Source organism: Vanellus vanellus (assembly GCF_965231255.1).
Source record: "Vanellus vanellus genome assembly, chromosome: 8".
Lineage (NCBI taxonomy): Eukaryota > Metazoa > Chordata > Aves > Charadriiformes > Charadriidae > Vanellus > Vanellus vanellus.
The window spans coordinates 6,814,445-7,065,119 of NC_138913.1; the positions used below are offsets into that span (position 1 = coordinate 6,814,445).

The window sequence follows — 250,675 nt, forward strand, 5'->3', positions numbered from 1 at the left end:
CAGTAAGACCAACCTTCTCACGGCTCACCTCTGTGGCGTACAACTTCTTACTTTCTGCGGATTTCATAAATGTATTTCAATGTATTTGAATATCGTCTCCCGACTCTTGCACCTCTGAAGTTGGGCATGCAGCTGTGGAAATTAATTTCTCCAAGTGTAACAAGGGCAAATGAAACCGCAGTTACGTGCGGCCTGAAGCTTGAAACTTGGTTTGCTTTCTGCTGTCTGTCTGTTTAAGTTTTTTGCTTGACTAGAGTCGTGTCATTTAAAGGATGCGGAAAGCTAACTTTAGTTTCAAGGATTTAATTGACTTCATTGGAGCTGTGCGTGGTTGTATCAATAGGGAAACACAAAGAAGCATGACTGTCTCCTTTTTGATTAAATAATAAGTTTCCATTAAAAAATTACTGCAGTTTGGCTGCGGAGAAATTTATCTTCCTTTACCTTGCTTAGCTTCTGGCTCTTATTATTGTCTTGCATCTATGCCTCTTGACTCTCCCAAAACAACTTTTCGTTGCTTTCTTTGAGCCCCCTTAATTATTCTTTGTCTTTAAAATACTACTTTCTGCGGAGCTGCGTGAGCTGCCCAGCGCACGACCTTGTCTCCAGCACGCAGCGGCGTTGCCCCCATGGCTCCGCAGGCATTCGTCTCCAGCACCTGAGCTGCCTTCCCTCAACCTTCATTTTTAATGGCAACCTGCAGGTTAATGCTAATTGTTGTATCCTAAATGGAGTCTGTGTAGGCTGGGATGGTCGCAGTTATGTCCCCCAAGACTTTAGGAAACAAGAAACCCTGGGTATCCATCTGCAGGCCTGGTGTGAGAACAGGCTGTTTTCTTGCTTCATTTCCTCCTCTTTTTGTCTCTGTTTTCCTACCTTTCAGCCTAAGCTCACAGTAACACCAAGCTGCCGTAATGTTTTCTCCCGTTCTGGAGCTAAAAGCAGTAGGGTAGGATATTTTGGATGCTATTCTGTAATTAAACCCCCCAAAGAACCAAAAGCAACGGGTTGCATTTAGATTCACCCTTTTGGCGTTATTCCCAAAGGAGCCCGATGAGTGCTCTGTGAACTGGAAGGAGTGTGCTGCTTGTTCTAGGTTTTAGGAGAATTCTCATCAATCTAATTATTTTTCACATAATGAAAAACTTCTGAAGTGTAAGGTGTGTTAATAACCTTCCAGTACTGCTATTACCTCTTCATGTTCTGCTAACGCCGAAAGCTGTAGTATCAAAGTCAATAGGTGAAATATTAGGAAACTATAATTAACAAAGACTTGGAACTTATTAATGAGTAACTGCTCTACCTAGGAGTTATAGGATTGGGGCTGTTGCCTTTTGGCTGCGCCCAGGGCAGGCAGAGAGGAGAGCGGGTCTCTGGGGCTGTGCCACGTGGCTGCCTTTCCGCCAACACTGCTGGGTTCGGTGTAGTTTTTTTAAAGTCGTGTTGGTTTCCCATTTCATAATGCAAATTGATGGTACTTCACTGTGTTGCTTATTATCAAAGAACAATACCAATTTATTTTTTGTTGAGAATAACTTTTAGCCTTCCGTTGCCTGAATGAATTGGCAGGGAGTGGGAATTAACTTAGTTAGACGGGTGAGGATTCAGGATTAAATTGTGTACAGATGACCCGAGTGCTGGCAACCCCGCTGGGCCGTCTGCTGCTGTACTGACAGAACTTCATTTCTCCTCCAGTCTGTGTTACAAACTATGTCCCAGGTAACAAAACCCAAAGGTTTTCCTTTTTAAACCATTTCATAGATAACTTGAGCTTTACAGCATATTCAGCATGATGGAGATGCAGCGTTTTCTGTCTAGATTGTAGACGCCCTATGTCTTCCCACCTTACGGAGGACAAAACCCCCTAGTACTCTGTTGTGTTCAAAGTTTCGGTAGTTTTGGTTCCTTGATGCTTTATTATCAGTGGAGATAAAAATTGGATACCTGGAGCAGGAGAGGCTTCTTTCCTGTAAGGTGTTGGATACCAGAATTACTCTGTTAGAATGGAACAATACGGAACAACGATTTGATGATTCTGTGTGTGTGGTTTCCTTTTTGTTTGTGGGTTTGAGTTGGGTTTTTTTTGGTTGTCTTTTTTTTTTTTTAATAAATTCCTGTCTATCTCAAATTAAGGGAAAGCTTATACTATGTTCTTTTTTCTTAAAGCCGTTCAGAAGAGTAAAAAGACTCTTGCAAATTTTACTTTATGTTCTGTGAAAGTGAGGGATGGTGAAACAAAACTTCAAATGAACTGTTTCTCCCGATGCTGAAAGGTTCTAGAGTGATGGGGTTCAGATGGTGGGTTTTGGGGTGGTTTTTTTTTTTTTTTTTGTTAACTATGCAGTTCAGGCACTTAGATCCTGTGAACACAATGGTAATAATGGGTTCAACTTTCCCTCTACATGAGAAACTTCTCCGGCAGCCCTGCAGAGGTGCTCCCTTGCAGCGGCCGCTCCGTGTGAATGCCCGTTCCTGAATCCCAGGGCTGAATGGGAGATCTCCCCGAACCCGTTTCCCACAATAACACAATGAGCCACTTTGTCAGCGCAGCGTCAGCCCGGAGTCAGGTTAGCGGCGAATGGCGACAACCGAAAAAAGTTTGCCTTGCACAAAGGTGTGCTGAGACCTTGTTGTAAATGGACTTTGGTATGCGTGCTTTTCAAGCGCTGCAGATTGATATGATAGATATCCTTTTTTTTTTTTTTTTTTGGTTTCTTCGTAGTTTAATTAGTGGTAAAAGAAAAAACAACCCTCCCCATTGATTTCAGTAGATTCTCTGCTGCACAGGAACTCTAGAAGAGATAACGAGGTCTTTGTAATATTATTGCAGAGATTTTTATTTGCAAGAGCAGTTGAAGGGGAGGGTATTTATCGCCAAATGCTGTGCTTATCAACCTCCGACCGTGACTAATACTTTGGCGAGTAAAGGGGGGAAGAAAGCAAACAGACGAAGCGTACGCATTATTTGACTTGCACCTTTGTGCAAGAATTTGTCTTCGTGTAGAGGTTTTGCCTGTGTCCCTGGGCTCGTGCACGGAGTTACAGCCCTGATCCGGGGGAGTTCGGTACTTCAGTACGCCGCCAATAAAGGGCATAAAGACATACCTTAGTGCAAACGTGTGCAGGATCGCGGCCCGGATTGTAGACAGGTGTAGGTCTGCGTTGAAAAGGTTTGTTCCTCCTCCTCAAGCAAATAGTTGGAATAATTTGGTATTTGCTTGAAACAGTGTTTAAGCTTAGTGAGTATCTTGTATGGTGCTGTGAACTTAATTTGCAAATTGCTTTTGTCAGAGGCCATCTAGAGTGCAGGGAACCTGAAAAGCATTATTGGCAGGTTGGGGGATGGCGGATGGAAATTTTGGAACGCAGGAGTTCAAATTTGTCAGCAATTTCACTTGTATTTTAAGTGGGAAAGGTGCAGCGTTGTCTCTTGCACAAAATGGCCCTTTGCCATTAGGGGACCAGTTTGTGCGGTGGGATGGAGAGCTCTCGGGGCACGGTCGTCCTCCCTTCCTCGTCCCGGCACACGGAGGGACCGTCCGCAGCTGGAAGAGCTCTGTCTTCTCCTGCTGACCAGTGGAGGATGTCAGTGAAACAGAAAGGTCCCGCTTCATGCCCGTCCTGCTCGATGTGGCTTGTGGTCTTCTAGAAAAGCAGAGAGATGCTGAGGGCAGCTGGTGGTGTATCGTACAGCTGCCGACTCATCAGCACCCAGAACTCTTACTCAAATGTTTCTGCAAGGGTGGACGAGCAGGAATAAATTAGTTCAAAATGTTGATCACTGCTTGTATTTTTGGAATTGCATAAATTAGTTTTCCTTTAAAAAAAATAATGTTTAGAGTCGTTGCTATTTAAAGCAAATTGTGCCAGAGCAAATTTTACATTTAGACACAAATGTACAAAATTTTTACAAATGTAAAAAATTAAAATTAACAATGTAAAGGAAGAACAATACAAAAAATTGTGGGGGAAAAAATTGGCCACTGTTGTGCAAGAAAAGTTAACCTCAGCCTGTTGCTGCTTTGAAGAAGTGTTGTGAAATACCGTGAGAATTGTGTGCCCAAAAACTCTTCTATTTTTGCAACCGCGTCTCTTGCGAGTCCCCTTTATCTGTTGTGATCGATACGGAGGAAGGCGAGGAAAGAAAGGTGTGAAGCCTTGGAAGAAGGAAAGGAATATAAATAGCCCAAAATTACTAACTTAATTTTTAGATTGAGGAAAAAGCCCAGAAAAACCCAAATGGTGAGAGCGAGTTGTGTACAAGTTTTCTCTCTGTGTAGCTGGCTCTGCGTCGGCGGCGCAGGCTGTAGCGGTGGTGCCTCGGCTTGTTTTAGAATCGATTTTGAGCAGCAGATGAATTTACCGCTGTAATGCTATTTGCAGAAGTGAGATTAGCCCGTCTGCCCGTGGCTTTCTGCTCAGCCGCAGCTAATATAAGCCTAATAACATTTTTGGAGATCTAGTTCGCTTCTAGTGTATTGATTCGCTTCTGTCTAGCACCATTACGTTTTCAGCCGAATATGACTGCCTTCGGGGCAGGTGCGCACCGGTGGGAGGAGGCTGGGCTGGCTTTTCCTACGCAAGTTTTCACAAGATTCCCCTCCGGAAAACCAAGGAGAGGGGGGGAACCCAAGAGGGTGGTTGGGAGTTTTCTTTCGGTAAAAGACTCCTTTGTGCGTCAGCTTGCTTTATTCTGGGGTTTCATGGGAGCTGTTACATGCTGATTAGTTGTACTTGCCTTGTGAAATGACGCTCCTGCGTGGTGCCGTTTGACCTGCTCTCCCCGTCCCTGATGCTCGCTTTTGGTATGCGTTTGAAGTTATTTGGTTATTCCATTTCATCCCAAGGTTGGGCTAGGGCCTCTTTGTTTTTGTTTTATGTAGTTTGCTGTTCCAAAATGATAAACATTTCCTGTGAGGGGTGTCCAGCTGGTTGCATTGCAAAATTGTTGTTCTTTAAACTAATGGAGTTTCAAATCTTGAAAACGTGAGGTCAAATTATAAATCTAAATAAATGCAAACTACCCTTTGGATGGCTGCTTTAATAATCTCACACCAGTGCGGGGAAAAACCCCGTTAACTTTCCTTGATCCCCTATAGAATTGAATACTGCTGATAGTTCCGTCTTCAGGGAGGGAATGCACCACGGACGTTGAAATGTGTTGTTCTATAAACCAAAAATAAACTACAGGGGAATAAACCCACTGAATAATTACAGCGGTTTTACAGTTTTGAGAGGATGTTTATGCTTTCCAGCTTGCTGGAGATAGGATCCAGCTACTGGTGGCCTTGCTGTCTGTGAAATGGCACGGACGACGAGCGGCAGGCATTTTACTGCCTCTTCATAACATGCCAGCGAGCCTTGTAGCTATGCTTTCCCTCTAATCTGTTTTCTTTGTCATAACAGATTTTTAAAATTGCACGTATTTCATCAAAATTGTTACGAAGAAGCCTGTCCGTTGGGTGCTTTCAAATTAATCTACTGTGTTTGCAATTAAACAGAGAAAGAATGCTTTCAGGTGGCAATCGCTCTTCAGACGGATGTGATTTAACTAAACTAATGAACGCACATCAGACAAGACAAATTCCAGACTGTTTGTGCCTTGACCAGCCATCTGTGCGCATACCTCCAGGTACTGCTCATGTCTCAAGAGGCTTTTCTACATGAACAATTACTACCGCTCCTCTTTGAATTCAAGTGGCAAGCCATGGCAGGAGTCTCTTGAAAGCAGCTATATTTACCGCTCCGCTTTTCAGTGAAAATATAATTGCGTTATGTATGTTTTAATTAACCTTAATTTCAATATGTACTGCACAAAATACAATAGGAAAGCGGGGCTCTGGGTAGGCTCTGTCATCTCTTGCGTGCAAACATCGGCATCAACAGCAACATGCAGAAGAAGCGCTTCTCATTCGGAGCCTTCCGAGTGGGTCATGGTCTCCTTTTAAATTCTTACTCTCTGAGTGTGTGTGCGTACAGTAAGCTTATGGGTGTGCCTATACATATTCTGTCTGTACGTACATGCAGCTTTTTCCCTAGTTATATTTTGTGGTGGGTATGCGTCAAAGTATCTCTGGAGAAAGCCCCCATTTCTTCAACTGTGTAATGATCAGGGGTGGCGTGATTTGACGTACCAGACTTTGAGAGGCTTCTTCAATTCCAATTAAGAACTCCTGGAAAACAGCAAATGGTTCCAAGAGTATTTCGTGTTATGGAATAATCATCTGTGCTGCAGGTAATGGCTGCAGCGAACACTAAAGGATTTTCTTATTCTCACTGCATTTCACTGTATTTCTTTCCTTAAGTGAGATTTCTCCTAGAAATATTTGAGTCTTCCCTCTTTTGGGGGCCTCTAAAGCTGTGTTTGATTTCTCGCTGCTAAGTGGGACTCCCTCTGACATTAGCCTGTGATTCCATGCATATTTTTTTAACCATGGCAAAACCATTTTAAGCAACTCCTACTTCCTCTTGTCCTGGTTATACCAACACAAGTATTTGAGGGTCGATGTAGCACAGTGGATGGGGGAACCCATCTACATTCAAACTAACAGTGCAGGTGACGGTGGAGGGCTTGGGCTGGTGGTGCTGTTGGGATGTGGTTTGGAGGATGCTGATCAGATATCACCCGTACTTTCCTTCTGTGGTCAGAGAACTGCCAATGTCTGTACGTCCTCCTTGCAGAACCTGGTTTGCCCCAGGACAAGGCAGGGCAAACGGCTGGTCGGGGGGTGGGGGGGGTGGGGGGGGGTGGGGAGAAACAGTCGCCTTTTAAGTGACTGCTGGCCATTAGATCAGTTATATCATCAAAAACCTTTGGCTTTTGACGTCGTGCCTCAACTAGCTTCTCCCAGCTCTGTAAACTACCAAGGAATTTCCTGATGCGTTGGATTACTTCTTCGATCAGCGCGTCAACTGCTGAGCGAGAGGAGATCACCCATTGCATGCAGAACAGTAGAAGAGAGGCTTATAGAATACATACATACACGTCTATAAAAATACTGGTAGAAAGGAGCTCATATTAGACTATATAACCTGATGTTTAAAAAAAACAACCCACAATTAAAATATACAGTTCTGACACAAGCCTCTCCTCTCCCCAGCCTCAATGGGGTGTCTTTTATGATTTTGAAGAATTAGTGGAGAAAATTTCCATTTCAAGAAAACCGTGTTTTTGTTGGGTAATAGATTCTGTCATCTTTGAAGCTGCTCTCGGTGTCTGAGATGTCTTTACAAGGAATGCTCTGGGTTAATTTTCTTCAGGGGGCGCTGGGACACGTGTACCATACATGCCAATAAGATGTAGTTTCTGGGGTTTGTTACAAAGGCAGAATAGGTTGTGGTTGCTGATGATGACAATTAGACATTTATCCTCAATTTAGGACGGGAAGGTTGAGCACCAGTGCGCCTCCGGCTTTCTTTGATGGTTGCCATTGCCGGGTAGCGTTTGAGCTTCATCTCGCGGAGGGCAGTTTGAGAAAGGGACGGTCTCGTCCAGTGATGTGGCTGGTGGCCAGGAGGGGCTGTGGTCACAGCTGGGCCCCATGGACGAATTGCTCGTCATGCCTCGGGATGAATTTCATGGAAAATCTGAGGAGTTTGTTTGCTTGTTTATTAATTGCTGCATGCACTGTTTGGGCCTCTGTGTGTGTGTGTGAATGCATGTCTGTGTATGAACTTCATCATGCTGAAACTGTAAGGGGTTTTTTTGGTTTTGGCGTGTCTTGTTTTTTTTTTTTTTCTTAGGCTGAAAAGAGAATTCTGCCTTTTAAAATTTTATACTGTGTTTCAAATGTTTTCTATAGTAACGCTAGGATTGAAAGTGGTGTAGCTTCTTACTCTTTATGCTGTAGGTTCTTTTCTAATCAGATGGAATAACCTTAAGTAAGGACTGCACGAGTGCAAATGTGCGTTTAGTACTCTATTTTTGTTGTATATTAAATAAACCAGGGTAGGGGGGTCTACTAGCCATCGGAAAGCTGTCTGTCATCTTTGTAGTACAACTTTTGTAATTCCAGATGATTCTGATAAAAAGGCAGAACACTCTGTTCAGTAGCTTTTAACGGTCTGCTGCAGGGAAATAAAAATTGAGCCTTTGCAGAGAGCGGTCACAGGACTGAATATTCCAAACTCCTCTTGCTTTTGCCAGGTTCTCTGAATTTGTCTGCCATAGCTGGAAGAGGTTCTTCGGCTTCGTAGAGGACAGAAGGTGGAGGAAATCACAAAAAGAAAAATGTTCTTGGCTTGTAGCCCCATAAATAGCATGGGTAAAACCTTCTAGGAAAAGCAGGACTCGGGTGTCTTGATGTGGTTCGGGCTGCTTTTGGAATTTCAGGAGAACTCTGACGTAACCTGTTGGGTCATATTAATTCACCGTACATGGGCATTGTGTTTTAGATAGTTGCACTTTGTTCTTCTGGGTGTTTTAATTTTCTCTCTAGTGAGATGTGCAACTAATTTATGTATTACTAATTCACATATTGAATTAATTTAAGGAAACAGAGTCATCTCGGTGATCAGCAGAAAACTGCAGTACCCAATTGAAAATCGGGTTTGTAACAGTAACTCCAAAACATCAAAAGGTTTGGATGCTTGGTTTGGGGAGGGAAACATCCAACTTGGATGGTTTTTTTCTTCTTCCTTGCTCTACAGCAAGATGGGAAGCTGTGATATCCCATATTCCTGGAGATAGCTAGACAGGGAGATGCAGCCTCTCGCTCCATGTTGGCGTTGCCGTGGTCCATCCCAGCCAAACCTAGGGAATGTAGACGCACAGGAAATCTCTTTTTTTAAATTTAAATATAGTCCGCTTTCTAGACAAAACCCCAAACTTGAGTTAGTACCTGAAAAAAAAGCTGTGGGTTAGTACTTGGCAGTTCATATTTTAGCTGAGGAAGAGTTCTCATATCCTGAAATGTGACCTGGCTCTTTGAGTCCTTGTCTGGTGTTTTCTGCCATTGATGTTCCCGAATTTACAGGAAGAAGAAAGTGCTTATGTGCAGACCTCACCTTCTTTGAATTAGTCAAATATGCTTATATGAGCATCCCCTGAGGTAGGAGCAACGCTGGGTTTTCGGAGGGGTGTGAATGCATGGTGAATAAATCTGTTTTAAGGAGGGTGGATGAGCAAATAAGCTAAAAAAGTGCATTAAACCAGTTTCTAAAGGTTTTGGCTTTGGTGTGAAGCCTGCCAGTCTCACAGTAGATGTTTTAATCCCATCTCGTCTAACTGTGCGTGGAGTACATCTATGTGAAATACCACTTAAAAAAGATGCCAGTGGCCAGCTGTGCTTTGTAGCCAGTACTGTTACTGGTGTTACCTCTGGTGGGGTCGTACCAGACCTGACAAATAAAGGAAGCCCTTTTTATTTCCTTTTCTTCCCCCCCCCTTATAAAGTGAGGCAAGTGTAGACATGGCTGTAGTGACAAACCATTAATAAAGCAAAAGGAATGCAGCTGTAAAACTTTAAATAATGACATGTAGCAAATAAATTTCAACATATTGGTGGTTGTGCCTGGAATGGAAATATTATTAGGAAAATATGTAGCTTCAAGCTACAGTCTGGCTTTTTTTCCTTAAGAAAATAGCATCGGCGTGACGCTTAAACTCTGTTAAAGCTGGGGCTTTCAGATTCAGACGAGATGAACGTGTCATTTATTTGGGGGAGGGGTGTATTGTTTTACATAGGTTTAAAATAGTTCCTATGAACATTGTATTATTTTAAAATAATCCTATTTATATATTAATATATAATGCAAACCTCACACAAACCACACATAAAAACTGTAGAAACATAACTACGTTTATAACCAATGTAGTTTGAGGTACAACTGACCACTGACTAAATCAATCTGTTTCCATTAAAAGTGCTGACTCCGATGTTCTCACTGGTGTTCACTATTAGGCTTCTTCAGTCCTTTTGTTAATCCCAAACATTTAAGTGGTTCAAAAACTCGCACTTCTCTTCTTCTTCATAATTTTAAACAAACAAACAAAACCCCACAAAACCCAAACCACACTGCCCCACTCCTTCCCCTCCATCCCCAAAACCCAACAGCTCTGAATATTGGTTGTGGACTTGGATCTTTCTCAAAATTAAAACCTGAGACTGTGAAGTAATGAGAGGCACAAGGTTGAGGAAGAAGCTCCAAATATTGCAAAACTTCAGGGGAAATGCATTGAGCAAAGCTTCTGGTCTGTCCCTTTCTGTATCCCATGTAATGGTTGGGTCTGAGAGCTTTGCATGACTAAGCCGGGGAGGCTTTGGTCACCGATAGACCTGTGCTGGACCAGAGAGCTTCATCCTGTGGGCTACAGGAGAGTTGAGCAAGTGTCCTTACTCCGTACTCCGTGTGTGTGTGGCGCTCCAGGACAGGTTATTTGGCGTAGTGGTGGGACTAAACCACTGCCAGACTCTGGCACAAAGCGGTTGATGCTGGCAGGAGATGGGACTTGAAACCTGGCTGTGGATGTACCATCCTCTTGACAACTGTGTCTTGAGCTTTCTGAGAACTTCTGTCCTGTAATTGAGTCTCAAATAAAAGGAGGGATTTCATTTAAAGGTGTGTGAAAATAGATTGCCTCTCTTTATACCTCTGTGAAGTGATGATTAGAAAAGTGGTGTTTTCACGCAGATAAGAACATCGGAAAGAGCTGTGAGAGATGTGCTAATTTTGGTACTGAGTTAAATTAAAACGCTGTTCTTGAGATGTATGGCTGGAGGTAACAGGGCTAAGTTTGCACGTCTCCTGAAAAAACAAATGCACTTTTAGTCTTCCGGTACTACTTAGACATGAAGGGGGCTCTTTGCGATAAGAATGAAAGGATAGATGTGATTCAGTCCGTGTGGGCACCGCCATCACTTTTAAATCACACAAGTGGTCCTCTTCAGGAGCCGGAGTACCAGTGGCTGCTCAGGCTGGTGTTTCTGATCATCAGGTCGCTCTGCAGGTGGTGGGGTTGTGACGAGCTCTGGAAGAGGTCGACGAAAATGAAGACAGCGTATTTCAACTAAACTGTCGGTTTAGTTGGTTTTAGTTAAACAAGAAAAAAAATAATCTAAAATTAAAGTCTAGCAGCACCTGGGGACAGAGCAGGTACGAGGGCGTGAGGTTTGCAGCATCCGTGGAACCGCGTGCTCCGACCATGGTGAGGTTGGCTCAGCCCTCTGTCCGCTCCGGAGCAGATGAATTTAACTCACGTTTTATAGCTCTGTAATCAAGTGCTCCGTGTAAATACTACATCCCACAATGCTTTCCTCATGAGCAGGGATTTCCCTGTTGCTCTTTGCCAAAGATTCCCTTCCTTATACTCTGGTGGTCTCGTGGCAGCTGATTACCTGGCTCTTACCAGCCACCTAAGTCACAGCATTTTTATATTTGGTTTGTGTTTTTTTTTTTTTTTTTAATTGAATTTGTGATGTATGTGAAATGATTTGGGAGGACTTTGGGATTCCCTGGCATGAGGGGTTCTAAGGAGGCTGCCTGATCAGCGCTGGACCTGTAAGGTTGCTTTGCTTAGGAGTTAATTGCGCAGAAGTCTCGATAAGCAATGTGATTAGGTCGTCCATCTTATTCACTAAAAAACTGGACTATCGCCCCATAAAACAGTATGATGGGACCCTTAATGCTGAATTCAGACTTGTTTTTACAAAGCAGTCTCCCTGTGGTTTTAGCGATGCTTACGTATCACCTGAGTTCGCTGTGAAGGGGGAGGGTGTGCTGGAAGCGATGTGCGGTTCTCCACAAATCCTTAAGTGAGATCATCTTCTGTTGTCCTCTGTACAGCTCCCGCAGAAAACTTTCTCCTTTGGATCGTGATTGAGTGGAAGTCGGGCGCCTGCTCTCTGTGATACAGGTGGCAGTTCGCACCGTTTACAAGGCGCTGAAAAGAAAATAAAAGTGTTTGGCTTTAAACTGTGGATATCAAGTGAAACTGATATGACATGTTGACCACACGGGTGATGTAGTTCCAAGAGCTGTGGTAGCGAGCAGGAGGCTGAATTTTAGGAGCAGAGCAAATCTCGCTTGAAGTGTCACAGAACTTGCCTCTTATGATGAGGACCGGGAATTATAATCGTGCAAAAGAGTGGAAATCTAGCGAGCTGGTTTTTGGAAGTCTTGCATGGAAACTTGACTTTCCGTGCTCTTGATCTAACAGTTAAAACCTCCGTTCGGTGCTTCAGGTTCCCATATGCATCCTGTGGTGTCCTGCTTAGGTTGCTGCCATCACAGCAAAATCCACACGGATGCCGGCGACCTTCTAAAATACAAGTGGGTTTTCCAGGGTCTTTAACTGTTGCTTCTCTTGCAGGAAGCCCGTTGAGGAAAATTCTCCATGAATGTACGTCACAATGATGATGACCGACCAAATCCCGCTGGAGCTGCCACCGTTGCTGAACGGGGAGGTAGCCATGATGCCTCACATCGTGAATGGCGATGGATCACAGCAGGTCAGTGAGCTTTGCAGCCAATGGCAGGTTTAAAGAAACTAACTCTTGGCCACCAAGGGATTTTGAAGATGGGTAAGATGGTTTTCCCCAACACTACGGAGGGCAGAGTATTTCCTGGAAGGCAGAAATCTGCCCTTACACTGGAAAGACATTAAAAGCAATGCTTTAAGTGGCCCATTAAATTTAATGTGTTCATTTGCATGTGTGTTCATTGAAGTTAAAGTAATGGGATTGAAATAATGGCTATAAACGCTACATATTCGGGGGCTTTGCAGAAAGTTAGTCTCATGATTTTCTTGTGCTAGCTCTTGTGCAGGCATCTTGCTAGTATCTGTGATAAGATTTTAAAAACTTCAAACAAAAATGCTGAGATTGTAAAAAAGGGGATGAAGGAAAGAAATAGAGAATTGAAGACGAGAGTCCTGTGACGTCTGCTCTTCTTTGCTTACCAAAGTGTGCTGATCCCGGCAGTCCTGTGTGTTACCCTGTGTTTCGTTATAAACCTTAGAGGAGCAGAAGTGAGTTTTGAGTGGGCTTTCGAAGGAAGGCGAGTTTATAGTTGTTTTCATATTTTTTGGGAGATGCTCTCTAATAAGCTTGATCAGAAGCAAGTAGAATCAATACAAGACCACAGTGACGCCTTCATGTCAGGATACAGCCTGGAGGTTCAAGCTGATAGTTGGTAGATTCCCCAACCTGTCATCTTGGGTTAATGTTTCTTGTCGTAGAACATCTACTGTAGCAATTTTTCTGTGTTACTCAATTTGGTTCCCTCCTGATTTGAGAAATTCCTGCGAAGTATTTTAACCAAGGTAGAAATAAGCTGTCCTTCATGAATCAATATAAAATGTCATTCTGTTACTTCTCATTCCCTTGATCATTTGTTCCTCCCTCCAAGCTGTGTTTTGAGCTACACCAACCTCGAGAGGAAGAATAATTTCCGCTTTTCTTGTAAGCTTTTTAGTCTGTCTGCTTGTCTGGGTTCTCAGTACGATACAGGTTTTCAATGCTGTGATTATTATTTATTTTTTTAAAGTAATTTCTGCACAGTATGCTTTAACTTAAAAGCTTTCTTTTCTATTTTTTCAATGGCTCTATATTCAAGTCCAATATTAATATGCTTAAGTGAAGGAACTATCTTATTGATAATGGATAAGATAATTGTTCCTTAAATATGCCTTTTCCTCCTTGCTGAAAACCATTTATCAGGTTAGACTGTTCAGTGGATCCTTCTGTATTACAGAAAGAATAAATGAAGCCTTTTGAGCCCTCCTTTGAGATGGGGCTCAGTCCAATCTTTGAATTTCCCCATCAGTGATGATTCAGCAAGCCTTGCTTGGTGGATGCCTCAGTTGCCTTTAAACTAGCTTTTCATCTAATCTTTTTGAATAAAAAGACTTGCTGACGTACTGGAAGTGCGTTACTTCTTGTTTTTGCTGTGCCGTGCAAATATGACTCAGCAGAACAGTTCCGGGCCAGGTTCCTTTTCTAAATAAATGTTTGTTGGATGACGCTTGTAGACCTCATAACCTTATCTCTCTAAATACTTGTAGATGGAATACCAGTTTTCCGTGACCTATTGTGGCCTGTAGTCTGGATGTGCCCTCGTGCATTGCAAAGCTTAGCTGCCTTTATGTCTTAGCATTTGCATCCTCTGCCTGAAGCTTTAGTTGCTGTATTCACTTTTTAAAAGTACAGTTCTAAAATGCAGTAAGTTGGTATCATGGAATGTTCAGAGTTGGAAGGGACCTCTAGAGATCATCTAGCCCAACTCCCCTGCCAAAGCAGGACTGCCCAGAGCACATTACTCAGGACTGCATCCAGGCGGGTCTTGAAAACCTCCAGAGAAGGGGACTCCACAACCTCCCTGGGCAGCCTGTGCCAGTGCTCTGTCACTTGAACCGCAAAGAAGTTTTTTAACATCCTATGTTCTAACCCATTACCCCTCGTCCTGTCACTGGGAACCATTGAAAAGAGCCTGGCTCCATCCTCCTTCAGCCCACCCTTTAGATACTTGTACGCCATAACAAGGTCTCCCCTCAGCCTTCTCTTCTCCAGGCTAAAGAGTCCCAGCGCTCTCAGCCTTTCCTCATAAGGCAGATGCTCCAAGCCCTTCATCATCTTAGTTGCCCTTCGCTGGACTCGCTCCAGCAGTTCCCTGTCCCTCTTGAACTGGGGAGCCCAAGACTGGACACAGTATTCCAGTTGAGGCCTCACCAGTGCAGAGTAGAGGGGGAGAATGACCTCCCTCGACCTACTGGCCACACTCTTCCCTATGCAGCCCAGGATTCCATTGGCCTTTTTGGCGACAAGGGCACATTGCTGGGCCATGGATAATTTACTGTCTACCAGGACCCCCAGATCCTTCTCCTCCGAGCTACTTCCCAGCAGGTCCGCCCCTAACCTATACTGGTGCCTAGCATTCTTCCTCCCCAGGTGCAGGACCTTGCACTTGCTTTTGTTGAACCTCATCAGGTTCTTCTCTGCCCAGCTCTCCAGCCTGTCCAGGGCACGCTGGATGGCAGCACGGCCCTCTGGGGTGTCAGCCACCCCACCCAGTTTGGTATCATCAGCGAACTTGCTGAGGATACACTCTGTCCCCTCATCCAGGTCATTAATGAATATATTAAACAAAATTGGACCGAGTATTGACCCCTGGGGGACACCACTGGTTACAGGCCTCCAACTAGACTCTGTGCTTTGTTTGATCTTTTCATATAGTAGTAGGAAATAGACTATGTTAATTACTCTTAACGTGATTTTTTTTATGTAATGTAGAAGCAAATGTTACATGTTTGTTGAAAGAGTTTTATCTGAGTTACTTGTAAGGTAGGAACAGCCTTCAGGTTTGAGTCACATAAGAGCGACTTCCTTAATAAAGATGGTTTATATTACTCGATAAATAGGTGTGAGATTTATAAGGACATGTGCTTTTCCAGGGTGTAATTACAGTCTCTCTTACTGCCAACTTCTAATAAAGCGTCGCAGCTCAGCGGGTGAGAGACGAGGCACGTGGAGTCTTCCCGACTGCCGCGTGCCTGGATGCGGATCTCGTGCTTTGGAGCTGCTCATGAGATGCTCTGGGGGCACCTGCTGCGGCTCACCCTCGCTGTGTTCCTGCCAGCGTGGCAGAGCTGTGCTATGAGCTGTACCTGAGCCTCAGAGACAAGGTTTATCTTGAAAGACCAGTTCTTATACACGTAGAAAAGAGCAGAGCGGAGCTGGTAAAACATCTTAGCTTGTACCGGCAGCCAGATGGAGAGCGATGCAGAAGGCAGTTCTACCAGTAAACAGTCCTGTACTGTCAGACAACTGCATGGGAACATTTAATTGTTTTATCTTCCTGGGGATAAGTGCTGCAGAGCTGTACAGGGCAGAGCTGGGAATGTCTCTGCCGGCTTGACAGTAATCCCTCTTCTCTAGACTACCCAAAATGGCATTTCTAGCGCTGTTGGTTTTTTGTGTGTTGTTGTTTTTTTTTTTTTTTTTTTTTTTTAAGTTTCCCACACTTAATTTCCACTACTGCTGATTGCATTCAATGCTTTCATGTGCCTTTCAGAGCTGCTGCTTACTCTGTTTCTGCTTCTAATCCACTTGTAGCTCCTGTGGGGATTCAGGGAGTGATAATTAACCTTTTGGTCCAAGAATTTCAGTGGTTTCCTGTAGGTACTCCACAGCAAGCTCTAAAAAGCTTGGAGTATAAAGTGGAGGGGCAGCTGGCTGTGCCGTAGCGTGTCTGTACAGAATGTTGGGCAATTTAGTTGGGGGAATTTTCTTTTGGCGTGGTTCGCTCGCTGTACCCGCGATGGTATAGCGAGGTTTGTGCTTGCCCGCCTTTTTCCCTATTTGGCTGGTGCCCAGGCACTGTGCATAGTGCCGTGCGTGTGAGTTCTTGTCTTTTTAGGGTCACACGCTTTGAATAAAGGAGAGGAGAGTATGTCTGAAGGAGGAACGAGGGCTGGTACCTTCCTGGAGCACGCGAAGTCCGTGCACCTCGCAAGAGCTTGGAAGCGTGGAGCTGGCTGGGGTTTGTACGGCACTGGAACAGCAGCGGAGCTGAGCCAATGAACTTGGTGCCAAAACTTTGAGTTACTTCGTGCTTTCTAGATAATTTTTTATAGATACTTGCAGAAATGCACGGGGGGGTGGGGGGGATACTTGCACATGGGAGGCTTGTTTCAAGAAGAACGAGGTTTTGGTGGTGTGTTTGTTTGTTTGTTTGTTTTCCCCAAAGATGCAATATATTCCAAGATTTATGCACTGTAGAAATTGTAAATACAGTAGACTTTAATAATTTACAGTATCTGTGAGGAACCTGTGGCTGGATCCCAGATGGTGCCTGTGCTGCCGTGCCCCCCGGCTGTATGAAGCCTGGTGTATCCAAACAGGGAAGGGAAAATTCACCACGTTGGAAAACACTTAGGGCAGGGTTTTAATACGCGAAAGCAGTGCCGGTGTCTGTTTGCCCTTAGCAAGGAAAAGGTTCTCATAAAGTGGAAATGCTTTGAAGCGAGCGCTGGATTGTATTGCATCACCTGGATGCAAGTGAATGTCCCCTTCCTTGCGGCTGCCCCGGCGCCCACAGGTGACCTCCAGCAAAGCAGTTCGGAGATGACGACCTGCTTTAAACATGAATTTCCTCCTGTCTGCTTAAAAAGCACTTGTGTAAGTAAACCGATGCTATATGAAATGGATAACAACAGCGCATGCCCTTGGTCTTTATCAGGCAGCATTTTCTGTCTTTGTATGAGACCACATACCTATAATTATATATAGTTTTATATGCCTGAGCCTGAGCTTTAAGCCCGTGTTAGATATTGCTGGCAGGTTCGTTAGATTCTTCCCCTGCTCCCAATATATACGAGAGTTGGATGATGGGAATGAGTGGGACACTCGTGATGCTCATTTGGCTTGTCATGAAAACTTAGTCCGGACACGAGCAATTATTGCCAAATGGTGTGTGTGTGTGAGATTACAAATATTTATAGTAACTATGCAACTTAGTAACATTAATCAGTCTTAACAAACATGGTTGTTTAAATAAGATATAATAACATTCTTAAATGCAAAATAAATGAAAAAAAAATGCGTTTTGGAGGTAGCAAGCTCTCTCTGAGGATGCAGCAGGTAAGGCTGGCCTTCAGCACAGACTAAAGCAAACATCCAAGTACCTTTTAAGGGGGAAAAAAAAAAAAGCCTTTGAGATTGTGCTGCTGACATCCTACTCCCAACCGTCACAAGCTCCAGCTTTTCGGATGCGAGGAGGCCAGCGGGCTAAAATGGGGCTGGAGCGTCCTCGGACCGTGTCCTCGCGACGCTGCAGGGCAGCAGTGTGGGCTCAAAGTGACTTTTCAAGCTCTCTTTCGCCTTGCTGCCATCTCCTAAATGTGCATACTCGGGATGATGAATATTGGAAGATACATAAGGCAATTAAAGATCATCTGTGTTTGTTTTCATTAAAATAAAGACGTTATCTTTAGACTTTTTTTATTGCTTTCCTCAGATTTTTAATTAAAAGCTTCAGAAACAAAGCTTTCTCGTGCAGATCCCTTGTGTAGAAAGGAAGCAGGGAAGCTGCGCTCCGGGCTGCAGAATATGCTTCTGCAGTTTAGGAGGACATGGGAAAAATAAATCTTCAAATTAGTTTGACATACTTGGTGTGTATAAACAAAAGAAGTCGCAGTGTGCCTCTATTATTTGTCCCAGGCAATTGGGACAAATCGGGGGCGGTGGCTGGAAAATGCCCAATATCTAATACTCGATGTGGGCTGGCTTTAATGGTTTGACCTGGACTCTGCAGCTCGTTAGTCAGTGCTTTGTGATTGCAGGCTCTCAGGGGGTTATGTGCGGCATGGGGTGAGCCCAGAGGGGCTTGGGGGTGGGGTACCCACCACCCACCCCAGCTTGGGGTGCAGAGGAGAGGCTGGGGAGCAAGCTGAGGGGCTTGCCCCAGGAGCATCCTGACCGCTGCTCCTGGGTCTGAGGCCACCTTGGTACGTGTGCCCATGTGCTGACCATCCTCCCTTTGCTCCGGTGTTGACCCACATCAGTCACACGTCGGCTATTCCCGTTTGCTCTTGATAGAGCTGCCTTTCCCCAGCAACAGCCCGTAAGTGTCTTCTGCTCCAAAGGTGGCTAATTTGAGCATCAGTGCAGAAGAACGTCTTTTAAGATCTTAAGAACTTATTTTTTATTTTTTATATGTTTTAGGAAATGGCAGCTACAGTACTTTATTCCAGTGCGGTTCTTGCCTATAGTGTAACTTTTAAGTCCATCATGTGCACTGACGGTTACCGGGTTTAGCATGTGCTTTTCTGTACCACCATAGCGGGAGGTGGTTCTGAGAGACCCTGCATAGCTGGAGATGGCCTTTTCAGCTGCATGCAAAGGCTTGGCGGCTCAGGGCCTTGGGTTCTCTTCTTGCTCTTTGACTCTTAATTTTTCTGAAATTTTGCTGAAGTGAATGAATTTCACAAATGTTGGAGTTTCTTCTTCTGTAGCCCATTAAATACCACTACTCTGAAAGTGCAGATCTGGTGGGGCTGCCATCATTAGGTGCAGAAGACTGGCTAGGTTTTATAGAAGTCAAGCTCATTGACCTCCTTTGAAAATCTTTGTGCCTGTGTATATATTTAAATGTCAAAATATCAATAAAACCAGATTGGTTATGGCTTTCAGCCTTGTAAAGTGTTCGAGATGAGATGCTACAAATCTTACACATTTCACAAATATGATTTTATGAACACTGAAGCTGAAAAATTTAGTCAAGAGTGTGGGAAACCGGGATGAATTTTACTGGATTTTAGGTGAAAACCATTGTGGAACTCGCTGCAAATCACTGACTGACAGAATAAAGCACTTTTTCCCCAGCAGCAATATAATTTTGAAAAGGCCCGTGGCTTAGTTGCACAGCTAATAGTTGGAAAGTGTTATCCTTTCAATGTAATTGATAGTTAACCTCAAAACAAGATCCCGGGTGAAAATATTTTGTGGTCTCTTGTCTTCATTGGGCTGTACTTAAAATTTGGGTAAACTAGTATGGTCCCTGCTCCAGACAGGCCAAGTAGAGTTGATGATTGTTATCCTGCAGCACGCAATGGGGAACTTTGCTTTCTGACCGACTGAATCCTATGTCTTCTGACAGCAACTAGCGCTGAGTTTTTTTTTTGTTTTTTTTTTTTTTTTTTTTTTTTTTAAGTAAATATGACATCTTTAAGCTGTTGTACTCTGGGAACTGTTAATAAGGAATTGTTTCCATATAGATAACGTTTTAATAGAAGGTGCTACATAGAAGTACCAGGCTCTCCCAACGGGCTCGCAATGGGGGGACGAAGCCATGGTGGCCGCTGCCCTTTGGGAAACTAATTTGTTGGTGGAACAATTTGTTTGTATTAAAAACCTGCATAATTAGGCAAGGATAATACGGCTTTATTTTGACCATCATGAGCAACAGCTGTTATTGGGGCTATAATCTTGAGAAAGGGTTTTTAACGTGGAAGCCCAAGGAAATATTTTCGAAGCGCAACTGCAAATGCGCTAACACGGGTGCTTGGGCTGGCGACGGACCTTTTGCAGCGACTCCTTGAAAAGGAATTTGTAAATCATACCCTTCTGATAACTCTGGGGTAGACGTATGCCTTGTGTAGCAAGAGGAATCCCTCTGTCTCAATCAGTCTTATATCTGCCACGAAACTCAACACCCCACTTTAGGGAGAAGATAGTTTTTCATATAGGAGGCATCAATCTAGTTAGGATATGTATTTTGAGGAGTTGGACCAAGTTCTTCCAAAAGTATGACGGTGTGCTAGAGCATCTGGTTTACGTTAATAAATAACCAGCTTTAGAGCTGTTGGTTTAGCCGTGTAATGCAAATGAGCTGATGAAATATTTTTGTGATTCTTTGCCTCTGTGTGTTCAGTTTTCTGGTTTATTTTTTAAGCTGAATGACACTGCTTTGCTCTGCGCTTCTTTTGACCTGATGCCCGTATCCTGTTGTGGCTAATCCACGCCTATTCATAGCAAAAGAGCGCTTAAATACTGTCACTTAAATGTTGATTGTTTGGAGATTAGGGGTGGAATGGCTTTGTGCCTCTTGTCTTTCCTGAACCATTTATTGTGCTCTCTATGCTGGATCAGATCCACCCCGATCAGTGCTCCCGGAGAAATTATTGTTACAGACAAAATAATGGCTTTCGTATGTCGCTTTTTCTGATTTCCAGCTTGTGCTTTAACAATGTTGCTGGAATAATGGGTTTCTGTAGGATTACTGTAATTCAAAAGGTCATCTAGGCAATAATTATCTTATGCATTTAGTTTAAGGAATTCAGAAACACAACACTTTTTCACATTCTGTCTTTCCAGATTGAGTAATTAAATTCTGCATGCAGGTGCCCCAGAGTATAAAGACCAGACATAAATTTAGAGAGTTTTCACAGAAAGATGTAAATGTAAATTTTCAATTTATACCGAGATTAATCCGGATTTTGATTGAACTTTTGACAATGCAACGTTAACAGAAGTGTGTTTAAAATATTTGAGTGAAAGTTTCACAAGCAGCAAGAGCATGGGATAAATGATCACCAGTTCTTGGTGAAACTCGTCATTAAAGAAATAAGCTGTAAGTTTTAAAGCCATGATTTTAGACACCTGAAAATTAACGAAGATGAGTACTACATACACGGAACCGGGATGCGTTTTGATGCTTCTCGGTCTTTGTAGCATTCCCATCATCTGCGGAATTGAGCAATGGGAGACTGGGGTGATACTTTGATTATTTAAAAAAAAGTATGATATTTGTTACTAAATAAATCGTTTATTACTAGTTCTGTGTGCAACTATTGAACTGCGTGTGTGTGTCTGTAGATTTTGCTTAACTGAGATCTGTTATGTGTAGGACTGAAGGACAAATTTTTAAAAATGCAATGGGTCAACTTCCCTTATACTGCAAAACCCTTTTATTCCTGTGAGCGTGAAATCCCAGTATGGCTTGGGGCTGCGTGCTGGAGTTTGTTCTGTGCTGTCTGCTCTCATGTGCCAGTGGTCTCAAGATTGATGTCCAAAGCTATCAGCATTTGGCCAAGTTAAATACTCTGTCAGGAGTTTAGTGGTGGAATCCGAAGCCGTAATTCTCAACCTGCACACAATGGAATTACATCTTTATTGCAGCTCTGAAAATTTAGATGAGTAGGTGGGCTTTAAATCTCTACTGGCATTTTGGACCCTGCTGGTACCCAAAGATGTAGTATAGGGCTTCGTTCCCTCCCTGTCCCCCATACCTCTTCCAAAGCACGGGTAACGCAATTGTTGGGTTGGGGAAACTTAATTTTTGAAGATGACAGTGAAACAAATATGTTTTTCTTTCGGCAGGTCTTTTTGGTTCAAGTTAATCCAGGTGAAACCTTTACAATAAGGGCTGAGGATGGAACCCTGCAGTGCATCCAAGGTAAGGGGATACGCTACCGTGTGGACGAGCATTGCTTAAATGATGGAAAACTTGTTCTCTCATCTCTATAAAAACGTGATACGCAGTTCTGGAAATACAGTGAAGCACTTAAGAGTGAGAAGTTGCAGACGTGGCTGCTGTACGTGTTATGGGACTTCAGTATCTTGGAATGAGTCATTAATTTCTTGCAAGTCCAGGAGGTTTGTCTCTGTTCAGTCTTTTATCAGCATTTTTTATTTTTTTTATATATATGCATATTTCCTTATAACAAATAGTAAATACAAATGAGAGATCCCAAGTTAGATTGAAAACTAGTAACAAATTAAGTGGATATCTATTGAAAAACTATTTTGTTTTCATACAGGCATGAGAAGGGATAGAAAATGAGCAGAGAATACAGAGATTGCAGAGTGCTTGGAGAAGTCAGATTGGGATTGAGCAGAATTTTTAAATTGGTGTTTTAGAAGCAGAGCCAGTTAATTATGTAGTATTGAATAAAAGCACGTAAGCAGTCTTTTGACTTCTGTTTTACCTCTTGGTAAAATTGTGCAAATATGATAAATGGTGCTCGTGTTTTTTATAAGAGAGAGCCCACACGAAATCTTTAACAGGTCCGAAGGGAGAAGCAACAGAAGACCTTTCAGATTGTATATTAAGTACTGTGAAGAGGGCTCCTAGCTAGCAGCAAATAGAGCTTGGAAGTGAAGCAGGTATTTCCCCAGGTATAACGCTGCCTACAGTAAATACAGGAAGGTTACATCAAAATTTACAGGGAATAGACTTTGTGTAGCTGTACCGCTGATACTATTTTCAGTACTATTTTTTGAGTTTATGCCATTGCCTTATTTTTTTTGAGTAGGGAAGTTGGTGGTGGTGTGTCCTTCATCCTTTCCAGTTCTTATGCCATTAAGTGGCAGTCTCAGTGAGCTATTCATTCCAAAGCCTGCCCTAAAAAAGTAATAGTAATGGGGGGGGGGAGTCAGTTTAATACTTGTGTAGCTTGTGAACTGCCCCTGTATTTTGACTGTGAATTTCAAATCTACTCAAAAAAGACTGTTTCTTAGACTGCATCAAATACTAAAATCATACTGCTTAAGGATATCTACGCTTTTTATTAAAATTTGGATTAGAAGGGACCTCTGGATGTCGCCTTATCCAACCTCCTGCTGAAAGCAGGGATGGTGTCAGAGGTGGATCGGGTTATCCACCACCTCCCGAGTTGTGAAGGTCGCTGAGGATGGAGGTTGCTCCCTGGGCAAACTGCTCCAGTGCTGCACCGCTCCATGGGGAAGAGTTTGTCCTTTGAGATATTTGAAATTTCCCATCTTGCAGGCTTTTCTGTGCCCCCCTGTTTAAGCAGTGGAGTTAGTGGCGGTTGTTGCTTGAAATTTCATCCCCATGGAAATGAGGAATTAATAGTTGCTTGAGATAGACGTTACAGGAGCTTCCCTGAACACCATCCAGGATTATTCAGTCTTGATGAGCAATAATAGCAGCAATTTAAAACTGCTTGTTAAGATTTATAGCCAACATGCTGTGTGGTAAGAAATTGGTCCATGTGGCAATTAACAGAGAAATAAAGCTGGCTACCTCTTTTATTTGGAGCGAATGCTTTATATTGGCTAGTACGTTAAAAATTTCCATCACGAATACAATTATGATACCATTTATTTATTACTTTTTCATGCTCAAAGTGTTGTTCAGACAGTGTATTTAAATGAATGCAGCTTGAAACCTCCGGGTTCTGTATTCTCAGTCGTTTAACATGTTTGTGCCAATGAGGTTTGTTTGGGACTCATCAGCAGTCTTTCATAAAATTAATTGAGAATTTGTAGCAGAAAATTGTCTCTTTTTTTTTTTTTTTTTTTGTAGAGCTTCAATATTGACCATGAAAGCATCGCTCTTTTCTTTGTATACACTCTTTATGTTCAGTCTGAAAATTGTGATGTTATTTTCATTCTAAAACTTCAATTCCTACTTTATTGTGAAATACTTATATTGCTGAAATAAGTACATGCTTCAAACACGGAAGAGCACCTGACTATATTGTTGCTGCTTTTTTTCCTTTTCTTTTGGTAAAGCTGCGTTCACAGTGCAATTGTGGAACTTAAATAATGTTAATAGCGATCTATCGTGGAAGAAACTGTGGTCAGCCAGTGAATATACTAAGATTAGGATTCGTGATGGTTCTGTTTTTCCTGTGCTCTGAGGTTATTGTAAAAGACGGGATTATTTTGTGTGCAGCATTTCTGGAAATCACCCCACACCCCCTCCTTGCTCCACAAAACTTATGTCTTTTTTTTTTTTTTTCTCTGTGATAGAGCATTCTGTATGTTTAAAGGTTAATATGTTCACTATATGTATGGCAGCACTCAGACAATAATGATGGATTTTCCTTTGCTCCCACACTGCACTGTGATTAGCAAGCTATGGAATAATTTTAGTACTATGTTAAGGCAGCATGAAAGTCTCTTTTTGTATGCATGTGTGTACGCCTTCATTTTTTCCTTGCTGCCACGTATTCAGCGTTAGGATGTAAGTTGTGCTCCTAAATAGGATTCATTCGTATTCACAATATAAAGGACTACTTTATTATAAGCTACGTGATTCTCCAGAGTTCTGGGGGTGAACACTGTTCTTAAAAGTTTGAGATGCTGTGACTTGGTAACACTAAATTCTTCAGGAGGTACAAAAGCGTCTCTTTCCTTTGGCACGGGTGCATTCTGCAGGAGCAGCACGTAGAGTGGTTTTTTTTATCTTTGTTGAAAGCATTTTTTTTATCTTTGTGAAAGCATTTTTTTTATATATGGCTTTTTGAGAAGTTGGAAATCTTCAGTTTGTGCTCCTGGGGCCTGTTTTGGATGTCTTGTGAACCACCGCTTTGTGTCCAGGCCCCTGTTTGACTCTGTGGGTACGGTGTGTTTTGGGGTGGGTGGTGACCACGTGTGTTGCAGGACTGACACGAAAATAGCAGAGCAAAAGCAGACTTAGTGAGTCGTCATAGGTCTGCTCGAGGTTGGAAGAAGGACACTTGTTTGAGGAAAACCTTTGTGGAATGTCATCTGTTTTAAGCACCCTGAAGTGTAATTATCCCACTAATTGAGTAATCATTGTTTAAAACCAGAAAGAATAGATATACGTTTGACATTTTGGAACAGTGACGAAATCCTAAATACAAAAACTTTTTCCAATTCCTCAGGGTTTCACCAGTACGGTAATCAGTGAAAACTTTAAAAATGAAGATACCTCCAACTGAGAAGTGCTCACCCCTGAAAGTCTATAAAACTGGAATAAATGTGTACTTTTAATTGAACATGCACTGCGTTACAGCACGTGCTGTCTTCGTCCCTGCCGTCAGTTTGCACGTATCCAGAGGTGACATGTCTGAGACGTTGATTCATAAGCTCGTGGTGGGGCGCTGGGTTGGGCAGCTCGCAGAGGTGCCGGCGGTTGGGAGAAGTTTAGCTGGTCGGTGGGCGTGAAGAGGTTTCCTTGAGAGGACAGATTGAAAGAGACTGATAAATCGGGTCTTTCGGAGAAATCCAGCCCTTGAGCACAGGTCTGTACGGCTCAGCCCAGACTGGGGGTTATCCAGGGAGGCATCTGAGCCGTTCCAGGTGCTCTCACCAGCACTGGTGTTACCGGCTGACTTCCTAAGGGTTTGCCTCCTCCATCCCACGTAATACAATCATAGACTAGAATCATAGAAACATCTAGGTTGGACGGGACCTTTACGATCATGGAGTCCAACCGTCAACCTAACACTGCCAAAACCACCACTAAACCATGTCCCTGAAAGAAGGGGCTGCTGTGGTATGTGACTTTCGTAGTTTTTATAACAACCACCAAATAAAGGAAGAAAGAGAGGGGATGTTGGGGGTTAATTGAGAAGAATCTTTTTTTTTTTTTTTTTTTTTTTTTTTTGATAGCTGCTGGGAGCTGACTGGGGCAGGGAGCTGCGGCTCTCCTGCTCGCAGAACGTGGAGGCTGGCCACCTGGCCGGCGTTACGCAGTGGAAACGTAAAGCGTATCCCTTATTTGTGTGCCGTGGGGTGAGCAATCTTTGTTCCTGTTAAGCCGTGTGCGTATTAATGACACGGTATTAGTATACTTCCTCCGAGAGCGACCGATGGCGTCGCCGGGGCGCGGGGAGGAGAGCCCCGCTCGCCCTCTGCTGCCGCCCGCCCTGCCCGCCCTTTGGGCTCTCGCTGCAAAACAGGACCTCTGTGGGCGGTTAAAGGCAGACAGATTTAGAACCTTAATTGAGTATTTTTGAGAGACGAAACGTGTATATATGCTGTAGCATCGGTATTTTAAAAGCTGCTCTTTTTATGTAGTTTTGACAGATAATAAATACTTCATAAATATGTCAATACTCTAAATACTTCACTTCCTTTTTGTGTTTTTCCACTTAATTTTTCGCAAAGTCAGGACTTGACTTGCTCTGCAAGGAAAGGACGAGGGCAAGGCATATCCTCACCCGCTTCTTTGCTCAGCTATAACTATAAACTATAACCTATAAACCTCATATTTCCTTATGGAAGTTCATTTCCAGCTAGTGCTTTGGGGTAACCGCACTAAATGAAATATGGACGAGGGGGAGAACATGGATCTGGCCACCTGCAGAATGGAACCAAAACAGCCCTCCTGTATTGGAGAAAAAAAAAATAAAATAAAAATTCTGCTTTCTGAATTTCAGAATAAATAGATTCCGGGTGAATCCAATGTGTTCAGGGAAATCCCCTTTCCCTAGTGCCTGATCGAAGGCTGGTGTTTTTAGCTAATAACCTAAGATCTTTGGTAGGAACTTCTATTGCTGCATGAAAATCGTGTCGTATACTAAATTACTTTAAAATACAGTATTTTGTGCATAGTTGGGAGCAGTGAGGCTGTACCCAAGTATCCGTTCAGTGCTTTTTCATCCTGGAAGGCAATAATGCCAAGCTGTCATGTGCACTGTGGTATGAACAATATGGACAAAGTGATTATTCTGGTGCCACTTGAACTTGCTTGTCACCCACATGTTGAAAAAACGTACGTACAGAGACATTGCTGCAGACGGCGTAACGCTTCTATCCATTGATCGTACAGAATTTCTCAGTTATTGCTACATGCGCTTTCTGTTGCTGTCCATCTAAATGACACCCAAGCTGGGTCTCATTTTCTGCTCCGTATTTTTGTGTATGTGTAGCACGCGAAAAGCCTGTAACAAAGACAGAAGAAAACGCAGGTAGCAGGAAAGCATCTGGCATGGTAAAAATTGAATCTTTTGGGTGTATTCTGTCGAGCCCGTGCTGTTGAAAATACCCTCTTGAAACTTCTCTCCCCTCTTTGCTCAGTACCGCAGCACAAGGTTTGGAATGGCAAAGCGCAAACTTTGGGTGCAAAGAAAACAAACGTGCTAACGAAAAGAAATGATGCTTTAATTCTAGCATTGCGCAGGTGAACAAGACTGCGTTAAATGGGCTTTTCTTTTGTTTTTCGAGGACAAGTTAGACGTGCAATGGCGTGGAGGGGTTGTAGCTACACTTAAGCACGCGTATCTGTGGAGTAGACAAGGACCTAAATTGTCTTTGGGTGGTTGCATTTTGAAATGAAAACAGGATAATAAACATACACAGTTTACTAATGCTGATATTTGTTTCAAGTGCCATTTTAAACTGTTTTGCCATTGATCCTGAACTTGAAGCAGCGCGGGGCCGTTGCTTGTTCTTGTCTTGAAAAGCAAAGAATGGGTGAATGAAATTTCAGTGCTGCTCTTTCTGTGGCTGTGAAAGCCAATAACTCAAGAGAAAGGCCAGAAGTATGCTAGAAATCTAGCAGTGGTTTCTCAAATGGAAGAGTTCCTGGAATTATGATTCCTTTAATTGGGTGGGCGGGTGTGGTTTGGTGTGGTAATGCGGAGGAATGGCTCACGGTGAAGGCTCAATAGCTGTAGGTTTATGTAGGGAGAGTGTGTGTCAGGGAAATAAGGCCGTTCAGTCTAGGCTAAGCAAACCAAAAAAAGTCTTTTTTTTTTTTTTTTTTTTTTTTTTTTTTTCTTCCTCCGTAGCATGAGATTGGAAATGAGGAAGTGAGTCAGTTTCTTGGAGGGAAGGAAAGAGTTGAAAATAGATGGGACGTGGTGGAAGCAAATGAGTGATAACTGCGGTGGGTTACTGGGTAGGGACGGAGGCACCAGGGTGAGAGTAGCGAAGGGCACACACGAGGGATCCAGTTGGGGGATGTTGGATCAAAGATTGGGGGTGAAAAAAAGCCCAAGGAGATGGATGGAACAAAAAAATAGAGGTTCAGGTAGCTGCAAGCTTATGTGTTGTAGCAGCTGCTGAGAGCACCTCCCTCCATGGCCCTGCGGGTGCAGAGGCACTGGTGGGTCGCTCATTGTGCACCTGGTGTCTTTCCATCTGAGGTGATAGAAGATGATCCGAGGGCTGGAGCACATATCCTGTGAGGACAGGCTACGAGTTGGGGTTGTTCAGAAGAGAAGGCTCTGGGGAGACCCTACAGTGGCCTTCCAGTACCTAAAGGGGGGCAGCAAGAAGGCTGGGGAGGGACTTTTTATAAGGGCATGTAGTGATCGGATGAGGGATAATGGCTTCAAACTGGAAGAGGGGAGATTTAAATAGATATTAGGAAGAAATTCTTTACCCTGAGGGTGGTGAGCCCCTGGCGCAGGTTGCCCCGAGAAGCTGTGGCTGCCCCATCCCTGGAGGTGTTCAAGGCCAGGTTGGACGGGGCTTGGAGCAACCTGGGCTGGGGGGAGGTGGCCCTGCCCATGGCAGGGGGGTTGGAATGAGATGGTCTTTAAGGTCCCTTCCAACCCAAACCATTCAATGAAATAGCAGCAGCTCCCGAAATCATGTTGCTTTGGAGAGGTTTCCAGAAGGCTGGAAATGCGCTTTGATCAAAGGGCAGCTGGTAAAATGTGAGGGGGGGATGGTGCATGGGGTGCTTCAGGGCAGCCGGGGTGCAGGGGAGTGGGACGGGGCGAACGTGCTTTGGCTGTGTCAGGGACGGAGGGGTGAAGTGCAAGGTGAGCTCTGCTTGTGTTTCTGTTGGTTTCTCCAAGGTGTTTTGGCTCTTTCCACCAGCGTGCTGGTTACACGGTATGGAGAGTTTTCTGTGGGAAATGGAGTTTCACTTCAGATTATTTTGATCATTAGGGTTCGGAGCAAAACGGTCTGTGTGTGGTGGTGCTTTAAAATACAGCTTTTCTTTTGGTGTTAAATAGCTTTTGTTTAAACTTTGTTTATTAAATTTTGGTTCAATTTCTTTCTCTCTTACAGTAAAGGCCCTTTTCATCCTACTGTGTTATAAAACATAATTCTTGCTACTCATTTATGTCACCTTGCTTGTCTTGTGGTACTAGCTGTTTAGATTTAATATTTGATGGAAAAGTGAGGCCTCCAATAGCCGTTGGCTTCCTTGGGATATCAACACATTTCAATAACATTTTGATTTATTAAAGTTCTTTCTCTTAATGGATAAGCTGTATGAATCCTGTCTTATCAACCTTTGCTGTATTGGCCAAAATATTTGTTTCTTCCATCAACAGAGTCAGTATCATCCTTTAGAGGCATTGTCACCATCTTCTAGCTTTGGTTGCTTCAGCGTGTTGGCAAGCTCAGCTCTCTGGCACTGGCATGTCCCCACATCGGGGTTCGGTCCTGCCCATCCTGTTGGGATGTTATCCGTGGCGCCCTCCGTAGTTTTTCAAAAGCATAGCTTGAAACTACCAGTTCTTAATACCTGACCATATAATCATAACAACAGGTATTGTTAGCTTAGTAGTTGCTGCTTATTTTCTCATTGTTGTCCCATTATTGAACAGAAAATAGCAGAATTTGCAGCGGAGCCTTTTATCCTTTATGCTCTTCGTGGTGACTCCACCTGTATTTCAGACGTGGACCCTTTGGCCTTTTAGTGTTTGGTCACTTTGGAAAAATAAAGTCCTGATTGTGCATCGTTTATTCCTCCCACGATAAATAAATAACTTTCACGCTTCCATACCTTTGTGAGACCTGTGCTGAAATCTTCTATGAGAAGAGAGAGCAAAGGGATGTTAACTCAGAATAGATTTATTTTTTCCTTGTTACTGTCAATAACACCAACCTCTTTCATCTCATAGGGTTGTTTTTTTTTTAGCACACTACGATAAAGTATAGGAAACCGTGTAAGAAGCCAAAAGTAAACAATAAGATGCTTTGTTTATTGTGTGAATAATCTTAGCTTTTCCATTTTGCATCTGATAATGCTAAGAATGGAAACTTTTTTTGCATGTGTGTGGATTAAATCTTGAATAAGATGTACCTGCGCTAGCAGATTTGTTGTATAGAAAATCTAATCCTTTAAAAATCCCTTTTGATTAAAACAGTGAATTGGTAGCTATTATTTAATAAAACTCCCCTGATACAAAGCAAAAGAAAAAAAGAAGAAACCTGATACGTAACTGAATTTTGATTTGGCTTAATCTTTCCAAATCGGAAAGTTTGAATATACTCCGGGAGGGATAAGCCATAGCCTCTCCCGACCCTGCAGCCCCTTCCCGGGGGGAGCCGGGCCGTGCTGCTGCGTGCCTCTGCTCCAGCCCTCCCGGCTGGGACCTGGCAGCCCGCGTCCCGTCCCGTCCCGTCCCGTCCCGCTGACGTGGCTCCCGGCCGGGGAGAGCCAGGGGCTGAATCAGCAGCAGGAGGAGAAATAAATTCAGACTCCGGCTATGCCAGTTTGCAAGTGTATAAAAGCGAAGCGCCCCGCTTCACAGCAGAATAACACGTAAATGAGCGGAGTAGTAGTTCATGAAGTTTGTCCTTTGGTAAAATGAAGTTTTTTTTTATGTAGGTTTTTTTCTTTCCTTTTTTTTTTTTTTTTTTGAATGCCTAAGAATGTGCTGCTGGGAAATGCGTTTGTCTCTAGAATTAGGACAGCAGACTTTAAAGACAAATGTTAGAACATATGGTCTGGGCTATAATTTCAAACTTTTTTTGGTTTTGTAAATATGCAGGACTTCTGTTTGGGGTTTGTGTCTGTCCTTGGTTTACGGTGTATATACACACACACATATATATGTGTATACACACACACACACATATATGTCTGAAAGGAGCAGTAAGTGTGGTACATTCAAACTAAATTGAAGGGCACTCAGAAAGGCAGAGTCTCATCCCAGCATGCTATCAATTTTTAAATGTCTCCCAGTGTCTACGGATCTCTCCCCAAAGCATAAAGAGTCTATGTAGTGTTTCGGTAAAAACAAGCCCAGCTCTGCAGGAATGCTTCAGTTGTCAGTGTGGGTCCTGCTGAAATGCAAATAATTCTTCAAGTGCAGACCCAGTACATTCCAATCAACAGTGTCACAATTTTAAAATCCGAGATCCACATTCTTCACCCGGTCTACTTGGACTATGGACATTGCAAAACATTAGTCAGTGCTTTTAGTCTTTTTAAAGTGTGTTAGCGCAGCTATAGTTCTAAGTTAGTAAAGCAATTATATTCAGCTTTCTTAATCTGAAGCAATTATATTTGTTGGCCAGAAGAGTCAAGAAATTATTCCATCAGCCTTATTAAATTCCATTACTCTTCCTTGCAGGCAAGTGTTTGATTCCCTTTACTTTTTATTCTTTATCCTCTTTGATTTTGGTTCATGTTTGTTCTGAGTATGCAATGAAAACTCTTCATGGTGCACTGCGATTTGCAGTGTTAGATAAAGGTTAGCGTTTACAAAGTAAAGCTAGTGTGAGCTGTTACAACCAGAAATTGCTCTTTGTATAATTTTATTGGAAAAGTCATATCCAGAGTTTCAGTCTCCTGGAGGGGAAAAAAATACGAGGGACTAGGGAGTAGGACAGCAAGAAGGATGACAAACGTACAGGTATCCTGGCTTTGTTATAGTGCGAGATTTGTCTCGGATACTGGATCTGACGAGTCCTTGGGCGTTTGGTGGGACACGCGCTGGGGCGCTCCTCTTAAGAGACTGCAAAGTGAATTCTGGTAACAGAAGTCCTGGCTGTTCCTTCTGCAAAAACCAGAAGAAACTGTTGTGGCAATTGGCATTAACCTTTATTTAAAGAGAATATGTTATCCAAATGAGAGGAACAATTAACCCTCCAGGTCAGTTCTGCCACGGGCTCCTTCTGCGAAGCTTGTGCACCGCGTCGCTGGATGTCCCCGTGAATAGACTGAACACCCTCAGATCACTTCCAGGAAGGACCTCAAGCTGGAGCACTATAAACTTCTTGTGTTCGACCTATCAGTTCAGACTTCCCAGCGGAAAAGACATTATCTCTGTTTGACCGTGGTTTTTCCCAGATTTTGCTGCCCTGCAAGGGCTCGAGGCTTATGTTTGGCAGGTGAGCTCTTCAAACACGAGTGTCTGCGGCTGGGAAACCCTTGTGCTGTACAAAACAGCGCTGCTCCTGCCTCCGATGAGACCTTCTCTGCGTTTTAGTGTATGAAGAACTATTTCCTTGCAGGAAAGAAGTACTGTATTCTCCACCAAGCGGGTTGTGCCGGTTTTCTATCTTTTTTTATTAACTTCATATGCCGCACTGTGACTGCCCGCAATTGGCATAGCGAATATTTTAATGATATTTATAAAAAGGCTGGGGCGGGCGCTTCCTTCTGTGGAGTCAGGCAGTTAACCTGGGAAAACAGACGTTAAGCAGCCGGCTCTAAGCACAGACTTTTTTTTTTTATTTGCCCATTTGAGGGCTGAATTGGGGAGATGGAAAGAAGCTTGGTAGCAATTTCCTGATACTTGTACCTGGAACTTCACTTAGGGAACCGCAGGTCAAAGTCCCTCCCTGAGGGAGGCTGAAGATATAGGTTATGTTCACTTCTGTGGCAGTAAGGCAGATTGGCTATCAGTTAATTATGAAACTAAGGTGGGAGATGTGGATCGGGGATGTGGATGAAGCACATTGTCACTTACAATCATTACTAATCATGACAGGGCTTTTATTATTGTTATGTTACTTATTTCTAATTTTAAAACAAATCTTAACTTGGATAAGTAGTAATAATTAATTGACTTTAAATGTCTTGATGGTAAGGAATTTAAATTGAGTTGTTTGTTGGTTTTGCTGAATTTTAAATTGTATTTATTTCCACCATAAAAGAGAAGTTGGTAGTGGTTGCTGGAAGCTGAATTTGAATCAGCTGTTGATTCTGCTATTGTCAGATTTCTTGGGTTGGGTAACTTTTGCTCTCTGACAGTCTAACCTCTTCTATATTTAGATATAGCGTGTGTGATCATATCCTTAGGAGTAGTCTTTGTTCCTTCTGCACCAGCATTTTCTTGTAGTCACTGCAGTTTGGTGGGTTCTGTGCCTGTGATACCAATCGATCGTTTTCTGTATCATGAATATTTTCCTTAATACAGGTTTGAAGAATAGACGTGAACAGAAACAAATTGCTGGGTCAGCTTTGTGATGAAAGCATCAGTGGCTTCAAAACGAAAAGGAAAGAAAAAAGCCCATTCAAACCACATTTTACCCAGTTTGAAATTGCGTAACTTGGGACAACCTCGAAGGCTGTAGTCTGCCATCCAGTAGTATCAGTAATAGTTATCTAAGAAGTAGATCTAGAATCTGAATTTTTATTCTACAATATTTAACAACAATATAACCAAAACAAATGAACCTATACTGTGATTTACTCATTTAAGCACCAAAAAACTTAATTTTTTCTTTCTTTATGGGTCAGAAAGCGTCAAATACTACTTAAAAATCAAGCTGCTCCTGGAGATGAGTGGGGGTTTTCTTTGGTTTTTTTTCAATGTTCAGCACAAGACCAAATTCTCTGTCATATTTTGTGCAATTTATTTTTTTTATTCATGTACCCTCTGCATGTTATAACGTAAAGCTGCAGCGTTCTGCAAATGCTTTGTTTATAAGCTGCGTTTGATTATTGCTTGCGACTTTATGACTTCTTGATTATATTATTAACAACAGTTTTGGTGGTGTGTTTGGGATTTTTTTTCTTAAAGAGCTTATCCCTCTTGTTTCTGTTGGGGGTGGGATGGGGGAACATTTGAGTGTAGGTGGCTTACTGGAAGCAATGCCTTCTTTTCTGGGTTGCTCTTAATTCTCTGACAATGCCCTCCATAGGAAGTTTTAAAAAATATTTAGTAGCACAGAAGTAATTTGTCGCGGTGTGCCTGTGAAGTGTTGCAGGTTATTCATCAGCAAGATTTATTTTTTCTTCTCCTGGCAAGTGAGGGGCTCATCACCCCACAGGTATGGACGAAGGAAGCTGAGTAACCCCTGCAGAAAGCCTGGTGGAAGGCTTTGTCTTGTTGTTGTGTTATGGGGAGGCTTCGCCTTTGCCAATGCTGGCCGAGCTCAAAGTACCTGTTTTTTTTGTCCATACGCCTTTCAAACGAAGCTGCATAAGGAACCGTGTGGGAACCGTGTGGCCTATAACTATCTGTGTCCTGTTTATCCAAACATCACCTTTTAAGTGATGTACATGTTAAGTGAGGCTGTGCCGTGTTATTTATAAAAATCCAGCCTAAAATTCCTAGAAACTCTCATGCTTTTGATTGTCACGCCTGCCGCTGCTAAGGGTCAGTCCCTTCAAATGCCATCTTGGCCGGGTCGCTGCAGCTGACCTCGGCGTAACTGTATAAAATACTATTTTTATCGCAGCAGACGATATTATCTCATCATAACATTTTTGAACATTTCCAGCTGAATTGTTTGGAACGTTGGAGCTGTGCCTGGAGGGGGGACGGAAACACAATGCCCGTCATTCTCAATTGTGTGAGCCACAGCCTTTGAGTTTGGGGACCAGACTATGGCCAGTCGGGTGGGAGAGAGAAAATAATAACTTCTGTCCTGTCCAGTTCCCAGCACCTGGTGCCTTGAGACTTACGAGCTGAAACACTTTGCTAATTTTGAAAATTTTGTGCATGAATGTGTCTCTGTGTGTTTATATTGATACGTAAATTTATATATAAATGGTTATATATATGATAGATGATAAATGATTTTTATATATGATAGATCATAAATGACTTATATAGATGATTTTTTAAAAAGGAAATATATATGGCCATTCCATCACCTTAAGACTGTTACTCAGCTCTCCAAAGCTGGTCCAAGAATCTTGGTGGAAGTTTTTCTGGTCTTTGGGAACAGCATGGAAATGGCAAGCAAGCGCTCTTGGGTGATTTGCCTGCAGGATTTTCACTGAGGGTTCATTAAGATTACTTAACAAGTCAGAAGTAATTTGCCCCCCTTGAGGGAGAATTCTGATATTTGGAGTGTTTATCAGTCATCTGCAAAATGGAATGAACATAATTGGTGGCTAATTGTTTGCAAGAACTATGTAATACAATTATGAAGAGTTAAGCTGAAACCGATTGTGTTTATGAAGTCTAGCATAAGAAATACTATATTAATCCTGCCTCAATACCAGGAAATGCAATTAGTATAATTAAGACTATCATATTGTAATTTTCTTGGCGACTCGATGCTTTGGCAGCCGCTTTCCTCTTCCAGCGCGGTTGGAGCGGAGCGCGTTCCACTCGGCGGTGCCTTCAGCCGCCGCTGCCAAGGGAATTATGAAATTACTTTGTTTACCCCTGTCGCGGGATGCAGGAGATGCGACCGCTGTTGAGCGGAAAAAGTGCTCAACCTTCTGCGTTTCAGCTACTCTGTGGTCGCGGTGTAATTCTTGCAGACTGTGTTTGTATGTGGTAAGTGCAGCTGGAAGCCCTGTCTGAAAGCTACGGAAAATGGAAGGTTTGGGACTTCTCAGTGGTGTTTCTTAAATACTCAGATTGCTAACTGGAGTTCCACTGAAGGAGCTCCTAAGGTTGCCATTTCCCTACCGATGGCTGCCGGTTTTGCCTCAACAGCACACGCAAACCTCTATACTCCATCCCGTGGTGGTATCTTGGAGGTTCTAACAGCCCCAGTAGAGGAGAGGACGGGCAGGAGACACCATTAGGTGCTGCCACGTGACATGTGGCTGCGATTAGGGCAGATGAATAGAGTAGATGAGTATTGCAATTAGATTCTCATTTAACAGTACATAGCATGTCATGAAAAGCAGATAAAATAAATAGCTTCATCTATTTGTATTTAAGTAAGCGTAAGCCCGTTTAAATTGGTCTTTGGAGTAGTAATCATAGATATCTCCATGCTGGTAGGGAAAAAACTTGAGCAGTTATGGGCCGGCACTCTTAAATTAGCTTTTTGTTGAATGTGTATTGCTGAAGGATTTGGTGTGCGATGTGCCCAGGTCAGAAAAAAATGGGTAGGTAGCATGGTTGTTATTGTTGCAGTCTGTATGTCACTGCTGTGAATGCGTGCAATTAAGGGGTAATCAGCATAATGCCTACTTTGAGCTCTTCTTAATGGTTTAATTGCTTCTCTGAGGTAAATAAACACTTTATGCTTATTTTACAAAATTTTCCCTTGGGAGCTCGTCACATGGAAGTGTATGTGCATGTATTTATTTTTTGAACATTAAGAATAATCGGTTATTTAATTAAGCTTCTCCTAAAGTTCTCTTTGGGGATATTCTGTGTTCTTATGAGCTGCTCAAATAACTATGTGTCAGAATAGACTAGGGAAGAGACAAGACGAATTTGTCAACTGGAAAATGAAGGTGCACGTTAACGATCCAGATTGTTATTCCAGGGTCATCCGGGTGTCTCCCCGTTGTGGATAGAAATAGCAGTATACATTTTGCTGTACTTTGTGAACTGCTTTAACAGTTCTGAGTTACTGCGCTGGCTCCAGGTGTGAGGTTTGACCTCTCTGCAGAAGGATGGCCGAGGACTGTCCCTGGATAACGCGGTGCCGAGGGGACCTGTGGGCTAGAGATGGAGCAGATGCTGCCGGGGGCTGCAGCACCTCCACCGGGCTCTGCCCATCTGCGTCTCTGCAGAGAGACGTCCCGGCCCCCTTCCAGCTGGGGGGCTGTCCTCGAGCACACCCACGGCTTCCACGTATATCGGTATCTTTCAATATATATCCAGGGAAGCGGTGGCTGCCCCATCCCTGGAGGTGTTCAAGGCCAGGTTGGACGGGGCTTGGAGCAACCTGGGCTGGGGGGGGGTGTCCCTGCCCAGGGCGGGGGGGGTGGGACGAGATGAGCTTTAAGGTCCCTTCCAACCCAAACCATTCTATGGTGTACTTGGAAAACAGTAGGAAACGGTACTGTCGGGTTCTTTTGATCCTTTTATAAATTTATTTTCATTCTGGATGTTTATGGTTTTTTAAAGACACTTTCTTTGTGTATTTTTTTTTATGTATCAGGATGCCCATCAGAACTGCCTGGAGCCTGCAGAAAGCAGTAGAAGAAATAGCTGTATAATATTTAAAAGTCTTCATGTCTTTGTAAAAGTTCACCCACCCCAGATATTCAGTGTCGTCTTTTTTTATTACCTGTGTTTCCAGAAACTGTCTGCTCTGCCAGGGGACTAGAGTTCACTTTAGGTTTTACTGGAATTTGGTGCTCACAGGAGGAGTGAGCAGTGTGCAGCCTGGCTAGCAGGTGCCGATGTCCCCTGCTCAGCGGTGGCATCATTTAGGACAGGAATTGAATGTTTTCCTGCTAGTTTGCCAGCCAAGGGTTCGTGGGGAGGGTGCAGTTACTATGTAAGGGGCTTCTCCCCTTCCTGCGCTTTGGGTATTTGATGCCTTTCCTTCAGATGGTTTTAACTGTTGAATTAATAAGCTCGTTAAGGTTTCATTTAAACAAACTGCCTCGTTACGTGCCTGGCAGTGCAGTGCTGACTGCGGGTTCCAGCTGTAGCCCCGCTTCGTGACGCTGCGTGCAGGTACCGCCCTGAACCCCTGAGCTGGGGCGAGTTTGGGGCCGGCTGTAATGACGAACGCCTCCGAGAGCGGCTGTGAAGGTTTGTTTGGGGGTAATTGATGGTGTGTCGCAAACGAGGGGGTTTTGTTTGTGACCGGGAGGGTGTACTGAGAAATTTTATACTCCGCTGGGTCTTACTGCGGTGGGCTGCTTTTGATGAGCTTATGAGCAATGGCAGAACTTCGAAGCAAACTCTTAAGTTGTCTTTGGAAACTTAGTTGTCTCTCAGAACATGGTAAGTTATTCAGTTGAAAGAACTTGTTGCGGTGAGGCATGTGGAAGAGGTAGACATCATAATTATGGCTGTAAATGCTAATGGTGTTAGAGAGGTTCCAATCAAGCAGAAGTATTTGTCCTGCAGAACATATGGAAGCATCCTGAGTGTGTTTCAGTGCGAGCCATGTGTTTTAAAAACAAGCAAAACCTGAAAACCGGAAAAACCCCCCACATCTCTCAAGTCTCGGTCCTGCTGTCATAAGCTGAGTTTTTCGCCTCCTCTCCACTTCACTGGTTCCTCTGCAAGTGGGGCTGAGCTCTGCAGAAGGGCAGGGTGCGTTCAAAGGCTTGGCAGTTTTAGCGATGCCTTGTCTTGGTTTGAGCTGTGGCCTTTTATACGTTCAAATAGCATAAGCTTACATTTTCCTCAGGGCGAATCTCAGACTAAAGTTGTTTTGTTGACAAACACAGCAAACGAAATGAATTAGACTGAATTTCAGGTTTAAGGCCATTCCAGATACCTGAGCAGCAAATTTGGGTGCTCTGGTTTGGATTACATAATATACACACAAGAAATAGAGGTTCACAAAGCTGATATGTGGCATTTACCAACTGCTGCTCATTCACATTGTTATTTCCATTCTATATATAGCCAAAAAAAGTTTATGCACAAAACGGGTTAAGTGAATTAGGCAGTTATTTGAGCCAGCTGCTATGCTAGAAATAGAACTATAGCTATTTTCTAACCCCAAGCTGTGTAGTTGCAATACTCCTTCAATACTACTGCTTCTCCTCTGCTTGCAGCTTCTTAAAGCCCTTGTTTCCTCATTTTAGGAGGTACGCTGTAAGGACCATTTTGAATATCCAATGTGGGAGCATTATTTGTCTTGCTTTATTCTTACTTTAAGATGGATGTGCCAGTGGTTAGTCCTACCTGCCCAGGTTTGGTGAGTTGCGAAATACAGTTTGTGCAAATGCCTGGACAGTTTTAAATGGAACTTTTTAGAATTAAAAATGTAACAAGAGTCATTAAAGCAGTAGTAATTCTGTTCTAAGTACAAATGCAGTTAGAGCCTGAAAAACTGCCTTTCAAACCAGACAGCCCTTAAAAACTGATAGCAATGCAGTGTTGCTGATAAGGAATAAGGAACACGGGGTGTGTTTTTAAGCCCTGCACCCTTCCACATTGCAGTCAGCAGAGCTCTCGGCAGCCTGCAGCAGAGGTTGCTCTCCCCACATGCTTTCCACCCCCCAAGTAAAAAATGACTCTTTTACACGCAGCTGTAGTTGCTGTGTGCGGAGCTGACATGTAGAGTCCCTCTGGAGAAAGGCAATGCTTCTCCCTCCCGAGAAGTTCCCATCAGACATGGCCAGAAGAGCGATGGGCTCAGCAGGACCAGAGCCCATGCCCAGCCCCAGCGAGGCCAAACGCCCTGCAAATTTCAGAGCAGCCGGTGGTGCAAACTTGCCTCCTTCAGAAGGAGTTTCACAGCATGTAGGGAAAGTTCTTGCCCTGAATCATTGCTTTTTTTTTTTTTTTTTTTTTTTTTTTTTAAAGAGTATCTTTGAGTAAATGGGGGATACCAGGTGCTACAAATCTTAGAGAGCTTCAGCTGTGTGTTGGCCGAAGCAACTTGCTTAAAGATAAGAGGCCGTAGAGGATCATGCTTGAAACTTTTAATTTTATTTTCCTATGCTGAATTTCTGGAGATAGAAAGCAGTAAAAATAGTATTTTATTCCCTGTCTTCATTGTATTTGGTTTGGTGGCATCCACCAACGCTGTTTCATTGTACAAAAGAAACTCTAAACCCTTTCTGCCCCTCTCTCATTCTTTCTTTTTCATATTCTACCTGCAGTTTACCAGATCTTTCAGGATCTCTAACTTATGTTCAAACCTTTTCTTTAATGGTATCTTAAAAGCTGGGTGATGGTTCTTCTGTCTTGTTGTGGTTGTGGATGCGGTGCTACTCACACAGCTTTCAGCTCAGTTTAATGGCTGCTCTGGTTTCTCCTCCTCTAAAGCAGTTCTCTTCTGTGTCCTTTTTGTATGAGTGGAAGAGAGCAAGCCTTTACTGATAGAAAGCAGTTGGTTTGGACTTTGGAAAAGTTGCGGTTTGATACAAGCGCCCTCACCTGACCTGATGGATGGCTGCTGCTGAAGACATGACCTCATGATGTCCTCTCCACCCATCGCGTCATCTCCCACTGTTTCCTTTGCCTGACGCTGGCATTTGCCTGACCTGTTTGCCTGGTCAGGAGGGAAAACTCATCCTATTTGGAAACAAAAACAATGTGAATATTTTTTCTGCCGTTTAATCTCAGCTCCCACAGTTCAGGAACAGAAAAGAAGAGGAGGAGGTAGGGAGGATGAACACAGGAGAATGAGACTGCCACTTCAGTGGCACTAGCTCACAAACCTATTTACCTGGTCACTAATTATGCACCCTGGTAGGAAAATAATGTGTTACAAAGGTTTGAATGCAAGAGACCCACTTGTTGAATTATTTTGTTCAGCTTAGTATGCTTTTAAGCGCCTGCTTACACCGCTTGTTGGGTGCGTGTCCTTCGGGCTTTGGCCAGCAGTGGGGCATCAGCACGTGGGCACCCAGAAGAGCAGTCTGGGACCCTCCTGTGTCACAGATCCTTTCTATTATTTCTTCTGCATGTGCTCTTACTGTGGGGCTTCTGAAACCCTGCCCGTAAAGAAACCATCCATTGTACTTGAGGTCGCCTCAGGCTTCTTTCTACTGTGAACCACGTTGAGCGTTTGCTGAACTGCTCAGAAAGAAGTGGGAACTTCAAGTGCCCGAGGGGGACCTGGGCAAAGGAGGTGCCAGGCAGTCAGCTGGCGCTTCGGTCCGGGTGAGAACTCCTGGCAGGCATGTGCCTTTTCTATGTCTTATCTGGGAACTATTTAATTTATGTTCAAGGAAAATTGAACAGAAATGCCATGGACCAGTAAATTATAAGGGGTACACAAAGAGGCCATCCATGGAGTCCCTGCTTCTCCCCGGCTCCGACTCAGGAGCTTTTTCACTAAAGGAAGCTGCATAGAGAGAAAATTTGTCCCTGATTTCAGAGTGATAGAAATTCTCCAGTTCCTAAGCAGTGATCTCTGTCTATTGTTTGTCTCGCTCTTCTGTCCAAGTACCAGGAGAATAACAGCTTCTTTTGGACTTAGGAGAGCTTGGCACATCTTATTTCAAATTCAGAAGAGGAACGTCAGTTTGCCCTGCTCTAGATCTTCCTGACTTGCTTGCAACTTGATCTGCATGTTTTGCATTGTGTTGCTTCGGTGCACCCACTCTGTGGGGAAACGCTTGTGGCTTCTGTACCTGCAGCATTTTCCCACGCTAAAAGTCAGCTTTGCCACTTTGGCAGCTGTAACCGAGAGTCGCCCGATTAGTTTAGGAGAACTTCGTCCTCAACATTTTGGATGGCATGTTTTTAATTTCTGAGCTCTTCACCATGCTGTGGCTGAACTTCAACAAGCAGAAATTCTTCTGATCAACTCAAATAATTAGAATTTTTAGGATTCCCGAGATGCCATAATACAGAGTGCTGTGGGGGATTTTTATATTTTCTTGTTTCGGGATTTTCTTGGTTTCATATTTTCTAATGTGGTTGTCTGCACCCATGTGATGGGTGGAGTTGCAGGCAAACACAACTGACAGCCTACTACTTTTCCTAAAGATATGGTTGTTTCTGGACAGCCTCCAAAGGCGCTTAAAATAGCCAGTTTTCACCAAAGTGGTACTTGGCATCATCTTCCTGAATTGATGCTTTATCAAGATACAAGATAGTTTCTCAATTGTTCTTCAGAATGTGTTTTTGCTGAAGAATGAGATGACAATGGGTCATCCATACAGCTTCCCTGTGCAGTTGCGTTGCTGGTTAGCCCGCTTGAGCTTGGAGCAAATTTGATCTAACTCTGACACATGCTTTTGAGGTTTTTCATTCTGTAAGTTCAAGAATCACGATACTCGAAATCTGCTTCTTGGTTATCAGCATACATCTTTAATGACCGTAATTTAATCTTTAAAACTTTTCCTTTAAAGGAGAGTTACCTGGTTTTGGTGCTTGGTTTGTCAGGGCTGGGTTGTAGCTCTTGCTCAGGTGACCTGTAAGCATCCATATCTGTTATCCTGTTAACGCGGCAGTTGTCAGAAGTGAAATGTGTGTAACCAAATCGCTTGCAGAAGGTGAACTGTTGTGTACGGTACAGCCTCGGTGAGTATTCGTGCCGTGTTCTTTATTGCTACAGGGGACTTTGATAAAACCTGGTGTCTTAGCTGGGTGAAGGAGCTAAAGGCTTATGTCTGTCTTTAGCTTCGCTTTTGTTTCTGGGGTGGAAATAAATATCTGTCTTAACTCACTGTATGTTAAGGCAGGGAATCCAAATATTTAGATGGCTAAAATAAGATTATTTTTTTTTCTTGCACGTTCTTTTTGGTACACTTACCAAGTCTTACCTGTGTTGCTTTAAAAGCTGTGAAAAAGTCTTTGCTTTGCTTCATCTTAGGAAAGACATTGATTTATTGTATGCAGGCTGACTTGAATTATCTCTAATTGGTAGGTCATTGGTCTATTAGATCATTAATGGCTCAGTCTGATGCTAATGTTGGTTCTGGGTGCATGTTCACAAAACCTTTCTTACCTTGAAGCATCCTGTCTGGCAGTCCTATTAAAATAAAAAGCTTTGCCCCCGTGTTTGTGCTCTGTTTTCTTACAGCCCCCTTAATTATTCACCTGCCAGTGCTTCTTTAGCAGAGCGGTGCCGGGGCACCTTCTCCTGCCCGGAGGAGCCGGTTGCGAGAGATGGTGGCTTGTTGGTGGCACTGGGGTGCTACAGCCCCACGGGGCTCACCGCTACACACGCTGCCTGCGCTGAAGCTGTGGTAGGTGTCCTGTGCCCACGCCGCGGCTGAGGGTGATACATGGATGCGATGACCACAAATCTGCCTTTTGCTTGGTCAGTACGAGAGGCAGAGACACAACTAAATTGGTGGTTAAGTGGAAACACACATACTTGAAGTTCATACATTTGAAGTTCCGTTCAAATACATGGAAAAACTTCTTTACGGTGAGGGTGACCGAGCACTGGCACAGGCTGCCCAGGGAGGTTGTGGAGTCCCCTTCCCTGGAGATTTTCAAGACCCGCCTGGATGCAGTCCTGAGTAATGTGCTCTGGGCAGTCCTGCTTTAGCAGGGGAGTTGGGCTAGATGATCTCTAGAGGTCCCTTCCAACTCTGAAACTGTGAAACTGTGATACTGTCTGTGCACGGAGGAATTTTAGCCCAAGAGCTACATTTGCATTTGTAAAGGTGCACATTTGTCCATCAGATGTTTCTATTTGTCCTTGAATGAGAGCGCCTCACAAATACACATGCAAATAGAAGTTTTGCATATCTGTGAATTAATTTTCCTTCTCGGCTGGCTGTTTTCCCTTTCCCCTTATTATGTTTCTGCTACTGCTTGAAAGCTGGGAATCTTCTTGTTGGCCTCTAAGTGTCTTCTTGAAGCTGCTGGGGTTTTTGCAGTATAAAGTATCGCCATCAGCTTCATTTCCCTGGCGCACACGCGTTCCTATCCTGTTGACCCCTGTGCTGTGCCTGCCGGAGGCTGAGGCTCCTGTTACCTGGGGACAAAGCGGGGCCCCTTCGAGGCGATGCCACCAGCGGGACCCCGCTCCCCACCTGGGCTTGCGTACAAAGGGTCTCTGTCCTCAGGTTTTTCTGTGGCTTTACAAAGCCTGAAAGCTGAGCTCTGTGGGGAAAACGGGCACGAATCCCACGTTCGGATTGCAAGTCGGGCGTTTCAAAGGGGAGCAGTGGTGCACCTGCAGCCTGGATTTAGATGCTATCATATAGGTACCATCTCGGTACACTTTGGGGCTTAGTGTTTTGCGTTTGAAACGACTCCCTAAGAGGGAATGTATTTGGTGTAACCTCACTCGCGGATGCAACAAGAGGGTAGGGAGCAAGAACTGTAACCGCGAGCACTGAGGTGTGGCGCTGATGTGCAGTTGGTGTCCGTGAGCACCGATGATGGTTTATTTCGGTGCAGGGATCTGTAAAGGGGAGTGGGAGAAGATGATCCTATTTTCTTTTACCTTGGGCTTAAGTTGAGGCATGCGGTGGCGATAACTTCTCAGCATCGCATGTCTGTGCTGAATCCTAAAACCTCGGTCAGCACTAGCCTTGCTCTCAACTTAGGCTGAATGAACTCTTGGCACATCTTTGTGTTTTGCCAGTGGGCAGTTGCCTTAATGCCAGAACACATTTTGATTTACAGCGAAAAATACATACACGGCAGGGAGAAACGATTTCTTTTGACATTCCTTGAAGCAGAAACAGCTGCGTTCAACTTTTTTTTTTTTTTTTTTTTTTTTTTTTTTTTAAAAAAGCGCAGTGGCATCTCCCTGGATAATCAGAATTACAGCTGAGCACGAACAGCAGGGCATAGTTCTGCGCGGAGTCACTTAGTGAAGTGTTGCAACACAGATTATCCGATGCGGAACAGCTGTATTCATTACTAATAGAGCAATTTGACAAAGCACCAACATGGATTTTTCCCACAATAACAGATGTGTGGAGCGCGCTGCCACCCCCCTCCCCACATTGCCAGCATCTGTGCGTCATGTCATGCTCCTAGGTGCGGCGTTGCCGTATCGCCTGCCAGAATGGACGCATTTATTTTAACCGTACGATGACATAGTTATGTTGTGACTAACCGGGATCCATCGGCTGGAAAAGTTTAACAAATTGGAAGAAAATGTTTCTGCCTTGTTATTACTTATTACTTAATAATAATGTTTTGTGGATGCAAATGTATCTTGGCTTCCCAACGTGGGCCGAGCACAGCTAAACTCCCTTCTCTTCTTACTGTCAGCTGTTAAACAGGCGATAAAGGATTCATAGTTCGCTATACCCCTCCCGGGTTCTCCCTGAGAACAGTGTTGCTTAACTTGCATATGGGAAAATATATATGTTACAGTAAAATAGAAGTTCTGGCCAGTGAGAGTTCATTTCCCTTCTTTCTCCGCCTACATGAGTCCAATTTGTTATTCCATGTTTAAGTTCTTGGTAGAAGCACCTGTGATTACAATAATTTGCTTACAATTAAACTAGTCTATAATAAAGGCCACGTAAATATATTAAATAAACTCAGAAAGACTATTGCCTTGGGGAGGTCGTTGGCCTTTGTGCGAGGACGGGAGGAGGGAGGGCAGCAGGGACTTCAGACGCTTCAGAAATAGAGCTTTGATTTATTTCTGTTATTTGTTAAAAATAACAAGCAGTCCTCCTTGTTGAAACGTACGGTATTCAATAGCAGAATGTGATCGTAGTTACTTTTTTAGAAGACAGAAGGATACTTCTCTCTGCACATCAAAGCACAGAGACAGTAATTTCCTTTCCAGTGTCCCTGCTGTAATGTTTTTCTCAGCTGACTAACACGCTGAGACTTGCTCAGTTTTTCAGATTTTTCATTTTCGGAGAGATTTTGCAGATATTTTGTCTCCACGCCTTAGAGGCAAATAACTTTAAGAGCCTGTTTTTGTATTAGGCTACCAATTATTGTCACTAAACATTTCACTGGAAGTGTATTTGTGGGGGGAAAAATATGAAAAGCACAGAAGGTAAGAAATTCCAAGAATCTGAAGAATCCTGTGGGCTCCAGGAAGCCTAAAATGAAATGACTGTGAGACAGTTTTGTGCCTGTGTTAGTCTGATGAACGACCAAAGGCTTTTAGTGTTTCGTGTAACTTCAGGCGCTTAGTTGAGCTGGCCAAGGTGGACATCCAGCCACCTTGGTTCCCTCCATAACGATGAGGGCGCCCCGAAGGGTGCATTTAGAGAGCTGGAGGCATGGATGAGGGTGTTCTTGGGCACCTCAGCGGCCGAAAGTTTGATGGGATGGATCTGGATTAAAGGTTTTACAAAGACCGGGTTTGCACGAAGCTGGTTGAGAAGCTCAGTCCTTGCTCGGCTCATCTAACAGGACGTCTCGGTGCGAGCTGGGGAGTGCTGCCTGGGTGAGTGTTTTGGGAAGGGTGGGCACGTGTAGCTGCGGCTCCGATGGCCTGCTTCGGAAATAGGCACTTCATCTCCTAGAGTGGTAAGGGTATAGCCACGATACTCCATCAATTACATACAATACAGTTACGGTGTAAAGAATGTTGTTTGGTTTTTTTTTTTTCACAGGCGAATAATTTTGGGGGTCTTTGGTGGCATGTGATCTAAAAAATATCTCTTCTCAGTAGCTTATAAAATCTTGAGAGTACTAAACAGAGAAAAAACAAAGAGCTTTCTAAGATGGACTTTTTGGTGGCCCAGCTCTTGCTGGAACACACGCATTCTGGTTACAAAGGCGACAGTTTGAGGCAGCCGAGGTCTGGAGTCGTGTTGCAGCCTACAAACGATGCATGGGAAAGCGCCGGTGGGATGCGGGGGAACTCCCCGGGCAGCGACTTCAGTGACTCCGATGGGATCAATAGGACAATACCCAGGCAGAGCTCTCAGCAGATCAAATGCGATGCCTGCTTTCATCGCAGCAGCCGGGATAGCTATCGTTAGCCAGACGTGCAGTTGGCACAGGAATGCCGACGGCCTTCTCAGAAGGGAGGGTGAAAGAAACTGTCTTTCAGCATGGTCCTTTTTCCCTCACCTTGAACTTTTTCAGCAGATGTTAATAAAGTTTTAATAATGCAAATATTTGTTAATAATAATAAAAAAAACTTGACTTGATCCTTGGAAGCAAAACTATGTGAAGATATTTTTCTGGTTATTCCTGCTTGCAGGTTTTATAATTTAAACTCTTTTTTTTTTAGCGTTCAGGTTGCCAGGATAACTTGCTGCGTTCTATCAGTAATGCAATAAAAATGCGTCCTTCAAACTTGTTAACTGAACCTGGGCTTCAGAAACACGGCTGGGGAGAGAAAAGTACACTGTTTCGAAACGGGACAATATCAAACAAACCGTTCAGTTTGAAGTTAGGGAAGAAAATAGGGAATGTCCGCAGGTGGTCTTTCATGTTTTGGTTTGGAAACCTCTGTTTTCAAGAAGGAATACGAGTAAGCCAGACCAGCTGTCCTGGTAAATACGTGCTGCAGGCAATACCCTGCATTTGCCGAGGGGCTGGGAGTTCCCCGCTTCTCTTGGAGCTCCTCTCCCTGGCAGCGTTGGTGACACTCTGAACGTATAGAAAGTTTCAATGGGGCATGCAGCTGGAAAGCAGCACCTCTGGGATGCTCTCGCGTTCTTCTGACGTCTAGCTGGTGCAAGTAAATGCGTAGCCACGGTTGTCTCGCTGTTAACTTCTTATCCATGAGTGTCCTTGGGAGCTTGAAGCCTTTATTTTTCTTTGAAAGCATAGCTGTATCTTGCATATGCCTTTTTCAAAATTTGTTAGGGTCTTGTTTACTGCCTATGTTTTGTTTCAGCCTTACTAATAAGATTATGTAGCTTTGATCTTTTAATTTTTTTCAGATTTTGTTCTAAAATCATTATTCTAAAAAAAAAAAAATTTGGTGTTTTTAATATATACAGATAAGAACCAGAAATTTCAGGTTTTGCTTTATTATTCTGCCAAAATTTATGTGCGTTTTCTTTTAAGCATAACATAAGAATTTAAACAGTAACAGTTGCTTGACATGGAGTATAAGCTGGTGATGAAATTGTTTAATGACAAAATAATACTAAAATTAAGGAAATTGGACAGCAGCATTTAACTCCTTTTACATTATTGCTTGTGGTGTTTCATGTTAAGAATGCAGGATTCCTTAAATACTTTTCTGAAATGACTTTCTTCTTACAGAAAGTTCAATGGGGTTGGTTTCTATGACTCCCTTCACGCCTTCTTGAGACTGTATTCCACACCGATTACAAATCGGAGACACAGTTCATGATTCACTATCAGGATACAAAGTGGAAGCTTCAAATGCATGTTTATAGGTTCACGCAAGTATTAAAAATCAAGGGTCATGGTTTGGATTGAAGAAAAATGCATTCTGTCAAGTCCAACTTCAGAATACCACACATTCAGTTAACATTGGTGGATTTATTTATACCTTTGATTTTTCTTTTACTTCGGGAAGCTTGTTATAACCTTAAAAAAAAAGTAAAAAATTTCATAGCTGTGTGCCAACAAATACTTTGGAGACCGACCTAAACCATTAGACCAATAGACTAGAAAATGAACTCGTGGGCAGAGCTCCTCGGTTTATCCTTTGCTAGGTTCAAGGTTTCTTGTGTTTTGTGAACAAAAGCTTAAAAGAAAGAATATAGCAACATTTGTAATGTTTTGCATGCGGTAAGGCGGGGGGGATGAGCGTGCCACAAGGTCAGTTACATATGTTTTGAGACGATATATAAAACCTCTTTTTAATAAACCTTTCGGTGTAACAGACTTGCGAGAGGTCTTGGGGTGAGAGCTCCATTTTCCCTGTAACAGTTGGTAGAGCAGGAGATGGACGGAGTGTTGAGATGCTTCATCATAAGCCCTTTGGCAAGAGACAGGTATCTTTCTATTATATAACTGTATGTATAGACTCTGCATATGTGTGCATATATATTAGCATAGTATATATTATGCTAATGAATATTTCAATGTGCTGGAGCACCTCTCCTATGAGGAGAGGCTGGAAGAGTTGGGGCTGTTCAGTCTGGAGAAGAGAAGGCTCCGGGGAGATCTTATTGCGGCCTTCCAGTCCCTAAAGGGGCCTACAGGAGAGCTGGGGAAGGGCTTTTTACTGGGGCATGTAGCGATAGGACGAGGGGGAATGGCTTTAAACTGGAAGAGGGCGGGTTCAGATTGAACATTAGGAAGAAGTTTTTCAGTGTGAGGGTGGTGAGGCACTGGCACGGGTTGCCCAGAGAGGTTGTTGAGGCCCCATCCCTGGGGGTGTTCAAGGCCAGGCTGGACGTGGCCTTGGGCAACCTGGGCTGGGGGGAGGTGTCCCTGCCTATGGCAGGGGGGTTGGAACGAGATGGTCTTCAAGGTCCTTTCCAACCTAAACCATTCTATGATTTTATGATTCTATGATAGGCCTTAACCATTGTTTCTAAAAAACAGCACTTGTTTGCTTAGACTTGTGCCCTGTGGGTTTGATGCCTGTGGGGATTCACCCTCCCGCTGAAGGGGGCACCGCAAGTTTTTGGTATCCTTTATTTGTGGAAGTAAAAGATTGACAAACGTTACTTGTGTATTAAAGCCTTCTGTCTTCAGTAATGCGTTCAGTTGAATGAGAAGTTGCTAGATTCCTGTGCAAGCTCCTGGAGGAATAATCAGGAGTAATGTTCAGCCTTCTGTAATTAAAAAAAATAATTAGAAATAGTACTAACAGTTTTAATGGCTTCTCCTCCACTTCCTTTATGTATTAATCCTTTTAATTTTTAATCTTCAAATCTGCTTTCAACCTAAGGCTGTTCTTTGAGTTTTGTGACAGCACTGTATAGGAATATATTCTCGTTTTTCAGTCCCTTTGGGTGAGTAGTGAGAATTCAGGATATCTGCTCTTCATCTGTGTGATCACTGGGGAGATTGTTTATAAAATTCTTAGAAACTTATTTATATCTACTTAGGATGGCTCCAGAAATAACGTGTGCATCCCATCTGCATGCTAACGTACCGGTTTGCACACCTGTGCAGCACCGGTGTAGGGGATGTTGCAGCCTGCTTGAAATTGGTCTTGCAGTCGCCCTTTGTGAGCCCGTGAAGCCAAGCAAAACAAAACAAAAAAGTGTCTTAACTGCACCTGAGTCAATGGGTGCGTTATCTTGAATGACATATTGCGAAGGTATCGCAGCAGCCTGGTTCACGTTACCTGAATTGGAGCTGATTGTTAGATAGTGCAAGACAAGTCAGGTTAAAGTACAGTTTTAGCTGCTGCTGTAACAGTGTGTAACCCAGAAACACTCTCCGAAATCACAGACTCTTAGTGCTTTTCCATATTGTCTTTGTAATTCTGCACGTAGCATCGTTTCTGTAGCTTTTCTTTATCTCATCGTGTTTCTGATTTTTGAGGCAGCGCTTTTAATTTTCTCACCCTGCACATAGTATGAAATACACATATATAATGACGATACATGTTGGGGTGTGTGTATGTATGCGCATCATGAAAATACTACGCCATGCTAATTAATACAAAAAGGAGCTTGAACACCTATTGAACTCTGAAGACTTTAGATTTTTCTCTTCCACTAACCACTCCCTCCTGTAAGTAATGATGTGTAAAATACGATGTATTATGCCTTAGGACAGCTTGTGTATGTTTATAGATTATTTTTTTTGTCCCCTTAGTAGACCGGTAAACCTCACTTGCAAACAGTGCGTACCAAATGCAAACTGGGACCGGCATGGCTATTTCCATCACTCTCCAGTTAGATATCACACCCCAACGACTGCTTCGGCTGGGGATGCAACACATGGTAGGCTGTGCTGGTGGTCTGTAGGTCCCCGGAGTCATCCTTGGGCATCTGACCTGTGCGGGAAAAGGCCAAAATTTAAATCTCCACCCTGAGTTGAAGAGAGAATGGATGAAAATCAGTTTCTGGTTCTCCAGAGACTATCAAAATATTGTAGCTGTATGAGAGCCTCACTTGTGCCCAGAGCAGCCCTTGATTTCTCTATTATAATTTACTCTGTGTCTCGCAGACCTTTTAAACGTAATGTAGAGAGTGGAAGTGTTTTATCTAGCGTTGCACCGGTGTGTGATAGTTGAGACTATTCTCCAGGGGAGGGGGCTTGTTTGTGCAAGGTGGGTCTGAGCTGATGGGAGCTCTCGGTCCCTCCTGGCACAGAGCTGACCTCAAGTGGTTTACTTCCCGAGGGTGTGAGCGAATAACTTGCAGAAAAGGGTGCGATACCACCGGACACCTGCTTGGGAGCAGTGCTGTAATGGCTGAGCCAGCTTTATTCAAGAAAGTAAGTGAAACGGGTGCAGCCGGTGACGGGTCAGAGATGATGCTCTGCTGTAGCAAGAAAGTGAATGGCAGAGAAATTGCTGCTCATTTCTGTCCCCAGATGGGTCACTCGCTGGTTGCAGCGGAAAACAAGATAACGTGCAGTCTTTCCCCACAATTAATAGCAAATGTGAGAATTAAATGCACGTTTGAGCTTTTATTAACAGAGGAGAACTTTACACTTAATGCTCTCTGTTATTTTGCTGTGAAATGGCATCTGTTTATTTCAAAGCCGTTCAGGCCATCCTTATTTCATAACGTTTTATCTACAGAATGGCACATACCATTATTCTTGCAGTACGTTTTAGACAGCCCTAACGGGGACTTCAGTTACTGTTGCCCTGATGCCGAAACGATGGTGCTCAAGCATCCGAGGAATTCTAAACATGGAGTGGGGACGGTTCCGAGGAACTGCGTACTCTTGCCATGATGTTCTGTCACAGCAAAAATGCCCTGGATATTTACATAACTGTCATAAATATTTGCATAAAATCTCTACTGAAACCTGAAATTAGCTAGCTTTTAAAATAAATGCAGAAATACTCTTTTTATTTGCAAAAGAGACAAGGTGGTTGGTAAACGTTCTGCAGAGTTACAAAAGGGCATTGAAATGAGACTGCTGAATATTTAATATGTTTAATGTGCAACTGTCACTGTTAATAGCTTTGACACAACTAAAAGCTTTGCTCATTCAAAAGGCAACAATTAATAAACAGGATTAATTTTTAAATACCACGGGAAAAGCCTTTAGTTATTTTTTTTTTTAAATGTGTAGATAATTTTCTCTCCAGTGTGCGTACGTGCAGAAGTAAATGGCTGTATCTTGAAAGTGTTTGTATACTTATTCCCACTCTTACAAAGTAACAGTGCTTTACTATAAATATAATTTAGGGGAATAATTTAGGTTTAAATCATTTTCCTATGTGAAAATACAGTTTATGTGTTCTTTGGTACACCTTGTAGGAAGAGTACTGCTTAGGAGGAGGGGACTGAAAATTCAGCTGGTTTTGTTATTTGTTGTTTTGGGTTGTTTTTTGTGTTTGAAAAAAGCATGACTGGTTCTAACTACTCCCTGTGGGTAGCTCCTTAGGTGATTTATTTTCATTGTTGGTGATTTTTTTGCCTTTTTTTCTTTTTCCCCTGCTAAAAAAGTCTCCTGCGCAGGGGCCGGTGGCAGGATGGAGACAACCTGCGACGCTGCTGTGAACCTGCCCCTGCCGTATCCTCAGCCCTTCTGTTTTGCCCAGTGCAGCCGACTTTATCCCAGAGATCGCTCCGACCTCTTACAGCTTCCGCAGCTCCTGCGATTCCCCTCTCTCCTCGTATCGTGCTCTGCCAGTTTGCTTTGGAGATGTGCCTGCTGCTGCACGTGCGTGGACGACTGCAAATCATTCTCTCCCGTGTCTCGGTAAAACCGGGAAACTAATAGAAGTGGTTTATAAGAACGTGAATATTTTTCACGTGCGTTAAATGTTCTTGCTGAGCGAAGTAACTTATCGTTTGTGCGGCTCTCCCAGCTGGGATAGGGATGCACGTAGTTAGCACGGAGTAGTGCTAACCCAGTATAGACAATTGTTGGGAACTTCATACATTTTAATGATGGCGTCATTAAAAGAAATAGTGTTACCTTTTAAAATAGTGCTCCGATGGAGCTGCTTCTTCGCACACACACACACACCCCCACACCCACACCATCTTGTGCTAGCTGCAGACACAAACCAGGATAGTCTTGAACTTGGAGAGAAAGTGCTGATGAAGGACTGATTTCCAAGTTTGTTTCTGAGCTGCGCTTGTACCCTGACACTTGAGAAGGGGGTTGGTTCGTTGGTGTGGCTGGAAGTCTGAATGCCTCGTTTATTTAGTAACCACTGACCTATTTAACATTCATAATACTCAAATGAAGCGCACGCATGCCTCTTCTTCTGGCTTAACCCCCGTGCTCCTGCCCTACCTTATCCCGCTGGGGCCGTGATGTTTTCTTGGGAGTGGAAGATGCCTCGGTCCAGTCAGCACGCTTTCTAAGTTTGAGGTTGGGTTTTTGAAGCCTGGAATCATCGCCTGGAGCACCTCTTCTTGGAGAGTTATAGTCCTCACAGTGCTATCACAGAAGCCAATGTTGAGAGAATTAAGTTGAGGGTAATTAGTGCGTTATTCTGCTGGGATGAACTCGCGTTGCTTGTGTTGGAAACAATCCCAGGCATTAGAAAAGGTGGGTATAGAAAAATACTTCTTTATACACAGGAGTAATTGACCAAATGGTATTTGGATCCATCTCAAGATGGTTGGTTTACAGATTCTTGGTAAGCTCTTAAACCTTCTGGATCTTCTTAGTCCGGTCTCTACTCCATCTCGTGAAATCTCATTTTTCTTGCAGTACAGATTGTCGGAGTTTTTGGTTCCTGCAGTTGTTGAGGACCTCCATAAACAGCAAAGCCTTTCTGAGGAAGGAGAATTATTTATGTGAAGCCGACAGCGAAAATCCCCTTCTTTCAGGTGTTGCAGAAATGAATTAGCAAACCCCTTAAAGGTTCGCTAGTAAAGCCTAGCAAGGCCCCGCTCCTCCCCGGTCTTGCAGACTAGTGGCTCTGCCTGGAGCCTGAGTGATCGCAGCCATGCTGGGGCAGGAGAGGACGGACACAGCCGAGGGTCCTCGGGAAGGCTTCCAGCCCCCGCCGGAGCCCGTCCCACCGCTCTTGTGCTACTGCTGCCTGCAGACCAGTTCTGGTTAGCATCTGGTGGTTGTTAAGAGCTCTTTCATAGTTTGGCCCCTACTTGTTATTGAAAACGAAGACATCTGGTGTGTTTTCAAATTAGTACGTAGCAAAATGCGGTCTGTAAGATTAGTTTCGATCATTCTATAATACTAATTCCTTCAACATCAATGGAGTTGCGCCTGATTTACTCCAGCACGCTCAGTCCCCAGATGGTAGAGCATGGCTCTCTAAAGCCCTGAAATTATCTGATTATGATGATTTTAATGCTGATCATGAGCAGCAGTGGTACAAAGTATCCAGCTATACTGTTGAGAGCTTAAAAAGATCTTTCTTAATAGGCTTTCTTAATGGCAGTCTTAAAATTTAATAAAGCAAAAACAATTTCACTGTTCAAAGATGAATGCAGGCTGGGTAATTTTTATCCAATGGACTTCATTAAATAATTGTGCGCTGTTTGATCATATCAACAGTGACCTGCCAGGTTTAGGAGCTCTTGTTAATGACATCGAATATTTAAAAGCAACGTTTTCAAGAGAAAAGCCGCTTTACCCTCAGTATTGCCAGCACTGGAGGAAAACTAATAGGTAACAGGATTAAGCTTCCAAAAATGAAATGTCTCAAAAATTCTCACAAGAATTACAATTTACAAGAAATACGACTGACTTTGCTTGGTACTCTAGTGCATTTCCTTTTTTCACGTTTGGGTTTGGTTTTTGTTTTTGGTTTGGTTTTTTTTTTTTTTTGTAATGTAAATAATTCACAGAGTATTAGCAAGTGTTGAAACAAATCGTGGCAGAGGAAATTTCCAGGTGTTTTCTACCTGATATTGTTCGCATTCTTTTCATGCTTGGTGGATTCATAAGAAACGGGCTGCCATGAAGGGAGTAATTGACAGACCATAACTCACTTGACAGACATGAGTAGAAACCTTATATTATGTAAACTTTCTTGATTATTGTGATACATTTCATACAGTTTGGATGCCTTTGTTTTTTTAATTTTCTTATTTTTAAGGAGCCTTTAGAGGTGGAACTTCCAAGGCTTGTGTTCAGCATTAAAACAAAATGATTTCTTACTGCAGAGTTAAATCATAGCATAATTCAGGTTAGATGGGTCTCCAGAGGCCATCCAGTCCAACCAGCTGCATAAAGCCAGTCAAACAGAGCAGGTTGCTCAGGGTGTTCTCCAGCTGAGTCTTGAACACCACCGAGGATGGAGATTCCACAACCTCTTTGAGCAACCTGTTCTAGCATTTCCTCGCAGTATATTTTAATATACTTCCTCACAGTGTATTTTAATACAATGAAAAGAAAAAAAAAAAAATTAGTGCTTCCTTATATCTGATTGCAATTTCCCATGTTCTAATTTGTCTGTTGCCTTCCATTGTTGCTGTGCACCACTGAAAAGAATCTGGTTCCTTCTATTCCATAGCCTCAATATTCTCTGTAGTAATGGATTTTTCCTTCGGTTACAAAAGCTATTTTATACATCTGGAGAAAGGCGCAGTTTGTAATTAAACTCTGGGCTATATTTCCTTGAAGACCTTTCTGAAGGTACACATCACAAATTCCCAGCTTGATGTTTAGAAGGAGGGGGTTGGAGTGTGGGTGGCTTTCCATTCCAGTCACAGCTGATCTACTTCTGTCCATAAATATTCAAAAATTCCATTCAATAATGTTTTTAAGGGCTTTCCACCTAGCAGCATTGTACGCTTTGCGTTCTCAAACTCTTAATTTGGCAAGTCAAATTCCAACATCTATCCAGAGGTGTCCACAAGCACCTTCCCAGGGCATTGCTCGGTCTCTTTGACGAGCAGGTTGCGTTTGGTAAGCAACGGCTTCTCCGTCTTCTGCCCTGCGGAGACTGGTGCTCTTTGCTGTTACAACTGGAAGGTGAATTGGAAGAAAGCTTCCAAAGCTTCACCAAACATCACATGCGTTTCAAGAGAACGTACAGTTCTTTCAGTCAGACTGAGCTGGTTTATGGTTTGCATCTCAACCATGTAGCCCTGGGGGTGGAGTTCAGCCCTGTGTGCCACTTGGCTCCCCAGGGCTTGTTCGCGTCTTCTGCGTTGGAGTATGTTTCTCTGGGTGTATAAAACCTGGCTTGTGGACCCAGCTTTGCTCGGAGGTCTGGGTTACTGGTAGAAAACGGCGTGTCAGGAGCACGGCCTTGCGCTCCAGTCTTCGGAGGGTGATCGAGTTTTGCCCATCAGCGTGTGTAACGTGTGCGTGACTTCACGTATGCAGCTCGAGAGCACTGCAATGGTAAAACCGAGCTTGGAGGAAAGCTTCGGTGCCTGCATCCAAAGGCAGCGCTTGGACTTCCCGATTTAAGCCTGTATTTCTGTCATTTTGTATTTTCAAGCTACAGGCGGTATGTGTAGCTCCATACTTGGGAGATACTGTGAGCGGCTCAGGCTTCTGAAGTCTGAGAGTTACATGTGTTAAGCGTCTCGCCGGATCAGAGTGACTGTATGTATTTGTGGAAGTAGATTGACAGGTTCACTTAGCATGCTAAAAATAATGAGGCTCCCTCAATTTATTCAGCAGGAAACTCGATATTCCTTTTCCAAAGAAGGGCAACGATTTTGTTTAAAAAAGAAACGTGATGGCGTGTTATTACTTGTGGGTATGTTTTTATAAGTCTGAGTTGTGGAGCTTGCAATTGCTTTCTTTAGATCGCTTCCCTTCTAGTGCCTGAGTAAAGGATGTATATGCTGTCTTGGGTTCTGTGTTGGAATTCCCCCAAATAAACTTCGTCTAGTAATTTCAAACAATTTATAGTATCCTTCCTGCTTTCGATGTTGTTTTCCTATTGTTCATTGTCAAACAGCTCCTGCCTTTAAACCCAGAGCCCGTTTCATCTCAGTGGCAGATGGTCACCTATCTGCGCCTGGACCACATGTCATTTGGTGGCGGTATTCCTATGGTGAAGGACATGAATTCCTCCTCTAGCCTCTTGCTTCTTTTGGGGGGTATTACATATTTTGGGCTTCTGGGTAGTATTTGAAAGCTGTTGTTGTGGAGATAGGGAAGAAGACAATTGATCTTAGCGTGTCCTGTTTAGCCAGGCACACGGTTTCTAGTCTCACGGTCTATTTGCAAAGATGAGGAACAAGCAGTGTTGAATCCTATACTAGAAAAGAGGCTTCAGGTCTAATAACTTGACATCTCCGAGGCCAAAAATGATCACTTTGTGCTGCCAGACTTCTCTTCTTTCATGTGCAAAGCTTCTTTCTTAAAGTGCAGTAGTACCTAGGTGCAGAATACGGATAATTTAGGTGTTTGCGTATGTATCTAAATGTCTGCATTTGCCCTAGAGTGAATTCTTAGCGCTCGGTGTGCAGGTGTGTTAATCTGGGTTCAATGCCTGCCATAACTTAACGTTTGAAGAAGAGGTGAGTAAAATGGGATGGGGAAAGATAGCAGGAAGAGAGGAACTAGGTAACCTTGCTTGTGGGGCAGGCTATTCATGTAGAATAATTTGGATTTTTTTTTTTTTTTTTTGCCCACCTTTCCCCTATTTCTATGTCTGACCATAAAGGGCTTTTCCCAGAGTTATTTTCTGTTTGAGTTTAATGTCAGTATGGAGATTAAAGATGTTTGTTTTCCGTTGGCTTAGTAAGTCTAAATCCAGCCTTTGAAGTCAGGTCATTTGAGATTCTTTAGATGAAAAATCAACTCTTTATTTGGTAATCTACCCAACACCCTCAGATTTCAAGCTTAAATAAAATGCTGCCTCTGCTACAAATGATGTCAGTATTGCCTGAGGTTTGTTTAAGCAGAAAGCTGAAGTCAGCTCGAACAAAACTTGGCAAAAGTGGGATGTTTTATTCATGTGGATGGTTTGAATAATGTCCCAAAGTTTCCGTGGTTTAATTTTGTTGCGCTTTATGTTTAAAGGGACCCCCATCCCCCTCATTTAGAGAGAGCCCTTTGGTTGGGCTTCATTCTTAGGCTTACGGTGAGTGGTGTATTCTTGCAGTGTAAATATAGACTTTTTCCATACATACAAGCTCTCATAACACTTATGGAGCTCTGCTGAGGGGTGGAGGGCTGTACCTGAGAGACGCAGTGCTGCCAGCGAGCGACCTTGGAAATTGGGAGGAAATGAAAAAAAAATCCCACGAGATTCAGGGTTCCCACTTAGCCTTTTCCCCCTGCTCCTCCTTACTCTGCACGATGCCTTCTGAAGCTTCGGAGAAGAAATTTACCCCTCTTCTTGACACACTCATTCAATGGAGTTCATTAGAAGGTGCCCCAGACTGTGTGTGCGTGCCTCCGAGTCCTCTCTGCTTCTGCTGGGTCTTTGTTTCCCCAACCTCTCTTCCTCCTCTCCCTTGTGGAGCACAGCCTCCGTCCCCTCGTCAGGTCCCTGTGGTCCCTTCTCCCCGTCTGTGTCCCATCACACTTGCGGAGAGGCTGTATCTCATTCAACCCAGGCGAGGTGGCAGTGGTGGAAACGTTAACCATTTCTGAGCTCGAGGGATTTGTACTTCTGACAGCTCAATTCTCCAAAGACTGTGCGCACTGAATGTTCTCCAGTTGAAGACTGTGAAAGACAATTTTACCTCCTGGTTGATGGAAGCCAACAGTGGGCCGTGATCTGGAGGCAGAAGCAGAGGTCTGATTTAATGCTGCCCGGGCAGAACGGAGGAGGAAAGCTAGAGATTCATAAACTCAGAGATTTCAAAGGATAATTTTGATTAATCTGATGCCACATGATGCTGGCCGGAGGACCAAACATAGTTGTGTCAAGCTCAGTGGACGTTCTTGAACTGGGGTATATCACAGTAGAAAACCTCTCCTGGTTTTAATCTCTGCGCTGCTCCCCTCCTCAAATCCCAACAACAGACAAACCACAAAACCGAAAAACTCGCCTCCCAGCCCGGCTACTAAATGCACTGGGGCCGAGCATCAGGCTCGGGACAGGAGGTGGGAGTAAGGTGAGGCAGGGACTGTGCCCGCTTGGCTTTGTAGCTTTGTAGGTGTTCAAACAGTGCTTTTCTCCTGTAATTTTGTAGTGGGGGTTTTCTTTCTCTTAATGAGTCTGCCACTGTTTGAGTCTATTTGAAGTAGGATTTTTGATTAAGTATGTAGAAGGTGCAGGTCTCTGTTAGGGTTGTGTTAATGAATTCCACGAGTGCAAAATAGCAATAGTTAAGACGGAGCACACGTCGGGCAGAGAAAGCTAATTACTTCCATTGATTGCTTGGAAGGCCTGGTGCCGTATGTCAGAGCCCCTTTGTGTTAGAGAGACTTCTCAGCTCCCCGTGGCAGGAGCTGACGCCGCAACCGCGGATGGGGATGAAGCCCTGGTTCATCCCCGCCGGGATGCAGCGAGGTGGAGAAGGGAGAGCAGCCGTGAGGACGCAGTCCTCGTCCTGGGCAGCTCCTAACCCCCGGCCGACGGGAGGCTTCCAAGCCTCTACAGATCCCTTGGTGCTTGGTTGCAAAGCAGATGTGATGAGGAGAGGCAGAAGCTCTGCGCGCGTTCGCAGGTCGGGGGGAGGCTCCCACCGCGGGCTCGCGGTACCGTGGAGAAGCTGCGGCTCGCTGTTGCTTCGGCACAGGGCGATGTTTTTATTTTTTAATATCCACTGCTGACTTGCAGTTACACTAGTACTTTCCAGTCGGTTTGTTGCTCAGTGATTTTTGCATTTGTTGCTTTGGAAACTTTCAAAAAGCCGTAACGTTAGGAACCAGATAAGTATCCAAAGGCAGATTTGTAATACTGTCCCAAAGTTTAAGCTACTAAAGATACACTTAAATATAATTCCGTGGTATTTCCTCTCTGATTTTCAGCTTTTGAATATTTTTTTGGATCCAAACCTAATGCTGAGTGGAGGGAGACAGCTCTTTTGTTTTCTTTTTCTTTTTTTTTTTTTTTTCCTTTCTTTTTTTGTGTGTGTGTGTGTGTGTGTGTGTGTGTGTGTGTGTGTGTGAAGCCTATTGCATTGTAAGCGGGGCACAAAGAGGTGTTTGTTCTGGAGCCCAAACCTGATGGGTCGCGAGAGCCCTCGACAAGGGCCGGCGGTGCTCCTTGCCGCGGAGTGGCAGGAATGCTGGTGTTTGCGGAGGGGATGGCTGGGCTCACTGTCCAAACAGATCTCTGCCTGCCAACTGGGAACATATTGCAGTCTCTGTGAGGCACTCCATCACGGCTTGAATAGCTCCTCTTGTGCTCGGGCTCGCTGAATGCGCGCGCGAGAGAGAAATGCTCCTTTCAGCCTTCTGCAATGTCAAAAAACCTTTAGTTGACCGTCTGAGCGCATTGCCTTAATGCAGGGGTTCAGAAAGGGAAGGAAGTTAAAAAGGAGGGATGGGATTTTTACCGTTTGTTGCTATATTTTTAGATTTAAACTTTTCTTTTTTTTTTTTTTTTGACAATAAAAGGTTGCTGTATCTACTTCTCCGGGGGGGGGGGGGGGGGAAGTAAATATATATTTTTAAAATACCATTCAGTTTATTTTGGAAAAAAGTTTGGTCCCACTAGCAAGTTAATCGTGACTCTTCTCTAAGCGACTAAAATAGTGCCTGTAAAATAATTCTTTTTGTCTTTTAAGCCTTCAGTTGTAGTTTGTAAACATACTTCTGTATTGGAAAATTACCATAGTAATGCCTGATTCTATAGCAGCATTTGCATGAACTGCTCCATTATTTCTGCAAGTTCATCCGATATTAGAGGATTTTATACAAGCTTAACTCTATGCGTCTGATATTCAGTTGTATAGTACAAATAAATTGATATGATTTTGGTGAATCAGTCTGAAAATGTTAATAAGCAGTATAGTAACTTGAGGCTCTTTGCCGCACAAGTAAAATTTCACCCTCATTCCCTTTCCTCCCCCAAGAACCGTTCTCCCATTCCCTAACTATATTTATATCTAACTTAAATAAACATGGATTATAATTCCTTTAAGTGCACTGCTCATCTATTTTTGTTTTCAAAATGCTTCACAAGCAATTTTGCAATTCCAAAGTTCGGGAGCTTTTTGCATGGAAGGAAAAGCTGATGTGAAGAGCGTGAGTTGCTGGAAATAAAAATGTGATTTAAAACTTAACGAAAACCCTTGAACTTGCTGAGTTCTGCTCAGGACTTTACAGTGTGCACACACTCCCTGAGAAATAACAAGAATGTGTTTGTTCTCAGACTTCAGTGTGCAGGAGGGGGAGGAAGGCTTCACTGCTGTCGCCGTTTCTATAGTGACCGCTCATTCTCACGACAGTACTGACATAAACTGTAGTCAATAATTTATAACGAGAAGACTTAAAAGAAACAATTAACCAAGTCTGAGTGTTTATAAGTATATTATGAATTGTAGGTGGAAGTTAATTCACTCTCTGAGGTTTGCACAGCTTACTGTACTGTAAGATGCTGACAAAATATCCTGATACGGTGCACAGTTCTATAAAATACCTGCAAATGGCCCTGGTTGATGGATTCCGTATAGTATATTGAGATATAAAAATATCTTTAAGTGGATGATGTTAAGAAACTTCTGTTTCTCTTGAAGTGGAAAGAGTTAAAACGCGGTAGCAGTTTTTACCAGATCATCTTTTGTCATATATTTCTTGATAATCAGGGAGCCCAATTTTAAAGCAGGGTAACCTGCAAGGACGTGTTCAGTTATGGCCACATCTGACCCAAATCTCATTTGAACCTGGCCTTTGTAGGAAACCTGAGCGTGCCAGTTATCCCATCGATCTCATACCTCCAGCTGTGGGGGCTCCAGCTGTGGGGGCTCCAGCTGTGGGGGCTCCAGCTGTGGCTCCTGCCTTGCCTGGTGGCAGCGCCAGCTCTAAAGACTGTAACATCCCCCATTGTGCAAAGGTGTGAGTTTCTCCGTTTGGCGGTTCAGAACATAATCTGTTTTTTCCAGGGGACTGGTAGCCAGGGGCAGTGCAGCCCAGACTAACCTCCGGAAGGCCACTGGTTCCTGTCGGCTGGCCACGTGTTTGCTGTAGTAGATGCAAGAGGATCCTGGAAAGTGTCTTTGGTTTGTCTAAGTTTGTCTAAGTCCCGGTAGCCAGTGGGAGAGCTGGCATGGCTAGTAGTGAGTGTGACTTGAAAGCCAGCTTAGTCTTCATCAATCTCATCAGAGTTTTCACGTGAAATATTTTGATTCTGGCCAACTTGTGGGGTGTTTTTTATGGGAAAACCTTTTGTTGGAAAACCTTCAACTTGGTTGGAAGTTGTGGCTCACTGATTTGGCATAGCGGTACTCTTTGTTTTGGATGAATGTTGAACATTTTGCTGTGCATCCAATCACTGTAAACATTACTTTTCTATATGTGTCATTGTAGGGCCTTTTACATCCTTCAGAAGTTCATTTGGGTGTGGCTCGTGTACTGTCACATGGAATAGCTTAAAATCTTTCATGATCACAAATTTATGGGTCAAAATGCCAGTGTTCCTAATTTTTTCAGAATTATTTATTTTATCTCGCGTATGCCAGCATAAGCGTATGTAAGTACTTGTATATCTGTGCGCACACATATAGAAATGAGACAGAGAAGGGAGGTAAATCCTTAAAACATGTGGTGTGGAACAATATTTCTGTTACGCTGACACAGCAAAGTTTTTAGAAAAGATAATTTCCCTAATAAAAACTGTATTGATTTAATGTAACTCAGATGTAGGGCAAAACGCAGAGTGACAAACCACATTTTTCAGAGAATTCTTTAAGTTGTTTTCTTTCACCGTAGCTCTGGATTGTTCTATGACTTACTGGATATTGGGTATTGAGGGAGTGTGTGAGTGGTTGGAGCTGAGCATCACTACAATTTCTTTTCCCGATTCTTTCTCTTGCTGTAGATGTGGCAATATTGGACAGTATCTCTTCTTTGTTGTGGTCTTCTATAAAAGGGGGTAGTATAGCTTACAAGGTCATGTATGACGCCATTCAGATGTTCTTTAATGCTGTTATGTGCGAGATGTAATTTTTGATGATAAGCTTTCTCCTGGCAAATAAATGAGGTGACTGATTCTGTCGTGCTAGGCTGTCCCGCTAGCTCATGTCTGGGCTTCAACATAAAACATTTAACGTCGCATGTTCAGTTTCTCTGGCTAAAAATAATGGTAGGTGGTTTTATTGCCTGTGACTCAAAGGCCAGCTCGCCTTCTGAGGCTGGGGTAGCCTGGACGTAAAATTCAGGTCCAGGAGTGATACAGAGAGTATGCAGGAAAACCTTCGGTGCCTGCCTGGGTTTTCAGCAGAAGAGGAAAGGAGGTGAGGAGTTTGTGGTCAATACTTGAATTCTTTGCTTTTGAAAAAACTGGCTGCATTAGGTCTTCAGGGATGATGCACATAAAGGCAAGAAGCTTATCGGAAAAAAAAAACGTCTGTGGCATGAAGGATTTTTTTCTGAATGCATCGTCTTTCTGGGACAGAAACTCATTTCTAGGTCTGAAATAAAAGCAGCAGTCTTAGAAGTGAGATAAAAGTTGAGTAAAACTGCTCTGAGTTTAACATAAAGAAGTTAACCTGTTAAACAGTCCGAGCAAATAAGTAGCCAGTGCATGGGGAGTGTTGCTCTAGGATGCTGTTCTCCGGTATTGCCAAAACCGTTCCTGAACAGCGTTGCAATCTTAACATTAGAAAGGCGAGTGGTGAACAATGCAGTCTTTACCCAGAAAGGCTGACGAGTTGTAATTTCTGTAGACTTCCAAGGAAAACAACAACGTTAATTATTTTGGGTTTTTTTTTATATATATTCTCCAGTAATGTTAATTTCTCTAGATCATTTGCTTTTTAGCCAGACCCTCTGATGCATGGGAATTTCAGTAATTTCTTGATGGGTAACTGCATGAGCAAATGCAGGGGAGAATGGTTGAGTCACGAGCCTGAGACCCATGAGAATAGATCTGAGGGCAGCGTGATGCAGTGTTACAGAAGCCGGGCTTTCTTCGGGCGGTGGAGATTCTGAGTCACCAAGACAAATTGTTCTCATTATTTTTATTTTTTTTTTAATTGTGTGCCGGGAGGGCTAATGCACAAACTCATACGACCCAGTGAGTTGTCTTCCTCACTCTTAAACAAATACTGTTGGATGTGCAGGAATTCCGACTCCAGGTATTCCTGTCCCTTCGTCACAACAACCGGTGTCCCAGTGCTGCCTGTTTGACCGGATCACTTGAAATGGTTTAGAAATAAAAATATGTGATGTTTGCTGCTTGACCTCATAAATCAGTTTGGTTTGGAGCAGCTTGAAGGGCTGGGGAAGGGGCGGCGATGGGGAAGGGGCGACCATGGTTTGAGAGTCCCAGGGGCTGAGGGGGAGGCTGGGCGGCGGCGGGTGTTGGGGCAGTACATACTGTCTCGATCTTACAGATGCATTATATTTGTTTTAGCTTGTCATCTTTTTATCCTTTCACTACGCTGGAGGAGCTTTCCAGAGATGGCTTGGGTGGAAGTGAGGAGAAAGAAAAGGAAGAAAATGCCTGTGGGTTTCTTCCTTCTTTTGATAGAGAAGCATTTTGATTGTGGGTGCAACACACAAGTCACGCAGTTGTACCTGCACGCAGTTTTGGGGGCGTAGAAATACCGCTCAAACATAAGAGAGATTTTGAACAGAAATGCTGGTTTCTACCCTACAACATGAACATTTGATAGTTGTTTATATATGGAAACACTAGGAAGAGTGATTTTCTTTATTTTTTTAATGCTGAAAAACAATTGAAATGAAACAAGGTGGGTGAGATTTGTGTTTTAATCAGTTTGTTTAATTCAGGGCTACTGTGCTCCAGGTTTCTGTGTGGGCACACGCTGTCCTTGCCCTTGTTAGCACAGGCACCAAAGTTATGACTCGGAATTTTACCTTTTGAAAATTGTATTTATTTTTTTAAATAACGCACTGTATATATTTTCTTAGCTGCCACTTCCCCTCCCTCCCTCCCCTTGCTTTGTAAGGGGAAATGCTGTAATACTGCATTTGGACTCTTCACTTCCTTTACTAACTGAGATGTTAGAGCCCGGCAATGGAGTTGAAGTGCCAAGAAATGTAACTAATTCAGAAGATAGTTTTTTCAACCTAAGGTTGTTGAGAGGAAATCAAGGGCATTCCTTGAATAGTTGCAAAGTGGCTAAATCCCTTCTCCCTGCACCCCGCTCGCTTTCTGCAAATTCCCAACCCTGCGTGCGGGTGGAGTTGTCCTGGCGGTCTCCGTTGTGCCGGGTAAATCCCTCTGGGAACCTCCTCCAGGCCCCACTAATGGGGTTATTCCGGCGCAACTGCTCCCACGAAGGCTCCCGAGCGGAGGCAGCCGCCGCAGCCCCCTCTCCTGCCCCGCAGGGCTTTTCCTCCTCTGCTGGGACCGACATGCTGAAGACCTGGGAGCCACCGGAAGGATAACTTTTTTGCACGTATGTTTGAAGACTTTATTAAAAACCTCTGTGCTGTACCAAACTGTATGTTGATCCCCTAAAAACTCCTCGGAGATAAATACCCGGAGAGTGATGGCCAGTTGAAGTGCTCACTGCCGGCAGGAAAGGCGTTTCTTAATCTCCATCGAACTGCACGATGAATGTTCTGGATAGTAAATTAATTTCACAGTGGCCGTAGCCAACAAGAAACTCCCTTTATTGCATTTGAAAAATCAGAATATTTCAGATGTGCTACGGAGAGACTGTCCTAGAGCCGTTCTCTTTAAATTACAAGTGTTGTTTTAACAATGAGAAGAATTTAGTTAACTATGCAATATTCGTTTCTTAGCAGCAGCTAATTTATACAGAAAGGGAAGAGTCTAATTCTCCCCGCTATGTCATGCTATGTGATTAGGCTTGTTTATCTGGGGACAATGGAAAATAAGAATTTATGGTGTGTTTTTTGAAGGATGTAATGCTGTCGTTGGCAGAGAGGCATGTTTTAAAACAGCTCGACTAACGTGCTCCTTGCAGTGGCTCAGCTTAGAAATATGAGAAATGAAGTGAAAATGAGGGGAGGATGACGGGGCCCTTCAAACATAACCTGGTGAGTCACAGCCTTCCCCATCACCTGTAGTGTTTATAAAGGAGAGCAGGCTGGGGGGAAAATCCCGTTAGTGCCTTCTCTGGGGCAGCCACCGCGTCGTTGAGAGCTACAGAAGGAGTCTGCCGGAGTAGAAGAGGTGAGGAGGAACCAAAGTCAATGCAAGCAGCCTTGCGCGCCTCGCTGGGATTCAGGTGACTCTGCTGGGCTTGGCGGTGGGATTTGAGCGCCGTCCTTTGGGTTTGGGCTGACTGCACGAGGTTCTGAGCACGGCAGCAAAGAGAATAGGGGGGCTGTAAGCGTGAGCTATGAGAAAAGCTTGAGAAATGGGTTTTGTTTGGCCTATGGAAGGGCAGGCTCAGGGGAGACAGGGCAAAGCGAAGAGGGATTGGGGGGCTTTCAAAAAAGGTTGTGGGAAAGAAAATAATGGAACGTTCCTCCATCCTCTATTGTGGGTGGAGAATTAACAAGCAAAAATTTTAGGGCAAAGAAATTGAAGCTGGGCACACTTCCAACACAAATGCAGGTGGGCAACGGAAGACACTAGCTGGGGGACCTTCTGGAGCTTCGGTCACTGGAGATGCTGAAGAAGAAACTGGGCAACGGCAGCTGGGAGAGGCTCAGGCAGAGCTGGTCTCCCTGGGGAGGGGAGAGCTGTGCTCCAGCACCTCCCTGTTTCAGGGAGATATTTTATTTGTATGCCACACTTGCCGACCCGGAAGAACGATGTTTTGTTTGAGGCTTCTCTATTTAAGATGCAGCTTCTTATTTTTAAATTCTTAACGATCTGCTGCGGGATTACCGAGCCACTGCGAAGGAAGGAAGGAGATGTCTCTCCCTGTGGTGTGAGCAAAGCTCAACTGGGAAACCACTGGGCTCGCCCAGGGCATCTCCGAGCACTGCACTGATGGTCACACTTGGAATTCTAGCTTGCGGGTTTTTTCCAAGTTATTCTGGTGTAAACGCGATACTGTAATAAAACTCCCAACAGAGAGGTAGAAAATATTATCTTGAAATGTGCTTTTAATACTTACTGAATATATGTCTACATATCTATATAGACTTTTATATACATGTATAGTAACACAGATATAGTAATAACTATCCAGTAATAGATATAGCTCTCTCTCTATATAAAAAAAGTATAGATATAGATATATAAATAAATGTGCTTCTACCCCAGGGAGATGGCAATTCACCGTCATGGCTCTGATAGTTGTTTCTTGGTGGTAAACAGCAAATACAACTTTTAATGACTATTTCTGCCTCACAAAACATCCCGACACGTACCGGAGTACCAACGGTGTTGATGATTCTCCTTCCCTCCCCACCCCCACGTGATAAAGAGTGCGTTTTTGTGGCAGGTGGATATTAATTGCTCTGTTTTTGATGAGCACATTCAAATAGAAAATTTTAGATGATTCACCGAAGTCCGGGATCCAAACATGTCAGGAACAAAACTCGTCAGCCCCTGTCACGATGAGTGGTGGCACTGTGTCAGCGCCAGGCGGGCGACAGGATTGAAGGTTTGCTTTAGTTTTCCCCGGCTGGATGATTTTCTCGCTGTGGGTGGACAGGTAAAGAATAGCCATCACCTAATTGCTGCCTCGTTTGGGGCAGGCGGAAGAGAAGGTTCTGTGTCACTTTATTGTCGGCTAGGTTTTGGGTCTGTTGCTGATTGTACGGTCCTTTCGGTGTTGCCATGGGAATGCAATAATTACATTATGAATAATTGGAGCATTTTCTTTTGCTGCTGCGGAAAACTGGTGTTGTATAATTGCCGCTACCTTTAATGGAACTTGTTTAACATTTGTATGAACCTGTTGCAGAGATCAAAACTTTGTGCAAGTGAATGCTATTTTAGAAATGTGCCAGAAAGCTAACACGTGCACGTGCACCCCCCAAAAAGCATTGACATCGTTAGATTGTGTTGAAGAGCTGTCTCAAAATTGCAAAGGCAAAATAACGTCCATAGTTGAACTTCCATCCTTATGATGTTCTTGTGGCTTGTTGTTCGTCTTCCTACAAATAAATGCACCACTAGTTGTCTGATATCAATAGAGGTTATCGTATGTAAGTGTAATAACTGGTGCAAACCCCAAACAATCCTCATTTGATGGCGTCTGTTTCCCCATGAGGTTACTGCGGTGCTTCTATAGGTCTGGTGGGAAGCTCAGCTGCAGAGCTGTAGGCGCAGCGGGAGGATGCTAATCCTGTTGCTCTTCAAAGCCTTAGCAGCGTAAAAACTTGATCCGTGAGGTTTTTTGATTCAAAACTGAAGCCTGATGCTGACAGAGATGTCCCATTGTTTGCATGGGTTGGCAATAGTTACTTGATGAGTTTCTTCCATTTCCGATTCAGCTCTAGAGTCTCTTTTTTTCTCTTGGAGCCTCCTGCGAAGGGCAGGCTGTGCTTTTCTGCGCAGCATCTCTTCTGTCTCGCCTCTCTTGGTAGTGCCGGTCTCTCTGTTCATCTACACGCTTTCCGGCATATTTCTATCATAAACCAAAGGGTTATGCGAAGTAAAAAAAAGTTAGTAGATAGAAGGAGGATTATTTTTTTTCAAAATAGAGTATTTTTCTACATGTTGCCCTACTGGTCTTTAACCGTCTGAAGATTTACTCAAGCTTAACTATTGTCTTATGACCTAAACCCTATTCTGGGTTTGTGTCCAGTTACGTTCCCACAAGCTTCCCGTGTGACCCTGCAGCAAGCGTTTCATTTCTTTGTCTCAGTCTTACTTGCGAAGCGAGGAGAATAACAACCCCACTCCGGCCAGATGTTCTGGGGATGGATTCGTGAGTCCTTGCGGGGTAACGTGGTGCTGGCTCATAGAAATGCTGTTGTGCTCCTGCTTCAGATGTCAGGGTGTCATCTTGGGCTAACGTTCATCGCGAAATTAATGTCTCTCCGGTTTCAGGTTATTGTGTAGTGGCTTGTGTGCTAATGGATTAATTTCAGATGTTTTCAACATAGTTGGTTGTTCCCTTTGTTTCCAACGTAGTCCTAATTTATTTAACAGTATTTGCCATTCAAGTCAACTGATTTTAGACAGATGTTTGTCTCTTGTGTTTTAGTCTAGACATCTATGATTTACAATCTGTAGCCCATCTGGTGAATTGCCATGGGAGTATGCTTATTCTCAATGCTTGAAGTATTGCAACATACTCCTTGCAAGTGTTTTTGCAGTAGCGGCTGATGAGCCAACCATCAGAAAAGGTTTATTTTAGCAAAAGAATCCAACTTGTTTCTTCAGATTAGGGCAGAAAAACACTCTGTTTCTATTCAAAACAACAAAACCAAAATGTTCCACTCCAAAATGTTGCCCGTAAATTGAAACTCTAGAGTAATATATGGGCCTATTTAAAAAAAAGAAACGAAGAAAACTCACCTGGGAATGCAGAAGAACAGCAGGACACCCGAAGAATCCATCTCATCCATCTCCATTCTCTGTGGCTGAACAAGTACACTTGTCTAACCTTTTCTAGAGACTTCAGTGAGCTTTACATGGCCAAAAATTCTTGTAACATGTAATCGTAATCATCACTGCTGCAGATGGTGCTCAGTAGTGCTCTACCCTGTCGTAGGGTGGCCCTACGCTGCAGGACCAGGTCCTTGTCTCCAGGTGCTTCCTCTCCCCATCCAGCCCCGTGGCAGGAGGAGAAGCTGTCCATGCACAAGGGGACGATGTCCCAGGCTGTCACAGCCGCCTGTCCACCCCGCCTGGACTCTCCTCTGCTTATTAAACTGGTGAAGCATGATGAACCCAAAATCCAAGGTGCAGGATGGCAGGTGAGGTCTTGTAGGTGAGGAGTGGGACAATTCTTCACGCTCTCACGATAAGTATCTCAAAGCGCAACGCACCTGATGTTTGAGATGTCAAACGTTTGATGTTTGAAAATTCATTAATTCATAGTTCCGTCGGGGATAAAAATCCTCTTCAAATTCAGCTGCAGTAGTACGTCGGTGTCACAGCTCGTCGTACCGTGATAGCTTTGGGCAGAGCACGTTCCGTGCAACTGAGATATTTGAGTTCATTTCCTGTTTTTGTGGGTTACTGCCTTATTTCTAGAATATGCCCCAAACCGGAATCCAACATGTGGGAGACACACGTCGCCAAAGAGCCTGCCGCTGGGTAGGAATCTCTTGGTTCTTACGTGAAAGCGTAGAGTGCTGCTGTTTAACTACAGATTGAATGTACTCGAGCCTCCCGCCGCGTGTAGCAGGTCAAGTAGCAAACACAGGTAAAATAAACCCTTTTCAAGAGTCCCTAGTGTAAACAGCAACGGTGCTGTCACGTAAATAAGCCAGAAAAGGCTCCGGGAGCTGTCTGCTTGATGCATTTGGCAGAGATTTCGGAGTATTTTGATTTGACGTTTGGTTGAGCGAGTTTGTCTGCACATGTTGAAAACATCAGTCAAACCCGGACTCTGGCCGGGATGGTATTGTAGGGGCTGTGGCTGTGAGATCCAAGCGCGGAACAAGTGTACGTGGTTTGCGGTTTCATATTAATAATGATAATGCACTGAAACGCGGAGAGACCAATGTATTCTGTATAACTTTAGTGATTTTTTTAAAATGTTTATGACAAATTAACTTGATAATCTGGGATGGGACTTGAGGGTAAAGGGCCGTTATAATTTGTGACTTCTATCGCAGTCACAATATTTCAGAAGAATTTTGGAAAAAAACATAAAGCGGTCACCGAAGTTGCCAAGGTGTTTAGGAAATGCGTTTCACCTCCATCGAAAGCGTTTCGCTCTCCGCGTTCAAACCCCGTGTTTGGGTGTGCAGGTTGAGATAGCTGTGGTCAATGGCTGAGCTCTGCGTGTGCAGGAGATTTCAGGCTGATACTTTTTTGGATGCTTCATTTGCGTTTATGTCGTCATTTGATACTGGATCCAAGATCATTTGAAATCCCTGGAGCCGTTTCTATTCAACTTGAGGGTTTTGGTAATGTTTTTCTGCTGCTCTTATAAGGCGAAGGAATTACTTCATCCTCCTAAACTGTGATGTGAATAGAAAATAAAGAGTTGAGGTGCCAGAGGTGTGGTAGCTGTCCTTTTATTCATGTCCTTACGTGTAGATGAGGTTGTCTTTAAAAAACTGACAAATACGTATGGATAAGCAGTATAAAACTCTCTATATGTTGCCGCCTTCTGGCAGGAGCTGGTGCCATGGGATGGCCGAGTGCTGGATGCTGTTGTTAACCCTATGCCTTGATAACTGCATTGATAACGTTATTTTTGCGCCTTTCATGACCCCACCTCGGGCGGGTCGAATGCAGCATAGGTGGGATTTTTCTGGCGTGTTGGACCTCTCCAAAGGTATTTTTTAAAGCTGTCATTTTACCCTCTCAAGCACTTAATATTGTGAAAGCCGCTCCTTCTATTCTCTCTAATGTGGAGTTGCTTTAATCTGCTTATCTAAGGATGGATAAAGTATTCGAATCTTGATCGGCAGCAAATTTCAGACCCCGTGTGCCAGTGACTTTAGTAGACACTCGGGAGTTGTCTCTTCCTCTGCCTTTTACAGAGTTAAGTTAGCGTCTGAATTGGCTCTCGTCTAGGAGAGATTGCACCGCAAAATCGTGGTGATGTTTCTATGCGAAAGCTCTTTACGTCCTACTTTGAAGGTTTGTATACAGAGGTCTGACGCACTCGTGTTAGCCCGTGCTAACAAGCAGTCGCAGGCTGTGGCTGACAGGCGAGGGAAAACGCTGGCCACAGCTCTGCTGCAAGGGAGGGAAGATGGATGGAAGACTCCAGGTCTGGGCTTGGTTTTGTTTTCCTTGTCATCACCTTGTTTGGTCCAGAAGCTCCTTTGAGACTAACCAAGCGGAGGGAGAAGACACGTGTGCCTGACAGCGACAGGGAGCCTGTTTGTGCTTATTTCATTGAGGAAATTGTTCCGGAACAGCTGCTCATCCATGTGAAAATGCAAACCCTTGGGTCCCGGCCAAGGTCAGCAAGCCCTGGGTCATTTGCTCTAGCAGAGCAGGCCAGTTCGCCCTTTAATTATCTCTCCTTTTCGTTCGGACACACCTCTTGCTCCATAGATTTACTTCCTGAGAAGCGCCCTGTGTGAAAGATGTGATACCGGTTTTGTTGTGAATCGGAGGAAGGCATAATATTTTTTCACGGATTAGTTATAACCGTAAATGCATTGTATTTTATAAAGCTTAACGTGACGGGATTTCATTTGCTACTTAGCTAGTGCAGTAGCTCCTTATTATTAAAATGTATAGGATTCTTAAATTTCAAAGTAAAATTGCCTCAATCACTACATCTCATATTGTTTCTCTGCTAATGCTGGGATTGCGGTGTGAAACGGTACGTCGGTACGTGTTTGCTAGAAACAGGGCTGGGAAATTCCTGAACGTCAGAGAGTTTTCGGTAACTGCTCTCAGAATGGGGACTCCACAATGAAGCCTGGTGGGGTTTGCTCTTAGTAATAAGATATGCAGAATGGTCAGTAGAAACACAGAGTAAAACATACGCCCATGTGCTGGAGCTGGATTTGAATAATATGCTACAGTGGGAATAATTTAGTAATAAAGAGAGAAAAGCAATGCATTTTATATATAGCAGTAGGGAAGGGAAAACTGTGTAGTAAAATGATCTCTTTGCCCTATCATGCAATGTGGAAAGAAAGAAATAGAAGAGATGTATTGCTATAGCTGGAGGAACTGAAATGCCAAATTTTGGCTCCTATAATTTAAGGAAAAAAAAATAATGCTTAAACTAAAGCGATCTTTAATGCATGCATAAAAGGTCAGTCAGGAACAAGGGAAAAAAAAGCATACTTCAAAACTGGTTTTATGCAAGAATTTTGAAAGTGTCCTGGATTGCAGCCAATGCTATAATTAACCATGAAAAACTTGGGACAGAAGTTTTTCAAGTAGTTTGTGACTTGATTCCTGAAGGAATAAAAATGGGCAGAAGAAGGGACAATCTCTCCGTGCCAGAAGCATCCTCTTGGCAGGGGACGTGCGAGCCCGAGATGGGAGACTTGCTTTGATCTGCAGCTTCGCACAATAAACCATGATACAAGAAGGAGTAGAATAATTGTTGTCGTTTTTGTTAGACTACGTGTGCAGGTGTTCTTTAAAAAGGCAATAGATTTGCAAAACCTTTTTTTTTTCCATCTAAAACGGTTAAAATAATTAGCTTCCACGCCGTCGGAGGAGTGTCAGAGCAGCACAGAAGAGGGAGCGTGTGGCTTGGAAGAGGAGGACAGGCTCTTACTGGGGTGTCAAGCTGTTCATCAGCTCTGCCACAAAATGAGACTGAGCTGCTTCTTTTACTGTCTCTTAATTATTAACATGTGTTAGAAACGTGAAAACTTTGTGCTCTCGCAGCTAGGGACAAGTGTGGTCTGTCACCTACCTGGCTGATGGACTTCGGTGCCTTCAGCCTGGTGCCTCCTCTGCTTTTCCTCTCATTTCGGAGGAGGGGGAATGATTTCCTTGCACCTGCATTTTGGATGGAGCCGGCCCCAGCACTTTGGGGCAGCCCTCCAGAAGCTAACGGAGGTGCTCTGTATTTACGGTGTCGGAGCTCGGGATGGAATTTGGCTTCTCGCATTGTCAGCAGAGGTGGCCAAAGCCCTTCTGGCTCGGTTTCATTATGAACTCAGGAGACAGCCTCGGTTTGTTAACAGGTTCGAAAAGTATTAAAGCAAGCTCATTTCAGTGTACGGCATCCGTGTTAGAATGGACTGACTTTTTCTCATTTAGATTAAATTTTGTATTGAGCCACGAGCTTCGATTAAAACTTGCAAAGTTCTTAATTCCCTAGAGGACACATTACTGATATCCATCCTGCGGATACAAGCAACTGAGGAACATCCTTCGCTAAATGTCTCCTTTTTAACCATTCAAAAATTTTGGACATAACCAAAAATACTAACAAAAAAACCCCCAAAACCAAAAGGTATGGCTTTGTTTTAGTGCTAATTGGGGAATAGTTTCGCTGCGAGAATAGTCTTTAATCATTCCTGGGACTCGCCGTGCTGTGGAGATGGAGTCTGTATTTTATTCGCTACCGCCTGAAGTTGTTTTGATACCGTTGATGAGAGAGATGAAATAATGTATGCTAAAGTCATTTGGCTAGCCGTGAAATCAAAGCGCTGGAAACAAAATCTTAGCTGCAAATCACTAGGCTGTCATTCTTCTAAAGCCTGTTATCCAAATGGCTTTAACAGTTTGTGGGTCGTGCGCAAGGTTAAGAATCACCTTGCACGGTGCACGTTTTGATGATAAAACACAATGTTGTTGTTTTTTTTTGTTTGTTTTTTTTTTTTATTGGAATGGACGTGTTACAGTCAACAGTATCGGTGTGGGAGTTTGAGTTCTTCCTGCAAAGTAGATCGCTGCTCCGTCTGAGCAGTTGGCACGGGGTTTAGAAGGACAGATAGGAGGTATGCCCAGCAAAGTGGTTCTCATTTGTTGTGTAGAGGCTGCCGGGTCTGCATGTAGAAACTCCAAAACTGTTCTTTTTTTGAACTTAGTTCCAAGTCAGAGTACCTATTTTTGAGAAATACTTTCCAGGGCCAATACAAATATAAGTAGATAGCATTTTGGTGAGCGGCTGGAACAAGTTAAACACTAAAGCTTTATTCTATTAAGCAACGTTTACGTGTGACATTTAAATTATTGTCTACTTAAATGGTGAGCTCAGGATTTCTGATTTTACAAAGACTTTTTTTCTCGCAGTTTTTCAGGTTTGAGAAATCACTGACAGGGAACAAGTTGCATAACAATGTTTTATCTATTCATTTTACCTAATCTCAGGCGTGTTCCATCCTGAAGAACTGAACAACGCTTCATAATCCAGTGTGGATTAAATCCCCCAAAAAAGTGTCATCGTGTGTGTACCGGTATGGGCCGTTACGTGTAGATTCACTCTCCAACTTGCTGTGGAGTGAAACTTGGCAGTGCGGATAGGCCAAAGTAGATGCAGAGAGAAATAAAAAAAAAACCCATAATTCCCCAAAAGAAATTTGCAGAGATTTTTGAGAGAGGGAAAACACATTAAGTCAAATCATATTTCTGTAATGTTCTTTCTGAACCAGTTGTCACTTCATATTTTTGATGGGTTTAAATAGAGCCATTTAGATGGCAGCTCCCCACCCCCCAAATTGCTTACTCCTCATGCTGAATTTTGTTTCCATTCGCACTAAAATTGTTGACTATCTGGGGAGACAAATAATGTCAAAAGGGCTATAGAACAAGGTGTTGGGGGGGGGGAACCCATATGAGCTGAATAAGGAGAAGTAATAATGACTTTTTTTTCCTTTTTGGGGGTGTAGTATGGGTAAAGTTCCCCACAGAGTTTGGTATAAGGAAGTTAAGAGCAACAGAACCACACACCTAAAATGACTTCTTTAAATTAAAAGTTTGGCGTTTCCATGTACTTAATACACCTGACGATAAATTACCATATTTCAAATCTAGATGCGTCTAGTAAAATCCATATGTGCTGATTAGACTATAAATAACGATAGAGAAAACGCACGGAGATCAGAGGAGATGTAAATAACTCGGATGGATTCCTGCGTGTAACTTGGATTTTGAGGGGGTGGGAAGTGCTGCTCATTGTATGATGTGGCCTGAGGAGTTACAAAAGTGTAGGTGGATAGGGAATGACTGATGATTTCACGTGGACTGGTTTTGCTGATATCAGACAACAGACTGTGGCTCACTTCGTTGTTGGGGATTTCGTTAGATTTGTCTAAACTTTAGGAGCAGTCATTCCTAAAGGCCGTTACGTCCCATCTGTGCCTGAAGTCCTTCACGTGTTTCAGTGTTTAGTTTCCTTACCTGGAACGTGGTGTGGTTTGGAGATGCTAGGTGGCTTCTCCGTCAGAGGTGGTTATGAAGTTATCTTTTGTGTTGGCAGCCAAAGCTAAAATTCAGCTTGCGACAACAAGGAGCAGAGTGCTCTGAGCTCTGCTCAAGAGTTTGGCCATGGGTATTTTCTTAGCCCGTGGCAAATGGGCTCACTACCCGGCTAGTGTAAACATTTTAATATGTAATAAGGAAGTAATGAAGTTAATTTCTCTTTTTCAAAGGAGTAAACTCGCATTGCGCGCAGCCGTCTGATACTTGGGGGGTTCATTTTATCGAGTGCTCTGTGTGACGTTCCCGATTTTAACGGCCGCCTCAATGAGCGAACCGTTTCCATTTTACCTAGACGCTTTCTGTTAGCTGTGGGGCTCTGTTTGCAAAAGTCGACTGCTTATGGCACTTGCTTTGTTATACTTGTACTCGGTGCCTCAAAATGGAACTTGCATGTTCAGGGCTGGATTTCGGAGTGGAAACCATAAGCTTCTTGCTTGTATAACCACATTCCAAGGTTAGGCTGAATAGCTGAGATAATGAATTTGGTCTTTGTGCATTCTTAAATAGATAGATAGTTTTTCACATATGTGATTTATTTTTTTTTTTTTTTTTTTTGCGCGCTACAATTGGACGCTTTCCTTGGGAGCTGCCTTAATTCCAGGCTGCACAGTTTCTGCTTTGTTCTCTGCTCCCATGCCTCCGACAAGAATAACTTAACCAGATTTCAATATAGGAATTGTGGGCTGCTAAAGGACATATTGTGTTACTGCTTAATGCTGTATAAGTTGATCAGTGGGTAATATAAAGTCTATGTTTTAGCTGTTTTATGATGAAAATATTATTTCAACGGAATATATGGTAAAGTCATTGAACAATGATCTTATTCTCAGAATGATGGCACAAGGCAGTTTCCATATACCAGAAATTAGTGGAGCTGCTCATTTTGTTATTGCAGGCTTCAAAAAGAAAGCTATTTTTAGCCTTTTCGGAGCGATTGTGCAATTTTTTTAACTGAAAAGAAAAATAATATCTTATTTCTCTCTTTCTATTAGGACCAGCAGAGGTTCCCATGATGTCACCCAATGGATCCATTCCCCCTATTCATGTGCCTCCCGGTTATATCTCACAGGTACACTTCTCGAAGATTTAAAATGTATATGAAAGCGGTAACGTTGATCCGTGTAGAGAAGTCTCCTTGGTTGAAGTTTAATTTAGAAATATTAGTGAAAATGGTAATACGCATTTCCATACTCTTTCACTTTAGTGACAGCACACGCACGCGTTTGCACGAGCGAGCGCGCGCGTGCGCCGTCACACACTGGCATGCGTCCCGGTTGCTTTTTTAACAGTAGCAAAACCTGTGCATTCAGGCTGAGCCTGTGTGTGCAACTTCGCTCCCTTTGTGAGAGGGAGGGGAGCCCGCGTTGTTAGGTGATGCCTTAAGTGCTAGTGTGGCAGTCAGAAGGGGTAGGAGACCGCTGGAAGTGAGAAAAGGAGCCGCTGTAGCTATAAAATACGTTGTTGATCCTCAGTATCTTCCCAGCAGAAATCCTGCAGCGTATCAAGAACTGCGGGTTTGGGTTTGTTTTCAAGAATAAATGTAATTTAATTATCTATTTATGGGAAAAAAAAAAATGAAAAGAGGTTTAGGTTTTGGAACTCTCGAACAGCTACTGCTCATCTCTGTAAAGAACCACTTCAGATTACCAAGTTGTTTGTGTTCCTTCCCTCTTCTGCAAAGCTTAGAGTCTTTCTGAAGTAAGGAAGACACAAAGAAAAAGGAAAAAAAGAAAGGTTGATTTGAGGCAGAATAGCTGTGAACAATAAACCCAATAATTTCACCACTTTCATCGACGCTTGGACTGGACCGAAAGCTTCATTAAGAGTATACAAAGTATTTCAAATATCCTTGATGAATAGCATAAGAACTTTTGATACGTATATTTTGGCATCTTGTTAAGCAGAAAATAGATGATGTCCTGGAATTCCTTCCCCTCCCCAGGAAACATGTGAGCTTGTGTAATTCTGAAAAATTGTGGATGGCGTCATACTTAAATCCCACAAAATACTGCAATTGCTCTGTGGTATTTTAACTTCTGAACAGAGTGCAAACACGCCTCAAGTATGGGAGACATTGTTAGCCAGCGCAGGGGAGAGGGCAGGACGGCAGGGTGGTCCAGCGTCCTCCTGCGCGTCGAGCATCCCGAGGTGGGTGGTTGGGATGCGCTTTGAAACAGCAAATGCTGTCTAGTACTCCTCATGCGCTCACCTAATTTAATAAATTGGCCCATATCGTACAGAGGAATTTCTTAAGTAGTTTCTTCACAAAAACAAAACAAAACAAACAAAAAAAAAACCAAAACAAAAACAAACCAATGCAAACAACCCAACCAACTCTCCTCTGAAGAAATTTTTCCAAGGAGCTGGAAATATGTTGGAGAGTTTTAGGGGAAAACTCTGTATTCGGTGCTTTTCGGCAGCTGAATGTGTGTTCTGCTGCGTGACGAGCGAGCCTCTTGCCTTTCAGGCTGCTTCATATGAAAAAGTAGTTGAAGGTGTGTAGTAATCAAATTAATTCTTACTGTAATAAATGTCCCTGCCTTATTTGCTCTTGCTTTTTTCTGTTGCCTCACAGTTAAAAACTATTTTATGGTAAATGATGAGAACACAACTAAAATTTAGAATGGCAAGGGAAAGGCCATAAAGCAAATTAATGCACTCTGAGGTATGAATCATAATATATTCGATTTTTTTTTTTCCATTTGATTTGTCCCCAAAGTGTACATCTGAGGGTCAGGCAGAAAGCAGATACCCCTGCGGAGAAGCAACGGTGCCTATTAGAAAAAGGCATGACAACTTTTTTCCATTTTATTATGCCAGGCCTGTTGGAGCTGTGAGTATTAGACTTAAATATTACATTAGTTACGTAGTGCTCGCAACCCTGCATTAAAATGATGCTTCATTACCTCTTCGGTATTGTGAAAATGATCAGCAAAAAAAACTGGCAGGAGGTTGTGTGCCCTGCAAGATCAGCTCCACTGGAAGCAGCAGAAAAATAGTTATTTCTATTAGTAGTCATGACTAGAAGCCGGGTTTGATGATGTTAAGGAGATGTTCCCAATGATGAAGCTTAGCCAGGGTAGGAAAACATCCAGGGAAATAATAGAAGACAAATACCCACCACCAGTTCAGATCTTTCATACTGTGGTGTTGTTTCCAAAGCTGGGTTTGCATTTCCTTCTCAGCAGACAAACCTCTGTGCACCTCTGGCAGATCTGAAGGATCAGATCAGAGTTCACGTCTCAGCAGTTCTTTTGTTGGCTGAGGGTCAGTTAAATCTAAAAGAGAGAAAAAGTTCTTTGCTGTACTCTTGGGGGACAATACTGCTACTGCGAAAGTGAGTTGCAGAAGGTGGTGTGGTAGAGAAATTTGAATTAAATGCTTGCAAAGTCAACAATTTTGGTTTCAACCGTTGCGCGTCAAAGGAGAAGGGAGCAGCTCCTGTGACTTGTCAGGAGCTGGGCACAAGCTGTTAATGCCCATCCCACTTCTGCGCTGCGGATGGAGCCCTGCCGGGCAGGCTGGGACCATGCTCTCCTCTGGGATGTCCACTGGAGGCTACGTGCCCTTGGGCTCTGTGGCCCAGTGCCTCCTTCTGGCTCCCAGAGCACGGTGGCTCCCTGGTGTTAGCGTAATCTGAAGATTAAAGGTTGTGATTTGGAGGCCAAGATAGTAAATTTGAGGACATCCTCATGGGTTGTTGTTTCTGCTTCTCACCGTGTATGTTTGGGAGGAGGGAAGTAGGATTTGGGGTGTTCTAATGAGGAGAACTAGAACAATGGAAATATCAAGCAGCACGATCATGAACTTGTTTGCTTAGGGCCGTTGGCTGAGGAGTGCTCTCTCTGAAGTAAATCTGGAGCGATTCCACTGGCGTTTGAGGAATTACTCGTGTAGTTGGACACGAAAATTTGGCATGAAACTCCACTTTTGATTTTATTTAGAGTTGTTAAGATGTGGTCTCTGCCACGGATATTTTAAGGCTAAAGGACTAATTTACTGGTTGGAGCATGAAGTATGCATAGAACTGATAAGACTCCTTTTGTCAGGAGGTAATGTTGGGGTCGTGTAGTCTGAACTGTGCAAGTCAAGCCTTGGTCCTGCAGTTTAGTATTCCTGCATGAAGCACGTAGCATTTGACACAACTGGAGCATAACTTCTAGAAAGAGGAAGGTCTTTAAATGATATTTAAAGTGGTAGAAAATCCATAAAGTCTTTAAATGACATTCAAAGTGGTAGAAAATCCATCACATCCTTGGCAATCAGGATTTTGTTCCTGGGTACATCCTGTACCTCGAGAGGTGTTCTCCAAACCCAGGTTTGGCTAGCAGAAGCTGTTAGCCACAGACTCTTTGTTTTTGTATGGCTTACTGCACACAGGGCTTCTCCGTGTGTTCTGTAGACTGCGATCGCTCGAGTCGTCCTTTAACAGGATGACCCTCCCCAGCCCTCTGAACACAAGAAGGTTGTGCAGATCTCACGCTCGCATGGAGCGCGCTATAAAGGGACGATCCTTTTAAGTTCATGAGCATTGGTCCTGAAGATCTGTAGCATCTTAGATTTAAAATACCCCAGCATTCTTGCCAGCGTTATAGATGTTCATCTGTCTATTTTCCAGGTTCAAGGTACAGATTTAATAGCGGTGTTTGTACGTGATGGATGGCAAAGATAGTGATGCAAACTTGCCAGGGCATTGGCATCCTTAATAAATTAAGTGAATAAATAAAATGTTGACATCCAAGTTCCGTGTGGATGAGCTCATTCTGTGCTGTTTTCTGGTACAGATTGATTTATGAATGAAGTTTCAAATTAGTTTATGAAATTCCCGAAGTACTGGTCGTGGTCCACCCAGTGTCCGTGCTCCAGATGTCCTTGCTGAATCTAGCACACTACGTTTAAGTGAAATATGAAAAATTTTTTGAAAGCAAATGGAAATTTAATTCCATATTACCATGGAATTAATTATACCCATTCGGTAAATGTGTGTTACGGAATGACAGTGATTGTATTCCGTTAACTGGAACTCACAAAACACAGGTACAGTTTACCTGTGCAAAAGTAACATGCCTGTCTTTTTCCTAGGGGTGTAATATTAAATTTCAGCGGAGAAAAGTAAGAGAACGTGGAACAGTGATGTGCTTTGAATATGTGAATTAGTTTTCGTTGTTACAGTGATATCTTTAATGTAAAACAAATAGCATTTAAAATGGTATTCCCAAAATGTGGCAACTGATGGGGGAGGCAATTTTGTTGTGTATGAGTAATGTTCATCCAGATTCTCCTGAAAGACCAGCTATCTACCTCACTCAGCAATTAAGCTCCCTAAAATATGGAAAAAGCCACACAGAACTATGCTATAATAATACTGCTATTGAGGCGGCCGGCCAGTTAGACCAGCAAGCACAAAAAATAACAGCAAAAGACAACACACCTAGTAACTGTTTGAAAAACACAAAATAATGAAAGTTTAGCTCGAGGTGCCGAATGACCAGAGATAATTTGTTTTCTGTAAATATAAAGTGCTAAAATTAGTAATAGCAATTACTTTTAATATTCCGGTTGCATCTGGAGACCTCAACAGGGATCAGGGGTTCGGTGCTTCTGGGCACTGAAGAGAGTTTAGCAGACAGTGAGTTTCCTGACGAATTGATGATCTTCAGGACAAACGGTTTTGAGCAGATACAAAGGATTGTGGATTTCTCCTTCAAATAGCAAAGTTTAACCTCTCTGCTACGTTAATGGATCAAAACTAATTTCGTCTTTCTGATGAAATGAGAGTGTCATCTCCCAGAACGGCACTGCTGTAATCTACCCGCTGCGAGTTTTACAAATCCAGAAATATTTGCAATCTTAACCTGTGCTGGTTTTATGACTACCTAATGCATATCGTATATAATACATCGGATTACCAGTTTTATGATCTGTTAAGGACAGAATACCATGCTTAAAGATTGTGTGTGCAGCCTCAGAAATTTACATATAAATCTATAATTCCGAGTTTAGGGAGAAAATGCCCTGTAGGATAGGGAAATAAAGTCTTTTTTTTTTGCAAGGTCCCCTGTGTTGCCGCGTTTACTGGGAACACGTGCGCATGAAGTAACAAGAATGCCATCAGCATTTGTGGCCTGGGACGAAACAAATCAAATATATTGGTATGAGGCTCAGCTTTTTGAGGATAGTCATGTGGAAGGCTGGCTCGTCCCCTCATCTCTGGCTTTTCTCTCACTGCTGCTGGTATTTTATAGTTTCATCTAGCAGGAAAATTTCATCGAAAAGGTCTTTGAAGGATCTGAGCTTTCCTCCGGGCTGCCTAGCAGATGGCTCAGGAAGAGAAATCCTAATAATTTTAAATATGGGTTTACATTGCGTGCTGCTACAGAGTACAAGCTTTCTGTCTAAATCCGTTCTTTACCATATTCATCTTCACTAGGGCACAAAATACACGTTTAGTCTGGTCTAGATGCACAGATAAGAGCTTATACCCACCTGGAAGCCTAGAGTTGTCTTTGGGGCTTGGACTAGTTAAAGCCATGATGAAGGCTTTTCACATCAAGGTGTAGGAACTCGCTATCTCAAATTTTAGAGCATGATTCAAGTCTAAGAGAGTTAAGGCCAACATTTCTGTTACACGCTCCTAAATAAGTAGTCCCGTTTATCAAATACGTGCTAAACGGAACAAGGTTTTCCTCTTCTCCGGGTTTTGGAGTGCGGGTTTCGGACGTGGTGCCGGGATAAGAGATGCTGTGGAGGTCGAGTAGAAGCAGTAGCGGAGATGGGAGGCCTGAAGCTAGCCCGGGACAGACTGCTAGCTGAGGTTTTACACTTAGAGGCTAGGATCAAGTACATTAAGCTAAACAATTCCTGTTCTGGTTATTCAGCATAGCATTTATTTACTTTTTTTTAATGTAAAATGTCAATTACAAGCGAGTGAATTAACTTTCTATAGAAAATTTTCTTCCGTGGGAGGTCAGCCAACCCGCAGAAATTGTCCGTGTCTGTGGCCGCAGCCCGGAGGGAACAGGCGTAAATTCATATAACCTCAGGGTGCGCAGATGGCCTAAGGAGGGAATTGGGTCAGCCAATACTCGTTGGATTTTACCCTGCGGTAACTTGCTGAGCTGATGCCGGGGTTTGCTGGCGCGTTGCCGCCGGGGGCTGGGGCATCGCCTCTGGGAGGGGGCTTGGTCCTCTGCAGCTGAGTCAGCAGAAACAACCGTGTGCCCACGGGGTACCTCAGCATAAACCGCTTTTAACTTGTGTTTTAGGCTAGAGAGTCGCTGGAGCGTGGGGATCCGTAGCAGGGTCTCTTCTGCTGATGCTGCTGTCGGGGTAGATAACTCCAGCTAAGGCTGATGGTGACCAGCTGAGAGTGGCAGCATCTTACGGCAGGTGCCCTTGGTGCACATTCCTCTTATCTCATACAACAACTTCATCACCTAGATTATTCCACCTGTGTGGCATCAGTCACTTTAGGAAAAAAAAAATGGATTTTTTTAACAGCCTGCTTGTTGCCTGGAGCTGAATTACGCTTCCTTCCTGCTTCTCTACCTTATGCACCTTAACGTACAGAATCGAAGAGATAGTGATTGTATTTTTAAGTTCCAGGAATGGCAGAAGTTTTTTGAATAAGCTTCAAGAAAAGCTTGGCTCCTAAGTCTGGACTGAAATTTGGCCGGTTGACTGTTCTCCAGAAATATAGCTCTGGAAAAATTATAAGCTGAAAAACATTTTTCAACCTAAGCACATTTCCACCTTCCTACATCTGTTTTTACATGCTTTGACTATGGCATTTGGGGCCAAGCTATGCGTATTCCAGAGTTGATTTGCACGGACGTATAGACCAGCTCTGCAGCGGAAAAGAAACCCTTCTGCCCTGTGATTTGTCTTGAGCAGATACCTGTTGTGAACAGAGCAATTCTTGTAAAACCATGTGTCGGCGCACCAGTCCCTGCAGAGTCCATGTCTCTGTGCACACACGCAGCTCCTCCGCCAGAGCAGTGCCAGCCAATTTCCCACTGGTACTACCTCCGTACTCCCTCGGAGTGCAGTCAGAATCGGTGGTAGAAATTTTACGGGCGGAATGTAAGGTTGGTCCCAAGGAGTACTCTTATTTTGGTGCTTTGTGTTCCTTTTTCAATTGTTTTACTCCCTTAAGTACAGGTTGTTTATTTTGTCTCCTACCCGCATAGTTATCACCAGCAGCAGTAAGTCTCCCGGTGATTAGTGTGGCTGTCCGAGTCGCCAAGAAAAGCCACGTCACCACTATGGTTACTTCTGCTGATACTAATTTTAGAAACGTGGTTATGAATAAACCTGAGGACCCACCATTTTCTAATGGGAGAACAAACCGTAAACAGCGCTGTTTTAAAAATGTGTGTGGTTCGGATGCTGCGTGCCGTGCTCATTTCCCTGCCTTCCCTTCCAGGTGATAGAAGACAACACCGGCGTTCGGAGGGTGGTGGTTACCCCCCAGTCTCCGGAGTGTTACCCTCCCAGCTATCCTTCGGCCATCTCTCCAACCCATCACTTACCTCCGTACCTGACGCACCATCCCCATTTTATTCACAACTCTCACACAGCTTTTTATCCTCCCGTCACTGGACCCGGGGACATGCCACCACAGTTTTTCCCGCAGCATCATCTTCCCCCTACAATATATGGAGAACAAGGTGAGCTGGAAGGAAGGCGCTGGCGTTTCACACCTGCGTTCAGCAAGTTTTAAGGACGAGTGAAAGCAAAGCTGGACGTTAATTGCGGAACTTAGAGTGGTTTTGCCCGCATGGATGGAGCCTCCTGCGCTAACGCCCGAGCAGGAAAGCTCTGGGGGGGTGTAGCCATCCAGTGTGCGGCAATGCGGGACAATCCCGTGTCGCAACACTAGGTTGCAGAAACAAAATCATTTTTAACTTAACTTGTAAATACAGTGGGGAAAAACTGTCTCATCCCGTGCTCCCAACTAGGGACGTGAGTCATTGCCGATTGCTCTTGCGGCGTCACGGTGCAGCGTTGGACAGCAAACCGGGAGACGAAATGCCTTGGTCCTGGCTTGGGAACGAGGATGGGTACGGAGGGCTGGATCCCAGCACGGCTTGCCGCAGTCGTTTGCAGTGGGAAAAGCCGGGAAAAGCTTCCTGTTGGCCGGGATGTGCTTTCTGCCCCCCGGCCGTTCATGGCCACAGTGGTTTTCCAAGAAATAGCAGGCGATTTCTGTTTGTTATTCTGGTTGGAACTGTGCAGTAAGTCACCGAAAAGCATTGTTCAGTACCAGAGGGTAGCATGGCAGCCCTAATCAGGCCAGGAGTAAATAGTTGCAAGAAAAGGAGTGAAAGGGGCATACTTTTGTCTGAACTACACGCTGTTGTGTCTCTGCCACCCTGGAGATAAGGCTCTGGGTAATCCGAAACAGGGCGTTAACCAAAAAAGTGATCGGCAAAGCTACTTGGGACGTTTAACGTGGAAATCGGTTCAGGATTCGTGGTTTTACGTTGCTGCTGAACTACCTGGAGTTCAGACCCTTTCCAAAGAACGCGTTTAAGCCATATCACCAGAGGTGGGGTTCTGCTGGCGTGGGAGGCAGAAGGAGATGGGGGGGGGGGGGTCTATTGATGCTACCCCTTGAAGTGGCTGTTCGCCAACGGACCTCATTTTCTAATGACCCTTACAGCTGACATTTAACTTCATTATACTGGGGAGGAGGAAGCGGGAAGCTCAGGAAACCAGTAGGATGGGGTAGCCAGGCAGAGGCATGGAGGGGGGATTTTTTCCCTTGAAAAAGGAGCAGGCCGTCTGTCAGATGCTTGGCAAAGTCTTGCGTGACGACACGGTAGTGTGCAAAGCGAATGTAGAGCTGCCAGTTAAGTGGATGGTGAATATTTCCGTAGCCTGGAGATACCAAGAAGCTAATTCAACTTACAAAATAAAATAAAATAAAATAAAATCCTCAGTTGCTTTACTGGAATAACCCATACCCGTAACACTAAAATAGTTGGAGTGGTGGATATTGTACTGATGAGTATTAACCCACCGTTTCCCATTTGCTGTACAATGACTTATAAAAAAAAAAAAAAAAAGGAATTTATTTGTGGTATGCCGTTTTTAGGCAGTTAGTTGCTGCGAGCGTGCAAATATGATCATGTAGCTAGATAAGGAAAGATGAGGGCCAGGATACACTGAAATAGCCAAGAAAGAAAATCTGGCTAGTTGAAACGACTTGGAAAATTATAATACAGTTTACGTGGCAATCTCAACTTACAAAACTTCCAAGAGCCGGATAGGATGCTTGTTTGCTTCAGAAGTATGTGCGATAACTTCTGAATGGATGTAGCAAAAAATATGAGGAATAAATCGAGTGTGTATTATTACTTTGCTAACAACGGCAAAACTGTTGTTTTGGGCATGAATTCCTTCAAGCTTCAGACGCAAAGTGGAGCGCAAAAAGGAGGCTTGAACTATAGAGAAAAGCAGACAATAGTCCGATTCCTGCAAGCTGACCCGCCTTAGGTTAGAGATAGTCATTCCTGGAGCGGGGAAGGGGAGGATTGTATTTGATGAAGTGTATCCAAAGTGTACATATGATATTTACGATATTTCTCAAGCTTTGTTTTTTGGACAGTTTTACTTACCCAAAGCTTCCAGTTCATGCTGTGCTTCTCTCCTTAGGCAGGCACAGTTGACTCGGTTGTAAAGTCTATTTATACTGGGATATTAAATGGCATGTAATCAGTGATGGCAGCTTGAAACCAGAGCGTCCCAGCTTGTTCTGTCCACTCAGGCCCTGGGGAAGAAACTGCTAAATTGCTGCAGACTCATGAAGGCTTTTTCATAAATATCAGTCTCCCTGGATTTTTCCTTGAAATCTGTGTCCCTGAAAAACAAGGACTGAAAAGGAGGGGGGAAAAACTGCTGCCCTAATTTTGCTGTATTTTACTTGTTCATATGGGCTCATCCAAAGAGTTATAAAATCTTAAGCAGCAAATGAGCGCACTTAATGTAGAACCAAAAATTGATCAGTCCTGCAAAAAAGCTTTTTTAAGAAAAAAAACCCTTGTTTTACTGTCAAATCCATCTCCAAGAAAATCTGGCACCGTTTCATTTAGAGCTAGTCAGGAAGTTGATTTTCTGGAAAACAAAATTCAGTGATTTTGTTGTTCTGAGTTAACATGGGTGGATCCTTTCGTTTCAGAAATCATACCACTATACGGGATGTCCAGCTACATTACCAGGGAAGATCAGTACGGCAAACCGCAGCACAAAAAACTCAAAGACAGGCAGATCGATCGCCAAAACCGTCTGAATAGTCCTCCTTCGTCCATCTACAAAAGCCATATAGGCAACTGCACAACTGTATATAACGGTTACGCGAAGAGCCACAACGGGGCGAGCAGCGGCGGCGGCGGCGGTGGCGGCGGAGGGGCTCCAGCCGTAAAGAAACCAGAGCGCAGAGCGAGAAGCAGCCCGAAGTCAAATGAACAAGACCCGCACGGTAAAGACAGCTTTATTTATTTTTAATCCTTTTTTTTTTTTTTTTTTTTATTGCACCTTTCCGGCTTGTGACCGCCTGTATATGGGTCTAGTAACTACGCCAAAAAACACTACCACCCACACGTACAGACAGTGTTAATACAGTGTGAACTGGAATATAAACGTTGAGCTCGCTATGCTGTATTTGTTTTGTAAGAGGAACCGGTTGCCTCCCCATCTTTGATGACTGCTCCCTGGTAGTTGGAGCATCACTCTCTTTCTATCATCTGTTGGAAGCGGAAATGCATTTTATGGGCAAGTTCTTGGGTTTATTTTGGTTTTCATACAGGGATCTTGACGCTGCGCAAAAATCCTTACGGGCAATTGAGGCGTAACCAAAACCTGACTGCTAGGTAGCGCTGCTTTGCATCTCCTGGGTAAAGGTAGTAAACTTACTGGAACGTTTAGAGACAATTGCTGAAAAACCAAGTTTTCTTATGTGAAAGTTCAATGAAAGTAGGATTAGTTGAAACAGAAGAAATTTGAGAAGCAAATGCTTAATCTTAGCCATTGGAATTAGTGGTTAAATAAATCCTGTAACTTTAAAAATAATTTTCCTCAACATTTTTGTAGGCTTGTCATTAAGAAATTGAAGGTCTACGGTAAATCATTAGGTCATTCGTCTCATCAACTCTCATTTATCACAAGCCGTTCTACACAGAGCTGGTTCTACCTAAGTTTTAGCTCAATGACTTGTTATAATCAAGTACACCTTTCCACCGTTCTGTTCTCTGCCTGTCGCTTTGCTGACTGCAGCTGGCTGAACAAACTTGTATGTAGTAAGCAAGCTTAGATCCAGCAGGGTACAGAATATTTATGATGTAGCACACTTTAAAATCTCTCATGTGAATTTATCCATACAACGTAGTTTTTCCATTATCTATATATTGTGTATATTTATTTGGCTGGGTACTCTTACTTTTGTGAGGCGTAACTGAAATTAATACTCACGAAAAGTAACTTAATTGATAGCCCAAAGGGGGGAAAAAATGCTGCTGGCTTGGTAAAGAATGAGGATTTGCAGCTGTGCTTTGGGGTCTTTAGAGTTAGCTGTATTTTGGGATGCTTTAATCCAAGAAAATGGATCACTACGTTAGACTTCCTAATTATTTCTTGTCAATCAGCTTATACGACCTTTAATAGTCTTATTTATGGTTTGGTTATTTTTTTACTCTGTGGTGGAATACGTGAGGTGTGTAGAAGCACCTGCGTGAAAGACCTGGAATAAAGTATAGTCTTAACAGCTAAACTGCACTATAGCTTCAGTAGCTACTGAGTCAGCCTGGATGATCACTTTTAAAATAATCTAGGTTTCATTTAAAAATGCGTAGTTTACGGGTTTCCTGCAACCCTTTTGTTTCTCTAGGTTTTTTTTCATCGTGGAGTAGTCTACTCTGCTCCAGCATAAGAGCATGAGCGCTCTTAAAACGCCAAGAAAATCAGTGAAGTTGGGGCTGGGGCACGGCCAACCCGTCACCCAGAGCGCGCCGTGCGACTGGGAAGCGCAAATGATGGAGTCTTCCCCCGAACAGTGAAAAAGTCCGTAACAGGAGACCGTGCGAATAAACATCAGTTGTTCCACCCTCCTGATAAATGCAGCTCACTGGTCTTTTCAAATTAGGTTCTTCATCTGCGCCCGGAGGCGGCACCCCAGAGTCACTGTCAGACTGCTCTATGGCATGGCCAAAGCACAAATAGGAGTAATTTTTTTCATGTTAAAAGAAAAAAAAACAAAACAAAAAAAACCCCAACCAAACAAAAAAACCCAACAAACCCAAACCCCACTACTGTGGAGTCAAATGTGAGCTTTTTGACATCAAAATCTATTGTTGCAGTCATACACATGTACCAATACACAAACTTCTGCAGAAAGGTTGTCGCAGAGGTTTTGTGATGTCTCCCACCAAACAACACCCTAAAATAAGTTTCTACTTGCTATTTATAAGCTTCTAATCATATCTGGTTCTTTCTATTTACCTTTTCTGTTTCTTCTTGAATTATTTGGGGATTTATTGACTGATACCTGACTAACATGGCCATACAGGTAACTGGGGTGAGGGTTAAAAGCAATGTGGGAACAGGTGATAATTTCAATTTGTGCTGCTGCAATGACAACGTGTTTAGGGCAGCCAAGAAAAAGAATGTGTCAGAAGCAACAAGCAGCAAAGCTGTTTAAACTTGCACATTTTGTGGATGTGGACCGATTCAAGCCTGCTAAGAGTTAAAAATTTGATGGTGCTCTGTGGCTGCTTCCAAAATTGTCGAGTAGCCTGGAAAAAACTATAAATATATATGTATAATACGTAGAGAATGGGAGTCTTTATTTAGAAAACCGCTTAGCCAAAAAACTCTTAAGAGACGAGTAGGAATGTCTGAATTCGGAGTAAAACTTAAAGTGAGGGGGAACGGGACCCGATGGGTTTGTTTGCGCGAATTTCTTAATCGAGATGGTGATGTGTTTTACAGCCTGTCATTTCGTACCTGGTTTGGGGGGGGTGGTGGTGGTGATGGGCAGTGGTGGCTGACCTGTTTATTTTGGGCGTTTGGGCTGTCGGAGCAATGCGGTGAGCCAGCTCCTGGCGAGCTGCTGTCGCCGCCGCGCTGCCTGCCGGGGAGTGGGGCTTTGGGAGCCCCGTACGCCGCTGGAGCCGACACTGGCACAGCCGAAATCCTGGTGGTTTTTCCTTAGGGACTGGGCTTTTCGGGAGCAAAGCGATGGAGGCTGTCCCGGCGCTGGGAGCGTGGGGAGGAGGGCACCGCTGCGTGTGTGCCGGCAGTCCTGGCTGCTCCAAAGGCGACGCTTGGAAAGGCGATTTGAGCGCCTGTTTTAATCGGTGGAGGAATATGATCTGCACAGTGGCGTTTGTTGCGGGGAAGTGGAAGACAGGAGTTTCTATTCTTGGATCTGCTGCGCCTGTGTTTAAGTAAATGCTCGTCCTGCTCTTTGTTTCTCAGTAGTAATTTCTTTGAGGGTTGTGTTCATAGAGTCATAGAATGGTTTGGGTTGGAAGGGACCTTCGAGATCATCCGGTTCCACCCCCCTGCCCTGGGCAGGGACACCTCCCCCCAGCCCAGGTTGCTCCAAGCCCCGTCAGACCTGGCCTTGAACCCCTCCAGGGATGGGGCAGCCACAGCTTCTCGGGGCAACCTGGGCCAGGTGTTGCACCACCCTCAGAGTGAAAAATTTCTTCCTGATATCTAATCTAAATCTCCCCTCTTCCAGTTTAAAACCGTTACCCCTCGTCCTACGGCTCCACTCCCTGATCAGGAGCCCCTCCCCAGCTCTCCTGGAGCCCCTTTAGGGATTGGAAGGGGCTCTAAGGTCTCCTCGGAGTCTTCTCTTCTCCAGGCTGAACACCCCCAACTCTCTCGGCCTCTCCTCGCAGGAGACATGTTGCTCCCTGCGGAGCACCTCCAAGCGATCTCTGCTACAACTGCACGGAGGTTATTACCGTGTACTGTAAGAATAATATTGGAGAAAATGTTCAGTGTACAATGCAAGGACAACTTTACTTTTCTCCTTCAAAACATGTGACATTGATCACACGACATGAGGTCTTTAAGTTAACAATGTACTTTTTCATCAAAATACACACTAATAGGATGCACTAATTGCATGACACTTGAGTAAGTGCTCAAGGAAAATTGTGCTGTGCGTCAATCGTTTACTGCATCCTTCTAATATTAAAAGAACCAGGCGTTTTTGAAAAAGCTGATTCAGCACTGGTGGAAGAAGTGGGGCGATAGCATCATCAATAGCACTGGAACAAAGTGAGCAAATGACTCTGGAGTACTTTTGGTTCGGTCACCTCTTCAATTGCAGATCCACCTGTGCTCCTCTCTGCCACTCTGTGCTCTGTACAGCACAATAGTACATTAAAAATATATTGGTACTTCTGTTATGCGCCCTTATCCCGGGCTGGCCCTGCATCAGCACCGCTTTTTAGTAGGGAACTTACAGTTTCAGGTCGCGTATTTAAGTGCATTTCCTCTGGCCTTTCCCATTGATAGCAACGTACCTTTCTGTTGGGAGGTGCACTTGTAAACAAAGATTTCTAGTTATGCTGGATGCTGGAAATATGCCATTTTCAGGCCAAAAAAAAAAAAAAAAGGAAAATGATGATTTATAGTTGCCTGAAAAGTTAGCAGTTCTTGCTGTGGTGGGATGGGTGCTGTCTTGTACAGGGAGAAGACTCAGAAGTGCATTGCAAAGATTCTGATTTAAAATCCATACTGCAGCATTTCTGCAGAGCTGTTTTAAAAGCTGAATGGGAGAGGAGGGATCAAGGTTGGTTTTTTGTTTTGTTTCTTTTCTATAAAGGAGCCTTACCATGTAAAAAAGAGCCGTGAGCGGAAATCCTGTCCCATTCATGCTGTCCTTTATGAATTTCAGGCTGAGTCACTTCCTTCTCATGCACTCAGTGCTTCACTTCTTGGTCATGTAGTGATCTGGTAGTTTGAGAAGTTCTGTGTGCGGCTGCAAGTACTGTGGGAACATAAGCAGTTTTGAACATTCTTACAATGCTTTTGCCTATTTGCTAATAAAACATTATTTTTTTTCTTCATTCAAATCAGATAAAATCTTTTTTTTTTTTTAATCCTCATTCAAGTTTGAAGAACCTAAGATAGCCAAAACTAAAACACTTCAAATGGGTAAAAGTGGAAAGCGGGAGATGGATTGTTATGTGCATCCTGTCCAGGAGCTGGGTGGGTGCTGGGAACTGGGTGCCAGAATAAACAGACCTTGCCTGGGCAGGGGGGCAGCTCCGGGGGGGTCGCCTGCGCCTTTACGTAACAGTTCCGTAAAGAGTATTTTTTGTGGTGATTTGAGAAGAAGTGGCCCTGCTGGGTGGTAGAATCATAGAATGGTTAGAGTTGGAAGGGACCTTAAAGACCTCCAGTTCCACCCCCCTGCCCCGGGCAGGGACACCTCCCCCCAGCCCAGGTTGCTCCCAGCCCCGTCCAACCTGGCCTTGAACACCTCCAGGGATGGGGCAGCCACAGCTTCTCGGGGCAACCCGGGCCTGGGGCTCACCACCCTGGGTCAAAGCAGAGGCCCATCTAGCCCAGTGGTCAGTCTCCAGCAGTGGCGATGGAGATACAGCTGGGGGAGAACCTGCAAGCCCAGGCCCATCCGGCCCACCAGGCCCTGCTTCTCCCACCAGCATCCAGAGCTGCCGGGCATGATAGAGGGTTTAGTCCTGCCTATCCTTTTGGTGTGCGCCTGTTGACCTGTTGCCTGTGAACTTGTCTAACTCTTTTTCGAAAAGCAGATTTGCTTTTCAGCTGCCCAAAGTGAGCGGCGCTGACTTTGTGTCCGCTTCGTTTCTCTAAGCAGCTGGTTTGTTGCACGGGGAGTTGGCGTGCTTTATGTAGGGGGAAAGGAGAAAAAAAGATTGGGATTATTTCATAGTTCAAAGAGTTGTTGTAGACTGCAGAAAGATTGTAAGTTTTTGTAGTACCATTGTCAAACGTGTACAACCAGCTTAAAAACTCAAAGATGTTGCTTTCCTGTCATTGAGGTTTTGTAAATCTGATTTTGTGCACTGAAGCAGCCTTCAGGTACTCCCAGAGGTGAAAACCATTGCCTCAGGTGCTTCGTAGTCCTGCCGGCATTGCTGGTGGGCGCTTCTCAGGAGATGTGGCTCATTTCTTTGAGGTGGACATGTCAGGAACACATGGAAAATGGGCTTAGCAAGAGAACTTAACTATGGTGGGTTTTAATTTGAAAACATTGTAAAAGTACAGAAGTTGGCAAAACTAAAGTTCTGAGGTGAAGAAGTAAGGTTGAGTGGTGTGGCCAGCCTGGGCGGATGGTAGCGAGCACTGGTGCCAGCAAGCGTCCCTGGGCTGTGTGGGATACGCTCCCCAGGCTGTTAGTCCATGATGCACAACGGGTGACAACATACAGAATAAGTAGAGCTGGCGCTTGCTTGATACAACCCTATCCTGTTCTCCCTCTCCCTTCTTTATTACATTTAAATATATTTAGGAAATGTTGTTGTTTTTTTTTTCCTATTTTTGTTTTTTAATGGTATCAAGTTTTTTTCAACCCAACGCCTGCGAATTAAAGGGAAATTGAGGGAGCTGTGATTCAGCATTGACAGGAACCAGGCAGAGTTCCTCTACTTACTCATTCTAGATCCTGTCAATTCTTTTCTATTTTGGTCCTGAATCTGTTTTACAAGTATACTGGGCTGTCTATGTATCTGTACCTGTATATCCTGTAGATTTAAAAGCTTAAAAGAGTAATTTCATCACTTTTTGGTCCGTGCGAGCACAGAGGCCGAGAAACACTATGGCAATATGCGTAACTTAGGTTCTTTTATCCAGGAAATGATGATTTGGTACTTACTAATAGAGGCCTTTGTTACACCAATGTAGAAAAATATTGTCCTAAATGGTTCTTCAGCTGACATACAAAATACCCCCACATAAGTGCAGCTTCCCCAGTTTCCCTAAATCTGTTTGCTTCTATAAAATAAGGAAATTTAACAAGATTGTCTCCTGAAGACGACCCATCAAAACTGACACGGTGATTTTGTTAGTAACATGGAAAAAACCACTCTGAAGGCTAAAATACATCAGTCAGGATATGTGATTTTTAGTATTATACCAACTAATGAAATGTGCAACAATATTTACTGGAAACAGAGACGTGTTGAATCTTGTGAGTATAGATCAGCATCACATATGAAATCTGAATAGTATTACTGTTCCTACTGCTTTTTTTTTTTTAATAGTTTCAGCAAATACTACTTGGCTGAGTTGTTTAGGCTTATATCTAATTAGAAATACATGTTGTGTGTTGCGTGCATGCTGCTTTTCTTTAAGTTTTAGTAAGTGAGAGGAAATAGGATGCATTAATTAGGGCACTAGTCTGAACTTGAGAAACCACAGTTAATTTGTGACACCAGGGAATTTCCAGTGTGATATTCTCGTGCCTCCACCTTCTCTCTCGCATCATGACCGAGCTTGTGGGTTTGTTTGCTTCTGTTTGGAAATGTGCCTACTTCTTAAACATTCTTTATCTTTTGGATTTTCTCTAAAATAATAGGCTGTGAAATTGTTCGTCCAGGTGGAAAAAAAAATGGTTATGGCTTTTCAGATGCTTCTGGTGAGAATACACCTTTGTGTACCAGAGTCAGCTCTGTTAACTGGGCCACACAGGTTCTTTACCAAAGATTATTTTACCCAATGGTCACATAAAGAACCACTTATGCGAGCTCTATATAGACTGATGAACGTTAGAAGCATATTGACATTTTGTAGATTTCAAGCGAAGTACATTCCCAAGTTTGTGTCAATCTGTACGCGTGCAATAGTTTACACAGATAAGGATTAATTTATGTGTTTTCTTCAGCAAAAAGAATCGCTAAGATGTATATCCAGCATCACCGAGAGAGAGAGCATTGAGGGAGAGAAACAAGTCTCCCTTTCCTCTGCTGTCGTGTAACTTGGTTTGCATCATGGGCCTTTGATGGAGAAAGGTAAAAGCTAAATAGCACAAGTAGGCCAGGGGTACTGAGAAGCAAGTCCGTGCCCCGCGCTAACGTACTCCCTCCCTCAGCCGTTGTTTTCCCCAGCCCAAACCCAGCAGCGGTTTGCTTTGGGCTGCCTGTGGGTGGTTCCTTCTACTGCATCTTGACCAACTCTTTCCCAGAAGTCCACTGTATGCAAAATAATTTCCAGGAATTTACAAGCCTATGGAAGTTTGTCTGCATGTGAAATGTTGGGAGCCTGGGGTTATTTTCCCGCCGTGTCCACACTGCAGGAACAAACCCAAAGTTTACAAGAAGCCTGAACGCCGTGGCTGTCCTACCTTCCTTCCCAGCGCGTTGCTTCATTCCGGCGGAAGGCTGCTTTGTGCTTCGTTAGCACAGGGTCCTGCCAACCTGGGGGGCTGGGGCAGGGAAAGAAGAGATATGCACACTCTATTTTTATGTACTTATCTTGAAAGACTAAAGAACTAACTTCATAACTTAGTCACCAGAAGTTGTTGATAAGAGCTTCTCTTCATCAACTAAACGGGAGCATCGCCTCTTAATGTAATTGCACAATATTCTCCCATCTTCCATGTCAGCTACTTTTGAAGGCGAACGTAAATGTGTCAAACTTGGTTTCATCCAGATGTTTTGTAACTGGAAATGCAAACAAACCATCAGGGTAGCTGTGGATACGTGTCATCTTTATAAGCGGTTCTGAGAGTTGGTCTCCTGGGTGTCCACGGCTCTGAGGCACAGATGGGGCAGAATGGGTGACTGCGATTCTGGTTCCATTTTAGGAAGAAATTTTTCATTAGGGAGAAGTTTTTCACTGTGAGGGTGGTGAGGCACTGGCACAGGTTGCTCAGAGGTTGTTGAGGCCCCATCCCTGGAGGTGTTCAAGGCCAGGCTGGATGTGGCCTTGGGCAACCTGGGCTGGTGGGAGGTGTCCCTGCCTGTGGCAGGGGGGTTGGAACAAGATGGTCTTCAAGGTCCTTTCCAACCTAAACCATTCTATGATTTTTTCGGTCTCATCGCAGAAGCTCAGACAAAATAAACCTCAGCAGAAGCTCCCCGATCTTCATCAGTGTGCTCAGCTGCTAGAGACACAGCTCCGAGTCCACCGAGGAAAGCGTAGGGCATATCTAGTAAAGAGTGGGGAAATTTGGGTCCAGGGCTCTCACTTGACCTTACTGGTGACTTAAAATCCCTTTTGACGGTGGCTGGAGTTTTTCCCCGAGGCTGTTTTTCACAATCCTGCTCAACCCCCGGAGACTCTCATATTCTTGTTCTCATCTGCTTTCATCCCTGCCTTGTTCATGCTGCCGGCAGGATCTCCTTGCCGGGGGGAGCTGGATAAGCTATCTGCTCCGTGATTTATCAGGAAGTCGGTGCTGAATGACGTAAGGCACAACCTCTTCCCCCCGAGGATCTTCGTATTATCTCAAGAATTTGCAGCTTCTGCTACAACTGACAGTCAAATCCAGAAGACTGAAATCTGAGGCTTTTTCCTAGGAGTTTGCGTAATTTATAGATATCCAACCAACAGAAAAAACATAGCAAGTACATTTTCGTCCTGCTTAAGTGCTCAGTGGCTAAATCCCTGTGCTGGGGAGAAGAGTTACACAAAGGTCTCAGAGCTTCAGAGCAAGATAAGCAGTGTATTCTCACCAGTTAAGAGGAGATAACGTGGACCACCGACAAAGGAAGGGAACCGTGTTTCCCTTATTTGGAAATATCTGGGACACTGAGCCAGAAGGGAGAGGGTATTTATAGGGAAGAGGTAGAACATTTCCCCCCTCTGGAGTATAAAAAATAAAACACCTTTAAGTCTAATAATTTAATGAACAACCCTTATTTGTATACCCAGCTGTTCTGAACAATGTCTCTCTCTCTATTCATCTGGATTTGCAAAGGCGGTGAAATGAAATTTCATGTCCCGCTGAAGTTAATGGGAATTGTTTACCTAACTCTCTTAGGCCGTGCTCCAAAACCTATCGGTTAGTTTTTCCCTTTCGAGGAAGGGTGCAATTTGATTTCAAAAGTTTTCTGTGACCTTCAGTATATTTTCTTTTAGGGGGAGGGAAACTTTCTGTTTAGAAATGCGGGGTGATGCTTTGAGTATTGCAGTGCGCAACGGAATTAGCAGCCGTTTGATTTTCTCCAAGGTTTGTTATAAAAGATTTTGTCCTGAAGCTTGAGTTTGGGGGTTTTGTTTATTTTTTTTTTTTTTTTTTCTGTAAGGAGCTGTGCTTAGAAGCAGCTGCTTTGATTTACCGTGATTCATGTGACTTCTGCCTGAATTTCATCTCGGCAATGAAATCCAGATCGAGTTGAAATTCCTGTCACTTTGTTGAAACCTTCCGAGTGAGCTGTAATCGGGTGGATATTCCTGTCAAATATTTTAAATATTTGGAAAGGTTCTCAGTGGTGAAACGGGTCATGCAAATATCCGAGATTGTATTTTGCCCTCGTCCATACAGGACTGCTGATTGCACAGGCAGTTCTTCCAGCTCACTAGTAGTTAATTGGTACAGGCGTGTTAGATCAGGGTTTTTTAAACGTTTTTGAGTCCTCTCTTTCCATCCCAGGCATGGGACGGCACCCATAACAGCCTATCAGCCGCCTTTAATTTTTGGATTGTAGGAATTTAGCACTTGATCTTTATGAAATGTTCTCTTTTAACGTAATTCTAGCTCACGTAATTGTAGTTCATCATTCAGACTTGACTGCAAAACAGTTCAGGGATTCGTCGAGTAAGTTGATTGTCATCTGTCTCGAGGAAGATAACTGATTTCTGTTCTGCTGCCAATCTATGTTTGGGTTGATTTAAAGAGGGGAGTGGGAGCTCTTCGCCTCCCCATCTCTGAGCAGTAGTGCCCGGGCTGAGCGGAAAGGAAAAAGTGTTCATTCTTTCCCTGGATTACTGTGATCTCCCCCAGCGCTCATTGCAATCTGATTATCTCATAGTTTTTATCTGGAAAGAGGGGTCGATAAATTTATGTTGGTAACAGGAAAGCTAGGCTGGGGTTCATTCAGAAAATATCATGACTCTGCATCCATTCACTGGGTTGACAGTGACAAATCCCAGTGCAGGCTCCAGGAGAAACCTTTGTATTTCAAGCGTTATAATTTGGAGTGATTCCCCCCCCCCCCCCCCCCCCAGCCCCTTAAAACCAGACTTTCCATGTGGAATCTAACCTTTTTAAAAAACATGCGGAGAGTGTAAGTAGTGTCTAGAAATAAAATTTCTGCTTTAGTGTAAATCTTCAGATAAAATCAACAACAGTGAAAAGATGACGCAGTTTCTGTATTTGCCCTGCTTCGGAGAAAGTTTTCCCCGCTTACCTTCTCGTAAAGGGTGAATAGCTCTGACTCTCTTCCTGAGAGCGAAATCGTGGTTATTGCTAAAGCCTAGCGTCCCACAACGCTTCTCATTACCCGTGGTGAAATCTAAAGAAGACGTTTCTCCATTAATTTCTTCTTTTGATTCGAGCAGTGCTGAGGAGTTGGCACTGAGGGCAAGATTTGGCTTATGGTTGTTTTTTTTAAAGTTCTTCTTGGACTATAATGGGCAGCCTTATGCCTTTGCATTGGGGAAGTGCTCTGCTGCCTTCACATTGTTGTAGCAAACCCAGTGGCTTTGCAAGGTTCATTGCCAAGGAGGTTGTTAATTTTGGCTGAGGAGCTCCGTTTAATCCCGACCAAGTTTGGAGCTCCTATGGAGTCTGTTTTGGCTGCGCTGTCTGATTGTTTTCCTGTGCAAATATGCAGTTTTGCAGGTTATTTTGCGAGTTTTTTTGTTTGCTCAGGAAAATGCTATTATTGTGTTTAATGGGCAGACTATCAAAGGCTTTTGTTGACCCTTTTTTTTGTACGGTCATATTTTTGAAGGTCAAGAAAAAGTAAGTTTTATTTTGGGCTCAACAGTGGTGCCCTTGTCCCCCTGCTTTGGAGAGAGTATTTCCGAGAAAAACATTTCCTGATTGGCATGGGGCAGCAGGCGGAGGGTTTAAAACCCTAGACTGGTGACACTGGAGACTTGTCAAAGTCTGTGTTTGACAGGGATTGCGCTTTCCACCTCAGTTCTGAGAGGGTGCAGGGATCAGCCCTGCCGTGGGAGGACCTGCTGGCTGTCTCAGCAGGGAGACCGGCGGGTGGCGGAGACGTGCCCGTGCTGCTTCTCAAGCTGGAGCTGAGATGCAACGGGGCCATCTGTGACCAGCTTGGGAAGAGAAGACAATAATTTTTGGTGCTGTCAAACTGGTGGTTTTCATCCGTGTAAGGAGAAGAAGTCGTGAGACTCCTTTCACCGTTTGCGTTTGTGGTGCTCGGGCTCTCGCTTCGCCCGGCGGCTGAGAGTCAGTCGCTGTGATTGAAGGGAACCTTTTCTTCCCAAGAGGAAATCTTGCCTCTGTAAATGCCAGATAACATCATTTCACATCTGGCATCAGACGGCCTTCTGAGTCGCTGTTGAGGCCTTTTACGTGTTAAGACGCGTGGGTATCTTGGCCAATAAGTTGTCCCCCATCCTCCTCCTCCTCCTCCTCCCCCTCCTCCCTGGGGCTGAAGAAACCTGGAGGGCTTTTATGGCCAGGTCACTCATGGCATCCCGAGGTCATAACAACAGTAAGGTGGTGATCTTTGCAGAAGTTACTTCTCCTTTTGAGTGGCCACCCGGTTCATCAGACCGGGAGAGCTGCCGGGGGCTGTGTGCCAGGTTGTACCCTTGCTCTTGAATGCTAACGAAGGCCAGACAGACGGGCGGCCACAGGCTAACGCGACAGGGAATGGGGAGAACCGGGAGGGGGGAAAGCATTGAAGCACTACACAAATAAATGAAAAGAATTACGCGTAAGGTAATGTCACGCATCCCAACTATCATAGAAGATCATGAGAGGTTTGAAGAACTTCATTGTGTCTAGGGAAAGATTGCCCTTTGCTGGCAAGTTTGTACCAGGAATGAAACATCAGACTTTTACCTGGAAAGCGAAAGTCGGGAGCTCCCCAGAAATTTCAGGAAGACCTTTCAGTCTGCTTGTCAAATCGAAAAAAATTCTTATTGTTCAAAATGAAAGGCATTAATGGCAACAGCAGGTAGACCGCTTCCAAACTCCGGAAAGAATAGGTAGAAAAATGTTTGCAAAGATGTATCAAATACATGTAGCTCCTGTAAATCCAACCAAATCGGAAACAGCAAGAGAAAAGGAAGAAAGTAAAGAAAGAGTTAATGCTTGTTAATCTCACATTGTAACTGTTCTCTCAGCAGTCCTTAGGCACCTTCCTGCGCCTTAAGCAAGGAAGGCACAATGATTGATTAAAATAATTTTTTAATGGGGAAAGATTGATTGTGTATCTTTTTTTTTTTTTTTTTTAAACCATTTACTTCAGTGTCATAGTGTCACACGTCACACTTGGTGAACTGCAGTGGGCTCTGGGACACTGCTATCTAATGCTCGTATAGAAGGGACAAGACTAGAGAGGAAAAACTTATTTTCAAAGTCTGTCTGTCTGATCGGACTAGTGGCATTGAGCTGGTGCAAATGCAATGTACAACCCATGGAGCAGCGCCGTCTGTCCCTCCTGGGCCAAGGGGTGAACCTGCCGTACCTCTGGGATGAGAAGGGGAAGCGCTTCAGGTCAAGCCCAAGAGACTCAAGAGTTTTAGCCACAAAGATTCAGCCTTTTTAATAGCTGTCACAGAGGAGGGTTTGCCAGAAGGCATTACCACGTAGCGTACCTCCACCTGTCCCACACACGTGGACACTTGCCTGCCTGCTCAAACGGGAGCTTTTTCCCTGTGCCAGCACAGCTTAGAAGAATGCTTTGAAACTGCAGCCCGTAGCGTTGAAATTATGCTAATAAAAATCAACAGAATTTTAAATGGTTATTCTTGGTCGGCTACTTCTGTATGAATCAGCTGTGCCGCTTCTAAAAGCGTACTGACAAAAAAGACGGAGGGGTGGTCGCTGCTCCTCAGCCCTGGTTGGTCTGCAGAGCTTTTGCCGTCTTCTCAAACCCACGGAGCGTGCGGGCTGCTGCTATAGAATAGCAAAGGGGAAGCTGCCGAAAACAAAATAAAATAAAAAAAAAATAATATTTCGACATAGAAAATAAGCTAAAGCAAGTCAAAAGTAGGAAAGAGAGCACTCCAAGAAGAAGTCCTGTGTGTAAGTGGTTTGTTGTTGCAGCAGATCCAGCTTGGGCTTTCGCTGTTTCGGTGGGTTATGTCATTGTTTAATTTGGTGTTCCTTCAAAACCAGCCAGCTGCGGCCATATGCACTGCGCTGCTCTGTTATCTTCTTTGTGAGAGGTACAAAGCGCTTTCTTAAGATGTAAAATGTATGTGATAGAGATGGGGGGTTGCTGTATTTTACTAAGGAAGCCCTTTTCTGCCTTCTAATGGACCAACTGCGTGTTCACAGTAGGAATTCACTCAGATCCTTAGCCAATACAGTAGGAGTTGTTATTGCTGTCTTCCAGCAGTAGCAGCAAAGAAGCAGAGAAAAACAAACCCGACGCGTCACTTACACTCCGTTTGTCCCTTGCATCCAGCATTTCCTTTCTCCTGTAGGGTACTACTGATCTTACTTTCCTTGCTCCATCCCAACGAAACATACCCAGCAAAACCCTTTTGGGGCACAAGGAGGATTGAATGCACTTACATTTATTTTTAACACACGTTTTAGCAGAAGTGACTTCATTACCTACAGCTGAGTGCTTCCACATCTGCTTGATGTGGAAACATCTGGCGCTTATCCACGCGATAGCAGGTATCTGCTGTTAGAGAAGGACGGCTCGAAGCAGAGATGTGATGCGAGTTTGCACTGTAGGGTTTTTGGAGTATCCCGCCCCATTGACAGTAGGGTGTTGAAGCAGTCAAGGCAGAACTAGCAGGTTGATAGATACGGACTATGGCCAGGAGATCTCTGAAACCCGTGATGAAATTCATGGCTAAATTACAGCGGTGTTGAGGCAAACACTTCACTTGTCCTTTGCTTTACGTCCCAGTGAGTCAGGATGGCTAGAGATTATATATTATTTTTTTTCTTATTTGATGTAAGTTTCTGGTGTTTATACAGGGTTTTTATTTTGTTTGCCTTCAGTTATTTAGGAAGTGGCTTGATATTTTTGCTGCCTACGTGTGATTTGGTCTTTAAGGTCAAATACTGAAAGATAAGCTCATAGACATCAAGTAAGGCATTTTAGCAGGAGAACTAAGATAGCTACAGTGGGAAGGCTCTTAGAAATGGAAAACTCATGCGAGATGCTCGTGCACAGCAAATTTTTAAGAATTAGAACGCATTTCAACGATTGGATCTTTTCTTGAAGTGGATAACATCGATCTCTCTGCCTTGGACATGGGGGCTCCAGTCGTGTTTTATCGCGAGTGTTTTTATTAGCGTTCATGTAATTAGCAGGAATTTGAATTACTTAATATTTAAAAATCTCATCCAGGTATTTTTAGGCTTAGTTAATAATCTTTCTTGGTGTATTACATTTTAGCATGGTGTGATTGACAGTTCTGAATATATTTCTTTCACAAGTTTCTGATGCCGAAGGGCTCCCCAGTTTTGCCCGTTGTGGAAGCGGCGCTGGGAAGAGCTGCAGAAAGCACCGTATGTTCAGAGTGACGCTGGACACATCTTCCCAGTATTCCGTCTGTCAGCCAGCACATCGCCCTGCAGGTTATCCACCCCCCTGCCCTGCACTGGGGCTGCCTCCCTGACAAACTGGAAAGATGCATCAAACTGGATTAGGCAGGAATCTGTCCGAGGTCTGACTTTATTCAATATTTTCATTAAGGAGTTGAAGGATGGAATAAGGATTGATTCTTATTAAATTATAGTCCATATCAGGCTCTGATAGGGTTGGGAGTGCTTGGTGGGTTAGGGAGGAGGGAAGGAGGACATGACAGGAGGAGAGCTTAAATGGCCTTGAAAGAAAAACAGTTTGATCAAGACAAGAGCAAAGTATTACCTTTTAGTCAGTCCTTCTCAAACCTGCATTTTTTTTTTTTTTTACTGTGTAATAGTTCTGTACAGTCGTTCTGGGAGGTATAATAGACTGCAAAACCCAAGAATCAGGTTATTCTGTGTAGACAAAGAGAAGAAGAAACCTCAAAGCGAGTTCTGTAAATGGGTATGTCACTCCTTCCTTGGTGGCCAGGGCTGCTACCGCATCTTCGGAAGGATGGACACCAATTTAAAAAACATTCCAAAGGACAGCAGTAAGCGGAATCTGTGATCTGGTAAATACAGTCTATGAAAGAAATGAGCTTGCTTCGTTTAAAGAGGAAAAAAATGCCTTCAAGTATGTGAAAGGTTGAGGCAAAGACGGTGGTGAAGTCATCTGCGGTGGGTGTGCTGGAAGGAAGTGACGGGTTTAATTTGCAGCAGGGAAAGTTGAGGAGAAAATCTTCCCAGTGGTGAGGAGAGTTAGATACTGTGGTAGATTGCCCAACCAAGGAAGTTTTGAGATTGCCACCATCACGAAGCACGAGGTGATTTATTTAATTTTTTTTATTTTTTTTTTTTTAAATGGACGTATCTCAGGAATGGTTGAGGTATAGATGATGTGTTTCAGTGTAGGAGATGGACTCGATCACGGTGTCACATCTCCTCCGGTTCTGATTTCTGTGATTCAGCCGCAGTGTGGCATCTGCACTTTTGGGTTCGTTCTTGTACAAGGAGTTTTTTAATGTGTGTTTCTACAATTTTCTGGACTGAAAAAGTCTGTACGTGTTCTTCTTTGTGTCTTAAGCTTTGACACCGGCAGGCGCTTCACAAAGGAGTTGGGCTGTGCTTTGAAGAGTTCATTTTCTCGCGACTTCGCAGGTTGTGCTGTACGTGCCTGATAAAAGATCTTTCCGAGCATTAAGGCCGGTCACAGCCCCGATAAATCTGGAACAAATTCTGAGAAAGCATGTCATGTTATGACTGGCATATCTGGGAGCACGGAGCTCTGCTTGAGAATTAACCTAAAAGTTTGCAAAGTGCTAGTGCTGATGTCATTCCCTTGGAATGGAAAGGCTGTTGAAACAGTAAATACTTTCTGTGGCCAGAAGCTAAGTCTTGAGCTGGACCTTTTCCTCTCCGCGAAGGAAAGAATGCAGAACAAACCTAAACTCTGTATTTGCAGTGGGAAAATCTTAATTAGTTTAGAGCTTTTGGTTATTTCAAACGATTTGCATACACAGCTGCTGTTCATGCAAACATGAAAGCTATTCATGGAAACTTCAAACTTACCTTGAAATGACAAGGTTGGCTTTTTTTTTCCTGGTTTTAAAAGCTGTGCTTTGGTGTTCAAAAGTATGGTTGGAAAGGTCTGAATATTATATTTGTACTGTACGTGCAGAAGGGAACACAGACGCAGACTAACAGAAGCATATAATAGAGGGCTTTCGTTCAGCAAGACTGAGCACCGAAACCCTGTTAGCCCCGGACAGCTGCTGGGAAAGTATTTAATTTTTAGGGGCATTTACTCTTGGTTGTATTTTTAGGAGCATTTATTGTTGGTTGTATCTCTGAAAAAAGAGAGATGACCAAAATACAACCTGAGATGTAGTCCAGGTCTTCGAGCTGCCTTCTCTGCTGCGAAAGGTTAGTCTGAAACCTTGGATCCAAATACCCCCCAGCCTGGGAATGAGAACCTAATGCTGAGCTTGGGACAGCTATAATGTCTCTTAGACACTGAGATCTACAGGACAACTCAGATTTTTGTACTGTCCCTCAGAGGACCCCGTTGAGCGTTCACAAGGAATTCATCCCCACCCCCAGCTTCCTCCGAGGAGGAAGAGTTTTGCCACGACAGATGTGGGGAACAGATGTTGAGAGGAAAAGTTATAACGGGACAATGACCTGAAGTGTTAGTTGAGCTCTTCCTTGATGTGACAGAACTTCTGTTCCCGATGGCAAAGGAGGAAAGCAGCACATGGTGTCTCTGCAAGCCCCAGTGTTGATGTCGGGGGGGGGGGTGACATACAGAGCTTTGATGTGTTCGTGTCAGATACTCAGTGCTCAATTAGCCGAGAAGAGAGAGGAAAGGACAGAGATTTAAAGGCAAATCAGCTGTCTGTTATTCCAGGACAGTTCGTGCCGAGTAGGTGAATCATGCCCAGCTACCCACCACCTTTCCCGAGCAGTTGTAGGTCACTTTTCTGAATTTTAGTTTGCTGTTTTACATCAAGGCTTCCCTTTCCCTTCCTCCTGTTCTTCCCCACCTCTCCACCACAGCATCTGTGACGTCTGGGAGATGCTCGTGCTCCTCGCCCCTAAATGTTGCAGGGAACTAATCTAGTAGAAGAGTTCTTGGTGGCTGATGAGTAACGATAATCATAGAATCATAGAATAGTTTGGGTTGGAAGGGACCTTTAAAGGTCATCTAGTCCAACCCCCCTGCAATGAGCAGGGACATCTTCAACTAGACCAAGTTGCTCAGAGCCATGTCCAACCTGACCTGGAATGTTTCCAGGGATGGGGCATCTCCCACCTCTCTGGGCAACCTGGGCCAGTGTCTTCACCACCCTCATAGTGGAAATGTCTTCCTTATATCTAGTCTAAATCTTCCTTCTTTTAGTGTAAAGCCACGACCCCTTTTCCTATCGCAACAGCCCTGCTAAAATGTTTGTCCCCATCTTTCCTGTAGGCCCCCTTTAAGTACTGAAAGGCCGCAATAAGGTGATAATTTGGGATAATAAGTTAATGAGCTAGGAAAAAAGACTTTTCACCAATTCTGTATTATCAGCGTAGAGCATCTAAGGTGGTTGTTTTGTTTTTTTTTCCTCTCTACCATTTCCTATTCCAGAAGGATTTCTGCTCTTTTTTTGGCTTGGAGAAAGATGTTGAGCTTGACACTTAATGTGTTATGAGAGAGGTTGGCAGCTAAGATCAGCTTCCTACTGAGGGAGGGATTCAGGACAGGTCTCATTCTCCTTCACTTAGTCTAGCTCAGGAGACTGTGAATAATTATCTTTATTACTGAAAGGAGATCAACCATCCATAGGAGCCTGAGAATTTTTTATGGCTTTTGAAATGGGAAGCTGAGTATTTGAAATACTACAAGAAGATGACAATTCTGTGAGCTACTTTCTCTCTCCCAAAAAGGTTCACTTCAGTTTTATTAACAAGTTTTTCCACGGGGCAGTTTTATACTGTTTTTTTTCTAGCTTTCAGACAGGGGTTGGGCTTGATGACATCTCCTGAGGTCCCCTTCCAACCTGAGCTATTTTCTGATGTTATTATAGACATTACTCGTGCATATTTATTGCTTTCTGCCTTCAATTTTACATTTTTGTCTGTTTTCACAGGGCATTACCTGTTATTCATAGGGGTTTTTTTTTGGTGTGAATTCAGTGCAGGGCTCAAAGGCACACACTGTCCTTTCCGTAGGGTGCAGCGATCGGCTCGGCGTGGGGGACGGCTGACAGAGCTGGCCCGCCTATGTGCGTCGGCCCTTACGTCTTATTCTTTAGAAAATGTGATTTAGCGCCCGTTCATAGGTGTATTATTCATCAGCTTTAAATTCAGTTCTTAATTTTTTTTTCGCTCGCGTTGTCACCCTCGGTCTGTGTGTGTCCCATTCCCTCTCCCCAAATTTTTTGAAGATTTCTCTTCTTCGGTCTCCAACTTACCTGTATAAAGTCTTGGTGACATAAATATCCACATATCCTTAATAATTCAAAGCTACCGCGTATCTGGTACTCAGAGCCTGCTCCTTAGGGAGCTAATACCTAAAATTTCCTTAGTAGAACTCTTCATTCAGAAGTCTAACGTACTTTCTCCCCCCCCCCCCCCAATTATTTATTTGCTGGGTATACCCAACTCCCTTAGGTCTTAAAGTCAGTTCCTGTGTTTGGAACAGTTTGAACCTTCAGCCCTGACCTGCAAAGGTCAGGGGACTTAGTTACTGTACAAAGCGATCGTTTTTCACGGGAGAGGGAAGTGAGATTTCTTTGGGCTTCGGGGTTTGTTTTCCTCTCCTGCGTGGTGTGAGAGAGATAGCATCCTTGCTAGAAAGCGGAGAGAGGAAAGAAAATTCAGTCCACATGTTTGGGATTTAAGGTTGAGAATGATTCACGCTCAGCTTCTGGGGGTTGTAATTAGGGGTGACATAATAACCATAAACTTTCAATAAAATAGTAGCAGCATTTTTGTTATGCTCTGTAGCTGCAGAAGCTGCTTCTGATTAGCATCCCTTCGAGATAAGCCCACAGGACCTCCGCAGTTTCCAGACCTGGATCCAGGCTTTGTGGCAGTCCTACTTCTGTACTGATGCTGAACGTGGCCCTGACTTATGAAACACCCCAAACTTTAATTTTTCACTTGGATCAGCATCTCAACCTTTTCCTTGGCCGTTTTAGTCCATCTGGGTAGTTTTCAAGTCAGTATTATCTTATGCTGGCTAAATCCTGCCAGTTTATATACTTTATAATACACCCTAAGGGTTATCTGCTATGGAAAAACCCAGTCGTGCTCTCCTCCTCTTCTCCTGAATTATTACTACTCCTTTCTTTTCCAAGTGGCTGAGACTAAAAGGAGTCCGGGAATGCATGGAGCAGGAGATCTGTCATTCCCGGTCCGCACCAAGGTGCATTCTTGCAGGGAGAGATGGGCATTTACACTGGACTTCTGCCATCAGCGTTCAGCCAATTCTATTTTTTGGCAGCCGAGCACATGGAATTTTTAAAAAGATGTACTTTTTTTTTTTTAAAGCGGGTCACAGACAAAAATAAAGACACGTTCTTGGGCTACAAGAAGTAGGTCAGGCTTTGGGGGAATCATTTGTGAAAGCTGTTGATCTGATCTTAACCGTTTTTCTTTATTCGTGTGTTTTACTTCCTGTGCCAATTTTTTATCTGTTTTATAAAGCGGTCCTGCTCATTGTGCTGAGGTGCAATGTATTCTTCTGCTTTGGTGAGCAAACTTTTTACATTAACATTTTTTTAAAGAAAAAATGCAAAAAAAAAAAAAAAAAAAAAAAACCAGAAAAAAAATGTTCCTAGTTTTCCATTAGAGAATACTGTAGTGGAAAGTGAGGCCTCTCTGCGCTGCCGTCCAAAAGGAATAAAGCTGCTTTGTGTCACCTCATTACTCTAAGCTGATGTTTTACCTTAAAGACTTTTTTGGGGGTCGTGGGGGTGGTGGGGTGGGGAAAGTGGGGGAAAGGCTGACTCCACCGCTCGGGTGATTGCCGCCACAGCACCTTCTGTGCTCAATTAATCCCTCTAATTTAGGGGAAGTATTTCTCACCCTGCCCTGTGATAATGCTGAGGAGCCCCTGCAAGGGCCGCTGTACCAGGCGGGAGGGAGGGCGGATTGCTGCTCGTCGGGCATCCCAATTAGCCTGCCGTGACTTTACTACCTCCATAGTCACAAGGCGGCTGTTGAAGAGCTTTGAGCATCACAGAGTCACAGCATTTCAGGACAGGTAGCTGTGGGCTAGCTCGGGCTGGGCTTTCCCCGCTCGGGGCGAGGATGCTCGTCCTCCCCGCTGGCCCGGGGCTGCGGCGAGCAGGTGGGTAGCCCGGCTCTGCCACCGGTGATGGAGTAGGGATGTGTTGGTTAACAAACCAGGATTGAATTCAGCAGTAATTGAGCTGTAGAAACCCCCGGGCCTCCTCCGCGACCGAGGTTTGGAAATAGGATGGTTCTGCTCTGTGAAAGCAAATCCCAATTAATAGCAGTGTTTGTGGAGGACAGCTCTACAAATAATCCCACCTTTCTGAATATCTGCAATTACTGGAAGTTTCATTCCCTCCTTTTTCTCTTTCTTAGTTTTTTAATATTAATCCATGTAAGTGCATACCTTAAATTCACAAGAGCCAAACAGCTGATGCTCACGTGCAGGTAATGTGTTTCTCTCTCTCGTTTGCAAATTCCTGAAGAATTGTTGACATAGCTGACATTTTTGTTTAATTGCGGTCATTTATTTTTCTTCCTATTTCCACCTTCTCTATTTTACAGAATTTGATTCGGAAACAAAAAGGGTTCAAGACATTCTTTCTGGAATGGAGAAACCACAGGTACGTGATCCCAAATTACCGCACACACAGAGAAAAAATAGCAAACGTGGTAAGTAGATTGTGTCACAACATACTGGTGATTTCTGAGTGTTTTCCCTAGTAGATTATTGCCGCTGTATATGTATCTAACTCATTTTGCCAGGGTACGAATTTGAAGCATCTATTGTGCCGGTGGGTATTTGTGGGCTCTGCCCACTGCCGGAATCGCACCAGTTGCCTGTTTCCAGAGGACGGCTCCCAGTATGCATACTGTGATGGGCAACCCAGCGCGCTGGGGAGATTTACACAGCTCCTACCTCCTCTCCCCTGGGTTTAATTTTATTTCTCGTGAGCAATTTATGTCTGCAATCATGATTAAATTAAGCCGATTCTATTATTCAATGGCAATTACTATATTTTATGTTGATCTGAGCCACAAAAGCACGTGGATTGTCATGGAATTGAATCACCATGTAAATAACCATAATGCTGGGTATGACTGCGGTCAGGTAAGGTTATTAATAAAGCTGCTCATAAGCCCTTGGAACGTGATGGCTTTCTAGTTTGGTGTGTCAAATGAGAACCAGAGGAGTTTTGCGGGTATAAAGGAACGGTCCAAACAAGTGCTTGAAGAAGCGGTGATGAGGTAGAGGGGGAGGGCGGCGCTTTGGGAGTTTTAGCTCCTTCGCTCTGTCGGGGCTCAGGCTTCTCTCTGTGGGGCTGGAAAGCTAGTAAACAAATCAGCAAATAAAAGAAAACAGCAGTTGGAAAGGTCACGTGAAGGAATGGGTTCAGCAGTACGTGGTGGAGGCTGACGTACAGCGATTCTGCAGTGGGAGCAGGAGGGGGGGGCCGTCCCTTGGAGGCAGAAGTGGCGGAGCTCGGGGAGAGGCAGGCGTGAGCGCGGGCTGAGATTTATTTTTAGGCTCTGCTCTCTCCGACGCTTTTGTTCTGAATAAACGCGAAAGGCGTTCGGTCTTCAATCGCTCGGTCGGTGGGTGTTGCATCCTACTGTCACGGCATCTCCAAGAGCAGGTTCAAAGCCAGGCGGAATCTAAACCAGACCCGCAGAGAGGATAAACGCTGCGGGGGGGGGGGGGCTACAGCCCGAGTTCCGATTTGCAAGAAGGAAAGTTGCTTCGTTTCACGTAGAAACAAGTGACAATACTGAGCTGAAGACTTGAGAGAAGAGTTTCTGGGAGATCAGAAAGGCAGAAAGTGCCCTTAGCACAGAATTAGGCTGGTGGATTGGGCAGAGCGAATCAGTGTTTCTGTATGGAGGACTACCTGAATGTCACTCGTCTGGTAAAATGCCACAGGCGGATGCTTTTACAGAGATCTGGAGATCTGACATGAAAAATGTGTCAGTTCATTCTTCTATCTATAGAGGTGAGGAGAGAAGCTATTAGTTTGCAGGATCCTGAGCTCTGTACAGTTAGGTTTATAGTAACCAGAGCATTTAAAGAAGAGGGGAGCAAGAAAAGTAAAAATAACACAAAAATAACTTTCCTTGAGTCGCTTCAAAAACAGGAACCTTTTTTGTTGTTGTTGTTTTCTGGAAAAAAATAATCTAAAACATGCCAAATGCTAGTTCAATAGTAATGACATTTAGTGAGAAAGTGCGGGGGATTATCTATTATTCTCTCTGTAACTTTGACATTTGTGAGTAATTAAACTCATAGGAGTCTCCCAAAGCATTAATTGCTATGAATGATTGCGTGTTTGCCTAGTCAGTATTATATCTGATAGAAATATATCATATTATGCATTAATAGTCATCTGGGCCATATTTCTTGGTGGGCTTTATGCCTATATGAATGAAAAATAAACCAACGTCTAGAAAAAGCAGTTGTGAAGAAAGAAGTGACGCAATTAAAACGAAAGGGCACGGAGCAGTAGGTCAGCGGCAAGCGGAGCGATGCTGTGGCTGCAGCACATGGCTTCGGTGTGTCCAAGAGAGCATCTCTGCGCCATCCGAAGGGATGAGCCCCCGGAGCAGCTCCTGCAGGAGGATCTGCAGTCCCACTGTCGCTTGGGGCCGTCCTTCGTCTGCCTCCTCCAGGTACCTCTCTGTGACAAAGTCTCTCTCACCTTTCCGAGTACAAAACAGACGGGCTTTTAAAATTAATAATTTTTTAAAAGTCTGGTTTTGATAGTAGATGTTGTCACCTGGTTGAGAGACGTGCAACCAAACTGTGAATTTAATTGTAGTTTTATCCCTTTGACGGCATAGATTTTAAAAGAAGCCTTTTGCTTCCCTCCCCCCGTGTTTTTGTTTAAAAAGAAATACGTCTTTAATTCGCATTATGGCAGACAAAGTAAGCATTCTCTAAAGCAAATACCGCGGTGAGGGAAGGGAAACTTGATTCTGCGTTTCCGAAGTGGGGCGGGGGGCTGCCGCGGGGCTCGGGGGACGTCCCCTCCTGCCGGGAAACGTCCGACCCGCCGGACCCACGGCCTCAGACGCGAGCTGGACTTTCCGAAAGGCAGCCTTGCTCCTGCTGACTTGCTGCGCAGCAAACCCCTTATTTAATCATCGGGATTTTTGTCGAAAACTGCAGGATTAGAGCCCTAGTTTAAAAGCGAAATCTCCACCCGGTAATAACCGTGAATTCGTTTGACCCCCGAGTCTTTCAGCCGTTGCCCTCGAGGGAGTAAATGAATGTTGCTTGCGGTGTAGTTCTCACACGTACAATAAGACCCCGAACCGCACGAGGCCTGTGAGTGCTACCCCGGAATTTGAAAGATAATGAAAGTTGTACAGAAACATTGTTCGTTACCTGAAAGACGGGAAGGACCGATATATTCATCAGTCTTGTAACCTTATTAAAGTAGCGCGGGGGTTGGGATTCTTTCCCAGGGGCTTTTATGAAATAATTATTTACACCGCGGAGTTTTGATAGCGTGGAAAGCGGGCGCTTGCGATGTAAACTGAGAAGTTTTCAGAAACTAATCAGCTGTGCTTTTCACCAGACGTACAAAACGCCTCGTGGGAGAATCTTTTGTTAGGACTCGGCGAAAAGGCCGAGCCGGTCCCGTTCAAAGCGAGCACGGCAATTTTGGGGACAGATGAGCCAGGCTGGGGTAACTGGACGGCAGCACAAAGGTGTTACCTGCCCAGCTTATACACAGGGGCTCTGGCTGCTTATGGTTTGGTCGGATGGAATTAGGGCATCATTAATGAACAAGAAACTGGTTTGTTTTTTGGTTTTTTTTCCTTACAGCTAAGTATTCACGTCTGTAAGTTCAGTCGTGACATTAAGCCCACCGTCGTGGTGTCAGCTGTGCCGTTCCTTACGGCACGGAAAAGAGCTGCTCCGGATCTGTTCGGCTGCTCACTGTCTCTTGAACAGTGCGTGTTTTTCCCAGCTGTAAGCGAGAAAAGTTGGAGTTAAAGCTACTGAGCTGGTTTGCGGGTGCCCGCTTCTTATTCGCAGCGTTATCATAACCCCATTTATGTGATTTACCCCTTTTCGCGGCAAAGCATCCTGCTCCGGGGAGGAGCTCCTCAGCGAAGCGAAGCGGTGGCTTTGGCCACGAGATCAGATATTGGAGATAGACGCCTTTGGCTGGTGAGCGCAGTACGGCATCGAGCCTGTGCGTCGGCGAGCCGCGGATGGGTTTATCTCTCGCCGTACGAATCCATGTGGTCCCGGTGCTGGCGCGCGCGGCACCGTGCTGCCTTCTGTCCCCAGGGAGTGGGTAGATTTGCCTCGTCCGAATTCACCGTGCAGGAGGTGACCCCTCACTCGCTTTGCTACACTCGCTGCGCGCACTCAGTGCAGCTCAGAATTGTAGTTACCGATTTCTGGTGTTTATTTTTAAAGCTCCCCCGGCAGTTCCCCTGTGCCTAACAGCAGCCAGGCAGGGCAGCAGCCACCCTCACCAGTAAGAAGTTAATGGCGTAGCTGGAGCAGCTTAGCAGCTGGGTTTGGACTTTCACCCTCTGCGTGGAAACGTCTGCTCGCTGACTTGAGAATAATAGTCTAACAGTTCCTAGCGGTTAGTCCGTAAGATACTTTCTCTTATTTTAAGAAACTATAAAAGACGTAACTTCTTACAGATTGCGAAAGTTCATGACAGGCCAGAGTTTTTGCCGTACACAGAATATATACGTGTGTCCCTGTGAGTAGTCATAGAGAAAAACATTTCAATAGAACATTGGCAGGATATCATGCCTCCAGCTCCAAGTCTGTCTGAATTTATGAAAAACAATTATGCAAGCATATTTCCATAATAAAAGAAACTGCGTGTTGATGGGCTTAGCTGGCATAGCAGTAATGTATGCTAAAAAAAAAAAAAAGTCTGTATGGATCTTACTATCCAGTTTTATGATCAAAATGGTATTTAAAATACAGACTTCTAGCTCTAGATATCTTTGTCACAATGTCTTTCACATACGTGTGACGTGGTTCAAAAATTTAACTTATTTGTCTTATCTGAATCATTCAAGATTCTTCTAAGCTATATAATCCGGTATCAGTTTTCAGTGGTCCAAGTTTTTGAAGCAAACATTGATTTCATAGCATCAGACAAATGTGACTAGAGCAAGAAGTCCCATGAAAATTCAAACAAGAGTTTCCATGTTCATATTTTTTACCAAAAAAACCCCTTGCTACTACTTTAAAGCTTCTTGCCTCACAGCTTGGTTTTCACATTAGGTTGAACAGAGGTTGTCTTTTTGGCGGGACTTAAGCGTGCTGCTATAAATTCAAGTCTCTAACTTTCAAGAGAGAGGGGTTTAAGTTAGGATGAGACGTTTCGTGGTGTCACCTGCTTCTCGGTCTGTTAAAAACAGATTTATGACTTGCTCAGAAAGGACCTGCTTGATATATGGGTGTCACACACAGCAGTTGCAGCGCTCTTCAGCTGGAAGCGAGGTGTTCTCGTGTGAGAAGTTAAATATTCGCCATTATATACAGCTACCCAGAAGCCGGATTCGTAAACAACCGGTCCCTGAGAGCTGATTGCTAATATTTCGTTACCACATCATTTCTGGGTGAGGTGTTTCGGTTGTCTCAAGAAAAGTGTAGGAAATGTGTGACTAAGCACCTGCATCACTCTTCTTACACCTTCTGAAATAGCGCCGGTTTGCTGCCTGTGTTGGAAAAATCTGTTAAAATGATAGAACCAGTGAAATTCGACGCGCGGGAGAAACGAACAAAGAATATAAAACCTCGTGCTTTGATTCCTCCTCGTGGAGGGAAAAAAAAAAAAAAATATTCTTTACATTTTCGCTACCCTTGAGAAAGAAAAACGAAAAGTAGAGAGTTTGGGGCAGAGTTGGAGGCTTCCCAGGGCTTTTTTCAGAAAACGTTGTCTTTCCAAGATAAGCCAGTGCAACTATTGCTTTTTAGGCAGCGGCGGGGGGGGGTGCGTGTGTTCGGTCCGTGCAGCTGATGGCTCTCCCGGCGAGAAGGGCGACGCTAGTGCCGTCGGCTCGGCCGGTCGGGAGGAGTTATGCGGGCCCGTGGTTCCCCAAGAATACGGCTGCGCTGCTGGGGTGATAAAAGTTGCGTTGGTGCAGGGGGTTGAGGTATTTTTGTCCGTGTTTTTATTAAAAGAGAATCCTCAGCCACGCGCCCGGGGGTGGCTGCAGCTCACACGCGCGGTCTTTCTCTCAGGGCACAAAGGGACTGATTTGCGATGTAATTTTTAATTGACAAGTTGGACTTGTGTTGTGATTTTTTTTTTTTTCCCTTATGCTTCCGAGTCGGGGTAACCTCGCGAATTGAGTTGGGTATATTTTACTTATTTGCAGTTGAATTATTGCAGTTTCAAATTACGAGAAGGAACTGGATGACTGAAAAAAAAACATCCGAATTTTATTAGAGAATCTCTCTAACAAAAGCTTTGGAGAAATAATTGCGTACACAACAATCTAGAGGATAAAGTCTTTGTTCTGATTAGTTCCACTTGCCTTCTGGCCACGGCCGCGGCAGCCGGTACCTCCAGAACGCTGCGAGGCATCATTTGCTGGATGCTCAGTGACGAGCCAGCTCACCAGCTCACTGCCGGGGAACGTCTCTCTGTACTCCTCAGCTGTTAAAGATTGGTTTGTGCCATGCATCTGTATTTTTGTTTGTCTTGTTGATGACCATTTCTGACCTTTTCACCTTTAGGTCTGCCGTTTCCTTTTTACGAGAAATTGATAGTGAAGATGCAAGCAAAAGGCAGATACTTAGAGGACGGTGTTTTTCATGGATTTCAGAGTAACTGTTGTTTCTTTTATAGGTTACAAATATTCAAGCAAGAACAGTTTCACTTTCCTGGTCACCTCCCACTGGCCTTCTAAATGCAGATAGACCCAACAACGGTTTGCCTTACACCTGTACCTACGAGGTTGCCTTATCGGATAAAGGGAGGGATGGAAAATACAAGATAATTTACAGGTAACAGTATCATTTTTACACTTGCGTTGCTCCCAATTTGTAGTTTGACGGGTTGGTTGGTTTTTTTTTTTTTAGGAATAAAGGTTCTTTGCATTTCAGGGTGTAATTGCTCCCTCGCCGTCCCGTCAGCCCCCCGTTGCCGGAGGAGCTGGTCGGGTGCATGTCACGAGGTCCCTGATTGCCTTCCCTTCCCGCCTGCCCAGTACGCGGCACACCTTCCGTACCGTGCTCTCTCTCCCGTTGCCAATGACAACGCTTTCCAATGACAACGTGTCCAAACCTTTCGCCTGTACCGCGCAGGCAGGATCGCTGTCTTCCTAATGGGCTAAATTTGTGCGGACTTGCGGAATTAAGAACAGCCACGCTTGCTTTTTGAGCTAACGAGCAGAAGTTTGAGGGCTGTAACTGCTTCGCAGCGTCTTAGAGGATCGGAGGAGGGAGCACGCCCATCAGTAGGCTGTATAGGCTCCCCAGAATAACCCCAGTACTCGGCCCTCGGCGGTCTTCTGTAAAAATTGAGGGATTTCTCTGTCTCTCCTTCCAGCGATCCTCTGAGCTCACGCTGTGATCAAGTACATATGGTGTTACGCCTTTCTTTTTCCCCGCTAATGACACAGAGGATAGAAAATTTTGAGATGTGGCCTCGGCTGTTGTGAAATAGCTAATCCTTCCCAAATCCCATTAAATAGAGTCCAGGTGGTACAGCAGTTATGGAATTTACCTCTCGAGACCAAACTCTCTCCTTTCTTAAAACGTCCTGCGAATTAGGGTATTCCTCCTGGTACGCGCAAGGCAGGTCTGCGTGAACTGTCTTGGGTCATATAAAAAGAGCATATTAACCAGGGAAACGCTGCCTGATTTTTATTTTTTTTTTTTAATATTTTTTTTTTCTTCTGGTATTTACACTAGCTGTTTGTGAGCCAGTGTCAGCATCTCTGTAGGTTCATGTGTGCCGCTGAGCTCTTAAAACGGGAAGAACACTTTCTAGTACTCCTTGTGCTTGCTGGTGGGACAGCTGTACGTTTTCTCCTGGTTATGAAACGTTGTGCGCCTGTTTTAAAGCTGCTGGTAGTGATCTGTCTCCTGCTGCTGGCCAGAGTACAGCCATTAGCTTAACGCGGTACGCTCCGGCACGAGCAGCCGTAATCGTTATTACTATAGGCAAAACAGAGTCTGCAATATGTTGAATACATTGTCTTTGCGAGGAGGTGCGCTCATAACAGAGCGGGGGGGAAAGGTGGATTTGCAGAGCGTTGGACTGTGTGGAGAAAAAAAAAAAAAAAAAAAGAAGGTGTTTTGGTGGAATTCTGGCAGCCCAGCGGGCACGTGCTCTCTGGTTGATTTTGTTCTCTTGATTTTGAGACATCTCCCTGTATTTGCCCAGCTGGCTATGAAATAGTTCTCTATGCTAAACGGAGAATTTTCTTGTTTCCCATATTTTAATAGAATCATGAATAAGCCAAGCACTTAGATGAGATGGCTATTACTTATTAAGCGCTGACCCGTACCTTAATCTTCACAGAATTGGCAACACATGACTGAGCCCTGTGTTCATTTACCAGCAAACAAACCAGAAGGAAAAAGAATAGCCCTAACTCTGTTGGCTACATTTGAAAATAATAGATTATATGCTGTTTTTTTTCCTAAAATGTCTGAAACTCTGTGCTTTTTACTTTTCTTAGTATTGAAAGAGATCCAGGTCCAGCTGTTAGGGCATTAATTAAACGTCTCCTTGCCGCGGTCCTCACAGTGTGTGGTTCTGGAAGAGAAAGCAAATCAGTGAAATGGTTGTGCAAGGAACTATACTTTTCCTCTGAAGTTCAATGATACTTTTTATAAAGTATTTCGAAATAGTGACTGTGCAGCGAGTATAAAAGTGATGTATCGATGCTGCTCCTTTCTTCTGTGGGAGGATTGAAAAACACAATGAGCTGTATGCAAATATCAACAAAATGTAAGGACAGCATTGAAATAAACCTGTATAGGTAGTTTACTGTAAACATTGGGATGATAACTACTTTTCCGTTCTGTATACAGAGCTTTATAAAGTGTGAAACATGCAGTGTGTTGACAAATTGTTGCTATATCGTTTACTACTGTTTTTCTGTGGTGGGATTTTATTTTTTTTTTCCTTCTTTCGAATTGTAATATGAGGGAGTTGGTAGTCACTGGAAAATCACTGTGCTACGTGTGATACTGCTTTTTGTAATTTATTGATTTATTCATTTTGGGCTTTTTTCCTGCAGCGGAGAAGAATTAGAATATAACCTGAAAGACCTTAGGCCAGCAACAGATTATCATGTCAGGTGAGTTAAGTGTGGCTGTGAATGTCACTTAAATATACCCTCTTCAATTATATGAGTATAAATGTGAAAGTTTTTTATCTAACTATACATCGTAGCTCAAAAATTTCATGGTCACCTCTGTAGGTGTTTTTTCAGTGGTTTCAAATATTTTCTAATAGATATTATCTCGGACTTTTAAGTTACGAGAGTGCTTTTTGAACAATACATCTTCTTCCATGTTGTTGTCATCGCTTATAGTAAGAGGAAAAAAAGACATCTGCATATCTTTATTTCTGTCTATATATATAATAGACCTGAAAGTACTCGTGTATGAAAGTGGGATACCTCAAGCCTCTTAAAAATTTGGCTGGAGCAACTGGCATTTCTTCAGTTACTGTAACACAGGTGTGCTAGCACTGAAACCCTCCAGCACACTTTCTTCAGAAATACTCCTCGCTTCGTGAAGTAGATCTGCTGATTACACATCCATCTGACCATAGTAATTTCAGCATTTATTAGAAAAAAAATATGAATTCACACTGGCCTGTCTTGATATTTTCAGGGCTTATTTCTCTTTGATTCTAAAAATGTGTTTTACGCATTTATTAACACGTTCTCGGTTTTGCTCCCTGATGTTTGAAACACCGTCTGCGGTGTTATCTGCTCGCCTCGCTTTTTTTTAAAGACTTTGCTTATGAACCAAGGGTTCAAATTCACATCCTGTTCACTTATGCTCAATATCCTTTTAAAAAAAAAAATAAATCCTTTCACTCCTGTCTATTGTTTCCTTCTGTTTTCTGTTTTTCCAGGCAAGGGCTGGGTTTGGCGTGCTTTTTCACATCAAGGCTGCTGCTGCCTGTAAAACTTTAGGGAACAAACCCTTTGCTTCTGAGCTCTAAAAAAGACACAGCACCAAAATGTGTCTGTCTTGCTCTGATAGTATAGCTTTTTTTTTTTTTTTTTTTTTTTTTTTTTTTTTTTTTTTTTTAAGGATAATTTCTAGTGGAGCCCTAAAATGAACTTTTCAAGTAGAAGCACAAGACCAGAAGTAACTTCTTGTAAATAAGTAAAAGTCGCGGGCTCCCAGGTTGGGCAGCAGTCCCAGCCCTCGCAGCAAACGGATGGTAGTGGGGAGGAGAAGGTTGTAAAACACTGCTGACCTTCCTGCATCACTCAACTGAGCATCACTTTTAAAGCCAGCTTCAAACAGCAGCGTGGTGTTGAGATCTCTTGCCATTTTTAGGGGTGTTGGGGGTATTTGCCCCGCGTCCTTCTTTCTCCCTACCTACAGCTCCCTTCCTGAAGGTTTGCCAAATTATAAATTGTTTGTGAACGGTTAGCGATAACTTCTGTTTAAAAAGAAATGACTGCCAAATATAAAAGTCAGTCTTAAAAAGCAGCAGCGTGCGTTTGTAGTGGAGGGAACTGATGCTCTTTGCTTTCCACGACAATTTTTTTTTTTCTTCACTGAAACTGCGTTTTGTATTAACGACTGTGAAGAAATAAATCTGTTAAGTAAAGAAATTGATGGGGCCGGCAGTTACTCGGCAGGTCGCCCTGGGTCTCCTTAACCTTGGCAGCATCTCCCAGGGCTTCACCTCGGCACAGAGAAGCTGCTGGCGCGTGCTCCTGCCCCGCTGGCCCGGGGCACCCAGGGCAACCTGGTTCCCTCCGACCCTAGCCCCTGCCGTTCTTCAAGTAGTAGTATTTTGGTACCTTCAGAGATGACCGTGCTCAGTGTTTCAGTGACTTGCAGAAGATGCTCGTCAAGCTCGTTTTCGCGTGGTTGTATTCCCCGATGGGGTGCGTTTGATGCTTGGCTGCGCTGATTTCCTGCACACGTACACACCGCTTGCCAGATGCAGGCTCGATTAATTAATTGCATTTGTTTTCACTCCTGACTGCTAACAGGTGATGGGTAAAGCAGCACTATAGCAGTTCTTGTGAGCCTCCCCCGAAAGGTTTGATTCTATGTAGGTGGTCATTGTACATAAATTACTCTTATCTACTGAAAACAAATTTAGAAATTGCCCTTTCTTAAACTCTGCATTCAAGTACACAATAGCTACAGCCAGCTCAGAGGTCATCGTCTGGTCATGGTTTGAAGGGTTTTTTTTTTAGTAGAAGACTTCCAACTTGCACTTTTCTTTTGCTGTGTAGAAAATGTGAAGGGAAAAAATAACATCATTAATTTTTCAGAGAAAAGCACTTCGTGAGGAAGTGCTCAACTGTATTGTGTTTGCTTTCCCACATTATTTGATATTGTGTAGAATAGAATCGTCTAGGTTGGAGGGGACCTTTAAGATCATTGAACCCAGTCACAGTCCCCCTCTGTGCTGGTGTATAGAGGATTTGCCTGAAATCAAATTTACTTTGAAGATTTTTAGTTTATTTTAGCAATGTTCCTGAGCGGCGTTAGTTCTAATTCATGGAGGTCCGTTAAGCGTTGATACCTGAGCTATGTAGGAGAAGCTTGTACCCATGGATGGAGACCAGCAGGTACCACCACTCAACATGGTCCATGTGAATCAAGTGTAAACCAGGCATTAAAGTTTATACCTTTTTCTCCCGAGTTCATACTTTCTGCTGTATTGAGAAGAGGAGTTTAACACAGTGTGTGAAAGTCTGGCAATAGGCAAGGAGATAGCGGTGGGAAGAAAAGATGGGAACTCAGCGCTCTGTGGGAGTATTTGCACACAATACCGTAACGTTCCTCTTCTGCTGTGAGGTTTTTTGTGTACTTGTGTGAAGTGAAGTAGAATAATGGTAGCCACTGGTCTGTGAGAAATCTGTCATTAGCGGATGGTATCGTGAACGCTTTGGGAGTCAGATACTGTGGCTGAGGCGGTGCTGTCTCATCGTGTAACTGTCAGCAAATTTATATCCCGTTTCAATATTGTTTCCAGGGTATATGCAATGTACAACTCAGTAAAGGGATCCTGCTCAGAGCCAGTAAGCTTCACCACTCACAGCTCAGCACCAGAGTGTCCCTTCCCACCCAAACCCTCGCACAGGACCAAAAGCTCCTTAACCTTACAGTGGAAGGTAGGTAATGCTTGGATCGGGCAGGAAAGCAGTGAATAACGCGGTTTACTGACAGGGAGCGTAACCGTTGAAAATAATTGAAAGCTGAGACAGTCATTTCTCAGTAAGGGACTTGAACTTGCTGTACTCTGACAACTCCCTCCCTGTGCGCTGACTTGACTTTTAAAATGTATGTGTTTCATTACGTCCAGCTTCTTCTCGGTATTCGTTACGAGGTTGCCAAGCTACGTGCAAACCCCAGCTTTGGTTTCGCTTTAAACTGTAGTCATTTGCCTGAGGGGGGAGGTAGTTTTCTCTGTTCCCAAAATCACCTTTTGTTAATTTTTGTTCATAGGCACCCATTGATAATGGTTCAAAAATCACCAGCTACCTTCTGGAGTGGGATGAGGTAAGTAGTAACTAGTTGAGATAAATACATAACTAAATGGCACTCGGACTTTACAAGGATTTGCTGAGTAAAGAAAAATAGTTAAATACAGGAGAAAGTAGAAATACGCAAATGAAATCCTGATGGCACTAGGTAAAGAGTTGGAAAGGTGAAAGGAACAGTGAGTGGGGAGAAAACTTTTCATTTGGTGTATTTTATGCAGAGACAGTGTTCTGCTTCTGTACTCTTGAAATCTAACCTTTTATCGCTCATTTGGTGTGCTTTATTTGTTAATTAACATTAGTTATCATTTAATTACTTGTGATGTATCTTAGAGTTCTGTTTGTGTTCTCTTTCTTCTGGACGCTGTCTGAGTGCAGAATAAATCACTGTTCCTACCTCGAGGGAGAAGAGGCATCACCCTGCAGCCCTTCCTACAGAGAATGCATTCAGGGTGTCCTTTACACAGTGGCAATTAATCCCCTTCCAGACACAAAAGGGAAGAAGTCCTCTGTCCCAAAGATCTTGCATCGTTAGTGAGCTGGGGAGAGTGCCAAAAGGCAGATTTGCTGGGGGGTGGGTTCTGGTTGAGTCCTCCCTCCGTCCCTTTCCGTCTCCTTTCCGTTGTGCGAGCCATATTTCTGTGGAAAGCGTGAGTCGATATCATCTGAAGGAAAAAAAATATGTATTGGGTGACAGAAAAGGCTTCGGCAACACGTAAAATAAAAAAAAGGTGATGAGTCAGGAAACGAAGAGTGTGAAGGGGTGTTTAGTTGTACGGTCTGAGAAAGACCTCTTGAGGTTTTTAGTGGTCTAAAAATAATATCCTGAAGGGAATAGTCTGCCGTGAATCGCTTTCCTTCGTTCCACTAGTAACGCGTTGCCAGATCATTGTGCTACATGTCGGACGTTTGGAGCCGCTCGCTGTGCAAACATTTATTGTGTGCAGTGTCCCAGCAAGCGGGGTCTGCGCGATGAGAAACCCACTGAACTGAACTAAAACGAAGGAGCAGTTTCAGAATGGGTTGCTGCCCCTCTCTGCGTAATGGAGGAGGAAAGCTTGTCGGTGCAGAAGAAAAAAGGGGAGTGTGAGGTCAGGGAAAAGGAGGTTAAAAAGACATTTCTCCCAAAGGATGGGCCAGAACGACCCCATTACGTCTTCTCTGACGCCTTGACTGTGCAGTTGTGATCTCTTGCAAGGCTTCCAGTAACTTGGAGCCATGGGAACGTCACAGCACCGAGCAGCGAAGCGGTGGAAACAGGAATGATTCCAGCCTGCACCAGAAGGTCTTGTCAGGAGAAAAGTCAACAACAGACCATTAATACAGTGCAAATACTATTGATGTTAATTCTGTCCACGTGGGGACCAGTCATAATTTTGGATATACGTAAGGCAATTCTGAAATACTCTTGTCCTTTAAACCCTTTAGTACTGAGTATACACCTAGAGTTTTGTCTTCAGAAAGAACTGTTATGATGTCTGCTTTTCACAGGGGAAAAAGCAGTTTGGTTTAGGCTAGCTCACGTACCAATGGGGAAAAATGAAGGCATCCTGATTCCCTTGGCCTGTCTATTGCAATTTCCTTCTTTTCTCAGTAACAGTCCTGAAATCCGAGACCCCAGCGGATAGCTAGCCAGCAAAAGATGAAAGAATAGTGACCCTGCACAAATTAACTTGGTACATCTCCAGTGGTTTGACACGACTCCTGACTGAAACATAGTCGTCTGGTTGTGGGATAGTTAATGCCACAGGTGTAGCTCCTCTGAAATCTTTTCTCCTCTCTCTCGTGAGGCCCCACCTGGAATATTGCGTCCAGCTCTGGAGCCGTCAGCATAAGAAGGACATGGACCTGTTGGAGCGGGTCTAGAGGAGGCCAAAAAGATGCTCAGAGGGCTGGAGCACCTCTGCTGTGAGGACAGGTTGAGAGAGTTGGGGGCGTTCAGCCCGGAGAAGAGAAGGCTCTGGGGAGACCTTATAGTGGCCTTCCAGTATCTAAAGAGGCTACAGAAAGCTGGAGAGGGACTTTTTACAAGGGCATGTAGTGACAGGACGAGGGGGAATGGCTTCAAACTGGATGAGGGGACATTTTGATTGGATATCAGGAAAAAATTTTTCACTCTGAGGGCAGTGAGCCCCTGGCGCAGGTTGCCCCGAGAAGCTGTGGCTGCCCCATCCCTGGAGGGGTTCAAGGCCAGGTTGGACGGGGCTTGGAGCAACCTGGGCTGGGGGGAGGTGTCCCTGCCCAGGGCAGGGGAGGTGGAACTGGAGGAGCTTTAAGTTCCCTTCCAACCCAAACCATTCTATGATTATATGAGACAGAAATGCAATTTTGAGTTGCTGAATTAAAGCTTGCTGTTGAGGCTTATTGAAGAAAAAGTCTGAAGATAGAGGCTGGGTGTGCCCACATCTCCAGGAGCCTCATCGACCTACGCCAGCGAGCTTGGCAAGCTGTTCTTCTTGCTTTTTCATGTGCCACTGCAAGTTGTGCCTCCGACGTAGGGTGCAGTTAGCTACCGGAGTGACGGCACCCAGGTACAAAAGAGAATTCACTTGCAGCGCCCTGTACCCTGGCACTTGGTTGTGTAAACTCCACGTAAGCCAAAGCACCGACTGTTACAATGCCATGCTGTGTCCCGGTGAAATCAAGACATAAATACATCAGGGAAGAGGAGAAGGCTTGCCAGGCAACGGCGAGCGCTCTGCCAGATCTCAGCTAGAGCAGCATGCATTAGCTACAGGGCACAGAATAAAATACAAACACGGGAAAATCGGCGATCAGAAGGAAATTAAATTGTGGCTGCAAAGCAGAGGAGGCTTTGCATGAGTGGAGAGCAAGAAACCTATCTGACGATAGTTAGAAAAACAAAAAAAAGTAGAAAGAAAAAAAAAAAAATTGGCAGTCTGTGCTGCCTGCTCCTGCCAAGGGAAGGGCTCCAGCAGCCCCTGCGCGCTCCCGCGCGGTGAGGGACGGGTTGTCTCTCTCCGGGGCAGTTCAGATCTCGGAGTGTGTGAGATGCTCAACAGTATCTCAACTAGTTCCTCCTGGTTTTAGAGGGTGCGGGCATAGTTTATAGCATCTAAAATGCAGCCAGAAGTGTGGGTGGCGTCATTGTATATCACAGAATCCCAGAGTGGTCGGGGTCGGAAGGGCCCTCTGGAGCTCCCCCAGTCCAACCCCCCACCAGAGCAGGGGCACCTCCAGCAGTGGCACAGGACACCTCCAGGAGGGTTTGGAATGGCTCCAGAGGGGGAGACTCCCTCACCATTTGGGGCAGCTGTGCCAGTGCTCTGCCGCCCACACAGCAAAGAAGTCCCTCCTCATGGAACTTCCCATGTTCAAGTTTGTGCCCGTTCCCTCTTGTCCTGTCACTGGGCACCACTGAAAAAGGACTGTTCCCATCCCCCCGGCACCCTCCCTGTAAGTATTTGTAAGTGTTGAGAAGGTCTCCCCTCAGTCATCTTTTTTTCTAGACTGAAAAGCCCCAAATGCCTCAGCCTTTCCCTTTATATGCAAAAAATAAGTTGTTGCTGTTAAAGGGCAGCAGAAGCAGCGTGTTCTGCAGCGCTAGGATTAGGTGATGGTGTAAATTGGAGCGAGAGGAGAGCATCTCATCTCTTGGGGGCTGCAGGTGGGGAGTCCCGCGGGGCTAAGTGCTGCAGCCCCAGCTGGGTGCTGGGGGGTCTGCCTGGGACCCCGGGCGCAGCGCTCCCCCGCACGCCCCCTGCCACCCCACGCACCCACCGCAGCGTCCTCGCTCCCCCACGGGGTCTCTCAAGAGACTGGAGAAAGGTGGTGGAGGCAGTTTTGGGGGTTTTGTTTTACCGTGTCTTGCTGAGAATAGACGCAGTGCTGCTCCCGTTCTCTGGTTTAGCTGTCTTTTCTCATCTATACTTTAAAAACCTCCTCTCGCCTCATTAGATGAGCCTTAGATGAAACACAAACGAGTTGCTTTTGTTTCTTCATTTGAATTAGGTTTGTTGTGTTCTGACCTACTTTGATGACGAGAAGGTTATACTGCTTAATCTGTCACTGTGCCTGTCCTACCCGGCGGCTGCTGCCTCAGTGTAGTTCTGAGTTTTGGGGTTTTTCCTGACCTGCAGTCTCTGGAAGGCAGAGTAGTCAATAGACTAAGCTATTCCTGCTATTCCACCTTTTTCCCTCCCAATTTAGGTTAAATGGTTTATAATGTGACTGGTGTTACGTGTTTGTTAGATAAATGCAAATACTTTTTCTCGATACTGACATAGGTCTTTGAATTATGGTTGTAATGCCTCACTAATAAACTGGTTTAGCTTAAAATCATAGAATCATAGAATCATAGGGTTGGAAGGGACCTCTGGAGATCATCTAGTCCAACCCCCCTGCCAGAGCAGGGCCACCTTAGAGCAGGTTGCACAGGGACGCGTCCAGGTGGGTTTTGAATGTCTCCAGAGATGGAGACTCCACCACCTCTCCGAGCAGCCCGTTCCAATGCTCTGCCACCCTCAAGGTAAAGAAGTTCCTCCTCATGTTTAGGTGGAACTTCCTATACTCAAGTTTGTGCCCGTTACCTCTTGTTCTGTCACTGGGCACTACCGAAAAGAGCCTGGCCCCATCCTCCTGGCACCCAGCCTTTAAGTATTTATAAGCATGGATCAGGTCCCCCCTCAACCGTCTTTTTTCCAGACTAAAGAGACCCAATTCCCTCAGTCTTTCTTCGTAAGAGAGGTGTTCCAGTCCCCTAAGCATCTTGGTAGCCCTACCAAAATGCCTGAAGAACTATGGAGGCTGATCTTCATTCTTTAACAGCAGAGTAGAAGATCAGTTCAGCGAATTGTCACTCGGTTACATTGGATGTACACTAGCAAAGTTTCCGTTGACTTCAAAGGAGTCAGGATCAGCCCCTCTTCTCTGGTATTTTGAAATTCCGTAGGATCTGAACACGCCTGTGCCCCACGTGCTGGGATTGGTGATAGGAGTCTGGCAGTAAAATCAGGTAAAATTAGTAATTAAGGAAAACTCCACCTCTGGCTTTTTTTTCTGTGACTGTTACAAACCTGAACCTTTTGAACTTATAAACCTGAAGTAGTCAATCGATGACTTTGTGCCAGGATCAATTATTTAGGGTAAGCAAAAGGCTAACCGGAACAAATAGCGTTAAAAATATTCCAAACCGAAAACATCAGTGTAAAGGAAGTGATGCTTTCTCCTGATGCCGGCATTCACCAAAATCAGTAAATGTAGCTGCACTGAGGAATGCCGCTGGCACTGTGGTAAGAATCAGGCCTTTGTTACTAATTAGATGTGAAATGATCGTTCTGTGATTAAGTGGTAGTAAATAAATGTTTCTTTTGTGCATATGGATAGCGAGAGTATCCTATTCATCCTCTATGGGAAAGCGGAGGGCTGTTGCTGAGCCAGAGACAAGGATGTCCCTCTCGGGCAGTGTGTGTCGCTGATTTGCGTGTAACTCCAAAGCAGCTTTAGTTCTGATCCAGTAAGCGTCTCACTTTAGTTTGCCCAGGAGAGACGCAGACACAGTACCACACTACGGAACGATTTGGTGATGGAGCATTAATAATGAAGTTTATATTTAGATAAGTGGAGATAATTTCATTCTGCCACAAAGCTATAAACTTGTGGAGGCTGGCAGAGACGTGCTGGTTTATACCAGCTCACAGTCTGGGCCATGCATCTCAGTGATGGTCCACCAGAATTCGGAAACACGGAGCTCCACACTCGTGCGTGGGGTTGTGTTCGTTCCCCTTCCCACTCCTGAGGTCTGTTCTGTGGCTACACCGCTCCTGTGAGACATGCAAGAGGAGAGTCTCGGGTGGTGAGCCCCTGGCACAGGGTGCCCCGAGAAGCTGTGGCTGCCCCATCCCTGGAGGTGTTCAAGGCCAGGTTGGACGGGGCTTGGAGCAACCTGGGCTGGGGGGAGGTGTCCCTACCCGGGGCAGGGGGTGGAATGAGATGATTTTCAAGATCCCTTCCAACCTAAACCATTCTATGATTCTATAAAATGGTTTTTTGTGTGTATTTTAGGGATGTTTCATAGGGCCTACTCCGTCTTCTCAATGTTTGTGTATATAGAAAATCCGGTCCCTTGTATGAGAGCTTGCACAAGACGTGCTTTGCAGAGCTATTAGGGTGTGTTACAGTAATTGTTGACAGTTTGCTCCACAGCTTTGTGTCAGATTGAATATCAGTCTGTTGCTTTTTATCGCCAACATGAGCCAAACACAGGCGTTCAGGCTGCCGTGGCCTGCAGCACGTTGCCATCTTGCCTCCTGCTTGCGGGCCTGAAGCTGGCAGCTTTTATGCAGGGTTTTGCGCTGAGGTCTCACAAGGACTGTGCTCCATTTCCCAATCCACTGTACCTGTTCCTCCTTTCGTGGTTATTTACTGTGACTGCTGCTGGGAACGTGGTCAACAAAACCCACGTAAAATCTCAAACGCCTCATCTCAAATGCAGTCTCCAGGAGACACTTAAGCACCCTGTTTTAAGTGAGCGTGTAGCTTGAAATACAGCTGAAATAGCAGGCAAAACTCTTAAAAATTGCATTAAAACGCTGCGTTATCCTATTGCGCGAGTTCTAATGGATTTGTGGAGCTGACTTGTTCTTGTTTCCTTGCCCTGGTGGACATCGCAGCGTGGGTTAGAGCCTCGTGAAGCACAGGGAAGGCAGGGCTGGTGAAGAAGTCAGACAGCGTCTCCTCTCCCTCTGAAATCTGCGGATTAGAAATATTTGCGGAAATGATACAGTATATTTTAAGCAACTTACGCAACGTTATTTAAAGGATTAAAACTTGGATGCCGAGCGTACAAAGAATAGGAGAAGGGTTCTGGGAAAGCTGTAAGACTCTTGGGTGGCAGCCAGTACCAGCCTGCCAGTTGTTCCTGTCTGTAATTATGCCAGCATTAGTGCTTTCATAAATCTTGGGAGGGAAGGAGCGGAGAGACTATTTCCAGGCTATTAATGCCAGGATAATTAGAAATATCGGCCAGCCTCTCCAATTAGTGCCAACAGAATCCGAAATACCAGCCAGTCTGAGTAACTTGAATACCAGTCGGTCTCTGAGCGAGTCTGGGGAGTGTACAACACCGAACGTAGAAGGAAAATATGTACGATATCAGAATTTGTACTGTTATAAAGTTGAAGATAACGTAAATGTGTGGCAATCTTTACAAAGCTTTAACACACCAGTTTGACAACCTGGGGTTTCCTTGGTCCATTTTCCATGACTTCCCGTTTTAGCCAGCCGTTGCTGTTTATCTGTTTGTCAATCGCGTGCCCAGCATTTGGTCACTTTGTTCTCTTGGAGAAAAAACATAGGAAAATTACTAAAATATATATATATTTTATATATGTGTGTATATATATGTATATATACACATTCTTCAGCAGAAAACAAAAAGAGATTAAATGTTTTCAAATGGTTTACAAATAGTGAAGTCATTAAGGAGTTAGTTAGAGAAAAAAAAATTTAATGGATCTAAACCTATAAAAGAGAGTCTGCATAGGGGAAAAAAATCTATTCTTAGTAGTCCTGCACTGATGAATGGATATTTTATTAAACCATAGGATTACTAATTAGGTTTTGTGTAGTCTGGATTTTAAATATGATATTGCTGAGCTGGGAATTATGGTGACCTATTATTTTTGTCCAAAAGGATTTTTATCATATACCTCTATATCTAGGGATTTTAGATCTGAAAAAGTTTTCTCGTTTACAAAAGACTTTTGCTTTAGCATTCACGATTCTCTTCCAATTCCACCCCTTAATTTATTGGAGCCATACAGTAATGTTACAGCTGGAGCAGGTGGGTGAAGTTGAAGATCGTGTTTAAAACCAAGTTCTAGAACAAGTGTGGGATCGCACTGTGTAAATAAAAGTAAGTGATGGCTGTTTGCCAACCTGCTGAATGTCTCTTCAGTGCCTCCAAATTGCTGTGCTGTGCTGGAGGTCTGCACGACCGTTTCTAGCTTGATGAACACATTTTGGAGATTTACTGCAAACATTTTATGGAGTTCTTCCTTCTGTGTTGCAATCCGAGTGAAAAGAGCTGGAAATTGATAGGGACTGGAGAATGGGCCGGTGACAAACGTATGTCCCACTCGGGCATTTTTGGAATCTGTAATGATGAAGTGATGTATTGAGCGCGGAGGAAGGATGGTGTGTGGGAAGAGAGGCAGAGCTGGAGGAGGCAGCAGCAGGTGAGGCTGTTGGCTGCAGGGAGGGACACCTGTATAAATAATTTTCCTGACAGTCTGCTTAGGTGTAGAAAGAGCATATCTTCTGTCAGGCTGGTGGATATCGGGTGAAATAATTAGCCTTGTCTATGGGCAGATGTTAATATTACCAAGATAAAATTATACTCGTCTCTGCACCTTCTTCTGGTGCAAGAGCTCTGCTATGCCATTTATTATTTCTGGCACTTGCCTCTCCGATTTTTAATTTTTATTTTATCTCCTGCATCAGTTTGAGCACGTGGGTGTGCTCATGGGGTACTTTATAATGTTATTGTCCATTAATTTTGCATTCAGGTATTGAAATTAAAATGCATTTAAACTGGTACAGCTCAAGTAGATATTATTTATGTAGAATTGAGCAGTCCAGGCCCTTTCTCCTGAAAGACTTCGAAGTGACTGTTTCCCATGTGTGGTGTAGAATGAAACTGGTTATTCTTTGTTGTCTTGGGGTCTCTGTCCCGCGAAAAGCTCGGGGTTGTTTTTACTCTCGGGCATACCAAGTCAGGTTGTACTGAAAAGGTTCTTGTTTTGTTTTAAATGTGGTGGGGAGAGAGAGCGAGCGAGCTTCTGAATGTCCTCGTCCTCAGCTGTGCTGATTTGTACTTGATGTACCCGAGGAAGGACTTGGGAGCTCTTGATATCTTCTCTTGCTGCTGCCCCATCTTGGTGTTGTCAGGGCTCATCGTAGCTCCAGGTCACGCGGCTGTGAAGCTCCCATAAACCGTACCTCCGCCGGACAAGTTTCTTAACCAAGTTGCACACTTTCCAGCAAATCCTCTTTGCTCGTCCCATGCCGCGCGCTCTGCGCGATGGGATGGGTACAGAATCCAGCACGTTAAATACTCGAGTCCCTCGAGGGCTTGGGGCTGAGCAGAGAGTCGCAGCCACCGGGCTTGTCCCTCTGGGGCGGCAGTGGCGGGGCTGGCCGTGGCCCTGGCCGTGGCCAGCGGGCAGCGAGAGCCCTCTTGTGGGATGTAGAGTGCTTCTGAAGGACCAGGGAGGGCTTACGGGGGATTCGAGGCGCAGAGAGTGGTTGCAGCTTTCCCGCCTTTCCTGTGACCGGGTCGATTCGGAGATGAATTTCACCCTTAATTTGCAGGCTTTTTTGTTTGTTTGTTAACGAGTAGGACAAATTGCATTTCGAGCAGAATGACAGAAGCTGCAGATACATCTCATCAAGATAAGAATCTGAAAAGAGGAGGATTCTGACAGCAGACTGACTGGGTTGCTGTGTGTTATTTTAGGTAGCGTAGCAATGCTGTCGGTGGCTTACGCAGCTCTCGCTGCGCGGTGCCTGTATGAAAGCATCTAATTCTAATATCATTTTAACAGCTCTTTTTAAAACGAGCACCGTGTGGTTTTGTTTCATAGCTATCCGCTTACAGATCGCTCTCTTTCTAGGGAAAGAGGAACAGTGGTTTCAGAGAATGTTACTTTGGAAGCCAGAAGCACTGCAAGTTGACGAAGCTCTGTCCGGCTTTGGGTTACACCTTCCGATTAGCAGCTCAGAATGACATCGGTACTAGGTAAGTTATCCCAGGGTACGCTCTTTCTTGAGAAAAAGTGGTAGTTGAGAAGTTTTAACTATCAATAGCAGCGTAAAGAGGAATTTCTGGGGGTATATGTGTGTGTGTGTGTTTGTTTTCTTTATGGTTTTGAGTTAAATATCTGACATTTGCGCTATTATTAATGCTTTAAAGTAAGTCACGCTTTCCCTGGTGGTATTGTTCACCTCTCAGGGAATCGCCGCATACCTTCAGGGGGATGAGGTCAGCCTGAGAAGATAAGGTCCTTTTGAGGTGTTAAATAGTGTTTTGTGGTCTATTCCTAATACAAAAAGAATATGTCTTTCTGTAAAATTCCCACTAGGGACCTCTGTGAACCAAGAAAAACAAGCGAGAGGAAGTTGAGTTACAGATTTTGAAAGGAATCTTGATATATTTATTTTTCTGGTTTAAAGCAAAGCCCTTCTGTCTCTTTTTCAGCAGTACAGTCCCTTCCTTCTTCAGCAGGGCAGGCTGATGGGGTGGGAAAGAAGGGTGAGAGAGGACAGGCACACCCGAGCGCTCTGCAAGATGGGTTTCAAGTTTTACCTCTCCTTGCACGTGAACAGATGCGCCCAAACGAAAGATGAGGAGAAATCAGGCTCCTTGCAACCCTCCAGGAGCTCCTAGGGAGCACTGGGCTAAAATGTGCCGCAGCTGAGGACCAGAGCGTGCCCAAAAGAGCCGTCGTGCTGCGGGGGCTCTGCGCTCACGGAAGGAAAGCAGGAAAAAGCAGGAAAAGTTTAGCTGTGAAGAAACTAAACATCCAGCGCTTCTGTATACTCCTTTATTGTCCTTCTTAGTTAAACAGGATCTAATCATTATTACAAGGACAGAAAAAGAAACACTAGCGGTATATAAGGATGTGTTTCGCTGCGAGAGGTTCCTGTATTGTTCTCTCTTCCCGAACACAAATGTCTTGGTAATAAGTAGCTTTTAAAAGTTACTTTATTCATATTCTTGTATTTTCCCCCTGAGATGTGCTGGGACTGTTCGTGTATGCGCGGAGTCCCTTTTGCCAACTTCTTGCAAGATTACTTCCCTCCCTATTGAAATAATACTTGAACTGGGGAGAGAGAGAGAGAGAGAGACTTGAGCTGGAGCTGCTGAGTGTAAATGGAAGGAGACCACCAGTTTTGTGCAAAGTTCCCAGTTTTGGCATCTCTTCTCTTTGCCAGATTCCAGATTTTTGAAATATCTTAGGGCATGCTTCAACCCTGCCCCTCTTTTTTGTTGTTCTTCTCTCTCTCTCTCTTTTTTTTTTTTTTTTCTCAGACTGTTGAGGAGGGAATGGGCCAAGAACTGTATTTATGGTCAGCTGCTCTGTGTTAATCTATGAGATAAGCCCCAACAGCACATGGCTTATTTTTATAGACAGCACTCAAAATTATGACATGGTAATGTCATCTAACACTTCGTGTCGTAAGATGGTTTTGGTTGGTTGTAATGCTTGTAGACTTACCGTTTGTGTTTGGGTTTTGTCCTGTTTGGGTGTTATAGGTGGATTATTTTTTTTTACTATAAAAATATTTCAACAAATGTGTTATTTTTGAGAAAGAAGACTCAGAAAAAGGAGATGTGGCGCTTTGTGTGTATTAAATTCATGCGATGACTTAAAGGAACAAAATACGCTAGTGCTTTGAAAACAGATTTGCAAATTGCAAGAACGTTACCTTCAGTTGAGAGGTCTGGTGGTGTCCTCCTGAAAATTCACCAGAAGATGTCTGGTTTAAACTTTGTTCTCAAATTTCCATTGAAAATAATATATTCTGCATGGAATCTTAAAAGGTCTCATCCTACACTTGTTCGACACAACTGCCTATTACAGTTCAAGGCGTTGTGTGCTGGGATTTAGACAAGATGAGAGTCTGCATCTCCTCTGCTGTGGATGTTCCCTCTGGTTGCAACCTGAGCTCTGTGAAAGAGTGACTTTATGCTCAAACACAAGGAATTTTGGGCAGGAAAAGTCAGAAAGGAGAAGAGCCAGCCTGGAGGGTTGGAAGGTATCTGTGCCTGCACCAGACGGCTCCTACGTGGTGCTGAGCACGTACGGTCATGACTGGATAAATTCTCCCTGCTTTCTTTGGAGGAGGATGTCTGAAACAGTGGGACTAGCTTTGCTGGAGCACTCGGCTTCCAGAGGTGTAGCTTAAATAGAAGTTGTATTCTGAGTTTATAGAAGGTGGAAACTGCATCTCAAGGTCAACGCCTAAAAATTGAAAACTTGAGGCTTTATTTCTGATGTTTTAGTTCCTCTTTTTTAAATGAGATTTTCCTCTGCTTCACAGTTAATATTAAGTTAATAATTTTAGGCAATCAAATACTATTTTTTCCAATATTATTGTGATGAGATCTGTAAAAAATTACTATAAGGACACACATAATCCTGCATTATTTTTTTTTCTGTTCTTCGTTCTGTCATTGCCTAACTAGGTGCTCATCTTTTCCACCTGGGCAATTTTAACATGGTCTGGATTTTTTTAAAATGCGAAATATTTCTCGAAATACACTGAGGTTTGGGTTTTTTAGTTTTGTTTTGTTTTGATATTCCTCTCTCTCCTCTGTCCCCGTGCAGTGGGTACAGCCAGGAGGTGGTATGCTACACTGCAGGTAATATTCCTCAGACCCCTTCTGCACCAAGGCTTGTTCGAGCTGGCGTTACGTGGATCGCGTTGCAGTGGAATAAAGTAGAAGGATGTACACCAGAGGAAGTGATTTCCTACACCCTGGAAATTCAGGAAGAGGATAATGTAAGTACCGTGTTGCTATTAAGTACACCACTTGACTTAGACTGAGCTTTCATTTATTAGCTCAACGTCACCGAGAAGATTGTGGATTGCTGCTTTGCAGGGTCTTTTAGGAGTACTGGGTGCTTGGCAGGATGGAGCTGTGTGATTTGTTCTGCTCCGCAGCAGAACCGGGAATCCTTAGCTAAAAAGCTGTGCTGTCATCCATGATTCCTTCACAAAGCTTCACAGGAGCCTGTAAGGCGTAGGGGAGCTCGTCCTCAGCCAGTTCAGCCTGCTGTGCCCTTCTCGCCGCTGCGTGGTGTGCTTGCGTTCTGTCATCTGCCACTTCGGTTTCTGTTACATGTGTTGAACTGTCATCATTGGTTTTGTGCTTATTTCACAGCAGAATTATATTACTCAGGTCAGTTGCACCATCATTCTAGAAGGAAAATTATTGTGGCCCTGCAGATTAAAAGTAATAATGATAATTTAAAAAAGCACTTGACTATAAAGCCCCTTTGCTATAATGTGTTCTGGCTACAGACTGTAATACAGAGAGCACTTCCTCAGACTCCTCGGTTACGGGAATTTGTTTGGTTTTGTTTTTTTGTAGGATAGTGTGTTTCACCCAAAGTACACTGGAGAGGAGCAAGCCTGTACTGTGAAGAATCTCAGAAGAAGCACGCAGTATAAATTCAGGGTAAAATCTTTTTTCTCTTGGCATTGCATAATATTCTCTGTGTCGGGTTTTCTTCCAGGTACTGTAGGGACCCTTTAGTACTACCTGCAAAATTGAGCTATCGAATACAAACTTATCTCATACGAAGACCTAATAGGTTAAACCAAAGTTGTATTTTTGCTTTTGCTACATAAGATGCTCTTTGCTCAGCTCTTTTGAAACAGGCACGGTTCTTGGTGCTGCGTGCTGTCAGGTATGATCTTGTAAAAGTGTGGCTCAGGGCCTGAGGTGGTTGTAGTTGGCTGCATTGCTCCCCAAAAACCTGATCTGTCGTCACAAAACCAATCCCACTTCTGCACAGTGGAGCAGACGCTCTACGGAGCCCGGCAAGCACGGCTTCCTTCCCCAGCTCAGGGGCTCGTCTTCCCCTCTAATGCAGAAATCGGAGCTTTTTGACCTCATACATACACGTGGCTGGCTTCGGAACTGTTTTTTTTAGCGGTGCTGGTATCTCCTGCTCTGTGGGTGCTCCTAATTACAGACCCCCCCAAGAGGGATGCTCTGAAGTCTGTTTGCAGTCGCAAAATTCAGACATCTGCCTCACTGCTACTGAAACCATCAAGCACAACACGAGTGCCGGGTGAGGAGAAGACGGTGAGGTTTTTACCAGATGAGCTGTAGTGTGGCCTGTGGTCCCTGCGGCCGGGCTGTCAGTCAGTCCGTCCGTCCGTCCCCATGCTGGGCCATCCACCGTAGTGGCTGAACCAAGCGGGGAGCCAAGATGGCTCCACGAGATGGCACTGGGCCGCACCGTCCCTCTGCAGATGGCGAGGAGCTGTCAGTAAAGCCAATGTCCGCTGTGCTCCAGCATCGCCAAATGGAACCAGTGTCTGGAAGCAGCTTCATGTTGTTTGTAAATGGCACAGTGAGAGAAGGGTGCCATAGGCTTGTGTCGATTCAGAAACATTTGGCTTCTGTAGGTCTTGATATATTAACAAGGTAATGGTATATATGGTATATATAACAAAACAACTTTACCCAAAGACTCATTTAAATCCTTAAAAACAACTTTGCATGTATTCCTTTGTGGGACAGAAGACCTTGTGAAGTTGCATGAAGAACTGGCAGGTTGTTGCAGTGTCCCTGGGAGATGATGCTTTTTAGTGTAGCATTGTAAAAGCTGCTGCGGCTGTCTGAGGAACAGGACAGTTAATGCCTCTCTGCGGCTCTGCTTTCAAATTAAACACGACTTTTACACAACTGGGTTGATATCAGGGCAGATTTGTAGCCTTGTGTCACTGGCTACAAGCACAGCTCTGATCTGACGCAGCGCCGAGACGTTCCCTTGTTGCATGCGGACCACCATTAATTAGCTACGGAACGTGGGGAAGGATCCCCAAAACTATATAACGAAACAAGCAAACAAACCCAACTCGGACACAGACACAGCAGTGCTTTAAAACTCGCGATGGGGGCTATCGGGCAAGTTCGGGGCTTGTCTCTGGCAAAGTATGGTTCTTTGGGGAACCCCCTTAATAATAAAGAATTAAGGGGGGAATTTAATTCATGCCAGACAGTGTGTGCTTACAGATGAGACATCCCGCTAACATTTTTGATGAAACAGAGGTTGGTTAATTAAAGTGACAGTGGTAGTGTAATACACTGCTGTACAGGCGTTTGTTCGGTACCGAGTGAGAGTTTGGCACAGAAGGGCGAACGATACAGCACACAACACGACAAGGTGCAGAAATTCCATTCTCTAAAGTGTTTGACGTGTCAGCGTAGAAGGGAATCGCCAGTGGCTGCTTCTGGTGAGATTCCACAAAAAGCAGTGCTGGTGTATACTATTTCATAATTTTATTAGTGACCTGGAAGCAAACAAAATTTCTTTTTATTCCTAGTAAGAAGATGGGGGACTCTAGGTTGGGGAAGCCATGGCTCTGAAAAAGTGCTAAAGATCCTGCTTGAACAATCAATATGAATTTTCAGTTCCTGCCAGGCTACTGCAATCTTTAGTTGTACAAATAGGGGAATTTATAAATGTTGCATCACATTTGCAGCTCACGCTGATCCCCCAGAGCTGTTACTGGGATGTTTGTCTAGCTTGTGTATCTGATGTTCGTGGCAAGGCGTCTTAAATTGGAGAACAGTCAGAGAAGAACCATGAGACGGTAGACCGGAGTTGATACTGGCTTTAGTGATTTGTTTAAAGTGAGAGCATATGAGCTACAGAACCTCAATTACTTTTTTGGCCTTAAAAATTACAAATTGTTTTCCTCAGACGCCCATGCTAGAAGAAAGGATAGAAATGAATGCTCCTGAGAATAACGGAGCTTCCCAAGTGGAAAAGTTCCTGCTAGCTTATATTTACAATGAGCAATTATAATAGATACCTTATTACTCACTCCTTTGGCAGTAGGTCTCCGTCCCAGAGACCAGCATGAGCTAATGCAGCTCTCGGCAGCCACAGAGCATTGGACCGTTTGGGGGTTCTCATATGATCCCGACCTGCTCAGTCTCCTGGCCGGGTCCTCACGTCTTCTCTTAGCTTAGCAGCCTTCTCCCTGAAGCCGGCAGAAGCCTTCTTGAGTAGAGACGAAGGATTTGGCTGAGCAAGTTTACTTTGTGCGCATCCTGCTCATTTCGGCGGCTGTAGGTGATGCGTTTCTTGTTTGCGTGTCCTGCTACTTCAGCTTTTCATTGTGTGATGACTGATACTCTGAATTAATTTGGTTTAAATAGCAGTGTGAAATACCTCCGAAACAAAAATAGCATAGCTATTGTCATCGGTTTCGTCTTTTATGAGTAAATAACTGCAAGTTGCCATGTGCCTTTTTTTAAAGGGAAAACCGGCAGTGCTCTTATCTTAAACATGTCATGATGTATTGCTAGTGGAGGGAGGGGAAAAATCAATGTGGTTTGTAAAGAAACAACGTGACAATCTGATATCTGTTATTAGAATCCCCCACACTTTGTTGGGATGTGACATGCTTTCCAGTTTAATGATATTTGTGCAATTACTAAAAGAAGTCTCACGTAGAACTGTCAGAAAAGCAGTTACAGTAAACAATGGTAAACTTGTTGTGGTTTTGTTTCAGCTGTTTGCTTCTAATGTGGAAGGAAAGAGTTCTCCCAGCGAAGTGTTGGTCTGTACAACAAGCCCAGACAGGCCAGGACCTCCGACCAGACCCATCATTAAGGGGCCAATAACATCTCACGGCTTTAGTGTGAAGTGGGGTAAGGCAGTACAGTTTGTCATAGTAGAGCTTTTTTGAGTCGTAATAAATTCAAATAAAAATTATGTAAATGTGTATTAGGACTTAGACTTTTTTTTTTTTTCATGCTGCTTCTCAGTCCGAAGTTGAACGTGTTCGGAGAGCTTGACAACTTCATTTTTTTAATATTTTAAAAGATGTGTAGAGGTGCTTGTGTTTTCAGAATCAAAAGCGTTCCTTGTTTTTCTTGACTAACTTGCACTCGCGCTCAAGTGCATCTTCAGGCTTTTCACCTTCCACTTCATGTCCACCATTCCAGCTGCTTCCTTTATCGATGGGGCAGGTCTCCGTGCTGCATCTCTTTCAGTGCTTTTGCCGTACTTGTTCGTAGCATCGTTATCCGGCTGCCTTGCTCTGACTCATGCTGAACACGAACGCCTGCTGCCCACTTCTGCTATAAACTGCTTGGTGGAGGAGAAGCAGCAGAATCAGAAACCAGTTCTGTAATCTTTTTGTTACGTTTCACTCCTAATCTTGATTTACTAACAACTTGCCTTATTTTTTTCAGATCCTCCACAGGATAATGGTGGTTCAGAGATCCTAAAGTATCTGTTAGAGATTTCTCAAGGAAGTCCGGAAGGTAAACTTGAAAAAAGTTGTCTTCATTTCAATCCATTATAGCTGCTATAAAGAAGACCCTTTGGGCTATTATTATCATTAATGCACTAATGCTGTTCATATGACTGAAACTGAGTTAGTCACTTGCAGCTTTAAAACTTGCAGAGTTCTTGGGAGAGTTTGGGTTGGGTTTGGGGGATTTTTTGTTGTGGTTTTTAAAAAGTATGTTCTTTTTCTCTAATACTGGTGGAATTTTAGGTTATATGGCTGGACCTACTGTTGGATTTAATATTTTTAATATACTTCAGAAATATTTATCTTTGTAAGAATATATATTTGTATATATGTCTATGTATGTCTTTAAGCAGGAATAATATTCATAGTAATATTAACACCGATGACTTTCCTGAAATACATCATTTGTGGAAGACCACATTAAGGATTTTGTAGACACTAGTAAACTTGTTGCGTTTTTCTTCTCTAAACTTGGATATATCTCATTTTTTTAGCAAATCAATGGGAAGTGGCGTATAGTGGATCGGCTACAGAATATACCTGTACTCACTTGAAACCAGGCACTTTGTATAAACTCCGGGCATGCTGTATCAGCACTGGCGGACACAGTCAGGTAAGTGTTATTTAACAATAAGGACTATCAGTTTTAAATTTTTTCAGAGATTTATCTGCTATTTTTGGTAAAAAGGTTTCTGCTTTAAAAAGGAAGTATTTTTCCCGTAGCACGGTAAAGCTACGCTGATTGCAGCTAATCTTATATTGCAAGTTGCTGAATTTTGGAAGACTTCTGTGTGTACTTGATGGGTTTTTTTCAGGCAGATTGTCATTTGGTGAGATATCGTTTCCTCAAAACCCATCTGTAGGTATTGATACTTATGCTGGAAAAGGCCGTTGTGTGTGTCTGCTCTGGCCCCCTGCTTGAGAGAGGCCACAGCCTCTCATGTACCTGAGCACGTACTGAGCAGAGCCGGTGAGTGAAGAAGCAGTAGGGGTAGTTTGTTGTAACAATTAATTACCTTTCACGTGGCTGAATTCTTCTTTAAAATTTTGGGTTCCGTTTTCCAGCCGGAAAACGATTTAAAAATTATTTAAGATCATTTCAGTACCTACACTTTTATTCCTCCTGCTTTGATGTTTTTGTTTTTTTTTATGATTGAATACTTTAGGCCTCGATACTATTTTAAAAACAAGGAAGATTAAAATAAAGAGCCGCACGAAATTAGCCATCAACATTTCCTCTGCTATGGTTTCGAGTATGCTAATGAAAGAACCATTAATTGTGTTTCGAAGTAACGTGCTTAATTGCATCTCTTATCCTTTATTGTTTATATCAATTTCTATTAAGTGGTGGCTGTAGAAACCAATTTCTTGCGCCACTTCCTAGCCATGCCTCGCTTTGCAGGCGGTAATCGTACCGGAGAGCTAACTTCAGCGCTTGTTCTCTTCCAGTGTTCCGAAAGTTTACCTGTCCGTACGCTGAGCGTTGCACCAGGCCACTGCCGGCCACCGAGAGTTTTGGGGAAGCCGAAGCACAAAGAAGTGCAGCTACAATGGGGTAAGCCAGCAGAGCACGGCGCTACTCAATGGCTTTGATCTTGACTGTTAGTCGCTAAACTTGCCTTAGCTTTTATTTCTGTTGCTAGACCTCGTGAAAAGTCCGGGCAAGTGGGAGGTGTGACTTCCCGTTGACTGTTGTGACTCTGCGTTGGGTCTCCAAACTTGGCTGTCCTCCTTTAGGCCTGACACTGTCCTCCCTCTGCTGTTGGTTAGGACCCGTCTCTGTCTCAGGGCTATAAACTATCAGCTATATTAGAATATCCACCCTTTCATTGCAAAAATACCACGTGATTCAAGATCTTTTATTTATGCCTGTGCACTATTGACTTAGCAGAAGCTTTTTGCTACTTCTAATATGGGACTTCTCTCAGAAATTTGAGTTAGAACATATTGAGGGGTTTGGGTGGCATTTAAACCTGGTCCGCAGCATAGCACACATGATTCATCGGACGCCTCTAATTTTGCAAAGGCTGTGGACCATGGACATGACACTAAACTGTCAAAAAACGCACATTTTTCAGAATACAAGGTACGTGCCGGTATTCAACAAATTTTTTCTTTACTATCATAATCTTGCAGCATCCAAAATTCTTTGTGGTGTCATTCGTTAAGGTAAATTCTAGAGCAGTACCACCATTTCTAACTGACAAATATATCTCAAAACCAGTATTAGAAGTTCACCTTTGCATCCAAGATGCCACGTGGTTTCCTGGAAGACTGTACCTTATAGTGGAGCACTGCTTTTCAGAACCCCAGGCAGGTTGATTCTGCGGTACTGGCTTGTAACACAATATGCAAATATTATCAAATGTGTTGTTTTCACGAGGAAAAAGGTGTCCACAACAAAACAGATACAGGCACAGAAAACAAATTCAGTTTCCCAGAAAAGCTCTTATTCCAGGTGAAGCACAGGGTTTAGATCATTGTACAGAGATGTAGAATCTCATAAATGTTGGCAGTGTGACTAATAAAGTCGGAGGATGGCGGTTGTTTGTGTTTCTATTGGGTGTTAATGAGGCTTGGCCAGAAATCCCATGTGTAAGCGGTCGTTTTGGAGTGCACATGACCCACCTCAGCCTGTGTCCAACCCTAGCTGGCAAAGGCTGGGTCAGCCAGCCACCGTGTGCCCCCTCGTTTCCCTCTGACCCAGAAAGGATGTATTCAGCGCTAGTCCCAGTCTTTGTGCAGCTTTCTATACCTTTCCTCTCTTCTGCCTCACTGAACAATTGGGGGTTTTTTTGCACACACCACCACCTTAATATTGGGGGATAGAAGCCGAGAAGCTTTTTTCATCCTCGGGAGAGGATGGTAGCTACTGTGTTCTGCTTAAAAAGTAGCTGGACACCTTCTGGCATCAAACACAACTTCCCAGGGTGACAGATTATTGCCCTGGGGGAGCTGCTGCTCTTGCATGTGGCGATCTGACCTGGTGAATGTTTGGGGCTATGTGTAATTTTATTTATTTGCTTTAAAAATGTCAATTATGTACATGGGTGAGATACTGCAGGTAAGGCATCTGTCGAAGAGAAAAATCATTGCCGATAGCGTGTATGTGTATACACGCAAGCACACACACATATATATACATATTTATGTGGTATGTGAAGTAAAAAATTAATCTTCCTAGCATTTTTCCTTATGTTATTAATGGCTTACACGATTTCTTGCTAGACATCCCTCCATCAGAAAGTGGCTGTCCCGTCTCGGAGTACAGCGTAGAAATGACAGAGCCCGAAGAAGTGGTTTCTGAAGTCTATCATGGGCCTGATCTGGAGTGCACCGTCAGCAACCTTCTTCCTGGAGCAACGTACCGGTTCCGAGTGAGAGCTTTGAACGATGGCGGGGTACGTGCAGCGTGCCGGAGCGTGCTTTGGGTTTTTCTCACCGGAGGTGGTACTGTGCCCGAGATGGGCGATTCTGCAGAGTGATTGTCTTAGTGCTGCTGGTCAGAAAGGTGATGGGCTGATGGGCAAAAGGAGAAGAAAGTGAGAAATGCTTGAAGGAACTTTTGAGGAAGAGCTTTTGGGAAAGAACATTTGACTGGCCAAAATCAGCTGCACCAAAACGTGCAAAATCCCTGCTAAAAGACATACCTGCTTACAAGGAGGAATCTGTTTATTTCCCTTTCTGCTGCATTCCTTCTTTTTGTTTTAAATCTGTGTAAAAACAATCCCTGAAATTCCAGTCAGGTACTGGATGAAAGCTTGCATTCTTAATGATATTTTTTTTCTTTGAATTTGAAAAAAAATACCTGCTTTATAAATTTGATTTTTTTTTTTTTTTGTTATATGATTTCCTTGGAAGATGTGCCTTCCCAAGTACATCAGAAATTTTCTCTGATGTCCCAGAGATCTCTTGAAAGATCTTGTTCATTCAGTGAGCTTTGAGCTTTGGGTTGGTTCTGCTTGCCCCTTTCCGAGGTGTTTTTTTTTGTTTGTTTTTTGTTTTGTTTTTTTTTTTTATAAAGGCAGTCCCAGCAACAGTCCATGTGTATTGATGCATTTGTTCCCAGGAAATCTTGATGCCAAATGTAAAATAAAGTGATTCACGTTCAGGGAGAACTTCTGTTAAAACTTAACTTAGGTATTAAAAAAAGATGCAAGTCTGTTAAACTGTTTTGTCTTTAAAATATCCACTGTTTCATTTTTGTGAAAAATGAGTTAAATAATGGAGAGACTGGATTTGCTCGCTGGGATGAAAGCAATGGCCTAACTGATAGCTTTGGATGTACGATACCTTGACTTTTTCTCCCCCCTCTCTTTTTATACCTTTCTTTTTTTGGCAAAACAGTGTTTAAAGTTGCAAAGCTTTAAACAGTCCCACCTTTGTTAAATGAGGGGGCCAGTTTTGGTTTGGTCGTTTTGGTGTTTGTTTTCACCAGATGCTAAAAGCGGGGGGAGTGCGTGCTCTTTACCAGATGCAGACACCTTTTTTCCTCCCGTTAGGTAAAGAAAACAGCAGAAGTCAATAAATGAGATTTTTTTGAAGTGTGCGTTGTTTGTAATTCAAACAAAGCGATCAACATTTGGACTTCCGCAATAGCACAGATACTGACACACGTCTGTTGAGAGGTTTTCTGGGGTTCAGAATTTCAGTCATGTTCAGCCTTTGTAGTGGCTCATTTTTTTTCATACTTGCTGGTATTGCATTCCAAAATAAGTAAATATCAGTGTTTTTCCTCTAATTGCTTCCAGCAAAGTTGCTTTGTTCTGGAGAATGATTTCTTAATTAGCTTGGGGATGTACCGAACAAACTTCATTATCCCGTTCGAGTGGCCTCAGAAAGGCTATTTCCAGCGTCATCTCTCTCCTGCCCTCGCGCTGCTGGCTGAAGCCAGTTTTCCAGACTCTTAAAATTTGTCTTGTCTTTTCCTAATACGCCTTTAAATTATTCTCCTACCGAGGGCTCAGCGGTTGTCTGAGCGGTCGGCACAGCCGCCCGCGGAGCTCGGCCACGCGCGGCGTGCGTGCAGCGTGCCCTGCGCCTCCAGCCCAGGCTGGGCTCCATCACGTGCTGTCCTTTTATAATCAACGTGGCAGGCGTTTTCTAGAAAAGAAGCTGGGTTTGGACTCCAATACGTGCTTTACTGTTGCTGTGCTCCTCCTTCTATCTGTGAGAAGCCAGTTATGCCCGGCTATGGCACAGGCATGTGAACTCTTTGCTTTAAGGTAAGGTAGAGGGACACCAACTGGTCCTCAGTCGCGCCGTTGCGGTGTGCGCGTTCTCACTCTTGGGTAAACTGGCGGTGGGTTACCCTCACGGGCCCTCCCCACCGCACAGGAGGGTGTACGTGCTGTCTGCTCCTGCCTGAGCTTACCTCGCATTTTAATTTGCGGTCATTTGCGTGGTCTCACGCAGCGCTCTGATATTCGGTGCCGAGCGCTGGAAGCCCGGTCTAACCTTTGAGAAAGCTTATTGCGTTGAAGAAGTTTGTGCGCTGTTCTTGTGAGCCTTTGAAGAATGCGAGGTGGGGTACGCTTATGTATTAATGTCCGGACACCTCGTTTCCCTCTAGTACGGGCCGTATTCGGAAGCTACAGAAGTCACCACGGCAGCGGGACCGCCCGGCCAGTGCAGAGCACCTTCCCTCTCCTTTCTCTCCGACACGCGTGTACTTGTGAGCTGGGAGGTAAGTCAGGTGCCCCGATGGCTTCGTTTCCATCTTCCCTTACCCCGACTAATACGGTCGCGGCAAAACTTGCAAGCCAGCTTGAGAGTGAATACACTGGTTTGGTACCCAAAAGAGCGTACGTAGAAACTCTCCTATGGCAGGAAATCATCTTCTCTACTTTTCTCTTTAAAGAATTGCATAAAGTTGATCATGAGTCACCCAGACCAGGATTGAGACGCGAGACCTCCTACGCTGGCGTCAGATGATAGAGCGCTGGTGGGTTAGAAGGGCTCTCTGCAGGCTTTTAGCATGTTCGAGTGTCCTGGGCTGGAATGGTGAAGGCAAATATTTGATTTTGGCTGAAGCTGGAGCCTCTGGTATGAAATTAACTCCGCACAAATGCTTACAATGTAGGTTTTTCCCCCTCAAAAATTGTTTGTCTCTTCCCCAAATATTTACATTTATTTTAGTTAGTGTGCGTTCCTTCTCCATTCTCCAGGATCTTAAACACTGGACTCTCAAAACAAGTCTTAGCTGAAATGCCGAGGGGCTGATCGGTGTCATTAGAAAAAAAAATATATATATATTCTGTAATTAAGGCAGAAAGGAGGGGATGTTGTCATAAATAACATTGTGATGTGGAGCGGTGGGGCTGTAATTCTGCCACGGACTTTTAAAAGCTGGCAGCCGTTCCAGCCCTGCATCTGCCGGGTCCCCCCACGAAAGGATGCCCCCGGTGAGCGAGAAGTTACTGAAGTTCACGAGGTGCTCAAATAAATTGATTGTGCTGACAACGTATCCCGATAACAAATGTAACCTGAGTTTAATTTTATAATGGAACAGGTGCGTTTGGTGCGGTTTGGGGGGATTTGTTAATATTACTTGCAACTTTTTGTGATGCTAAGCCAGAAGTCGCACTAAACTTTTTAATGTTAGCTGTTAAGTGAGTGGCTGGGCGGGCATTTGCGCTCCCCAACCAAGAGCAAATACAGCAGCGTTTCTGGTAGGCTCTGTATTTATATGCAGGATATATTTGTTTATTCTAACTAAAAAATGAAGCTGTGGAAGGAGTATTGTGGTTTGCAGTGGTTACGTTTTCTTAAAGACTCTATCGTTTTTTGGCTGATAAAAATAACAAAGGAAAAGCGGGAAAGGACTGTGGAGGTTTGTTGTTTTTTTTTTGGCTGTAGGGCGCACCGGGGTGCATCCCGGCGCAGTTTTGACACGTTGTTTGAAAGCGGTGGCCAGGCAGTGCTGGGCGCTGCTCCGAAGCTAGCTGGAAGCTCGGAGGCAGGGCTGGAGGAGCCCCCGCACACGTGCGGGCTGGTTGGTCGCTGCGGCGTGGCGGCGATGCTCTGCAGCCTTTTACCGGGAATGACACCTCACTTGCTGCAATCCCAAAGGCTTTGCCGTATCCCGGACCCCAGTTCTGCATTTCTGATTCCCCGAGCTGCTTCACTCCGCACAGAACGGCTTTAGGTAGTTTTGGTAAAAACACGAAACGTTTTGGTTTGGGAGCCATGTGGGTGCGCTGGCACTAATTCATCTCCGGCAAATTCAGGTATTTATACCGTGTTCCCCCAGACTTCGGGATGATAAAGGATTGCTGAGGACATACACCTCCCGTAAGAATCTTTTTGTGGACGTTAACGTACCCAGGTCCACGCTCCCGAGTCCCATACTGGGACCATTAGCTTGATGGGTGGCTGGCGCTGAAACCCTCGGATGAGCTCCTCGCCCCGTGAGGGGGTTCTTTTCCCAGTGACGCGAGTAGGTGCTGGAGGCGCGGGGAATAGCTCCCCCGGAGCTATGTTTTCATGGCTCGATCAGACGAGGCTCGACTGATGCTTTTTTACGTTCTCCACGGTCGTGCTTCTGCCGAGCCAGGGGAGAGACAATTTACTCCCGAGCGTCCTGATGAAAAGCAGAGTAGCTGCGTACACTTTCTGCGTTTCTCTGAATTTCTATCAGATAATTTTAGTGCAGAATTGGCCTGTTTCAGTAAGCCATTAGGGAGCACTAATTCAGCGCGTTTACATTTGCTGCAATAATGGTGTATTAATTTAAAAATAAGGGTTGGTTTGTTTGTTGTTTTTTTTTTTTTCCCTGTGTACTTTATTCCTTACCTAGTGAAACACAGAGATCTGAAATGCTCATTTCTGAGTTTAAACCACATAAATATTTGTGTTGCAGAGTCCCGAATGTTCCGGTGCCGACATCTCTGAATACAGATTGGAGTGGGGAGAAGATGAGGAATCTCTACAACTTGCGTATAACGGTGCAGAGACCTGTTTTGAAATAAGTGAACTGTCAGCGGCAGCGCATTACTGCTGTAGGCTACAGGTATGGAAGTCAGGAGTTTTTGCACGTGTGGCAATCTCAGATGTAAACAGAGTTTCCTTCCACTGCGCTTTTATTTTTATCATTAGCCACTGTGAAGTTATGTGCTCTGTAAGTCAGAAGGTATGTACATTTATTTTAAGTAATGCAGACTGTTGCTGTGTAACTGAAGAGTTTAGATTCTGCACGCTTCCAAGTGATAAACAAGGGGGTTGGTATATCTTTAGCTCTCAAAAATTGCTCTTGTGTATCGTGTGGTTTATTTTCAGTGAATAATGCTTTAAACAGCCACCTTGCCCTCTGATATTAAACCGAAATGATAATATTTTAGACAATTTTAAAAAAAAAATATTTTTTTCTTGGTGATAAGATGTAAACGTCTACCTCCCAACTGGATCTTGAAGATTCCCCTAGCTTAAATAATAAACTCCAACATCTGTTTCATTTATCAACTAAAGCAAACCAGCTGAGTAGACTCCTATGTAGATAGGAGACAGTAGCTGCCAGAAAGTGAGTTCTCATCTTTACCATTTTGTCTCTTACATTTGTAAGATTGGATCTCATCTACAGTCTCTATATGATTTCTTTTTCTCTGATCTCTTCTATTATTTTCAGTAAAAAGTAGTAGTTAACATCTATATTTCTTTTATACATATATATGAAAATAAAGATACAGTGCTTTTTCTCCTTTACGTCTACTGAAAAATAAATGGAAGGTAAAGCAAGTGGGAGTGAAGTAAAAATATTTTTGCCTAACGTACTCTTCCACAAGATTTATTTGTATGCGAAGACAGAATACCACCAGTAATCCAACTGAAAGTTCACGTACCCACCCAGCTGGCAACGCGTGGGACCACCCAGGGTCGTTCCTTTGATCACGGACAACATGCTTCTGTCAAGTATTTCCTTCTCTTTTTTTGAGCAGGACATGGAATTTTGTATTTTTTTTTTTTTTTTATTATTTTTATGAAGTAGCTTTCAAGCAGCTGGCCGGCAGCCAGGGAGCTGGGGCCCCGCACCTCTAAGTACACTCAACTGTATTTTCCGACTGGGTCGGAGCTGGCCGCATACCTTGCGCCGGCACTGTTGGGTAAAGCCAACTGAAAGCTGTGAGTGGCCTGGAAGCGTGAGCCAGAAAGTGCCTCTTGTTTGCGCAAGAGGGGGAGCGCTCGACATCCGCCGGGCAGGGAGGAGACCGTGAGACCACTTCTGCGGGGAGCTCAAGGAGATCCTGATGTTAAAAATGGGAAGAGTGTGGCATCTTTGATTTCGAGTGGGCGTTCATTTTCGATTACCTGCCGCAAAAAAGTTGCACAAAACTGCTCAGTTTTTAACACAGCCAGTATAATTTAATCCACGGGCAGAAGTTAAATGGAACGCACAACAGCACTACGAGGTTTTATTGAAGTTGGTCAGTGACCCGTGCGTTGCTTTATAGCGGGCTTCATCCTCTAGATCTGATCTGTGTATTATATGGTGAAGAGTTTGGTAGAAGATAGACTGGAACATTTGAACAATTACAGAAAAAAAAAAAAAAAAAAACCCAAACAAAAAAAGGCAAACAAAACCAGAGTATGTCTAGCAGACAAAGAAGGAAAGTTAAATAGCTCCAGAAATTTTAGCCTTTTTTAAAAAAATAAAAAGGAGAGAATAGCAGCTATTTTTCTTATCTGTTAGCGGCTTTAACAGAAAAATCTTTACTTTTTAAAAATAAAGATTCCCCAAACCGCATTTACTTTGCCTTCTAATAAACACTCAGTATTGCTATCTCAATCTACAGTAACTCAATAAAAATTGAACATCGGGCATATATAACTGCAGGGCAGACAATTTTGTCTTTACTGTTGCTCAACTTTTTTCCTGTAATGAATATTCCTGAAAACAATTGTGGCTTCTGCAAAGGGAAATATTGTGTCATTTTGGAGGGGGGGGGGGGAAGTATCTAGGAAGCAAAGAAGAATGAAATTCCCATCAGTTATGATGATGAGATTGTCCAATAAAGCAGTTAAAAGCACCACTAAAAATAAATTGCTTGGAGCAAGATACAGATTGCCAAACACTGGGTTAGAGGCACGACAAATAATATAATTGGCAGATCACAAAGCAAGGCTCGCTTTTAACAGCTCTCGGAGCGCTTCACTAAATAGAAGATGTCCCTGGAGCAGGATTTGTTTTGAAGGGCTTTTTAAAGGCTGACAAATCTAACTTTATTATCTCTTTCTTCAATTGAACAAAATGCCTCCTGGAAAAACAGAACATGGCTTTATGTTTGTATTATGCATAACAGAAATAAGTTATTCACTACAGTTAAGCATAGATAAGAAATCACACACTGTTTGACGTGTCCTTTCCTTGCCGTCGTAGTTCTATCGGCAGCATTGCAAATCCGGCTTTGCTAATTAGTTGGAATCTGGTGGCAGACTCCGGGCTCACTTTTCCAAACGCAAAGGAAATGCGGATGGTGGAGGATGCTGTCAGAAGCTGGTTTTGAAGGTCTGGACCTCCCGTAGCTCAGCCTGTACCATAATATGCTGTCACAAGCTCTCCGTGTACCTTGTGGGCTAGCAGCATGCCGGACGCTCTCAGGAGGAACCCGGCTGGCAGATGAAGGGAAGGTGGTGGTGTCCGTAACAGGCCAGTCAGGAGGACCTGGGATACTGTGTCCAGTTCTGCTGCAGGCAAAGGTTGAGGATAGACATGTTCACATGAGATAGAAAGAAAAAAGGTATCACTGTGTGGGCAACTAAGGGCTGTAACAGTGGTCCAGAGGGACTGTGCGATCTCCATCTGTGTAATTTTTCAAGACCTGACTGGACAAAACCCCGAGCAACCTGGTCTGTGTTCGGCTTTGACCCTGCTGGGAGTAGCAGGTTGGCCCAGATGTGTCCCAAGGTCCCTTCCAGCCTGCACGGTTCTGTGACTGTGTGCGCAGGAGCTTATGATAGTCCTGGGGAGGTAATGTTTGTCATCTTCTAGGCCTTTCCAGTGCAGCGTGTCCAGCGTTTCCCACTGAGCATCCACTGATAAAATACCAGGTCTCTACCACTGCGCAACATTGAGCTTGCGAAGACAACAGCCTCTGTGGTTGATGAGCAAAAGTGGGCCAGATCTTGAAACTAAATGTGGTTTCCACTTTTTTCCACTGGGATCCTGGATCTGTGAGTCAAGATGAGAAGCTTGATAATGGGTTGCTCTCCTCTCTTGTGGAACATACGGAGCTATGTGCTTTGGCGGTGGTTTGCTGGTGAGCTGTGACTTCTGGGGAGCTCTGAGTCACCGACTTCACGCCGTGCTGAGTTCCTGTATTCATATATCAGAAACTTTTTAGCATGAAATTAGCTATCCATGCTCTGAGTTAGGAACCAGCGTAGCTCTCCGCAGGCCAAATGCCCCCGCTGTCTGGGGGTGCTCTGCTGCTGGAAAACGTCTGATGATGCACTCTGCGGTATACTGAGGATTTTGTACAGGGCGGCCAATTTGCTGAACCAGGTGATGTCACCTGTCACTGACAGCGTGATGACCGTGACATTTTCCCTTGCTAAACAAAGTTTGCTGCTGATAAAAAGATTACTGTTAAGTTTGATTAAATAGCTATTAGGGAAAAAAGAAATATTCTCCACTTTATCTGAGAGATACTCCTGAGTAACAAAGGAGGATATTAATTGCTCTGCTATAGGTAGAGGGTATGAATCACGCTTTAGAGAATAATGCAGATTCTCTGAAGAATCCATGCAGCTCTTCCAGGCTGCAGAGCCCTTTGTTATGAACTTGATAGACATGTGAAAGAGAACATTTATCCTGTAAAAATACTTTTTTTTTTTTTTTTTTTTTTTTTAAAAACACACAGGCTATTAACCAGGCAGGCGCTGGACCCTACAGTGAGCTGGTAACCTGCAGGATCCCCGCGGCCGTGCCCAATGCAGTCTCTACCCTCTCTGTGCTGGAGGACGAGCCCCTGGATGCCTATCACCTCCCACCCTCCGCGTGCCTTCTGCTGAACTGGGAAGAACCGTGCAATAACGGAGCTGAGATCACGTCATACAACATTGACCTGGGTGACATCAGCATTTCAGTAGGAAATGTTACAAGTTACGTTATCAATGATTTGCTTCCCGAAACCTCATACCGGTGAGTACAAATTTTTTTTTTTTTTTTTTTTTTTTGGTGTGGTGGATGAGATCACGTGTCTTAATTTTACTTGGGAAATGTTTATGGCATGTAGAGTGAGGGGAAAAAAACCCAACTAACTAACCAAAAAAAAAAAGCCCCACCCACAACACACCCAACACCAGCTAGGGAGCATAGAAATCTGCATTAATTCCTTTATGGAATGAATTGCGGTATTTCGTGTTCAAATACTGTTCCCCCCACTTTCCTTTTTCCTCTTCCTCCTCTCCTTCCATTATCTCTGATCTCTCCTTCTTAAGTCGCTCTGCTGTGGTAAGGTTACGCTGGTAGGTAAATAAATTCAGAAAATGGGAAATAACTAAAATTAGAATGCGACATCTCATGTTTTTTCAGATGCTTAGTAGTACTATTCCAGGGGTTTATATTATTAACTGTATTGATCCCTGTGAGAGGATAGCAATTTGCACACAATGAACTTCTATTTGTATAGCTAGAGCTATTTTTTATTTCTGGCATATGGAGATTAATTAAAAGATAATCTGAATTTAAAAGCAATTTCTTTATATGGGTTCAGATACTAAATTTCTAAGTGACATTGCCAACATTTTATTGTTATTTTAATGTTCAGGCTTATATATTTTTTTCCAAATTGCTAATGGAAACAAACAAAAAAATATGGTTCCGTGCAGGCAATGAACAGCAATACAGCCGAAGATGTGACAAAAGAAATTCTATTTTAAGTACTGTTCTAATAAAAACTGAAATGTGACTGCACAGTTGTAAAATTAGTCATGGTACAGACCTACTATAACATTTTTCTTTTTTTTTTTTTTTTTTTTTTTGCATTCAGGCATTCAGGGTCACAATTCTGCAGATCTTGCAGAGTTTAAATGAAAAGTTTATTTCTCAAATTTTATCCTGTACTAAAAAAAGAGAACTTCTTGTAGCAAATACACAAATATGTATACCATGAGTTATTTAAAGCAAGGCACTTATATTGCTTACAGTGGCTCCTGATCTGTGCCTAGAGTATCTGGGGTTTCAAACCATGTAGTAAAAAATAAAGATGTAGATTTGATTTATTTTTATATATATATATATATATATATATATATATATATCCCTCTGGGAATCTGAAAAAAGAATGTGAAACAGGAATTTGGTGATTCAGAACCCCCTCCATTCCCGATCACTCAAATCCAGGGAATGTGACTACATTATCGCCATCTCCAGTTCTTCAGTGGCTTGTAATGCTGGGATCCTTTTTCGGCAGGCAGTAATGAAGTATAAGTTTTTTCTTCTTCTCCTGTCTCTTGAAGATCCTAGTTTTGTGGTCAATTCAAGCCAGCATTGCTGCCAAAGGAAGCCACTTCTTCCTTCCTTGTGTTGTCCCCTCCTTTGTGCCAGCAAAGTGCTATTGTACCATTCCAGACTGGGAAAACTGGTCGTCTTGAAAGCTAATAATATTTTGTACTTTGTAAACGGAGAGAGGAAGGGGTAGAAGAGGGTGGGACCACCTCTGCTAGTAGACGTGCTGGTCTAAGCTATTTTAAAGTGTTTGTGCAAATACTGCACGTGAATAAAGCTGCTCAAGGGTTTAAGCCAATTCAGGGTGCTGTTGTCATTCTTCTGACCTCCCTCCATCCCCATGTTCCTCCCACGTTTCTCACTCTCTGCCTTGCATCAATACTGGTGCCTGCGAGATCTTACTGTAAGCCAGACCAGGGAACCCAACTGATTGAAGACGAATCAAAAACCTAATAAAACTAAGAAGAAATTGAAGAGTTTGTCTATTCATTGGCTACCCAGCTGTGGAACTGCATCATTTTGGGGCGGTCTCGTACTCCCTGTTTTCTCCTCGTATGTTCAATCAAGAGTGAAAAGAGCTAAAGCAAAATGAGAGCTTTGAGCGACACAACCACCTAAATTCTTCACTGAAGTCTTCCTTCTTCAGTCTCTTTTTTTAGCTGGTTCTTGGTTATCTACAGCTTCCTTTAGGGAAATGTACTCGTCTTCAAAGCCTGGAAATGGAGATACAGAATGAAAGGATGGGCAGGGCGCTACTCTTTACCATCATGCTGCAGTCTTGTCCGTGAAGCTCTTACTCCTGCTGACATGAAAAGTGTTGTTACACTGAGATCACACTGGTTTGGGGTGGTTTTTTTGCATTCTTATTTTTCTCTTTTGTAAAAAGCACCGTATTAAATCACATCTTTTTAGTTGGGGAGTCTGCTTGTCTCCAACTGAAATGAAAAGGCTAGAGCACAAGAATTAACTGCAACAGTCCTAAATATTGTTGTAAGACTAAGTTCCTACCAATAAAAAAAGAAATTATTGCGAAGAGCACAAACCAGTGGGTGACTAATCGGAAGTAATAATATATGAAACCTCTTTTCTTTAATAAAACAAGAGAAAGAAACCTCCAAATCTTGCATCTCGTGCCTATCGGGGAACACAAGTGACTGCAGTTGAGTTGCACAAGCGCCTCACCTAGTTTCAGGTGTTTGTGAAAATACTGCACATGAGTGAAGGGGCACAAGACTTTGAGCCAATTCAGGTTGCTGTTGTCATTCTTCTGACCTCCCTCCCATCTCCGTGTTCTCCCATGCTGATAAAAATAGACCTGTCGAGGTGGTTTTGCTGTCGATTGCTAAATCTTTCATTGAAGTTTCTTCTTCAAGCCTATCTTGACACCTGTCTTTCATCAGGGAGCGTCTGTGCCCTGATAAACGTATCCGTAAGGAACACGTTTGTCAAGCTGTATGCTAAAAGGTGGTGGGTTTTTTGCCCTCCCCGTTTTAATCGGAAGAGTGTTTCAGAACATCACTGATCTCATTCTCTAAATTTGTTCACCAATGGTTTTTCTTTTCGTGTCAACTTTGTTTAACTCAACTAGCTCTTCTGTCTCTCAAGTGTTTATTCCCTGCTGTGTTTAAAAGCCGTGAACGTGTTTTCTTCCAGGCCTTGTTTTTCCTAGACTAAACAAGCCAAACACTACTAGGTTTGAGACTCTGAACTCTCTTGCCAAAGTTTCTGCAGAATTTGGAGTAAATCAGCAAAGGGCTTATATGCTTTAGTCGCGTTGGAATTTAACTGTCAATGTTTTTGTTTGTGGGAACTCGAAATTAAAAGCAAATCTCGGTTATTATGAATCCACCCAGTCCAAAACTGGAAAGGAACATTGTTTTGAGTAGCGGTGTGACTCTAAGAGCCTGTCTACGTGTGTCCACCCCGTTGGACTCGTTCGCTTAGGTCTGGCTTTGGGCTACTGCTTCCAGCTTCTGTGGCCATACTTGAGCAATGCGAACATACACCAAGCAAGCTCCGGGCTCTGCCGAGGTGTCCTCAAAGCTGACAAGTTTGACAGTTTCTGTGTCTCAGTAGCAAATCCAGCCAGCACACCACAAGAAGGATTTGCACCCCAAAACATCTTCGAGGCAGGAGGAACGGGGGCGCGCCTCTGCCGGGGAGCTGATGGCCAACACTGGGGTGATTTGAAGAGGACTTCTCCACTGGCAGACACAGACCAGCGCTCCTCTTGCAAAAAGCAGATGCCTCTAAACATCACTAAACATCACTGCTGGCGAGCAGCTGCAGAAATGTGCCCCAGAGTTCTGCAATCTTTCCATTTCGTTGACAGAGCCATGAAGCCCTCATTATAGGGGAATGACACTTGGACTGGTTTTCGGTGAACTGATGTAACTAGAACTGAGTTAATAAATATTCTACACTAAATAAGTATTCAGCAGTAATAGAAATACCAATTTTCTGTTACACTCCGTTCCCAAGCTTTGCTCAACGCTTTCTGTAGTTAATTGTGCCGTGCTGTTGAGACACTGCGCTGCAAAACAACTTCCGATTTTTAAGGATGCTTATTTTCCTCTGAAGTTACATAGTTTGCAGAAATACATAATAGCCTTATTAAATTTTTATAGCAAAACTTAATTTTCATTTGGTTTAGGAATAAAAAATCTAGACGTTTTGAGTTCCTAAACTGTATCGAGGGAGAGATCTTCCAAGATGAAGAGAGAAGAATGCACATGGATGATCAAGTTAGCAGTGCTGAAGTGGGGTATAAAACAAAATTTACGCTTCAAAGTGTAAAACTAAGTCTTGCTCCAGCCCCAGTAGAGTACAGCTGAGTGGGGATCTGTGAGACTGGCTTGTTCTGGAGGCCGGGTATGATGACTGCCTTACGTTCAGGCCGACGCTGGTGGCGGAGCACGCCGCTTCTCCTCCCGTTTGAAGTCCGTGGCATTTTAACTCCCCCAGGTTTCCCCAGGCGCCTGTATTGCAACTGGGGGCATTCCACTTCTGGGAACTGGCGAATCAAACTCTTCTCATGTCAGGCTCTGAAGATTAATTCAAAAGTGATTTTTCAGTTTGTTGGAATACTATAGAAAGGATTTTTGTGAGCAAACTGAAAATAGCATCCTGTTTACTGTGTTTATTTTCCTGGGTCAAGAATCTTATAAGCTAGAATGCTCTGTTAAAGATCTTCTAATGGTTTCTAAATTTGCCTGGTCTGATTTACTTTTTTTCTAGATGTTTAAAAGATGCAGTGGGAAAATGCGAGAATGAATACAAATATTATTGGTCCGGGGTCTGCAGAATTAGGTACTATCCCTAAATATAGTCCTTCCGGTTTCAAAAAAACTTACTTTCAAATTGTGATTGTAAGATTTTAAAAACCACCTTCCCAAGACGGTGTTTGGGATGTTTTTACTTAGAAACCATTAGTAAAAAAAGTTGAAAGGAATTCAGGAAGTGGTTTTATTGCAAATATTTCTACATGCCTATATACTAATTCTAAACAAAGGTAGAGATGTTAATCAGAAATTGATTTTTCCCAGTGTTAGTTGTGTAAACAGTAATTGGTTTCCACTTCATCATGGAAGTTATGTTAATCAGAAATCGACTTTTCCCAGTATCAGTTCTGTAAACAGTAATTGGTTTCCACTTAATTGTGGGCGTTTTCTTAGCCACTGTGGCTGTGCCACCCAGCTGGAGGAGCTCGGAGCGTCCCAGGCTGGGGCAGGGACAGGAGAAAGGACCTGAGCTGGAGCGAAGGTGCCGTGGTTCAAGGTGTTCTCCCACCACCGTGTGCTCTCCCTCCTCCTCCAGATGGTCTTCCTCCCTCCCCTTCCTTCTCCCCTTCCCTCTGGACGTTTCCAAGGCCTAATATCCATTGAGGAAACACTGCTGTGGTTCAGGGGGAGGTGAGGGCTGGGGCTGGGCTACACCGCTGCGTGCACAGAAAACCAGAACTGGTGCTTTGTGCCTGTCTGACCTGGAACGGTAGTGGCGACTTACAAGGAGTCGTATGGCGGTGTAATCAGCAGGAGAAGGCTCGCAACATCCAGCCATGCTAGAGTCAATAAATCAATTCTTGCTTTCCCGGTATCATCATTCATTGGGAAAGATGCCTATCTCCGTTTTAAGGCTTAAGAGTTTCCATCAGTCTTGCTCTGCTCCAAAGTCAGGAGTGGGCTGGGGGGGAGCGTGCGTAGGTGTGTGTGTCAGAAGGTGCGAGCGGGAACAGCCTGCAGCAGATGAGGGCAACAACAGGTGAGAGAAGAGGAAGAGACGCGTTTTCGCCTTGTGCAAATGCCTGGCAAAGGGAAGACAAGTAAATGCAGATGTGCGTTCATGCACGTATCTAAAAAGAGCATCTCTCAGCTTACGCTTCAGCGATGTGGTGGTTGAGAGGTTCGTTTCAATCACTGCTTGTTTCCAAGCGTGGTAGTTGCCGTTTGGAAATGAGTTAAAGTTACGATGCTTGGGGACGGGAGAGGCTCTGTGGTTACTGGGAATTTGGATAACACAAAATAAAACAACCAAAAAAAAGGGGATGTGCTCTAGAGCGTATTGCTGTAATCAATCTACAGAAAAGTAGTAGCACTTTGTAATGTGGCTGTTCCTGTTTATGTGCATATGCTAACGGATGACTTGCCAGAATCCAGTGAAAGTTCAGGCAGTTTTCACTTTTTTTTTTTGACTGGAAAGATTATTAAATATTAATGTAATGACTTTTCAGTCTGAAGCAAATCAATAACATGATATGAAATAAAATCAATGCCTATATTAATTACACTTCTTAAGATACTAGAAAAGCGTTTTGTTCTTTTTATGTCCAACGCTTGTATGCAGCAGCTGCAGCAGAGGCTCCCACTAGAACTTTCTTCCTACCATCCACCATTTTGGAAGAAGAGGATGAAATCGCTGTTGTATGGTGGTGTAAGGTGGTCAGGATGCGTTTCCTGAAACGAAAAGGAAGGTTAAAAGGAAAACGCAGCTCCACGCCAAGTGATGCTTTGCCCTTGTTAATGGCCCGGTCAATAAGCAAAGGTTTAACCACACATTTACACTTGATTGTGTAAACAGGGTGTATTCCTGCAGTGTACAGCAACTTTAGCCGCCTAATCGATAGATAAACAAATTGCAAAATAATAAGAGCCTTATTAATCATTTAACCCTTTTTGTTCTTGGAATTGCAGGGGATATGTTTGGGGTTTTTTTTAATAATATTGTTCTCTGGAGGGATTTTCCCTTTAACTCCACTTAGTCTTTCTCTAATGGTAAAGCTCAAAACTTGCCGTTCAAAGCAAAGCAGTTTTTCATATGTTATTTATATGAACTTACATCACTTCATGTACTTCAATCAAAACAAGGAGCTATGCCAACCGAAGACAGCTCTATTTATCTTCTGCTTTCTCTGAAGCAGGCAGTCGTAGGGGTATCCCAGGTTCTGCTCTTCTCCCTTCTCCCCCTTCCACCGTCCCCAGGGAGTTCTGGCTTCTTGGTGGCTGGTAGCTTTGAGAAGCAGCAACACTTCATGTAGAGAGGCTTTTCCCATGAGAAAATACTAGGCTGCTATGTGCAGGATTTCCAAAGTAAATGGCATCTGTCCAGCTATCTAAACTGGGCTGATCTATCTAAAAAAATGGGTTAGTTTACCCATCCTGTTTTCTCTTTTCATTTTGATTTAACAGACTTTTAAAACCTTTCAGGCTCGTCTGTATACCAATATTTCTATTTACGCAGGGTCTCATATCTGAAGTCCTGAAAGCTATTTTGAAATGCGTATTTCACATTTTTGTTATGGTGTTGCTGTTGATGTTGCCATAGTACAAGACTGCTACTCTTCACTCATTCCTATAAGCAGATTCTCATTCTGCAAATTGTTAAACTAAGGTGCAGACAGATAAGAGAGAGTGAGAAACCAGAAGCCAAGAGTCATTATCTTAAGAAAGAAACAGAATTTAGAAAACCGTATCTGTCTTAAGAATATTTCCAAATTAAAATGAGCTAGGTGATCTGCTTTTCTCTTCTTTTGAATGTCCTCATTGTGATTGAAATGGCTCAAGAGCTTTTGTGCATCTTGTGAGAGTGACTTGAGTCCAGCTTCTACTTGATCAAGTAGGTAGTTCACCGACGGTTAAATATTTCCACTGCTTGTCTAAGATCTGTAGAACGTTTGTGGATTTAACCGTCTCGGTTAGCTGTTCTCGGTAGACTTTCATGCTTAAATAGCGTGCTTTGTGAGATGCTGCACACAGCGAAATAACGACTGTTCTTTGGTCGTCAGAGCCATTTACCAACATGGAGGTGGGTTTCATGGCGGTGACACTGAGGCTTTCGCGTAATGATTTCACCTAAAGTAGTTCATGACCTGTGTTAGAAAACCACAACGCGCTTCTGCATTTATTTTATTCAAAGTTACACGCTTCATGTTTTCCAGGTTTCGCTTCTGTCTGTGCTGCTGTCCCTCGTTCAGGCAGTTAATGGGACTGCCATCAGGTTCCGAGATTCCTTCTCGCCTCTGCCTTACTGCGTTTCTTGGTATCTCCACTGCAGCTCTTACAACATAAACAGGATGATAATACTTGTTATGTTTACAGAGCTTTTCGTTTGCCCAAGCACAGCACAGCACTGGGAGCTGGGAGCGGGCACTGGTTGGTGATGGAGCAGTCTGTTTTGTTTCTTGAGACTTTTCTATACCAAAAACCTCATGAAAGCACTTAAACATTTACCTTTTTGTTGTTTGTGTTAGGATCAGGATCCAGGCTGTCAATGAAATTGGAGCTGGACCGTTTAGCCACTTTATTAAAGCAAAAACCAGGCCGTTGCCACCCTTACCTCCTCGGTTAGAGTGTGCTGCAGCAGGTCCTCAGAGCCTGAAGCTGAAATGGGGAGACAGCAGTTCCAAGCTTCACGCTGCCGATGACATGGTCTACATCTTGCAGATAGAAGACCGAAATAAAAGGTAAGAGATACGAATCTTTTCCTTGTGTTAATGAAAATTCGTTCTGGTTCATCGTAATGCAATTGTGAATCATGGTAAGAAAAATATCGTTTTCCGATTACTTCATACCTACAGGTATATACAAAATATTGGTTTAATAGGGATTCTGTGCCTGTAGTCTAACCAGGAAAATTATGTAACAGTGCTGTTAAAGTTACTATAGAGCAACGAAAATCAGTGCTGTACTGTCGAAATTCTAGCAAAACCCTCTGCCAAGAAAAGTTAATACCAAGTTTCATGGTCATAGCGCTTTACCCTTTGGAATATACAACACAAAGATATTGCACCCGATGCGTTGTGTGTACGCGTAAAACAAATGGTTACAAAATCAGAGATCTAGGAAAGGCAAAATTGAGCAGAACAAGCTTTTCGGGGCAACGTGATGGTCAGGATTTTACAGCTATCATCGTTTGGAGCGTTAGAAAATATGAGCCTAGTATTAGCTTTGTAACAACACAATAGTAATGAAATAAGAATGCAGAAGAGTTCATCCACCACATTTCACTTCCCTAAAATTTTCTGTGAAGCCATGAGAGCTTTCAGTGTGCAAGAAACACAAAAATGAACATTAAACAGTCAGTGCTCAGCGAAAAGTGTTTTCCCATGCAAACCTCACATGGGAAGATTGGATGATGTAGCTCCAAAGTTGTAATGAGGTATATTCAATTAAAAAAGGGAAGAAAAGAAAGACAATATATGAGTGTTGCCTAACAATCTAAGCTCTTCAATGAATAAATATCATAGATGGCTCATAATTTACTAAGAAACACTCTCAACTAGTTTAATTAGGTAAAATAACTGACGTATCAAGTAGATAATCCTTAGAGACCGTCAGTACAGATCATAATTTTCTGTAAATTAGCATGATTCCATTAATTTAAATAGAGCTGTGCTGAGTTTATGCCAGCTGAAGATCTGGCCCAAAAGCTTTAATTGTACGTAATAAAACCACTGTGAATAATGCCTAAATACCTCCCAGTGTCTCAACTGTACTGCTGCAGGGAGGGTACATGCTCCCCTGTATTAATACTGAGAGGTGTCCAATGAATATAAATGCCCATTTGAAAGTCTGCCTGATAAAAACAGTTTCTTCGGAGCACAGTGATGCCTGGCAGGAGCCCATCACCTGCAGCAGCGTGTGATCAAGTCAGCTGTAAAGAAACATCCAGCAGGCTTCTTTTGTTTGCTTTCATGTAGCGCTGCAGGTAGGATGGTGGAGAACTGTAAATTGTTTCAAACCTGGGTTTATTTCGGAGGAAATAATAAGTTTCCTTGTAAGAATAAAATATGTTACCTGGCAGCAGAGAAGGAAAGCTTTTTCCCCTTTGCTTTTGCGTAAGGCTTTAGCATCATCCTTCGTTTTTGCACAAACTTTCCCACTGCAAGTGGTCTCTTAAGAGCCGTTAATTAGGAGGAATTTGAACTTGTTGCTCTGCTACGTCTTCTTAGCTTTAGATTTGCCGTATAGTCCACGTGAGCTCCCAAAGACGGGGAGAAACTACTCATCTACATTGCACTGATTGTCTCTGCTTGAACTGAGCCCTCGCATGAAACGGCTTCCTTTGGTGGCTGGGTTTGTAACAATTAGTTCAGATAACACCTGAAATGAGCCGTAGCCCTGAGCCCTCCGGCTGACGAGGTGTGTACCAGCACGGGCAGAGCAGAGGAGTAGAATGGGTGCACTGTTGTCTGTGCCGAGTGCTGTCCTGGAGAAGGGCTGGAGCTGGCAGGTCTTGGCAATAAGATCTGTTTATTTGTTCCCTATCTGACAGTCCCTTTTTGTTCCTCATTGTGTGCATCGATCACAATGAGAGATGCTCCTGACAGGATACAGCGGGGAAGTTTTGTGCATTCAGGAGAGCTATCGTTCCTAATGAACGGAGAATGACAGCCCACATGTGAATTGGTAGAAGCAGCAGTTGGTTACAGAGGTGGGAGTCCTCGCTTAGATCATTCCTGTAAAATAAACCCCATCGTGACTGAGGGGTTACGCAGTCACATGTACACTTGTGAAAAATACTGGAATGAGGTTCTTTGAGCGTCACTAGCCTCTTTAACTGTGCAGTGCTCTGGCAGGCTAATGCAGGTAAACTGTGGACATAGAATCATAGAATGGTTTAGGTTGGAAAGTTGGTTAAAGCTCATCTCGTTCTACCCCCCTGTCCTGGGCAGGAACACCTGCCCCCAGCCCAGGTTGCTCCAAGCCCCGTCCAACCTGGCCTTGAACACCTCCAGGGATGGGGCAGCCACAGCTTCTCGGGGCAACCTGCGCCAGGGGCTCACCACCCTCACAGGGAAAAATATCTTCCTCTTGTCTATTCTAAATCTCCCCTCTTCCAGTCTGAAGCCATTCCCCCTTGCCCTATCACTACATGCCCTTGTAAAAAGTCCCTCCCCAGCTCTCCTGTAGGGCCCTTTTAGATACTGGAAGGGACTATAAGGTCTCCCCAGAGCCTTCTCCAGGCTGAACACCCCCAACTCTCTCAGCCTGTCCTCACAGCAGAGGTGCTCCAGCCCTCTGAGCATCTTCGTGGCCTCCTCTGGACCTACTCGAACAGGTCCATGTCCTTGTTATGTTGGGGGCTCCAGAGCTGGACACTGTATTTCAGGTGGGATCTCACGAGAGCGGAGCAGAGGGGCAGCACCCCCTCCCTCGCCCTGCCGGCCACGCTGCTGGGGGTGCAGCCCAGGATGGGGGTGGCTTTCTGGGCTGTGAACGCACACTGCTGGCTCATGTTGAGCTTCTCGTCAATCAGCACCCCCAGGTCCTTCTCCTCAGGCCTACTCTCGATCCATTCTCCGCCCAGCCTGTATTTGTGCTTGGGATTGCCCTGACCCAGATGTAGGACCTTGCACTTGGCCTTGTTGAAGTGCATGAGGTTGGCTTGGGCCCACCTCTCCAGCCTGTCCAGGTCCCTCTGGATGGCATCCCTCCCCTCCAGCGTGTCAACCACTCCATGCAGCTTGGGGTCATCGGGAAACTTGCGGAGGGTGCGCTCAATCCCAACATGCATGTCTCCAACAAAGATGTTAAATAGTACTGGTCCCAGTACCGACGCCTGAGGAACACCACTTGACACTGCTTGTCACATCTAATGGAATAATTAAATGCTAGTCTCTGGTGAAAAATGACACTGAATAAATGATCTAGAAGCATATCCTTAGTCTTTCAGAAGATATTCTTACTGTCTTCTCTGAGACATCTGAAGTTACTTTTAACAGCTTTGTATTGAAATCCCTTAACTCAGTGTTACTATTTTCCCTTCTTCAGTGAATCTGAACATGCGCTTTGTTTATTGTAATGCTGCTTACTGATGAGATTTAAAATAGGAGTTAGCGTTAAAATGCCATTGAAGCTTTTTCACCAACAGAAATACAAAGATGAGCAAATTCTTTTTAAAAAGGAAATTGTTAGTAAGTCGGATTCTGACCCTGGTAGCTTTAATGGCCTTTTTGTAAAGATTCAGCTCCGGTTTTATGCAGTGATAGTCAGACAGTGCTCTCAAACGTGTCCTGGTCATTAAGATTTGGTTTTAACTTTTCCATGCTGTAATGAGGTATAACAGGCCAGTTGTTGGATACGAAATGTTTCATTGATTGCAAGACCTGTGAAACAAAATACTTGGAAATCTTCTGACACTGATTAATGTAGGGGATCGAAGAGGTGTGCACATCAGAAATGTACCTGCTTTAGCTCTCGTTTGCTCTTCAGTGTGTGACATTTAGGAAGATCAAATTAGCATCTCTTGTCCTTTCAATTATGTGTAGCATTAAGTGAAAAAGAAGAAAAATCTGTTTCTAGAAAGCACAGTACATGGGAACGTTAGTTGGGGGTAGTTGACCTTTATGTAAAGAGGACTATAAAATTTCTTTCTTTTTTAAATAAACTATCAGTTGTGACTTCATTTCCTAACTCTAGTCATGTCAAGAAAATCATCCAGAATACTGTGGATTTTTCCTCTCCAAGTGAAACAAATGAACCTAATTATAGTAATGGGTTTGATTATTTTTTTTTTCTGTACCGGTAATTAGTCTTTAATTGTTCCTACAACTAATTATACCTCTTAGTGTCTTAAAATGCTTACAATATCCAGTCTGAAAGAGAAAATTAGCAAGTACATTATTAGTGGGTCATTTATCAGTTGCTTGTGTTTCTTTTAGATGAATATATGTTGCAGCTGAAATGAATTCTGTGATTTTTGTATGTATACAGAATCCAAATACAAATATATATAATTATATTTTAAGGGAGAATCATTGGTAAGGTTGGCTAAGCAACTTAAACATGTTCTTTAAAAATACCGATGAAGGGTCATTGACAATTATTAATATGACTGCTTGTGTTAAGAGGTGGTGTTTTTCTAAACTGTATTTGCTTTTGTTATGGTTATTCACTGAATAAATGAGCTATGACCTCATATCAGTGGGTAAACAATAGTAGTCGTATTTCCTTTTCATAGCATGTGAAAGATTATTTATGTGAGTATTAAACTGTTTCAAAATACTTTGCTAAACTATATGTGCTTGCTATTTAAGGAGATATTCTTTAATATAAATGAAAAATTGATTACAAAATGAACTTGCCTCATGACTATAAACATTAATTGGGTGTAGTCATTGTGCACACGCTGTTTTTCTTGTTGGGTATGAATGTCCCAAAGGCCATAGACATACATCGATGTCATCCTGGAAACTTCTAGCGACTTCAAGGAAGGCATAACCTTTGTCACCAAATGACACAGTCCCTTGGATTATTTTCTTCTACTTGGAAAATTTTACTTTAACTTGAATATTTATCTCAGGAGGCATCACGCCTCGTATTCCTCATCCCAGGAGTGCCGGTTACCGTGGGTCAGGCAGCAGAGGACGTCTGAGCTGTAGACTCTCAGTTGCCTTCCAGTGGTTCAGGTTGTCTTTCCTCGCTCCTGTTAGGTAGGTTGTGAGCAGAGCCTTTAGAGCCCAAATATGAGTGGGGGACACATGCAAGATTTTCCAGTTTTCCAAGGGAGATGTATTGTCCCAACTCTTTCAGTGCCTGCTAACCCAGATGTTAGTGATGCTCCTGGCAGTACTGTCATTTCAATTGCGCGATAAGCTATGTCACCGGTTATGGAAAGCCTACGAGAAAGAGAGAAAAGTATCGTATTATAAAAATCTACGCCAATATTTTGGAGGTGGTTTCCAAGGAAGTTTAAAATGTGCTTCGAACAGTAAACAGTAAGGCCAGTGCAGAGATGCAAATGGGCTCATTTTTTTCTGCAGAAAGGTTGAGTTTTACGAAGCTCCTAGCTCTCCCAGTGATTCTCACACCCTTCTGTCTTCTTCACCCAATGGTACTGGAAACCTTTTCTCCCCAAGCACGCTGACGTTGTGTATAGCAGAAGAAACTGTTCCTTCCTTCCAGCACAGTTCCTGTGACCTAGTTGCTCCTTGAAGAAGTATAACAAACAGCAAAGAATGCACAAATAAAATGGAGACAGTCTGTCACAGCGTCCCGTGCGGTTTCCCTGGCTGTGGAAGTGGAATATCGTATCTGACATGTTGGTCTAAGCAGCGGCCTTTGCAGAAAGGCAGTGCCAACTACAGTCTCCGTGTGTTCGGAAGCGGTCACGTGGATGAGCCTCGACACGCGTGTTTGCATTAATGTGAAGAGAGGGAGAATAGAAACACAGAGAGATAAATTGCTAAACATGCCGCCTCTGTCTGATGAGTAGCGTAATCATTATCTGGTTACTGCAAGTTTCAAGCAGTCTAATTAAAAAACTCTTTACACTCATGATTTGATCAAGACAATTTACACCCATTTTAGCAATTACTGGTATGTATCAGGCCTACTGGCTTGAGAAATTCTATTAAAAGATAAATATAAAATTGGATACATTAACATATCCTTGCAAAAACCTGCAGGAAAAATCATTTTCCTATTGGGTAAAACAATGATGAAAGGAAATTAAGAATTAGCGCCAAGACATATGGCCTGCTACAATTGACTCTGCAAGCCTGGCTAAATGGAAAGTTAACAGTCAGAAAAGCCTTTCATGTTGTCTCTTTTCGCTTCATGTTGTTGCGTTGTGTAGATGAGTATTACTGTTAACAGTAATGTTATTTATATTAAGAGCATTCTGATCAGATACTGGGGCCGTGCAGTAAGTGCTGGGCGAATGAAAGAGGAAGAACTGTTCCAAGCGTAGAAAGCTTAACTTGTTCATGCGTTTCAGCTTGGTTCCTAGAAACAGGAGTAAACCAACGTTGTTAGTAGATATGAGTTAACTGCGTGCACATCATCTTCTGAGACATAGCGAGGTGTGAGAAAGCCACGTTAAATGTTTAAGTTTAGGTGTTTCAGGTACTAGGAATCTAGTGAGACGTGGAGTTAGATGCTTTTCCATAAGTATGTTCAAAGAATCGCTGGTTTGGAGGGAAATTTAGTAGAAACTAAACTAAACTGCATGGAAACGCAGTGGACCAATTTGCTGTTACGTTTTGATGAGTGTGCCTCTGCAGGTACGTCACGCTTCACGAGTGTAACTGAATATTCCAGACGGCAAATCACAAATGTGAGCAGCGTCCAGACCAAAGACTGTCACCATAACGAAAGCTATTTTTTGCACATCTGTGCCAACCTCATAAGAAAAATAATGCCTTAATCAGAGTAATGACTGTTTAAAATCTAAAGGGGTCAGTGGGGTTCAGCTTGGAGCAACAGGAACATGTTGGCCAGTTTTCCAAGAGCGCGACTTTAGGTTCCAACTTCATTTTGCTGAAGTTGGTAAACTAGAGACCACAATTTGCGTCCTTAGTCAGCTTTGCCAAACCAGGTTACCGAGACTGCCAGGTCAGTAAATGCTTCTGAACATGATGTGCCGAATAAGATTCATCTGAAGGTTCATAGGCACTGTTAGTCACTGCCATACTGGGAAAGTGGATTGTAATGCAGCGCAAGATAAAAATGCACGTGACTGTAGGAGTGTTAGTTTGCTGCTGCTGAACTGTGGGGCTTTTTTTTTTTTTTTTTTCTTTTGGTTTCAGCTTTTTTAGGCCTGCTCTTAGTTAGACCTACTGTTAATTATTAATACTACTGCAAGCCATGGGTTTGCTATCTGCCTAGTAATGTAGTTCTTCTTGATTGTGTAGTTGCGACAGGCCACTGGATGCTCTCCCTAATTTCTCCCAGGTCTTCCGTTCAAATGTGGTTAATTCGCATTGAGTTGTGCTCAGTATTGTTCTTCCGATCTGTTCCTTGGCTTCCGATGTGGCTGCGCACAGGAATCATCTGTCAGGCACTTTGTTGTCTGTCTGCCATTCCTCCTGAATGTGCCCAGAAGCTCCTTCCAAAAACCATAATTTTTCTTGCTATGTGGGAGCTTCTGTAGGTTAAGGCATCTCCATTTTCAATTATTCCAGACATCTGACAAGTGACTATCTGTGGTAAATATGGATTACATGCTCAAATTCAGCAGCAGATGAAAGATGATCTAGCAGAAGCAAGCTAAAAATCGATTTTTGGCTGCAAGTACTCTATGTCTGGCCTGTGGACGTGCTAGGCAATTAGGTGAAGAAAACAGAACTCTTCCCATCTGACTTCATCACTTCTCTTCCTGCCTTTTTCCATTCTCCATTTAGTTTTGCTTTTCTAAGGATAAGGAAGGAAAAGTTGCCTCCTTGGGTGGCTCCTGTTATTATTCTTATGTCTATAAACCAAAATTACATTGACAGTGCATTGTGGAGGCTCGTTTCGAAACATACCATGAACAAGCATACATTATGAGCTTTCCGAAAGGTATCTTCTAGAAAACAGATCTTCAGATCAGAGAGGCCAAGGCATCCACACTTGACATTAGGGCTGGAAGTCAGGGCAGGGGGAGGTTGTGGGAGCACAAAACTCTTTTGGGAACCCCTGTCCCAGTGTTTCCCTTCCCTCAGCACCTACCTGCAAAAGACAATGCCGAAGAGTGGCTTGGAAAGGTGGCCCAAAGCTGGCATCCACCCAGCAGCCCTGAAAAGGTTTGGTCAGCCTTGTACTGGTTGTAGGAGCCCTGATGGATGTGGGGATGAGGGATGCTGCAAACTTTTCTCTTTGAGGTGAAGATTTTGAAATATAGCAGAAATGAGAGAAAAAAAAAAAAAGTCTGTGTTGACCTTATTCCTGTATCTCTGCCAGTTTAACAGAATAGAAGTCCACTTTATACTCAAGATGTGGTCCAGAGAGAGAGATCTCAAGATGCTGATGGCTGGGGAAGGACAAGTTAGCGCATTGTGAGAGTTATTAGTTAGTTCATCACACTTTCTGCTTAGCTCCTGGCTCCAGGGCTCCTCTACAGCCTCACCTGAAAAAAAGGAATAGTACCTCGGTTTTAACCCTCACCAAAAGCTGTTCTCATCACTCCCCTTTTAGGGAGTTCGTTCCATTCTACTTCTGGCATCTTGTTTTAGTAGATTAACGATGCTTTTTCTTGCATCAGCAGGAGTGAGCTTCAACATAAAGCCAAGAGGTGTTAAACGTTCCCAGGGGGTGACTGGGATGCAGGCAAATTCCCTCGTGCAGAGGATGATGAAGGGAGCACTGGGGTTGCTGCCGGCGTTGGAGATAGGGGCGTACTGGAGCACTGTGGTCTCCAGGGATCGGAGCCCAGTTTGTGAAACGAAGCGCAAGTCCAGTAACGCCGGAGAAGCCGTGCCCAGCAAAGGGGCTGCGTGGCTTTTTTTTTTTCTGCTCGAGTGCTTCGAAAAAAATGGATGTCCTCCATCTCGGGGGACGAATTGGATGTTTTTGTTTTGAAGCTTTGCCTTCCTGCGTGCCACCTTGTAATATAGGGAGCTGCTGGTGGGGAAAGTCACAAACCAGCGAGTGTTCCATAACGTTCTTTACACAAAACAGAGGAACAGTCTGAAAAAGTAAGGGGGGGGGGGGGGGGGACACACTATAATCGTGCAGTTTACAGGGATGTTGTGATAATAAGAGCTGTTGATCTGTGAAATTCACGTACTTTAGTTTGTAATTATGCAGTTGCCCGTGTACGCTGAAACGAAGCCTCAGGTCGCCGGGTCAGACCAGTGCTGCTTTAATGATTTCTCTCCAGCCAAAATTGTGGCAGATCACCACGTTTTTGTGGGAGGCAGTAACAGAATCACTCGGACGGCTATTTTAGCCTTTGTACTTGTCTCAAGATTGCTGTCGTATTTAGTGCTGTGCGGTAGATTTTCTTTCAAATTAAATTGTTGTAAGGACTAACAGGTTACTAAAGCATAAACAAAACCCAAGAGTTTGAAAGGAAACCTGCTGATTAAAATGTGCTGAGATCTAATGAGCGGAGGTAGAGGGAGTACATTCATATTCCTCTTCTTGACTGGAAGTGACTGAAGTGGAGGAAACAAAATACCTGCGACATGCAAAACATTTCTGAGAAGATCTCCACTGAGAATAAAAAGGTATTGATGAAAAACTAACAGCGGTGGTGTCTCCCAAACGATCGTTCTAGGACATTGTGTTCTCTCTCCTCCTCTCTGTGTAGGTAAATGAATAATCCGTGACCGACATGAGAATGTCTGGGAAGGGGGAATTGGGATCGCTGGAGTGAGATGAGGGGGAAGCAGCCTCTGGGGAGTGTCTCCATCCCTGGAGAAAGTTGCTTTCTTTTCAGTTTCTGCTGTTACTTTACTGGAGAAAGAGAGGCAACGCTGCAGCATGTTACATTTGAATAATACAGATTTACTTGGGGATGGTGCAAACTGGGGAAAAAAAAAAAAAAAAGCAACTGTATTGAGAATTCCATTAATGCACAGTAGTCTTTTCTCAAAGGCAGGGTAGCAGTTTAAGGTATACGGCCTACTGTCTTTAAATTCAGCTGGGCAAACCTCTTAGAATTGAAATTTTCTTGGTGCTTATTAGCACACTTTAGGGATTCACATGAAAGCAGGCGGGGGTTGGAGAATGACCGCATCTTGGCTGAGACACCCTTGAGCATGTTTTACGTTTTGGTTTTGTCTGGCTTGGCAGGGGAGACTGATGAAGAAATAAGAAACCGGAGTAAAAACGCATCTTTCTGTAAATGTGTTCCTGTATAGGAACGGGAGCACTTCGGGCTTGTGTAAACCACTTGGGTCCCTGTACCATCCCCACAGTTTTACCAGTACAACTGTCCTACTGTAACACTGGACCAGCTAGGGAACTAATCCGGTACAAGACTACCAATTTATGGACATCTTTAACCTCTCTCAGTTCTCAAATCCAGTTCGCCTTTTAGCTATAAATAGCGGTGCTGAAGGAGCAGCAGGGATGGGGACGGCCAGCTCAGGGAGGTTGGGGTGGGCGTAGCAGCCACACTTCCTAAGGGACCTTCACCGCGAACATCAGCGTATTAGTATTTGGGCATGATTTCACTAAAGTTTAAACTAACTTTTTCAACGTTGCAGCTAAAAGCATATCCATTTTGACTGAAAGGACAAAAAGCGGCCGTTTGTCAAGCTGCAGTATTTTGGTCATGTTCAACCATGTGCCCATCCCTCAGCTCCAGCGTAGCCATGCAGGGAAGAGGGATGGAGGAGGATCTTTATGAGCCTCCCAGCTCCCATGACCTGTGGAGACTGGGACTTGTGTCTTCTCACATTCGATTTATGAATGATGTGAAGCTCTCTCAGATACGTGAAGTGGGAACCCACCCCCCCAGTGTAGTTCAGCTACAACCAGAAGGATTTTTGATGGCTGTGCCTTATTAATGACAACGCTTATGGCATCCCACAGCATCTGAGAAAGAAAACTCATTGTCCATGTTCAGACGGAGAACTGAGTGGAGGCTGGAAGAAGGTGAGAGGGAGACAGAGAACATGGGAGCTTTTCTATGCACAGATTAAGTCAACTTTTAAATGCACAGGAGATTAGGTCCTGGCAAACAAGCTCAAAGCTGGCTTGTTCTTAAGAAAACGTACGGAACAGGACCTGGATAAAGCACAGTGAACAATGTCAGGCTCGCCAAGAAGGCAAAGGTATATAGAGCTCACATTTAAATGTGCTTTTTAAATTAGACTTAGATTTAAATCTAAATCCGTAGATTTTAAAAAAGTGAACTTGAAATAATGTGAACAAATTATCTTGCTTTAGACAATTTTTAATGTATGCAGACATCACGGTAGCGATGTGTAATCACACTGATTGATTCAACTTCAAGTTCATTGTGGTCCTTCAGCAGAAAGCTTGGGAGACTGAAAAAAGATTGTAGGATATATTGCTCCAGTGTCCGTAGCCATCTACATCAAATAACTACACTATTTTTAAAAATAACAGAAATAATTCTGGAGGGGTATCAAGTACCTGCTTTAGACATGAGGAAAATACTATGTTATTATCAAAAAATTGCTGGTATTTTGAAGTCGAAATGTTTCATTTTCATTATGTTTCTTACATCACGATCTGCATCTCCAAACGCAATTACAAAGCACCATTGTCATAGTAAAGCCTAACAGCAATTGAATTTGATTGACTTAGTAATCAGCCTTTCTTCTTCCAAAATTGGAAGCCCTCTTTCTTCAAAGGTGGTTGAATCTCAGAAGTTTAAGTGCGTTTCCATTATGGTTGTGTGTATTGAACCTGGATGCAGGCTTTTCCGTAATGGTGTTTGATTTCGTTACAGATGTTTCCTGAGACAGAGGTAGAGAAGTAAATAGGGCTGGAGATGGAAACCTGATGGGAGTCTTAGTCCGGTTCCCAAATGACAGCAGGAGCTCAAGTGGTTTGCCAGATCACTTTTTCGGTGTTACGAAACTTAAGTCGCTTTCAAAAGGTGAAAGTGTAATTTGAGGACTAAGTCACTGGTATTCACCACAGGAATACATCTAGCAAGGGTACCATAAGCCCAAACTGGGGTATGGGTGTGCTGGTAAGGCACGTTCATCCTCCCTTGCTTACCTAGCTCCGCGGATGATTACAAAGAGGTCGTTAGTCTAAAATACCGCATTGCGCCTTTTTTTGCTATCTGTCGCCCTTGGATCAGGGTGAGAGACAAGTCTCTGCGCTTCTGTGAGTGCTGCGGTGGTGTCTGAGCCCCCTGCCTGATTGAGCTACGAGAAGTGGAGAGGCAGAGAGAGAAAGAGAGACGGTAGTCTTGTCTCTTCAGTCTTAATGCTGTCCTAAATAGGTGTGCTTTGTTCATCACGCAGCGAATCCCGAGAAACGTTATTCCCCGAGGACAGGTCTGTGGCAGTCTTTTGAAACGTGCCGCAGCTGCGTGCGTGAGCCTCAGAAATGGGGGGTAGCAGGCGGTCCTTCAAGCTGCGCAAGCATAAAGTTGGGGGGGGGGGGGGAATAAAAAACCTCTTCTTTGGAAATTGGCTTTAAAATCTCCTCTTAAAAACTTGTGGGCCTAGATCTTTGATTTCCAATCAAGGTGAGGGGCTCACTCAAACTCGGTGGGGGTCGTAAGTCACATTAATCCTCTGAGTACATTTCCAGCAATTTAAATTACCTGAACATTTCTTTTTATTACGGATGATTCTTGATCTCTCTGTTTGTACTTCCGTGGATTTCAATCATAATGTAATATGAATTGATTTCTGTCCCTGAGAGCTAATGACAGACCCAGTTTCTTTGAAATGCTCAAATTGGTTATACCGTGTATCTCATGCAAAGCCAAAGGACTTATTATCCAGGATAAAGCTAGCACCTAGATGGGGAGGTTAAACCCAAATCCCTTTGTTGGCTTCCCGGTGGTTTCAAATCCGCTAAAATGGTTAAGATATTTGAGTAAGTGTACTAAATCATAAAAAAAAAAAAAAACCAAAAAAAACCAACACAACAACAACAAAAAAAAACAACCCTATGTGATCCTACGTGGTGAATTTTATGTTCTCCAGATTCAGGACTATCACAAGGAAGACCCGGTTGCCCAGTGGAGGCCGAGTGGGTCGATGCAAGATGCTGGGTGCTTCCTCTTGATTTACCCTCATCCCCGTTCTGCTCAGCACCCGGGGGGGCAGGATCTCAGTTCGAAATTGCTGGCTAACATATGACTGTTACTGAAAAGCATTTATCTGAGCAGAGCAATTGAAAATAGAAGTCAAGATTATTTCTAGCAACTGTACTTTTTTTTTTTTTTTTTTTTTTTAAGATTAAGTGACATCGATTTTGCTCTGCATTACATTGTTGGACAAGTTTGTGTGTGGTGATGCTTGGTCCTGTCAATGGAAGTATTTTGGAAGTCAATTCCATAGTGTCGTGTCCTTTTCTTCTTCTCAGCCTGCTCTGGAGCAGAGCTGTCAGTACGGGTGTCCCCCAGAGCTCCTAAGCTGCATCCTTCCCCATCCTCCATATCCCCCTCGCTGTAATCGTGCTTCCCCTGTGCCTTTTCACTCATAGACCACCACACGTTCTCTCTGGATCTGTTTCTGTCTCTGCTGTTTGGCTGTCTTCACTCTGTAAACTCTTGAAAACCGAGAAGCGCGTAATATATTACACATATATTACACAATCCATATGTTCTGGTTTAAACGGAGTTACTCTGGCTTAAGATGGCACGGATGAATATCAGATGTGGTCTTTGAGTCTTAATGTGCAAATAAAGTCTAAATCAAGCGATACAAGGTTTAATCTTGTTTTAAACGCACCTTTACCCCAGCAGCGCGCGCAGTAGCAGAGCACAGGTTGAATCCGTTCTGGCTAGGTAGGAAGAAACGACAGACGTTTTTTCCAGTAATTCATGTAATCGTTTTGCAAGGTAGGTATTAGTTGCAAAGGAGACAATGAACTGCTTTCCCTAACCCGCTAATCATTGCTAGCGTGTTAATAACATGCTGGTTTTACACTTGCCTTTAACAGCTCTGCGAAGCACGTTGTGCTGCTTTGCACGGTATGGATACTTTGCACCGGTACTTGTAGGCGCCAGGAATGTCAGTGCCCCTCCAGTGTAATTACATGTTCTCATTTTCGTTGTTTCCAGGTTTATTCCGATTTATCGGGGACCAAGTCATACATACAAGATACAGAGGCTGACGGAATCCACTTGTTACTCGTTCAGAATACAGGCGGTCAATGATGCTGGGGAAGGACCTTTCTCAGAAATATGTACCTTCTGCACAACTAAGTCAGTCCCACCTGCAATCAAAGGTATGTAATAGATTTATTATTTTTTTTTTTACGTATGCAGAAGTAAAATGTAATTATTTCAGTAACTGGTGAGTAAGCAGTGAGTTTGTAAGGGTTAGCAGAGGTATGCAATAACACATGAAAAATCCATTTGTGCTGCTTGTATTTTTCTGCGAATTGTGAATTAGCATTATGGTGAGAAGTTAAATTATCCCCCCAAAATTCATATACGCAGTGGTTGGTATAATATTCATATTGTTGTTATACATAAACCATTAAAATGCTGGTGCTAACAATACTGTTCACCAGCGATTGCTCTGAATTATGGCAGCACTTCTCTAAGGGATGTAACACCTGTAGTATATATATGTACATACCAACTTAAGCATTAGTAAAGTTTAGCGTTGTTTTTAGTTGTGTAGGCGATGTTCAGTGCAGCACTTCAGAGTTTATTTTTCCTTTAATTTATAAAATAACAATTTTTCACATACATAGAGCATTCAATTCTTTATCTCACTTAGCATGTGTTCCGCTAGAAGAACAAAAAGTTCTTCTAATTAAATGAAGTTTTGTAATGAAATTTTTTTTACTTTCTGTAAATTTTGCCCTAAGTAATGTTGCTCCTTCCTTCCGAGGAGAACTGTTCTGAAGACAGAGGATTCGCTATATCGGCTGTCAGATAAACTGAGCTGAAATCAGATGCACCTTTATTTTTTCTCGTGTGCTTAAAACTCCTCTGTCGAGCAGTACCATTTACTGGGAGAAACCGCAACTCTTAGTTTGTCAGGGGGGGTTCATTTGCTCCGGTGTGTTTAAAACCTGGCTTGGGTGATTTTTGACACCATTCATGATCAAAGATTTAGAGAGGGGAAGGCACTGCCAGGGTGTGGCTTCCCTGGTCCCCAGGCTACCTGCTCTGAATCGCCCCCGGGAAGAGCAATGCTCTGGAGCGCAGAGAGACCGTCGGGAGATTGGCTTCACGACACTAAAATCAGCGTATGCCAGAATCCCACCTTCTTTTCTACCTGGATCTGGATATCCCCTGGGTTTTGGCATGTCCTTCAGTGTCGTTTCTGGAAGAAGATATCTCTGTGTTTGGTGTAAAGTTCAAGGGTAAATATACGTACCCAACAGTGGATTGTCCCCATTGAGTTGTAAGAGATGCTGCCCGGCAAAGCGAAGGGAGCTCGTGCTAGATGAACCGGGTGGGCGCAGGTGACGGTAGCAGGGAGGAGATGCTTCACGGCTTCAGCGTCATCTGCAAGTTATCAGTGCCTGGGCACAGGCGCGTGTCACTCAGATGCCGAGTCCATCTTGCCGTTGCTTCTCTTAGCTGCGCCGAGTAGCTAAAACTAGCGCAGGAATGCCTGCGTGCGCTGCGGTCACATTTTCGTTTTGTTGGATACAGATCCGTTTTATTCGATTCAGATCTCAACCAGGGTTTTGTTTTGAACTCCCTCTCTGCCTGTTTAGTTCCTCTTAAATATGACTCATGCTCTGGACCGATTGTCAAGCAGTTAAGATTCGGTGCAGATACCGGGTCGTGTGTGGGCTGGGACCACAGGTACATTGCAAAATACTGGCTTTCACACAGAAAAGAGCACAACAAAAACTCCGTTAGTGAACACAGCCGTGGGGAGGTAATGCTATAGGGAAGAGAGATCTGTCGAGGCAAAATGATGGTGTTGATTCCCTTCCGTGTTCAGAGCAATACAAAGGAATGTAGGTGATACACGAACAACTGTACCGAGTTTATCAGAAGCACATGTTTATTATCGTATAAAGTATCCAAATTACTCATTTAGTGATGCCAACCCTAAAATAGCATTATTGTTAATGGCAGTGTTTTGTAAGTGTCAGACAAAAATCTACGTGAGGAAGAGGGAAAATAATTGAGAATGTTGTTGTCAGCTGAGATGAAGGCGTCTGTTATCAGTCTCTCAACACTGGCAGATGTGCAGAGAGAAGCAAATGGATATTGATTACATTTGAGTCCGCATATGATTCATGTTGTTCCTCTTGGGTGGTAACGAATTAGTTTAAAATTCATGTAATGTATGCAGAAGCATTTGTTTCTTTGATAGATACTCCTGTTGCCTGTTTTCCTAGGTGTGGGAATCTATATTGCCTTTAACAAGCTCATGTCCTTGCACGTGTGCACGTTAACCACATTGGTGAAGTGTTTAGTGCTGTTTTTTCTCCCTTTTTCATTTTTTGGTCATGTGCTGGCTTGCTCTGCCCGATAGAGAGGCTGGTGGACCCTGGCTGCTGTTGCAGTTGTTTTGATGCCTTCCAGTGGCAGATGTTTAGTTGTACATATAAACATGCTGCTGCCGTTGGTACGCTGCTGGGCTCACCTGCAAGCTTGCCGTCAGGCATAGTATGGTATCTTTTGGATCTTAGCTGGTGAGTGATGCTCTCCCAAGGACGGCAGCATTGTAACAGCTGACAAATTGAATTTCTCTAGAGTTCTAGTGAAAGCACCTGGACAGGCTGGAGAGTTGGGCAGAGAGAAACCTTATGAAATTCAGCAAAGGCAAGTGTAGGGTCCTGCACCTGGGGAGGAATGCATCAGTACAGGTTAGGGGCTGACCTCCTGGAGAGCAGCTCTGTGGAAAGGGACCTGGGAGTCCTGGTGGACGACAAGTTGACCGTGAGCCAGTAATGTGCCCTGGTGGCCAGGAAGGCCAGTGGCATCCTGGGGTGCATCAAGAAGAGTGTGGCCAGCAGGTCGAAGGAGGTTATCCTCTCCCTCTTCTCTGCCCTGATGAGGCCACATCTGGAGTACTGTGTCCAGTTCTGGGCTCCCCGGTTCAAGAAGGACAGGGATCTGCTGGAGGGGTTCCCGCAAAGGGCTACGAAGATGATGAGGGGACTGGAGCATCTTTCTTATGAGGAAAGGCTGAGGGACATGGGGCTTTTTAGCCTGGAGAAGAGAAGACTGAGGGCGGATCTTCTCAATGCTTATCAATACTTACAGGGAGGGTGCCGGGGGGATGGGAACAGTCCTTTTTCAGTGGTGCCCAGTGACAGGACAAGAGGGAACGGGCACAAACTTGAACATGGGAAGTTCCATGAGGAGGGACTTCTTTGCTGTGCGGGCGGCAGAGCACTGGCACAGCTGCCCCGAATGGTGAGGGAGTCTCCCCCTCTGGAGCCATTCCAAACCCGCCTGGAGGTGTCCTGTGCCACTGCTGGAGGTGCCCCTGCTCTGGCGGGGGGTGGGACTGGGGGAGCTCCAGAGGGCCCTTCCGACCCCGACCACTCTGGGATTCTGTAAGCCTGGCTAGAAATATCGGGTCTGACCACCTGAATTTCAGGCTCAGAGTTAGCTATGAGTCCAAGTCTTTAAAATTATGCTTGTACTTTGGCTTTCCAGGCTGGACTTAATCCCTAATACAGAAGATTATTTAGCTTCCCTTCTCACATTCCTTCTCCTGTTTTTCCTGAATGAAATGTTTTATGTTATTCCTCTCTTTCAATGATGTGTAGCATGGGAGGAATAGGCAGGCGTCTCCACTGGCACAGATGTTTTCTCAGAACTTCACAAAATCGCTGCTTTTATTAATGCCAGTGTAAATTGTGTGTTGGCTTCTGCTTTGAAAAGATCAGTGCACACCATTGCAATTGAATTTTAAAAGTTCAAAGTTTTTTATCACATCCACTCCCCCTTTCTAGCGGCTCACACAGCTGATGGATGAGAGATGCTCTAACAGCTCACTGTCCTTCTGCAGGAGTGATCTAAATCCTACGGTAGACTTCTTAGGAGCTTGTTAATCAGCTCCAAATCTCACGCAATTTTCTGTGAGCAGTGTTTGTTATTGTTTAATACCACAAGAATCCTGAACTGCTTAATCAGGCAAGACTGTCCTGAAATAAATGTGACTTTTGAGTGACTTAAAAATCTAGCCCCAGTTTTACTTCTTTCATCCAGTGGCGATAGCAATTTGATTTTTGGCTACAGAAATAGAGTACAGATTCTGTGCTACTGGCCCCTGTGATGTCCTGAATTTCTCTTTTTAAAATATTCTTGTATATTACAGTGTGCGTAAAATGAACAGGATTTCAATGCAGTCTTTATATTAAATGTTAACGCATTTAATTTTATTGTAGCCCCTCGGGTGACACAGCTGGGAGGAAACGCCTGTGAAATTACCTGGGAAATGGTCCCACCCATGAAGGGAGATCCTGTTGGTTATGTTCTGCAGGTACTGGTTGGAAGAGAATCTGAATACAAGCAGGTAGGAAAATGGTCTCGTTGATATTGCTAAATTGATGATATAACGGAAATGGTTTTGAACATTTGCTGTGCTGCTTCAGCCGTGTTGAATTACACCCTATGGTGATGCATCATGAACTTTGGTAAAGGCTGAGTCAAAATTAAGGGCTGTAATAGGTTGTTTTGTCCCCAGAGGGATTATATAGAACATCATTATCTTATTGGAATGATTTACACTCTGTCCGTAGTTAATCGCTATTTCTAACTGTAAAGTTACAATTCTGTCCACCCGTGCTTTCTTCGGAACTATCTGATTCTAAGCATTGTCTGAAGATGAAGTAGGTAGCTTATCTTCCTCATTCACTAAGCCAATTCCAAGACCCTCCATCAAGTATTTCCGTCAAGTGCATGACTTTTAGTTGGTTTGTTCAGCCATCCCATTCCTGTCTAAGGTTTTGATGCAAGGACGTGTAAACTGCTGTATATCAGCTGCCCCACAGAAACTGTCCATTCTTGCACCATGGGAGCAAAGTGAATGAAGTACAGCTGATCCTTCTTTCCTTGTCTATCATGATTAGAGACCACAAGTGGACATTTCCGCAGAGCACCTGAAAGAGAACAAGTCAGTCACAGCTAGAACTTTTGTTTCATCTATCACAACTCTATGTGATTTACAGTGCACTTCAACTGTGCCCTGTCTTAGTAGCATAGAATAGTTTGGGTTGGAAGGGACAGTCATCTAGTCCACACACTCCCCAGCAATGAGCAGGGACATCTTCAACTAGATCAGGTTTCTCAGAGCCCTGTCCAACCTGACCACAAACGTTTCCAGGGATGGGGCATCTACCACCTCTCTGGGCAACCTGGGCCAGTGTCTCACCACCCTCATAGTGGAAAATTTCTTCCTTATATGTAGTCTAAATCTTCCATCTTTTAGTTTAAAGCCATTACCCCTTGTCCTATTGCAACAGGCTCTGCTAAAAAGTTTGGCCTCATCTTTGCTGTAGGCCCCTTTTAAGGCTGCTATAAGGTCTCCCCGGAGCCTTCTCTTCTCCAGTCTGAACAACCCCAACTCTCTCAGCCTGTCCTCACGGGAGAGGTGTTCCAGTCCTCTGATCCTCTTTGTGGCCCTCCTCTGGACCCGCTCCAATAGGTCCATGTCTTTCCTGTGCTGAGGACTTTGCTCCCCCCGTCCCCGTCTTGACATCCATCCACTCGAGAGGTGTGGGGAGAGAAATTGCCAGTGAAGACTGAGGCAAAAAAGTTGTTGAGTACCTCAGACTTCTCGTCCATTGTTACCGGTTTGCCAGTCTTGCTCATCGGGGGGGATATGCTTTCTTTGACCTTCCTTTTCTGGCTGACATAGCTGTAGAAGCCCTTATTATTCTTTGTGTCCCTTGCCAAGTTCAGCTCCAGCTGACTGTGCATTTCCTTCTTGCCCTTTAGTTTGACCAGCAGGTCTCGACTCAGCCATGCTGGTCCCTTGCCTTCCTTTCCTGATTTCTGACACCTGGGGATCAAGAGCTCTTCCACGCTAAGGAAAGCGTCCTTAAAGATCTGCCAGCTCTGTTCTGCTCCCTTTTCCCTCAGGGCAGTTTCCCAGGGGGTCCTATTGACTAACTCCTTGAAAAGCTGGAATTTTGCCTTCCTAAAATTCAGGGTCCTGACTTTACTCTTTGCCTGACCCGTATCCCTCAGGACTGTGAACTCCACCAGTGCATGATCATCATGGCCCAGGCTGCCTCCAGTCTTGACGTCACCAATTAGCTCACTTGCGTTGGTGACCAACGGGTCCAGTATTGCATCCCCTCTGGTGGGGCTGTCTATTACCTGCCTTAAGTATTTATGTCAATTTAGGAGTCTCCTGGATTGCCTACAGCTCACCGTGATACTTTTCCAGTAGATGTGTGGTTGGTTGAAGTCCCCTGGCAGGATGAGAGCCTGCGAGCATGATGCCTCCCACAGCTGGAGTAAGAAGGCTTTGTCAATATGCTCCCCTTGATCATGCGACTTGTAGTAGACACCAACCACAAGGTTCCTGTTGTTGCCTTGGTCTCTTGATTCTTACCCATAGGCTTTCAACCTGGTCATGGCTGTTCTTCAGAGGCAGCTCTTCCCACTCTAGCCATTTCTTGATGTAGAGAGCACTGCCTCCGCTCCTCCTTCCTCGCCTGTCCCTTCTGAACTGTCCTGCCTGTCTTCTCCCTGTCCTTTCTCCCATTGTCATATGGATTCCAAATAAATCCAAATTAGGGAATGAGATGTGTTAAACCTTAAATTAAATTCTTAAAGATGTGAATAAGGTAGTACTTTGCACCTGTCTTTGCTCCTCTCCAGTCTATTTTTGAGTGTTACTGCAAAGTAATGAATTATCAAAAATAAAATAAATAAGTTCATGTGGGTACTAAAGATTTGGAAACCTAACTATTGTTATTGTCGGGAAACATTTTTGGTGCTGGTATGGGTAATAAAACCTCCGTGTACTGTGTTGGCCTGAAAATGTCAGTGGTAAGTGGATAAGTGGACCCATTTTGCTGTTGTCTGATTTATAAAGTAGCCTTGATGTACAGCCTCCACATACAGCGCTGATAAGCATAGCTTCAGTGCTTAAAATGTTCTGGATGTCCTTGGGCGGAATTTGGCACAGCTTCATGTTCCTTCAAGGTAGGTGATGGCTTGTCTTCACAGTCAAGAAATTGTGGTATGAAAAATCCCGGCAATAACGGAAATAAAAAGTACCTTCGGGGTCTTATGTTGAAGGTCTTCATTTCTCATGAAGCATGACCCTGCTGAGGGGTGTTTTGTTTGAGTTTTCACAAGTGACTCACTAGAAGAAGCTCCCGGCTGGGGTGCTCGAAGCTGATGCTGTGACTTCTGTAGTTGGGCTGGCTGATAACCAGCTGTGGGAAACGGGGGAGTCTCGCTGTTGCACGGTCTCAGAAATCAGTTATACCCATCAAAATTATTGAGCTTCATCACAAATGTGGGTGACTTCTCAGCACTGGGGCACATCACTGACTTGCTGTCCATTACCTGAGCTGCAGTAGCTGTGTGTGCACGCTCTTAGCTCCTGTTATAGAATCATAGAATGGTTTAGGTTGGAAGGGACCTTGAAGATCATCTCGTTCCACCCCCCTGCCCTGGGCAGGGACACCTCCCCCCAGCCCAGGTTGCTCCAAGCCCCATCCAACCTGGCCTTGAACACCTCCAGGGATGGGGCAGCCACAGCTCCTCTGGGCAACCTGTGCCAGGGGCTCACCACCCTCACAGGGAAAAATATCTTCCTGACATCTAATCCAAATCTCCCCTCTTCCAGTTTGAAGCCATTCCCCCTTGCGCTATCACTACATGCCCTTCTAAAAAGTCCCTCCCCAGCTCTCCTGTAGGGCCCCTTTAGATACTGGAAGGAGCTATAAGGTCTCCCCAGAGCCTTCTCTTCTCCAGGCTGAGCAACCCCAACTCTCTCAGCCTGTCCTCACAGCAGAGGTGCTCTAGGTTGATATTTTTTTTTTTTTTTTTTTTTATACATCATTTTGAATTTACTTCTCAAGATGGAATTTACCTCCTCAAGGCCACAGAGCATTCGCAAACGCTACAGCCTGTACGGAAGCCCATGGAGAGACACTGGCTGAGAGCTCAGAGGGACCACTAACAGCCCCGTAAGGAACGGGCTGATGGGTGCGAGCAAGCGCGGGGGTGTCTGGGGCAGCGGTGCGGGACCAGCTGCCTTCAAACCTGCATGCCCTTCTAAAAAGTCCCTCTCCAGCTTTCTTGTAGGGCCTCTTTAGATACTGGAAGGCCACTATATGGTCTCCCCAGAGCCTTCTCTTCTCCAGGCTGAACACCCCCAACTCTCTCTCAGCCCGTCCTCACAGCAGAGGTGCTCCAGCCCTCTGAGCATCTTCGTGGCCTCCGCTGGACCCGCTCCAACATGTCCATGTCCTTCTTATGTTGGGGGCTCCAGAGCTGGACACCATATTCCAGGTGGGATCTCACGAGAGCGGAGCAGAGGGGCAGCACCCCCTCCCTCGCCCTGCTGGCCACGCTGCTGGGGGTGCAGCCCAGGATGGGGGTGGCTTTCTGGGCATATGTGAATTTGAGACAAAATATATCAACATCTTTCAGTGATTTTCTGGCTGATGCATTTCACTTGACCTTTGCTGTGGCATGTGAGCGATGACTTGCTGCTCTTTAGCTGAAAAATAATTTTAGCGATATGTTAAGCGCAAGTCCTAAATTTACTGTTAAATCTGTTTTGTTCCCTGCAAGTGACATATATATTTTGCATATGCATCTCAGGGGCCATATTATATTAGAAAAGCTTTGCAAATTGTTTTGAAGGGTTGCACAAATGAAAAATATTGTAGATTTTCAGGCTATTCAATGCACCCATGAGAAAGATCAACGTCTTAAGCGACTGGAGTTTCTATAGGAGTCGCCAGTGCATTTTGCAAGTCCCAGGGATAGTATAGCTGGAGAAGAAGGAGAAAAATAGTTGCATGAAATAGTTATTTATGTCCCGCTGGCATGGAAATAAATGCAACAAATAGCTATTTCAGGTTGTTTCTGGGCTGTGCAGGACTTCATATCGCATGTAGGGTCGCTCATCCTCAGGTGCTTTCACCTTCTCTCACCCTGCAGGACACGGTTGTCTCTGTTCCGTGACATGTTTTACACCAGCCCAAACGCAGATGAGAAGAGTTTCATAGAATAAAAATCCACTTTGAAAATTACCTTAAAATTGAAACTTTTCAACTAATGAAGGTATAAAGCTGTTTCTCTGTAACAAGTCTTTAGTCCTATCAATAGATCACTTTATCTGCAGCAATTTAAAGGCAACTAAGGCAAGATTTTGACCAGTTTTAATTAGGAAAACACGTTACAAATCCACGGAGCTGCGTCTCCCTGCCTGCGCCCAGTTGATTGACTTCAGATGAATGAATACAGCCGATAGGAGACCAAAACCAGTTTCCTCATTTTATCTTAAAGCCTTAATTCTTGCTTTCAGTGTTTAAATGAGTAAAAGCTTATGAGTGTAAGTTCACATGCAGGTGTCTCCTGGAGCAGAACAAACCAATTAAAGGGCAAAGCATTTACTAAGCGTTACCATCTGTCGAAGTGACTATGCACAGCAGAAATCAAGATGATGATGAATGTCAATCTCTTCTTTGTATAGGGAATGGGAGAAGGTTTGATTTATATCTCTGTTTCTTCCCCAGGAAATTTCACAAAGATACTGTTATTCTGACAAACATTTTAGGAAGATGACAATATGATTTTTGTGATACTGGCTTAGCATTCATACTGCTTTATGTATTTTAAACGGGTGTGATGGTGTTTTATTAACAAGAATGCTGTATGCTTTACATCGTAGATTTTAGTCTTTTCATCCAAATAAAAAGCTTGGGATAGGAAGATCCTATCATTGTGAAAACTGAGTTAGAACTTGTTAATCATGATTGTATTTGACTGTGCAATAGGCAACTATATCCTGTGACTGTTTGGGGAACAGTTGTGCGCACAAGTTTTGGTCTCCCAATTGAGCAGCTGAGGGGGGTCGAGTCTCCGAGGAGCCAGCCCTTCGTCAGAGCTGTCCGTGGGAAATGAGCACTCGGTTTTAAAGCTTCTTTATCCTTAAATTGTTTGCCAGTGAGGCAAAATGTTCTGCTGTGGAAATTTCCGAGAATTTGGAGGCCGTGGTGTTTCATCAGCTCCTGCCACATCTCTTCTGGAAGAAAAAAGCCCCCAAACGCTTTCCAAAAGAAGAAAAGATATGGGTGGATGCACTGGGGGTGTGAAAAATCCCCCAACGATGCAGTGGGAAACCTCCTTGGGTCTGCAGTGAGAAGTGAACGCCTGGGAGAACCCGGTTGGTCTTACCAAGCTCTAATTTTTATTATTCTTTTTCCTTTGTTGCAGACTCTATAGACACACAATCTCTGAAACGCGTTTAGTGCACTGTTGGTTTGGTAAATCAGCAAAAAATAGGTTTTATTTCTCAACTTTAAATAGCAAGTCAAAGGCGCTGCCAAAATACAACATAATTGTGCAGTGCTCATTGGCGTTTATTATTAGCGCTACCTGCACTGAGTATTTTCCTCTGCCTCCTGATGACAATCATGTGTCATGAGACGGAGCAAATAATTTCCTCTCTTTAGAGTTTTCCAGTGCATCCCACCTCGCGGAAGGTGATCTGAAGGGCTCTTGTTTGCTTTGTTTAGGAGACGAGGCTGCCCACACCACCCTTAAGGGTTTACGAGCATCTCAACAGTGGAGTGAGTGAAGCTGATTTTGTGTTTGGAGAAAGTAATAAGCCAGTTTCTTAAAAGAGAAATCTGTCAGATGACTTAGAAGAAATTAAACCTTTCAAGTGAACGTGGTTTCTAAATAGATTGCCTCTGATTCTCGATTTTCTTATCACCATACTAAATAGGCTTCTATTAATTATTAAATACGCTGGTCATCTCAGCGGAGTGCAACAGCCAGGTATGGTTATCTTATACTTTCCAATGTGTCACTCATAGGGCAATTGGGGCTGTCGTTTTCATTATTTGGAAAAGATGGAGGGGGGTTGGAATTATTTAGTGACGGGGGTGAAATGGAGAAATACTTGCCTACAGGAATTCTCTGAGCTGTCTGGCTTGATCACTAGGATCAAATGCCCTAAGAGGCTTCAGCAGCAGTTTATTACTTGTGATGATATTTTTCATTGAGGGAGCCAGGCAAAAAGCTCATCTTGTTTTTATTATTTTCTCGGGTAACTAAACAGAAACGCTGGTTTTAGGAACTGCAAGTGTTAAATTGGATAGCCACTTTATTTTGACTTGTTGGCCACCAAAGCATGATGTGCCACATACAGGAAAAAAAAAAAAGTATGCTGCTTTATATAGTCATATTTGGTTTAATATTAGTTTAGCAAATTTAAACACCTTGTACGTAATTGTCAAATGAATTTGTTTTGCCTCTCTGTTGTGTGCGTGAAGTCCATTCGCAGAGCGTGGCTGTGTTCACAGCCGAGCGGGTGTCTTTGTGCGGAGGGCGTCCTGCCTTGGCTTAGCCTGCTCCTACAGGTACTGGTGGGGACAGCACTGAGCTGGAGCCAGTAATGTCCCCACGGCGCTCGCTGCAGCCGGGCGCGGAGGACACAGAGGCTACTGTCAGAAGTGGATGCTAATTAAGCACCAGAATTTTGTTACCTCTTACTGAGGAAGGACATAGACCCACTGGTGCTAAATACTTGGCAAACCACTGGAAGCAGGACAATTTCCACCACCTTCCTAGCTCTACTGCGGGAAATGTTTTGTCTTTATCATTACTGAATATTAATTCATGTATTCATTCGCTTTCAACCATTTCTCGGACTTCAGTGATGCACTCTTCTCTCACTCGACTGTCTGGCCTTTGTCCGAGGAGTGCTGTCGACGAGCTGGCTTGAGTGAACGTCGTCATCTGTATTTATTAGACTGTAATGAAGATACAGGTCTTTGATTTAGCCAAACTCAGCCTCCAGTTACGCTGGTATTCACCACCCTGACGGAACAAAACCAGTGAAAAAACAATTAACTGGACAGGTTTTTTCAGTACAAAGACAGGTTGTATATATCTCATCCTTAGTATCTGTTAAATGTAATTTATGAAGATTAGATTGTAAACTTTTCATTAAGTGTCATTATTTGGATTTTACTGGATTTTTATTTTGTTCTAAAAAGGGGCCATATTAGTTGCAAAGGTTCATTTATGGCAAAGGCATGTAGAGCTCCTTCTGATTACACATTTTGAAATGAAATTAATAATTACAACAGCACCAGGAAACATAGCTTGCTTACAGTTGTTTTCTAAGGATAGATGCTTTGAGTCACCACGTCTCAGAGTCTAAAGAAATGGGAGTTAGGTGGGTCCTCCAAGTAGAAGAATCCTGACTCTGGTCCTGTGGAAGAACACATCCTTTGTTAATTACATGCCGAATCTACATTTCCATGCCAAATGCACACAACTTTTCTTTGCACGATCATTACTATTTGGGAGTAAACGGGAGTGTTAACCACCTACAAGATGTAGGATTGACGACGGAGTTAGGTGGACAGGTGCCCACAAGAGGTGGGTATTGGAAATGGAATCGCCATTGGAAAATATAGCAGCAGAGGGGGGTGGAAAGAGGTACGTTTTGCAAACAGATGTTTCAACCTTCACGTTATTTCTACGGACTGCTACAGCACTTGCAGTTTTGTTTTCCCCGCAATTACTGTAACTTAATGACTCACTTTTGATTGGCGTTGGGACGACAAGCAAAGACGACAAGAAAGGCAACACTGCGTAGCCGTGGTAAGCGCAGAGATTGGCGGTATGAACTTGTTGTATTCCTGTCGCTGGAGCTGGAGGGAACTTCCTGTGAGTGCTGAGCCTACCTGGGGAAGGTAACATCGCTTTGTTCTCACATCGCTTCGTGATCTGTGCCTCGGGGCCGAGACACATGGGCCAGGTAGAGGACTTCTACTTAGTCTGGAAACATGGAGTCACCATCATCCAAACTATATTTGGAAAATCTGTGGAAGTTTAAGAGGAGAGAACGAATGAAAGAAAACCCTTAATCTTTTATCCCAGACCTTCTCAAGAAATCGGCGCCTGGCTTTTGAACCGAGGGATGAGTCTCGGGGGCGAGCCCGGGCAGGAGAGCTGGACTCTCTAAGTGGTGTTTAGCTCAGCGTGTCTCTTCTTTTTCCTCCTGTATGTCTTACTCCAGAGTCACGCACAGGAAGTCCTCTGTAGGCTCAGGTTTAATTTCCCTCTTGTTACCCTTTTCTAAGTTGAGTTCTTACCTCCCGGAGGGCAGAGATGCTCTCAGCCTTCCGCTCCCGCAGCGAGGAGGAGGAAACCGGCCAAATGAGCAGGGGAAGAAGTGTCTGAAGTTCAGGATGTTTGGGGTTTGGTGGTTGTTTTTTTTTTTTTTTTTTCCCAGCAGACACAGGCACTTTGTGACACGTTTTTCATTTCATAAACTACCAGTTTCCACACCCCGCCATTATATAAATTGTTGACTGGTTATTTGTTTTCAGAGTTCGTAAACGTTACCAGTGGTCTTTTTCCATTTAAGTCGCAAAACTGTCTCTGAGATATTCCGTTCTCTCTCGTCTTTCTCATATGGTGACTCATGCTCTCTGAGTCACGCAGTACCTACTTTTGATTAACATAAATACGTGATGGGTTTTGGATTGCTAAAGAACCAAATGCGAAGCAACCGGGAGGAGCTTTTTTTATACCTTAATAATATTTTATTGTTTCCACAATTCTAAAAGTGTAATTTCTGGCAAGATTGCTGACTCTTGAGAGAAATGTGAGGAAAGTACATTAAAATAATATTTGTAACCAATTTTACACTTCCACAGTGAATGTTTTCCAATAACCTTAGTTTGCGGGTTTTCTTCCTTTTGGGGCCAAACGCGGCGCTTATGCCTTCATCGTGTTTGAGGCATATAGCCACGTTTTAAGAGTACAGAAATATGTTTGCAGTATTTATCACAGCCACAAAAGATGAGTACATCTTAGAGTTGATGCATTGTCTGATGTGGTGTCTGTCCTTGTGTGCGTTGACTCCGTTGAACACTCTGTATTGACACCTCTCCTGTTGGGACATCTCTTACAAGGTCCTCCACGTGCCTCTTTTTTTCCCCGAATTGACCTAGTGAGCTCTTCCCTTGAGAGCTGCAGCGATGTTTCCTTACAAGTCTCAGAGTTGCCCTAACTTTCTGGCCCAAATCCTTCCAACATCTACCGTCATTATATTTTTTATATTGTTTGGTGCTATGAAAGGAGGAGGAGGTTGTCTCGCTCTTTGTGTCTGACTGTGCTTGCTGGTTTGTTTTGAAGGTGTACAAGGGAGAAGAGACCACATTCCACATCTCAGGCCTTCAAGTCAACACAGACTATCGGTTTCGCGTCTGCGTCTGCCGCCGGTGCTTGGATACCTCACAGGAGCTTAGTGGACCTTTCAGCCCATCCGTTGCCTTTATGCTTCAGCGAAATGAGATCATGCTTGCAGGAGAAATGGGAAGCATAGATGACCCGAAGATAAAGAGCATGATTCCTACTGATGAACAGTTTGCAGCCCTCATCGTTCTTGGCTTTGCAAGTTTGTCAATTATATTCGCCTGTATATTACAATACTTCTTTATGAAGTAGAGAATTCAATGGAAGTTTGAGATACAAATTTAACTAATGCTACGCATTATAATCCACACATTTATTCAGATATTCCTTTTTTTTTTTTAAATCCTTTTGTCCTACCATACATTTTATATACTTCTCTTGTTTTTACAGTTCTAGCTTGAAGAAAGATAAATCAGTGTTTTGATGCACCTTTTTGAAATTCAAAACTAGGAAGTGGTCAAACTGGAGAAACAAGCAAACCAGATACCAAAAGCAAGATTGTTTTCCTTCACAGTTGCAAAATTGTCACCGATTTGCCTTTTCAACGTCGTTTTGTTTTTTTCACTGAAGTTCATACAATCTCTTATTTTATCTTGCTATTTAGGAAATTTTAATCATGAGTCACTTTTTTGTCTCTTCTTTTTCCTCCTAAACATTAGTCACGAGTGTGTGTATAGTGGTAAGACTAGAATACAGTGTTAGTCAACAGTACCAGGTTTTCCTTGAACAGTATTAGCAATGTTGCCTATGAATTATTCACTACATTTGCCCCACTTTTTTCAAGATAAAACGTAAATTGTTATTTTAACCGTTTAGTGCATTTAAATCGGAACGATATCCTGCAGTCGAAAAACCTGTTTAATTATCTGTTATTTTTACAGTTGCAACACTATAAACTGCCTGTATAAGAAATCAAATAACCAAACTGCATATAAATTATGAAGCATTATAGATTTTCTTTTTTACCATTTTGATTCCTAGCAGTAATTTTAAGTAAGAGGGCATTGTGCAATAGTTAGTTATTCCCATGTTCAGCTATTTAAAAGCTGCTTTAACTTGTCTGTTTGTCACTGTATATAACTGTTCCTAATCTAATACTAGATATTATTCTGTTATGTTCATCCTGATTTATATGATTAGAGCTGGTGACAGCTTACTGCCTCTACTGAATTAGGTGAGATTTACGCTCGATGTAAGCAAACTTTGCTGTCAGTTGGTCTCTTTATTTTTATTTTTCTTTTTTGGAGGGGTATCCATTTTATGGAACTTGTCTTGGAGGTATCAGAAATGAGTTCTGTTTATTTTAAATACCTTAAGTGGGTGTCTGTGCTGTTCCTGCCGCGGGGCTAATCGAAATAACTTGGTACATGGCAAAATTCAGACGGGAGTCCTGCTCTAACGGGAATGTCCCCCCTCCTCCTGCCTGCCCCTTCCAAGATACACGTTTTAATCCTTGAGACACTAGAATTTTAACTCTTCGGTCGTCGGATTATTTATATTAAGTCAACATTGTGCACGTACCTCAGGGACATAAATGAGCTGGAGGTGCAAATAGATTCCAAAAGGGTGCAACAGACACGGTGTATTTCCCTGCCTCTTGTTTTTTGTATATTTTTGCTACTTGGTTTTGCTTTTGTCCTAGCTATTTTGTGCTCTGTCTCCATCGTCTAAGATTCAGTGTCCTGTACTAGCATAATATTCCCTTAACCAAAGTAATGGGGAAAAAACAACATTATTTTTGTTTTAGGTTTATTTATACTATATACTGCATACAGTACTTTAAATACCAATTACAGTGCAATCTTTTATTTATTGTAAAAAAATAAAAAATAAAAAGTGTACTTATGTACTAATCCCCCTCCCCACCCTCCCCGTAGCATGTTATATTTTGTCTGTTTTATACTGTTGTACTTTAGGTCAACTTTTTACCTGGCAGCATTCCTAGTATTATTAATCTTCTTACGTTTTCTTGTGTTTTTGAAGATGGGAGCATCTAGTACATTAAATGCCAAAAAAAAAACATTATCAGTGATTCAGACGTTTACATGTATCCAAAAACATAATCATCTCTGGAAAGAAAGTGCTAAGATCAATGAATTATTCTGTGTGCCTCTCTAGATGTAGCAAATATTAGAAATGTTCTGTATTTTGTTATTGACTATAATTAGTTTAATTTAGCCTTGCAAACTAATGGCATTGAGCTAAATATATATATTTTTTTGGTTTTGCCAAAGTCATGGCTTGTCAAATTTATTTACATCTTATTTAAATTTATTTGTGATATGAAACTTTGTGACCTTGCATCTGTATTTTGTGAGCAAAGCATATACAGCTGTCTTCAATGGAGGGGAAAAGAGTGTATTTTTTAAAACAACGAAAAGACCGCTAGTTTGGAAACCCAGAAATTTGAATAGATTCCCTTCTTTTTTTTTTTTATTTTTGGAATATTGTTTCAGCAGTGCTGCTATGAAATCCGAGCTTGACCCCTTTTTAAAAAAAAATGCTTCAATAAAAAAAAGAAAAAAAAAAACCCACATCTTGTTTTAGACGATCTGATCGATTTTGAAAGTTTGAAATACGAATGATACTACAAGCAGCGAGCAGAAGTGTAGAGAAAAGCGATCGGTTACACTTGAAGCATTTCTGTCATTGCTAATTTGTTTGGTGTCCCTTATAATCACGCTAACGAGAACGCCCGGTCCAACCCTGCGCTTATGGGAGAAGGTATTCCGTAGGAGTTGGGACAGGCCCTAAACAAGTTCATTTGACATTCTTTTAGTTTGTATATTCTGCCATAGTGATTTGATTGTCACTCATATATTAACAAAACAAAAAAAAAAAAAAAAAAAAAGGAACCGTTCCTCTTTTGATTCCCGTTCGCGCTGACCCACCGGTCGCTGACGCCTTCTCTTCTCCGTACACCCCCCGCCCTTCGGGCACGGAGCCCAGCCCCAGGGCCCTCTGCCCCCGCTGGAATTAGGGACAACAGCAGAAAAATAAAAAAAAAAAGAAGAAGAAAGGTAGAAAGAAACACTAAATATTTAAAACCCTAAAGGAAGGAGAGAGATGTTTTTATATTGTTCTGCCTTTTTCTTTATGAACTTGAAACGTTTTCTAATCCTGTTTGTTGGCTACGGTAGCGCAGTATTCGGTGTCACGATTGAGAAGTGCCCTAACTGAATGTGTATGAACCTTATCCTTGCACAGTTCTTTAAATTGAAAAGAAAAAAAAAAAAAAAAAAGTTTTTACCTCACTATGGGAACATACATTCCAAGCTTTTCAACTTTAAAAAAAAAAAAAATAATCATAAGTTTTCTTGTATTGTAAATTTTAGACTATTTCATATGCATTGTATTAAAACTGCCATATCGATTTTAATGTATAGATTTTGCAAATACTACCCTATGTATGTAAGACTTAACTGTATCTGTAGTGTATATGTAATATATTTATGCCCAATAAATGTTTTAATTCTTTCTGGTATTACCAGGAGTTGTTTAATTGAATACAGCCCTTCCAGTCCTTTCTCGCAGGTCAGTGCTGGTGCTGCCGCCCGGAGCACGAGTGGGAGCCCCGAATTTAACCCGGGAATTTTCCTGGTTTGTAATCGGAAGGATTTTGCGTTGTTCGTGAAGTGTTTGGGCATAATCTGGTTTTAGGCTGAGCTAAATACCCCGCAGATTGCTACTCCACCCCCCGGGAGGCTGAAGCTCAGCCGGGCTGATACCCGCACCGCCCAGCCGACGGCTGCTGATGGTTTGACCGAAACATCACCCGGGGGGAATGCCAAATTCCTTCTCTCCTGAGCTGGTTTCCATGGCCCTCCATCTCCTCCTCTGTGGGAAATGGCGGTCCCTTCCCTGGGGCTGCCCGGCTTCGGACAGCCTCGGCTGTGGCAGTTTGTCCCCTTGGCAGGGCTGATGTCCAGGGAGCACAAGTTTATAGAAATAATCTCAAAAGTCGGGTTTCTGCAGTGTTTTGATCACTTCTTTTAAAGAGCTTGCCTGAAAATTTAAAGACGGTAAGAATATACCTAGATTTATTGTCTCTTTGTAACGAAACACTTGAAATATCCGAATGTTTCACTTATTTGTTAATTATGCAGTAAACGCAATTACTCATCATAAACAATTAATCCGGTATGTATACATGTTTCTTTGCAAACACATTAATGTTTGGTTTGCAAACAGCTTTTCTTCCTCAAATCACTGCATAAATACATTTTATTTCTTTGCTTTTAATTACTGCAATTTGCCACGTGAGTGGGCTTTTCCTAAGGAAATACAGTCATTTTTTTCACTTGGCCGGTCAGCCTTTTGTTCTTCGAACAGTGCTTGCCAAAACGATCTCTCTCTGACAAAATCTTTTAAATACGTCTATAGAATAGTAATTACCCCTTTGGTATCTGAAGAGGTCTTTTATTTTCAGTAGTCGCTGGTTTACAGTATTGCCGTGAGTGTCTGCAGGGGGGACGGAGGGGGGGTAAAGCCCACGGGAGCGGAGGGGGTTTTAGGAATTTGCCGTTTCAGCTCTGCACGTTGTCTTGATGTTGTATCCCACAGGTTCGGTGCGGAGGGGCCGTGTCCCCTTCCCGCACCCAAACCAGGCAGAGTCGGGGTAAATAGCACTGTTTCCGATGGATTTTGTTTTATGAGGAAAGGAGCAGCAAGTTGTTAACCAGGCTCGGGAAACGTGGTGGTTAACATCTCCTACCTGCTGGGAGAAAAGTTTCTGCTTTGAAAAGTTTTGAAACTGAGCAGAGGCTTGCCTTTTTAGATATTTTCGTGGCCTTACAGACGACCTCCAGGCTGGGGCGGTAGGTTGGACGCGGACCGTGGCACATCTCGCAATTTGAGCAATCTCCAGGTCTGCCCGCGGCGGAGCCTGGTCACCAGGCTGGTGGCTGCTGTTTCTATAGCAGCAGCAATTCCCTCTCTGCTCGGTAATCAAAGAGCCTGTTCCAAACCGGAACGGGTAGAATTTGTTTTGCTTCTGACTTCAGCCACTGTTGCAAGTTCGGAGCATGTTTGGTTCGGTGGAGGAGAGTGGAGCCCTGTTTAAAGAGAGGGGGGGGGCTCTCTGCATGAGGAACCAGTGTACCAGAGCGAGATGTGGTGCCATCTGAGCCACCCGCTCCCCGGGGACAAAGACGAAAGCAAACAGGATCCAGAAGTAGCATCAATCCATGTTGTTCACCTCCTGTGGAGCTTTTCCTGCCAGAATTGTTCAAGCCTTCAAACTTGAGGAGATGCTCCAATTCAGCCTGCTATAAATAGCCCTGGCTCAAAGGGAGGTAGATCTTCACACCAGCCTTTGTGTCAGGGGACCAAGGCTCTCCCGCCTCTCCCTCCTGGCTTGAAATGCAGTGGAGGTATTTGAAAATACTCCTGAAAATTAAATACTTTGGGAGCTCCAAGAGGCCTCCGAGGTGTGCTGTGTGAAGCAGCATCGCCTCATGGCCGGGTGGCTCAGCGTGGCCTGTGTCCTCAGCCAGGTGGGAGCTTGGCTGAGCCACCTGAGGTCTCTGAGAGCTTCCAGGTTTCCAGCTGGGGAAGAGTTCCCCGGGGGGTATCACTTCTCTGGTCTGAAGGGAGGGACGGTGGTGCCTTCTAGACAGAGTCGGTGGTGGTGGGAGCTCAGCGTTTCATCCTCGCTGCCAACTGAGGAACGCTGTTCTGCTGTGCTTGGCATCTGCAGGGAAGAAGGTCCATCAGGACCATGAGTCGGGGGTGAATGGGAGGAAGCAGCTCCAGCCTGTGTCCATCTCTAACGGGTGATTTAAGTCGCAGCTCTTCGATGGCCCCGATGTATTTTTGCCTTGTGCTGAAGTTTAAGGTGGCAGTTCACAGGATCACAGACTGGTCAGGGTTGGAAGGGACCTCTGGAGATCATCTAGTCCAACCCCCTGCCAGAGCAGGGTCACCTACAGCAGCTTGGACAGGAACACGTCCAGGTGGGTTTTGAATATCTCCAGAGACGGAGACTCCAGTGACACATGGGAGTCAATCTTAAACCGGTAGAAGTGGTGGGATGAGTGCTGAGGCCCACAGCACACCCAGATCCCCAGCTGAGGGAAACACCGGCCGCTGGGACGCTGATGGAGCTGAACTGCTCAGCTCCTGCCAGACCCAGCCCAAAAACCTGTTTCCTTTCTGCTTGCCTGTGTGCTTGTTTGGGATTAAACAGGCGGTACAAAACCCGCCCAGTTCATGTTTTTAAAGAAGGCTCCAGCTGCAACCCAGCCTTTACCCATTCATGCCAAACCTGAATGGATCCTTCGAGATCTCAGCAACCTTCGAGCAATTTTTGGACTAGGGAGATGGAGTGATTCCCCCCACCGGCATCAATGACACCTACATGAACCGGATGGTTTTGTTAGACCTGTCTGCACCCAAAGGTATTAGAGAAACGTTATAAAGACATTATTGTGGAAATGTGATGTATAAATTATATTTCCTGTGCAAATCTTATTTTGGAATTGTAGAATTATTGCAGGATTCGTGATGTATTGTGATTTATTGAGATGGTGTAGAATTATATTTTCTGTCCTTAATATTCACCTGCCTTGGAGTGAAGATATAAATGTCATGCCTTATTCTTCTCAGAAATGAGAATCACAAGTAAGTAGAGAGGAGGGTATGGACATTTTGTTTCCATATTCCTGTGGCTGAGCAGAAAGCCAGCTGAGATCCCTTGGAAGGGCTATTTCTTCGGCATTACATTTAATAAGTTCTAAACGATTGCATCTGTTTCTGCTCTTGACAATTGCTCTCACAATGCGCAGATTCTTGGCTGAGTGAAATAAAAAAAAAATCAGAGGTTTCACGAGATGCTTTCAAACCCAGCGGATTAGCCTGCTATCTGCTGTCATTCAGGTGGATGCGCTGTTATTAGTTTGAGTAGTTATTTATTGTACTAATTGCTGGCATAGACGGTATTGCATGCAATCAAAACTATTTTTAGGTCTACTAGCACGGTTAATAAATGACTGCTTGGGTCAATGTGCTCAGTGGATGTCATTTCTTGGTAATTTTATTAGCTCATCTCTCACTTTCTGTCATACGAAAGCTATTATTCTCTACAAATAAAATGGAGCACAGAGTAAGGATGCAGAAGTCCTGTGAGGATTAACGCGTGAATAGAGATGAGAAATTCACCCTAACCCAGTGCAAATATTGTATTTATTAATTCACAGCTCAAACGCCCTTTCTTTCCACAAAATGCTTGCGAACTGGTGGCCGTGTCCTCGGCTCGGCAGCGCTGCAGGCGGCAGCGTCCCCGGGCAGCACGCGGGGTGGGATGCCGCTTGGTGCCCGCCCAGCCCTCGCTGCGGCACTCGGGCTTCGGCACACTCGGAAAAAGTGGGTCCCTGCACCCAGCAGGGCCGAATATTTCCCGGGATGCTGCTGTACGGACTTTGCGCAGTGTGAGGTGTAGTTCTAAAGTTGCGATTGTGCTGGATCGCAGTGCTTAAGATGTTACTGCCCCCACCTTTGCCTTCTCTCCAGTATGGGGGTTCAGGGTTTCTGCTGCACATTGTAACTCTGTCTCATGGCATAGAATCAAAGAATGGTGTGGGTTGGAAGGGACCTTAAAGATCATCTCGTTCCACACCCCCCCCCCCCCCCCCCCCGCCCCAGGCAGGGACACCTCCCCCCAGCCCAGGCTGCTCCAAGCCCCGTCCAACCTGGCCTTGAACCCCTCCAGGGATGGGGCAGCCACAGCTCCTCTGGGTAACCCGGGCCAGGGGCTCAGTACCCTCACAGGGAAAAATTTCTTCTTGATATCTAATCTAAATCTCCCTTCTTTCAGTTTAAAACTGTTACCCCTCATCCTGTCACTACACGTCCTTGTAAAAAGTCTCTCTTGCTTTCTTGTAGGCCCCCTTTAGGTACTGGAAGGTGTCTGTCTTGTCCAAAGTGAGATGTGAAATGTTTTGAAATGAAAAGTGTCGTAGCTGCACAAACCTCTGGTTATTCTCTAGATAAGCTCTGCCTGGGCAGTGATGGTGCAAGCACCTTCCTCCAGCTCGTGTCAGCCCGTCTTGCAGGAAGGGATGTTTGATGCGGGTCTCACCACAGCCTACGGCAATGGCACTCCTCCAGCTACATGGCAGACTCCAAATTACACCGTGATGTGGGAAATCAGGCACAAGCCCACAGCAAAGACTGAAGAGAAAGCAGGTAAAACCGAACCTCTTGGGTTTTGACACCACAGCAAGAGTAGCTGGTCCAAAGTGACTTTGTCTGAGGTTGAAGCAACCAGGAGTAGCAGCTCTGCCAGTGGCATTGGTTAGCATTTTGTGAGAAAGAAACCACTGTTGTGGCCTAAGTATATCTGAAATGATTTTGTTTCCTTCTCTATGGGCGTTAGACCGGAGATGCTCAGGCAGCACCCAAGGCATGGGGCAAGGGATGAGCCCCACTCCAGCACATCTCCACCAGAGCTGGGGCACCAACCAAGGCACAAGGAGACCCTTGGGCTGGCCACCCGCTTCCCTCTCCGCCGGCTAACAATGGTTCGGTGGGTTCCAAACTGCGCGTTCCAGCCAAACTAGCTGGGGAGATGGCAGCTTTTGCAGCCCCACGCTGGTGCCCCTGGCGCAGCACGGCGAATTTTACAAGAATCAATTGTGTTGTCACCCCTGGATAAAAATACCAAGGTGCTATCGACCGGGCAGAGTACACGCCCACGTGTGATCATGGATATCGGCTTCACTTTTGATGAGGATTTGTAATATGAGGCTTTGCTGTCTTTTGTAATATCGGTGTGTTAAAGTTATTTAAATCTCTGCACCTCGGAGCTCGTCGTGCTGCGGGCTTATTACAGAACGGGCTCGTGGTGTTAGATTCCCTGCCTGCCTGCCCTAATGAAGGATGATTTGAAGCGCTGGGGTGTTTGTGGAAGGAGGCTGTGCAGAGGAGAACAATGTGAATAAAGGCTCGGAAATCGCCATGCCTTTCCTTTCTCGTGGACAGCACTGCAATCGGGAAAATCAATCAGAACGTAAGAAAAAAGAAAAGGGAGTAACGCTCTTCTCTTTCGATCCCGCAGCATTCAAATTGGGGCCAAATGCTGGTAGAGCATCTCCTGTGCCCTCAGAGCATCCTCTGAAGTTGACCATGGGGTACTTTATTTCTAAGAGTGATTTTATCTTACAGACTCACACGCGTCGCCAAACCTTCATTTCGCTCCCAGTGAGGGGAACGAAGCAAGCGTGGAGAGCAATAAAATGCCTTCTTTGCCAAGCGTTTTATCTCCAAGTACAGCTAGAGGAGCAGCCTGTAGGCTTTCAAAAGGATGCATCTGTGCAGAGAACAAAAGAGCAGTAGATTAGCAAGTGGGCAGCGCTTACGTGAGATGCTTTTTTGGGAGTTGGTACCCTCCTTGGGAGAGATGGCCCCGGGGTCCAGGCAGCAGTCTCACCACTGATGTCTGCTTGGAGCTCACCCCATGTGTGAAGGACATAGGTACTTGTCCATGAATGCCCAAAACCACAGGGAAGACTAAAGAGGCTGGGGATTGCTCACACCCCGTTGAGTGGTTTACTGGGTCCTCTGCTGGTGTTGAGTTTGCTCCTCAAGCCTGCTCGTGGCCAGCGGCGTGAGAGTGCCTTTGTAACGTGGTGGTGATGGGATCCAGCTAATACTGCAACAGCAAACGTGTCCAGCGAGCTGGGTTTGGGGTTTTTTTCTTTTTTGGTACAAGTATAGGGTTAATGAGGGGCTCTGAATTTTGCTCGCATTTGAGAATTCGTGGCACGCACCAGTCCACAACTCAGATCAAGAAGGGCAGTAACATGCAAGCGCTGGGCTTGGAAGGGAACTGAGACCCTTCCGCTGAGAAGAGCACCGAGAAAGCCTGTAAAAAGCCCACCAAGCATATGATTTACGTTCGATAATACTAATGTCCTATATTGTGTGCTGGCATGACAACCGTGCTAAGGCTCAACAGCCAGCAGGAGTGACTGCTCTTCAGCACCCTGTAAACCTTCGTTAATACAAGAGGAATTAAATTTGTCTTTTCTTCGTCCTCTTTCGCTACATTTGCATAAGCACAATTCAGAGGTAAAAGACAGATCGCAATCTAATATTTGCTTTTCTTTATTTTCCTAAACGGCAGCAGCCAGGGCTTCTGGAAACCCAAACTGTGATTTCACCATCTGATAGAGCCGGCAAAGGTGGACCCCACCACCTAACAAACTGCTCTTGGCCAAGGACATGGGACGTGAAGCCAAGCCCCTGGAGGTTTTACCTGTTTCTCACCAGAAATCACGTTTCAGAGTGAAAAGCCATTGGCAAGCGCGTCTGCATGAGGAAACTATTTTGCCCCTGTGAAGTTCCCGGTCTTTTTGCGGAGCTGGGAAGGAGTCCGCTGCGGTACCTCAGGTAGGTGTGCACGTAGGTAGGCCCTACGAGGATGATGGACCTGCCAAAATGAACAGAGAGACTTCCCGAATTCCCGTTAACGCCCTGTGAGCTTCCAGCTCCTCCGGGCACCGCGCGCGTTGCGGCTGAGCAGTGCGTAACTCCAGCTTAAACGTGCCTGACAGCAAATCGTGTCAATCACGCCAGGTCTTCCCAAGACGTGCCAACTCCTGCAACTGCGTCTGCTGGATATACACCCGGAGGATTTTCTGGGAAGCTCTTGCGTGTGTGCAGGCCCAGGGATGGGTGTAAGAGTCTGTGTGCAGATGGGGAACCCGTTGCGGGTGTAGATGTTGCCTCAGCCACTACTCCACGTTCGCTGGCTGATATTGACGGTCGGGATGCAGAAGGAGGGCTTCGGCGGAGTAGCCTGTGTCTCCTCGCTCAGGCTCCCGTTGGCTGAGCTCTCCGGAGGCTGCGGTGTCAGCCAGAGGTTACTTATTTCCCATCTAACGCTTATCTGGGGCTCCTGTGCCGAGCACTCGGGCGGCACAGCTCGGAAGCAGAGACGATGCTGGGAGCTGCCTGCACCAGCCCACAGCCCGAGGAGTAACACCCGGAGGGGGGTGGATCGACGGGGATCTGCACCCCACCGCTCTGAGACAGAGCTTTAGCCAAGCGCTTTAATTCCCTTTTTGTTAAACTGGGCTAATATCGTTCATTAAAATTTGCGAGGGTAAAATCTACTCACCCTGCTTTCCGCTGGGGGGGGAGGAGGGCGGTTCAGGGTGCGTGGGGGTAACAAGACGGGCACAGAATCATAGAATGGTTTAGGTTAGAAGGGGCGTTGAAGATCATCTAGTTCCAACCCCCCTGCCCTGGGCAGGGACACCTCCCCCCAGCCCAGGTTGCTCCAAGCCCCGTCCAACCTGGCCTTGAACACCTCCAGGGATGGGGCAGCCACAGCTTTTTGGGGCAACATGCGCCAGGGGCTCACCGCCCTCAGAGTGAAAAATTTGTTCTTGATATCTAATCTAAATCTCCCCTCTTCCAGTTTGAAGCCATTCCCCCCTGTCCTATCACTACATGCCCTTGTAAAAAGTCCCTCCCCAGCTCTCCTGCAGCCCCTTTAGATACTGGAAGGAGCTATAAGGTCTTCTCTTCTCCAGGCTGAGCAACCCCAACTCTCTCAGCCTGTCCTCACAGCAGAGGTGCTCTAGGTTGATTATTTTTTTTTTTATACATCATTTTGAATTTACTTCTCAAGATGGAATTTACCTCCTCAGGGCCACAGAGCATTCGCAAACGCTACAGCCTGTACGGAAGCCCATGGGGAGACACTGGCTGAGGGCTCAGAGGGACCACTAACAGCCCCGTAAGGAACGGGCTGATGGGTGCGAGCAAGCGCGGGGGTGTCTGGGGCAGCGGTGCGGGACCAGCTGCCTTCAAACCTGCAAAGGGACCGTCAGCATCAGCAGCCGCCGCAGCCGCCCTCCCGCCCGCTGCCCCGCACCTCCCCCCGGCCCCTCCGCCGACGAGGGGGGAGCACCGCCGCTACCGCAGATCCACGATGGAGACGAGGTTCTCCTGGGTGTTTGGGTACGTAACGGCTGCTGCTTTAAATAGGGCTTATGCAAATGTCATTTGACACAAACTTACATAAACACTGAATATCTATCAACTCAAAATTCGACATGTAAGTGCTATTTTTCCAGGTTTCTTTTTTTTGTTGGTTTTTTTTTTTTTTGGCAAGAGATACAATAGGACATGATTTTCTGCCTGTGCATGCCTCCATCAAAGGTACTTTTCTAAAATGAATGAACCTTTCTGGTAAAGTGCTTTTGACCTATTTCATCACCAATTTAACATGTTGCCAAGAAATAAAATGCAGTCAAATCGCTCCTGTTTATTTGTGAAGCCGTGATACAAAATGTAGAGTTAGAAAAGCTTTTAGAACTTGAGCTGCTTAATGAATGAACCTCCAGCTGCTTCCTGTATGGGCTGCTCGCATGCGGGTCGCTGAGAACACAGCAAAATTTCGACTCATAAAGCCCCTATACATTTTTTTCAGTCAGAACTGGCAAATTCTGTTCCTACGGGGAAGAGTTTCCAGAAATGCAGCCTATGCCTGAAAGAAATCTTCCCGCGGAGCTAAGTCTGCCACGCTTCATGAATAGCCCAGCTCCCGTCTTCCCTGCGTGTCAAACAGGTCTCAAAAGCCGTGTCCGGACCCAAAATGGAGCCGGGGAGAGACACCCGCGCTCTTTCGGGTAGGGAAAGGCTTTGGGGAGAAGGCGCCAGGAGCACGAGGTGCCGCAGAAACGCCCTGGGAAACGGAGGAGAAACGCTTTGTCTCCGCTGGAAAGTATTCGCCGGGATAGCGGTGCCCTGGGAACGGCGGGCGGCTCCATCAGGCGTCACGGACGATGCCACCGGGGCCAGCGCGGCTGCGGCCGGCGTTGGGGGGGGGGGGGGTTGCCACCGCCTGCAGCGCCTGCCCTGCCTGGGTGACACCCGCTAGAGACAAGGCAGGAGGAACCTTGCCCCGTGTTACGACCCCGGACAAGTTGACGAGACCTGTCTCTGACTGGCTTCGCTGAGCTGTTCTTAGGTAAAAAAAAAAATTCTATTGAAATCTTGATTGCGCTTATTTCCCCCCCCACCCCCTCCAATTAAGTTATTTCTTACAGCTTAGGCAATATCTCTGGAGGCAAGCAATGCCGGACTGGTCCACCAGCGCTGCTGGGGAGGTGTGTATCTTTCCAGAGGCATTTGACAACAGTTGACTTTTACGATGCAGAAGTGAAGGTTATCCACGTGGGGTTTTTTTTTTTTTTCTTTTTTTTTTTTTTTCCCCCCCAGATAAAAGCGGTTCATTATACACTGGTACCTGTTTGAAGAAGCAAACTCTATTCACCCTCTGGAGTCAAGGCGTGCCAGTAAGTGAGACTCCGCTGACTTTAGCATCACTGTATAGAGAAGTTTTAGCGCTGAGGGAAGCAAAGCCGGTACAGTGCCGGCTGCAGGAGTGACAGCAACAGTGAGCGGTAAGTGCGTCCATGTTTCCCGCTGGATCTGAATTATTTTCCTGCTTGTGCAAGGCTCGTAGGACGGTGGCTGCTCTTTTGTAACAAAAATCATAGAATCATAGAATCAGTGAGGTTGGAAGGGACCTTTAAGATCATCAAGTCCAACCGTTAACCTACCCTGATAAAAACACCGCCACTCCTAAACCATGTCCCTAAGCACCTCATCTACCCTTTTCTTAAACACCTCCAGGGATGGTGAATCCACCACCTCTCTGGGCAGCCTATTCCAATGTTTAATAACCCTTTCAGTGAAAAAATGCTTCCTAATATCCAATCTAAACCTGCCCTGACATAACTTGAACCCATTTTCTCTTGTCCTATCACTTGTCGCCAGGGAGAAGAGGTCAGCTCCCATCTCTCTAAAACCTCCTTTCAGGTAGTTGTAGAGGGTGATAAGGTCTCCCCTCAGCCTCCTCTTCTCCAGGCTAAACAACCCCAGATCCCTCAGTCGTTCCTCATAAGGTTTGTCCTCCAGACCCTTCACCAGCTTTGTAGCCCTTCTCTGGACACACTCCAACACCTCAATGTCCTTCTTGTAGTGAGGGGCCCAAAACTGAACACAGTACTCGAGGTGAGGCCTCACCAGTGCCGAGTAATGCACTGTATTGTGCCGAGTAAATGCATGTATTTTGCTCGATTGCGCCAAATGTTCAATGACTTGCAGAAACAAGTCCGTGTCCTACGGGAGAAGGGAGGAGTCCTGCCCTCCCTCGCAAGGAGCAGCCGGTCCCCTCCTTTCTGACTTTTGCGACCCCAGATTCAAAGTTTTACATTCTCCTCTATACACAAAGTAGTGGCGATTTCACAGTGTTGGCATAGTTAAAATTTGCAGACTCTCCTGATGAAATGTTAGGATAAATGAATGATTTGTACGTTTAGAGTTTATACGCAGGAATTAATTGTCTACACAGGGCTTTAATGCCGCTGTTATTCTGGTTTAAAAAGAAAAAAACAACCAACAAATCCCAGCAAAAAATCGTAGCCTAATCAAGCTAGTTACACAGGTTTGGGAAAAAAACAAAAAAAAAACAAAAAAAAAAAATTAAAACCTAATGATGCAGCTCCTCAGCCAGGTAAAAGCCTCTGCGGGACCGCTCTGGCCATGCCGAATTGCTTCTTACAACGGAGACGCGGGTTTGACCCGCAGGGAACGGAGCAAGCCCGGCAAGTCTCGCACGCCGTGGGTGACGCCGGTACCCGTTTCACACCCCATCCCGATGCCGCGGGGGTCCTGCCCTGCCTGCTGCCCGTCCCGCGGCTCCCGCGGGGCGAGGAGGGGCGCGTGGCGGCGCCCAGCCGGAGAGCGGCTCCTCCAGCCCGCCCGCCGCCGCACCCCAGCTCCGCCGCCGCTCGCCCCGCAGCCTTACAAAGGGTCTCATCACTTTATTTCGTTTTCTGGTCACGTTTAATACCACACAGGCACAGCTGAGGTTCGAAACACTTATGTGATGCCGGGTGTGCGATCGGTTCGTTTACACAGACAACGTTATCAGTGAGCTCGACATCTGCACAACCTTTCCAAGGTTCCCGAATTTCTTGTTTCCCTGAGTTGCGTGACGTCTGCCATCGGATCTGCTTGTCAGTCGGCGACGCGCAAGAGAACAAAACGGGTAACGAGGCGGAGGCGGTCAGAGACGGAACGGGAGACGGTCCGATAGCGCTGCTGCTCCTTTGTCCCTTAATTTATGGGTTCGCGTACATCAAACCTGTGCTGGCTACGGGCGCTGGGGCGGGGAGCGGGACGGGCTCCGGTGCCACAGCCAGGAGTAGCAATCGGCCCCCCCGGCCCTGGCAAAGCACTGAGTGATATAAAACCCACACGTATATACAGAAGAGGCCAAATTCTCTTTTTAGTTATACCTGAGCAGCACCCTCAGCTAAAGGCGTAACAGGCGGAGCGCGGCCCATCGGCGGGAACGGGAGTTTGAAGGACAGTAGGAATTTTGCTAACAGACAATTCGTTATGGAGCATCATTTGTGGCCCAGCCGGCAATAAATACTGGAACAAAATAAATAGAAAGCTGCTATGGCACATGCATGCTCCGAAGCTCTATTAGCCGGACCACAAAATCTGCGTGTTGGTGTGACAATAGCTGCAATATAAGACATACTTATTAGCATAAAGGACGGAAAGTTTTCTGGTTCGCTTTTCGATGGCATACTTGAGCTACAAAAAAATCAATTGAATTTAAGATTTTTACGAATCAAGCATGAGAAGGCATCTGCCTGTGTGTTTTAATGCAGATTTTTCTATTACTTTGTCAGGTCACGTGGGTTAAAAAAGATGTTCTGAATTTGATACTGCAGCAAAGTAGCACGACGGCACGCCGGGCTTCCTGCGGGGACGTGGTACTGGTAAGCAGCTGATGTGCTCGAAAGAGAAACAAGTGGTTTTTTACAGGCAGGAGACCCGTCCTGAGCAGACTCTGGGGGTACGGTGGTGCGCAGCACAGGGACAGGTAGCCACAGACCCGGTACGAGTATCGAAACAACTAAAAGCTCCCAAGTTCAAACACATCGAGTTGTTCACAGTCAAGCGGAACAGAACAAGTACAGATGATTTAGCTGGTAAAAAAAAAAAAAAAAAAAAAATTATGACTTTGGTGGGAGATAGCATTCCATATTTTTATAGCATCACCGCAGTCCTGAAGTCAGCACTGTCCTTGTCCCACTGATATATATGTGAAAAAAAAATTTAAAAAATTCAGTACAGTCATGTTCTAAGCCACCTCTGTGAAGGTATTTATTTTTTCATTTCTTTTCTACTCGGACATGACGTGCAGGTCATTTATTTATTTTTAAAATCCATTTTATTTCTCCTTTTTTCTTTTTTTAAGAAATCTTTTTCCTCATTCCGAGAAAAATGTTAGTTTATTTAAAAATCAAGATTATGAAAAGCGTATCAAATCCCACGTTTACCACTCCAAAAAAGGCAATTTCATTTTCTCTTTTTAGGGTCTGCTTATAGGCTAACAAAATTCTTAGCAAAACTAAAGTTAACTCTGGAAAAATTCAGCTCAAATTAGCAGCTACTGCAGTCACACAAACTCTCAAGCGCACTGGGCTACGTTTGCCCGTAAGGATGGTAAAGCCTAGCTCTCCCGCTAAAGTCAGGGCTAAAAAATCAGATGGGCAAAAGCAGCAGAGAAGCGGTACTTGAGTGTTGGCAAATTCTGTGACCGTGCGTCTCCTTTTATAGTCTCAAAGTTCAGTCTGTTGTTTCTAAAAGCTTTAACTGCCTACATTACATCTTTCGGCAAATCCAGCTGATGACAAAAGTACGGCTTTAACGTTTCGATTTGAGTTGCTCCCCCTCTTTCTCTTTCGTTATGGCTTTCTGGGAAATACTGGCAAGTGACGCTCTGGCGCGGGAAATCACGTGTCATGTGATAACGCTCGGTTCTGTCCAAACACGCGAACTTTCTTGCTTCGTGCTGGAAAGTCTTTTCTTTGGAAGGGGTTTGAGTCCGAACAGCCGGCACGCGGCCACTCGGTACTTCTTGGACATGATGTTGTAGAGGATGGGGTTGATGGCCGCGCTAAGGTAGAAGAGGACAAAGGACACCAAGTTGCAGTACTGGCTGATCACCGCTATCTCCAGGGATCCAGCTTCAAAGGATTTGGAAAATAAATATCGTCCTACGTGAAAAGGCAACCAGCAGAGTATGAAAGCAAATACCACCACAACTAAAATAAAAACAGCAGAAGAAATTGTGTTAAGTATGAGTATTAGAATATGGGCGATTAAAATTCTATTATTTCTTCGACAAATTAATTGCAAAGCGTGAAAATGCATCCCGAACATTCTCAGTTTTGTCTCTCTCGGTATATCCTCTGAGAGTACAAATTAGCAATACTTAATACTCATCGATCGCCTCTAAACAGGCTGCCTCGATGCTGCACAACTGACCTGACGGAGCATCCTTCTGAGCTATAAAACTTACGTTTTCAGAAATAGAGAACTAAAGATCAAAATGATGACACAATAAAAGTATAACAATCTATCATCTGCCGTGTTTAAGAAAAGCAAATTATATACAATGGGATAGACTCAACACTGTGGTTTATGATGACGAATGTAATCACTGGGAAGCAAAATTATTTGAGGCAAAGGCCCCAAAATAAAACAAACTACCAGAATTTGGACTTGTAGGGCACATGTATCAAGGTAAGAACAGACAGCGGTGCACCCTTCCAGTTTGTCCATTTTTTGGAACGTGAGTTACTCCAAGAAGAGTAAAGCTAAATATATAATCTATAACTGCAAAATGATAGTTATATAGTATATCTGTAATGTTACGCTATCACTATGGTTGCATTTATATGTAAATACACTATAAGGAGAGTAATAGGGCTTTGTGCATCTTTGAACGTTGGCCCATTTGAATCTCCATCCTAGAGAAAGGGAAACTTTTTCTCTTCATTTCCTGTGTGCTATTGACCTTTATTATTTTTTATATTGCTTTGAGTGTATCTATTAATATACCGGAAAGAGAAAAACCAGAAAACTCCAGCAAGGTTTTTTGACATTCTTAAGCATTTTTTACCAGTTAACCTGTTCTCTTCTGTGAGCACTCCCGCTCGCTCGTGTCAAGTCACAGGGGATACGAAATTCAACGAGCTAAAAGAGGGATGATTTTCGGCACCTTTCCCCAAAAACTTTCTGAACAAGCATTCCCAAGTTTAAGTGGATACTTATGCAGGACTTATGGTGGACTCCAAAGCACGGAGCTGAAATTCAGAGTATCCGTTTTCCAGCTCTGCATCTTCTTGAGCCAACCGCTTCCATTTTTGCCTCAGTATCTTCACCTACAAAATTCAGACGTTTCCCTAGTGTGCTCTGGAGTTTAATCCATGTAATGAACGTTACCGTGGTGGTCATTACGAACAGAATTTTAAGCACAGTCACTATTTCCCCACGAAGGGAGGCCTTAGTCAAGCTTTTGACAGTTTGATCTTCACGCATGCAGAATCGCATTGATTTCCATAGGAACAGGGTACGAGAGCTCCTTTGCAAGTCAGGCTATACATTTAGGTGTTTAATTAGGGACCTAGAAGCATAACCTTTCTCTACAGTTTAAAAGAACTGGCGATGCTAATCCCATTTACTTGATGTTCCATGACTTGCTAAAGTCTTAGAAAGTGCCTTCTAAATTTTAAGCAGAACATTAGAAGCGATGAGAGCTGACTGCACTGAGCATCTGCTGGTACTGAGCCCTTACTAACTTCTTTTCTTTCCATCTTTCCATCAGACATCAGACCGTTATCGTTTAGAGAATATTGGCTCCCTGTCAGAGGACAGGCTTGCCACTGTCTTGCTGTTCTCAGACCTTGTAAAAGACCAAAAAAAAAAAAAAAGGTGTCTGAAATATTGTAATGCCCGCGGCTACACTATACTTCAGGGCAGAAATAAACAGTTACTACTTCAAAATTCTTGATGGTTAAGTATACAGAAATATAAGCACGGTAGTAATATAAGCTAGCAATTCACTTCTTGTGAGTAGAGATTCATAATCCCGAAACTCTAGAAGCGTAAATGGTGCATTACTTCCAAGGTCACGCTTACCAGATTGAAGTAATTCTATTGATGATAAACTGTAGCTGAAAGGGCACAAAGAATGCCGTGGGTTTTATTCTTCTTCCTGCTGTTGCATGGTAATACAGCAGGACATGAACAAAAAATCAGCTAGGCTCCCATTTAGTCATTAAGGTACTTAGGACACACTGCCACCTCCTCGTCTCCCTCATTAGCCCATCACTTCAACCTAGCTGAAACCAGCACAGCAGAGCTGCTGCCCGCGAGACCTCCTCCGTGCAAAGCATCTCACCCCCACTGACACCCCCGGGATGACTTGCACTGCGGAGGACTTTTTGCTTCAACAAAAGTACGCCGCCGCCGCCGCAGCAGCAGCAGCAGCAGGAGGATTCTGCGGGTTTCAGACACTAAACTGCAGAACAACTTTTCGGTTCTGCGCATCAAACTCCCACCACATGCACTGACTGAGTGTGTTAAAATTTGCGTTCCCGTGCGCCAACAGTAACTGTTGTTTAAACCATTCAGCAGTGTAAATGTACAAAGTGAGGAACGACGGCGTCTGTCGGCTCGATCCTGTTTTCTTAAAGGCAGTGAGAATGTACAGGATCACAGACCTCAACGGAGACATGATGGTCCCTGTTCAGCACATGCCGGTCTTTTGCTAATATAAAAAAGCAGATTAATTTTCCTAAGCTTGCACAGCCACCCTCGTAAACAACCCCAATTTGCTAAAACCCAGATACTCTTTTCATCTAAAACTGAGTGCACATCATACCCTGCTTGCTCAGCCTGCAGCTCAACTTTGTGGCTTGAGAAGGGTTTCGTTTTGTTTAAAAATCAAATAAACTATCCTTCTGTAAATAACATCGGTATCCACAACCAAAGAGCAAAAATGTTCAAAAATCTCCAGGGCACTAGCTAATTGTAACTGTAGGATTTGTCCTTGTCAGTGATTGTTATTAACATTTGCTGGACTGTTTGAGAGTCCCCAGCTCAACCCAGTTAGAAATAAACCTAAGGAAGGAGGAAAGTTATTCTACGAATACCTTGAGGCGTAGCCCTTTGTATGAAACACGTTCAATAAATGCTTTCCTTTGGAAGCAACTCCAGTGATCTACCAGTGCTCTCTCAGCCTTTCTCTCTCTCACACACACCAAAGCACACCCATCCTTTGGAAAAACCGAGCAAGGAGAGCCGTACCTAACATTTTCACAGTTTGCTTGTTGTTCTTATCCCTGATGACAGCGTTCGGACCGATGTTCTTTCTCTTCCTCCTCCAGAGCTTCCTCCCGATGAGGCTGTACAGCACGGTCAAGCAAAACACGGGCAGGAAAAAGAAGATGCTGGAGGTCCAGACCATGATGGTGAGGAGCCCCGAGCGGATGGCGTACTCCGTGGCTCGGCACTCGTTGGTGCTCAGGGGGTTGGTGCCATTCTCGTGCTCGACCCCCACCAAGACGAAGATGGGTCCGGCGCTAATGAAGGAGACGGCCCAGAGGAAGAGGATGACCAGCTTGACCTTCCCCTTGGTGATGATGACTTTAGCTCGGAGGGGGAAGCAGATGGCGACGTACCGCTCCACGCTGAGGGCGGTGATGTTGAGGATGGTGGAGTAGGTGCAGCTCTCGCTGACGAACTGGAAGAGCTTGCAGAGGAGATCCCCGAAGTTCCAGGGACGGTACTGCCAGAGGCGAAAGAGGTCCAGTGGCATGCAGAGGAAGATGAGCAGGTCGGAGAAGGCCATGCTGGACAAGTAGAAGTTGGTGGTGGTCCTCATGTCCCGGAACCTCGACACCACCAGCATGGTCATGAGGTTGCCGATGATCCCGATGACGAAGAGGAGGACGCAGGCGACGGTGATGCCGGTGAGGACGGGAGCGGGGAAAAGGTGCAGGGGGGGCTCGGCGCCCGTCCGGTTCTCCGCGCCGCGGCCGCCCGCGCTCCCCTCCCGCATCCTGCCGCCGCGGGCTGCGCATCACCGCCCGGCGCGCCCGCGGAGCCCCCCCCACCGCCCGCCCCCCCCCCCCCGGCACCGCGCAGCCCGGACCCTGCCTCCGCGCCGCTGCGCGCCCTCCGCCGCGCTGCCGGGGCAGGTGCGGAAGGCGGGGAGGGACGGGCGGCCCCGCTCCGCCTCTCTCCGGGTGCTGCTGTTCTCCCCCCGCCGGTCCCCCGGGTGGACGGGGGGGGGGGGGGGGGGGCTGGCACTCGCCGGCGCGTCAGAGGAGAGGTGGGCGCCTCGGCTCCGCGGGTGCGGAGCGGCCCCAGCGCTGGGAATTAGCCCAGCTCCGCAGCGCCAATCCCCCCACACACACACCACCTCCGGGCGGGGGGGGAAAAGGGGGGGAGCGGGGGCGGGGGGTGCCAAATCCCTACCGGCCGCCTCTTTTAAACTTTCTTCCCAATTTTCCCGGCGCAGGAGGGTCTCGGCCCCGGCGTTTCCCACCGGCAGGCAGCCCGCCTTCGGCTGCCCGCTCCGCTCCTGCTGCGCGGGTGCGCTGGGCAGGGGGCCGGGGGGGGTGATGGAGGGGGTGGGGTGGATGTCCCGCTTGTCGCTGTCGCAAAGGTTGTGCCTTGGGAAGAGCGGGAACTTCGGTGGGTCGGGGGTTGGTGCGTTCCGCCTCCCTGCGCGCCCACCCGCGGGCGGGTCGGGGGCGCGCAGCCGCGCAGGATGCGCGGGGACGGCGGCGGCCGCGGTCCCCTCCTTTTGCATCTTCGCTCTGCCCTTGGATCTTGGCGGGAGCCCCGTAAGGCTCCGGCTGAGTGAAGCTGCGGCAATGGCCCTCTTCTCCACGCTTTGCCCACAATTAAATCTCGGCGCGGCGCGTTTCTGCAGCCCCGCACCTTAGAACTGTGTTTCCCCACCTGCGGGCTCCTACGTGCTCCTAAAGGGTAATGTTGTACCCAAGAAGAAGATGGAAGCAGCACAAGGTGAGATCAGGGACAGTAAAGTGACCTCTAGGCCACCCGTAAAGAGAGTATCTCTCCTCCTTTCCAACCTGTCCCTGCAAAGTGCCAGAGAGAACGTGCCACAGCACCACCTTTTTTCACCCCTGTCTATCTAGAGGGGCTGCATCCCTTCCCTTGTACCCCATCTCTCGGGGGGGGGGGGGGGGCAACCACTGCTCTGAAGCCATGTTGGCATCTAGGTTAATTCAGCCGAGGAACAGTTTGGTGCTGTTTTTCTGGGGTGCACTCACATACGTTTGTACGCCATCCGCTAAGCACCGCTATTTCGTCGCGGCACAGCTTTAAGGACAGAGCACAGAGGACAGGAACATGCCTGTTTTCACCTGAGCGCTTTCTGCTATAATGCAAGCATTATCCTTAGTGCCTTGTCTGTATCCTAATTTGGATGATGGATTTTTGCAGTTTCATTGGAATCGGTATTCATCATTCCTGCTCTTGAACCGTGAGACGGTTTTGTTGCAAGTTATTCAACAGTTGCTAAATTTTATGGGGGATGGCTACACATTAATTGCAGTTGAAAAGAAGAAAGAGCCTAACGTGCTTCTCGCTTTGTTTATCCGGCTGCCTATATAATTGTTTTATATGTTTCTGAAGAAAAATTGTGGGCTGTATGCCACCAATGTGAAGTTATTTCTTATCACAGTTTTGTGTCCAATCTAATTTAAATGACGTTGCATTATATTATGGAGGAGCTGCTAACTGCCTCTGTATTTAAGCTGCCAAATACTTTGTAGTATTATAAAGAACTCTTTCTTTTTTCTTTTTTTTTTTTTTTTCCCTGATAAATTCTCAGACCAGTGGCATTAGCTGCAGGATGTTGATATTTGGCAGAGAAAATGGCCTGAAGCTATAAATGTGACTTTTCTGTGTAGAGAGCATCCTTCATTCTCATGAAATTCTTCCAGTTTTTGCTGAGCTGTATCTTGTCAAAAATGATCATTTCCCTTTCCCCAGGGAGAGAAGAGCTTTCTTTATTTTTTTTTTCAGAAAAAAAAATTATTTCTTATTAAAATAATACTTTGACAGAAGTCCATGTAGCAAAATCAAGTAGCCAAAAGTGAGGTAGCACCAGATTTATATACTCCGGATGGCTTGAGCAATGAATTAACACTTAGTTCATTGGGAGTTTGATGTGCTGAGCCACTTGGCTTAGAAATGGCAGTTGTGCTTTGAATCCCGCAACATCAATCCCCTTCTTCTTTAAAGGGTATCATGAGTCAAGGGCTTCTCTGGCTGCTTTTCCTTCTTGGGGTCAGGACCAGAAATAAAGTCAGCCTGAGAGAGAAGAAAAACAGCTCCAGTTTTCTGGTTCTTTCTGGTTTCTTTGGCAATTGCAGGCCACATTTTGATGGGCTATAAAGCAAAACGTTGCACGATAATGAATCCCCGCCTCTGCTTTGCATATGCTGAAGGACAGTGGTGAAGATAGTGGTGACAGAAGATATAAGAGCTGTGAGAGAAGACGGCTTTAGGCTCCAGAATGTTATCTACTTGCCCTCAGCTGCAAGAACAGTACTTTTATGTTGCCTTAACAACTGCAGAAAAGATTGAAGTCACTGATGTTACTGGGATGAGAGAGATGGAGAGAAAGAGGCAGAAGTTAAGGACTTTTTAGTCACAGTTTTGTCCACTAACTGGATATATGAACAAAAGAGATATTAAGAAAATAATTAAAAACAAAAACAAAACCAAAAACATTATGATGGACATTTGCCTTTCTTGGAACTCGTAAAATATTGGTGCTTCTCTTTGGCAGCATTAATACTGTGTTGAGTACTGGAGGTAAGGCAGAAGAGAGCTTCTATTTATGGAGTTTTGAAATCTCTCTCCTATGTTCCATTCTTTCCATTTTCTTCTCATCCAATAAAGTTTTAATTCTTGTTTATATCATTGTTTGTTGTCATGGAAATATCTGAAGGCTTTGAGTATAGAATGATTATGGTTTATTGTGGAGAGATGAAGAAAGTGGAAAACAGACTTCAAGGGAGAGATCTCCCGTTTAAAAATTATGCAGCTCCAACAATTCGCGGAAAAGCAAATGCAGGGTTTTTATTATATCCAGGGGCAGAAGATGTTTTGACTTTTATTATAAATGTATTTTAAGAACAGAAGGTAGCATCTGGTATATGCTTTCAAAGGTTACAGTTTAGCAACTATCATCAGTGAGTAGCGCCGAGGAAATAGTGGTAATCCAACTTAATAACGTAAACCCCAGAATGCGCTCAAATGACTTTCCAGTTGTTTATACGGCAGTAAACATCTGCAAGCAGATTTCAAAACAGCGCTAGTTTATTAATCAGCAAAGCTGTGCCCTAACGCCACTAATTCAGAGGCATCCGTTTCAGACGCAGCTTTTCCCCGTGCTTCAGCTCAACGTGCCGCCGGGTCACACCCTGGCCATTGATGTCCCTCTTCGTTCGACTTGTGCACCGCGTGGAGAGAGAACACGGTTCCTCCATCACAGGTACGCTTACCCTGGGTTAAAAGCACAGGGTGTTTAGTAAATAATTTCTAACATGAGAGCAGTAGGAGACGTATCCTGCATTTTTCGAGCATCATTAGACAGTCTTTCTAAAGAAGATCTGCAGGTGTTGGCTCAAAGCTGTCCTGGCTTTGGGTGGAGATGTTCACCTGGCTTACATGTGTTTATTAATATCCATTATGATTTGAGCTCTCCTAGTGCCAAAACATGCGGGATGGGATGGCATAGTTAATTGGTCATACTTTCTTGTTGGTCTGTCTATCTCATGTTAAACGGGGAGTGATAACTTGGCTCAATTCACCAGCAAATCTGCAGTTCATCCACTTGGTCTTCAACCGGTAGTTACATGGGCTAAACACCCATGACTCAATACAACTCGTGAATAATAGGAGCTGAAGGATTCACAGGCAGACAAAATGAAAAGTATCTTGAGGAAGAATTTGTGCCTCGGATTCTGCTGGGTTTAAATCGCTGGTTTCTGCAAGGCAGTTTGAACAACTTTGGATTCTCCAATGTTTGTTAATGCTGTGAGTGTTGTATACGTGACGTGTTCAGTGCAAAAGTATTACGCGCATCAAAGACAAGGAGTGTGATTTATATTAACTGTGGTAGAAGAGCCCATAAAAATGGGAAGCTGCTTAAACCGACAGGCTCCTGCCATAAGCTGCAGCTCCGTCTCACTGACCACGAGCGGTTTGACAGCACTTCTGTCATGACCCGGTGTCCCAACTCGATGTCACCTCTAGAACTTTCAGAAGAAGTTAATGGAAATGTCTATACAGGTTCGGATTTTGAATGTCTCAGGAAAAGCCGCGGTATTACAAAGCAGCAGTGATGTGCGGTCAGGCAGTTAACTGCGGTACCCTGGTAATCAGAGGGAAATTAATGATTTTTAACATGTGATATAGCATGCAATATCAATCTGTTAATGCAGATAAAAGTTATGGAGAACCAAGTGTTGGATGATTCTGATGAAAATCGCTATAAACTTCCATGTAAGTCTACATGAAAAAAAAACCCACCCGTGAAATTTGGGTCAGACCCAAGGATATCCTAACCTGTCTTCCATTTCTGCTCCTGTATGGCACAAGGTGCCTTGGAGAGATGAACGAGATCTTGCCTCAGTGTGCTTATTTATGTTATATTGATCATTAAATTCGGTCTTTTCTCAGACCCTAATATTTAGATGTAATCTGAAAACTATAAATTATGACTCTCAGAATCTCAGCGTCTGCGTCAGGCTATTTAGCTGTTTGCAGGGAGCACAACAGATGCACCCCTGCTTGGGCAGTGAGTACTGCTGCAATACAAACAATAGTTACATTTACTAAGGCGAAGAGAGGCAAAAAAATAGAAGTCCGTTTCCATGAAGTGATGAAAGGTACAATAAAAGCCAGTTAGCTGCCATGTCCTCTTCCCCATGGAAACACCAGAGAAGAGAGAACCCTCTGCTGAAATAAAAAAGCAGTCTCTAAGAAAGGAACAATTTCTTTTTAAAACCTGGGGGCGTCCCTGCGATTTAGGGCTGTGGTGGCGGGGGCTGCTCCTCCCCAGTGATGGCATACTGGTTCCAGTGGGGCTCGGTATGGATGGGGAGAGAGTCGCGCACACTCATCTGATTACCGAGGCTTGAGGCGTGCCCAGCTATTCCAAACAAAGCCTAAACCAAACACTGGGCTAAATGTGTTATTTGGATTATGAGTCCGTTAGGGAGGCGAGCATCCTTTTGTTAATTACGCAGGCGTGCGGCGCGTAAAACAGCCACGTGGGGGTCTGCCAGAGCCCACTACGGTGACAGTAAAGATAATATCAGGAACTAATATTATGGGTAAGAGAAGCCAGGGGAGACACAGAGAGGTGAGACAGCCCTTGGGGGTGGCTAAGGTGGGAGATATGTTCCAAGGTGGTTTTTTCCCCCAGGTTTCCCTGCTGTGGCACGTTGCTGCTGCTCCAGCCGTAGCCCTTCTCTGCACGGGCAGGACAAACCCACCCCCTCTCCCATCTCAGCGCTGGGGTCGGGTTGGATGGTGCCTTCGTGTCTTGTTGAGTTCCCAGGGCTCGCTTGGGTTTTGTCCCCTTTGTTGGTGGGGCAAATTCGGGAAGTGGGGCAGAGAGACCAAACAGTATTTGCTTCGGGGGCAGGGAGCGCGTTTGTTTTCAACATTAGGGGATCTCCAGTTTATGGCTGCTTTACAACATCTGTGTAAACGGTCCTTGTCCCTCTGAATTCAATATATCTTCTACTGCAGTTTGGCTATGGACAAGAATTAGAGGTTTCCATACTAAATACATTTCCCAATGCTTAAGTAATTGCCAAAGCCCAGAAACATAAGCAGGACCTCAAGGAAAGCGCTCAGGGTTTTGTAGTCTCTGCTCAGGAGATCATTTTCAGTGTTTTCTTCAGTGTTCTGCTTCCAGACGCTGTTCGCCAACCAGGCTCTGGAAGCCAATTATATAGCGTTATACAATACGGCATTGCTCAACGGCTTGCATTATGTCCTTTGCCTTGCAACAGTTTGTGGCATTTAATGGATTATAAATGACACCAACCGATGTCAGAGAAATGATTTCAAATTGTGTCAGGCTGGGTTGTTGTTATGGAAGCCATAGGATGAAACCAACAATCACTGCAGGACTAAAGAACTATTTCTAACAATGTTTTATATAAAATGCATGTAGAAAAATTACAATATTTACATGTTACCGCAACCAACATCCACAAATAAAAATCTGCTACATTCGCCGTTCAACATAAAGTGAGATGAAAAGTGTGATTCAGGGTGCAAATGTACAAACAGAACTTGCTACGTCTTTCCAGTCATCTGCAAATGTGTCCTTCCTGATATTGCGTGATGACCTCTCCCCAAGAGGATACCTGGCAAGCATGCCTTTGGATTATGCAGAAATAAAATACGGTTATCCGGTGTCATCGCTGTTGAGATATGCTCCGCATGCCGAGAGCAAGAATATGTACATTTAGAAAAAAAAAAAAAAAGATAATGCCAGGGAGTCTTCCTCAAGTGACAGCCGGCATGGTCTTATATATTGAGAGTCGAGGAGAGAACGTGGAGCAAAAAAAAATCTGTGAGTAATAAGAGTTTGTCTCGGCATCAGCTGCGAGTTTGTGGAGTCCCCCCCGGTTCCCTTCCAGCCCTTTCCAGCAGCCACGACTCCCGCGTTACACAAATCGCTTCTTAGCCATCAGGGAGGGGTTCTGACTCTAAACTGCCACCAGTAAATCTGAAATACTTTTTCACAGTTCAAATAAATTTTCTTTCCAACAAACTCCTAAAACGACATTTCTTAAAAAAAAACACACAACCTTTTTAATACAATAAATTGCTACAACCCCCCCCTCAAAGCTGATAACATAGGTCAACCCTCTGCTGAGATCAAAAAGGAGAACTTACAAAAAATATTTTGTTCGATACAGGAGACATCCAGATATCCCTTAGCCTTTTCTGGCAGGCAGAAAACTTCTGAATGAACTACTGAAATCAGAAAGAAAACTGTAGAACTGTTCTCTGTTGAAACAGGTGATTTGAGACTGAGGCAAACCCAAAAGTCTTCCAGTAAACGATGGAAGAATTTCACATACTTGATTACCACTGCAAACAGTCTAGGTGATGTTATGATAAAGCAGCAGACAAAAGTGAAAATTCATCATTTTAGGCTGGCGGCAGTGTGTTTCTTTGTCCCAACCTGTCAAAAGGAGGGTATTCCTGAAATTCTTCTCTCAAACACAGGTATTTAAGTGAACCGATGTACCGGCTTTTCTGAATGACAAAAGAAATGCAGGGGCTTGGGTCTATTCGCTTCCTCTTGTCGACAAAGTAGTGAGATCAGTGACGCGTGTTTACTCACGAGGCCCCTGCGCAAGGGCCGTACAGTGATTTAATTACCACAATGTGGAGGTGAATGTGCGGGTTCCCACGGCAACCTTAGTGTATTAAAAACCCAGACAAGCGGATTTTCTCCTGGCATCATTCTGCTGATGTAAATTAACATTTGCAGAACAACCGTCTTCCTTTCCCCTCCGATTTTTTTTCACTTTCACCTTCTTTTCCCCACCGTTTTCTCCGAACCTGGGCAAAATGTGCTCCTGGTGCAAACTGGTACAGCTCCACTGACAATGCTGCGGATGCGCTGATTGATGCTACTTGATTTGTGCTGTGGATCTAGACCACACAGCTTACGCTTGTAAATCTTTTTTTTTTTTTTTAAACTATAAAACAGTCCCACTCGTAAAGTTAAAAAATATAGTAGCCATTTAAAAAAAAAATTATAAACAAAAATTATGAACATTTTCCACCCATTCCTAAACATAAAATAAAAATCAAAAAAGCGTTACCAAAATTGCAGCTCTTGTTAAGTACAGATAGTTGTGTATGTTTTCCTTAAAATATTAGTCATTGGGGTGTGTTGTTCTGCATTACATCCTACCAAACACAGGCCAGTACAAATAAACATGGAAGAACCACGTCATGCTTAATTTGTGGCAAATGTCTGACAGAATTTAGTATTTACAGCAAAACACTTTTTTTTTCTGGATGAAGTACTTGCTGTCAACAAGTGTAACAGCAACTGCATTACTGAGCCTGCTGGAAACCTGGTGAAATCTTTGCAGCGCAGCAATTAAGTGAATAGGCACTATCATAATGTGCTGATCAAAATACTGATTGATTTCAAAACCTCTTCTGTGCCATTTCAGCAGCTGTTTTTATGTACAATATCCTGATTAAGACAGACTAATGTGTTTACTCAAGCCATGATCCTGAAAAACGCTTAAGCACATATTTAATTTCAAGCATGTAAACACCCTGATTCAGTCAGACCGTTGGTGTGCTTAAAATTAATTAGGCGCTTAAGTGCCTTATTAGATGAGATGAAGACGTGCAGTTTGAGTTTCTGACGGCCTTTCAACTTTTGTAAAACTCAGGTTCAAACAAAAACTTCCAGAGTAATTCCACGGGCATCTGGGAAGCAGCACTTGCCAAAGGCTCCTTAGGGGAGCTGAGATATTCAAGACGGGGTCCCAGCGGAGACCATGAATAAAATTTGATGTCCAGTCTCAGCCTCAAGTCACCGGACCCAGAGCATCCTCCATCCCACCTGCCACGGCTGAGCCGCTGTGGAGCATCTCTGCGGCGGTGGTGGCGAGCGCTTACCTGCCTGGGCTTCTGGCCGAAGGTATCACCCGTGGCGTGTGAAATCCTCGCACGTCCCCAGCCGGGCGCCCGTGCCTGGGCAAAGCGCCACCCCCCACGGCTGCAGGCAGCTGCTGCTGCCCCTGCCCGGCTGGTGGGAGAGTACTGGGCACGGTGGGACCTCGCGCTGAGCGAGCTGAGAAAGGGGAGTCTGGTATTGTCGGTATTGCTGCGGTGTTTGCTCGTTATCCCCTATTTTATAGAATTTTAAGCTGGTCCTGACTAGGAAAACTGGCTCCTTTGGAGCACGAGGTTCATCTTTTAACCGATCATAAAGGCTCCAAAAAAGCTTGCTTCTTTGTCCATGTCAACTATGTCACTGTTACTGACAGAGACAAAAATCCTGTCCTCTCGTTTCAGCTGAAACACACCACCTTGGTAAATGGAATAAAGTCCGTATTCAGCCTTTTTAGACCAGCAGCTTGTTCTTGCACTTTTCATGAGCAAAATGGGCTCTGGGTAATTAGTCAGTTTGTAAACGTATTGGACCAGCTGTTTGGGGTTCCTGATTTGTGCCAGCAAACCTGAATCCTCGTTCTCGTTTTCACGGAAACGAAAATAAGTTTGTGAGTAGATGTAGTAAAAGCCCGTTTGGGGTATCACTAACTCGCCGTTTCTCAGCTCCACGTTGTACAGGAAAGAGTGGCCTTTCCTTGACGATTCCCAGTTGCTTATTTTTTGTCCGTTCCCTCTTCTGGGCGAGGAATCTACTTGGGAAAAAAAAGAGAGAAAATGTTATATTAAAAGCCAGGTAGTGAAGCCAGGTGTCCGCTAGTCAGGGAGTCTGGTTTTTAATAACAAAGTAAGGAAACCCGCTCTTCCCAGTGGCTCATTAGGTCCATTCTCAAAGTAATTTGAAGGTCCAGAAGAGAAGTCAGCTGTTTAGCTCTATATGGGAATTCACATGAACTGCCTTCATTTTTAATTTTTGTGCTCCCAAATAAGAGAAAAATCACCATGTTGTTAGTAACAAAGTTAAAATATCCATTTGTGTCTGATACCCTCCAAAGCTGTAGAAACCCTACCAAGCCTCCCATTAATATGGCCGGAATGTCAAATCTCTCCCGTGTGTCTTGCATTTCTAATAGGTCTGTCACCATAGCAGCTGGTCACACAACTAACAGAAGGAAATTAAAGGAAAGAAAAGAGGAAAACTTAACATCGGGAAGAACCATGGGATCACAGGATGGTCGGGGTCGGAAGGGCCCTCTGGAGCTCCCCCAGTGCCACCCCCCGCCAGAGCAGGGGCACCTCCAGCAGTGGCACAGGACACCTCCAGGCGGGTTTGGAATGGCTCCAGAGTGGGAGACTCCCCCCCTCTCTGGGCAGCTGTGCCAGTGCTCTGCCGCCCATACAGCAAAGAAGTCCCTCCTCAGATTTAGATGGAACTTCCCATGTTCAAGTTTGTGCCCGTTCCCTCTTGTCCTGTCACTGGGCACCACTGAAAAAAGCCTGTTCCCATCCCCCCGCACCCTCCCTGTAAGTATTGATAAGCATTGAGAAGATCCCCCCCTCACTCTTCTCCAGGCTAAAAAGCCCCACGTCCCTCAGCCTTTCCTCATAAGAAAGATGCTCCAGTCCCCTCATCATCTTCTTAGCCCTTTGCTGGACTCTCTCCAGCAGTTCCCTGTCCTAATAAGTATCCTTAAGGATACTTTTTTTTTTTTTCCAGAAGAAAAGATAAGGAGGTGCTCAGAGGCAATGGGCTTTCTCCCTGTTCTGCAAGAATGAGCCAAAAAACCCCATTTTCTGGGACCAGAAGATTTTTTATGATTTGTTTCCTACTGTTGACTCAATGCAAGTATCAAAAAGTATATGTAAGCATGAGGCTAGCGGTGAGAGAGTAATTTCTGCGGTCTTTCACTGTGTTTAAAGGTTTTTCCTTACTGCGTGGGGACAGGGAATTCTTCCTATTGCTGTTGCCCGTCAGATGCGCTGCGATCCTGTTGACGGGGCTGCGCGGCGGCTGCCCATCGGTGTGCGACAGTGTCAGCGCTCTGTCACCTAAGGCAAGACCAGAAGAGGAACCTCGTGTTAGAAGCAAGAAGCTTAGAAAGCACGTCTCTCCCATTCGACCCGATTTTAAGGAATAGGTACGTCATTGTTTTAATTGACTAAATCATAGACTGAATGCTACATGTTGGCTAATAAGGCTCAAACTTCTCTTGCTCTTCTTGCAATGTGTTTATGAATTTCCACTTGGAGGTCGTAATGCTTTTGGCTCAACATGTTTAGAGGTGTAGGAGCTGCAGCAGAGCTATTCCTTAACTGATCCACGTGTGCGGCAGCTCAGGGCTGCTTGTTCCCAGGAGAGCAGACCGTTCCCGTGTCCCCATAACGCTGTGGGACCGAGCTCTAGAAGCCCAGTCCTCTGCAGCCACCTTGGTTACCTCCCTCTAACCACTTGCCCATATTTCTGGCTCCTGGAAATTCGCCTTCTAGTAATACGTGATCATTTCTCGATGACTTGCTGCCACTACAAGATCTTAGTCAGTGTTTTCTACACTTTTAAAAAATTAATTGAGTCACTACGCATCAGGTGCCACTAGCAGCTCCTTTTTGCCACAGATAATAGAATTGTTATAATACCGTTGACTGCAGATATGTTTTCCTCGTAGCTTCCCGACACCATCTGTCAACAAACACAGAGAAAATTAATTAGTTTGTCAGCAGAGACTGATAGGCGCAGGAAAAAAAGACACTCCTTTCTCAAACTCATGAATAAAGGGTGTTCTGGATTTGGTCAACAAGCAAATCAAAAAAAGCCTATTAATTTGCTGTAATAAAGTGTTTCTATGTTTACATCTTTCATGTAATGAAATACGTGGGAAAACATTTTCAAGAGAGCTCAGCCATCTGGGCTTTATGTCTCTCAGAAACTTTGACCCTCGTGCTCTTCTCCAAAAAGGAGAGATACAGTGTACAACCATCGGCTTCCGTTCGCAGGACGCTTGGCGGTGTGCACGTCTCTGAGAAACTAAATTTCATTTATTTTTATACCTCTGCCCAGCTATGCATCTAAGCCCTTAAGCCAGCATATCTTGCGTTAGGCATTGCCCTTCTTTATAAGTGTTTGCTCACTGCTGGAACGACCGGCGGTGGTGCAGTTGCAGCAAACACGCTGATGGGTGGAGATGATGTAGGGTGACTAACACAGGCCCCCTCTTGCCACTTCCCGATGGGTTCTGCCCTGTCACATTTCTATTCACCTGTCTATCCATCCATCTGTACTGTTATTATCGTTATCACCATCATCATTCATTATTTCTGGCACCCAGGCTATCTTTTTCTTTAAGCATTCGGGGAGCTCGTAGGTATATCAGATGTGTAAGCGGCCACCAAATAAAACAATGTTTTCCTCCTGCAGAAGTTCAGGGAATTCACTGACAGAACTTCCACCAAAGGAGCCGAGATCTCTGAATACAAATAAAGGACCTATTTTGGGCCGCAAGAATTGCCAGGTAAGTTGCAGCTTGGAGCCAATATTTATGCATGAGCTTTTTTTTATGTGCCGGAGATGGGATTTTGAAAACCATTCCAGAAGATTTTAGCCTTTCTGATTTTTCAGCCGGGCTTATTTTCTTCTCTGTAGCCAAAAATTATACGTATTGTGTGTAAGTCACGCAGGAGACGGTGTTCTCTGAATGCTGAGCTGGGAAGGTGCCGTGCCCGATGCTGCGTGCTCGCTCGCCTCCCTCTTTCCTCCCCTAATGCTTTACATAGCTCATGACTAGACCTTTTCTCAGGCACCTTTTTACCTCTCCCCATGTTACATTTCATCCCATTTTCTCATGCCAGTCTCCCTGTATTTCCAAAGAGGGAGTGACACCCCTGCTAGCACTGTGGTCAGGTAGGAAACACGCTCGAGGCAAGCACTTCTACCCTGAGGTCTCTCAGCTACGCCAACCTGTCACTGAAATTAGCTTAGGAAAAACTGATTGTCTTTGCTTTATTATTTCCCGAATGTAGTGAAACCCCTGGCAGGATGTTGTTTGGTTTTTTTTTTTTGCTTCAGTGCAAGCACTCTGCAGCTGAAGGTATGGCATGACTATTGCTTTGCAATAAAACAACCCGGGAGCCCCCCCTTTATTCTGCCGTTAGAGGATTCTTCGAATAGTAATACCACCAAGCACACTGTTTCAGCGCCTTGGTTCCCAAATACCTTTTTAATTAACTTTCCCAGGTGCCACTTTACTTGCCAGCAGGGATCAGCCGCTCTGTCTTCGCTCTCAGTTAGATCCAAGGTTTGGATGAAATTTCCCATTTCCTCCCCGGTGAGACAAGCAATGCCGCTCTTGGAGTACGTGTCCCAGAGCTGCAGCAGAAAGGAAAGCCAGGATTTTTCACCTGTGATGTGCTCGCAGATGCTCAGCTGTGGTATGTCACTACATTCACTGTGCTTAGGAACGCGCCTTGTTTTCTTGAACGCATTTGTTAGTATGGTGCAAGTTAGGACTACAGAGACAGCACGGGCCATTCATCCGATTTGACATATTTGTTTAATTATGATGGCATACCCAATATGCAAAAATATACTTACATTATCTCCATGGACATAAATTTGGTATCCAGCACTCAACTAAATAAGCTTTGTGAAAATTCAATACCCAAAGGATTCACAACATTAAAAACATTTCTTTTGCATGAGGGATTTTTCTTCACAGATTATTGAGGACGAAATCAAACACCAGACCTTAAAATTATTTTCCATCCTGCCAATGCCATTTACAGTCTAGGCTTTTACTGGTATATATCCATACCATATCCTCCCCACATCCAGCTTGCGGTCTGTCCGTAACTGTGTTTGTCATAATAGTCCAGAACAAAGTCCAGACAACAGAAATGACATTTGGGTCCAAATGAAATGATAATGCTGAATACTTGTGACATAGGCCTCTGTCTATACGCTCTAGTCATAGAGAAAACACTTTTTTTTTTTACTGATCAAGAGAAAGGAGTTTGAAGAGAGTGGCAAAACTCCTGTTGGCTCCAAGGGAATGTGCTTGGGAGAGTTGATATGATAGCGGAAAGCTCTTCCCAAGCCCCGCAGCATCCGCGGGGCAAGGCGAGAGACACAACTCCAGCTGGCGCTGTTGGTTAATGCAAGAGCACAGAAACCTGCGCTGCCTCCCAAAAAACGTCAGCAGAGATCAGCTCCTGTTTGCTCTCAGTGCAGCGATGCAGCGGGGAAGAGGGTGAGGTTGTGCCAGCAAAGTACTACAGGGACTTGGAAGAAAGAGAAATCGCCAATAAATGTGCAAAACATTCAGATGGACTTCTTGTAACACTTAAATGTCAGCCTTCTTATGCTGAAGAAGTGTGGTTTGGTTTGCTAAAGAGATGCATTTATATTCTACGAGTACCGGTTTTGGCTGTCCTTGAGACTGGGGTATCTCAAGCAACAAATGGAATCACCTCCTCCTTCCCACTCCATGCTTTTCCTGCCTGTGAGCAAACAAAGGCATTTAAGAAAAGATTTCCAGCTCCAGGAGGATTAGGAGAATTCACCCGTGTTACCCTGCAGGGCAGAACAGCACCTTCAGTTTGCAGCAGCTCGCTCCCACGAGCTTCACCTAAGACTTGAAATTACGCTTTGTGGGCATCAGAGTGAAAAGAGGCCACTGCTGCGAGCGTTCGTGAGGGTTTCTGTGCCCTTGCTGAGGTGTACAGGGATATTCTTCCATCAGGATTCTTGTTTCAAGAACTCACTTAAATGATGTGCTTATTGAGGTAAAACCACGCTTAAAGGGCTCTGACAGATTTAACTATACTAGCTTTTGTAATCAAGTAGTTTGATGAGTTTTAAAAAAAGATGTGTGAGCACTTGAGATGTTACTGTTTATTCTCTTACCAGATCTGCTACAGCTCACCTCTGAGCTTTGCCCTCCAATCGGGAAGCAAAAAGTCCTGCGCTCCTGCCTTCTCCTTACCTGCGTGCTTCCCCCCCTCCAACAGCTTTACTACCCTGCCATTAGAACAGTATTTTCCATGCCTTTTGAAATCCTCAGGGAATGCAACCTTGTATCAGCACAGTATGGTACTGAAGGATTGGTATTTCTGTTTTATGGGTAGAGAAAGGAAGGCGCCAGGGTGTTGTAAGATTTACTCAAATTAGGTTTATCTGCAGCACTGATGGTTTTGAGGACAGAAGTCCTGCAGGAACACTATCTTCTAAAGCTTCTCTCCTATTCTAGGAGTAGCGTGGGGACTGTGTTTTCAAAACAGAAGGAAGTCTGAGGATATTTTCCTTGCAGCCCCGTATCCTGAAGCATAATGAACTTTATTGTGCTCGTGTCTCAGCGCTTCCTCCCATAGCAAAACTGCGAAACAAATGGTCATATTCATAGTTCCTACTCAGATTACTACAGCTGTAGAGGAAAAAAAAAAAATCCCTGCTAGTTATACATTATTCTTTTTGTAAAGATAAAAAAATATCTGCGGCCTGTGCAGCCACAGTAATTTGGTGAAGGTGTAGAAACACAGATGTTGTGAGCAGCAAGGGGAAGAAAAATGGGCAGACAAAAATTGCCGTTTATCTTTTGAGATTTATTCCACATGCAGCATGTGGATGTGGGGTAGCAGGCTGTGTTTTCAGATAAGCTTGTTTCCTTGTTTATTGTGCACCACATGCGAGGATATGTGCTTCAGGTACCCCCCTCCAGAGCCAGCAACCTTACTTTGCAGCCCAGCAGAACTTTGGTGTGAGCAGATTTAGCTTTTCACACCAAATGCAGGCTTGTTATTCTTCAGAATCAGTATTTTGGGCAGGTATCACTAGATGTGGTTGTGTCCCAGGCGTACATATTTGAATAAAAGGAAGGGAAAGAGAAGTGTGGTTACCAGTTACTCAGATTGGCAAGCTGGTTAGCGAAAGACTCTGAACTGTATGCATGAAGAGACAAGAATGCATTTATGTATTTCTCGTCATTAGCAGTATTATATAAGCTGATTTCATAAAATCAACACATTTCTGTGACTCCACCGTTTCACCAAATACGGGACAGCCACAGCTATTAACTTAGCAAGAAAATCTGTTTTATAAGTTTTCCAAGTATGAATGTGCACTTATACTGTGGAATACTGTATGCCCTTTAACGTTTGCCTCCCAGGGGACTTTTGACATCTCAGGAGACTCCACCTATTAAATTTGGTGTGGAGTAAATGCACAGGTAGCGTAATATTTTACATTTGTGCAATATTTTCTGAAGTTGAATAACTATAGCACAGTTACCTGCAGTGAGGTTTCCCTCTGCCAGGGGAGAGCAACACACTGCTACAACTTTCAGCAGGATAGTAAATTTTGGGCAGGACACTCAGGGAAACGCTGAGTACCAGGCTGTCAGTGCAAAGCGGGACCACCCACAGAAGGGCTCCCGGGACTATCAACTAAATGTAATTTTCTTGGAATGCAAAAGCAGTCAGGGGAAAGAGTTAAGCAGCAGCAGCAGCAGGGCTGAAGGATGGCCGCAAGGAGACCAAAGCATCTAGACTATACAATGGGTATTTTACAAGTCATCCTGAGGAATTCAGTCGTGTTTGCTGTCTGGGTGAAGTTCCTTTGGGATTAGTCACTGTCTTAAAACTATGGATTTTCCTAGAGGAGGCATTTAAAAGGCACTTCAGCTGCTTTTCGGTCTGTTTTTCCCCGCGGTCTATGGGGAAGGTGCTCTCGCAGCCCACGAGCGCCGCCACCGCTCCTGCACCGGGAGGAGACGGCAAGTTTGGCGCTCGGAGGAAAAGCACATTTGCTACTTCTCTGGAAAAAAAAAAAAACAAACCAAAAAACAAAACAAAAACCAAACCAAACCAAACCAAAACCTAAAAAAAAAAAAAAAAGAGAGTAACTTAAAAAAAAAAATCAAAACCTTTTAAATTGTTCTTGCCTTGAGCTCCGTCCCCTGCGAGCATCCCGCCGGCCAAGGAAGGCTCGGCCAGAGGAGCAGCGCACCGGGAGCGCGGCTCTTTGTCTGGGGATGGCTCTGCTCTCCTCCTGCTCTCCAGCTCTCCTCCTCTCCTGGCTCTCCAGCTCTCCTGGCCTCCAGCTCTCCGAGGCCTCCAGCTCTCCGTCTCTCCTGCTCTCCATCTCTCCTCTCCTCCTCTCCCAAGCCCTCCCAGCTGCCCGCGGCTCGGCTCCCATCGCCGGCAAGCTTCTCTTGGCCCCAAAACCAAAGGGAGGGCGCGGAGTCCTCCCGGTTGCCTCCACCCCCCAACCCCCCTCCCTCCACCAGCACCAGCACCACCACCGACCTGTCTGAGCTCGTTGGTGAAGTAGAGGAAGGTGACGGCCACGCAGACGGACTGCAGGAGCACGGCGGCCACCAGCACGGCCCCGCAGGTCTGCCCGGGGCTGGGACCGGCCGCGGGCAGCATCATGGCCGGGCGGGGGCTGCGCTCCGCGCTCCGGCAGCCTCTTCCCTGCGGGGGAGGAACGGCCCGGGCTGTGCCGGGATGGGGGTTCAACCACCGTTGTCCCGTGGCTATGTGCGGCCCCCCCCGGCACTTCGCCCGCCCTCGGTTGCCCGCCTCCCCGGCAGCCCCGGCCCCGCGGCGGCGAGAGGAGCGGGCGGGACCCGGCCCCAGCCCGCCCCGTCCGTCCCCGGCCCGGCCCGCCCCGGCCCGGCCCGGCCCGTCGAGCCGCGGGGAGGGGGTGCGGGTTCTGCCCTCCCTCTCTCACCCCGGAGGGTGTATGTGGGGGGTCATTTCTCAGCCGTCAGGTTGCAGAGCGTTTCTGAGCAACTTTTCTGAGCCACCTCTCTGAGCCACCTCCATAGGGAACGGTGGAAATTGGAGATATATATATTTAAGAGATTAATGCTGTGGTTAAGAGTAAGGAGAGGCCCAGGGTTTCCTGACTCCAGGCTGTGTCATAGAATCATAGAATGGTTTAGGTTGGAAGGGACCTTGAAAATCATCTCGTTCCACCCCATGCCCCGGGCAGGGACACCTCCCCCCAGCCCAGGTTGCTCCAAGCCCCGTCCAACCTGGCCTTGAACACCTCCAGGGATGGGGCAGCCACAGGTTCTCCGGGCAACCTGCGCCAGGGGCTCACCACGCTCCTTCTCTGTAGCTTCTCCCATAGAGCCGGTGCATCCCAGAAAAGTGCCAGTGGGCCAATAACTTGTACCTCTGCCATTAACTCCAGCCTAGTGCTGCCATTGCAACCTCTCGCACAGCACAGTCATGACATGCTTAATGTCACAGTACACGAACGCCAAGTACATTTGGGGCTTTCTTTATCTGAAGTCACATTTGGGTTTATTTTCAAACTTCTAAGACTTCTGCTTACAAACTTTTCTTCAAACTGTTAAGCCCAGACAGAAGTTTTCCAAAGGCATGTGCATGCTTTAGGATGTGCCCCTTGACTTTCACGGGGGTTTTGATATTTTCACCTCACGCAGGCTGTTGATTATAAGCAACTTCATAATTACCTGCAGGTGCTTCGAAATCAGCAAAGGTACGGTCTGCTGACAGTGCAGCTGTGGAAAATCGGGATTTCAAATCCAAGCGCAGAGACCTGAGTTTACATTCACACTGTTGCTGCAGGGTAGTATGAAATTTTGGCCCCTGCCCAACAGCGATAACCTGAGTGCCAGGACGCAGGTGAGAGTTCTCAGTGCAATTACAGGGCAACATTAAAACAAAGACCTCTTCATCTCTCCTGACTACGGAGAAGATCTTTAGAAGGTGTAACTGCATTGTGTTCAAGCATTTACAGGGAAATTAATTGTTTTTTCTTCCAACATAATCGAGCAAAATGATCCCCAAATCCCTGTTTAACGTGGCAGCAGGCAGTTTATTTGTCTGGCTCTCTGTAACATTCAATCTGTGTGCCAGAACCGTTCAAATATGTGTAATTCCAACACATATCTCAGATGGGGAGGATTAACATTTTTTTTGAAAGTGAGCTCATGATCTCCTCCTATGATTTCTCAGCAAAGTAAATGTGACATTTTGGGCTCCTTGTGCTTTGCAGCATCCCGGCCCCTTTCTGAGTGGGGCTAATGGGACTCCCGTTCACTTGTACTTAATCACAGAATCAGAGAATCACAGAATTTTCAGAGTTGGAAGGGACCTCTAGGGATCATCTAGCCCAACTCCCCTGCCAAAGCAGGACTGCCCAGAGCACATTACTCAGGACTGCATCCAGGCGGGTCTTGAAAATCTCCAGGGAAGGGGACTCCACAACCCCCCTGGGCAGCCTGTGCCAGTGCTCTGTCACCTGAACCGCAAAGAAGTTTTTTAACATCCTATGTTCTAACCCATTACCCCTCGTCCTGTCACTGGGAACCATTGAAAAGAGCCTGGCTCCATCCTCCTTCAACCCACCCTTTAGATACTTGTACGCCATAACAAGGTCTCCCCTCAGCCTTCTCTTCTCCAGGCTAAAGAGTCCCAGCTCTCTCAGCCTTTCCAGTTGTGGCCTCACCAGTGCAGAGTAGAGGGGGAGAATGACCTCCCTCGACCTACTGGCCACACTTCCCTATGCAGTCCAGGATTCCATTGGCCTTTTTGGCAACAAGGGCACATTGCTGGGCCATGGATAATTTACTGTCTACCAGGACCCCCAGATCCTTCTCCTCCGAGCTACTTCCCAGCAGGTCCGCCCCTAACCTGTACTGGTGCCTAGCATTCTTCCTCCCCAGGTGCAGGACCTTGCACTTGCTTTTGTTGAACCTCATTAGGTTCTTCTCTGCCCAGCTCTCCAGCCTGTCCAGGGCACGCTGGATGGCAGCACGGCCCTCTGGGGTGTCAGCCACCCCACCCAGTTTGGTATCATCAGCAAACTTGCTGAGGATACACTCTGTCCCTTCATCCAGGTCATTAATGAATATATTAAACAAAATTGGACCAAGTATTGACCCCTGGGGGACACCACTGGTTACAGGCCTCCAACTAGACTCTGTGCTGCTGATCACAACCCTCTGAGTTCTGTCCTGCAGCCAACTCTCAATCCACCTCACTGTCTCCTCATCTAGCCCATACTTCCTCAGCTTCCTAATGAGGCTGTCATGGGAGACAGTGTCAAAAACCTTGCTAAAGTCAAGGTAGATGACATCCATGACTCTCCCCTCATCCAGCCAACCAGTTATAACATCATAAAAAGCTATCAGATTGGTCAAGCACGATCTACCCTTGGTAAATCCATGTTGACCACTTCCAATAACTTCCTGCTCCTCAACGTGTTTGGAGATGACATCCAGAATGAGTCGCTCCATTACCTTCCCAGGGACAGAGGTGAGACTAATTGGTCTGTAGTTCCCTGGGTCCTCCTTCTTGCCTTTTTTGAAGATCGGAGTGATGTCAGCCTTCCTCCAGTCCTCAGGCACCTCTTCTGTTCTCCATGACCATTCAAAGACAATGGAGAGTGGTCTAGCAATAACATCCGCCAGCTCTCTCAGCACTCGCGGGTGCATGCCATCAGGGCCCATGGACTTCTGAATGTCCAGCTTGGCCAAGTGGTCTCTGACCTGGTCCTCCTCAACTGAGGGAAAATCTTCCTCTCTCCAGACCTTCCCCTTTGCCTTCAGAGTATGGGATTCATGAGGGACAGCTTTAGCAGTGAAGACCAAAGAAAAGAAGGCATTCAGTAACTCTGCCTTCTCTGTGTCTTCCACCACTAGGGCACCTGTCTCATTCACCAGTGGGCCTACATTTTCCCTAGTCTTCCTTTTTCTACTGATATACTCAAAGAATCTCTTCTTATTGTCTTTAACTGCAGTGGCCAAGCTGAGTTCTGATTGAGCTTTGGCCCTTCTCATTTTCCCCCTACATAGCTTTGTTATATCTTGATAGTCCTCATAAGTTGCCAACCCCCTTTTCCAGAGAATGTAAACTTTCCTTTTTTTCCCGAGGTCCAGCCAAAGTTCTCTATTTAGCCAGGCTGGTCGTCTTCCCCGTCTGCTCGTTTTTCGAGACAAGGGGATGGCCTTCTCTTGTGCTTTTAAGAGCACCTGCTTGAAGTATGCCCAGCCTTCCTGGGCACCTTTGCTCTTCAAAACTGCCTCCCAAGGGACACTCTCGACCATGCTCCTAAACAGGCTAAAGTCTGCCCTTCGGAAATCCAAGGTGGCAGTTCTGCTGGCTCCCCACCTTACTTGATCAAGAATTGAAAATTCTATCTTTTCGTGATCACTGCCCAAGGCGACCTCCAACCTTTACATCCCCCACAAGACCTTCTCTGTTAACAAACAGTAGGTCCAGTAGGGCACTTCCCCTAGTTGGTTCCTTCACCAGCTGTGTTAGGAAGTTGTCTTCCACACACTCCAGGAACCTCCATGACTGTTCCCTCTCTGCTGCGTAGTATTTCCAGCAGATGTCTGGGAAGTTGAAGTCCCCCACAAGAATAAGGGCAGATGATCGTGAGACCTCTGCCAGCTGCTTATAGAATACTTCATCGGCTTCTACATCCTGATTGGGAGGTCTATAACAAACTTCCATCACGATGTCTGCCTTATTGGCCTTCCCCTTAATTCTTATCCATACACACTCAACACTGTCATCCACACTGTTAAGTTCCAGACATTCAAAACTGCCCCTAACATAGAGGGCCACCCCACCACCTCTCCTTCCTTGCCTATCCTTTTTGAAGAGTTGGTAGCCACCAATTACAGCACTCCACTTGTGTATGTCTTCCCACCACGTTTCTGTGATGGCGACTATATCATAGTTTCCTTGCTGTACAATGGCCTCCAGCTCCTCCTGTTTATTCCCCATGCTGCGTGCATTAGTATAGATGCACTTCAGCTGGGCTGATTGCCCTGCCACTTTCTTGGGGGGACAAGCCCTAATTCACACCTGATCATACTCAGACACTTCTGTAGCTACCAAATTATCGCTACCCCTCATGTCTTTGCTGTCACACAATTCACCATCCCCCACCATCGCTGGGACAGGCTGCAAGACCTTGCTAACGCTTTTACCCAGAAGCACTGGTACGGTGCTCCCAGGCACCACTTTTGTAATCCTGGTTTCATCCCCATCCCCCTTCAAACCTAGTTTAATGCAAAGTAGCTCTTTGCATCAGCTTCAGAACAGGAGTTTCTTAGAGATTTTAGCACATGCACTAAAGAATCCTACAAAACCAAAAAAACCCAAAACACCTCCGTGCTACTTTGTTTATCATGGTTCATAAATTCCTAAGAAAGAAATTTCATCTGAGGGAGCCATGTGAAGAGTCAATGAAAAGGTGGTAAACTAACTCGGAGGAAGATTCCTGCCTGCTGAAGAGATTTCGTGTGGATTTTCATTACAAATGTTCAGGGAGGTTCTACCTCTTTAGAAGGAAACAAAAGTGTTTCCTTTCAAAGAGAATAGAAACAAAAGTGAAAGGAAACCCAGGGCATTACAGAGCACTGTGCTTGTTTTTCACATTTAGGGGTTGGTCTTTATTCGGTGTTTTTCCAACCTCTTCACAGATTTCTCCCCAACCTATGACTCGTAACAGAACTATTATTGTGGGTATACATACCAATTCATGAAAGATTTTGCAAGAGCCATGCACTCAGCTTGTAGATGTCTACCAGGCATGGTCTGTGTCCCCCTAACCTGTCATCTGAAATCCTCCATGAATTTTCCTTATGTCTCTGATTTAATACTTTTCCAGTTAGTGCCAGTGTTGTAAGGCAAAATCAGTGAAGTTCGTTTTGAGAAGATCAACGAGGAAAACAAGGAAAAAAACCCCACTCAAATGCGCCTCTTCCAAAAATGATCATGTCACATTTCATTCTGAAGTTTTCAGATCTAATTATACAATGATAAAATGTTTATGGGTTTCCATACTGACATAGAATAATATGAGAGTGAAACTCCAACCATTTTCACCATCGAATACCCTTGAAAATCTTTGCTTCTTTCAATGCTTACTTTTTCGCAGTCAATTTTTGTCTCTAACAGGTGTAAACTTACACCGAAAATAATTTGTTTCAAAGGTCCTTAGAGTGTAAAATTACTCTTTTGATTAAATTTTACCGCAGTAAAAAGTGTGGGGTCGTGACACCAGGGGGAAGGAATGTTGTTAGCGCCCCTTCAAACAAAACGAAGATCTGTTCCTTTGTGTAGCGCAGACTGAAGCAGCCCCCCAGAAAAACCTCTTGATTCTTCCTGGCTCCTTCATCCTATTAAAGCTTACTCAGTGAACCATTTAATTAGAGACAAACCTTAATCTGCCCTGTGGGCACAGGACCTGCGATACTTGGCCTGTCAAAGGAACACCCGGCACGGGACCTGCCGTACCCGAGAACACTTCTCCCCCGGCAGTGCCACGAGTAGGAGTCTGTAACGGCTCTGAAAATGTATAAAAACGAAGGGAAGATAAGAGCATCTTGAAAAAGTCCTTCGTTCTCTTTCCTGACTGATTGCAGCGATGGGAGCGATGAAGATATTTTCAGGGGAGGACAGAGGTTCACACGTGGTCGCACGTATACTTCTCCCAGCCATGCAGATGGTTGTTATCACCGCCGCTGTCACTCCCCACCGCCCGGCACAGGGGGGCTGCGCTCCTTTACCACATCAAAGAAAGCAGAGGTGACTTTCGGGTATGTAGCAGTTCTCAACATTGATTTCTCTGCCAAAAAGGAGGTCGTGTTTTTCGTCCTAGGTATCAAAGCACGTAATTGTAGTGCTGTAGTTGTGGGAGAGGGAATTTGGCCATCCTGGAGAGGAGAGCAGCCCCGTGGCTGTGCTTTCCGGCTGTAGCTTTCCACCTCCTGGAAGCATGGCTCAGATTGAGCTTTTGGTCACCAAGAATGCTGTGGCCACTTCAGCCTTCCTTCACAAGCTAACTCCTAACTTAGGGACCCGATTCCCACCAGGAGACATCTGCATGCTGCTCTCGGTTTGGGCTTTGCTGCTCCAGCCATTAGTTCCTACCATGAATATTTGGCTGTAAGAGCCCAGAAAGAGATTGCTGTGTCTGCTCTCCTCCCCGAAGGGAAGGGGCAGTCCGTGCCCACCTCCGCAGCCTCCCAGTGCATGTGCCGAGCACCGCCACGCTCTGCTTCAGGGCTACGGGTCACGAACAGCCTCGTCCTGTCAAGCCTCCCCATTAACCAGGCACAAAAAGCACGGTTCGTGGCAGCCAGCGCAGGGTTAACCTCGCACAGCGGTCCTCCTTTTTGCACATGTGCCGGACAGATCACATCTTGGCTCTTGCGGGTTTGTTCATTCCTTCGTGGTCCAAGCGCCAGATTCAGACCTCATGTTTTGCTGTCCGTTGCAAACCATTGCAAATTCGAATCGTGACTTATACTGTCAGGGGAGCAGAACGAGGATCTATTTATCAGTGCGATGCCTTTTTTGCCGATGGTGTTACACAAATAACAGCAATGATCTAGCTGGCCCAAAACGCACCTATGAATTAATTTATTCAGACCTGACGTCTCTCTCAATGCCCCACGCAGTGGATTTGATAGAGCAGGGAATTTATGTGCATATGTGTGCCACGCTCATTTCCAATAACTCTGTAGCATTAGTACTTTACATGTCATTTTGGATCTCTCATTTTTAGTTGACAAAATACTTAACCTTTTGCCTGTTAATGCACTGTATACATTTTAAGCTTTTTCATTTTGTCAATTATATCAGGGTACAGTATAGTGTCCTTTATGAGCACTCTTCATCTTTAAGAGAATTAGTGCTTTTTTAGTTTTCTACAAGAAGTCTGTATTTGGAAATCCAGTTCTTGAGTGCAACAGGAGCAGTGGCAGCAGCATTCTCCGGATTTGTACCCCCTCACAAGATCATGAACTACAGATTTGAGGTTTGTTGGCCGCATCTCTGGAAACTCAAGCCTTGTGCTTTATGCTCGCCTGGGCAACAAACCTGGTTTATTAAGTTGCTGTGGCTTAAAAAGGAAAGAGCACCTTCCCGGTACGAAATTTCCTGGTGAGTTTTGGTAAAACTCCACCCTTGGGCTGCAGGACTGTGCATGGTACCTGCTCTTCTGACATCCACCGGCTGAGGCAAATGCCAGGGATTGTCACCAGGCACGTCCCGGTAAAGCACATAGACATCACTCGGCAAATCAGTGCAATTAGTTTCACTGGGGTGCGTGGTCCAAGATTCCTTGTCATGTTCTTTAATGTAAATGTTTTATATGTCACTTTTTAAATTATTATTTGTCGTGCTGCAACTCAGAATTTCAATTGCACGGGAACGTCTCGCATTTCAAAAATTTCTGTTTGCCTTAGAATGAAAGATTTTAGTTAAAGAAAAGCTTCAAAAACCTTCATTTTGGAATAGTTGAAATGACTTTATCATTAGCATAACATATGTATCCAGAGAAGGGCAACGAAGCGGGTGAGGGGTCTGGAGCACAAGTCTCATGAGGAGCGGCTGAGGGAACTGGGGTTGTTTCGTCTGGAGAAAAGGAGGCTGAGGGGAGACCTTATCGCTCCCTACAACTATCTGAAAGGAGGTTGTAGCAAGGCGGGGGTCGGTCTTTTCTCCCAAGTAATGTGGAGAAGAAGATTCTGGGGCGAACAGAGCTTCAGTGCAAGTTAAAGAACCTTGGAATATACAAAGGTTGACATAATGATATGTGCAACGATAACTATGAGGACAGGCTGAGACTTGGGGTTCTTCAGCCTGGAGAAGAGAAGGCTCCAGGGAGACCCTATTGCGGCCTTCCGGTACTTAAAGGGAGCCTACAGGAAAGATGGGGACAAACTCTTTAGTAGGGCCTGTTGCGACAGGACAAGGGGTAATGGCTTTAAACTAAAAGAGGGAAGATTTAGACTAGATATAGGGTAGACATTGTTTACTCTGAGGGTGGTGAGACACTGGCCCAGGTTTCCCAGAGAGGTGGTCGATGCCCCATCCCTGGAAACGTTCATGGTCAGGTTGGACGGGGCTCTGAGCAATCCGATCTGGTTGCAGATGTCCTTGGCCATTGCAGGGGGGTTGGACTAGATGACCTTTTAATGTCCCTTCCAACCCAAACTATTCTATGATTGTATGATTCCGTGATTCTATGAACCGCAATGGCATGCTAAGGGCCCTGTGCTGAGGGAGCGAAGGGGATGTTTACAGCCACTTTTAAGTCTTTATGTCATATTAACAGAGTGATAATGTTGAAACAGGTTCATTGCAGCCCCAGCTCCGGGGGAAGCTGGGAGGAAATCCATAACGCACCTAGCTGCCTCTGCAAGATTTCAGAAAAAGGAAGAATTGTCCCTGGCACATAGCAAAGCCTTGCTAAGCAATCAGCCTAAGCCTCGAAGCATGGAATTTGATTGTCTTTTCCATAGGTGGGTGCTTTTAACCTCCACTGAAATTGGAAGACAAATATTTCTCTGTGCAAAGATATGACTTTTTTTTCTTTTTTTTGGAGGCTTCTTCGTGGTAAAACATCTGTCACGTATCTGTCTGTCTTTGTCAGGGGTACGGTTTCCTTGTGGGACAGATTAAAATCAATAATAAGGCTGTAGGTGGAGAACTGAAGGAGATTTCTGCTTCCTGGCTGAGGGAACCTGCCATTTGCCCTCCTCTGTGCTGTCGGCACTGCGGCCGGGGCTCCCACTCAGGTGTGTCCTCCCAGCGGGCGACAAAGCGCTGGGGCCGCAGAGGAAACTGGGAGAAGCAACCGGGGAGAACTTTTACTTGCGTGAAACTCCTTCCCCGTTCCTGTAAGTAGTAAACAAGGGCAGAGTGGACTACGCAGGTTAGTCAGGGCCAGACAAGGCTGTCCAGAGAGAGAGTGGTGAGAAGGAAACACGTGGCAGTGAAGTCCATGCAAGACTGGCAGAACTTGAATTACTTGCGCAGATTGCTGGGTTACCAATTCGTGGAAGCAAAGCTAAAAGGAAACATTGGCCTCGGTGCACATGCCAATGATATCACGGTGGTGGTGATAAAAACTACACCTGCTTTTATGTTACAGAAGGCATTGCAGAAATGTCATGCGAACGCTATAATGGTGTTACAGAAGTACCTTTTTGTGCACCTGGGTCTTCGGTGGCCAGTTTGTGTTTTCGGTGACACCGAACAGCAAAAGCATTTTCCTTCCGTCCTGAAAAATGGGCCGTTATCTAGTGAGGAGCAGAAGTTCCCCCCACCAACTGGCAAACAGAGTGCTAAAACAGCTCTCTGCCCAGATTGCCACAGGGATGGAGCCTGAATTGGTCTGGCGCTGTTTACAGATTGCAGATTTTGCCAGGTGCGAGATGTTTTCTTGGGCTCGTACGGCACTGAAACTCAGTAAACAGAAAGGGCTTGAGGAAGAATAGAAAGCAAAGCTGTCTCCTGGGTCAATACGCGTTTTAGTTTCATCATTACTACTCGAAAGTTGTGTAATATTTAACTAAAAAAAAGTTTATAACTATAACAATATTTAACTAAAAGTAAACTGCAGTGCACTTCACTGAGCTGCAGCATATTTACTCTTGGGGCTAAGTTTTTTGCTTTTCTTCACTCAAAGTTTTCAAGTTAAACTCAAACTGACATCAATTTGCAAAATAAGACCTTGAGTGTCTGGGAATAAAAACCATATAACAAACACTTCCCCAGCCTCTTCAAAGCAGGATTTCCTTATTTACTTGGGAAGGAAGTTGGAAAAGATTCCTGACAATAAATAGCTGATGTAAAAAATCTTAAAGTGGAGAACCGTCGCATTTTTTAAAAATCAGTGGTTTAGAGCTGTGGCAGTGATTGCTATATGCAACCCAGTACCTCATTCTGAACAACCCGTAGCATCTGTTTTTTCCCCGTTAGTTTGGAGCTAGCACTGGGATGTGAGTTAATGCAGGAGCAGCCCACCAAGCAAACCCTGGAGAGGTTTTTCTGTCTCAGCAAGCAAAACTTTCCCAACTTGTGTATTCAACTTTATTCAATCATTACTCTTCTTTGTCTGAACACCACAACAATATCAGCAGATTAACTACTACTCTGGTCACACGGAGTTGTTCGGTAATTTATTAACTAGAAAGTTTATTCAGGTAATGCAAATAAAGTCCATCTGAAAACAAAAGGTAAGATGTCAACACTTAGAAGGAAAGAGCCTTCACAGAAGTGCTTTGAGTCCTACCGACATCCCATACTTCTTTATCCCAGGTTTCCCCTCAGACCAGAGTGCGCAGGGTTCGGGAATCCCTATAATTTCAGATGGTGCTTCCGAGTGGATTTTTAGGGTTGTTGGCTCTTCCTGCGGCTGGCAATAGGAGCTCCTCAGGTGCTACCCTCACCTTAGTGTAGGGGCGATTTCTCAGGTGAGGAAAAGGAGAGATGACCACCTCATTCGACGTGAGGGAGAGGCGACGAGAGGCAATGGGTTGGGTGTGTGCAAGGGGCCTGCGGTGGGTAGGGCCAGGAGGCTTTGAAAATCCCCGCTGTCCCCACGTCTGCAGCGGAGCCAGGCGAGCCTTGTAACCCCCCCGGGCCCCCGTCCACTTGCTTGTTTCATCAGGTTTTCCTTTGCAGCCGGGGCAGTGGCAGCGCCCGGCCTGTCCTTCCCGTACTGTGCCGGAGCTGACGGGGACAACTGTGAGTGGGGCCACCATGCAAAGACAGATCACAGATGAAGGTAAAAACCCCCCTTTTTAAAAAGTTTGTGTTGATTCTGGTTGTTCTGGGAGCTCTTTCACGTCAGGGACACCAAACCGTTTCAGGGACACAGCTGAAGGCACTGCAAACTGCATAAGGGCAGCAAAGGACAGAAGGAAATACTTAAAACAGTTTTTCTGCCAAAGAAAATATCCATATGATGACATCATCTCGATATAGTTGACCTTTTTTAAGGCCCAGCTCCTAGAGTTTGTAAAGGTCCTTAGATGTCATAAGGACGAGAAAAAAATAATTTTTCAGATTTTACAGTGAAGGAGGAAAGATTGGAAATACAGCACAGGCATGTCCTGGAGGTTCAAACATAAACCCAGATATTAAAGGAATCCAGACTTGCCTGTAAAATATTTCGCAATAGTAAATCCATTTCAAAACTTTTTACTGATGAGTGTTGAAAACTTGGGTTGGCAGAATCAGTGCAGGAGATTGCCATGGAGAAGGCTGTGGAGGATGTTTGTGTCCTTATTAAAGATACATGGAGATCTGTAGCTAGACATGGAGAAGCACGGCTTGAAGTCTACGTTGTACGTCAATACTATCTGACTGGGTAAAACACTGCCCTGCTTTAGTCTCCTCTTCTGGATAATTCTGGATTGGGAGTATTTACTGGTTAAGCTGGTTAAGGATTTGCGTGGGGTTTGGGATAAGAAAAAATTGAAAATGTTGCAACAGATGTTTACGTGGAAAAATTAAATACGAAAGTAATTTCTTTATAACTAGGAAGAACTATCACCAAAAGGCACTTGAGAAATAATTGATGATTGCAATCAGCCAGTAAAATAGTTCTTCAGCACAGTTAGATTGTAAAACTACCTCCATGACCGACTTAATTAAAACAATTGCCTAGGGGTTTGCCTTGGCTTAAAATAATATGTTCCTTTCTATGACTTTTGGAGGCAGCTGAACTTGATTTCCTTGACTTCCATAAGGCCACAGTCCAGTAATATATTTGGGACAATTAGGTCCTTAATCACCTAGAGAAGAAATCTCACAAGGTAAAGCATACCTCTCAGCAGAGAGCCATTCCCAGCACAGAGAGCGTTCCGGCGGCAGACAGCAGCAGTGAAACGGAGTGGTCTCGTGCAAAAGAGAGTGTAGTCAAGGGCTTAATTTTAAAAAGTGGACCTTAACATTGCAGATGCAATTTTGTGAAAGAAAAACACCAAGACATGATGATGTGGCATCACAGAAATAACTTCTCCCTCTCAGGCAGCTGCTGTTGGCATCAGTGGTAGGGGTGGGATGTGATGATGGGATAGGATATGATACCCACAAATGCATGCAAAGCAGAAATGGTGAATGGTGCTTACAAGAGGTGCAGCACAGTGTTAGATGCGTTCCCCCCTTCTCAAATTAAAAAACTCCCACTTTGTGCTCGCTCCCTTCTTGCCCCTGGACCCACGATCTTGCTGTTTACCTTGGATCAGCTCTGGTGCTCATCAGAGCCAGTAGAGCTCATTAACCTAGCAAAAAGCCAGATAATTATCTTCTGGGCTAGCAACGAAGCAAGGCTGGGGCAATGCAAGGAGAGGTGGGAGCCAGTGCTGGGCGAGGAGGAGGACCCTTCCCTGGCTGTGCCGTGGGCTCAGCTGCCCATCCAGCCTCAGCCTTAGCTACCCCAGCGTCAACCTGCAGAGGCTGAATCTGGCTCATCTCCAGACTCTGCTTTCTTTTAAGTTGATACTTATGAGAAAAGAAAAAAAAAAAAAGAAGACTCGGTGACTGGCTTTCTATTCACCCCTGCCATCAATTTTTATAGAGTATTTTCAGGCTGCTGAACCTCCCCTGTCAAACACATCAGTGGGAAAGATCTGCCTAATGCTTATCTGTTACGAAATATTCATTTTGGAAAAGAACAAATATTTATAAGAAACACAATACTCATTTCCTCCAGCAGGATTTTTTTTTTATTTTGTTTTCGTTTTCTTTGTTACCTGCAGTTTTGTGTTTAGGGGTGCTTCTCCGCAAAGGAAGTTGTAAAGGAAGCCTCAGTTGAACTCGCTTTCTGTTTCTGCAACCAGCTACTTTTTGAGGTGCCCCCCAAGCACTAGGACAGTATGTCCATACCGTAGTGCCCTTCTGGAAGGTCTCATTTAGGGCCAACGAGGGCCCAGGGCCAGAGGGGTCGGTCAGACACAGCTTGAGAGATGTCATCAACAGCTTCTCCAAGATGGTGGTTTGACCGTCCCAATGGCAATATCGGTTGACAGCTCCCAGCCCCTTTTCAACCAGGTTTGAAAGAAATCTTCTTCAGTTCCCAAGTCTGGTTCATGGTGTGGTAACACAAAGAGTTTTGCTGGTGTATTTAAGGGACGAGGTGGTGCAGGGCAGGGCGAGAAGCCTTCATCCAAAGCTGTGGCCTGATCTCCCCTTTAATGAAAGGATGGTGTCCTGGTTTGAGGTAAAACAGAACCAATTTTGTTCAGTAACTGCTTCTTAGCTGGGCCTCTTCTGACTACTGAAATGAACTGCATATTGTGCAGAAAATGTTCACTCTCTCAGAGTGATCAGACCAATGTCTATAGCTGATGCCCGGGCATGGGATGCAGAGAGGCTCTGCTTATACTTATTGCTATAACCCCCACGGCCAACCAACTTTGTTATTTGCCCCGTTGAGCGGTCGGAAGCGGAAAAGCATTAGTGGGGTCCCACCTGCGGGGAGGAGCAGACAGGACAGGTGACCCAAAACTGACCAACGGGGTATTCCATCCCATCTGCCTCATGCTCAGTATAAAAGCTGAGGGATCAAAGGGTCACTCGCTCTTCCTTCAATGGCCGACGTCTGAGGAGGACTCTGTTCGTCTGCCTGTGATCCCGATCCTGAATGCAGATCCGGAATCCAGTTCCCGTCCGTCACTGAGTCCAGCCTGGGACTGCCCCAGTGCCAGCCAGTGACGTGATTGTCATCTCAGGAGCTTGATACGGTTTTGTATATATTTCATCATTTCCTTTTTATTTTATTATTAATATTTCATTAAGGTAGTTTAGTTCCTTCTAAACTCCTTAGTCTCTTTTTCCTCCTCTGCCTCTCTCTTTGAAGAGGGGTAGAGGGGAGCATCTGTCGGTCCTATCTGAGGTCCCCCAGGTCCCCGGTAGCGGATTTTGGCCTAAACTGCGACAGATGGGCTGGGGCAAAGGGTCAGTCATTCACACGCCTCCTTCCACCGTGACTTCCAAACCAGCTTTAAACCACGCTGACGTTGCTCCCTGACAGTGCCCAGCTGTGAAAAGGACATTTGCCTTATTTAGGGCAATACAGGTCCTTCTTCCCTGTAACACAGTTTAGAGAGGTGGCAAGTGGAGCTGGGGAAGCACGCCTCATGGCTTAGCGGTGAATACCGTGAGGTAGATGTGAATTTTAAATAGAAAGACCTTTTGCTACGACAGCTTAGCTCTTGAAATAGGAAACACGTGACCTTTGATCTCACAGTTATCAACTGAAATAGGAGAATGGGGTGTGAAATCGCAACCTTAATTTGAGCAGTGAGACTACTATAGAGCCCACCGTGTTTGACAGCGCTACTGTTCTGCTGATTGCTGTTGGATATACAGATTTTATTTAATTACAGGATAGCAGAAGACAATGAGTTGCTGTTACGGCTGGAGACAGAAGGGTTATCAGGGCTGCCTCCTGATAACATCCACAAGTAATGGATGCTTGTTTAGAGAACCCCTTTTTGCAGCTGGCCTATGGAACCTATTACTAAACAGCAATTTCCTCATCTTGACAAGACATTCATAAGGTAGAAATTAGAAATATTTTATAAATATTCCATACGTAGCCATTTTTTTGTGGTCATACCCTTTTTCTTTGCTCAGAATTTTTTTCCAGAATTTTTTTTTTGCCATGCCTGCCGAAATCTCAGATTTGCCACCTATGTCCACATTCAGAGCGAATCAGATTTTGAGCAAAGAGTTGCACACATTCCTTAAAACTGATGCGTACAGGTATGGCAAATCAGATTGATCCTGAAAGTGCCTGACTGTTTATGTGCCTATTGTATAAACACACGTATATTGTATAAGTGCTTATATTTCTAGCCTGAAAATTATAAACAGAAAAACGGTGTTTCTAGGAGTAATCTGTTTGTTTTCTTGTGCTTGTCTTGGGCTGTGACATGGCTACGTAGGCATTTATTCCGAAGGGAGCACAATAGCTGGATGGGGATAGCAGAGATTGCAGATGATATGCTTACAAATCATTAGCGGGACAATGCAGCAGAGCCCTTTGAAGTTTCCCACAGAGAGTCCAACATCCCTGGGTTAACCAAGGTATGTAAATTCGCAGGGGGAGCAGGGCAGGGGCTGGGGTCTGAGCCTGGAGGAGGGCTCCAGCGGCAGGAGATGGAAGCTGGGAGGCAGGGGAGTTTTGGTAAGAAGGAAAGCAGATGTGAGCACATTGTTTGTAAAAACTCCCTTTTCAAGCCGGGCTTCCTGCCTGCAGATGAGGCACCCTGTTGTTTTGAAAGAACTGAGTCAAGTCTCCTTGACTCAAAGACTCCTCTTTAAGCAGGACCAATGGAGATGTGAGCTCGGATTTAAGCCCCAGTGTAGATTAGAAATGCTCCATCTCTGCTAAACAGGTCCCCGGTGCCAGTCCCTAATCCCCACCGTCACAAACTCACAAACGGCATTGCAGAAAGAACACGAGCAACAGGAGAGTTGCAGGAATCAGGTCGATCCTGTTGCCGTTGGGAATTTTAACCCTAGATCTGCCACAAGGAAAAAGAGCCGGGAGAATTCGGTGCAACCACCCACCAAGTCGCTTTGGATTTTAAGTTTCTTTGTGTTAAGAGTGAATCGTTTTTCTTCAACACTGAATCTTTTCGAAGCTTAGAGGCGGCAAATTCACAGAGGCATCATTGCCTTGCTCAGAAAAGAACCTGTTGCACATCAGAATAGGTTTAAGGACATCTTTCCTTCTTTTGAAAGGCTCTGCTTCAATCAGAGCGAGGTACGGTTGCCAGCCAGCTGAGTGCCGGGGGCTCAGGATTATGGGTCTTAAAATGCAGTACAGGAAGCCTCCAGAATTTTAGAAATGTTCCCGAGGCAAGATTTGCAGGAAAAAAGCAATAACTTCTGCTTCGTTTGCACTTGGTAAATCAAAATACGCCCCCGAAGGGTAAATTGCATTCCTCATTCGTTATCCTGCTTTGCTGTCTGTCTGACTTGGGCTGCGTCTGACCCTCGTGGCCACATCACGGTTTTAAATCCAGATTTGCACGTGAACAAAGCGGTTCAGTGGCGCCCTATGTGATGGCACGACTTGCAAGCGTACCAGGAGCGGGAGTTGTGTCTTCGGTCTGACATTTCAGCTGCCGGTGCTTGCCTGCGTCCTGCTAGAAAGACGTTTGTGAGTTATCGATTCTGTCCGTTCCCCTCCTTAGCGCCAGCCCAGGTGTAACGCCTTAGACGGGGAGAGCCTCCAGAGCCCGACCGCCATTGTCACTGCTCACGACGGAGCGCATGGAGAGCCAAAAAAATTCCCTCTGACCTGATTTCACGGCTAGATCTGGCTGGATGGCTGCATCCTCCCCGGAGCGACAGAGCCTGCCAGGTCCCCAAAGGTCTGAAGAAAAAACATCTGGTCTTCCCTTCCCCTGCTTTTGGGTTCTTCTGAGCGCTGAACTTGTTATTACAGTTTTTAGGGCTGGAAACTTCCTTTTGTTTTCTTTAACAAGTATACCTTTATTAGTCAATGCTTGACTATTCACCTATTTCTATGAGGTGGTGTTGGTGTAGACAGTAAACTGCAGCAAACTGATGGAGATATGTGGTCCAGGGAGAGACCTGCCAGCCCAGAGCTCCTGAGAGCTACGCTGGGCTCTTTGTCGGATCTCTTCTCTGACTTTAGCCAAATCATTCAGCTTTTCTACCGCAGCGTGTCCCTGTCTTCAAGGGGACCATGAGGTGGAAGAAATCTCAGCACCCATCTCCCCCATAGGCGGATTATGAAGAATTCATGCCTGAAGAGCACTTTGTGAGACTTGACTTTTAAGGCTGAATTATTGATGCCTTGACAAACCTCTGCTTTCTTGCACAGGGAAGGAATGTCATGAGAAACAGATTACTTAAAAACTCTACTAATCAGATAATCCTTGCACATGGTGCTGCCCCAGACTTAAAATCTCCATGTCTGCGTAGGCAGAGAGGTGTATGAATGAATGCACGCTACTATCTGAATATACATATACTTGAATACATGCACACAGTCTGTGTCATTCCTACCAGGGTACAGTAATCCTGGGTTTTGCTGAATTTAGCAAAATTTTGTTTATTGTGCTTTAAACACTCTGAATGACGTTCATTCCAACTACTACTGTAGTTGAACCAGTTACCTGTTTTGCATATAAGACAGCCAGCATTAAAGTTTCTAAACACAGACAATGTATTTTTCAAGCAAATGCAGTTTGCTGTGTGGTAAACATGTAGCTCTCCAAAATCCCCGTCAGGTTACTTAGCTGTTTCTGACAGCCTGGGACAGTGGCTTCTTTCATGTGTATTTACGCTGACCCGTAGACTTTGCAGTTCTTGCAAAACCTATCGTATTCACCTCTTTCTTTTTCTCAGATTCCTGCAGGTAGAAGGCCTAATGTTCCAACCTGGCTTCCAAAATTTCTCAATTAATTTCTGCTCTTTCATGGACTCTCAGCAGTTACAGCGGAGCGCAAAGGTCTCGTAAAGGCAAGAGCAAGCGAGCAGCGTGTAAGCGCTGGGTGATCGGGACAAGATATGTACCTTCTGAACAGAAAGGGCAGGTGCGGGAAGCATTAGCTCAAGTAAATGTAAAGGCCTTAGGTTGTGTTCGTCTTAAAACAGTATTAATCGATCTAACGGTATCAATGCTGCTAAATCTGTACAGCTGTAGAAGGGTCTGTGCTTTATCCTGACGCGGGCAGCACCGGCAAAAAGGTCAGCCAGTGGTCAGCATCACGCTTCACTCCTCCATCAGAACAAAGCTGAGCGCTTCCAGAGACTAAACTTCCGTGCCCCAAGGAGCATTTTTAAGGTATGTGTTATCTATTTGTGAAATCCAGTTTTCAAAAGGCAAAATATGTATTTCGGAAGGATTTCCTCCTAGTCACGGTGATTTAACGTTCCTGCGACTCAGTTGCGAGTTGTGAGCGCTCCGAGCGGAGGGAACACAGCTCGATGCTCGGGCTGTGCCGTTGGCAGCTGAAATAATCTAGTCATGACTTGCAAGCTAAGCGTTATGAAATCACTGATACTGGGTAAACACGGAACATCTGGCTTTCATCCCTCATAACACCACCTTTTTGACTGTAAAGAAGGGCTCACAGCAACGCCGATCCCAACTGAAGATCGTATGGCAAATGTACGAGTGTGTCAAGATGCCTCCAGACCTCTGCGCTGGAGACATGGGCAGGTCATCGCCCCCAGAGCCAGCTACACGGGCGGTCCTGCAGAAATCGCCGCACCGACGCAGCGGCACGATTTGTGCTGGGAGGCTCCCCCAGCTAATGGGATTATCGTCAAGCTGGGGAGAAACGTCACACCACCCTGCAGGAGCCGGTCTTCGGCAACGCAGCGAGGGATCTAGTGGAACAAGCGCTGCGATGTTGGGGTGCAACCTTACACTAAAGCAAAAGTCAAGCTAAGGGCTTGTTGATGCTGAAAGGGGACTGTGCTGTCACTCAGCCGCTCGCTCCCACTGCTCCCCTTGAACTAGCGCTCGCCTGTCCTCGCCCTGGGCCACGCCACAGAGCAAAAACAGGAATTAAAAACAACTCCGCATACACAGAGAATACATTTTTTGGCAGCCTGCTCCCTGACTGGAGTTTCCCCAAATGTTTTGTTTTTACAGCTGATGATTTTTGGGTTTGGAATATGTGCGAGCGTCTTTGGGACCGCGCGTTGGACGTGGTCCTGCCCTCATTCCAGTTCATCGCTAAAGCCACATGAACTGCGGCAGGACCAGGCTCGTTTAATGGCTCACAGCCTGGAAATACTGTACTCAGCGCAGCGTGGCTTTCCAAAACTGGATGTGATCGACAGCATCACTGGAGTGTTTTGTTAGGTTAGATGGCCAAATAATCCGTGGAGAAGCCAAACACAGACATGTTTTCTTTATAGTTAGTAAAAATGCTTCAAAAAAACCTGGGGAAGGGATGCCAATTTTTGGAACTCAGAACATAATGCACATGCAGTAGAGTCAACTGTCGACTGGCATAAAGGGGTGAAACTCTCTCAAAGTTGATAGAAATATGTCAGATAACACCAGCAGGGAATTTGCCCAGCTGCGTGTCAGCTGCTGCCGTGCAAAACCCTGGAGACTCCGGCTTTCCCCAAAGAAACTGTGCAAGCTCTGCGGTGTTGATAAGTAGAAATACCTATTTATTCTATCTTCAAACAAAAAGTGCATAGGGCTCGGATGGATGAGCGAATCACTACGCTTAATGAACGTTAACAGTTTTGAAGTTATTTACTCTGGCTGGACTTGTAGATCAAACAGGAGAAAACCCACCTTGGCTTAAAACTGGAGGAAAAGTACTTATCTTTTTACTTCTTTCACCTTGCAGGTCTGATGGACTGAAAAACAAAGCTCTGCCAATGTATTTGTGTGTTTGTCTAAGCCCATAAAGATAATCTTAGCCCTAGAGGGCTTACAGTCCAAAGCGTTACCTTGCAGCCCCCTGTGTACATACAAGCTGCCGTGCAGCGCCAATTAAAATAGTGTGATAGTTCACCTCTGCATGTACTTGCAGGGCTGATGTCTTAAAAAAAAGCAGCTGGGCACAGATACCAAAATCCCTTGCTGCTGTCGGCTTTGTAGGAAAGTCTTTCTGCTTCAAAAGCCTTTTATTAATTGCACCTCTACTCACAGAAGAATCTTTTAGCAATGCATCTTCAGAGGAACGCGGGGACTGGAGGAGCGCATCCAGCAGGATGGCTCTACCTGACCCTATCCCTCCCTGACCAGTCTGCTTACAAGCTCTCTCCCACTTGGGTGAAACGGTAATGTGGGAGGGGGATACTGTGGCTCCAGTCCCGCCTGATATTTTCAATGCATTTCCCAGGCCTGTTTTTTCCATCCTGCAGTGTAAAAAAAGTTTTGGCAAAATCTTGGGTGAATTAGACTGCAACACAGTGATCTTCTTGCTCAACTCATATTTGCTGTCTGCCTGATTTATGTTGAAAAGAGGCACTTGGGCATGCCAATTATCCTGTCTTTTATTTGCCTTGTGCATTGAGCCTTTGGCTACTAGAATTAAACTGGAAAATGCAATTAAAAGCATTAGCTGTAGCAAACATACCACAAAATATCATTATATGCTTGACAATGTTCTCCTTCATATTGTTAATCCCTGCAGATCTACCTGTGCTATTAGATTTCATATATGGATTTTGTTTTTCTCAAAAGACTACATTAATTGGAATGAGCAAGTTGCATGCCAGATTGCATCAGGAAAGAAAAGGGAGATGTCCCCATACTGGAAAACCTCAGCTGACTTTTCTTGGTGATCATGGTCTGAACTTGAACTTGAGTTGAGCAAACATTATTCAAGCTTCAAAATGTTTGTGGGTACCTAGACGGATACCTAGACAATGTTATTAGATCATGTTTTTAGATTAACAAGCGTTTGGCTTGGTGCACCATGGCAATTATTGCGTATAAACAGAGTTGTCTTCAATTGTGATGAAAAGCAGAGAGGGGACGCTCAGGTGATGGTGATCTGGGCAGATCCTTCCTACCTACACAGCTCAGCACGGGCTTGTGAGCCCCGCTGGTGACATCCTCCGAGGAGTAAGCTTAGGTGAGTGCAAGTGTCCTTTGCTCTTCATTCCCAAATTGAAATAAAGGATCAGAGAAAAACAAAATTCTTACACAGACTGTAGTTACAGTAAGTTGGAAAGCCAGGGACCGCACCGCTGTTGAACACAGCACTCCAATTCCTGTGGTTACTTCCCTGTGAAAATATTTTTTGGGAAAAAAAAAAAAAAAAGATAAAAAAGTCTGAAATGGTATTAACCGTGCAAACTCAGGTTTCTTGTCTTATCAGTGAGCCTGAGAACCCAAGAATGGCCAGCGCCTCTAAACCAACTGAGCTTTATGGCCTTCTTTATGGGGAGAATAGACATGAGAGTCATACGAATTGCTCACAAAACACTTTAAAAATGCATCTCTCGACCTCTGGTAGATACATACCGTTGCAAGAGAGACTTGCTGGTTCTTTAGTGCGAAAACCTCGCAGAAATCCCCCTCCCCCTCAGTATTAACCTTCTCTCCGCCTGTGGCTGCCACCAAGAAAGTTTTTCCGCAGAAAGGTCTAAAGCACAAAGAGGTACACGCAGGAGATATCAAAGGATAAGAAAGAAAGATGAAGCGGGAGAAGTCAAGCTCTGTGGTGACATATCTGCATCACCAGGTAGGTGATGGAAGGCAGAGAGGGCGGCGCCTCTGCAGAGTTAAAACAGATCAGGCTGGAAAAAGGTGACTTTTTAATTAGCCAGGGACCGCATTTCCAGCCCTGCCTGCGGGGCTGCATGCAAGCCTGTTAAATACCTGGCGCATTAAATGCCGACAATAATAAAAAGCTGGAATTACAGGCATAAAGTGGAAGAACAGTGTTTTTAAGAATGGCGGTGTCAGGAGCGGTGATATCTCAGACTGGGGGTTGTTTGATTGCAACATTTTACCCCCTCTTGTTAGTCCTGATAAGGGTTGTAAAAGAGCGCATAAAACCGTGCAACCTTGCCCAGCTGGACTCATTTCACTTAATGATGATTGCTCAAGACGGATCAGAGAGAAAACGTAAACAAAACTTTCTACGCTCAGGGGAAACGAAACTTCAGATACATGGGGTACTTTGCAGCATGTAAAAGTACTCTTTTAATTTATTGCAAGGGATTTGGGTTTGGCTGGTGAAATCTGGGTACCTCTACAAGGTTTTGCTGAAGAGCAAAACCATCCTGATTTGCACTAATTCCTCATATTTCCCGAGATTTAGTGGCTTTGTAAGAGCAACGCTGACCTCTCGTCTACGGCGGCTCCAGAAGGGCACGGCAGCTCAGGCTGAGTCAGAAAACAGGCAGGGCTTTTTGGCCAACCTCCTTCCTCATTAGTTATGAGCAGCAGACACGTTGAATATTTGAAGTACTCTTTACCGAAACCCCACTGGCTCATTTCTTTTCAAACATTTCAGGGAAAAGGAAACCGGGGGAGTGGTGGGGCGGAGCGGAGACGGGGCAGCAGTCCTGTTTTTTCCTTTCCTTGGCTTTTTAATTTATTGATCCTCTGGAAAGCACCAGGTCTGAAAGTCGTGCCCTTACCTACTGTGTTCCAGTTTGCCTCTTCAAAAGAGGATAGTAAAATCCCATTTATGCCCTGTTTGGTTGTTTGCGTTACTGCTCTTCTTGCGCTGGTGTCAGAGGCTCCTTCACCAGCACATTACAGAATCACAGAATCCCAGAGTGGTCGGGGTCGGAAGGGCCCTCTGGAGCTCCCCCAGTGCCACCCCCCGCCAGAGCAGGGGCACCTCCAGCAGTGGCACAGGACACCTCCAGGCGGGTTTGGAATGGCTCCAGAGGGGGAGACTCCCCCCCTCTCTGGGCAGTTGTGCCAGTGCTCTGCCGCCCACACAGCAAAGAAGTTCCTCCTCATGGAACTTCCCATGTTCAAGTTTGTGCCCATTCCCTCTTGTCCTGTCACCGGGCACCACTGAAAAAGGACTGTTCTTTTAGCTGAAACAACTATAAATATGTGGGCAAAAGTTTTATAATCTGAGTTAGTTGTATCCTTATTCAAACCTCACTGTGACAAAGCTCAAGAAACGCTGGGTGCTCACAGACCCTTATGGCTGGGGCCTCGGGGCTCCCTCTCCATCAGCCATGGGCCCAGAGCTCCTTAGGACATCGGTCTCTCTGTGGGCCGTAGCAAGCTGTAGTTAAGGTCCTAAAACGCCAATGTCAGTCATCTAACTTCTTCCTTACTTAATACCTAAGTCTCCTCAGCTGCTGTGAAGAGCATAATATTTTCAGAGGGCTCTCCATGCTCCCATGCCTGCAGCAGCTTAGGTGTTGTAGGACGCTGTCAAGGAGGAAACCGGCAAACCTGCCCACTTTGTGCAAGTGCCAGCTCATGACGGTGTGTTTATGCGGTAAAATCCTTACCTGAACAAACACTGCTGACACTCAGGTGAACCGGTGGACTGTGTGATGCCTTGTGCAGGTGGGCTATAGCAATGGAGAAGAGAAGACTCCGGGGAGACCTTATAGCAGCTTTCCAATATCTGAAGGGCGCCTACAGAAAGCTGGAGACTGGAGAGGGACTTTTTACAAGGGGATGTAGTGATAGGATGAGGGGGAATGGCTTCAAACTGGAAGAGGGGAGATTTAGATTAGATATTAGGAAAAAATAATTCCCTCTGAGGGTGGTGAGACAAATTGCCCCGAGAAGCTGTGGCTGCCCCATCCCTGGAGGTGTTCAAGGCCAGGTTGGACGGGGCTTGGAGCAACCTGGGCTGGGGGGAGGTGTCCCTGCCCGGGGCAGGGGGGGTGGAATGAGATGATCTTTAAGGTCCCTTCCAACCTAAACCATTCTATGATTCTATTCTATGAATCACAGAGCTGAAGTGAAAGACATGCAGCTGAGCCCTGGGCTGGTGCTGAGTCCCAGCCGTTGGCTGCCCCGGCTCCATTCGAGAGCAGAAGGGCTCCCCAGGCTGCAAACTAGCTGTTTTGATTAAATTCACAATCTCTTCCTGCAAGGCAAAGCGAGTAAACGCCCTCATTGTTCTGCCTCAGCGTTTACGAAGCGCTGGCGCGTGCCCAGGCGCTCTTCTGCGGCGAAGGGAGAAGTGACAGAAGCGGTGGAATTCCCCGTGGCCCTACCTGGGAGCCAGCAGCCACCCCTGCCCCGCCGCGGGCCGGCTCTGCCCGTGGGAGCGCTGCTGCTGCCAGGGCTAGCCCAGGCACCCACGGTTAGCCCAGGCACCCACGGTTAGCCCAGCTCATCTCCAGCCCTCGCTGGGTTTTGGTGCTTTTTAAACTTTCCTCTCCCCTCCCTCCGCAAAACACCCCTCTTCCCACGCAGCGAAGATCCCCTGGCTCTGGAGACGTTGCTTAGGGAAAGGATGAGGGTTTAACAGGAAAAGCGCTTTCTGCTTCAACTTGGTTTTCATCTGGGACGTTTCGTTGTGGATCCCGGCGTGTAATTATTTCTGTGCCCTGATTGATTTGGAAGTTGAAAGGTAGTTGGGTTTTGCTCCCAGCTCCGGCTCTGGAAACTGAGATTGGGTCAAGTCACCTGCGAGTAAAGTTTGGTGGCTCCTGTCACCCAAGATAAAGAGGTGCTGAGTTAACCCTGTGGCCCTTAACTGATCACAAGCTGGTAAACAAGTCTGACTTTTAAAGAAGAAGGTTTAGGAGGAAGAGCACCCAGCTGCGCTGGCTCTGCTGGGTTAATATGCAAACAGTAAACGACTTTTCACAGCTCAGGAGATACAGTTCTGGGCCGGCACCGGAGAGGTGCCACGGCAAGAATAAACTCTACTCAGCACAGAGTTGCATTTCAGAGCGACACTCAAAAAGTAAGTTAAAATTGGGATTTATATTTTGAAGTAAAGGCCCAAAGAGGTGGGGTGGGTGGCTGATGTAAGTAAACACATGCATCTGCCCTGAGGTGACGGTTTAGCAAACTGTTTTAGATCTTGCTTGAACTCAGACACTCCCTTGGAAGCTCAGTCAGGTGAGAAGATCACCAGCCCAAGAAATCAAGATGTTGGCATGAATTCAAATAGAAGGCCTGAGCCCAAATTCATGCATTTGAGTCTAAGGAAAAGGACCATTATAAACCTAGAGTCAGTCTGTAATCCTTAATGAAGTGGTTGTACTATTGCAACATATATATATGAGTGTGTGTATATATGTATGACTATAATTTCTAATATGTATTTCTGTAGAGTGTGCTTAAAAATTTACATTGGCTCAGGCTAAGAGCTTCTGTTTCACCGGCGTCACTGTATCACTCAGGGTGAGCCATGCAATTACATAGGCCATTTTCACACTTGTAGCCCTGTCTTTTTCACAATTCTACTGTGGAGTTGGACAACACCCAATGCAGTCTACGCCTGTGTCCAAAGAGAGTCCTGACATACAAGACACTCTGTCTGTACGCTAACCGCTCTGGGGTTTAACTTTAAATATAAAGCCACGATGTGCTTTCTGATTAATCGCCTGGAGTCTGGGCAGATCATGCAGGACCTGAAGTCAGAAGCTGTCTCTTTGTGCTCAAAGCCAGGCTTGGACTGCGCCTCCAATGCATTGCAGTGACCGTAAAATAACAAACAGCATCTTCCCTCCCTTGACCATCCACACAGATGATCAAAAGCAGGATTTGAGCTGTAATGGTATGATATTTTGAAAGTCTGGTAAGCTCTGCTCCACTTCTGCGGGTCAAATGGCAGCGCCAGATGGAAATGCAAAAGGAGATGAAGTTTTTGGAGCGATGACGCTGGGAGCAGCCCTGGACCTCTCACACCCAGCCTCACTGGGCGCCTCAGGTGGGTGAGATGGCTTTTCTGGCTCCTGCCTTCATATGCAGGGAGGAAAAATAACCCTCAGAAGTAGATCGAGGCATGCTAAGCATATGTGGCTACTTTGGTGAGCCCTTCTTACTTTGCAGTGTTTCATAACCCACGGCCTGTTTTGCATTGCAGGGGTGAAAGCGTTGGAGCAGATGATGCGCTAACGCAGCGTGGAGTGTGTAGAGGACACTAAACTAGGCGGGCGTGTTGATCTGCTTGAGGGTGGGATGGCTCTGCAGAGGGATCTGGATGGGCTGGATTGATGGGCCGAGGCCAACGGTATGAGGTTCAACAAGGCCAAGTGCCGGGTCCTGCACTTGGGTCACACCAACCCCATGCAGTGCTACAGGATTGGGGACGAGCGGCTGGAAAGCTGCCCGGCGGAAAAGGCCCTGGGGGTGTTGGTGGACAGTCGGCTGAATACGAGCCAGCAGTGTGCCCAGGTGCCCAAGAAGGCCACTGGCATCCTGGCCTGTATCAGGAATAGTGTGGCCAGCAGGACTGGGGCAGTGATCATCCCCCTCTACTTGGCACTGGTGAGGCCTCACCTCGAGTACTGCGTTCAGCTTTGGGCCCCTCGCTACAAGAAGGACATCGAGGTGTTGGAGCGTGTCCAGAGAAGGGCTACAAAGCTGGGGGAGGCTCTGGA

General features: G+C 44.6%; 3 protein-coding genes across 3 annotated transcripts; 1 reads left to right on the plus strand and 2 right to left on the minus strand.

Moving 5' to 3' along the window:
* Nucleotides 1–12,338: 12,338 nt before the first annotated feature.
* On the plus strand, nucleotides 12,339–186,620 carry FNDC3B (fibronectin type III domain containing 3B; the record flags this gene model as incomplete). The annotated part of the gene is made up of 25 exons (XM_082487273.1): nucleotides 12,339–12,449; nucleotides 21,816–21,891; nucleotides 76,481–76,557; nucleotides 83,914–84,157; nucleotides 86,671–86,970; nucleotides 108,457–108,515; nucleotides 114,729–114,886; nucleotides 117,133–117,192; nucleotides 120,078–120,216; nucleotides 120,551–120,604; nucleotides 130,221–130,345; nucleotides 132,939–133,113; nucleotides 133,706–133,792; nucleotides 136,870–137,008; nucleotides 137,555–137,626; nucleotides 138,114–138,232; nucleotides 139,069–139,174; nucleotides 140,848–141,020; nucleotides 143,192–143,305; nucleotides 145,481–145,630; nucleotides 149,475–149,755; nucleotides 157,809–158,021; nucleotides 171,989–172,155; nucleotides 176,248–176,375; nucleotides 186,218–186,620. The coding sequence occupies 25 exons, from the start codon at nucleotides 12,339–12,341 to the stop codon at nucleotides 186,527–186,529; spliced, it is 3,639 nt and encodes a 1,212-aa protein (XP_082343399.1). The 3' UTR covers nucleotides 186,530–186,620.
* Nucleotides 186,621–203,116: 16,496 nt separating this feature from the next.
* GHSR (growth hormone secretagogue receptor) lies at nucleotides 203,117–207,224 on the minus strand (the record flags this gene model as incomplete). Its single annotated transcript, XM_082487115.1, has 2 exons — nucleotides 203,117–203,421; nucleotides 206,471–207,224. The coding sequence occupies 2 exons, from the start codon at nucleotides 207,222–207,224 to the stop codon at nucleotides 203,117–203,119; spliced, it is 1,059 nt and encodes a 352-aa protein (XP_082343241.1).
* Nucleotides 207,225–215,892: 8,668 nt separating this feature from the next.
* On the minus strand, nucleotides 215,893–224,299 carry TNFSF10 (TNF superfamily member 10; the record flags this gene model as incomplete). Its single annotated transcript, XM_082487331.1, has 5 exons — nucleotides 215,893–216,636; nucleotides 217,814–217,930; nucleotides 218,516–218,558; nucleotides 220,089–220,241; nucleotides 224,174–224,299. The coding sequence occupies 5 exons, from the start codon at nucleotides 224,297–224,299 to the stop codon at nucleotides 216,188–216,190; spliced, it is 888 nt and encodes a 295-aa protein (XP_082343457.1). The 3' UTR covers nucleotides 215,893–216,187.
* Between the last annotated feature and the right edge of the window lie 26,376 nt (nucleotides 224,300–250,675).